Genomic DNA, 288,358 nt, shown 5'->3' on the forward strand with positions numbered 1-288,358 from the left:
GGCATATCATTCTGCCTGCTACGGCTGGGATTCCTTTGTCTCTCTTAAAATCTTTCCTGGTCCTAGAGTGTCTGCTGATTATCGTGAATGGTGGCAAATTGTTTGTTCTCCACCTCTTTGTCAAGATCAATAAAATCATGTTTTCTCATTTAAATAAAATTCTCTCTTTTTCTATTGTGGTTTGACGACCTTGCCTAGGTAACAAGGCATATTTTTGTTGTTTGTTTCTCATGCTAAGAATTGACAATACAATTGTCATGATTCTCGCGACGACTCAGTCCCTAGTAATGGGATATCTTCTTCAAATTGTCTACCATATTTTCAATAAATATTTCCTCCAAAAGCCAATTCCTTTATAATCTAATCAGGTCTTTGCCCTACAGGGAGAGCATCCACAGCTACATTAGAGCATCCGCAACATTTGATGGTTCGAACAATGTCAGGAAAAAGAACCACATCACCTCAACACTCCTCAGCCTCAGAAGGAGAAATGGATCATCCCGTGAATCAAGATCAACAACAAGAGGATGATGGCATAGACCCGCAAATGTATGCCATGTTTCGAAAGATGATGAATAAAATGATGAGTGAACAAGCTGGGACTAGTGCAGAAAAAAATCAATTCAAAGAAAAGTTCCACGGGCACAAGAATAAGAAGGCTCCCAAAAAGCAGGTTCAGCCAGAAGAAATCTCAGATGAATCAGAAACGGAAGACACTGAGGAGGAGTATGAGGTGCCTCCGGCATTTCAGAAACGTGGCTGAGAACAAAGGAGGAGCCGCAAATCAAAGAATCATGAAACGGAAGAACCTCTGCAGTCACCATTCAGGGAAATGGCACGAGTTGTTAAGGATCTCCAAGCCCGCGACAAGGGCAAGAAAGTCTTCACCAGTGAGGACTTCTATGACGGTCTCAAAGGGGATGACGATCTCGAAAACCTTCCCCGAAAATTCATCAAGTTCGATGGTTCTGGCGATCCGAAAGCCCATCTCGCCACTTTCTTCGTAGAGTGCTCAAGATTCAAGAGAGATAACAGAGCACTGTTCCTGTGTTTCCCTCGCAGCTTGGAAGGAGTTGCAGCTAAATGGTATGCTGAGCATATCAATCCCATCGAGCTCAAGGAGTTCGATAAAGTGGTGAATTTATTTATTGAACGCTTTTTGTTCAACACAGAAGCGCTCCCGACATTAAGTCATCTCTGCAGTCTGAGGCAGAATGAGAATGAAAAGCACGAGATTTCATTCACAGATGGAGGTCAGCCTGCAACAAAATGAGAGATCCCATATCTGAAAGGCACGCTTTGTCATTGATCCTCAACAACTTTTCTCAACCCTTAAGAGGATTAATCTCTACTGCACCGTCCAGGACCCTCATTGAATTAACTAAACGAGCAGAATGGCTCGAACTGAGTGTGGAAAACAGAGTCTATGAAGGCTTCACATTCTCCAAGAACAACTCCCAAGGTGAACAGAAAAAGAAAGCTCACTTCACCTTCTCTGCCAACAACAACAACAACAATAGCCGAAATCAGTACAAAGGACAGAAGAAAGATTACTGCTACGACGCAGGCAATTCCAACAATAAAGGAGATCAGAAAATGAAGCCTGCTCCTCAATACAGTAAGCCTTCTCAGCAAGACCAAGGGCCAAAATTGCGTGAAAAAGTTAAACATGAAGGATGGAGTTATGACCGAAAATTTACTCCTCTCGATCAATCACTCGAAGATGTGCTCGAGTATATGCTGTCGAAAGAAATGGTCAAGTTGCCTAGACTGGCTGATCCCCCTGTGCTTATGGGTAAATGGAAGGATCAATTCTGCAAGTTCCACAGAACAGTGGGACACAGCACTGAGAACTGTTTCGTTCTCAAGAACATTGTGCAGGATCTTATTGACAAGAATTTATTGGTAGAAGGAGAAGAAGAAGAAAAAATGGACATTCTTAAGCAGCCTTTTCCTTCACACACCACAGCAGTAGTGTCTGCCCAACCATTCCTGCCTCATGAACACATCAAGTCATGTTTTACACAAGATCTACAAGTTCAACATCAGGTATCAGTACTTCGACAAGCAACTCCTGATTCTAAGAAGATGAATCTAATCTCAGCATTGGGCAAGATGAAAGTTTCTGAAGCACCTGTAAAGTCAGCCCCCAAGTCAAAGGGACTTCCTGATTTTCTCAATCAAATCATCAAGCCCAAGCCGGAGAATTCAAGTAAGAAGCCTCTGACCGCTCTGTCCAATGTTTCCATTCTTGACTTGGCCAAGAGTTCCTGCAAACATCAGCAAGTACTGGATGATCTGCTCAGAAAGATCAAAGTTAAGCCCAGTACCACTCTTGAAGACATGGCACAAATAGTGAATTCGGCCATGACCAACGCGCCGATCACTTTCTCGGATGAGGACCTTCTAAAGCCTCATTCCTTTCACAATAATGCTCTTTACATCGTCGTTCGGGTAAGGGGAATGACAGTACCCCATGTGCTAGTAGATGGAGGCAGCATCCTCAATATATGTCCCAAAATGACCGCAAAGGCGCTAGGCATTAAGGAAGAAGAATACATTCCAGATCCTATTACCATCTATGGGTTTGACAACCATGGTCAAACGGCAAAAGGGAAGATATTCCTGGAAGTGTTCATTAACTATTCTGTGCATTCAGTGCTTTTTCATGTGGTCAATGTGCCACCCACCTACAATCTGTTGCTCGGAAGGACGTGGATTCATAATGCAAATGCAGTGCCTTCCACCTTGCATCAATGCGTAAAATGGTCAAAAGGTGGAATGATTACCACAGTGCTCGGAGAGGACCCAGAAGAAAGACTCCCACAACCTATGATTCCTCGACCATCATTCACTGCAGATATTCCTAGCATCAGAGAGAATGAATAGATCAGTCTCAGAGAAAGTCAGGAAATACTCCAGGCAACGTCAGAATTATCCCTGCATACTCTAGCCATGACCCGATGGAGAGGTCCCAAGTTCTTCAAGATTGGAGGTCGTGTCAGCTACGACACTATCAAAGATCATCCATTGTTCCCACAATTCATGAAAGTAAGAAAGGGATTTGATTTACTTCTGAAGCATGGTTATCAACCCTTTAAAGGACTAGGCAAAAATGAAGATGGTCGTGTCGAGCCAATGATCCAAAAGCATCGTCCCCACAGGGCAGGATTAGGGTTTTCCGGCAGGAGCTCACCAAAGAAGACTGTTTTTGTTAAAGGGGCACATTGAGAATCATTGTTGTATTTCCTTTCTATTCCTTTCAAAATAAATGTCTCAATGTCTTTTATCAAAGTCAAATCAATAAAAAGTCAAGTTTCTTTGTCTATCTGGATGCCATCTGTCTCCTTTATCTCTATTTTATAACTAAATGTCATTTCATGCATAGTTCTTTTTTTTTAAATGATTGTTTGTCATATGATGGACGATTTTTCCTGAATCCCATTTCTTATCCAAAATTTCAGAAATGTCTTCCTGAGCAATCAAGAAACTCGTTATCAATCCCAAGGTTTTCCAGAAATCGGTAGCAATTCACCGAGTCAAAGCAAGCACAGGAGATGACAAGATTGCAAAGCAGTTAGATGATTATGCAGAATTTGATCCGTCTCTTCAGGAATTACCAGAGTTCGCCTCAGTTCAGAAGCAAGATGAACCATCTGCTCTAGTACAAGATCCTACTGAAGATGTCAATATCGGCTAAGAGGAATATCCCAAGATTCTCAAGATCGGTACCAGTCTAAGTCCGGAAGAGAAAGAAAGACTTACAAATTTTCTCAAGCAACATGAAGAAGTGTTCGCATGGACATATAAAGATATGCCGGGCTTAGATCCCAAATTGGTCGAACACCGACTTGTTTTAAAGCCAGATGTAAAGCCAGTTAAGCAAAAGCTGAGAAAAATGGATCCTAGAATAGAGCAACAAGTCAAAGAAGGACTTGAAGATCTGCTCAAAGCAGGATTTATCCGACCTATTGACTATCCAGATTGGTTAGCCAATATCGTCGTTGTCCCAAAGAAAAGTGGAAAAGTCAGGATTTGCATAGACTTCAGAGACCTCAACAAGGCAACTCCAAAGGATGACTATCCACTGCCAAGCATTGATCTTCTGATTGACAGCACAGCAGGACATGCCATGTTCTCCTTCATGGATGGATATTCCGGCTACAACCAGATTAAGTTGGCCGCCCGCGATCAGTCAAAAACTTCCTTTACTACACCTTGGGGCACTTTCTGCTATACAGTCATGCCTTTTGGGCTCAAGAATGCCGGGTCAACGTATCAACGAGCAATGGCCATTATATTTCACGATCAAATGCGCAAAATCATGGATGCGTATGTTGACGATATTCTCGTGAAATCTAAAGAGGGAGAAGATCACCTCGAAGCGCTTGATCAAGTCTTTAAGAGACTCATCCTTTATAAGTTAAGGCTTAACCCGCAAAAGTGTGTTTTGGGGGTCGAATCAGGCAAACTGTTGGGTTTTCTAGTCAGCAAAAAGGGAATTGAAGTCGACCCAGCCAAAGCAAAGGCTATCATTGATATGCCACCCCCGAAAAATCTCAAAGAGTTGCGTAGCCTTCAGGGACGCATGCAATCAATCCGGCGATTTATTTCCAACTTGGCGATGAGATGTGAACCTTTCAACCACTTACTCAGAAAAGGAGTAAAGTTCGAATGGGGACCAGAATGTCAGCAATCGTTCGATCGAATCAAAAAGTATCTTCTCAATCCTCCTATCTTGAAGCCGCAAGAATTGGGAAAACCTCTTTTGTTATACATCTCAGTTAATCAAGTTGCATGCGGAGGATTCTTGGCGCAGTACAAAGAAGGCAGCTTGATAGAGCATGCCATTTATTACGTGAGTAAGACTTTCATAGATTATGAAAAGAGATACTCTCACATAGAGAAGACCTGCCTAGCTCTGGTATGGATGTGTCAGAAGCTAAGGCACTACCTACTGGCGTCTGAAGTCAAAATCTTGTCAAAACTCAATCCTCTCAAATATATCTTGGAGCAACCTTTTCTCAGCGAACGAGTCGCAAAATGGCAAGTCTTACTGATGCAGTACGACTTAGAATATGTCTCGCAGCAATCAATCAAAGGTCAAGCAATTGCAGATCAATTGGCGGACTTTCCTCTGGCAGAAGAAGTGAAAGCCGAAGATGACTTCCCTAATGAGCAAATTTGCAATATCCAGCAATCTCCAGTCTGGAATTTATTTTTCGATGGTTCTAAGAAGATGGCTGGAATAGGCATTGGAATCTTATTAATCACTCCTGAGAAGGAGATGATTCCATTTTCTCTCAAGTTAGATTTTCAATGCACTCACAATATGGCTGAATATGAAGCCCTGATTCAAGGTCTAAAGATTCTATTAGACTTCAATGTCAAGAGAGTACATGCCTACGGTGACTCATCACTCGTTGTCAATTAAGTCCTTGCCGAATGGCAGGTCAAAGATCAGAAGCTATTTCCCTATCAGAAAATTGTTTCAACTTTTGTCAGCAAGTTTGAAGAATTTCAGCTCTTCCATATCAAGAGAGATTTTAATCAAGTGGCCGATAGTCTAGTCAGTTTAGGCTCCATTATGACATTCAAAAATGGAGAATCTTGTCGATCTTTTGAAATTGGCAGACTTGACCAACCTACTTTCCTTCCAGCGGAACAGGTAAACCAAGCTGAGCAAAGGAAGAAGCCTTGGTATTACAACATCAAAACTTTCATAGAAACTGGTGAATTTCCTCCATAACTCTCAAAGAAAGAGCAACAAGCAATCCAGCGTATGTCAACTCGATATTTCATTTTGGCCAATGTCCTCTATCGTCGTGGATTCAGTTCAGAGTATTCCAGATGTTTAGACGAAGACGAAGCCAAAGAAGTTGTGCGAGAAGCACACGAAGGCATCTGTGGTGGCCACGTTGGATACCAAACCCTTGTGTAAACACCCCAAATTTTTACCTTCATCCAGTGTTTGTCCATTTCATAAGTCATTACAGATCATTGCATGTCATTGCACGTATTCTGCATAGCATTGTATGACATTGCATCTCATTTTCGAGATCCAGCACTCCTATTTCAAAACATTCAATCCAGATTTGAATTTTAAAGCTTTATTTCAAAATCAATTTCAAAACCTGGGTTTTTATTCAATGCTCTGTCATTTTCCAACCCCAGGACTTTATATTTCAAAGTATTTTCTTAGAAAATAATCTGGATTCATTCCAAATTCACATTTTAATCGATTTCAATTCACAGATGAGACCCATTGAGGTGGTGTCGCTTCTGAATTCCTCTATTCATCAAATTTCTCAAATTTTTGAAAGTTTCAGTCTGATCAGGACTCTGTCTCAGAGTCCTAATCCAGTCAGGAGTCTGTTTTTAAGTCTGTTTTACTTCCATTTTTAGTCTTTTTCGATTATTTTCAAAATTTAGGTCATTTTACAAAGTCCAGTTAGTTCAGGACTCTATTTTAGAGTTCGGTCAAGTTAGGAGTCTAACCCTGACTGTGTTTTCTGACTTATTTCATCGTTTCTTGATAAAATCTTTCAAAAATCTTTCATTTAGCTTTCTAAAATTTAAAATCTCAGAGTCCTAAGAGTTCAGGACTCTGACTCGGAGTTCCAGTTCGCTTGAGACCCTATTTTCAGAGATCTTGAATTTCAAATATTGATTTTAACCCCTTTTTCAAAGCTGTTTTCAGTAGTTATTTCAAAACTTTCAAAAATCGATATGGGCTCACTCAGTTGGAACCATATCCAGAGGAATTCTGACCCAGTTAGAACCCTATTCCATTTCAAAAATTTTAATTTCAAAGTTTACTTTTGAAAATCTTTTGAAAAATCCTTCAATTTCAAGTTTTAAAATCATATTTTTTTGAAAAACTCAAGTAGGGCCCACCCGGGGTGGTGCCATATTCGAGTAAGTCATGGCTAGACTAGGGTTAGTCAGTGTCTTGGTTAGTGTTAGAGATTTAGAAGAGTCAAAAGTTATTTTAAAAACTCATTTTGAACTTTGGATTTTAAAACTAGTGTTTTAAAAGGTTTTTAAAGAACTTTTAAAACCCAAATGTGGAAAATGCCAAGTGGCATCACATTTCGGGATTTTTTAGGATTAGCTAGGGGTTAATTAGGCATTATTTAGGATAATTTAGACTAGGGGTAGTTAGGTAACTCCACCCCAAAATCGCCCCCCCCTTTAGAAGTCCAAAAATTTTAAAATTGCTAATTTTTAAAACCTAAAAAATTGTTATAAAAGGCCCTCATAGGGGGGACGATTTTTCCAGCCACCTTGGTAGCAAATCTTGGAGCTTCTCTCTCCTCTCCAGCCCTTCCTCCATTGCTGCAACTCCAAGGTATGAACTTCTTCACTTTTCTTATTTTATTTAATGTTTTTTAATGCTTTAAACCTAGATTTAGGCTTAGACACCCCTCCTTATGGAAGATCAACCATGGTTTCACCTCAAGAACCATCAAGAATCAGCAAGAACGATCCAAGAAGGTGATCTAACCCTGTTTTGGATGATTTACAGGGATTTAAATCCATTAGAATTGATTTTAATATGATTCCTTACATTATTAACCAATAAAATATATGATTTACCCTTTTTAATGGGTTAAATCTATGTTTTAAAGGTGATATCAAATTCCAGCCATTGATTCCCTGTTTTTATTTCATTTTCATTGTTTATTCATGTTTTTTTTACGTTCTACAGCATAAAAATAATTTCTATGTACTGTTTTATGGTTTATTTTGTTGATTTACATTAGTTAATGCATGGTTTTCCAAGTTTTTTTTAAATTTCTGTGTGTTTTAGGTTTAGAACAGCAAAGATGATGTTATTTCGGATGGAAGTTCTAATTGTTTATTTCTGATTTTTTTATATGTGATGCATGCATGAGTTATTGAGTTACTGTAGAAAAATCAGAGGTTTTGGATCTCGGGAACCTTGTCAAAAAAATCAGACATCAAATCGGGTTTTTAAAGCTTTAAAAGCGTGGTTAAAATCAAGAAGGTAACTTGATGTGATGATATTTCTCTCATCTTATATCCGATTTTAAATCTGTAAAGTGCTATGGATTCACATTGAGTATATCTGTCTGCTGTGAAATTTTCGGATTTTTTTATCACTGTTTAGTATTTTTCCCCTTTAAGAGAATCTGTTTTTAAATTTAAAACTCGTTAGGGTTTACCAAAACCCTAATCAGACTTGTGTTAGTCATAAATCCCAAACCACAGATCCAATTCATGATCTGTAAAAAGTGAGTATTGTTATTTTTCTGTCTACTGTTCACCACGAAAATTTCAGAGATTTTTGTTTAGGATTGCTATTTATGTCTGTATTTTCAATCTGAAATAGCTGTTTTAATCCCTGTTAAAAGTGATATATTTTAGCTCAGAATGCCGGAAGGGTTTCTCCCTAAACGGAGATGATTTTTCCGATCTGTAAATTGGGAAATATCTGTTTTTCTTCTTAGTTAGTCTCTGTAAAATTTTAAAAATTTTCATGGAGATTTGATCGCTGGTTCAGGTCTTGGATTGAAACTGGTTGGGGAATTAGGTCAAAAATAGCATATTTTAGGGTTTAATACAATTTTCGGATTAATTTAATATCAAAAAATTATTTTTATAATTCCAATTCGACATTAGGGTTAAAACAAGTGCAGGTACCAATTTTTATGGATTTTGGAATCCATTTGATGGCTGAATTAAGCAAATTGCAAAACCGGGTTCCTGAAAGATCCAAAAACACTGCTAAAATCACAGTTTTTGTGATATTATTGGATTTTCGTGCATAAGCATATATTTTTATGGTTTAATCATGTTCATAATCATATTAGGATGCTTCAGGTTTAATTTGATGCTTATTTGATTTCATTTAGTGCATAAAACCTAAGTTTTTACCAAAATCTATTTCAGAAAACCCTGATTTCAAGGCCATAGTCTTGCTATCAGGGGCAATTTGGTCATTTGACCTAAATTTCGAAATCCCTAACCTTAATTTTCATGTGTTTAAGTATGTCATATCATATTTTAGCCTAGTTTATTTTCATTTGAATTTCAAAACTTGCACTTTACCAAATATATTTCTAAAAACCCTAATTTCAAGGCCATAGTCTTGTTATTAGGGGTATTTTTGTCATTTTGACACCAATTTCGAAATTTCATATCTTATCTTCCTTGTTTATTCAATTTTATTTCATATTTTATTAATTTTGATTTAAGGGAATCATGGAAAAGGCTTATATCTAGAAAAATCCAACAATTTCCTGATATTGTTGGATAAATCTAGAAAAGCCAACATATTTTCATTAACCAAGTTTTCTAGTTTTGCAGGTACATTGAAGACTTTATTTTTTCATGTATTTAAATTTCAATAGTGATGTAACTTGTAATTAAACTTTGGAATAAGAATTTACATTTCCTGCATAGCTTAGGTTGCATTGCATATAGTTTATTTTTATAATGTTAATGTGTGATAGATGATGATTCATGCATATTTTTATGAATTCACTATGGTCTACACGAATGGCATATGCAATAGCTTCTATAAAGTTTATAAACTTGGTGGAATTTGTATTTATGGCCATAGTCAGAATATGAATGATACTTAGATTTATGATCTTCACATTAGCCACATTCAGCCTACACTCTAAGGCTAACTTCAAAATGCACTGCATTTCTCAAAAATACAAAAAGTATTTCTCAAATCCATATTCAGTCATTTCATGCATTTGCCAATTCCAATTTCAATTCAGAGAAATCAGTTTTCTCAAAATTTTCTAAGTCATATGGAGAAATCGATTTTCTCATAATATGAAAATCTCAAAGTATGTTTCAAGTGTTTCTCAAGTTCAAAATTCGAAATTTCAAGTTATATTTTCAAGTTCAAAGTTGGAATTCAGAGAAACCAAGTTCTCTCAGAATTGATTTTCATAAAATCTCAAGATTTCCCCAGAAATCGATTTTTACTTGTCTCAGAAATATTTTTCAAGTTCTAATTCACGATTTCTCATGTGATATCATTTCCAAGATTTACATTTTCTAAATATTTCAATCATTCAAAGCAAACATCATGTTTTCAAAATGTGCATTTTCTGAAAATTCATAGCACATGCCTGATTCTATATGCATTTAGAAATTAGAATATGATTTAGACAAGTTGAATAGAGTAGAGCATAAGATTGATCATTGGTTCAATTACCCCTGTTAAAGGTGGCAGGAACGGTTGAACCTCGTACCGACAGGCGAGTCCCATTCTACGGAATTTTCCCGCATTTTAAAACGGAGGCGAGTTATTTTCAAAAACTTTTTCAAAGGTCAGTTTGACTCGCAAAAGTTAAAAATTTTGCGATGATAACAGGTATGGCGACCGTGATGGGACCTGTCTTCGCCTGATCAATTTAATGCTCTACTTAGTTCAAATTGTCAAAACCGATTTCCATGGAATGTCAGCTTTTAATTTATGCTATCATGTGAACCTAGGAGCCTAGACTTGAACCCAGCTGACATGGAATGCTTATAGACTAGGTATGGTTTGGTAGGACCATATTGAGGAGAATTATTCATGCTCACATAGACTTAGGTCTAATACAACACTCCTCAATTTAGGAATTGTATGAAAACAATGTTTGCTTCTTCAAATTTTTCAAAAATCTATCTCTTTAGGACTTAGAGCCTTCTATTTGATTGCATGTGCTCATGTTTTTCAAAAAACCACCCCACCTATATTGTCCCGGTCTTCACGTTGCTGGGCTCTCTTCCAGAACCATAGTTCGGGACAGAGCCTCACAACTGGGCCACCTATTTGGGTGAAAACCCCCCTGCCACGTACCAAGGGTCATAGTCCAACGTATATCGGCAGGTGCTCAAGGATGTTGGAAACCTTGAACCTAGAACCGGAGGAATTGATTTTATGCCACGTACATCGAGCCTTGGCTTGAGTATATAGGCATAACTGGATTGGATACAGATGATTTGAACCTTAGAGTTAGGATTAAGGTCCTACAACCATTTCAAAATTTGTGCATCTAGAGTCAGCTTTTAGGGAATGCTATATGTGCATACTTGTTTGTGCAGAATTTGATTGAATATGTTATTTCCTTTTTATTTTCCATATTTTCCCCAATTTTCTAAAATACTGGACGATTTTATCAAAATTCCCCAATCTATGTCCATGTACTGTCCATGTTTTAAACTTTGGACGATTTTCAAATACTTTATTTTATGAAATATTAAAACCCTGGACGATTTTCATGAAATTCCTCTATTTTCTTCAAAACTCCAGGTGATTTCCCATCTTTCCTGTCTTCTGGATCTTGAATTTCCTACTTTATTTTTATCCTGCCTGCATTTTTTCTCAAATTTCCTGTATTTTTCTAAGTCTTATTCCAATTTCCATGTCTTCCAGTCAGCTTGATTCAGTCTTCCCTGAGGGTCACATCTCCTACGAGGTGCGACAAAGTCTTCCCGAACATCGAGTCCTCAGCACCGGATCCTTCTTTTCCCGGTGGTACTATTCATGGTTCAAGAACTTCTCTCGTATGTTTCCGGACCATCTGGACGAGTGTGGATTGGAATTGGCATCCGCAGTGGGAAAGCAGATAGTCAACGGCAACTTGATCCATGCACTAGCAGAGCGGTGGAATCCGAGTACTTCTACCTTCTGGTTCCCGTGGGGCGAGATGACAGTACTGATGGATGAATTCTCAGAGATTATGGAATTGCCCGAGCCAGCCGGTCAGCCGGTCAGCCTGGAGATCCATTAGAGAAACAGTTTTTGATCAATGTCAAGGGTCTGGATCCCCGAGACGCTTTAGCTCGCATGATAGGACGCAAGTCTTGGCCTCTGATTGAAGAAGATGGAAACGAATATGTGGATCTGCTCGAAATCTACAGACAGTATGGGACATTAGTGGAAGTCAGCTTGTTGTCCAGAACAGCTCGAGAGAGAATTCAGCACGCGATGGTTCTGTGCACGGTGGGATTAGCTTTCTTTCCCGATGGACGGAATTACATGGATATCAGAATAGTTCAGCTTCTAAGGAGATGGGGAAGTCGACAGACCAGCCGCCTCTCAATAGCCATGGCTGCACTCGCTTTTTTATACCGAGGGTTGACTCGTTTCGCACTCGGAGAGTCGATCCTAGTCGAGGGGTGCACCTATGCCTTGCAGTCTTGGTTTCTCCGACATGTGCCAGTCCGAGCCAGTTCCTTCAGATACAATGGTGAAAAGCTTCTTCCAGTTGCGCGATACCGATTCTTGATCGATAACCTTTAGGAGGAAGAAGTCGTGTGGGACTACTTTGATCGTCAGGAATCACCTCCTAGATACACTTATGCTTATGGCAAGCAATTCAGGCTACTTGGCCCATTCTTCTGCGCATACTATCATCCAGAGCGGTGTGTCAGGCAGTTCTCTCAGAGGCAGAAGCGCGTAGAGATTCGTCCACTAGCCGGGGTTCTGCCAGAATTCGATCTCGCATCAGATCAGTGGTCCAGAGCATACCATTCTGCCAGACATGGCTGGGATTCCTTTGTCAGTCTTACTATTTTTCCTGGTCCTCGTGTATCTTCTGATTATCTGGAGTGGTGGAAAATTGTCTGTCCCCCTCCCCTCTGTCAAGTGTATTATTGATAAAATCATGTTTTTCCTCTCAATAAAAATTCCTTTATTTTACATTGGTTTGACGACCTCGCCTAGGTAACAAGGCATATTTTCAGTTGTTTATCCTGCAAAGAATAGCAACACAATTGTCGTAATCCCAGCGACGACTCAATCCCTAGTAATGGGATATTATTTCAATTGTCTACCAAAATTCTCAACAAATATTTTCCTCCAAACCAAATTTCCTTCAGAAGCCTAACCATCAGTTCTGCTCTGCAGAGAGCATCAACAATACCCAAGAGAACATTTGCGATACCCGATGGTTGATACAAGATCCAGAAAGAAAGCCGCATCAGTTGAAGGCGTCGCGTATTCAGTAGCTTCAGAAGAAGAGATCGACTCACCTCGATCAATTCAGAGTCAGGGTCAGTAGGAGGATGATGGCATTGATCCCCAAATGTACATCATGTTCAAAAAAATGATGACCAAGATGCTGGCAGAGCAAGCTGAGGCCAGTACTGAGCAAATTCAGACCAAACAGAAAGATAAGTGTAAGGCCGTCAAGAATGTGAAGATCAGCAAAAAGCAGAGTCGTCACGAGGAAATATCTGATGAGTCAGAATCAGCTGACGATGCTGACAAGGAATGTGAAAATAAGTATGAATTCAGAAGGTCGACTCAGGGGCAGGGGTCGGCCTACAAATCCAAGAATCAATCTGTTGACGACCCTACGTAGTCACAACTGAAAGATGTGATGAAGATGGTTAAGGATCTGCAAGCCCGCGACAAGGGCAAGAAAGTCTTCACCAGCGAAGACTTCTATGATGGACTGGATGGGGATGATGATCTTGATAACCTCCCCAAGAAATTTATCAAGTTTGATGGTTCGGGCGATCCAAAAGCGCATCTCGCCCTATTCTTCGCAGAATGTTCCAGGTTCAAGAGGAACAATCGTGCCTTATTTCTCTGCTTCCCTCGCAGTTTGGAAGGTGTCGCAGCAAAGTGGTATTCAGAGCACATTAATCTGATAGAACTGAAAGAATTCGACAAAGTGGTCAATTTATTTATTGAGCATTTTCTATTCAATGCTGAAGCACTCCCGACTCTCAGTCATCTCTGCAGTCTGAGGCAGAAGGAAAACGAGAAGGCTAGGGATTTCATTCATAGATGGAGATCCGCTTGCAATAAGATGTGCGAGCCAATAGCAGAAAGACACGCACTATCTTTGATCCTGAGCAACTTCTCGCAACCCCTGAGGGGACTAATTTCTACATCTCCATCGAAGAGCTTCATAGAACTAACAGAACGAGCCGAATGTCTCGAGTTGAGTATGGAGAACGGGTCTTATGAAGGTTTTATGTTTACAAAGAATAACAGTCAACAAGAATCAAAGAAGAAAGCCCATTTTACCTACTCTGCCAGTAACAGCAAGAATCAGAACAAAGGAAATGGAAAAAATCATAGTTATGCTTCAGGAGGGTCAAATCCCAACAAAAGTGATCAGAAAGGCAAGTCGATTATTCAATATGATAAGCAGCCACAGCAGACCCTCGAACAAAGATCAAGACCACAAGAAAAGCCGAAGCGGGAAGGATGGAGTTATAACCGCAAGTTTACTCCTCTAGACCAGTCCCTCGAGACAGTATTAGAATATATGCTCGGCAGTGATATGATTAAGTTTCCAAGGGTAGCTGACCCGCCAGTGGTTATGGAAAAAATGAAGGACAGATTCTGCAAGTTCCACCGAACTGTGGGACATGATACCGAGAACTGTTTCATTCTCAAAAACATCATACAAGATTATATTGACAAAAATCTATTAATAGAAGGGGCTGAAGATGAGAAAATGGAGATTCTAAAACAGCCTTTCTTGCAGCACTCAACAGCAATGATATCTGATCATCCCTTTCAGCCACAAGATCATATCCGACCATGCCCTAGCAGTGATATCAAGGTGCAGCATCGTGTATTAGTGTTGTATAAGGCCCAGTCCGGTTCTCAAAAGATGGACCTCGTTTCAGCATTCAGTAAGCTGAAAGTTTCGAGAGAACCCGCTGGAGTATCTCCAGAGGTAGCCAAAAGAATGCCCTGGTTACCCAAAAGCCTTGTCAAATCTACTTCGGAAAAAGGAAGAAAACCAGAAGAAAAGGTCGACACGGTACAAAGACCAATCACTGCCCTCTCTAATATCCCTATCCTTGAGTTGGCACGTGCCTCTCCTAAGTATCAGCAAGTCCTGGACGATTTACTGCAAAAGATCAAGGTCAAGCCAGACACCACACCTGAAGACATGACTCAGATTGTTAATCAAGCCATGACCAATGCTCCCATAACCTTCTCAGATGAGGATTTGCCAAAACCTCACACATTTCATAACAATGCCTTGTACATTGTGGTGCGAACCCGGGGAATGACTGTACCCCACGTGCTTGTAGATGGAGGCAGTAGCCTCAACATTTGTCCTGAGATGACTGCCAAGGCTCTGGGTATAAAAGAAGAAGAGTATACACCGGATCCGATCACCATTTATGGGTTTGATAATCATGGACAGACAACAAAGGGAAAGATCTTCTTGGAAATATTTATCAACTACTCTGTTCATACAGTGCTTTTCCATGTCGTTAACGTGCCGCCAACGTATAATCTTCTACTGGGAAGAACATGGATTCATAATGCCAACGCCGTGCCATCCACTCTGCATCAGTGCATCAAGTGGTCTAAAGGTGGCATGATAACTACTGTTTTGGGGGAAGATCCTAAAGAGAGGCTACCTCAGCCTATGATCCCTAGGCCAACTTATACTGCTGATATCCCTAGCATTAGAGAAAGTGAAGAAATTGTTCTCAGTGAAAGCCTTGAAATGCTAAAGTCAGGAGCAACATCAGAGACAAATCACACCGCAGCAATGGTTCAATGGCAAGGACCACATTTCTTTAAGATTGGAGGTCGTCTCGATTACAGTACTTTCAAGGACCATCCTCTTTTCCCGCAGTTTGTTAGGACCAAGAAATGGATTTGACCTGTTACTGAAGCATGGTTATCAGCCTTTCAAAGGATTGGGCAAGAACGGAGATGGCCGGCTAGAGCCAGTGATCCCTGATCATCATCCGCGCAGGGCAGGACTAAGATTCATGGGCAAAAGATCTCACAAAAATACTGTCTTCATTAAAGGGATCCATTAAAAATCTTCTACCATCTGTCTTTTCTATTCCATTCATTTGATTTTTGCAGTTTGTAGGGACAATGTCCCATTTCAGGTCATTTTTAAATGCCCTTATTTTTTTTCAAGTCTTCAATAAAGTTATCAATTTTCTCGTCTATCTGGATGTCATCTTTCTCTTATTCCTCTGCAATTTGTCTTCAAAATTCATTTGTTCTTATCTTTTTTATTCTCATGCAATTTATGTCATAGTAAAGGAGCTTTCTCTAAAAGCTATTCCTTTTCAAAATTTCAGAATGTCTTCTCAACCGATAAAAAGGTTAGTCATTAATCCTTCAATCCTATCGAAACCGGCAAAGATATATCGGGTCCGAGCAAGAGCAGGGGACAGTAAGGTCACAAAGCAGTCATAAGAAATGGCAGAATTCGATTCGTCGCTTCCAGAGTTGCCAGAATTTGCAGCGATTCAGAAACAAGATGAACCATCGACCCTAGTCTAGGATCCGACTGAGGACATCAATATTGGTTCAGAAGATAGTCCGAAAATTCTCAAGATCGGCACCAGCCTAAGTACAGATGAGAAGGAAAGGCTCATTGGCTTTCTCAAGCAGCACCAAGAAGTATTCGCATGGACTTATGAAGATATGCCCGGTTTAGATCCTAAATTGGTGGAACATCGACTCGTTCTGAAGCCTGATGCGAAACCTGTTAAACAGAAGTTAAGGAAAATGGATCCTCGAATCGAGCAACAGGTCAAGGAAGAACTTGAGGACTTGCTTAAAGCAGGATTCATTCGAGCAATAGATTATCCGGACTGGTTGGCGAATATCGTTGCAGTTCCCAAGAAAAATGGCAAAGTGCGAATTTGTATCGACTTTCGCGATCTCAATAAAGCTACTCCAAAGGATGACTATCCCCTCCCAAATATTGACCTCCTAGTTGATAGCACGGTCGGGCATGCCATGTTTTCCTTCATGGACGGATACTCCGGATATAATCAGATCAAGTTAGCCGCTCGTGACCAATCCAAAACATCCTTCACCACGCCATGGGGCACTTTCTGTTATACAGTCATGCCGTTTGGGCTCAAAAATGCTGGGGCAACCTATCAGCGTGCAATGACTGCCATTTTCCATGATCAAATGCACAAGACTATGGATGCATATGTTGATGACATCCTGGTCAAATCCAAAGAAGAAGAAGATCATATCGATGCCTTAAATCAAGTCTTCAGGCGGCTTATTCTTTATAAGCTAAGACTCAACCCTCAGAAGTGTGTCTTCGGAGTTGAATCAGGCAAATTGCTAGGCTTCTTGGTCAGCAAAAAGGGGATAGAAATGGATCCCGCTAAAGCAAAGGCCATCATTGACATGCCACCTCCAACTACTCTTAAGGAATTGCGTTGTCTTCAGGGACGTATGCAATCAATTCGGAGATTCATATCCAACCTTGCCATGAGATGTGAACCTTTCAATCATCTACTCAGAAAAGGAGTGAAATTTGAATGGGAACCAGAGTGTCAGCAATCGTTTGAGCGTATCAAGAAATATCTTCTTAATCTGCCCGTTCTAAAGCCACCAGAATTGGGAAAGCCTCTCTTGCTATACGTTTCAGTTAACCAAGCCGCTTGTGGCGGATTCTTGGCACAATATGAAGAAGGCAGTTTGGTTGAACATGCCATTTACTATGTAAGCAAGACTTTTATTGACTACGAGAAGAAATATTCTTAAATAGAGAAAACATGCCTAGCACTGGTATGGATGTGTCAGAAGCTGAGACATTACTTGTGAGCATCAGAAGTCAAGATTCTCTCAAAACTTAATCCTCTCAAGTATATTCTCGAACAACCATTTCTTAGTGGACGGATTGCTAAGTGGCAAGTCCTGTTAATGCAGTATGATCTGGGGTATGTTTCTCAGCAATCTATCAAAGGTCAAGCAATTGCAGACCAATTGGCAGATTTTCCTTTAGCAGAAGATGTTAGAATCGAGGATAGCTTTCCCGATGAGCGGATCTGTAATGTTCAACAATCTCCAGTTTGGAATCTGTTTTTCGACGGATCCAAAAACATGGCCGGCATAGGAGTCGGAATCTTGCTGATCACACCAGAGAAAGAGATGATCCCTTTTTCTCTGAAACTGGATTTTCAATGTACCCATAATATGGCTGAATATGAAGCTTTAATACAAGGTATGAGAATTTTGCAAGACCTCAATGTTCAGAGGGTACACACTTTCGGCGATTCATTGCTCGTCGTCAGCCAAGTCAAAGCTGAATGGCAGGTAAAAGATCAGAAGTTGTTCCCTTACCAAAAGATCGTTTTATCCCTTATCAACAATTTCGATGAATTTCAGCTTTTCCACATCAAAAGAGAGTTTAATCAAATAGCTGATGGTTTGGCCAGCCTGGGCTCCATTATGTCTTTCAGAAATGGAGAATCCTGTCGCTCCTTTGAAGTCGGTAGACTTGACCAACCTGCCTTCGTTCCGGTAATGCAAGTCAACTAGGCGGAACAGAAAAAGAAGCCTTGGTACCAAGATATTAAAAACTTTATTGAAACTGGTGAGCTTCCACCAGAACTATCAAAGAAGGAGCAAAAAGCAATTCAGCATATGTCCGCCCGCTATTTTATCCTTGCCAATGTTCTTTATCGTCATGGGTTCAGTTCTGAGTATTCCAGGTGCTTAGACGAAGAAGAAGCCAAAGAAATCATACGAGAAGCGCATGAAGGTATTTGCGGTGGTCATGTCAGCTACCAAACTCTTGTTAAACAAATCATTCGGGCAGGATACTATTGGAGAACCATGCAGCAAGACTGCTATCGTTTTGTGAAGAAGTGCGTTCAGTGTCAGATACACGCACCTTCTATTCATGCGCCAGCCACGTACTTGCAATCAGTCGTGTCTCCATGGCCATTTTCTATGTGGGCCTTCGACGTCGTAGGACCCATCTCTCCTTCAGCTTCTAATGGTCATAAATATTTCCTTGCCGCAATAGAATATTTCACCAAATGGGTTGAAGCCGTCACTCTGCGTACAGTGGAAGGTCGACATGTAGTCTTGTTCATTCATAAGAACATTCTTTGTCATTTTGGTATACCGCACGACATCGTGTCAGATAATGGTACTCATTTCAAGAATGAGAGAATGAAGATCTTTTGTTCAAAATTCAGAATTCATCATCATTTTTCAGCTCCTTATTATCCATAAGGAAATGGTCAGGCAGAAGCAACCAACAAAAGTTTGATTCGCATCTTGGAAAGAACCGTTGAGACGGGTCGTGATTGGCACGAGAAAATTCATGATGCACTTTGGGCATATCGAACTACCATTCGAACCCCGACCAATGCGACTCCTTCAGAACTTGTTTATGGGACTGAGGTGGTGTTACCTCTTCATGTTCAGAAACCCGCCCTTAAGTTCGCATCTCTTTTAGAGCTACCACTCGATCAGTATCAGCAACAGAGATTGGTACAGTTAGATTTACTCGATGAAAAAAGACTCAAAGCAGCAGAACACGCTCAGTCTTATCGTCAGAGGATAGCAAGGCAATATGCCAAGTCAGTCGTCGAAAGGAGATTCCAAGTTAATGACTTGGTCCTTAGATCAACGGCTTATCTCAAGCATCGCCCACGTGGCAAATGGTCACCAAACTGGGAAGGCCCCTACGTGGTGAAAGAAGCGTTGCCCCGTAATTCATATCGTCTGATTAATGCAGACGAGGTAGAACTATCCGACCCCATTAATGCTCGACATCTGAAGAAATTCTATACCTAGAAAATCTCCATTCTATCTTTTGTATTCTTCAAAAATTCCCCTCAATAAATGATCAATTATTCTTTGGTCAAAATATCTCTCTTCCCCAGAATATACTGGGGCATTCTTGTTAAAGTTGCCTTTTATCCAAAACAATTTGTGTGCAGGCAGGATCTAATAAATCTCTCATTTTGCACGCATGGGCACTCAATTGCATCCATTTGCATTTGCACGCATTCATCTGCATCAATTTGCATTGAAGTTCCCATTCAGGATAAGGGATAAATCCTGAGACCCCGGCAAGTCGTCCAAGTCATCGCCAATTGATGACCCTTCAAAACCCAGTGCTCGTACTGGTAATCTTTAAAACCCAGTGCTCGTACTGGTAATCTTTAAAACCCAGTGCTCATACTGGTAATCTTTTAAAAACCCAGTGCTCGTACTGGTAATCTTTTAAAAACCCAGTGCTCGTACTGGTAATCTTTAAAACCCAGTGCTCGTACTGGTAATCTTTTAAAAACCCAGTGCTCGTACTGGTAATCTTTTAAAAACCCAGTGCTCGTACCGGTAATCTTTTAAAATTCAGTGCTCGTACTGATAACCTTTTAAAAATCCAGTGCTCGTACTGGTAGCCTTTTAAAGTCCAGTGCTCGTACTGGTATCCTTTAAAAATCCAGTGCTTGTACTGGTAATCTTTTAAAATACAGTGCTCGTACTGATAACTTTTTAAAATCCAGTGCTCGTACTGGTAATCTTTTAAAATACAATGCTCGTATTGGTACTTTGTCAAAGTTCGGTCTTCATACTGGTCGCAACATAACTCTCACATTGAGATTCAGGCTCAATCCTTAGACCTGCGAACCAAACAATCTGTATCAGACCCTTGGGTCGTGCCATTCTGTTAATCTGACATTCGGGTTGCCGATTTTGTCAAGACCTCTAGTCATTCGTGTTATCAAGCAGTTCTTTGAGTTATCAAAAGCTATCAAAATCAATCGCCAAGTTTTTCTCTTGCGAGGCACCCTTTTTTCAGGGAGAGTTCGAGGGAGCTCGTTTCTTTTCGCATGTCTTTATTGTTCGTTTGTTGAACCCCTTTTTCTAGGGAGAGTTTGAAGGGACTCGTGATTCACGAACAGTTTGCAAAATAATCTTTATTGTCACACAAGGAATCCTTTTTCTAGGGAGAGTTTCGACGGAAGCTCGTCCTCCTTGTAACCCTAAATGTCTTTTGTTAGGCCACCCCCGTCGTCGAGGACCCTTTTTTCAGGGAGAGTGTGATGGACTCGTTCCTCTATGATATCCTTTCAATCTCTGTTAGCGGCCCCCTTTCCATAAGAGAAGCCTAGAAATAGGGATTTTTGACGAAAACTCTATTTCTCTTCGAAAGTTCGTTTTGCAAACACCTCCTCTTCAGGGAAGAGAGGAGTATCTTTTGTTACTCGTTCAGGTAAGGGTCAAGCCTGAGTCTCTCCTTTGGGGAAAGGAGAGGAGAATCTAGCCATGGATGTGTCATATAGATCTCAAATGATTTCCTTCACCAAGGATTCCAAGAATATTTTGCCAATTTGCCATAAAAAAAATAGTTGTTGATTTCAAAATCTTTATCGCATAAAATTGTACATCAGAATACCTTCAGTATTACTTCCGAAGTGACAAAGCTTTTGCGAAAAAGGATTCAAAATTCAAAATCTTTCTATTGGCCAACCAAAAGGATGAAGAATAAATCCGCGATATGGCCAGCAAAGAGAATTTAATGTTGTTGCAAAGCCATGAGTGATTGATATTGATCGCAGTCAATGGCACATTTTTAAAGACCATTCTTGAAAAATAAAGCAGTCGAAATATCCTGGGTGATACAGAAAAATCCATGCCATCTCTACATCTCCTCCATCACCTAAGCTGCAATTAAATATCTGCAAAAGGGATCTCTCAACTGTCGTCAAGATGAAGGCGAATTAGACGAGTCGACCCCCGGGGCCAAAGAAGATTTGGATCATCTCCAAGATGATGGAGTTTGTGACGGATCCTTCCAGGGAAAGTCCAGATTACCGTCGAGATGAAGGCGAGTGTGATGGATCTACCGACAAACCCTAAAAGATATTTAATTTCCGCTATCATCAAGAGACTTCCAACCAAAGAGCTAATAACCGTCAATATAATCCCTGAGAGAGAAGAAGGATCGGAACATCTCTGAGATGAAGGAGTTTGTGACGTACCCTTCCAAAAAAAAATAAAGAGAGAAAAGTCAGGACATCTCCAAAATGAAGGATGATGTAATTCCCGAAAAATCCAAGAAAGCTCCAATTCTGTCAAAAAGAGAGTGCAGAAAGATCATCATGAGAAGAGAATCCCAGGATATCAGACTGCCGAATCTATCAAGAATCTTCTTTAATTTTGCGAAATTCTTTTATCAATATTCTTTCACCAATAGCTCTCGTAATATCAAGAATATATTCTTTTCCGCCCATATCAAGGAAATTGATAGCTTCCTTGAGAGAAAGTCAATGGCAATGATAGTCGAATTCGAATCTTGATTCTACGGAGTTAAGTCCAGTCAGAGGTAATACTTCAGATAGACAAGAGGGAATATTATTCATATATATATGTGCTTATCATTCTCGAATCAACTACAATTTTTTTATCTTATTGGCAATCTTTTTAAGTTATCCTGACATGAAGTGAGAACTTGATGTTTATTTTGATGTATCCAGGCGTTGTTGTTATCCCTTTTAGGATCGGATGATGGGAGTTGTCCAAGATCCTTCCCTTCTTGTTTTGATCTGAGTGCCTGGGCTCTCAGATTCGCACACTTCCATGTGCTCCCCACTGTCCCACCATAGACAGTTCCCATTCAGGTTAAGGGTTAAACCTGAATTTTCCGCAAAAGGTCATCTGTCTTAAAAGCCATTCAGTCTTAGCAATGAGACGTCCAAGATCAATCCCTTTTCAAGCTTTAGGGAACCCCCTTTCCTCTTTTTGCAAGCCCCTCTCGGATTTATTGTGCAAAATTCGAAGGTCCCATCATGGTTTCTTCATTCGAGGACTCCGTATATCGTCCCCTTTCAGGTTAAGGGTTAAGCCTGAGCCTCGTTTTTCCACGAGGTATCGTCCCCTTTTAGGTTAAGGGTTAAGCCTGAGCCTCGTTTTTCCACGAGGTATCGTCCCCTTTCAGGTTAAGGGTTAAGCCTGAGCTTCGTTCCATACGAGGTATTTTCTGTCCCATCCAGGTTAAGGGCAAAACCTGAATCTCACCTTTTTTTTTCTTTTTGAAATAAAATTTTCTCCTTATTCTTCATTTCATATCTATCATCATCCTTTGAACTAACTCTTTCATACCCAGTCAGATTCATCTAACTGGGGCATTTTTATAGTCCAAATTTGGTGTGTTTTCTTTGCCACTAAGCTCGGCTTTCAACCGGCTTAGCAGCAAAGAGGGGCATCTGTAAACACCCCAAATTTTTACCTTCATCCAGTGTTTGTCCATTTCATAAGTCATTACAGATCATTGCATGTCATTGCACGTATTATGCATAGCATTGTATGACATTGCATCTCATTTTCGAGATCCAGCACTCCTATTTCAAAACATTCAATCCAGATTTGAATTTTAAAGCTTTATTTCAAAATCAATTTCAAAACTTGGGTTTTTATTCAATGCTCTGTCATTTTCCAACCCCAGGACTTTATATTTCGAAGTATTTTTTCAGAAAATAATCTGGATTAATTCCAAATTCACATTTTAATCGATTTCAATTCACAGATGAGACCCATTGAGGTGTGTCGCTTCTGAATTCCTCTATTCATCAAATTTCTCAAATTTTTGAAAGTTTCAGTCTGATCAGGACTCTGTCTCAGAGTCCTAATCCAGTCAGGAGTCTGTTTTACTTCCATTTTTAGTCTTTTCGATTATTTTCAAAATTTAGGTCATTTTACAGAGTCCAGTTAGTTCAGGACTCTATTTTAGAGTTCGGTCAAGTTAGGAGTCTAACCCTGACTGTGTTTTCTGACTTATTTCATCGTTTCTTGATAAAATCTTTCAAAAATCTTTCATTTAGCTTTCTAAAATTTAAAATCTCAGAGTCCTAAGAGTTCAGGACTCTGACTCGGAGTTCCAGTTCGCTTGAGACCCTATTTTCAGAGATCTTGAATTTCAAATATTGATTTTAACCCCTTTTTCAAAGCTGTTTTCAGTAGTTATTTCAAAACTTTCAAAAATCGATATGGGACCACTCAGTTGGAACCATATCCAGAGGAATTCTGACCCAGTTAGAACCCTATTCCATTTCAAAAATTTTAATTTCAAAGTTTACTTTTGAAAATCTTTTGAAAAATCCTTCAATTTCATGTTTTAAAATCATCTTTTTTTGAAAAACTCAAGTAGGGCCCACCCAGGGTTGTGCCATATTCGAGTAAGTCATGGCTAGACTAGGGTTAGTCAGTGTCTTGGTTAGTGTTAGAGATTTAGAAGAGTCAAAAGTTATTTTAAAAACTCATTTTGAACTTTGGATTTTAAAACTAGTGTTTTAAAAGGTTTTTAAAGAACTTTAAAAACCCAAATGTGGAAAATGCCAAGTGGCATCACATTTGAGGATTTTTTAGGACTAGCTAGGGGTTAATTAGGCATTATTTAGGATAATTTAGACTAGGGGTAGTTAGGTAACTCCACCCCAAAATCGCCCCCCCTTTAGAAGTCCAAAAATTTTAAAATTGCTAATTTTTAAAACCTAAAAAATTGTTATAAAAGGCCCTCATAGGGGGGACGATTTTTTCAGCCACCTTGGGAGCAAATCTTGGAGCTTCTCTCTCCTCTCCAGCCCTTCCTCCATTGCTGCAACTCCAATCTATGAACTTCTTCACTTTTCTTATTTTATTTAATGTTTTTTAATGCTTTAAACCTAGATTTAGGCTTGGACACCTCTCCTTATGGAAGATCAACCATGGTTTCACCTCAAGAACCATCAAGAATCAGCAAGAATGATCCAAGAAGGTGATCTAAACCTGTTTTGGATAATTTACAGGGATTTTAATCCATTAGAATTGATTTTAATATGATTCCTTACATTATTAACCAATAAAATATATGATTTACCCTTTTTAATGGGTTAAATCTATGTTTTAAAGGTGATATCAAATTCCAGCCATTGATTCCCTGTTTTTATTTTATTTTCATGGTTTATTCATGTTTGTTTTACGTTCTACAGCATAAAAATAATTTCTATTTACTGTTTTATGGTTTATTTTGTTGATTTACATTAGTTAATGCATGGTTTTCCAAGTTTTTTTTAAATTTCTGTGTGTTTTAGGTTTAGAACAACAAAGATGATGTTATTTCGGATGGAAGTTCTAATTGTTTATTTCTGATTTTTTTATATGTGATGCATGCATGAGTTATTGAGTTACTGTAGAAAAATCAAAGGTTTTGGATCTCGGGAACCCTGTCAAAAAAATCAGACATCAAATCGGGTTTTTAAAGCTTTAAAATCGTGGTTAAAATCAAGAAGGTAACTTGCTGTGATGATATTTCTCTCATCTTATATTCAATTTTAGATCTGTAAAGTTCTATGTATTCACATTGAGTAGATCTGTCTGATGTGAAATTTTCAGATTTTTTGATCACTGTTTAGTATTTTTTCCCTTTCAGAGAATCTGTTTTTAAATTTAAAACTCGTTAGGGTTTACCAAAACCCTAATCAGACTTGTGTTAGTCATAAATCCCAAACCACAGATCCAATTCATGATCTGTAAAAAGTCAGTATTATTATTTTTCTGTCTACTATTCACCACTAAAATTTCAGAGATTTTTGTTTAGGATTGCTATTTATGTCTGTATTTGCAATCTGAAATAGCTGTTTTAATCCCTGTTAAAAGTGATATATTTTAGCTCAGAATGCCGGAAGGGTTTCTCCCTAACCGGAGATGATTTTTCCGATCTGTAAGTTGGGAAATCTCTGTTTTTCTTCTTAGTTAGTCTCTGCAAAATTTTAAAAATTTTCATGCAGATTTGACCGCTGGTTCAGGTCTTGGATTGAAACTGGTTGGGGAATTAGGTCAAAAATAGCATATTTTAGGGTTTAATACAATTTTCGGATTAATTTAATGTCAAAAAATTATTTTTATAATTCCAATTCGACATTAGGGTTATAACAAGTGCAGGTACCAATTTTTATAGATTTTGGAATCCATTTGATGGCTGAATTAAGCAAATTGCAAAACCGGGTTCCTGAAAGATCCAAAAACACTGCTAAAATCACAGTTTTTATGATATTATTGGATTTTCGTGCATAAGCATATATTTTTATGGTTTAATCATGTTCATAATCATATTAGGATGCTTTAGGTTTAATTTGATGCTCATTTGATTTCATTTAGTGCATAAAACCTAAGTTTTTACCAAAATCTATTTCAAAAAACCCTGATTTCAAGGCCATAGTCTTGCTATCAGGGGCAATTTGGTCATTTGACCTAAATTTCGAAATCCCTAACCTTAATTTTCCTGTGTTTAAGTATGTCATATCATATTTTAGCCTAGTTTATTTTCATTTGAATTTCAAAACTTGCACTTTACCAAATATATTTCTAAAAACCCTAATTTCAAGGCCATAGTCTTGTTATTAGGGGTATTTTGGTCATTTTGACACCAATTTCGAAATGTCATATCTTATCTTCCTTATTTATTCAATTTTATTTCATATTTTATTAATTTTGATTTAAGGGAATCATGGAAAAGGCTTATATCTAGAAAAATCCAACAATTTCCTGATATTGTTGGATAAATCTAGAAAAGCCAACATATTTTCATTAACCAAGTTTTCTAGTTTTGCAGGTACATTGAAGACTTTATTTTTTCATGTATTTAAATTTCAATAGTGATGTAACTTGTAATTAAACTTTGGAATAAGAATTTACATTTCTTGCTTAGCTTAGGTTGCATTGCATATAGTTTATTTTTATAATGTTAATGTGTGATGGATGATGATTCATGCATATTTTTATGAATTCACTATGGTCTACACGAATGGCACATGCACTAGCTTCTATGAAGTTTATAAACTTGGTGGAATTTGTATTTATGGCCATAGTCAGAATATGAATGATACTTAGATTTATGATCTTCACATTAGCCACATTCAGCCTACACTCTTAGGCTAACTTCAAAATGCACTGCATTTCTCAAAAATACAAAAAGTATTTCTCAAATCCATATTCAGTCATTTCATGCATTTTCCAATTCCAATTTCAATTCAGAGAAATCAGTTTTCTCAAAATTTTCTAAGTCATATGGAGAAATCGATTTTCTCAGAATATGAAAATCTCAAAGTATGTTTCAAGTGTTTCTCAAGTTCAAAATTCGAAATTTCAAGTTATATTTTCAAGTTCAAAGTTGGAATTCAGAGAAACCAAGTTCTCTCAGAATTGATTTTCATAAAATCTCAAGATTTCCCCAGAAATCGATTTTTACTTGTCTCAGAAATATTTTTCAAGTCCTAATTCACGATTTCTCATGTGATATCATTTCCAAGATTTACATTTTCTAAATATTTCAATCATTCAAAGCAAACATCATGTTTTCAAAATGTGCATTTTCTGAAAATTCATAGCACATGCCTGATTCTATGTGCATTTAGAAATTAGAATATGATTTAGACAAGTTGAATAGAGTAGAGCATAAGATTGATCCTTGGTTCAATTACCCCTGTTAAAGGTGGCAGGAACGGTTGAACCTCGTACCGACAGGCGAGTCCCATTCTACGGAATTTTCCCGCATTTTAAAACGGAGGCGAGTTATTTTCAAAAACTTTTTCAAAGGTCAGTTTGACTCGCAAAAGTTAAAAATTTTGCGATGATAACACCTTGTCAAGCAAATCATCAGAGCAGGTTACTACTGGAAGACTATGCAACAAGACTGATATCATTATGTGAAGAAGTGTGTGCAATGCCAGATACACGCACCTTCTATTCATGCTCCGGCAACTTATTTACAGTCTGTTGTCTCTCCATGGCCATTTTCTATGTGGGCCTTCGATGTCGTAGGTCCCATCACTCCCTCAGCTTCAAATGGCCATAAATACTTCCTTGTCGCAAAAGAATATTTCACCAAATGGGTAGAAGCTATCACTCTTCGCACAATAGAAGCATGGTCTCTTTTATTCACAAGAGCATCCTTTGCCGTTTCGGCATCCTGCATGACATCGTGTCAGATAATGGCAGTCATTTCAAGAATGAAAGAATGAAGACATTCTGCTCAAAGTTCAAGATTTATCATCATTTCTCTGCCCCATATTATCTTCAAGGGAATGGTCAGGCAGAGGCCACCAACAAAATCTTAATTCGTATCTTAGAGCGAACTGTGGAAACAGGTCGTGACTGGCATGAGAAGATCCACGATGCACTATGGGCTTATCGGACCACCATTCGCACTCCAACGAATGCTACTCCATCAGAATTGGTTTATGGAACAGAAGTAGTATTGCCGCTACATGTTCAGAAGCCCGCTTTGAAATTTGCGTCACTGCTAGAATTACCCCTTGATAAATATTAGCAACAGCGACTGGTACAGTTCGACTTGCTCGATGAGAGAAGGCTGAAAGCAGCAGAACATGCTCAATCCTATCGCCAGAGAGTGGCCAGGCAGTACGCGAAGTCTGTCATCGAAAGAAGATTCAAAGTTAATGAGTTAGTGCTTCGATCCACAACCTATCTCAAGCATCATCCTGGCAGTAAATGGTCGCCAAATTGGGAAGGCCCATATGTCATCAAAGAAGCATTACCCCGTAACTCATATCGGCTCATCAACGCCGATGGGGTGGAATTACCAGATCCCATTAATGCTCGACACTTGAAAAAGTTCTATAATTGAAGCCTCTATTCTTTCTTTGTAATCTTCCTATTTTCTTTAAATAATGATCAAACTTTCTTTCCCAGTTACACTGGGGCATTTTTTTTAAAATTCGTCCTGTATGCAGGCAGGATAAACAATATTCTCATTACACGCATTTGTGTATTCATGTGCGTCAATTTGCATTCATTTACATCCAATTGCATTAACATTAATCTGGTCAGTATTGGGATTTCAACAAACCGTCCCATCACAATTCCTAATGATTCAAAAGCGAAAGATAATCGCCAGTACTGAACCAAAACCCAGCGCTCGAACTGGTATCGTTTCAAAATCCAATAATCAAACTAATACATTTTCAAAATCCAACCTTTTGAGTCAATCTTGAAAAACCGAGTTCCGACTCGGGTTTTTATTCAAATCATTTTCTTTTGTTGATCCGGGTTCCGACTCGAGATCTCTTTATTTACTTAAGTCCTGACTCGAGCTCTTCATTTTCTTTTGTTGATCCGGGTTCCGATTCGTGATCTCTATGGTTTATTCGAGCTCTGACTCGAATTCATCATTCTCCTTTCTTGATCCAAGTCATTTCGATCCTCAGGGTCTGTCAATTGCTCAAATTTGATATTTTTCCCACTAATTTCCAATTTAAATCTTTGGATCATGCAATTCTCCAATTCCGACCCCGGGGTCACCCAATTTCCAATTTCAATTCCAATTCTCAATTCTCAATTCCAAATTCTCAATTTTGACCTCCAAGTCATTTAATTTCTAATTTTCGACCTTCGGGTCACTCAATTCTCAATTCCGACCTTCGGGTCACACAATTTCGACCTTTTGGTCTATCAATTCCCAATTTCGACCATTAGGTCATTCAATTATCCAATTTCGACCTCCGGGTCATCCAATTTCCAAACAATCAATTTTCCAATTTCCAATTTCGACCTTTGCGTCAATCAATTTCAATATTCAATTTCAATCATTTTCTCTTGCGAGAGACCCGTTTAGGAAGAGTTCGAGGGAGCTCGTTCTTTTCGCATGCTATCCAAATTGTTCACTTAGCCCCTTTTCAGGGAGAGTTTTGAAGGGACTCGTGTCTTCGTGAACCGTTTGCAAAACAATTCCCAATTTCACCCAAGGAACCCTTTTAAAGGGAGAGGCTCGACGGAGACTCGCTTTTCTTGTAACCTCCCAATTTCATACTAGGCCATTTTCGTCATGAAGAACCCTCTTGTCAGGGAGAGTGTGATGGACTCGTTCCTTTCATGACTCAAATTTTCTGACCTCACTATTATCGGCCCATTTCCATAAGAGAAGCCTAATATTAGGGAGCTTTGACGAAAGCTTAATTTCTCTTCGAAAGTTCGTTTTGCAAACACCTCCTTTTCAGGGAAGAGAGGAGTATTTCCCATTTCCCATTCAGGTAAGGGCTAAGCCTGAGTCTCTCTTTTGGGGAAAAAGAGAGGAGAATTTTCGTTACGGATGTATTGAGCCGAATTTCAAATACTCACTTTCACCAAGGATTCAAGAAAATTTTGTCAATTTGTCACAGTATTTGTTGATTTCAGAATCTTTATTGCACAAATCTCTATCTCAATTTACCTTCAGCATTACTTCCAAAAGAGTGAAGCTTTTGCGAAAAGAGATTCAAAATTCATACCCTTTTTATTGGCCAACCAAAAGGATGAAGGATAATCCTCGATATGGCCAGAAAAGAAGATTCAATGTTAGTGAAAAGTCATAGATGATTGATATTGATCGCAGTCAATGGCACATCTTTAAAGATTATTATTGTAAAACGAGGCAGTGGAAATATCCTGAGCTCTAGAAAAAGAAAACATTTACCCAAGCCCTGTCTCCTCAAGCTGTAATTAAATATCCGCAAAAGGGATCTCTCACTTGTCGTCAAGATGAAGGCAAATTAAGCGAGTAGACCTCCGAGGCCAAAGAAGATTTGAAACATCTCCAAGATGACGGAGTTTGTGACGGATCCTTCCAGGGAAAGTTCAAAGCACTGTCGAGATGAAGGTAGATGCGATGAACCTCCCGACAATCCCCAAAAGATATTTAATTTCCGCTATCATCCAAAGATCTCTAACCCAAGAAGCCAATATTGTCAAAGAAGGATCGAAAGTTCTCCAAGTTGAAGGAGTTTGTGACGTATCCTTCCCAAAAGAGAGCAAGAGAGGAAAAAAGAAAGAGAGAAAAAGTCAGAACATCTCCAAAATGAAGGAGAATGTAATCGAAACCCAAAAGAGCCCAAAAGAGTGCAGAAAGATTATCATGAGAGAAGCTCCCAGGATATCAATCTGCCAAAATTCGTCAAGAATTTCTTTAAATTTGTGCAATTCTGTTATCAATATCCTTTCGTCAATTGCTTTCATAATATCAAATTCTCTTTCCTATTCATATCAAGGAAATTGATAACTTCCTTGAAGAAGGTCAATTGTAAGTAATTTGGGTTTCCAATTTCGATTCTACGAAATGAATCTTGTTTGGAGGTAATACTTCAGGTAGAAAAAGAAAGAATATTTTGCAACAATGAGTATCATTTTTCAAATACTTTGCATCAACAACAAAACTCTTAACATTTTGACAATATTTTCTAGCTATCTTGACGTGAAGTGAGAGCTTGATGTTCATTTTCGACACATCCTGACACCAATTTTAAATCCCTCTTAAGGACTTGATTCCTTCCTTTCTTTGAGAGCGTAAGCTCTCAGATTTGCACACTTCCCTGTGTCCCCACTGTCCCATCATAGACAGTCCCATTTCGATTCGAGGTCGAACCAACAATCATTTCTCGCAAAAGGCAATTTCAAAAGCTGATTTTAGTCTCAGCAATGAGACGCCCAAAATCAACCCCTCTTTCCAGCTTTAGGGACCCCATTTTCCTTCCTTTTGCAAAACCCCTGTCGGATTTATTGTGCAAAATCCAAAGGTTCCATCATGGTCTCTTCTTTCAAGGATTCCATCCATTTTCCGCCCGATCAGGATAAGGGTATAAACCTGAGCCTCCTTTGATGAGGTATTTCATTTTCTGCCTGATCAGGTTAAGGGTACAAACCTGAATCTCATTGAGATATTTCATCAAGAGTTAAAACTTGAGCTTCGTTCCATACGAAGCATTTTCTGTCCCATCCAGGTTAAGGGCAAAAACCTCAAATTCGCTCTCATAGAGCAAAATCTATTTTCTCTTTGTTCTCCATTTCATATCTACCATCTTCCTTGGGCTAATTTCTTCATACCCAGTCAGATCCTTCTAACTGGGGCATTTTTTTATAGCCCAAATTTGGCGTGTTTTCTTTGCCACTAAGCTCGGCCATAAGCCGGCTTAGTAGCAAAGAGGGGCATCTGTAAACACCCCAAATTTTCACTCACCTTCTTGACATCACCCTCAATCGGCACATTTCAGTTCTTCAGAAGCAATGAAGGGCAAAATAGTCATTTTTTTTAAGATTGAACCTGGCAGAAAGTCCTAAATTTCACTCTTGAGCCTCAAAATTTCTATATTTAGGTTCAGAGACATCTTCAAATTGCCAAATTTCAAAATCCTTTTTCTGGACAAAAAGCTAAAATTTCCAAGTCCGAGCTCAGAGTGACATTTCATAGAACATGTCTCTGCATAGCATTGCATCATTTCACTGCACAGCATGTCATTTTGAGATCCAGAACTCTTGATTTTCAAAATTGTCAATCCAGATGTGATTTTTAAACTTTTTCAAATTGATTTTTAAAACCCTGGGCTTTCAAAATTATCAAATTTTCCCATTTTACCGCAGGACTTTGAATTACAAAAATTTTCTCAAGAAAAAAAATCTGAATATTTTGGATATTGATTTTAAAGATTTTATCTCAAAACTTTTTGCAAAATATTTTAAATCTCTTTATAAATTTTTTTACATTTATCCATATTTTTGCCCTGAAAAACCAATTTTTCCAAATTCTTGAAAACAAATAATGTTTTATCTCGTATGTTCAAATAAATGGAGCGGGACCCGCCTTTGAACTAGCATCATACTCAGACTCTCAGGTAAGTTGTTTATTCTAAAGCAGGACCCACCCAAAGTTCATACCAATTTGCAAATTTTTCTTTTTTAAATTCTTATTTATTTATTTATTTATTTTTAGTGGGCCCACACACATGTGACACCCCAATTGAAAATAAAAGATTTTACAAAACAAAATAAAGCTTTATTTTCAAAAGGATTTTAAAAGTGGGTTGAGGTGGCATTTCCATAAAAGCCTCTCATTCATTTCAATATTCATTTTTATACTTTCTTGTTATTTGATTTGTTTAGAAAAAAAAAAAATTAAGAAGGGGGCAGCCTTAAATGGCACAGCCGAACTTCCCAAAAAAATAAAAAAACTAATAAATTTCATTTTTACCTAGAATGAAACATTCAAAAAAAAAAAAAAAACAAGATGCGCCCTTTTGAAAACGGCAGCATTGAAGTCCGATTTGAAAAAAATTTCAAAAAAATGATAACGGACCCTCATGAATGAGGAGGGGGCTGCGTTTGTTTTTGGAGAAAGGAAAGTTTTAAAAAGGGAGAGAGCATTCACGAGAGAGAGGGGAATTGAAATTTCTCTTTTGGGGGGTTTTTGCAGGAGGATCTCAAGGCGGAAAGGAGGCCGTTTTCACCTTCTTCAGCCCAGCCGCAGGGGAGCATCTCCAGGATCTGCGTTTCAACCATCTTCAGCCCTAGCCGGAGGTCTTCCACCATCAACATCCGATCCTTCTTCAGCCCCAGCCGCAGGAGAGCCACCTTCAACGTCTGCGGTTCACCTTCTTCAGCCCCAGCAACGAAGGACCTTCCACTTCATCCACTGCAGCCCATCAAAAGAAGAATCTCCATCCAGCGCCATCCTTCATCCCTCCTTCAGCCCCATTCAGAAGAAATCCAACGCTGCTTCCCATTCACTTAACCCAACCACAGGAGACCCACCACCGGGCGCCATCTTCACCTCCATTTCAACCCAGCCTATGATTGTCCAGCCCAGCACTTTCCTTTTCACGAAGACCACCAGCAGAAGATCCATCCAGTAGGTTCCTCATCTTTCTTCAGCCCCAATAGCAGAGAAAAACCTCTTCCTGCCATATACAAAGCCCTTCGGAAATAGAAGATCTGCAAAATTCCTGCGTATTGCCTTCCACCCAGCAGCATCTATTGATCCCTTTGGCGCAGGAGATCATCAGGTAACGTGACTCTATGCTATTTTTTTTTTTGTCCATGTCTTAATACGCCAAATTCTATTGCCGATCGTTAAAAGGGAGAGAACCCAATTTCGTGGACGCAGGAATATCTCTGAAACACATAATTTTGGCATAGTGTATAATACCATTTTATGGTATTAAAGCCACCGTTGTATAGTGTAAGCGTGTGGTCCTTTTGAGTTTTTTTTTTGTGAATCTTGTAATCTTCCTGCTAGTTATCTTGTTGCTACTCTGCCACACTCATGGTGATCTGCTGATATAGCCTGTTCTTTGCGCTGATTCCTCAATAGATCCTGTATGGTGTTTACTGATTGCCTTGTTACTGCTCTGTTCTGCTATGTTTGCTGTGTTCGAGTATTGCTCTCTTTCGGTCTTCTCTACTCATGGCTGGAAACAGCATTATAAACTCCAACAATGAAGGCCAAATCAACCTTGATTTCATTTCTTGGTCAAAAAGCAAGACCTACTTCTGTTAGGTTGGCTTATCTCCTCTCTCTTTGGACCTCTTCACAACCAAGTAGTTAGCCTCACTACCTTTCAGGAAGTTTGGAAGGCCCTCAAAGATCCATATGCGGCCCATTCTAGATCTAGAATCAGTCAACTAAAGGGGCAGTTACAGACCTTCACCTGAATTCTCATGTTCCTGCTCTGATTGGTGTTGTGAACTGCGACTTTCTGAGGCAGATTATGGTGCAGCTGTTTTTCCTGCTGAGATTGTTTTAGCTGGACATATCCCAGTCGTATATGATTGGGTCTAGCCGAATTAAGGCTGATCTTCTGCAATAAAGTTATACGAGTTCCAGGAAATGTGACTTATTACATTATTTTATCTAATATCCACAATCCAATGCCTGTACTTATTTTTTTTTACATATCACCCATTTGTGGTTTTATGCTTTCACTTGGAGCACCTGCGTTGATCCCATTATCGTGAATACTACCCATCTTAGTATTTTGTCTTTAGCTACCCTAAGTCATTAGCTTATATCAATTTGAATGAATGTCTAAAATTGAGATGGTTACAGGGGAAATTGATTGACCCTCTTGATAAAGAGTAGGATGTAACGAACCATTTTTTTTTTTTGCAGTAGTACAGTCATGATAATGTGCCACGTTCATGGATGGATGTTTTAATATCCATTCGTGATTTATGGACAATCTTTTGCAGGCTTGGTTATTGATACATAGAGAAGTTCCATACCCAATTCTATTGCAAAATATGTTGTAATTTAGTAACTACGGCTGTGTAAAATCATCTACAGAAACTGTGTATACCCATATTTTCTGATTTTACACATTTTGTAGAATTTCCATTAATGCATATATTTTCTCATTATATGTCTATATATATATGTATATCTAGGTATATCTACCTATATGTATACGTATATATGTATATATATATATATATCTACATATATATATACTTATATACATATATATATATATATATATATCCCTTCATGAGCATTGGTTATCACATATATTTTTCTTTTCTTTTACTTTTTGTAAATATATCGTCATTATCATATATCATTCATCATAAATTCAAGTATTTCTACATTTACATGTATATCTTCGTTGTATATAGTATATATACCCATTTTCTTGGTTGTCTTGTTCTAATGCTCATTTTTGCAGGAAAATCTAGAAGATGTTGATTCCTTGGCTTCATTTCATTTTTTTTTTCTTTATGTTAGCAATGTAACAATCCAATGTAAACCTTGGAATAAGATTTACTTTTACTGCTTAGATTAGGCCGCATCTCATATAGTTTGATTTCAGTAATATCCTGATTCTATGATGCATATATCTCAATTTTTCAAAATTCACCGTGGATGAACACGAATGGCACGTGCACCAACTCATTGAGAGTTGATGAACTCGGTGGAGTCCATATTTATGGCCCTAGTCGAAATATGGACGAGACCCAGATCCATCATCTTTCTACCAGTCACATTGAGCCTACACTCTTAGGCTATCTTGAAAATGCACCTCATATTTCCAATGTTTTCAAAATATTGGGAATTAACTCAAATAAATCCTGAATATATTCATGGCTACAGTCAGAATATGTGAAGGATTTACTTTGGCTTAATCCACATTTTTCCAACAAATTTTTCAGAAATCTTTTCAAAGTGCATTCATTCATTTAAAGCATCTGCATCATCTGTGTTTTTCCTGATTTTCTCAAGAAATTTTCACTTCATGGAATCGATTTCTCAAGAAACTATGATGATATTTGGAGTTGGATTTCCCAAATCAAAGTTTTCCTGTGATTTTCCTTAAAAAATTATTTTCTTAAGATCCATTTTCAAAGGGAATTTTCATCTTTCTCAAGAATAAAAAGCTGATTTTCAGATATTTTAAAGATAAAATTCTCAGGATTTCAATTTCCTAAGTTCTAAATTTCCTTCTCCAATGAATTTTCCTATAAATTTTCTATCCTTTTCTTAAGAAAAGTTCTCAAAGTCCGAGTTTTCCCGACAAGTGCTTTCCTTTTCAAATATTCATCTTTTCTCAAGAATTCCTTCAATTTTTCTGAGATTCTCCTTTCTTCATGATTTTTCCAAATCTTTATAAACTTTCTCAAGATTTCCTCGAGACTTTCATTTCTTCATAGTTTTCTAAGTCTTTATAAATTTTCTCAAGATTTTTCCAAGACTCTCATTTCTTCATTGTTCTCCAAATCTTTATAAACTTTCTCGAGATTTCAAACCTTCTTCGTCTGAGTTTCCTGAGAGATTGATTTCCATCTTTTTCCTGAGAAATGTTTTTCAACTCCAAATGTTTTCTAAGCATACATCATATCTTCCAATTTACATTTTTTAAAAATCTCATAGCACATTCTTGAATTCTCTGTGCATTTAGGATAGAACACGATTTCGGTAATTTCACTAAGTCAAGCATAATTTTGGCCATTGGTTCGATTACCCCTGTTAAAGGCGGCAGGAACGGTCGGACCTCGTACCGATAGGTCGAGCCCCATCCCATGGATTTTCCCACAATTTTCAAAACGGAGGCGAGTATTTTAAAATAATTTCCAAAATCCGGTCAAGTTTGAATCGCGAAAGCATTTCCCTCTCTCTTCCGTAAGGAAGGAAAAACGGGAAAAATTTTGCGACAATAACAGCAGCACCATCAACAAGCATGTGGCTGTCATAACGCAGCAGCTGCTATCTTCCTTCATTTTAGCAGGACCACCTTTTTGGGCCTGCTATGTGCTAGGTGTGTGACTAGCTATGAACTGTGCTACGAGTGCGTTTTGTCCAATGCAATTGGCGTAAAAAGGATTATGTATGCGCACAAATGACCAACCCATCAATTCAAGTATTTTGATGCCCTATCAAATGACCTTTTTATAAGTATGGTTTTTACATTTTGAGAAGGCATGTCTAGCTGAATATGGCACTTCACTTATTGTACCAGGCCACACACACACTAACGCGTCGCTACAACACAAATTTTCATGATACTTTAAGCAAGTCACCATGAGCTATGTGTTTCAAGATTTTGTAACAAAGCGCGTAATAATATGTTAAACCCATCAATACGGGTAATGTGAATGCCTACATCTCATGCGTAGGTTTGAGTGGCATAGAACGATATATATATATATATATATATATATATATATATATATATATATATATATATATATATATATATATATATATATATATATATATATATATATATATATATTCGGAAAATGAATACCTGGTTACACACCTTCAAGTAAAATGAGGTTTTACTTGGTTATGACACCCTATCGAAGGCTTCTAAATGAAATAAGGGTTTTGCATAGTTGAGGAGCCATTGGCTCAGGTCTAATAAAATAAAAATAGCGATGGCAATCCCTCTGTCATACGTAATTGACAATATGACACTTTGTTTAATGCCTTTCATAAGTTAAGGCTTTTACGATAGTGAGAAGCTGATAGCACTCCTCTTGCCATACGTGGCATGGCCCAAACTACGTATTTATATACGTAATCGTCACAAGTTAATGATTGCAAGATATCATAACAAATTACGTAATATATTGATAAACCCATCAATATGGGTAATGTAAATGCATATCCCTGTACATGTGTTTGTTTTGCTTAGAGTGCGAATTGTTGCAATTGATGCCTTCTTGAATATCTTCAAAATAAGGTTTTACTTATTTATGAGACCCATGGCATATATCATCGAATTAATGCAATCATCATATTCGTTATAATCAAATGAATGATTCAGTTTGACAAGGTTAGTGCATGTCTTCCCTTAGTATGAAGGGAGTTTGAGGCACTTATGGATAATCGTTGTCTTTTGAGACTTATGCGACCATTAGAACTCCTTAGCGAGTCCTATTGCGGGCAATGGCCCCACTTAGCGAGATGAGCTCGCTTATGGTTGAGAAACAGGGTTATGAACCCTGGCACAACTTCTGAGTCACGCTTTACCGTGACAAAATGCTTCTAACTGTCTCATCATAGTGTGCAATGTTTGTATTGACGCTTGACTAGTTCTCGCACTTATGACACGGTGCACATACGTGTCTATTGGTATCTGTACACAATTCACGAGGTTACATCAATAATTTTATGTTTTGTGATGCATAACTCTTCTTGTAGTCGTGACCATCATTGGTGGTTCTTTCTGGGCCTAACCCACTTGGTCCAGGGGATTCGGTCCCAGCAGTATGCGGGTTGCGGGACGGTACAACTTGTTGTCCCTCTCTGCCTTTTTCTTCAATTACACCCTTGCAGCAAATGGTTTGCTTCCACCTCGTCGTGGGTGCTGCCACAGTTCGGCAGCATAGCCCAAGCCAGGCATGCATGTGTGCGCTTAGTGCCTTTTTCAACAGTGAGGTAGGTAAGGTTGCCGACCCTTTTTTAGAACTGTTCCATCACAGCTGTTGGATTCTTCCTTCCTATTTGTCTGATTTTTCCATTTCGATAGAGAGCTCTAGACTCCAGCCTATGAGGCTGCACTAGTGCCTGTGACACAGGACCTGATGATCCTACTACCTAGGTTTGTACCGTTGTCCAGACCAGCGGGCCACGTGGACTCACGTGGCAGTAGCACCTTTGTTGTGTTTTGGAGACTTCGTACCCAAGTTGTGCAGTTGCAGCACTTGACCGCATTCTAGTTGGGGGGTGCTGCGAGTTTTGGGCCAAAGCTTGGCTTTTCTTGCAACCAGATTTGTTTGTTGCTGCTGCGGTTTTGGGGTCGCTAGCGTTCGGGCTTCGTCCTGGTAGTTTCGCCGTCCTTTGCATTAGTTAGCTAGCTGACTAGCCGTACTCTCCAATTGCATGACATAGTTGCCACTTTACCCTTTCTCAACGACTGTCTCTGTCGCCGCCATGATAGCAATAATAAATAGTTAAATATGTGTTTTATTACGCATGCAATGTTATGCTAAATGCATTGGAGTTAGCACCCTATGCACTTTGAGGTTCGCCTAAGTGTAATGTGAAGTAAAGCTTGATATGATACGATTCACTATAATCGTGTGCTTAATGGCTTGCACGAGGTTAGATTATCCGAATGCTTTGGTTCGATGATTTGAACACCTTGTCTCCACCTAAGTGTTCATGACACTTGGCTTTTGTACACTTTTCGAGGTACTTGTCCCTCGTTATATAATTACGGGATTCATGAGATTTAAGTGTTTGTACGACGATACCTCGTGTATCCATGTCATAGAACTCTTTGGTGAGTTTCTCGGGCTGTAGACCCACCTTGCGAGACGAGCTCGCTTATGTTAACGATACATGTTTGTATGCGTGTGCACACCATGTGATCTGTTCGAAAGCTGACATTACCCTGGCCAAATGTTTCTAACTGTCTCATCATGAGGCAAGTTGCTCGGCAATGTTGAATTAGCTTGTTTGTGTACTTGTCGTATTCTGCTCATGCATGACTACTCGCACTTGTTATTTACTCGCTAGTTCGTATTAATACATTGAGTTATGATGCATGCTCACACTGGATTGCTCAGTACATACTCGTATTGTTTTGCCTTGCTTGTGGATATGCGAGGGCCCTTGTTAATGTTTTAGAGACAATGCTCCGTATAATGGAATTTTGATGAAATGTCATATGCATGTGAATGCGTATTTTCTTATACACTTAATTGTCTCTCAGAAGTGAAATATGTCTCTGTACTTATATCTGTGCAAATGTTAGTAATCATGTGATACTTCTACACTTTGCACTTGGCACATCCTCACACGGCTACTGAATAATGCGTACCTTGAGGAGGTACATTGCTTGAGGCATTGGTAAGCGCACTAGGTGCACTTACATCAAGAATTAAAAGAAAGGAATCTGAACACCATAGGGTATAAATGTAAATGACTTGTTGTGGGCTCAGTTGGAGTCCTTGGGCAGTGACCCTTGTGTTGTGTATGGCCTCCTGTGTGGTATACTCTGAATAAGAAATAAATAACATAGTGTTATGACTACTTTCACGAGCGGTGTGCTCTGTTGGCCGTGTGAGGCTGAGCACGTGAATGGGCAGGCCAAGTCCTTGTTTTGCATACCCCACGGGGACCACTAGGCAAATTCCTCATTGTGAGGTATGAATGAACATGAGCCTAAGAAAGATAAACCTGCTTCGCCCCATTCACAAAACGGTTCACCTTGGGAGAGGGTGAATGGTACAACCCTGAGTGACTAAGTCGTTACTACGACATGTGTTTTGATAGGAGTTGTAGCGTCTTTTGGCCTCCAGTCACAAAGAGTCAAGGAGGTCGAGGTTACCTATTTAGGACCTAACTACTGCAGTAGTATGGATTGCAATCCTTGCCTATGCGAGTGTTTTCTCCTAGCAGTGTGCTGCTCGCATGAGGTTGACTCGGTCTGTAGCTTCCCCAGTTACCACTCTATTATTCGAATAACAGACGCCGGGTGCATGTCTCATAGAATGCGAGGTTCCTTTGCGTACCCGAAGGAGTAATCAGAAGAACTTGAAGACTAACCAATGAACTGACTTACTGTAGTTGCTACTGGTTGATATTTTGAAATGATCTTTTTAAAACAATTATTTTCAATAAACTTTGGAAAATCGTCAACCAAAAATATAAAAACCGACTTTCCACAAAGTGGTAAGTACGGGTCGAATCATCAGGGAACAGGAATTAATCACGATATTTCTAGAAAATTTAATTTATTAATGACAAATGTCAATCTACAATTATAAAACTAATACAAATACATTTAATCACTAAAATGAAAATAAACAAGCAACTATTTCTTCTGCTCCACACCAAGGGTATTTCCGTCTTTTCACCAATTATTCGCTCCTCACACTTGGAAAACAACCCTGGAAACTAAATATGCTTTACAACCTAAAAATGCAGAAAAATACAAAGTTAGTATTCTATTCTAATAATGCAAACAGTAACTCAAACTAATTCTAATTTTACGAAAATAATAAAACAAATGCTACTTATCAAACAATAATTAAATAAAATACTAAACTAATTCTAAAATTAACTAAATTACTTCTACTAATGCTGTAGGATGCTTATGCAACTCCTACAATGCAGAAACTAATGAAAACAAGTCTAAAATGCCGAAATTAAGAAAATTACGAAACTGCCCCTAACTAGTGTAAAATAGAATTCTGACAGGTTATCGGAAAACCACTGTTTGACAGAGCAAAAGAGGTCCGATTTTTCCGAAATTTATTCTGTTCTGCAACTGACAAATTAAACAAACTGACAGTTTTTACAAAATGGAAAAACAGTATCTGGAACTCCAGATATAAGAGTTTCAAATCTGGGAAAAATCAGGATATCGAAAGTCCTGTAATTTGAAATCCAGAAAAAGCGGTTTTCGCAAAATGCTTAAAAATCATACCAAATCAACTCTGAATGAGCTGAAATTTGGTTTGCAGTCAAATAACACGTCAATAAAGTGAATAGAATAAAATTTTTTGGAAAACACAGAATTTTTGCACAGAAAATACTGCTGGTGCGACAGGGCAAAAATCGGTTTTATCTTTGAGTGCACTATTCACTTTATGAATCTATTAAAACACTAGAAAACGTAATTCAAACCTAATGCAGTCTAAATGACACTGTATCACAGTGTATATGCAGATGAGTATTACAAATATACTAAATGCACGATGAACAAAACACGATAAGCAAATTATGACTACAACTACGTTAACTAACGATGCAAATACAACTATGCTAAACAATAAAATGCAATCCGACTACTAAGTTAAATAATATCTAACTACCAATCAAACAATCACAAAACACATTTCACACATACGAAACAAATACGATATACGTACACACACTTCTACACTAAAACTAAATTAGTTAAATAAACTAATTAGTATAAAAATCAAAAGAAATAATACTAAATGAACTTAATTCACTAAAGAACAAAGGTTAGGGTTAGGGTTCACTCGATTGACTCAACGAAGCTTGGTTTTGGCTTGGGTGAACTTGGTTTGGATTAGGTAGGCTCGAGCTATGTTTGACTCGACTCGGACTAATGTGGATTCGGCTAGGCTTAGCCTAACTAGTTAGGTTCGGTTGACTTAGGTGGACTCGGTTTAGCCTTAGCTAAGGTTGGGTTGACTTGGTTAAGGTTGTCTCGACCTCGGTTTGGTCTTGACTTTGACTTAGGTTGGACTTGGACTTGACTAGGCTTGGCTAGGGTTTGGTCTTAGTCTTGTACTTAAGCTAGACTCGGTTTTGACTAGGTTAGGTTGGATGTAGACTAGGGTTAACTTAGTCAACTAAGGTTCGGGTTTACTTAATTGGAATCGGTTTGACTTAGATAGGGTTGGACTAAAGCTTGACTAGGATTAGGTCTAGGTCTTTGACTAGGCTCGAGTTGGGTTAAGTAGGGGTTAGGTTTGACTCAACTAGGCTTGACTACAGTTGGGTCTTGGTCTTGGGCTCGATCTAGGTTTAAATTAGGGTTTGACTTGGGCTAGGGTTCAAGTTGACTTGGACACAAGGCTCACCTAACTAAGTCAACTAGGTTAACTCGGTTAGGGTAGGTTTCAATAGGTGGACTGAGGTTGACTCGACCTAGGTGTGGTCTAGGCTTTGACTTAGGCTAGGCTAGGTTTTGACTAGGTCAAGGGGGTTTAGACTAAGGTTTGACTCACTTAAATTGGGTCGATTAAAGTAGCAACCTCTTAATTAACCTACAATTAATCCAAAGTTCACGATTTTAATGGAGAAGGTTGGGAAAATAAAGTAATAATGGTAAATGCTCAAACTTTGAAATAAATTGGATTCTCAAAAACCGTCCCACTTAATGAGGGAGTTACTTTCCTTACTTGCTTTTAAAGGCCTCTTTGGAAAACAAAAAGTCCAATCTAGAAATCCCCAAGTTTTGCTTTTCAAGATAGAATTGAATTGCCTTTAATTCTCTATGGAAATCGTGGAACCTAGATTGAAATTTTTGTTTAATTCCAAAAACACTTTCCAAAGTTAAGGAGTAACTCCTTCTTTAATGCCCATTCAAAAATTCAAATCTTCTTTCAATACCTCACACGATTTTTGAAGAATTTCCTCTTTCCAAAAGCTTTTCCCCAACTTCAATACATTAATTGACCTCCTTCCTAAAATTCGACACCCCTAATTTAAGACTCTATAACCAAAGAATTTAAGACTCACCTAGGTAATGAAAAGGCCTAATAAAAAAACACGACTTTCTAAACTTAAATGCTGCCCTAATTACCAACACCTACTTAAATGACCCCTAAAAACGGCTATGAGATAAAACCCTAATACATTGAACCTAGACACATTCCTAACTCAACTAATGGTAGTTAATAATTTCAAAAAAAATTCGACCAAGAGCTCCAGGGGAGCTCTAATGGCTGCCGCCCCTCCTTGGGGAAGAAGAAGAAAAATAAAAAAGAAAAAAGAAAAAAAAACTTAAATTAAAAGAAAAAAAATGACTTACTAAGGAACCAATATTTTGATAAAACTAAATTAAAATATAATGAAAAGAACTCCTAACTCCACAAATGCAAACATGAACAGCTATATGCTGGAATTTATTAAAAATGTAAAGAAATAAAAATTTGACCCTTTGTAATTTTTGTTTTTCAATAGATCTAATACACCCAAAAAACACAAGAATGCTAAAAACGATTCTCTAAAACAATCCGAAAACAAGGAAATGACTTAACACGAATTTCTTTCTGCTGTTAACATGCAAAACCTACAGCAACCCACACAATTTACTAACCTAAAAACACAATTTTTACTAAAATGCGAAGATCGGCTAGAATAAGTCTAGCCGAATTTTTTTTCTTTTTCAAAAATGATAACTCACAAGACACAAGCACAACCCACGAATGAAATGAATGAAAATAAACTTTTATAATTGGATTTTCAGCAAAGCAACTCAATACACACGCTGGACATGAAAAAAAAATTTGAAACAAGAATATTTTTGTAAAAATCAAGAATCGGCTAGAAATACTCTAGCCGATTTTTGTATTTTTGTTTTTCAATTGAAATAAAACTTGCAACCCACAATCCAACGACTAAGATGAAATGAAAAGAGAAATTTTTTTATTAGTTTTTCTAAATGGAATTTCAGTAGAACAGCCCCAAGAACACCTATGAAAAAATTGAAGAATCGGCTAGATGAAGATCTAGCCGATTTTAATGAAAAGGAGGAAAAATCTAAAAAAAAAAATCGATTTCAATGAATCAAGCAAACACATAAACCTACTCTAACGTGATGGCCTATGCACGAAATCTAATCTAAGGTTGAAACAAAAAGAAAAATAAGAAACACACAGAAAATAAAATAAAAAGAAAACCAACACCCAATTCGGTTTTAGCTAGAAGAGAAGGAAGAAGAAGACCTACCTTTTGGAAGATCCGACAACCAGGGGGATGAAGAAGAGCGGACCGTGGCTGGAGATGGACGTCCTACACAGTTCGAGAATGCTGTACTTCACCAAAAAATGGCACCTTTGCAGTTGCTACACGTTGGAGATCCACCGAAGATGGATTATGCGGCGATTCTCGATCAGAGGGGGTAGAAAGCCGGATGGAGGTAGGGCCGGCTCGCCTTGTTGGTGTGTTTCGCACTCCCGCACAAGGTTAATGGTCTCCACCTCTGCTACACCTGCAAAAATACAGAAAAGTGGTGAAAAGACAGCAAGGAACAAGAAAGAAATGAAAAGAAAACACAAATGGGATTGAAATATGCTTGGAAACCAAGCATAGGCCGGTCTTCAATGGCCCAAACGTGTAGGGGATGGAGGGGAAGGAGTTGCTGGAGTAGATTCACTGCAAGGGGCGTCCAAACACAGCAAAATACGCCTAGGGTTCTTTAAAAAAAACTATTTATAGTTTTGACATTTTTCAGAAAGAAGGTTAAAAAAATAAAATTTGCTAGGCGCCACTTTCTGGGGGGTTTTCAGAAAAACTTTTTGAAATGGATATGGATAGGCGTGTGGGTTGGGTTTTGGGCTTCCTAAGAGTTGATCCAAGGTCCAATTAACCTAAATGGGTCGGATATGGATCCGATCCACCTCGAAATCTGTGCCCAAACACTGAAATAGCCATAACTCTCTCATTTTAACTCTGATTTTTTTGAAATTCGAACCATAGCCCCTTACTATCAAAACACATCTAAACATGGGTTTAAAACCTTAAACTTGATACAAAATGCATGAAAAACTTGTTTACATGATGTGCATTTCATGCATCATCAAATACCCCCATGCTTGAATGTTTGTTAGTCCCTTAACAAACCCTGATTATGATATGCCACAGAGACAAAAATTGCTAAACATGAATGCATAATACTAACTCACTTTCGTAGGAATCACGGTTGCATTTAGCATATGCAACAAGCCCTTTAAACCCCTAGCTTACACTAGTGGACGAGTAAGGTCTCGTGAGGGTTTGCAGCGATGCTACCCACAAACATCAATGAAATGCGAGGATGATCTTTCAAAAATATTAGGCTCTTAAGAATGCAGTTGTAATAAATATTTCATGTAATTGACATTCTCAAAACAAGTTTAAAAATCTCATGCCACCACAGTAAAAATTCTTTTCCTTCACTTTTCTAATATTGTAGCTAGTTCATGATTTTTCTCTGAAAGTCAAGTATTCTCATGTTTTACTCATTTATTCTCACTTGTATATTTTCTGCACAGTAATGCACATATATGCCTAAGCAATGAAAATTTTCTCATTCAGCACATTCTTTTTCTTTTATTTTCACTCTTTTTTTTAACTTTTGATTTCGTGCGCAATCTTCTCATCTGAGCACTATTTCGAATAGTCAGTTTTCGTGACCCGTGTAGCGAGCTTTGGGTCAGTGACTCCCAAGCCGGCCGACCTTAGGGCACTAGATACAAAGTATCCCTCGGACTTAATTGCTCGAGTCACTAGACTTTCTATTCTAATAGTTTACGTATAGTCTTCCTCTCATCATGTGCAATGTCTCTATCTCTTAGGCTTTCTATGCAGTCCATGTAACAAGCTTTCGAACCGGTGGCTCCCAAACCAGCTGGCTTTGGGGCACCAGGTGTAAAACACCCTTCAGATTCTACTTACTCGAACTACAAAGGCCACAGATATCGACTTAGACAAGAAGATGATCTCCTTCGTTATCCTTTTCATTAAGATACTCAAACATTTCATCTCATGTCTGAGTTCCACTACTAGGATTCACGAAGACATCAACAACTAAATGTAGCTCTATTCTTTTAAACTCATTTTTCAAACACATCTTTCCATTGCTTATTTCTTTCTCAAAACATACTGTGCATACTTATACAAAAGTGATTCAAAATTTTCTAACAATCAAATACTATCTTTTCTTTGAATTATCTCATAAACAACTACTCTATTTGACTCAGTTCAGAAAATAAAATTTTTTTTATGGGGCTTAAAAATTTATAAACTGTTAGATTATGTCAAAAACAATCATATATGCTACAACTTATTCTCGAATGCCTACTTTAATTACCAGTCAGAAACAAAATTTTTGAAATTTCATGCATCTAAACCACCCCCCCATGCTTGAATGACACTGTCCCTAGTGGCATACAAAATAAGTAAAAATGTAATGCACATGCACACTAAAAGACATTAACAAAAATATGGGAGAAAGGATAGATACAACCTGATTTGCTCTGAGCTTCTGAAGTTGAATTTCATCTGATCTTTGAATTCTTTGAAAGCTCTTCTCTGTACCTGGTAATTCATACACTAAATGTTAAATTCATCCTGCATACATCAAAACACAAGTTAGCACATGTGAAATGAAATACTGAATAAAGAAAAACACTGAAATGAAAAATAAATTAATGTACATATGATACATCCCTCTGGTCGAATCCTCATGCCTTCGTGAGATGCACTATCTCACACTCACCATCCTGCAAGGCATTTGAAATGAATGGCTTCAGTCTTTGCCCATTTACCTTGAATGTACCTTGGGTCATAGGATCGAATAATGTCACTGCTCCATGGGGAAATACTTCTTTCACAATGTACGAACCTGTCCATCTCGATCTTAACTTCCCTGGGAATAAATGTAAACGAGAATTGTATAGCCACACTTTCTGATCTGGCTCAAACACTTTTCTGACAATATGCTTATCATGAAATGCTTTTGTGCGAGCTTTGTATAATTTGGCATTCTCATATGAATCATTCCTAAGTTCCTCTAATTCTGAGAGCTGCAGTGCTCTCTCTTTGCCAGCCTGGGTGAGGTCAAAATTCAATTTCTTGATAGCCCAGTACGCTCTATGCTCTAGCTCGACAGGAAGATGGCATGCTTTCCCGAATACAAGGCGATACGAGGACATGCCAATGGGAGTCTTGAATGCAGTTCTATATGCCCAAAGTGCATCATCTAAATGCTGAGACCAATCCTTGCGGTCCGGGCGAACTGTCTTTTCTAAAATTCGCTTAATCTCCCTATTGGACACTTCAACCGGTCCACTAGTCTGCGGATGATATGGTGTGGTGAATCTATGATTTACAGAATATCTTCTCAGAAGAGAAGCTATCTCTACATTCCTAAAATGCTTGCCACCATCACTAATCATCGCACGTGGCACCCCAAAACGACTGAAAATGTTGTGCTTAATAAACTTAAGCACTACTCTATGATCATTGGTCTTGGTTGCCACTGCCTCGACCCACTTGGACACATAATCAACCGCCACCAGAATGTATAAATTTCCGAATGAAGGCGGAAATGGTCCCATGAAATCAATGCCCCAAACATCAAAAATCTCGACTATCAAAATCAGAAGCAAGGGCATCATGCCCCTCTTGGACATGTTCCCAATCTGCTGGCATCGCAGGCATCGCCTACAGAACTCATGAGCATCCCTGTGGAGTGTGGGCCAATAAAATCGTGACTGCAAAACCTTTGCAGCCGTCTTCCTACTACTAAAATGCCCTCCGCAGGCTAATGAATGGGAAAAATTCAGAATGGACTGGTACTCCTCCTCCGGAACACATCTCCTAATGATCTGGTCTGCACAGTATTTGAACAACTCTGGTTCATCCCAATAATAGTGCCTCACCTGAGATAGGAATCTCTCACGCTCATTCTTGTTCCAATGCTCAGGTATCTGCCTCGAAACCAGATAGTTCACAATATCTGCAAACTAGGGTAACTGCGATGTACTGACTGACATGATCTGCTCGTCGAGGAAAGAATCATTGATCGGCCTCTGATCCTGCGTGGTCTCCACGATCAGTCTGGAAAGATGGTCTGCTACTACATTCTCGCTTCCCTTCTTATCTCGAATCTCGAGATCAAACTCCTGTAGTAGTAGAACCCAACGAATCAATCTCAGTTTGGTGTCTTTCTTATTCAACAAATATTTTAATGCAGAATGGTCAGAATAGACAACCACCTTCGAACCGAGTAAATAGGACCTAAATTTATCCAATGCGAAAACTATCGCAAGTAGTTCCTTCTCTGTCATAGTATAATTCATCTGGGCATCAGACAGAGTTCTACTCGCATAGTAGATCACATAGGGCTTCCTATCAACGCGTTGTCCTAAAATAGCCCCCATAGCATAATCAGATGCATCGCACATAATCTCAAATGGGAGAGTCCAATCTGGAGGTCTCAAAATAGGTGCAGTAATCAAGGCCTCTTTGAGAATCTCAAAGGTCTTCATACAATCCTCACCGAAATCAAAGGGCTGGTCTTTCTCCAATAAAGTGCAAAGCGGTCGAGAGATTTTGCTGAAATCTGTTATGAACCGCTTGTAAAATCCTGCATGCCCTAAAAATGATCGAATCTGCCTCACAGAGGTGGGTGGAGTCAAACGAGAAATGGATTCCACCTTCGCTCTATCAACCTCAATACCATTCTTGAACACAATATGTCCTAGCACAATCCCCTCCTGGACCATAAAATGGCTCTTTTCCCAACTCAGGACGAGATTGGTCTCCGCACACCTACTCAGTACTCGAGCAAGTTTTTGGAGGCAATCTTCAAAAGAAGAGCCATACACTGAAAAGTCGTCCATAAAAACTTTCATCACATCATCAATCATGTCCGAGAAGATAGCAAGCATGCACCTCTGAAAAGTAGCCGGGGCATTACAGAGCCCAAAAGGCATACGTCTAAACGCGAAGGTGCCATAAGGACATGTAAATGTGGTCTTCTCCTGGTCATCAGGATGGACAGCAACCTGATTGTATCCTGAATATCCATCTAGAAAGCAGTAGTAGCTCTGCCCTGCGAGTCTTTCTAAGATCTGATCAATGAATGGCAATGGGAAATGATCTTTCCTAGGTTCCACATTCAGCTTCCTATAATCGATGCAGACTCGCCATCCTGTAGTGGTCCTCATCGGAATTCTCTCACCCTTCTCGTTCTCAACCACAGTGAGTCCTGACTTCTTCGGCACAACCTGAATCGGACTGACCCACTGGCTATCAGAAATAGGGTAAATGATTCCGGCATCCAACCACTTCACTACCTCTTTCTTTACCACTTCCTTCATGTTGGGATTTAGCCTTCTCTGCATATCCCTAAATGGCTTGACTTCCTCATCACAATGGATTCTATGCATGCAGAATGAAGGATCAATCCCCTTCAGATCAGCAACTCCCCAGCCAATCGCTGCCTTGTGCTCTCGAAGAATAGTCAGCAGTCTCTGTTCCTGCTCCTCAGTGAGCAAGGACGAGATGATCACAGGCAGAGTCTCATCATCTCCGAGATAAGCATACTTGAGTGAATCCGGTAAGGGTTTCAACTCGAGTTTCGGAGGTGACTCGATCGAAGACTTGGCGGGGGTCTCCGCAAGTGGTGGAAGAGGCTCCCTGACAGCTCCCCAAGGTGGTCTCTCTGACGACACTCTAGACACATCTACACTATCTATACTACTATTCTTCTCTATATGGTACAGATCTAAAGAATCCTCAGTAATGTACAACTCGGGCTGCTCCTCCACTAACTCATGTGCAATGTCTACATGAAAGCAGTCCATGTCTCCTGCTGGACCCATCGCGGCATTGAAAATATTCAGCTTGACTTTCCGATTGCCGAACGAGAGATCCATGGCTCCAGTTCTACAATTGATGCACGCATTGGCAGTCGCCAAGAATGGTCTGCCTAAAATGATCGGAGTCTGGTGTTGGCTGTCTACTCCTTCCATATCAAGAATAATGAAATCGACTGGAAAATAAAAGTCATCCACCTTAACTAGCACGTCCTCCAAGACACCTCTCGGTACCTTGACGGAACGATCTGCCAGCTGCAGTGTAATCGGAGTCGATCTCATCTCTCCTAGCCCGAAAGAATCAAAGAAATATCCGGGTAGAATGTTCACGCTTGCTCCAAGATCGAGCAATGCGCTTTCTATCCGGATGTTTCCTATAGTACACGCAATGATAGGGGCTCCAGGGTCCTTGAGCTTTGGTGGTGTCTGATGCTAAAGTACTGAACTCACCTGCTCAGTCAGATGGACCCTGTTAGGAACTCTCTCTCTAGATTTACGCTTCTGCGTACATAGTTCCTTCAGGAATTTGGCATATGCCGGCACCTGCTGAATAGCATCGAGCAAAGGTAGGTTGATCTGCACATGCTTGAAGATGTCAAGCATGTCCTGGATCTTCGCACCTTGCTTTCCTCTATATCTGGGAGACTCTAATGCTTTGGGATAGGGTGGTGGGGGAATATACTCTACTGGCTCCTCCTCTTTGTGAGAAGGCTCACTCCTATCCTTCTTCTTCTCTGAGGATGAAGATAATGATGATGATGAAGATGATGATGGGGATGGGGATGATGGCTGAGCTGACGTAGGTGAAACAATGGTCTCTGGCTCCTCTATCCTCTCTCTACTCTCTCGCTCTCTGCTCTCGACGTGATACTCACGTCCACTCCTCAGGGCCATAACCGATTTGGCCTGCTGCTGTGTCTCAGTATGGAATAGGCCTCCAGTCATCTGGTCCTTACCCTTCGGGTTCATGACAGCCTGACTCGGCAATGTACCCTCGGGTCTCCTACTAATAGCCTCAGCTAACTGTCCCATTTGCGATTCTAACTTCGCAATGGACTGCGTATGCGAGCTCAAAATCTGGCTACACTTCTCGAAGGCGTTTTGATTAGAGGTTTTCACCTCTTGGAATGCCTGGAGAAGTCTCTCCTCAAAAGATGTCTGCGGGGCAGACTCCTGCTGAATCGGGGGAGTGACAGAAGAAGAAGAAGACTGAGAATAGTTCGGTCTTTGAAATGACTGAATAAAAGATGGCTGCCGAACTGGCTGAGAGGGTGTAGGCATCTGTGTGGAAGACTGTGGATTCTTCCATGAAAAATTGGGATGGTTACGCCAACCCGGATTATATGTCGATGAAAATGGGTTATTCGGCGGTCTGACGTAACCCTGAGCTGCCTGAACTTGTTCTTGAACAAATTCAGGGTACTGAGCTGCCGAAGGGCACTCAGTGATTGATCATGCATATAATTCAGGGTTTATTAACATTTAAATATGCATGATTTTATGAAATAATGTTTCAAAAACCCAATTTTATGTTAGTTTTTGAGTAAATGTGCTAAAATGATTTAAAAATAGAAAATGCATGAAAAATAGTTTTATTTTTACATTTTTATACATATTTTAGTTTTTGTTATATTCATAGTAGTTTAGTTTTAGTTTGCAATTAAAAATGAAATAAAAAAATAATAATATAGAAAAATATTTTTTCATTTTAAGTGTTTGTTTTTTTTTTAAAAAAGAGAAAAAAAATTTAGAATAGTTTTTTTTAGTTCTTCATAAATAAGTTTTGTTTTTAAATCTTTGAAAATTTTATATAGTTTTTGATTTTTGAAAATTGCAAAAATAAACACAAACCGGTTCACCCGGTTCGCTTTTAAAAATAAATAAATAAACAAACTGGCTTGAACCGGTTTGCAATTGTTTCAAACCGGTTCCAGCCGGTTCGTTACTTTTAAAAACCCCAAAAACAGGGAGCGGAAGGGGCCTCCTCCATTCACGCCCAAACCTTCTCTTTCCCCCTCTGTTTTTTTTTCTCTTCCCAATTCTCCATTGCCGGATTCCCCTTTACCCCTTCTTCTTCCTCTATTTCTTCTTCCTCCTTATCTTCTTCTTCAATCCGGCGGTGGAGATATTCAGTCCGGTGACGGCGGCGGTGGTGGAGGTCGCCCACAGCTTCTTCCCTCAGGTTCACGGTGCGGTGAGTGCTGAGTTCTCCTTTTCTTCTTCTACTTCTTCTTCTTCCTCCGATTCTTCTTCATCCTCTGCATATTTTTTTTTTTCTTCTTTCTTCTTCTCCAGCTTCTTCATTTTCATCTTCTTCTCCTTTTCTTGCCTAATTTTCTTCTCCATTTCTTCATTTCTTTCTATTGAAAAAAAAAATAGATCGCATTCTTTGATGCTTACGAATTTCCTGTTTCACATGTTCTTCATCTTCTGTGTTTCGTTTATTTCGGTTTCCAGTTTTTAAACTGATTTCCCTATTTGATTTCTAAGCATTGAATTTTGCTATTTCTTGTTCTGCTGTTGTGATTTTCCTGTTTTGCCATTTCTTATAATTTCTGTTAGCATTTGATTTTCTGCTATTTCTTTGTTGTTCTGTTTGAATTGTTTGTTACAGCATTCTGATTGAATTAGCATTTCTTGTTTCTCAATTTCGTGCATCTCATGTTTTCATTCTCCACATGTGTTGTTTTTTTTATGATTTTCGATTTTTCCTTAAGTCATTTCCTGTTTTGTTTTTCTTTCTGATTAGCTAAATTTTTAGTTCTGTTTTTTTTTAGTAAATCATTTCTTGTTGTTGCTAATTGTTCTGTTTTTCACATTATGCATTTCCTGTAATTTTTTTTACATTCTGATTTTTTTTTACTTTCTGAATTTCATTTTCTGATTTTTTTGTTGTTTTTCCTCATTCACTTCATTTCCTGTTTTTACATTCTGTTTTTTTTTAAACTCTGTTTTACATTACAGTTAATCTTAGTTAATTAGTAACTAGTTAATTAGATTTAATTAGAATTCATTTTCGTATGAAATTGTCATTTAGAATTCTTGCCTAAGTTCTTTTGTATTTTTAGCATTTAGTCAATTTAGTATAGTTTCCCTTCTCTCTGGTACTGCTCGTGTTCATTTGAATTGTGCAGGATAGCACAGGACTGGAGCGTAATTGATTACGTGACACGAAGTGCAAGAATAGAAGAATAAAGCTTCGTTTTACTTTTTATTTTTAGAATTAGGAATTTTAATTGGGTTTGTAAATATTGCACTTTACGCCCTCTGCGAAGGGTATTCATTTGTTGTAATAGCTAGTTGTGTTTACTTTTCTGAACATTTTACATTTCCATAATTCAGCAATAAAGATTAGTTTAGAATTGTGTGCTTGAATACAAAATATTCCCGTTCCCTGAGTTCGACTCGGTCTCATCCACTAGTGAGAACCGGTTTTTATTATTTGATGTCTGGTTTTCACATGTTTTACATTTAAAAATCTTTTCAAAATTACAACGATTGCAAAAAGACATCAGTGATCTCGTGTGCCGGACTGGCACAAAGAGTACACACCTGCTGTGTAGTGGATGGTCCTGAGAGAAGTTGGTCCAGCTTCTGAGCAATCATGTCTACCTTGCACTGTAGTGCAGTAGATGGACCAATCTCAAGAACACCAGCTTTCTTCTGAATGCTAGGTGTGGCTCTATCAGAATGAGAGCTCGAAGCATGGTGGAGTGAATTCTCGGCCAATGTATCAAATAACCTCCATGCTTCATCCTCGCTCTTCAGCATGAATGTCCCTCCACATGAAGAGTCGATCATCTGACGATTCTTGTCAGACAATCCATCATAGAAGCTCTGCACCAGTTGCCATTTCGGCACCTGATGATTGGGACATTTTCTGAGGAGATCTTTTATTCTCTCCCAGGTCTCATGAAAGCGCTCACCATCTAGCTCTGAAAAGCTAGTGATGGCTCTACGATATTGGTTCGTACGACCAATGGGAAAATATTTCCGAAGAAACTCCTGTTGCAATTGATCCCATGACTCTATTTCTACAAAATCTAAGGACTTTAGCCAATACTTGGCTTTGTCCTTCAATGAAAAGGGGAATAGAGTCAACCTCAACGCATCATCATCGAAATTATGTATCTTAACTGTAGAACAGATTTCGAGGAATTCATCTAAATGTCGGTAGGGATCCTCATGACTAAGGCCATAAAAGGATGAAAGCATCTGAATAATGCTGGCCTTAATCTCATAATGCGGCGCTCCTACATCGGGTCTCCGAATGCAGGATGCCTGAACATAATCTGTGGGAATAAAGTATTCCCGCAGAGGGCGTGAATGAACTGGGGGTGGAGGTGGAGGATCCATGTCAGCCATTGTTGCCGAACTTCGATGAGAATGTAAAATTCTCTCTGGGTTGTCAACAAATGGGTGTAATGGGGTTCCTAGACCTCGTCGCCCCTGCATACACTGGTACTAAGACCAGATGTAAGCAAATGACCTAAATCTAAAAATAAAAAAATAAACTAACACAGGTACTAAAATGTAAATAACACAAAATAGATAACTACTAAACAAATATGCTAAACTAATTATGTCAGAATGATCTAACTAAGTAAATGAAATAACAAATTAAACTACTCTAAAGTACTGAAAAGATAAATACAGGAAATCACAAACTAAGTTTTTCTAAAACCCACCTGTCTAATCGCTCCTTGCAGAATGAATTTCAAGTGAATCCTAGAAAGAACAGAACATGAATCCTATATTTACTAACTATGTTAATCCTATATTCACTTACTAATCCTACTAACTAAAAATAAAGCAACTAATTACTAACTAAAACAAATTAATAAATCAAACTCTAAGAAATAAAGTAATTAATTTGCCGTTCCCCGGCAACGGCGCCAAAAATTTGGTTGATATTTTGAAATGATCTTTTTAAAACAATTATTTTCAATAAACTTTGGAAAATCGTCAACCAAAAATATAAAAACCGACTTTCCACAAAGTGTAAGTACGGGTCGAATCCTCAGGGAACAGGAATTAATCACGATATTTCTAGAAAATTTAATTTATTTATGACAAATGTCAATCTACAATTATAAAACTAATACAAATACATTTAATCACTAAAATGAAAATAAACAAGCAACTATTTCTTCTGCTCCACACCAAGGGTATTTCCGTCTTTTCACCAATTATTCGCTCCTCACACTTGGAAAACAACCCTGGAAACTAAATATGCTTTACAACCTAAAAATGCAGAAAAATACAAAGTTAGTATTCTATTCTAATAATGCAAACAGTAACTCAAACTAATTCTAATTTTACGAAAATAATAAAACAAATGCTACTTATCAAACAATAATTAAATAAAATACTAAACTAATTCTAAAATTAACTAAATTACTTCTACTAATGCTGTAGGATGCTTATGCAACTCCTACAATGCAGAAACTAATGAAAACAAGTCTAAAATGCCGAAATTAAGAAAATTACGAAACTGCCCCTAACTAGTGTAAAATAGAATTCTGACAGGTTATCGGAAAACCACTGTTTGACAGAGCAAAAGAGGTCCGATTTTTCCGAAATTTATTCTGTTCTGCAACTGACAAATTAAACAAACTGACAGTTTTTACAAAATGGAAAAACAGTATCTGGAACTCCAGATATAAGAGTTTCAAATCTGGGAAAAATCAGGATATCGAAAGTCCTGTAATTTGAAATCCAGAAAAAGCGGTTTTCGCAAAATGCTTAAAAATCATACCAAATCAACTCTGAATGAGCTGAAATTTGGTTTGCAGTCAAATAACACGTCAATAAAGTGAATAGAATAAAATTTTTTGGAAAACACAGAATTTTTGCACAGAAAATACTGCTGGTGCGACAGGGCAAAAATCGGTTTTATCTTTGAGTGCACTATTCACTTTATGAATCTATTAAAACACTAGAAAACGTAATTCAAACCTAATGCAGTCTAAATGACACTGTATCACAGTGTATATGCAGATGAGTATTACAAATATACTAAATGCACGATGAACAAAACACGATAAGCAAATTATGACTACAACTACGTTAACTAACGATGCAAATACAACTATGCTAAACAATAAAATGCAATCCGACTACTAAGTTAAATAATATCTAACTACCAATCAAACAATCACAAAACACATTTCACACATACGAAACAAATACGATATACGTACACACACTTCTACACTAAAACTAAATTAGTTAAATAAACTAATTAGTATAAAAATCAAAAGAAATAATACTAAATGAACTTAATTCACTAAAGAACAAAGGTTAGGGTTAGGGTTCACTCGATTGACTCAACGAAGCTTGGTTTTGGCTTGGGTGAACTTGGTTTGGATTAGGTAGGCTCGAGCTATGTTTGACTCGACTCGGACTAATGTGGATTCGGCTAGGCTTAGCCTAACTAGTTAGGTTCGGTTGACTTAGGTGGACTCGGTTTAGCCTTAGCTAAGGTTGGGTTGACTTGGTTAAGGTTGACTCGACCTCGGTTTGGTCTTGACTTTGACTTAGGTTGGACTTGGACTTGACTAGGCTTGGCTAGGGTTTGGTCTTAGTCTTGTACTTAAGCTAGACTCGGTTTTGACTAGGTTAGGTTGGATGTAGACTAGGGTTAACTTAGTCAACTAAGGTTCGGGTTTACTTAATTGGAATCGGTTTGACTTAGATAGGGTTGGACTAAAGCTTGACTAGGATTAGGTCTAGGTCTTTGACTAGGCTCGAGTTGGGTTAAGTAGGGGTTAGGTTTGACTCAACTAGGCTTGACTACAGTTGGGTCTTGGTCTTGGGCTCGATCTAGGTTTAAATTAGGGTTTGACTTGGGCTAGGGTTCAAGTTGACTTGGACACAAGGCTCACCTAACTAAGTCAACTAGGTTAACTCGGTTAGGGTAGGTTTCAATAGGTGGACTGAGGTTGACTCGACCTAGGTGTGGTCTAGGCTTTGACTTAGGCTAGGCTAGGTTTTGACTAGGTCAAGGGGGTTTAGACTAAGGTTTGACTCACTTAAATTGGGTCGATTAAAGTAGCAACCTCTTAATTAACCTACAATTAATCCAAAGTTCACGATTTTAATGGAGAAGGTTGGGAAAATAAAGTAATAATGGTAAATGCTCAAACTTTGAAATAAATTGGATTCTCAAAAACCGTCCCACTTAATGAGGGAGTTACTTTCCTTACTTGCTTTTAAAGGCCTCTTTGGAAAACAAAAAGTCCAATCTAGAAATCCCCAAGTTTTGCTTTTCAAGATAGAATTGAATTGCCTTTAATTCTCTATGGAAATCGTGGAACCTAGATTGAAATTTTTGTTTAATTCCAAAAACACTTTCCAAAGTTAAGGAGTAACTCCTTCTTTAATGCCCATTCAAAAATTCAAATCTTCTTTCAATACCTCACACGATTTTTGAAGAATTTCCTCTTTCCAAAAGCTTTTCCCCAACTTCAATACATTAATTGACCTCCTTCCTAAAATTCGACACCCCTAATTTAAGACTCTATAACCAAAGAATTTAAGACTCACCTAGGTAATGAAAAGGCCTAATAAAAAAACATGACTTTCTAAACTTAAATGTTGCCCTAATTACCAAAACCTACTTAAATGACCCCTAAAAACGGCTATGAGATAAAACCCTAATACATTGAACCTAGACACATTCCTAACTCAACTAATGGTAGTTAATAATTTCAAAAAAAATTCGACCAAGAGCTCCAGGGGAGCTCTAATGGCTGTCGCCCCTCCTTGGGGAAGAAGAAGAAAAATAAAAAAGAAAAAAGAAAAAAAAAACTTAAATTAAAAGAAAAAAAACGACTTACTAAGGAACCGATATTTTGATAAAACTAAATTAAAATATAATGAAAAGAACTCCTAACTCCACAAATGCAAACATGAACAGCTATATGCTGGAATTTATTAAAAACGTAAAGAAATAAAAATTTGACCATTTGTAATTTTTGTTTTTCAATAGATCTAAAACACCCAAAAAACACAAGAATGCTAAAAACGATTCTCTAAAACAATCTGAAAACAAGGAAATGACTTAACACGAATTTCTTTCTGCTGTTAACATGCAAAACCTACAGCAACCCACACAATTTACTAACCTAAAAACATAATTTTTACTAAAATGCGAAGATCGGCTAGAATAAGTCTAGCCGAATTTTTTTTCTTTTTCAAAAATGATAACTCACAAGACACAAGCACAACCCACGAATGAAATGAATGAAAATGAACTTTTATAATTGGATTTTCAGCAAAGCAACTCAATACACACGCTGGACATGAAAAAAAATTTGAAACAAGAATATTTTTGTAAAAATCAAGAATCGGCTAGAAATACTCTAGCCGATTTTTGTATTTTTGTTTTTCAATTGAAATAAAACTTGCAACCCACAATCCAACGACTAAGATGAAATGAAAAGAGAAAATTTTTTATTAGTTTTTCTAAATGGAATTTCAGTAGAACAGCCCCAAGAACACCTATGAAAAATTTGAAGAATCGGCTAGATGAAGATCTAGTCGATTTTAATGAAAAGGAGGAAAAATCTAAAAAAAAAAATCGATTTCAATGAATCAAGCAAACACATAAACCTACTCTAACGTGCTGGCCTATGCACGAAATCTAATCTAACGTTGAAACAAAAAGAAAAATAAGAAACACACAGAAAATAAAATAAAAAGAAAGCCAACACCCAATTCAGTTTTAGCTAGAAGAGAAGGAAGAAGAAGACCTACCTTTTGGAAGATCCGACGACCGGGGGGATGAAGAAGAGCGGACCGTGGCTGGAGATGGACGTCCTACACAGTTCGAGAATGCTGTACTTCACCAAAAAATGGCACCTTTGCAGCTGCTACACGTTGGAGATCCACCGAAGATAGATTATGCGCCGATTCTCGATCGGAGGGGGTAGAAAGCCGGATGGAGGTAGGGCCGGCTCGCCTTATTGGTGTGTTTCGCACTCCCGCACAAGGTTAATGGTCTCCACCTCTGCTACACCTGCAAAAATACAGAAAAGTCGTGAAAAGACAGCCAGAAACAAGAAAGAAATGAAAAGAAAACACAAATGGGATTGAAATATGCTTGGAAACCAAGCATAGGCCGGTCTTCAATGGCCAAAACATGTAGGGGATGGAGGGGAAGGAGTTGCTGGAGTAGATTCACTGAAAAGGGCGTCCAAACACAGCCAAAGATGCCTAGGGTTCTTTAAAAAAAACTATTTATAGTTTTGACATTTTTCAGAAAGAAGGTTAAAAAAATAAAATTTGCTAGGCACCACTTTCTGGGGGGTTTTCAGAAAAACTTTTTGAAATGGATATGGATAGGCGTGTGGGTTGGGTTTTGGGCTTCCTAAGAGTTGATCCAAGGTCCAATTAACCTAAATGGGTCGGATATGGATCCGATCCACCTCGAAATCCGTGCCCAAACACTGAAATAGCCATAACTCTCTCATTTTAACTCTGATTTTTCTGAAATTCGAACCATAGCCCCTTACTATCAAAACACATCTAAACATGGGTTTAAAACCTTAAACTTGATACAAAATGCATGAAAAACTTGTTTACATGATGTGCATTTCATGCATCATCAGCTACTTTACTTGTTCTGTAGTCTGTGTTTCAGTTACTGTTCTTGTTTAGTGGTTACTTTGGTTACTGCATTGTTGAGTACTTGAAACAGTCTGTTGCGGCTTTGAGTGCCTGCTTTACAGTTATTTCAGTTGTTACTATAGTTGCTTGCTGCTTAGTACTTGTTGCAATTCAGTTTGTTGTTTTAGTTACTTGTTGAACCACCTTAGCTACTTGTTCGATTCCAGCACTTGTTACAGTTACTACCACTTTTTACCTTTTAGTTGACTTGTACTTGTCCCTTCCGCACTTACCTGACACAATTCACAGCACGTTGTTTATTTATGTTCCTTGATGCGTACTTTACTAATTGATATGGATTGTGAAATGAATTAGCTTAGTCCTTGCTCATAAATTCATGCTAGTTATTCCTACTTGTTGCTCCACGAGTAGTTCTGTACTCTAGCTCATGTTGTAAATGCTTAATTATTGTAGATGTGCATACTATGTATGTCATGAATAGCTCTACTTCGTTTTCCACACTCTGGTATATTGTGTTTGGTTTGTCTCACCAGCTCGAAAGAGTACTGACCCCGTTTTATGGGGATACATGTGTTACTTAGGCGTGTAATGGAGATCGGTGTGCTGCAGCAGACTCTGAACCCACACTTCTAACACTCGCTGGATCTTGGCAGTTTTGGTTCTGTATAAGGGAAATGATTTGTACATCTTTATAAATGTATTTAATAAAAAGTTGTTTCCTTACCGTTGTTTCACTCCTGTGGTGGCCGCTCAGACTCGCGGCTTTGTGGTTTTACGTACTCTGTGTTTTTCGCTATTCTCTGGTTAAACCTTTTCAAAAAAAAAAAATCCACAAAAAATTCTAAGTTTTTCCAAAGTCGGGGTTTGGGGCCCCACATGCATTGTTCACCCCATTCAAATCCCGGTGTCTATGTGAGCACAGCAGCCTAACGGTTGTTGTAATTTACCCACAATAACACCATTGTCACCCACTGCCTCCAATCACTCCCAATGCATCCACTTTCATTAACAGTACCTTTTACCTCATGTATACATACTCATCCCTACACTTCAAGTTACCCTTAGGTACCAGCATTATATATTCTATATATAAAAATGCATTTAAATCTTATGTAGATTTTCAAGCCATAGGAATGCTTTCATGAATACATTCTCATATCCATTTTGACAGATCCAATCTCATATGCATGTTTATATGCATTTGGCCCTATGCATCATCATATGCACTGAAAATCCAATGCAACTCCATAGTTTCTTCCCCATCTTGTCTTTTATTTCGTGCTAACTCTGTCGTTTTGTAGGCAATGTATAAAAAATATCATTTATTTTCTTAGCCTAGAAATTATAAATTTCAATTTCAGAACTGTAATAGCTAGATCATAAAGAAAATTTTCAGTTTCTACAATAGATTAGAATGTATGAGCATGCAAATACCATCTATTTCATTATTTTCCTTTTATTTCTCAAGAATTCACAAATGAAAACACGAATGGCACATGCACTATTCTAATAGGAAGTGATTAAATCCTAAGTTGATGATTTGCATCAATGGTCATAGTCAGGATGTGAATAAAACTTAGGATTTTCATCTTGTATGGAATAACATTGGATCCACACTGGATCACTTTTCAAAAATCATCATACTTTCAAATATTTTTCCTTTATTAGAGTTTAACTTAAAATTGACTCAAAACATATATCAATGGCCATAGTCAGGATATATTGAGAGTTAATTTCATTTTAAACTCTATAAAGGCACCTAAATGTATTTTATTCTTCACTTGAATTTAAATATGATTATTATATAATACATTCAATGACCATAGTCAGGGATGTATTATATCTTCAATCTTATTTCAATTCTTTTTAAGAATGAAATATGCTTTTCAAAATCCAATTTCAAATTCTTCAATTCATTTCATCATTTAAGATAGAATTACATCATATTTTCAAAAAAAATCTTGATTCTCAATTCAAAATCATATTGAGTCTTGATTCTCAATTCAAAATCAAAGTTTTGAGATTGATTCTAAATCTCAAAATCTGATTTTTCCTAAAATTTAAATCCCACTTTTAAATTCAAATCTGGGTTTTCAAAAACCCAGATCCATCTTCAAAAATACCATTTGGATTTTTTCAAAATCTAATTTTAAATTTAGAACCCAAATTCCACTTTGGATCCAGATTTCCAAATCAACCCCATTTTGGATTCCAGACTTCGGATCCAATTCAATTTAGGATTCTGAATTTCGAATTCAACCCTATTTTTGGATTCCAAACTTCGGATCCAATTCAATTTAGGATTTCAGATTTCGGATTCAACTTCATTTTTGGATTCCAGACTTCGGATCCAATTTCATTTACGATTCCAGATTTTAGATCAAATTCTATTCCAAATTTCAAATCTAGTTTCATTTCCAATTCTCATTTCCAAAACTAATTTCAAATCTATTTCTCAAAAATCTGAATTCAAATTTAAGTTCTTGTTTCAGGTCTTGAACTCAAAATTTCTTTTTTTTTCAAAATCGATTCTTGAAAATCGATCTAAATTCAAGGTTTATTCTGACTTTGAAAATTTATTCTTATTTCAGAAATTTCAATTTTCTTTCCCTTTATCTAAAAGATTTATCTTTCCAAAATTCTGATCATTCTGAGACTTAGAATTTCAAAGTCTCCTTTTCCAGATCCATTTCAAATTCTAAGTTAGATTAACCTTTCCAAATTAAGTTCAAACCCTTTGGATCATTTCTTCACTACATTATCACATTTATTTCAAAATCACTTGGAAAATCCCAAGTTTCCAAAAATATTTTTCTCAAAAGAGCATACATCCTTGCATTGCACAAGCATGCCTCTCTGTGCATTTTAGACTTAGAATAAATTCTTAGATGATATTTTAGCAAAGCAAAAGGCATAAATTCGATCCTTGGTTTGATTACCCCTGGTAAAGGCGCCATGAACGGTCGAACCTCGTACCGACGAGCGAATCTCGTCTCTCCATTTTCCCACAAATTTTCAAAACGCAGCTGAGTAATTTTTCTAAATATTTTCAAAATTAAGGTCAAGTGAGACCTTCGCAAAAGAGTTCCTCTCTCTCTTCTTTTCTTTTCTCTTCTCTCTTCTCTTTTTGTCTTTTATTTCTCCTTCAAAAAGGAAAATAGAGGTTAGAAAGGAAAAGAGAAGGAAGAGAAGGAAACACAAGAGGAAAAATTTTGCGATGATCACAGTGAAGTGCCTAAAAAAAAACTTATGGGTTTCTGCTCATGCCCATTTGACCCACGCGACTGTACTATTGTTGCCTCAGAAGTTTGGAGACTTTGTCGTGGTTGTTTCAGCCAGTTGGACTGCTTCCAACAATCCTCTTTTGGTCTTCATCGGCTGCATGAAGCCTTATCTGCAATAATTTTGATGTTCTTAGTTCAAAATCCCTTGCAACAATGCTATTTTGAGTTTTTATACTTCCTCAACATACTTTGCTTGAAATCTGAAAGATGGATGAGCTCCATACTGAATTGTATATCTGATGTCTGGGATAATTTGTTAAGGCTCGCCCAAAAAAAAGATCTGGATGGGTCGTCCTTGAGCGAGAAAGGGTGAATATAATTTCTAGTCCAGGTTGAAGATAAATGGCAGTTAAGATAATCTGGATGGAATATTCAGAGATATGGTGATAGTTGATTCATTGGTATGTGAATGTAAAATACGTTAAGGGACAGAAGCATCAAAGACCAGTAGAGAGTTGAATTCGCAACTTTTTGGTTGATCACTCAAAAAGCAGGAAATCGCAGAACTGATGGACTTGGAGAATTCTCAAACTCCTGTACATTCTATAGACAGTGTAGACACTAGACATAACTGGTGGTGGGGTAACCTGCATAGATCTAATCATGTCCCATTTTTCCTGCAGGTTCAACTGATTGATACAATGGCTTGGAGGTTCTGGTATTATCGGAAACAAGAACTCAATATCTTCATATAAAGTTCATTGTTGCATCACGACATTACACTTCTTATTTCTTCATTTCCACCTGCACCATATTCCACCTGTCACATTTACGAACACCAGCACACACGCACCTCATTTCCTGTATCTTGAGATAAGCACAGTGCACATGCTGCCTCAGTCCATTGCCACCCACCTGCACATGGCACTTACATCTCACCACGTGTACACTCAACACATTTCCATTTCATCAACATACTGCCCTTCACTGCTCATTTTGATCTTCTGCACCAATGCACAAATTCCTGCAATCTTACCTATACATATACCGTAGGGTTTTTATTTTATATACATGTGCTTCATTACATTCAATGCAGGAAGAGAGATGCATGTTATTAGCTGATGCATAATACTTGTACATTCCAATATGTCACTAGCATCCTCCTCCTCATGTTTATAGTATCTTTTGTCCTGATAGGATATTTACTGTATCACACCTCAAATCATATAGATATCTAGTATAGCTAGTGCATGTGATTACAATGTTTGCATATCAATCCATATGCCCGGTCCCTATTCAATTAACATGTTTCTCAAGTTTATGGAGTACAATTAGCAACAAGTCATTAGATATGCAAATACTTAATAAAGACATTTGTGCAATAAAGCTACATTACAAAATGTTGAGTGAGTTAGGGGAATCAGTTTGCAATTCAGGCTCTACCCTGTTAAGATGGCTAGTGCATCACGGACTGGAGATATTCAGCATCTGAATATATATATATATATATATATATATATATATATATATATATATATATATATATATATATATATATATATATATATATATATATATCTGTGTGTGTGTGTGTGTGTAAATATACAAATGCCTATCTTATTATTGAGACTCACAGAAGATCTCTTACAACTTCGGTTGCTCATTGATGTGCTTCTGTAATCACTAGTGGCCCTACTAAGCAAATCATCTATGTTTTCAATTTGGGAGGCTGACAATTGAGTATGACCCACTATCATCAATCTTTCCATGGCCCAACAGATGAGAATCGGTCTGTGAGATGAACCCAAACAGTTTCATCTATGGAAATATGAATATCCTCCTTATCCTATTGAACTTTTGGCATGGGATTGTTGGGCAAGGCTGTCATGATCTTTCTCTCTCCTGTTTGACTGCATTTTCTCATCTCACTGCTATATTCACATGCCACATTCCCTTCACTTTCATTCCCTCCAGCACTACTTACCACCATCCACTGTTTTGTATATACATTGAGTATATTAACTATACTCCTACATACAACCCCTTTTTGTATAATTTCATTGCATCTCTTCACCACATTTGCTGCACATTCTTTTACCTACGTGTTCATCACATCATTATCCCTTCACTGCATTAGCACTTCTGCCCCTTTTTCATTCACGTTTACACTCTCACTTGCAAACCAACACCCTACCACTGTCTTTCATAAGGTTTCTTATGCTGCACTCATCCTGCATTTACCATACCACCTGCTGCCTATACTTGCACCTACATATTCATGGCATCGTCACTGCACTTTGTTGTCACCTGTGCACAGCACTATGTCTCTGTACCTCACTTCCAGCATCAGTGCCTACAGCTGTAGCCTTTCATGTATCTACAGCAGCGCCTAGCACTGCAGTAACCTCTCATGCCACTACAGTAGTGCTTAGGCATTGCTATGGCTTCACTTTAGGCATTTGTAGAGGTGCCAAACACTGCAACCTCCTACCACCTTCTTCTGCATCCCATCTACAGCCCCACTTCCAGCCACTCCACTAGTGTGATACAACAATAACATTCTGCCTATATGATATTCCAACTTATTCATAAACATCATTTGCCCCAGTTAACACTATTTCCACAAGAATCCATTCCCTCTTCTTGCATCTCAAATGCAACTATTTCCCTTTTGTAGGCATCTTTTACCTTGCTCTAATTTGAGTTTTGCAGGAATTAGGTAGAAAATACCATCTTTTTGCTTAAATTAGGAACTTGTGATTTCAATTTCATTCAAATTGTAATAAATTAGATATGAATAAAAATTTTGCATTTCCTGCACTAGATTAGAATGTATGAGCATGAACATTCTCTAGAATTATGTGTTTTCATATCATTTTCTCTTTCCTTTCAAAATTTCATGAATGGGAACACGAATGGCACGTGCATCATTTTATAAAAGGTGATTAAATCCTAAGTTGATGATTTGCATCAATGGCCATAGTCAGGTTGTGAACAGAAATGATTTTCATCTTTTATGGAATAACACAGGATCCATACTAGACCCTTCTAAAACAAAAATCATCATGCTTTCTAAATATTTTCTTCTTTTATCAAAGTTTAAACTTAAAATTAACTCAAGATATATATCAATGGCCATAGTTAGGATATATTGAGAGTTAATTTCATTTTAAACTCTATAAAAGCACCAAAATATGTTTTATTCTTCACCTGAATTCAAATATGATTATTATATGATACATTCAATGACCATAGTCAGGGATGTATTATATCATCAATCATATTTCAATTCATTTAAAGAATGAAATATTCTTTTCAAAAACTCAATTTCAAAATTCCTCTTCTATTCATCATTTAGGATAGAATTATATCATGTTTTCGAAATCCTTTTTCAAAACTCAAGTGATTCTGAAATAATTCTTCAAGTATCTTCTTCACTTCTCAAATCCATCTTCAATTTTTGTTTCAATTCATCTTTCTATCTCACTTCAAAATCCAAAATTTATATTTCAAAGTGCAATTTGACTTTAAAATCTCAAAATTCTCTTTTGTATTCAAATTTCAATCTCCAATTCAAGATTTCAAGGTTCAGTTCAACTTTGAAATTCCAAATTCATTCTTCAGTTTCAAAAATCAATTTAACATCTCAAATCAAAAAGTTCAATTCAACTTTGGAATTCCAGATTCATTTTCAGGATTCAATTTCAAATTCAAATTAACATCTCAGATCAAATTTCAAAAGTTTAATTTAAATTTTGAAATTTCCGATTCATCTTCTGATTTCAAATTCAAACTTTAAAAATCAAGTTTATTCTTTATCTTCAAAGTTCTATCTAAAGATTGAGTCTTGATCCTCAATTCAAAATCAAAGTTTTGAGATTAATTCTAAATCTCAGAATTCGGTTTTTCTTAAATTTCAAATTCAATAACTGGATTTTCAAAATCCAGATTCATCTTCAAAGTCCCATTTTTGGATTCTCAAAAAATCCAAAGTCCATCTTGGGTTCTAAATTTAGAACCCAATTCCCCTTTGGATTCAGATCTTCAAAAACCAATCTCATCTTGGATTCTAGATTTTGGATCCAACTCCATTTTTTGATTCCAGACATTGGATTTAATCCCATTTAGGATTCAGACTTCGGATCCAATTCCATCTAGGATTCCAGATTCTAGATTCAACTCCATCTTGGATCTCAGACTTTGGATCCAATTCCATTTAGGATTCCAGATTTCGGATCCAACTCCATCTTGGATCTCAGACTTTGGATCCAAATTCCATTTAGGATTCCAGACTTCAGATCCAATTCCATTTAAGATTCCAGATTTCAAAACCAATTTCATTTTCAAATCACATTTGGATTTCTTAAATCCAATTCTATTTTCAAATTCCATTTGAAATTCTTAAATCTAAATCCCATTCTGATTTCAAACTTCAAATCCGAAATTCAATTTCATTTCAAATTTCATCTCTATTTCGAAATCTAGATTCAAAATTCAAGTTCAAAGTCCATTTTGACTTTGAAACTTCATTTTCTTTATCTATCTCAGCTTCAAATTCCCCTTTCTCTTCATTCTTTTTTTATTTTCCCAAAACTCTGATTATTTCAAGACTTAGAACTTCAAATATCTTTTCAGATCTATTTCAAGTTCCAAGTTAGATTCAACTTTCAAAAATCATTTCTTCACTCTATTATCACATTTATTTCAGAATCACTTGGAAAATCTCAAATTTCCAAAAGTATTTTCTCAAGAAGCATACATTTCTGCATTTGCATTGCACAAGCATGATTCTTTGTGTATCTTAGACTTAGAATAAATTCTTAGATAATATTTAGGCAAAGCAAAAAGGCATAAATTCGATCCTTGGTTCGATTACCCCTGGTAAAGGCACCAGGAACAGTCGAACCTCGTACCGACGAGCGAATCCCGTCTTTTCATTTTTTTCGGCAAATTTTCAAAATGTAGGCGAGTAATTTTTCTAAATATTTTCAAAATTAAGGTCAAGTGAGAGCTTCGTAAAAGAGTTCCTCTCTTCTTTTCTTTTCTCTTCTCTCTTCTTTTCTACCTTTTATTTTCCCTTTTAAAAAGGGAAATAGAGGTTAGAAAGGAATAGAGAAGAAAAAGAGAGAAGGAACACCAAGAGGAAAAATTTTGTGATGATCACAGCGCCACCCACAAAGAAGGTCAAGGGACAACAGGGTGGCACACAAGTGTCATAGTCTTATGCAGTTAGTAAGCACTGCAACAAGAGGCATCCTGGAGTCTGCTACAGAGTCTCGGGTGCATGTCTCATATGTGAAAAACAGGGTCACTTCATCAAAGACTGCCCTATAAGGCCAGCTCAGGAGGGAGCTGCCCCTGTTATTAGAGGACCGCAGCAGCCTTAGCAGCAGTGACCCCAACAGTCCTAGGCGCAAGGACAGAAGAAAGCTACTGGATGCGTGTATGCGACTTCTGCAGAGGAGTTGCAAGAAGATGCCAACGTCATTGAAGGTACAATCCCTATTGCAAAGTTTGGTGCTAAAGTTCTTTTTGACACTGGTGCTACGCATTCCTTCGTATCTGTACATTTTGCCAATTTGATTGGTGTCACGTCGACTTCTTTGAGATATATTCTGGAAGTTATCACGCCTTCGAGTGGTATCTCTATAGCTGGTACCTATCTATCCAGAGTAAAGGTTATGATTGCAAGACAGAACCTCCCTACCAACCTTATCTTTCTGGATATGGTCGGTTACGACGTGATTCTTGGCATAGATTGGATCTACGAGCACTATGGTTGTATGTTTTGTCGTGAGCGATGCATAAAATTTACTCACCCTGATCAGCCTGTACTTGAGTACAAGGCATGTAAAAAGGAGAGCAAAGGATGACTTATTTTTGCATTAAAGGCATATCGTTGCATGGAAAAGGGGTCTGAGGCCTTTTTGGTTTGTGTTTCTCTGTTAGACCCCACTACACCACTGGAAGACTTGGACGTAGTTTGAGATTTTTCAGACATTTTCCCAGATGACCTTCCAGGCATAGCGCCTACCAGAGAGGTAGATTTTGTGATAGAGTTGGTACCTGGAACGGCCCCGATATCCAAAGCACCCTATCGTATGGCCCCAACAGAGTTAGAGGAGCTAAAGAAGCAACTGCAAGAATTGATGGACAAAGGTTTTATTCGGCCTAGTGTTTCACCTTGGGGAGCTCCCGTGTTGTTCGTCAAAAAAAAGGATGGGTCAATGCGTATGTGCATTGACTACAGGATGATGAATCAAGTAACAATAAAAAATAAATATCCTCTTCCCAGGATCGATGATTTGTTTGATCAACTCCGAGAGGCCAAGGTCTTCTCCAAGATTGATCTTCGATCGGGGTACCATCAACTGAAGATCAAAGAATCTGACGTGCAGAAGATAACATTCAAGATGTGGTACGGCCATTATGAGTTTTTGGTGATGCCCTTCGTGTGGCGCCCCAAACCCCAACCTTGGAAAAACCTTAGATTTTCTATGATTTTTTTTTTGAAAGGTTTTATTGAAAACAGCGAAAACAAGGTGTAAGGAAGGTGACAAGGCCGCAAGTCTGGACGACCACAGGTGAGTACAACAAAAGTAACTAACAATGTAAATAAAGGTACATCCACAATATAAAGCGGTTTACAACCCGATAGTTTAAGAGTTACAAAATGTGATAGTATAAAAACTCAAAATTAGGGAATGTATCTCAACCAAAACCCAAAACCCAAAACCACTGGGATAGGATCTACAGCTAAGTGTGGGTCCCCAAGCTCCACCGTGTGCCATCGCATCAGCACTATACCTATTTGTCACTTGCATCCCCATAAAACGGGGTCAGTCCTCTCGCGAGGTGGTGAAGAAACAACCACGATATATATATAATTTCTAAGAGGAAGAACAGGGAAACAGAAACAAGAACTAACAAGTGTATGTGTCTGTGTCAGGTAAGTGCGTAGGTGATAAGTGAAACAGGTAACATAACTGAAGTAACTGTAAGACAAGTAACTAAGAGCAGTAACAGAACTGTAACAAGTACTGAACAAGTAAAGTAACTGAAGTAACTGTTGAACAAGTAAAGTAAATGAAATAACTATAATATGTCAGCTATGTTTGGTTAGTCTTTAAGTTCTTCGTGTTACTCCTTCGGGTACACGAAGGAACCTCGCATTCTGTGAGACATGCACTCGACGTCTGTTATTCAAATTCTAGTTGTGGTAACTAGGGATGCTACAGACCAAGTAAACCTCATGCGAGCAACACGCAGCTGAGAGAAACTCTCGCATAGGCAAGGATTGCAATCCATACTACTGCAGTAGGGAGGCCCCAAAAAGGCAACCTCGACCTCTCTGACTCTGAGTGACTGGAGGCCTGTGATCATCGCAAAAATTTTCCTCTCTTGTATTTCTCTCTCTTTCTTCTCTTTTCCTTTCTAGCCTCTATTTTCCCTTTTTGAAGGGGAGAATAAAAGACAAAAAAGAAGAGAGAAGAGAAAAGAAAAGAAAGAGAGAGAGGAACTCTTTTGCGAAGGTCTCACTTGACCTTCATTTCAAAAAAAATATTTAAAAGATTACTCACCTCTATTTTTAAAATATTTGCGGGAAAATAGGGAGACGGGGCTCGCTCGTCGGTACGAGGTTCGACTGTTCCTGGCGCCTCTACCAGAGGTAATCGAACCAAGGATCGAATTTATGCCTTTTTGCTTTGCCTTAATATTGTTTAAGAATTTATTCTAAGTCTAAGGATGCACAAGGAATCATGCTTGTGCAATGCAAACGCAAAGATGTATGTTTTTTAGAAAAATTTGGAAATTTTACCCAAGTGGTTTTGAAATTATGAACGATATGATGGAGAGATGGTTTTTGAAAGTTGAAGACGAACTTGGAGAAGTTAGATTTTCTCATTTAAGATTTAGAACAGATCTTGAGTTTTGAAATAATCAAAGATTAAGATGAACCTGAATTTTGAAGAAGGGAGTTTAGAAAATAAGAATTGAAAGTCGAATATGGACTAAAAAAAATGGATCTAGAATTGAAAGTCAAAATGGAATTTGAAAATAGAGTGAAATTCTGGATTTAAAGTTTGAAATCAAAAGAAAAGTTGGATGAGATTTAAGAAATCTAGATGGGATTTGGAATTGGATTTGAAATATGGAACTCAAAAAATGTAGATTTGGACTTGAAGTCTGAAATTTGAGACAGTATCTATAATTTGGATTTAAAATTGGATTGGAAATCCATATGGAATTTAGAAATGGAATTGGACTTGAGAAATCCAAAAGGATTTTGAGAATGGAATTGACTTTGAAATCTGGATTTCAAGATGGCATTGGATTTGGAGTTGGATTTGAGAAATCCAAATGGAAATTGAAAATGGGATTAGATTTGAGGAATCCAGATGGGATTTAGAATTAGATTTTAAAGATCCTAGATCGATTCTTGAAATTGGAAAGGATAGAGAATGAAACTTGAATTTCAAAATCATGTGATGAACCCAGAAATTCCAAAGTTGAATTTTGAAATTAAATTGATTTTGAACTTGAATCTTGAATCTGAAAATGAATTTAGAATTTTTGAAGTTGAATTGAACTCTGAAATTTGATTTGGAATTTGAATTCAGAATATAGGAGTCAATTTGAATTTTCAAAGTCAAATGGGACTTCAAAATTAAATTTTGAATATAAAATGAATCTGAAATTTCAAAGTCAAATTGAACTTTGAAATTGAAGTTTTGAATTTTCAAAATAAGATAGAATTTGAGAAGGAGAATTTGAATTACAAATGAGAATTGAAGATTGATCTGAGAAGTGAAGAAGATATTTGAAAAATATATCTCAAAATCACTTGGATTTTGAAAAAGAATTTTGAAAATATGATATGAATCTATCCTAAATGATGAATGAATTAAAAGAATTTGAAATTGAGTTTTAAAAGCGTATTTCATTCTTCAAGTGAATTAAAATAAGATTGAATATATAATACATTTCTGACTATGGTCATAAAATGTATTATATAATAATCATATCTGAATTCAAGTGAAGAATAAAACACATTTTGGTGCCTTTATAGAGTTTAAGATGAAATTAACCTTCAATATATCCTGATTATGGCCATTGATATATATCTTGAGTTAATTTTAAATTAAATTGTGACAAAAAAAATATTAAAAAAAAAATATGATGATTTTGAAAGGAGATCCAGTGTGGATCCAGTGTTATTCCATAAAAGATGACAACCCTAAGTTTTGTTCACACCTTGACTATGGCCATTGATGCAAATCGTCAACTTAGAATTTAACCACCTTTTATTAGAATGGTGCACGTGTCATTTGTGTTCCCATTCATGAATTTTTGAAATAAAAGAGAAAATATGATAAGAAACAAACATTTCTAGAAAGTATGCATGCTCATAAAGTCTAATCTAGAACTGGAAAGTAAAGTTTCTCATTATCACCTAGCTATTACAGCTTTGAAATTGAAATTTGAAGTTAATATCCCTAATCTAAGAAGAAGATCAACATCTTACATGTATTTCTTGCAAAACAGGGTTAGTACAAAGTGAAACATAAAGCATGAAAAGAAATTTAGAGATCACATTAAGACTAGAATGTATGTGATGATACATGAATGTTAGTGAGGAAACATGAAAATGCATATGTTGTACATTATGATGAGAACACATATATTGGAGTATGAGTAAATTGCAGTCGTAATGCAGAGATATGATATGAAATATGGTTAAGGAAGTGGGTGTTGACATGGTAATGTAGCAGGAACTCAATATCTATGATATGCTATATGTAAATGCCAAATGTAAGGGTGCACCACATATAAAGATAGGATTAATATGCAGATGCAGAATATATATGTAATATGTTGTGTGATATGCAGGGCACATGGACTGTGCAAGGGTGGTACAGTAATGTTGCAGAAAATGTGGATGTACTGAAAGTGCAGGAGTATGAGTGGTAGGCACTATAATGAAGAAAATAGGTAAGGAAATGGATGTTGTCACAAGTGCAGCAATGTTGATGAAGTAAGGGGCTATACCGTAGAAAATGGAATGGAGGTAGCAAGTGATTATGTAGCCCGTGATGCGGTGTGAATGCAGGAGGGTGAATGGGATATCTGCTATGATATGTATAAGGCTACAGTGACAAATGCAAAACATGAGTGTCATGTTAGGATGCAAGGTAAACTAGATGCGAGGGGGTTAGTGACAAGGGATCAGAGTTGTAGGTAAGTTAGCAATAGGTGTAGGCACAGGAAATGGAAAGAGTAAATATTGAGTGCAGGAGTTGGATGGGGAGTTAAGAAATGTAGGGAAAAAGGACGACAATAGTGAAGGAGCTGGGCACCATGAATTTACAGGGTAGCAAGATGGAAAAGGCTATGCACATCTGAAAGTTGTGGCAGCAAGTGCAGCCACAGGTGGTTGAATGTGAAGGTGAGTGCAATGGTGTGGTTATTGTAGAAAATGAAGGTGACATGGGTAAAAATTTACCAACAGCCATGTCTTTTCCAAAAGTTGGAACACCTTCACAGGCAGTAAACTTACCTTTGATCATTCTTCCTCCTTTCACTCCTTTAACTCCATCACTTAAACCAACAGACTAGATAAATCTGGCATTTCAACCTTTTCAAACATAGAAAATATTCTGAACCAATAGTTAACTGACTCATTGGCGCAAGCATAACTACTTGCAATCGATATACTGGAACATCGGCATTGCCTTTACCTGCAGGACTTACTTCCCAGGATGGTTTGGATGGTAACGCAGCAGCTCAACCATTAATGATGTGAATTTTGTAATGAACTTGATTGGCAAGAGATCTAGGACAACTCTTGGAGATGATTTGATGACTCAAGTAGATTTTAAGACAGATATCAACATGATTTCACAGAAAAGCCGACACTTTCGTGACAAATCATCACCAGTTTGACAGCAAAAGAAACAAATCAAAAACAGGAATTCACATTAGATTAAATAAGAAACTTATAACGAAGCAAATACAAATGTTGGATTTCAGAAGAAACAGGTGAGAGAGGGAGAAAAACTTAGAGGTAATGGAGGATAAACAGTAACTTTCTGAATGCACAGATTAACCCATATTTACTGTTATCCTTCATGATCAAACATGAATTCCTTATACCCAAATCAACAAGAATGATTTCGCAGATTAATCCCGTGTGATTGAGACCCCATTGTCTCGAATGATAAACAGAAAATTTACTCAATGGAAGGTCATGCTATCCCTTCATTCTCAATCACCTCATAACTGACATCCCATAAGCAAAAATTTTGAGGTTTATCCACCATGACGAAAATGCTTAACAATCATCATTTTCATTACTGGTATTCGCCACCTAATGCCCAGGAATAAAAATCTATACAGCCTCAGCATCATGATCAACACAAATGTAAGTGGCCATCGAGTTTGCAAATTTCTGCAATAATGTATACAAAACTTTTGGTTGAGAAAATGTTAAACTCTTTATTTATTTATTTATTTTATTTTTTTAGAGCAAGACTTATACTGATATATGAACCCAAAGAGAGCAGGTATAGTGATGATTGCTGAAATCAAATACATCATCCCAATATAACTTGGCCATTATGCATTAGCCTCACAATACCACCAGCATGTAAACCTACCACACGTATTCCTAACTAGTGTAATCCTAACTTCCCTAGTGGGTATCCTTCTGCAAAATCCAGGACTCCCCTGCAAAAGACATGATCTAAGATGATTCAAGCGTGGGTACAGGGGATATATTAAAACAGTAAAGGGGGATGTGATGAAAGACATAAGTCAAATGAGACTGTCCCACTGAAATCTATGACTTAGTTAAATATAAGAGCTGAGAATGCACAGATGTGCTATCCATAATACCATTGTAACGCCCCGGATTTCCAAAACAAAGCTAAGTTAAAATTTTCATGAATTTCTTTTTTTTTTCTTTGCAGCGGAACTTAGAAAAGCTTTTAGCAGCGGAATCAGACGATAATGAGTCGTCAGTTTTAGAAAACTCCGAGCACGTTGCAGGTATGTGGCCAAGCAACTCATTGACCACCAAAGTGTTCCATTTTATCGAAAACATATGTTTATTACAACACTACTGCTTAGGAGAGCAGTGTAGGTTCAATAAAAAGGAAGCAATACAACTCTGTCTAGAGAAACCCTGGAACTTGATGCCGCCTTGCTCCGCATATCGCCATGCAGGTTCAACACCTGAAATCCCCATAAAACGGGGTCAGAACCACTGATGGTCTGGTAAGCATGCAATCATGTAATCATTCAACTCAAGCACGATAATGACCACTCAGGGTCGCAATGCGCAATAACGACGCTCAAGCCTCCAAGACTTAGCGTATATCGCAGGAGCCTCCTCAGGGCTATGAGTTGAACATCCGCTCGAGTCTTCATGACTTAGAGCAAGCCTTTTCAATAGCTGTGATTTGAATAGCCGCATAAGTCTCCACGACTTAGCCATGACCTCTTTCGGGTCTCAAAGTGATGTCTAGCTCAAGTCTTCATACTTGGCACATCCGTATCCCACGCATCTAAGGACAACTCCTCGAGCTTCGCTTAGTCGTGCGAATACAACACGGGTCTTTGCCCAGTCGGTCCAGTAGTATACCGAACATGACACCTTCACAAAGGTTATGCAAGACTGACTCAACACGTCATCCACTCATACATTCAAAGCATCGTTGTACCTAGAACTAATGCATTGTTTGATAATTAACCGCTCCCGCCTTTGGTACGCAGGTAGAGCTATTGTCCGGGCATCAACGCGACGTTCTGGGGGTTGATTATTCTATGTATTTTAGATACCCCAGAGGCCTGTTGACCCTATCCATAGTAGGGCAGTGTGTTTCAACTGGGAGAATCCTACTAGGCCCATATTCGGATGCATCCTCTACTTGCAGTAGTTGGGTTCAATCCTTAGATCTGAAGGATAACCACGACCCCAAAACCCATGAGTGACTGAGGCCATCGTGGACTCTATCAGGTCCAAAGTAAAATACATGTCACTCAAGGCTGTACCATCACTGTCATTCCACAGTGAGCATAATTCCTGAAGGGGTCTGCCAGTCTTACAATTACTTGGACAGAATCTGCATGCCATTTAGGCAGCCCGTGCTTTCAGCACTACGGGAGTATGTACCCGACCCCATTCAGTCTTCCCCAACACAGTCATTACTGAGGGGGGTACCCCTAACACGATCTTCAACCGCGGGGTATGTGCGACCTTAAGTCTTATTCATATGCATGCAGAACACCGCTCTTTGGCACTTCGGCCACCACGAGCATCACACCTCTTTGGGTGGAAACAACACACTCTGGCTCTTCGGCCCTTACGAGTCTGGTTGTGTAACCGTTCTCAATGAGCATGCATATGACTCGATCTAAATAGATCGGCTACTCGGCGTATTTTTACGCAACGAGTCCAAACCTAGCCAAGGCGCAACCTCTACTCCGGCTCAGCGGCCCTTACGAGCAAGGTGCCCTTGCAGGCACAAGGATACGAGCCGATCTGGCATCGTTCCATCAACGGACATCATTATGCCGTTCCATTGGTTCCGGCAGCTCTTCTGCCAACCATTTCGTCAGCACCTCCCCTGCTCTACCGGCAGTGGTGCGACGAACCCTTCTACGTTGTAGAGGGCAAACCATGAACTGGGTAGCACTCTGCTATATGTCAGAGTATCCTGCTACGTTCTTTCTGAGCTATTCATAGCTTCTTCAGAAATTTCAGCAGCACTTCCTCTCTTTTACGGAGAAAGCGTGCGTTTCTTTTATCCATTTCAGCGGCATCTCCCCTCTTTGGTAGGAAATCGCCACGCTTAATTCGGGAAATGGATGCGCACCGTTGTGCGTACTTTGCATCCATCAAGGTTGCAGGAACCCTTGGCCATAGCCAGGCCATACGAAATTGACTTAGTCATTACGTAAAGAGCATTTTGCCAAAAAGCGAAGCCTTTCCAATAGGGGCTTCATTCGTCAAGCAGAATCTTGAACGAGGAGCGGTCAAGGAATCGCATGGGCGATTTGGAGTTTGATCTCCATTAGAACGCTCATTTATGCGCTATATATGTAGTATAAGCAGAAGCCTGTGCTTTATACAGCGGCGGCGTAAAGAAATGCATATACTATTGTTCAGGGTGTGTAACTGAACGAAATATTCTACATATATAACAAAGCAGAAGCCTTGGCATCGTTCGACGCGACGGCGTAAGTAAAGACATTGCAGAAAGCAGGAGCCTTGGCATCGTTCGACGCGACGGCGTAAGTAAATGCATAATCGGAAGTGCAGAAAACAGGGAGCCTTGGCATCATACGACGCGACGGCAAAGGTAAATTACATAGCCTGTGCGATATAAGACGCGTCGGCAGAATCAGCAGATATACACCTAGATCCGCATCCAACGATAGTTACGAGGCGAGCGGGTGAACACCGAAGTGTCCTAAAGGGCTCAACCAAGAACTAAAGCGAGATACCATTTTGAAGAACGCATATACTGCGTGTTTGAACATAGATATATCCGACGATAGTTACGAGACGAGCGGGTGAACACCGAAGTGTCCAAAAAGGGCTCAATCAAGAACTAAAGCAAGATACTACTTCAGAAAGTATATTCTATATACAAACAGTCAAATACTTGAGAGAGATGGATCAACGAAGCGAACTTACTTCAAATCGTGGAAGAAACGGCTCCGGGTTGCTTCTTTGGCTTCGAGCCTTCCTTCGAGAGGTCAGACTAAGTCAGATGAAGCTGACTTAGTTGAGAAAGAGGTAGAGCAGGTCAAGCTACTCAACCTAAGTGGTTTGAACCTAACAGGGTTCGATCCAAGTCAACTGGGTTCAGCAGGTTCGAACTCAGCTCAAGTAGGCTAAGTCTGGGTTCAGAAATCCAAACCGGAATCTGGACCAAAAAGGACTTTGACTTTGACTTTAAACCCAACTAGGTTCAAGTCAAGTCAACTGGGTTTGGACCAGGTCAAGTGGGTTCAGACCCAGGTCAGGTGGGTTAGGACCAGGTCAGGCAGGCTCAGGCTAAGTCAGGCAGGCTCAGACCAGGTCAGGTGGGCTCAGGTGGGCTAGGCTAGGTAGGGGAGGTTTAGGAGAGAGAGAGAAGGCAAGAGAGAGAGGGGGGGTCGATTTTTATGAGAAGAGAGAGAGTGGGGAGGGCTATTTATAGCCCAAGCCCACCTCCTCTTGGGTTTTTCCATGCCCATACTACCCCCTTGGCTTCTTTTTAATTCCAAGAGGTTCCTTGGTGTGGGGCCCACTTGGATATTCCATGGGATATTTTTGTGGGTCCCACCAGATATTTTCTGAGGAATATTTCTGTGGGTCCCACCAATATTTCCGTGGGTCCCGCAAGAATTTCGGGTTTCCGGCGATTTTTTTTCGAAAAATTCTGAGTACGCCATTTTCTTCGTATTGACGTAACTAAGAAAGTTGGCTCGTACGAATCTATTGATTTCGTTTAGTTAGGAAGTTATGGCTTCCCGAGTATTTGAGCATATATTCGCAATTCGACGAATATCCTAAGTATAACTGGCTCGCAGGAATTGATTCGTTTCGCATTCTGAGAAGAAATGCTATTTTTACCGGTAAATGCCTCATGAATTTTATTCAGATATTTTCTGAAAAATTGCGGGTCTTACATCATTACCCCCTTAAAGGAATTTCGTCCGCGAAATTCAGCTAAGAGTACAAGGTGAAGAGTTCAGGATATTTATCCCGCATATCCGATTCGGGCTCCCAAGTGCAATCATCGATTCCATGATGCTGCCACCTCACTTTAACAAGTGGAATGACCTTCGTTCTTAGCACTTGCTCCCGTCGGTCCATGATCTCCACTGGCCTTTCTTCTACCGTCATATCTTCTCGGATGTCAATGTCTTCATGTTGAATAACGTGAGAAGGATCATGAACGTACTTTCTAAGCATTGATACGTGAAATACATCATGTATTTGCGCGTATTGTGGTGGCAATGCTACTCGGTAGGCAGTCTCTCCGATCTGACTCAAAACTTCGAAGGGACCAACGAATCTGGGGCTGAGCTTCCCCTTCTTTCCAAAACGAAACACACTCTTGGTTGGAGAGACCTTGATAAAAACCTTATCTCCAACCGCAAAAGTGAGTTCCCTACGCCGCCGATCGGCGTAGCTCTTCTGTCGACTCTGAGCAGTCAGTAGCTTCTTTCTGATCATGTGGACTTGCTCAGTATAATGCTGCAACACAATGGGCGAGTCCAAGGTTCGCTCACCCACTTCACCCCAATGGATCGGTGATCTACAGGGTCGCCCATACAAGGCTTCATACGGCGCCATCCCAATGCTAGCGTGGTGGCTATTATTATAAGCAAATTCAGCCAACGCTAGGTGGGAATCCCAATCACCTTTCCATTCCAGCATACAGGCTCTGAGCATATCTTCAAGAGTCTGTATGGTTCGTTCTGATTGCCCATCTGTTTGGGGATGGAATGCTGTACTGAACTTGAGTTTCGTCCCCAGGGCTCTCTGAAGCTGCTCCCAAAAGTGAGAGGTGAACTTCGGGTCACGATCAGATATGATCGAAATCGGCACTCCATGGAGTCTAACGATTTCCCGAATGTAGATCTCCGCCAATCGTTCAGTTGAGTATCGAGTGTTGATTGGCAGAAAATGAGCAGACTTGGTGAGTCTGTCCACGATCACCCATATTGAGTCATGTTGTCTCTTGGATCGAGGCAATCCAACGATGAAATCCATCGTAATGCCTTCCCATTTCCATTCTGGAATCTCGATCCGTTGCATCTTTCCACCAGGGCGCTGATGTTCGATCTTAACTTGCTGACAGATCAAACACTTCGAGACAAACGTAGCCACATCACGCTTCATACCCTTCCACCAGTACTTTCTCTGCAAATCTCGGAACATCTTCGTACCCCCAGGGTGGATAGTATATTTGCTACTATGGGCCTCCTGGAGTACTTCCTGTCTTAGCTCAGGGTTATTTGGAACCCAAATCCTTTCTTCCATCCATATTCCTCCATCTTCTTTCAAATGGAAGAAAGTATCATCTTTTTCAGCACGAGCTTTTAATTCCAAGTACTGGGGATCCTTGAACTGTTCGGCTACGATGCGATCGAGGAACTCAATGTGGATCGTCAAACATGACATTTGGATTCTACCTGAATCAGCCAAAAATGGCTTCCACTTGACGAAATCCTCCATCAACTTCCATTGTCCGGTTAGGCTGGCCAGAGTGCCAACAGTCTTGCGACTAAGGGCATCTGCTACAACATTCGCCTTTCCAGGGTGATAGGAAAGCGTGAATTCATAGTCTTTGAGGAATTCCAGCCATCGCCGTTGCCGCATATTGAGTTCTTTTTTAGAAAAGAGGTATTTTAGGCTTTTATGGTCTGACATGACCTCAAATTTCTCTCCATACAGGTAGTGTCGCCAGATTTTAAGCGCGAACACTACCGCGGCAAGCTCCAAGTCGTGGGTTGGATAGTTTTTCTCATGGACCCTCAACTGTCGTGATGCATAGGCGATTACTTTGCCATGCTGCATCAACACACAACCCAGACCTGTTCCTGAGGCATCGGTATATGCCACGAAGCCTCCCTGACCAGAAGGTAAGGTAAGGACAGGGGCAGTGGTAAGCCTCTGTTTGAGAACCTCAAAGCACTCCTTACACTGGTCAGTCCATTCAAACTTGACTCCCTTTTTAAGTAATTTCGTCATCGGTACGGCGATTCGGGAGAAGTCTTGTATGAACTTCCGATAATATCCGGCAAGTCCAAGGAAGCTACGAACCTCAGTGATATTTTCTGGCTGCTTCCAGTCCATCACAGCTTCCACCTTCGCAGGATCTACTGCGATTCCATCTTTCGAGATCACATGACCAAGGAACATCACTTTGTCTAGCCAGAATTCACATTTTGAAAACTTAGCATAGAGTTGGTTATCTTGAAGGGTTTTCAAGACGATTTTCAAGTGCTCCACGTGTTGTTCCTTGTTCTCAGAATATACGAGAATGTCATCAATAAAGACGATGACAAAGCTATCCAAATATGGTCTGAATATCCGGTTCATTAGATCCATAAAGGCAGCAGGCGCATTTGTGAGTCCGAAGGGCATTACTACGAACTCATAATGGCCGTATCTCGTTCTGAAGGCAGTCTTGGGTATATCCTCTTCCTTTACTCTGAGCTGATGGTACCCAGACCTGAGGTCGATTTTGGAGAACACCCTCGTTGTTCTGAGTTGATCGAATAAGTCCTCAATCCGAGGCAACGGGTACTTATTTTTAACAGTTGCCTGGTTAAGCATCCGATAATCGATGCATAACCGAAGGGATCCATCTTCTTTACAAACAGTACCGGGGCTCCCCACGGTGACACACTAGGACGGATGAACCCTTGTTCCATCAGTTCCTCCAACTGACACTTCAACTCACTGAGTTCAGCTGGCGCCATTCGATACGGGGCTTTGGATATCGGCGCTGTTCCAGGTAAGGATTGAATTCCAAATTCAACCTCACGAAGTGGCGGAAGTCCTGGCAATTCCTCAGGAAACACATCGGGAAACTCCCGCACTACTTCCAAACTCTCAAGGGGTTGGTCATTGGATTTTTCCACCGAGAGACTCAACAGGAAGGCCACACAACCCTTCCTAAGGTATTTTTGTACCTTAAGTGCTGATATGAGCCTTTTCTGTGGAACTGGTTTGGATAACCGGTACTCCATCTTAGGCAATCCGGGTCGAGATAGAATCACCCTGCCCTCGCGGCACAGAATCTTGGCATTATTCTGAGCCAACCAATTCATTCCCAGAATGACATCGTACTGTATCATATCGATCAGGATGGCGTCGGTAGGCAAGTGTTGACCTGCTATCTCAATATCCAAATTTTTCACACACCGGATACATTTGGTGCGTGAACCCAGCGGGTTATATACTTCGATCATTTTATCAATCGGTTGCACCGAAGCGTGGAGTTGTTCGGTGAAATCGTCAGAGATAAACGTATGAGTAGCACCACAATCAAACAAGACGTAAGCTGCATGTCCATTAACAGGTACGGTGCCTTCAATCAGGTCACCATTTTCGACTTGTTCAGTCGTTACAGCATATACACGACCTGCAGCAGGCCTTTGTTCTATTCTAGGTGGAGGTCGTGGAAACTGAGAACGTTGTGGTGCTGGACGAGAGGATCCGGCAGATCCGGCATTACCCCTCTGTTCATCTGCAGCCTTCTTGGCGCAATCCCTTATAAAGTGGCCCATCTTGCCACAATACAAGCACCCACCAATGTCACGAGGACATGGCTTTCCGGGGTGGTTCATACGACACCTTGGGCAGCTGAAGTTGGACTGCTGACCATTCGGAGTTGGGTTCTGTCTTGGCCTCACGACTTGCTGAGTGTTGTTCCCTCCTTGGAACTTCTTCTTTTGAAAGGGTTGTCATGAACCCTGGCCACTTGGGAACGTCCTTTTACGATTCCCACCATTCACTATGGGCTTCTTTGCTACGATCACTTTAGATCGTGCCCAGTCCTCTTGGATTTTTGAAGCTGCTGCTACCGCAGCCTGAAAAGTCGAAGGCATGCTTGTTATCACTCGAGATCGCAGCCCTTCGCGCAGACCATTCACATATTTGTCGGCCCTTTCTTGGTCTGTTTCGAACAATCGAGAGCAGTAGCGCTCTAGATTCTGAAATTTGGTGGTATAGTCCATTAGACTCATACCGCCCTGTTCCAACTCCAGAAACTCCATCTTTTTCTTGTTTCTGGAATGCAACGGGAAGTAGTTATCCATAAAAGTCCTCCGAAAGTCAGTCCAAGGAATGACTTCGACTTGTGAGAACTGGATAAGTTTAGTGGTATCCCACCACTTCCGTGCATTATCTTTTAATCGATACGTGCCAAAGTTGGTCTTCTTCTCTTCTGGTACTCCCAGTACTGAGAAGGCACGTTCTGTCTCTTCGATCCAACTCTCCGCGAGCTCAGGATCGGCTCTGCCAATGAAAACTGGCGGGTCAAGCTTGAGGAACTTCTCATAAGTCACTCCTCCCAGGTGCTCGTTTCGTGGTGCGACTGGTTCTGGCCTCGTTTCACGGATGGCGGTAACCAGGTTATTGAGTGTCTCCAACAGGAATCCTTGCGTATGAGACTCCTCGCTTGGTATGGTTCTCCTTGTCGTAGGAGCCATTTGTCTATGCACACACAAGCACTTGTTTTTAGTTTCTCGATGTATATGAGGAAGTAAAAGCTTTATTTACTTAATATACATCACATTTACACAAGCATCGCCTTAAACAAAACGTCATGCCGCACTGGCAGACTTTAGGCGTTGAGAAACTATATACATGAGTCTATTGACTCCAAAACATCACCAGTCTCTTTAAGACTTGGATTTCTTTGATGAAGACGAACTCCAAAAGGTCCATCTATTGCCACATGGCCTTGGTGCAGGCACTACTAGTTTTGGCTTGGGCGGCACTTCCGCACTAGCAAGCGAATACTGGGGATATATGAGAGACTCCAGTCCACTTTCCCAGTCAGCAAGATCAAGACTCTGGGAGTCTGGAATAATGATTGGCGAACAGAAAGAATCCCCTCTTTTGTTCCTGCCATTTAAGCTCGGCGTATGTGATGCCAGATGATAGCTTGGCGAGTGATAGACCTCCGCAGGGAAGTTCAAATCAAAATCCCTCAGCCTTGGTAATTCATCAAAAGATGTTGGGGTATGGTTGCTCCCAACACTAGAGTGATGCGGTCCACTGACACGCGAAGTCTCATCCCTAAGACCCTTTGAAGCCCGCCGACCCATATCGGCGGTATATTTCCTTTGGCATTCGTTGGCGGAATGCCCATCTTCGCCACAATATTGGCAGTCTTGGACTTCATACGGGCATATCCACTCATCGTGCATGACCTTGCAGCGATAGCAATATCCACGCGAGTCATGAGTTGCCATCTATACAAAGATGCACCCAGATCAGAACAAAAGTATAAAAACATATACTTACAGTGCGATATCGGTACCATGACGGATCTTGAACCAGGTTTCTCAGACTCATGCTTTGATACCAATTCTGTAACGCCCCGGATTTCCAAAACAAAGCTAAGTTAAAATTTTCATGAATTTCTTTTTTTTTTCTTTGCAGCGGAACTTAGAAAAGCTTTTAGCAGCGGAATCAGACGATAATGAGTCGTCAGTTTTAGAAAACTCCGAGCACGTTGCAGGTATGTGGCCAAGCAACTCATTGACCACCAAAGTGTTCCATTTTATCGAAAACATATGTTTATTACAACACTACTGCTTAGGAGAGCAGTGTAGGTTCAATAAAAAGGAAGCAATACAACTCTGTCTAGAGAAACCCTGGAACTTGATGCCGCCTTGCTCCGCATATCGCCATGCAGGTTCAACACCTGAAATCCCCATAAAACGGGGTCAGAACCACTGATGGTCTGGTAAGCATGCAATCATGTAATCATTCAACTCAAGCACGATAATGACCACTCAGGGTCGCAATGCGCAATAACGACGCTCAAGCCTCCAAGACTTAGCGTATATCGCAGGAGCCTCCTCAGGGCTATGAGTTGAACATCCGCTCGAGTCTTCATGACTTAGAGCAAGCCTTTTCAATAGTTGTGATTTGAATAGCCGCATAAGTCTCCACGACTTAGCCATGACCTCTTTCGGGTCTCAAAGTGATGTCTAGCTCAAGTCTTCATACTTGGCACATCCGTATCCCACGCATCTAAGGACAACTCCTCGAGCTTCGCTTAGTCGTGCGAATACAACACGGGTCTTTGCCCAGTCGGTCCAGTAGTATACCGAACATGACACCTTCACAAAGGTTATGCAGGACTGACTCAACACGTCATCCACTCATACATTCAAAGCATCGCTGTACCTAGAACTAATGCATTGTTTGATAATTAACCGCTCCCGCCTTTGGTACGCAGGTAGAGCTATTGTCCGGGCATCAACGCGACGTTCTGGGGGTTGATTATTCTATGTATTTTAGATACCCCAGAGGCCTGTTGACCCTATCCATAGTAGGGCAGTGTGTTTCAACTGGGAGAATCCTACTAGGCCCATATTCGGATGCATCCTCTACTTGCAGTAGTTGGGTTCAATCCTTAGATCTTAAGGATAACCACGACCCCAAAACCCATGAGTGACTGAGGCCATCGTGGACTCTATCAGGTCCAAAGTAAAATACATGTCACTCAAGGCTGTACCATCACTGTCATTCCACAGTGAGCATAATTCCTGAAGGGGTCTGCCAGTCTTACAATTACTTGGACAGAATCTGCATGCTATTTAGGCAGCCCGTGCTTTCAGCACTACGGGAGTATGTACCCGACCCCATTCAGTCTTCCCCAACACAGTCATTACTGAGGGGGGTACCCCTAACATGATCTTCAACCGCGGGGTATGTGCGACCTTAAGTCTTATTCATATGCATGCAGAACACCGCTCTTTGGCACTTCGGCCACCACGAGCATCACACCTCTTTGGGTGGAAACAACACACTCTGGCTCTTCGGCCCTTACGAGTCTGGTTGTGTAACCGTTCTCAATGAGCATGCATATGACTCGATCTAAATAGATCGGCTACTCGGCGTATTTTTACGCAACGAGTCCAAACCTAGCCAAGGCGCAACCTCTACTCCGGCTCAGCGGCCCTTACGAGCAAGGTGCCCTTGCAGGCACAAGGATACGAGCCGATCTGGCATCGTTCCATCAACGGACATCATTATGCCGTTCCATTGGTTTCGGCAGCTCTTCTGCCAACCATTTCGTCAGCACCTCCTCTGCTGTACCGGCAGTGGTGCGACGAACCCTTCTACGTTGTAGAGGGCAAACCATGAACTGGGTAGCACTCTGCTATATGTCAGAGTATCCTGCTACGTTCTTTCTGAGCTATTCATAGCTTCTTCAGAAATTTCAGCAGCACTTCCTCTCTTTTACGGAGAAAGCGTGCGTTTCTTTTATCCATTTCAGCGGCATCTCCCCTCTTTGGTAGGAAATCGCCACGCTTAATTCGGGAAATGGATGCGCATCGTTGTGCGTACTTTGCATCCATCAAGGTTGCAGGAACCCTTGGCCATAGCCAGGCCATACGAAATTGACTTAGTCATTACGTAAAGAGCATTTTGCCAAAAAGCGAAGCCTTTCCAATAGGGGCTTCATTCGTCAAGCAGAATCTTGAACAAGGAGCGGTCAAGGAATCGCATGGGCGATTTGGAGTTTGATCTCCATTTGAACGCTCATTTATGCGCTATATATGTAGTATAAGCAGAAGCCTGTGCTTTATACAGCGGCGGCGTAAAGAAATGCATATACTATTGTTCAGGGTGTGTAACTGAACGAAATATTCTACATATATAACAAAGCAGAAGCCTTGGCATCGTTCGACGCGACGGCGTAAGTAAATGCATAATCGGAAGTGCAGAAAACAGGAAGCCTTGGCATCATACGACGCGACGGCAAATGTAAATTACATAGCCTGTGCGATATAAGACGCGTCGGCAGAATCAGCAGATATACACCTAGATCCGCATCCAACGATAGTTACGAGGCGAGCGGGTGAACACTGAAGTGTCCTAAAGGGCTCAACCAAGAACTAAAGCGAGATACCATTTTGAAGAACGCATATACTGCGTGTTTGAACATAGATATATCCGACGATAGTTACGAGACGAAAGGGTGAACACCGAAGTGTCCAAAAAGGGCTCAATCAAGAACTAAAGCAAGATACTACTTCAGAAAGTATATTCTATATACAAACAGTCAAATACTTGAGAGAGATGGATCAACGAAGCGAACTTACTTCAAATCGTGGAAGAAACGGCTCTGGGTTGCTTCTTTGGCTTCGAGCCTTCCTTCGAGAGGTCAGACTAAGTCAGATGAAGCTGACTTAGTTGAGAAAGAGGTAGAGCAGGTCAAGCTACTCAACCTAAGTGGTTTGAACCTAACAGGGTTCGATCCAAGTCAACTGGGTTCAGCAGGTTCGAACTCAGCTCAAGTAGGCTAAGTCTGGGTTCAGAAATCCAAACCGGAATCTGGACCAAAAAGGACTTTGACTTTGACTTTAAACCCAACTAGGTTCAAGTCAAGTCAACTGGGTTTGGACCAGGTCAAGTGGGTTCAGACCCAGGTCAGGTGGGTTAGGACCAGGTCAGGCAGGCTCAGGCTAAGTCAGGCAGGCTCAGACCAGGTCAGGTGGGCTCAGGTGGGCTAGGCTAGGTAGGGGAGGTTTAGGAGAGAGAGAGAAGGCAAGAGAGAGAGGGGGGGTCGATTTTTATGAGAAGAGAGAGAGTGGGGAGGGCTATTTATAGCCCAAGCCCACCTCCTCTTGGGTTTTTCCATGCCCATACTACCCCCTTGGCTTCTTTTTAATTCCAAGAGGTTCCTTGGTGTGGGGCCCACTTGGATATTCCATGGGATATTTTTGTGGGTCCCACCAGATATTTTCTGAGGAATATTTCTGTGGGTCCCACCAATATTTTCGTGGGTCCCGCAAGAATTTCGGGTTTCCGGCGATTTTTTTCCGAAAAATTCTGAGTACGCCATTTTCTTCGTATTGACGTAACTAAGAAAGTTGGCTCGTACGAATCTATTGATTTCGTTTAGTTAGGAAGTTATGGCTTCCCGAGTATTTGAGCATATATTCGCAATTCGACGAATATCCTAAGTATAACTGGCTCGCAGGAATTGATTCGTTTCGCATTCTGAGAAGAAATGCTATTTTTACCGGTAAATGCCTCATGAATTTTATTCAGATATTTTCTGAAAAATTGCGGGTCTTACAACCATAGTGCATGCTAAAACAAAGACAAAGGTGTTTCGCAAAACCTGTATAGGGACACACGAAAAAGAATGCACCTCACAGAGCAGGGGTGAGGATGGAAAGCGATTTATGCAAAGAGTAAAGGAATGCTATTATACAGAAGAGAAATGAACATATAGGTGATATGAAGATAAAATTAGCAAATGCAATGAATATAAAAGGAACAACAGGTAATGTAAAATCGATACAGAACAGGCAGTATATGATTTGCAGTAGATACTGAGGAACAAATACAGGGAAAATGACATGGTGGTGCTATGATTGGCGGTTGAGATGCAATGCAAAGGCAAACCAAGACATAAAAGAAAAATGGGGATGGATGGCTGAATCAAAGAATGCAGATCGTTGTTGCTGTAATTTAAAATTTACTGAATGAAGATGGGATTGGCCTCCTTCAGTCCAGTCTTGCTGATGCTCCACAATTCCGGATTAAATCGACTTCCGATCTTAGGAAACTAAGGGTGTGGTGTTACAGGAAATTGATAAAATATGGCAAACCGACACGGTGTCTATAGAATCAACCTGAATATGGCTTTGATCATTCCAATGAGCTATGTAAACACCCCAAATTTTCCTCACTCATTCTCAAACAATCCTCCTCAGGCAATGCCAACCCTGTCAGGTCAGTGTAGGAGTCAAACCCCGAGTCAGTTTCAGAAAATCACCATTTTACCCATTTTCATTAGGAAAATTACCATTTTACCCCTAGGTCATCCCGGACCCCAGTCAGTCGGAGTCAACCAAGCTCATTGGTCAGTTCAAGACAGTTAGAATATCAGTCATCTCAAGCTCATCTGAGCTCATAATGAATAAACCATTTTCATTTCTGACCATTCCTGCCAGAATGGGATCATTTCTTCAGAAATGAGCTCATTTCTCACTCAAATCCAAACCAATTGTCTTCGAGTCAGTCATTCCCAGTCAGTCATGTTCCTCAGAGTCTAACTTGAGCTCACCAGGAGTTCTAGCACTCCAATTTCAGTTCAAAACCATTTCTAAGTGTCCAGGAGCCCATTTCAGTCCATTTCAGCTCTTTTAGCTGAAATTGATCCGAGTTTAGTCAATTGAGCTAGTGTTTGAGCTTCGATTTTAGTTCATGTCAGTATTATTGACCTTTTTTTTAGCTCAAAGCCAGCTCAAGTTCGTAATTCACTTCACTTCAGTGACCATTCTGAACCATTTCTCTAAAAATGGCAGCTTTTCTTGAAAATTTAGTCGGAAAGGTCAATTGTGTCAGTGTCTGATCAGTTCACTTGAGTTCTGAAACTCTAAAACCCAGCTCAATCCAGCTCATTTCAGTTTGATTCATCTCAAACCCTAATTTTCAGTGTCACTCTAACCCAGTAGAGTTCAAAAACCATTTCTTCAATCATTTTGCAAATTTTATCAGTTTTTATACTTTTTAAACTGGTACAGCTGCCAATCGGGGTCTAACATCTAAAATTCTCCATTCAGGGTCTGCATTTCGCATGTCATTTCTCATCATTTCATATCATTTCTTAGCATTTCATAACATTTCATCACATTTCATTTCATTTTCGAAGTACAGAACTCTAGTTTTATAAATTTCAATCCAGATTGAGTTTTAAAAGTTTTCAGAAATCAATTTCAAACCTCGGGTTTCCAAAATTGATATTTTTACCCCCGGGAGTCTAAATTTGGAAATATTTTTTCAAGAAAAATAATCTGGATTTATTTCAAACTCAAAATTTTGAATTCTACACTGGATTTTCTTTGCAACGGGCTATTGAACTTCAAAATCCGAGCTTGTTTCAAAAATTGCCAAAAATAGCTTGTTTTGTCTGAAAATAAATTTGGAAGTATTTTCTCGAGAAAAACAATTTGGATTTCTTCCAAAATTACATTTTTAAATTCTACATTGGATTTGCTTCGAAACGAGCTATTGAACTTCAAAATCTGAGCTCGTTTCAAAAACTGCCAAAAATAGCTCATTTCGTTTGGAAATATTTTCTCGAGAAAAACAATCTGGATTTCTTTCAAAATTACATTTTTAAATTCTATATTGGATTTGCTTTGCAACGGGGTATTGAACTTCAAAATCCAAGCTCGTTTCAAAAACTGCCAAAAATAGCTCGTTTTGTCTGAAAATAGATTTGGAAGCATTTTCTCAACAAAAACAATTTGGATTTCTTCCAAAATTAAAATTTTAAATTCTACATTGGATTTGCTTCGCAACGAGGTATTGAACTTCAAAATCCGAGCTCGTTTCAAAAACTGCCAAAAATAGCTCGTTTCATCTGGAAAGTTTCTGAAAAGACTATTTTACCCCTTTAATCGTCAAAATGAATTTCAAAAGTGGAATTTGGACCCGCTCTGAGATGGCCCATCCATTTGCATTTTCTGTTTTAATTTATAAAAAAAGAAAAAAAAATTTACCTTTTTCTTTATTTTTTTTTTGTTTGTTTTATTTTTTTTATTATTTTATTTTCCTAAGGTGGGACCCACAAGGGGGTCGACCACCCTAGCCCTCAATCCAGCCCATTTCCTTTCTTTCTTCCTCCATTTTCTTTTTATTTTTATTTTTATTTTTTTACTTTCCTTTTTTCTTTCTTTTCTTTCTTTCTTCTTTCTTTTTCTTTCTTTCATCCTTTCCTCCTTTCTTTCCTCTCCCAGCCACTCACGTATACCCTATCCAGCCCCTTATCTTCCTCTTTCCCTCTCCTTTTCCTCCCTTTCTTTCCTTTTCTTTCCCCCCTCTTCTTTCCTTTTCCTTCCCTTCCTTCTTTCCCCTTTCTTCTTTACCTCCTTTCCATCTTTTTCAAAACCCAAATGGCTACAGCCAATTCACGTAGGCTGTTTCATGAGACAATATTAGAAACTTAGGTTTTGATTTTTATCAAAACCTAAGTTGTCATAAGAAGAAAAAAAAAAAAGAACGGCTAACCCATTTTTTTCCCCTTAACGCACCTCTCTCTCTCTCTCTCCCTTGAACTCTCTCTTTCTCACCCCTTGGCTGCAGCTTCCAGCCATTGAAACAACACCCTTGCAGCCCTCAGCAGGACCAACTGGAAGCCTCCACGCACAGCACCATTACAACCATCGATCACAGCATCTGCAGCCTTCTCCATTTGCTGCAGCAAGACCCCAAGCTATCCTTGGCTGCAACTCCCAGCCATTGAAGCCACCTCCAGAGCTCCTTTCTCCAACCAATAGCTGGCCTCCACTTTGAAGCACCATCAACGTCTTCACCTCCAGCTCAGCCAGCTCCACCAGGGATCCACAGCAGCCACCAGCTTGTAGCCACAGCAACCAGCACCTCTCTTCTCCAGCCACCTGCGTCAACCACACTTTGACAGCCACCTTCATCTCCCATTAACCCATTTTTTTCATTAGAAACTTAGGTCTTTGGTTTTATCTTCCCTAAGATATAACAAAAAGGGCACATACGGCTGTGAATCTTGACCTCTATCCTCAGCTCCCTCTCTCCTTCACAAGCTGCCATCCTCCAACAACTATAACATCTTCCAGCCACCTTGAAGCCCAGCAGCATCCTTCAGCCTCCTCCGGATCTAACCAGTTTCAAGCTTCGCAACATCAAAGGAAATCTTCAAGCAAATCCAATCACTTCCTTCAACAACTGCAGCCTTCTACCTTCACCACCAGTCCAGCACCATCAAGATACTGCTTGCAGCCCAACCTTCCTTGCAGCCTTGTTCCAGCCAGCCCTTTTGGTTGCAACAGATTCCTCCCCAAGGTGAGCCACTATTCTCTTGATTTGTGATTTCTATTAGCTATTAATAAAGCCCCTACGATGTTCATCCATGGAATCCGTGGATTGGGGGTCTTTGGATTTCCTTTTGTATAAATGTCATGGAATCAAGTTAAAAGTCAGATTTGAAATCACATGAATGTTTCTTTCCTAGTTTTAAATCAAGTAGATGTGATAATCACCTTGTCTATTGAGGCTAGTGAAATAAGAGGTTCATCCACCGGTTGGATCGAATCTCTCATTTTAGAGCCAACATCAAAACGGAATCGTATCCCTGTCAACTTTTATTTTTTTATTTTTATTTTTTATTTTCATATTCCATGTAGGTTCATATTTAAGTATTGCATTTATTCTAGTCTCATTATTCATGTTGTTCATTTTGTATGGTTTTGGTTTGTATTTAATTTAGAATCTATAACTTGTAGCCATAATACTATCATTATTTCATGTGCGAGTTCTCATTCATAAATCTCAAAAATTTTAGGTTAATTAGGTTTACTTGTTGTTAATTTTCTGCCGAAAATTTGATTCCCTTTGAATTTTATAGTCCCATTAAATAAATCCAAAACTGAGTTTGGATTTCGAACTCACTGGGAATTCCAGATCCATCTTTAGTAGACAAAAACCTCCGACACTACCCTTGTGGAAGATCCGGATCATCCTCAAAAAATCACAATGGATTTTTAATCAAATCTACTGATGATCTGGAAATTTTTTAGTTTTTCCAGTTTGTTTTACTTTCTGAAAAAAATCGGATTTCCCAGACCTCTGGGAAAATCTCGATTTTCTTTTGTCAGGGTATAGACAGACCCTAATGCATCAAGTCTTCCCAATCCGTAGCCCGTATGCAAAAACTTTCAACATGAAAGTTATTCCTAACATAATTTCCTGTCATTTACCAAAAATTGGGAATTTTTGAATTTGTTTCATTTTTTTTACCGGATTTTCTCTTTCTGTATAACAGATTCCAATATCCAGAAATCTCAGAGATTTAGGTCTCTGATAACAGTATGGCCTTTTCCAAACCATAACCCGAATCCCAATGGTGTCAAAAGATAAAATCTTTCTATGTTTGGTAGGGACATTTTCCCACAATTTCAGCCATTTTCCCATCTTTCTTCCATTTTTCCCACATTTTCTACCGAAACCTGTCTGTTTCCCCTAAATCCTAGAGTCGCCGGATTTCGATCCGACTTGCCGGAGTGGCACAGCTCCGACCATAGGTCAAAACCAGAAAGTGTAAAAGGAAAAAATCCTTGCCTTACTGTCCTCTATTACCCCATAAAATGTGGGAAATTTTTATGGAAGTTTGATATCCTAAATCTCCTTTAGAATCAACATTTTAGGCAAAAATCACAAAATTTAGGGTTTTTATTTAAATTTCCATATTTAAAAATACAAAAAAATAGATTTTCGAGCTCCATTATGTTTCTAGGGTTATTTTAGGTGTCCATGCCAAATTTGGTTTAATTCCAAGTTCATTTTCTCCATGTGTTAGTTTATCTTTAAATTTAGAAGCGAAAATCAGGCAAAAATCAGGTTAAATTTAATGTTTTATGATATTTTCGCCATTTTAGGGTTTTTATCATGTACATAAGCATGTAGAATCATATTAGGGTTAATTTTAATCTCATTTGCATTTCATATTTTTCAATTTTGCAAAATTTATTTCAGAAAACCCTGGTTTCAAGGCCATAGTCTTGTTATCAGGGGTATTTTGGTAATTTTGACCTAAATTTCGAAATTTCAATTTTCAATTCTCCAAAATTTCATGCATATCATCATATTTTATCATATTATGTTTGATTTATTTCATTTGATTTTCAAAATTCCAAAATTTACAAAAAAAAAATCTTTCATAAAACCCTGATTTCAAGGTCATCAGGGGTATTTTGGTCATTTTGACCCCAATTTCGAATTTTCAAGTTTATTTTCAAAATTTATTCATTATTTTTCATGTTTATATCAAAGGGGGTATGATTCTGGGTTTATATCTTAATAATATCCGATAATTTTCCATATTTTTGGATAAATTCAAAAAAACCTACATTTTTGTGCTAACTTTGTTTTCTAGTTTTGCAGGAACATTCAAGAAGAAGACTTAGCTTTTGTTTTTTATTTCAATTCAATGTAACCTCAAATGTAATAATTTGGAATAAGAGTTACTTTTCTGCTTAGAATAGGGTTGCATTGCATATAGTTTAATTTATGCAAATTTCAATATGTGATGTATGATTCATGCACATTATTTCAAATTCACTATGGTTTACACGAATGTCACGTGCACAAGCTCTTATGGAGTTTATAAACTCGGTGGGATTCGTATTTATGGCCATAGTCAGAATACGAAGAAAACCAAGATTTATGATCTTTATATCAGCCACATTCAGCCTACACTCTTAGGCTAACTTCAAAAATGCATTGCATTTCTCAAAGTTTCAAAAGGATTTCCCAATTCCTCAATGAAATTCCCTTTTCAAATTATATTCATTCATTCATATCATTCAAATTGCATTATTTTCAAACTCATTTTCCAATTTCAATTTCAGAAAATTCAATTTTCTCAAGAATTTCCAAGTCTTTCTCAGGATCTGATTTTCTCAAAATCCTAAGTTTTCAAATGACATTTCAAAGCATTTCCCAAGTTCAAATCAAGATTTTCTTATGTTTTCAAATTCTTAAATTTCAAAATCTCAAGTTTTCAGAAATCGATTTTCTCATATTTTCCAGTTTTCCTCAGAATTCATTTTCCATTTCAAAAGTCATTTTCCAATAAATTTCTTAGATTTTCTCAAGATTCTCAAATCCATTTTCTTATAAAAGCAATTCCAAGTTTCCAATCTCAAAACCAATTTTCTCAGATTTTCAAGTTTTCCTGAGAAATCACTTTTCAATGCAAATTTCTGATTTCCAATGAAATTCAATGATTTTCCCAAAAACTCCAATTTCAAGCACTTTTCCAATCATTTTCCAAATGCATTTCAATTTTTCAAAGCAAACATCATAGTTTCTCAAACTTGCATTTTTTAAAAAATTTCAAAGCACAAGCCTGATTCTTTGTGCATTCTAGTAAAAATAGAGCATAATTTAGCTATTTGAGTCAAATTAAAGCAAGTAATTGATCCTTGGTTCAATTACCCCTAGTAAAGGCGCCAAAAACGGTTGAACCTCGTACCGACAGGCGGATCCCATTCCACGGAATTTTCCCGCAAATTTTAAAAACGGAGGCGAGTAAATTTTCAAAATCATTTTCAAAACTTTGGTCGAGTTTGACTCGCGAAATTCGTTTCTTTCTCGCAAGGGAGGGGAAAAATTTTGCGATGATAACAGGTTTGGCGACCGTGATGGGACCTGTCTTCGCCTGATCAATTATGTGCATTGACTTAGCTCAATTATCAAAATTATGCTCTATGGAATGACAACTTTAATTCCTAATATCATGTGAACCTAGGAGCCTAGGCTTGAACCCAGCTGACATGGATTGCATGTAGACTAGGCATGGTTTGGTAGGACCATATTGAGGAGAATTATGCATGCTCACTTAGACTTAGGTCTGAAATACAACACTCCTCAATCTATGACTTGTATGAAAACAATGTTTGCTTCTTCAAAAGTTTTCAAAATTCTATCTCTTTAGGACTTAGAGCCCTCTGTTTGCTTGCATGTGATCATATTTCAAAAACCACCCCACCTATGTCTACCCGGTCTTCACGTTGCTGGGCTCTCTTCCAGAACCATAGTTCGGGACAGAGCCTCACAACTGGGCCACTTATTTGGGCTAATGCCCCCCTGCCACGTACCAAGGGCCATAGTCCAACGTATATCGGCAGGCGCTCAAGGATGTTGGGAAAACACAAGCCTAGACCCGGAGATGAGTTTTATGCCACGTACATCGAGCCTCGGCTCGAGTATATCGGCATAGCATGATTAGACACAGTTGATTTGAGCCTAGAGTCAGGATTAGGGTCCTAAAGCTCTTTCAAAATCAATGCATTTAGAGTTGGCTTCTTAGGGATTGCTGTATGTGCATAATTGTTTGTAATTGAATGTATGATATTCATTTTCGTCTTATTTTCTCATATTTTTCCCAATTTTTCCAAAATATCGAACAATTTTCCAAAATACCTCATTTTCCATCTTTTGTGAAATATCTCCTTTTTCTCAAAAACCCTGGACGATTTTTCTAAATTATCCACCTTTTCTTCAAAACTCCAGGAGATTTTTCATTCTTTCGTTCCTCTGAACTTCGAATTTCCAGCTTTCATTTTATCCTGCCTGCAATTTTCAAAATTCTTGTATTTTTCCAAAGTCTAATTCCAGTCTTCTTGTCCCTAAGTCCAATGGCATCTAGTCAGCTCGATTCTATTTTTCCCGAGGGTCACATCTCCTACGAGGTGCGACAAAGTCTTCCTGAGCATCGATCTCTTAGCACCGAACCCTTCTTCCTCCGGTGGTACTATGTCTCGTTCAAAAACTTCTCTCGTATGTTTCCGGACCACTTGAGCGATTGCAGGTTGGAATTGGCATCTGCAGTGGGAAAGTTGACAGTCAACGGCAATCTGATTCATGCACTGGAAGAGCGGTGGAATCCGCGCACTTGCACGTTCTGGTTCCCGTGGGGCGAGATAACACTATTGATGGATGAATTTTCAGAGATTATGGGACTGCCCGAGCCAGTCGGTCAGCCTGGAGATCCATTAGAGCAACAATTTCTGATCAATGTCAAGGGTCTGGACCCCAAAGATGTCGTAGCTCGCATGACAGGGGGCAAGTCTTTGCCACTGATTGAAGAAAACGAGAATGAGTACGTGAGCCTGATCGAGATCTACCGACCGCATGGAAAATTTGCAGAAGTCAACTCGTTGTCCAGAACAGCTCAAGAGAGAATTCAACATGCGATGGTTCTATGTACTGTGGGACTTGCTTTCTTTCCAGATAGACAGAATTAAGTGGATGTCAGAATAGTTCAGCTTTTGAGAAGATGAGGAAGTTGACGGACGGCGGTCTCTCGATAGCCATGGCCGCGCTTGCTTTTCTATACAGAGGATTGACCCACTTCACACTTGAAGAGTCCATCCTAGTCGAGGGATGTACCTATGCTCTTCAATCTTGGTTCCTTCAGCATGTGCCGACTAGAGCTAGTTCGTTCAGATACAATGGCAAGGAACTTCTTCCAGTTGCGCGGTACCGATTCATGATCGATTATCTGTAGGAAGAGGAAGTGGTGTGGGACTACTTTGATCGAGAATTATCACCTCCCAGATACACCTATGCATATGGCAAGAGATTCAAGCTACTTGGCCCATTTTCCTGTACCTACTACTATCCAGAGTGATGCATCAGACAATTCTCTCAGAGACAAAAGCGCGTAGAAGCTCGGCTACTATCAGGGGTTACGCCAAAGTTTGACCTTACATCAGCACAATGGTCTGAAACATACCATTCTGTCATATATGGCTGGGATTCTTTCATCATTCTCACTCTTTTCCTTGGTCCTCGTGTATCTGTTGATCGTTAAGAGTGGTGACAGACTGTCTATATACTCCCTCTTTCTCAAGTCCACTATTGATGCAATCATATTTTTCCTTCAATAAAGAAAGAAAAAATCCTTCAATTTTCATTCTATCATGGTTTGATAACCTCGCCTAGGTGACAAGGCATATTTGCAGTTGTTCGTTCTTCTTGCAAAGAATGACAACATAATTGTCGTGACTCCAGCGGCGACCCAATCCCTAGTAATGGGATGTTCTTTCAATTATCTATCAAATTCTCATCAAATATTTTTACTATATCCTGAATCTTCATCATCGAAATTTAATCATCCATTCTACAAAGAGCATCAGTATTCCCAAGTGGTTCAGATCAGATCAAGCAAGAAGACACCACTGTATCAGGGCATCAGTGATTTTAGAAGCAGGCAAGAAGAAATGGATTCTCCAAGATCTGCCAGAAGACAGAGTTTGAATGATAGGGATGGCATTGATCCTACTACATATCAGATGTTCAAGAAAATGATGATTAGGATGATGTTTGAGCAAGCTAAGGACTGTTTCAGAAAGGTTCCCATAAAAAAGAAGACAGTTGTCTCCTTCTCTTAGAATATCACTGGTAAGAGTAACGAGCGATTTGGCATGTGTCTGCCCGATATTTTATTATTGCCGATGTCCTCTATCATCGTGGATTCAGTTCTAAATATTTCAGATGCCTAGACGAAGATGAAGCCAAAGAAGTTGTCCAGGAGGTACACGAAGGCATTTGCAGTAGACTCATCGGCTACCAAACTCTTATCAAGCAAATCATCCGGGCATGATCTTATTGGAAGACTATGCAGCAAGATTGCTACCATTTTGTGAAGAAGTGTGCTCTATGCCAGATACATGCACCTTCTATTCATGCGCCAACAACATATTTGCGAATCGCCATCTCTCCATGGCTATTTTCTATGTGGGCCTTTGATGTTGTGGGCCCCATCACTCCTGCTTCAAACAACTACAAATATTTTCTTGCCGCAACAGAATATTTCACTAAATGGGTCGAAGCTATCACTTTGCGTATAATAGAAGGTCGACACATGGTCTTATTCATCCACAAGAATATTGTTGTTTCGGCATACCGCACGATATCGTGTCAGACAATGAGAGTCATTTCAAGAATAAGAGAATGAGGACATTTGACTTAAAGTTCAGAATTCAGCATCGTTTCTGCGCTCCTTATTATCCTCAAAGGAATGGTCAGGCAGAGGCCACCAATAAGATTCTGATTCGAATCCTGGAGCGAACCTTGGAAACAGGCCATAATTGGCATGAGAAGATCCATGATGCATTATGGGCATACAGAACCACCATTTGTACTCCAACTAATGCTACTCTGTCAGAACTTGTCTACGGAACTGAAGTAGTACTGCCTCTACATGTTCAGAAACCTGCCTTGAAGTTCGCATCACTGCTGGAGTTATCGCTTGATCAGTATTAGCAGCAGCAACTTGTACAACTTGATTTGCTCAATGAAAGAAGACTCAGAGCAACAGAGCACGCTCAATCATATCGTCAGAGGATAGCCAAACAATATGCAAAATTTGTCATTCAAAGAAAATCTTGAGTCAATGATCTAGTGCTCAGATCAACGGCCTATCTCAAGCACCGTCTGGGTGGCAAATGGTCACCGAATTGGGAAGGTCCCTATGTTGTTGAGAAAGCATTACTCTGCAATTCATATCTGCTCATCAATGCCGATGGTGTGGAATTATTAGACCCCATCAATGATTAACATTTGAAAATTTTCTATACTTAAATCCTCTATTCCATCCTTTGTAATTCCTCAATATATTTTTCTCAATAATGGTCAAATCCTTCTTTCCCAGTTACACTGGGGCATTATTTTAAAATTTGTCTTCAAAACATTATGTATGCAGGCAGGATCAAACAAATCTCTCATTTTGCATACATGTGCATTCATTTACATCATTTTGCATACATTTGCATTCATTTACATTTACATGCATTCATTTGCATCCATTTACATTCATTTGCATCAAATTCATTTCCCCTTCAGGTTAAGGGATAAACCTGAACTTCCCCTTCAGGTTAAGGGATAAATTCTGAGACCCCGACAGTTGTCCAAGTCGTCGTGAGGGTGAAGACTGAAAATCTTCTATCAAAATCAATTAGTAAATTCTCAAAAATCCAGTGTTCGTGCTGGTAAAAATTTTCTAAATCCAGTGTTCGTGCTGGTAAATTTTCAAAAATCCAGTGTTCATGTTGGTAAGATTTTCAAAATCCAAGGTTCGTGCTGGTAAAAATTTTCTAAATCCAGTGTTCGTGCTGGTAAATTTTCAAAAATCCAGTGTTCGTGCTGGTAAGATTTTCAAAATCCAAGGTTCGTGCTGGTAAATTCTTCTAAATCCAGTGCTCGTATTGGTAATCTCTCAAAATCCAGTGCTCGTATTGGTAATCTCCCAAAATCCAGCGCTCGTACTGGTAATCTTCCAAAACCCAGTATTCGTACTGGTAATCTTTCAAAACATAATGCTTGTACTGGTACGTTTTCAAAATCCAGTGCTCGTACTGGTACCCTTTAAAAATCTAACACTCGTGTTGGTGTCTTGCCCATTGGTCGCGTTATTCGATCTCTTAGGTGCAGTCTTCATGCTGACCTTTCATCAGAATTCAAGTTCAATATTAATTATGTCAATTTCGACCTTCGGGTCATCCAATTTCTATCCCCGTTCAGGATAAGGGGATAATCCTGAAACCGTTCATAGAAGCAATCCAACTCTATATAATAGTCCTCGTTCTTCATTGAACTGATAGTGTTCCAAGCGAACTGATAGTCGTTCTTCATTGAACTGATAGTGTTCCAAGCGAACTGATAGTCATTCTTCATTGAACTGATAGTGTTCCAAGTGAACTGATAGTCGTTCTTTATCGAACTGATAGTGTTCCAAGCGAACTGATAGTCGTTCTTCATTGAACTGATAGTGTTCCAAGCGAACTGATAGTCGTTCTTCATTGAACTGATAGTGTTCCAAGCGAACTGATAGTCGTTCTTCATTGAACTGATAGTGTTCCAAGCGAACTGATAGTCGTTTTTCATTGAATTGATAGTGTTCCAAGTGAATTGATAGTCGTTCTTCATCGAACTGATAGTGTTCCAAGTGAACTGATAGTCGTTCTTCATCGAACTGATAGTGTTCCAAGCGAACTGATAGTCGTTCTTCATTGAACTGATAGTGTTCCAAGCGAACTGATAGTCGTTCTTCATTGAACTGATAGTGTTCCAAGCGAACTGATAGTCGTTCTTCATTGAACTGATAGTGTTCCAAGCGAACTGATAGTCGTTTTTCATTGAATTGATAGTGTTCCAAGTGAACTGATAGTCGTTCTTCATCGAACTGATAGTGTTCCAAGCGAACTGATAGTCGTTCTTCATTGAACTGATAGTGTTCCAAGCGAACTGATAGTCGTTCTTCATTGAACTGATAGTGTTCCAAGCGAACTGATAGTCGTTCTTCATTGAACTGATAGTGTTCCAAGCGAACTGATAGTCGTTTTTCATTGAATTGATAGTGTTCCAAGTGAACTGATAGTCATTCTTCATCGAACTGATAGTGTTCCAAGCGAACTGATAGTCGTTCTTCATTGAATTGATAATATTCCAAGCGAACTGATAGTCGTTCTTCCTCGAACTGATAGTGTTCCCAGTGAACTAATAGTCGTTCTTCATTGAACTGATAGTGTTCCAAATGAACCGATGGTCGTTCTTCATTAAACTAATATTATTCCCAGCGATGGTCATTCTTAATTGAATTGATATTGTTCCCAGTGAATCGACGGTCGTTCTTAATTGAACCGATATTGTTCTCAATGAACCGATGGTCGTTCTCAATTGAACTAATATTGTTCTCAGTAAACTGATAGTCACCTCCTTTGGGGAAAGGAGAGGATAATTTTTGTCACGGGTGCATTAAACCGGACTTCAAATGCTCTTTTTCACCTAGGATTTCAAGAAAACTTTGTCAATTTGTCAATCAAATTATTTGTTGATTTCAAAACTTTATTGCACAAATTTTTACCTCAGTTTACCTTCAGTATTACTTCTAAAAAGGCAAAGCTTTTGAGAAGAAGGATTCAAAAATCCAAATTCTTTCTATTGGCCAACCAAAAGGATGAAGGATAAATCCTCGATATGGTCAGAAAAGAAGATTCAATGTTTTTGCAAAGCCATAGATGATTGATATTGATCCCAGTCAATGGCACATTTTAAAGACCATTCTTGTGAAAATGAGGCAGTGGAAATATCCTGAGTGCTAGAAAAAGAGAGAATTCATCCCAGCTCTGTCTCCTTAAAATCACCTAAGCTGCAATTAAAAATCCGCAAAAGAGATCTCTCACTTGTCGTCAAGATGAAAGCGAATTAAGCGAGTAGACCTCCGGGGCCAAAGAAGATTCGAAACATCTCCAAGATGACAGAGTTTGTGACGGATTCTTCCAGGGAAAGTCCAAAGCACTGTCGAGATGAAGGCAAATGCGATGAACCTACCGACAATCCCTAAAAGATATTTAATTTCAGCTATCCTTCAAAAAAAAAAAAATCTCCAGCCAAGAAGCCAATATCGTCAAAGAAGGATCGAAACATCTCCAAGTTGAAGGAGTTTGTGACGTACCCTTCCCAAAAGAGAGCAAGAGAGGAAAAAGAAAGAGAGAAAAAGTCAGAACATCTCCAAAATGAAGGAGAATGTAGCAAAAACCCAAGAGAGCCAAAAGAGTGCAGAAAGATTATCATGAGAGAAACTCCTAGGATATCAAACTGCCAAAATTTGCCAAGAATTTCTTTAAATTTGTGCAATTCTATTATCAATATTCTTTCATCAATTGCTTTCATAATATCAAATTCTCTTTCTTGGTCATATCAAGGAAATTGATAACCTTCTTGAAGAAAGTCAATCGCAAGAAATTTGGATGCTAAATCTTGATTCTACGAAGTGAATCTCGTTTGGAGGTAATGCTTCAGGTAGAAAAGAAGGAATATCTTTGCAACAATGTGCATCATTTTCAAAAACTTTGAATCAACAACAAAATTTCCAACATTTTGACAATATTTTCTAGCTATCCTGACGTGAAGTGAGAGCTTGATGTCCGTTTTTGATACATCCTGACACCAATTTTAAATCCTTCTTAAGGACTTGATTTCGTCGCCCAATCAGGATAAGGGTATAAACCTGAGCCTCCTTTGATGAGGTATTTCATTTTTTGCCCAATCAGGATAAGGGTATAAACCTGAGCCTCCTTTGATGAGGTATTTCATTTTCCTCCCAATCAGGGTAAGGGTACAAACCTGAGCCTCCTTTGATGAGGTATTTCATTTTCCTCCTAATCAGGATAAGGGTACAAACCTGAGCCTCCTTTGATGAGGTATTTCATTTTCTGCCCAATCAGGATAAGGGTACAAACTTGAGCCTCCTTTGATGAGGTATTTCATTTTCCTTCCAATCAGGATAAGGGTACAAACCTGAGCCTCCTTTGATGAGGTATTTCATTTTCCGCCCAATCAGGATAAGGGTACAAACCTGAGCCTCCTTTGAGGAGGTATTTCATTTTATGTCCAATCAGGATAAGGGTACAAACCTGAGCCTCCTTTGATGAGGTATTTCATTTTCCGCCCAATCAGGATAAGGGTACAAACCTGAGCCTCCTTTGATGAGGTATTTCATTTTCCGCCCAATCAGGATAAGGGTACAAACCTGAGCCTCCTTTGAGGAGGTATTTCATTTTATGTCCAATCAGGATAAGGGTACAAACCTGAGCCTCCTTTGATGAGGTATTTCATTTTCCGCCCAATCAGGATAAGGGTACAAACCTGAGCCTCCTTTGATTTGGTATTTCATTTTCCGCCCAATCAGGATAAGGGTACAAACCTGAGCCTCCTTTGATGAGGTATTTCATTTTCCGCCCAATCAGGATAAGGGTACAAACCTGAGCCTCCTTTGATGAGGTATTTCATTTTCCGCCCAATCAGGATAAGGGTGCAAACCTGAGCCTCCTTTGATGAGGTATTTCATTTCCCGCCCAATCAGGATAAGGGTACAAACCTGAGCCTCATTCTGATGAGGTATCTCATTTCCCGGTCAGGTTAAGGGTACAAACCTGAGCCTCATTTTGATGAGGTATTTCATTTCCCGGTCAGGTTAAGGGTTAAACCTGAGCTTCATTTTTACACGAGGTATTTCCCGTCCCATCTAGGTTAAGGGCAAAAACCTGAATCTCACTTCTTTTGAAGTAAATTTTTCCTCTCTATTCTCCATTTCATATCTACCATTTTCATCAGGGCTAATATTTTCATATCCAGTCAGATCCTTCAAACTGGGGCATTTTTATAGCCAAAATTTGGTGTGTTTTTCTTTGCCACTAAGCTCGTCTTCAAGCCGGCTTAGTAGCAAAGAGGGGCATCTGTAAACACCCCAAATTTTTCTCACTCATTCTCAAACAATCCTCCTCAGGCAATGCCAACCCTGTCTGGTCAGTGTAGGAGTCAAACCCCGAGTCAGTTTCAGAAAATCACCATTTTACCCATTTTCATTAGGAAAATTACCATTTTACCCCTAGGTCATCCCGGACCCTAGTCAGTCGGAGTCAACCAAGCTCATTGGTCAGTTCAAGACAGTTAGAATATCAGTCATCTCAAGCTCATCTGAGCTCATAATGAATAAACCATTTTCATTTCTGACCATTCCTGCCAGAATGGGATCATTTCTTCAGAAATGAGCTCATTTCTCACTCAAATCCAAACCAATTGTCTTCGAGTCAGTCATTCCCAGTCAGTCATGTTCCCCAGAGTCTAACTTGAGCTCACCAGGAGTTCAAACACTCCAATTTCAGTTCAAAACTATTTCTAAGTGTCCAGGAGCCCATTTCAGCTCTTTTAGCTGAAATTGATCCGAGTTTAGTCAATTGAGCTAGTGTTTGAGCTTCGATTTTAGTTCATGTCAGTATTATTGACTTTTTTTTTAGCTCAAAGCCAGCTCAAGTTCGTAATTCACTTCACTTCAGTGACCATTCTGAACCATTTCTCTAAAAATGGCAGCTTTTCTTGAAAATTTAGTCGGAAAGGTCAATTGTGTCAGTGTCGGATCAGTTCACTTGAGTTCTGAAACTCTAAAACCCAGCTCAATCCAGCTCATTTCAGTTTGATTCAGCTCAAACCCTAATTTTCAGTGTCACTCTAACCCAGTAGAGTTCAAAAACCATTTCTTCAATCATTTTGCAAATTTTATCAGTTTTTATACTTTTTAAACTGGTACAGCTGCCAATCGGGGTCTAACATCTAAAATTCTCCATTCAGGGTTTGCATTTCGCATGTCATTTCTCATCATTTCATATCATTTCTTAGCATTTCATAACATTTCATCACATTTCATTTCATTTTCAAAGTCCAGAACTCCAGCTTTATAAATTTCAATCCAGATTGAGTTTTAAAAGTTTTCAGAAATCAATTTCAAACCTCGGGTTTCCAAAATTGATATTTTTACCCCCGAGAGTCTAAATTTGGAAATATTTTCTCAAGAAAAATAATCTGGATTTATTTCAAACTCAAAATTTTGAATTCTACACTAGATTTGCTTTGCAACGGGGTATTGAACTTCAAAATCCGAGCTTGTTTCAAAAATTGCCAAAAATAGCTTGTTTTGTCTGAAAATAAATTTGGAAGTATTTTCTCGAGAAAAACAATTTGGATTTCTTCCAAAATTACATTTTTAAATTCTACATTGGATTTGCTTCGCAACGAGCTATTGAACTTCAAAATCTGAGCTCGTTTCAAAAACTGCCAAAAATAGCTCATTTCGTTTGGAAATATTTTCTCGAGAAAAACAATCTGGATTTCTTTCAAAATTACATTTTTAAATTCTACATTGGATTTGCTTTGCAACGAGGTATTGAACTTCAAAATCCAAGCTCGTTTCAAAAACTGCCAAAAATAGCTCGTTTTGTCTGAAAATAGATTTGGAAGCATTTTCTCAACAAAAACAATTTGGATTTCTTCCAAAATTAAATTTTTAAATTCTACATTGGATTTGCTTCGCAACGAGGTATTGAACTTCAAAATCCGAGCTCGTTTCAAAAACTGCCAAAAATAGCTCGTTTCATCTGGAAAGTTTCTGAAAAGACTATTTTACCCCTTTAATCGTCAAAATGAATTTCAAAAGTGGAATTTGGACCCGCTCTGAGATGGCCCATCCATTTGCATTTTTTGTTTTAATTTATAAAAAAAGGAAAAAAAAATTTACCTTTTTCTTTATTTTTTTTGTTTGTTTTATTTTTTTTATTTTTTTTATTTTCCTAAGGTGGGACCCACAAGGGGGTCGACCACCCTAGCCCTCAATCCAGCCCATTTCCTTTCTTTCTTCCTCCATTTTCTTTTTATTTTTATTTTTATTTTTATTTTTTTACTTTCCTTTTTTCTTTCTTTTCTTTCTTTCTTCTTTCTTTTTCTTTCTTTCTTTCTTTCCTCCTTTCTTTCCTCTCCCAGCCACTCACGTATACCCTATCCAGCCCCTTCTCTTCCTCTTTCCCTCTCCTTTTCCTCCCTTTCTTTCCTTTTCTTTCTCCCCTCTTCTTTCCTTTTCCTTCCCTTCCTTCTTTCCCCTTTCTTCTTTACCTCCTTTCCATCTTTTTCAAAACCCAAATGGCTACACCCAATTCACGTAGGCTGTTTCATGAGACAATATTAGAAACTTAGGTTTTGATTTTTATCAAAACCTAAGTTGTCATAAGAAGAAAAAAAAAAAAGAACGGCTAACCCATTTTTTTTCCCTTAACGCACCTCTCTCTCTCTCTCCCTTGAACTCTCTCTTTCTCACCCCTTGGCTGCAGCTTCCAGCCATTGAAACAACACCCTTGTAGCCCTCAGCAGGACCAACTGGAAGCCTCCACGCACAGCACCATTACAACCATCGATCACAGCATCTGCAGCCTTCTCCATTTGCTGCAGCAAGACCCCAAGCTATCCTTGGCTGCAACTCCCAGCCATTGAAGCCACCTCCAGAGCTCCTTTCTCCAGCCAACAGCCGGCCTCCACTTTGAAGCACCATCAACGTCTTCACCTCCAGCTCAGCCATCTCCACCAGGGATCCACAGCAGCCACCAGCTTGTAGCCACAGCAACCAGCACCTCTCTTCTCCAGCCACCTGCGTCAACCACACTTTGACGGCCACCTTCATCTCCCATTAACCCATTTTTTTCATTAGAAACTTAGGTCTTTGGTTTTATCTTCCCTAAGTTATAACAAAAAGGGCACATACGGCTGTGAATCTTGACCTCTATCCTCAGCTCCCTCTCTCCTTCACAAGCTGCCATCCTCCAACAACTATAACATCTTGCAGCCACCTTGAAGCCCAGCAGCATCCTTCAGCCTCCTCCGGATCCAACCAGTTTCAAGCTTCGCAACATCAAAGGAAATCTTCAAGCAAATCCAATCACTTCCTTCAACAACTGCAGCCTTCTACCTTCACCACCAGTCCAGCACCATCAAGATACTGCTTGCAGCCCAACCTTCCTTGCAGCCTTGTTCCAGCCAGCCCTTTTCGTTGCAACAGATTCCTCCTCAAGGTGAGCCACTATTCTCTTGATTTGTGATTTCTATTAGCTATTAATAAAGCCCCTACGATGTTCATCCATGGAATCCGTGGATTGGGGGTCTTTGGATTTCCTTTTGTATAAATGTCATGGAATCAAGTTAAAAGTCAGATTTGAAATCACATGAATGTTTCTTTCCTAGTTTTAAATCAAGTAGATGTGATAATCACCTTGTCTATTGAGGCTAGTGAAATAAGAGGTTCATCCACCGGTTGGACTCATTTTAGAGCCAACATCAAAACGGAATCGTATCCCTGTCAACTTTTATTTTTTTATTTTTATTTTTTATTTTCATATTCCATGTAGGTTCATATTTAAGTATTGCATTTATTCTAGTCTCATTATTCATGTTGTTCATTTTGTATGGTTTTGGTTTGTATTTAATTTAGAATCTATAACTTGTAGCCATAATACTATCATTATTTCATGTGCGATTTCTCATTCATAAATCTCAAAAATTTTAGGTTAATTAGGTTTACTTGTTAATTTTCTGCCGAAAATTTGATTCCCTTTGAATTTTATAGTCCCATTAAATAAATCCAAAACTGAGTTTGGATTTCGAACTCACTGGGAATTCCAGATCCATCTTTAGTAGACAAAAACCTCTGACACTACCGTTGTGGAAGATCCGGATCATCCTCAAAAAATCACAGTGAATTTTTAATCAAATCTACTGATGATCTGGAAATTTTTTAGTTTTTCCAGTTTGTTTTACTCTCTGAAAAAATCGGATTTCCCAGACCTCTGGGAAAATCTCGATTTTCTTTTGTCAGGGTATAGACAGACCCTAATGCATCAAGTCTTCCCAATCCGTAGCCCGTATGCAAAAACTTTCAACATGAAAGTTGTTCCTAACATAATTTCCTGTCATTTACCAACATTTGGGAATTTTTGAATTTGTTTCATTATTTTTACCGGATTTTCTCTTTCTGTCTAACAGATTCCAATATCCAGAAATCTCAGAGATTTAGGTCTCTGATAACAGTATGGCCTTTTCCAAACCATAACCCAAATCCCAATGGTGTCAAAAGATAAAATCTTTATCTGTTTGTCAGGGACATTTTCCCACAATTTCAGCCATTTTCCCATCTTTCTTCCATTTTTCCCATATTTTCTACCGAAACCTGTCTGTTTCCCCTAAATCCTAGAGTCGCCGGATTCTGATCCGACTTGCCGGAGTGGCACAGCTCCGACCATAGGTCAAAACCAGAAAGTGTAAAATGAAAAAATCCTTGCCTTACGGTTTTCTATCACCCCATAAAATTTGGGAAATTTTTATGGAAGTTTGATATCCTAAATCTCCTTTAGAATCAACATTTTAGGCAAAAATCACAAAATTTAGGGTTTTTATTTAAATTTCCATATTTAAAAATACAAAAAAATAGATTTTCGAGCTCCATTATGTTTATAGGGTTATTTTAGGTGTCCATGCCAAATTTGGTTTAATTCCAAGTTCATTTGCTCCATGTGTTAGTTTATCTTTAAATTTAGAAGCGAAAATGAGGCGAAAATCAGGTTAAATTTAATGTTTTATGATATTTTCGCCATTTTAGGGTTTTTATCATGTACATAAGCATGTATAATCATATTAGGGTTAATTTTAATCTCATTTGCATTTCATATTTTTCAATTTTGCAAAATTTATTTCAGAAAACCCTGGTTTCAAGGCCATAGTCTTGTTATCAGGGGTATTTTGATCATTTTGAACTAAATTTCGAAATTTCAATTTCTAATTCTCCAAAATTTCATGCATATCATCATATTTTATCATATTATGTTTGATTTATTTCATTTGATTTTCAAAATTCCAAAATTTACAAAAAAAATCTTTCATAAAACCCTGATTTCAAGGTCATCAGGGGTACTTTGGTCATTTTGACCCCAATTTCGAATTTTCAATTTTTTTTTCAAAATTTATTCATTATTTTTCATGTTTATATCAAAGGGGGTATGATTCTGGGTTTATATCTGAATAATATCCGATAATTTTCCATATTTTTGGATAAATTCAGAAAAACCTACATTTTTGTGCTAACTTTGTTTTCTAGTTTTGCAGGAACATTCAAGAAGAAGACTTAGCTTTTATTTTTTATTTCAATTCAATGTAACCTCAAGTGTAATAATTTGGAATAAGAGTTACTTTTCTGCTTAGAATAGGGTTGCATTGCATATAGTTTAATTTATGCAACTTTCAATATGTGATGTATGATTCATGCACATTATTTCAAATTCACTATGGTTTACACGAATGTCACGTGCACAAGCTCTTATGGAGTTTATAAACTCGGTGGGATTCGTATTTATGGCCATAGTCAGAATACGAAGAAAACCAAGATTTATGATCTTTATATCAGCCACATTCAGCCTACACTCTTAGGCTAACTTCAAAAATGCATTGCATTTCTCAAAGTTTCAAAAGGATTTCCCAATTCCTAAATGAAATTCCCTTTTCAAATTCATATTCATTCATTCATATCATTCAAATTGCATTATTTTCAAACTCATTTTCCAATTTCAATTTCAGAAAATTCAATTTTCTCAAGAATTTCCAAGTCTTTCTCAGGATCTGATTTTCTCAAAATCCTAAGTTTTCAAATGACATTTCAAAGCATTTCCCAAGTTCAAATCAAGATTTTCTTATGTTTTCAAATTCTTAAATTTCAAAATCCCAAGTTTTCAGAAATTGATTTTCTCATATTTTCCAGTTTTCCTGAGAATTCATTTTCCATTTCAAAAGTCATTTTCCAATAAATTTCTTAGATTTTCTCAAGATTCTCAAATCCATTTTCTTATAAAAGAAATTCCAAGTTTCCAATCTCAAAACCAATTTTCTCAGATTTTCAAGTTTTCCTGAGAAATCACTTTTCAATGCAAATTTCTGATTTCCAATGAAATTCAATGATTTTCCCAAAAACTCCAATTTCAAGCACTTTTCCAATCATTTTCCAAATGCATTTCAATTTTTCAAAGCAAACATCATAGTTTCTCAAACTTGCATTTTTTAAAAAATTTCATAGCACAAGCCTGATTCTTTGTGCATTCTAGTAAAAATAGAGCATAATTTAGCTATTTGAGTCAAATTAAAGCACGTAATTGATCCTTGGTTCAATTACCCCTAGTAAAGGCACCAAAAACGGTTGAACCTCGTACCGACAGGCGGATCCCATTCCACGGAATTTTCCCGCAAATTTTAAAAACGGAGATGAGTAAATTTTCAAAATCATTTTCAAAACTTTGGTCGAGTTTGACTCACGAAATTCATTTCTTTCTCGCAAGGGAGGGGAAAAATTTTGCGATGATAACAAGCTACCTCTCGGTGGCTGTTGTGTAATGCGAACCAGGCATTTCTAGTTCATTGCCTATACTCTGAACGCTGGATGATGCAGAATCAATGAGAATGATATAATTATATGAGCGGGAGGAATGTCCAGCGGACAACAACATTGATGGATGAATCAACTAAGATACAATGATACTAATATTGCTCGACCATGCTCAATATGATATATGAAAAAAAAGAACCTAGAATCGAATATGAATCTGAAGGCAGAAATGAGCATATAAATTCAGAAATAGAAATCGAAAATCATATATACAATCAATTAAAATGTGACTGAAAATCAGATATAAACAGATGCTCAAAGACAAAGTGATTCAGAAACAATTAGCAAAAGGAAAAAGAAAAGGATGTTGGAATGTAAAATACTTAATCTAATATGCGATAAATGCAAATAAACCAAGGGAATTCAATGATAAGTGGAGAGAAAAGAGGAAACAAAATAAAAAATAAGATCAGAAAGGAATTATGGGAACATGAATGTTCTGTTTGATGTTGCACAGAAAAGTATTAAAGTTGCTATAAGCAACTCAACATTGTCCATGGTGCCTTAATGGAAAAAAAAAAGAGCATTTAAAGAAAAGAGATGAAAATTTAGAGAAAAATAACAGAGGAAGAGGAGAATTTGAAAGTAAATGAAATGAAACATATATGGAAATACAATACTTAGGTAAATTGATGCTGCCATTGCGAGGCATCATCAAATACCAACATTCATTAGGATGTAAATAAGACAGAAAATGCTTTGTGAAATCGAGAGAAAATAAAAAAGAAATAAAAGGTGAAAAGTATAAACATTCTAACATACGTAAATCACAAGAATTCAATAATGAATCAAAGGGGACCAATATGTTAAAATTGATTATTCCTTTAATGTAGCAACGAGTAGATCGATATTGTGATACACAGATCGATTCTAACCATTGTGCTTAATTTTAAACAAGGAAGAACAAAACGATAGAAATTCATGAAAGAAAACCAAGGAGAAGAAGAGAGCAATGGGAGGGGCTCTTACCGTAGTTCTTCTACTGGGATGGTCGGCTTCTGTAGATGAAGCAGGTTTTGCTGCAGGAACTCTGAGGGAAGAAAGGAACTCAGAAGAGAGCAGAGAGAAAGAGGAGAAGAACCAAGAAGAAGAAGAAGGATGCGAGGGTGGAAAGCGGTGTGGGAATGAGGCGATGGATGCCACTTTTTATAAGCAGGAAGAGAAGAATTGAGAGAGAGCGGGAGAGCTCTTGCGGCTAACGAAAAGTCGTTTGAGATTTTACGCTGGAGGTCCCATGCTATTTTCAAAATTTCAATAAAAGGTTTTTAGAAATTAGTTTTTCCAAAACAGGGTTTTTAGCTTAAAAAAGCGTTTCAACAAGTAGATAAAACTACTCTTTTTCTGAATTTCGAAAGAAAGATCCGAAAATATGAGGATTTTAGCAAGCGGGACCCAAATGAAGTTTTTGAAGGTTTTTTGTAAAATTTATTATTTTAAAGTATTCAAGATTTTCTAAATGAGGTTTTTGGCAAATAGTAGAGTTAATTTTGGAAATCGAGTTTCAAAAATGGATGTGGGTCCGAAAATTTGGATAAAACGTTAAAATTCGGATTTTGAATTGAGATCGGACCCTGAACTGAGAAAAACCTCTGAGAAATATAAAGAATTTGAAATTTTTTATTTTTTGGAACAATAAGAGATCTAGAATCAGAATTCGATCCAGATATCCGATTTGGATCAGAAATTGGGTCAGAAATGAAGATCTAGCTTGGATTCTAGTGAATCCGAGAAATAAATGGAAATTTGATTAAAAATTGACTTGATTTATTTATAGAATGGGCCCAGGGGCAAAAAGGAAAATTTTAGATTTTTGAAAAATTTAGAGTGTTCACAGATGCCCCTCTTTGATGCTAAGCCGGTTGTAAGTCGAGCTTAGCAGCAAAGAAGACACACCAAATTTTCTTTAAAAATGCCCCAGTCAGAAGATCTGAACTGGGTGTGGAAGAATTTGTTTTGCAAAGCATTATTTTTCAGGTTTTGTACCTTATCCTGAATGGCTTTGAGGAAGAGAGGGAAATCCTCGAGAAGAAAATAATTTGGATAGAAGAAAAATGAGAAAATCATAATGGGACTTTCTAATGAATATCTCGAAATGGTAAAAAGGGAGAGATTGAAGAAATCTCATGTCTGAGATAAAAATAAGAGCTTTTGAAAAAATACAGGTTTAACCCTTAACCTGGATGGGACATTTTTTGAAAAATACCTCGTGAGACGAGGTTCAGGTATAATCCTTATTTGAATAGATACACAAAGCATGGATTCCTTGAAGGGGAAAACCATGATGGGACTGAGAAAAATACCTCACCAGAATGAGGCAACTCTTTTTGAGAAATATAAACAATGCTAGGTTGCATCAAAATAGATATTGAGCATTTATTTCATTTTGGATAACCAGAGAATTTTGCCAATAAGATGAAATTGTAGTTGATTCAAATGCTTGAAAGTGTGCACATATGTGCGAAAGATATTCTCTCTTTTTTACCTAGAGTATTTCCTCCAATCGAGGTTAACTCATCGGATTCCAGAGGCAGATTCAAATTTTAAAGCTATTGAGTTTCTTCAAGGAAGTTATCCATTTCCTTGACATGAATAGAGAAGAAATACTCTTAATTTCATAAAAGCAAGCAGTGAAAAGATATTGATGAAAGGATTTCGCATAAGAAAAGATGATTTCTGGCAACTTTGGCAGTTTGATATCTTGGGGTTTTTCCCATAATGATCTTTCTGGCACTCTTTTTGAGACATTGAGCTTTCTTGGGTTTTGAGGGAAGTTTATTACATCATCCTTCATTTTGGAGATGTCCTGACTTTTCTTTTCTTTTTTCGGGGAAGGGTTCATCACAAACTCCTTCATCTTGGAGATGCTCCGATCCTTCTTTTTCTCAGGAACTATACTGGTGATATTAGCTCATTGGTCGAAAATCTCTTGATGATAGCTGCAATCAAATATCTTTTAGCGTTTGTTGGGAGGTTCAGCGCAGTCGCCTTCATCTTAACGGTGATCTGAACTTTCCCTGGAAGGATTCGTCACAAACTCTTTTATCTCGAAGATGATCCAAATCTTCTTTTGGCTCCGGGGTCGAACTCGCATATTCGTCTTCATCTTGACGACAATTGAGAGATCCCCTTTGCGGATATTTGATTGTAGCTTAAAATGAATGAGAAGATATGGATTGAGTGGATTCTTTATATCGCTCAGGATATTTTCACTCACTAATTGCCAGAAAGTCATCTTTAAACATGCGTCATAGCTATAATCAATATCGATTCGGTTCCGGCTTTTCAACATCATTGAATATTTCTTTCGCTTAATTATACCAAGGATATTTCTTATATCCTTTTGATTGACCAACAGAGAGAAGATTTGAATTTTACACTTTTTCGCAAAATGCTTCACCCTTTTGAAAAGAATATTAGAGGTAATCTGAGGTGATTCTTTTGTACAGTAAAATATTAGAATCAACGCATTTTTAGCAGATTGGCAAAGTTTTTGAGAATCACTCAATATAGATTTTGATAGGACCTTGAGCTGATATTGGGAAGAAATAATGCAAGGCTTTAGCCTTTGAAAAACTCGACCTGTAAAAACTGGATTTGGCAGGACCAACTAAATGGATTTTTGGGTAAAAAGGGTTTTTGGTAAAGGACCAGTGTTAAACTGGAATTTGAATTACAAAATTGGAAATTTGAAGGATCAATTTTGAGAAAATTTGGAATTTTGGAGGACCAATGTACACATTGGAATTTTGAAGGACTAAAATTTGAAGAATCAATTTTGAGAAATTTGGAATTTTGAAGGACCAATGTACACATTGGAATTTTGAAGGAGCAAGGTAAAACTAGAATTTTGAAGGACCAATTTGAGAAATTGGAATTTGGAAGGACCAATGAAAACATTGGAATTTTGATGGAGGACCAATTGGAATTTGAAGGACCAGTGTAAGACTAGAATTTTGAAGGACCAATTTGAGAAATTGGAATTTGGAAGGACCAATTGGGATTTTGAAGGACCAAACTTGAGAAATTGAAATTTGGAAGGACCAATTTGAGAAATTGGAATTTGGAAGGACCAATTGGGATTTTGAAGGACCAACTTGTAAAACTGGAATTTTGAAGGACCAATTTTTGAAATTGGAATTTGAGAGGACCAATGAAAATATTGGAATTTTGATGAAGGACCAATTGGAATTTTGAAGGACCAGTGTAAAACTGAATTTTTGAAGGACCAACTTGAGAAAAAATAGAATTGGAAAGGACCAATGAAAACATTGGAATTCGATGAAGGACCAATTGGAATTTGAAGAACTAGTGTAAAAACTGGACATTTGAAGGACCAATTTGAGAAAAATTGGAATTTGGAAGGACCAATGAAAACATTGGAATTCGATGAAGGACCAATGAAAACATTGGAATTTGATGAAGGACCAATTGGAATTTGAAGGACCAATATGAGAATTGGATTTTGACGAAGGACCAGTGTTAAACTGGATTTGGAAGGACCAATGTGAGAATTGGATTTGATAAAGGACCAGTTTAGATGGGATTTGGAAGGACCATTATAGAAGGTTGCGCTGCTTCTATGAATGGTTTCAGAATTATCCCTTATCCTGAATGGGAAACTCATATTTATCCCTTAACCTGAAGTGGAAAGGAAGGAATTTTAAAGAGAATAAACCTGAAGCTTGAAAAAAGAGTCCAAGTTGGAACTCGGATATTTAAAAAGAAAGATAGACCAACTTGAGAGTTGGGTTTTTGAAAAAGAGAAGAGTCTGTGTCGGAACTCAAATATTTAAACGGAAGATGGAACATATAAGGGGGAAAACCCGAGTCGGAACCCGGATCTTCAAAATAAATGATAAAAGGGAAAATTGAGTTTAAAAACTTGAATTTTCGACGCAACGATTGGTTCCAACATGAGCATTGGATCCAAAAGAAAGTCTGAGTCGGAACTTGGAACTTCAAACGAAAAGATAAAAGGGAAGACCCGAGTCAGAACCCGAATCTTAAAAGGAAAAGATAAAAGAAAACCCGAGTTTTTGGAACTCGAATTTTTAAAGAAAATGATTGGTCAAACTCGATCATTAGAACCAAAGGGAAGCCCGAGTCGGAACTCGAAACTTCAAAAGAAAAGATAAAAAGGAAGACGCGAGTCGGAACCCGAATCTTAAAAGGAAAAGATAAAAGAAAACCCGAGTTTTTGGAACTCAATTTTTTAAAGAAAATGATTGGTCCAATGCGAGCATTAGAACCAAAGGGAAGCTCGGGTTAGAACTCGAAACTTCAAAAGAAAAGATAAAAAGGAAGACTCTAGTCGGAACCTGAATCTTAAAAGGAAAAGATAAAAAAGAAAATTAAGAATTGATGAAAATTAAAGAGACTATGGAAGATGATTCAGATTTATCCCTTAACATGAAAGGGGAAAGGAGGAATTTGAGAAAATTGACAAAATTGATAAAAGGTTTGAAAGAATTGATAAAGAATGATATAGAATCAATAAAATTGATAAAATCGATAAAGAATAAGAATTAATAAAGAATTGACAAAGATTGACAAAGATCTGGTAAAAATTGATAAAATTTGGTGGAAACACTGAGGATACTTAGAAGACGATGAAAGACTTCAGGATTATCCCTTATCCTGAAGAAAGAAGGACCTCGTAGGACGAGGTTTATGTTTATCCCTTAACCTGAGAGGGAAATTCAGGTTTATCCCTTAACCTGAGTGGGAAAAAGAAGGGAAAATGAATACCTCATGGAAAAGAGGCATCAGGTATATCCCTTAACCTGAAAGGGTAGTTGACATAAGATTTTGACAAGAAAAATTAAGAAATCAACAAAATTGATAAAATCGATAAAGGTGAATAAAAATTGATAAGACTGATAAAGATTAACAAAATGAAAAATTGATAAAAACTTGAGGAAAAGAGTTTGTTTGATCCTGCCTGCATGTGGGATCTTTAAAGTGAGATGAGAATGTTCATGAGAAAATCATTTTTGGAAAGAGGATCAACCGTGTGGTTGATTTTGAAGAATGATCAACACGAGAGCTGATCTTTGAAGAAAAATCAACACAAGGGTTGATTTTGAAGAGAGATCAACATGAGGGTTGATTCTTTGAAAACAATGGTTTGAAACCGATTTTGAAAAGGAGGATCAACACGCTGGTTGATTTTGAAAAAGAATTGGACCAAAATTTTGAACGTTTGGTGATTATGACGAAGATTTTGCAGAAAATTTCATAATTTTGAAAAACCCTCATAGGTAATATCATTTCTCTCATGGATGATGTCAGGATTGTCCCTTATCCTGAAAAGAATAGGAATTTGATGGCAAAAGAATATTTTGAAGTGTAAATGTAATAAAAGGTGCCCCAATATGGTGAAAGAAGTAAGAATCGAACACAAAGATATGAAGGAAATTGACATTCTCATTGAAAATCTGAAAACAAGACTTGAGTATTTACAAGCAATTTGACCAAAAGGTCACAAAAAGACTCGGGCTAACTTTCCCTTACAAGATGGTTGGTAAAAGAAATGGAGGAAAGCAGAAAGACTTTGGCATCATCAGTTTTTTGAGTGATTCGGGAAAGGCTTGGTCAAAACGGCGGGCTGCTCTTCGTCTTCGTCCTCTATCAGAAGGTTTTTATCGATGCAGTTCTTGATGATATTTTTCACAATGAAGCAGTGCTCTGTGTCATGCCCTACTGCCCGGTGAAATCTGCAGAACTGTTCTTTAAACTTGCCCATGATTGCTGGAGGATCGAAAACTTTTGGCAGACGAATCATATTCTTTGTGAGCATATGTTCCAGAACCTCCTCGAGTGTCTGTTCCAAAGGGGTGAACTCGCGGTCAGGACTCCAGTCCTTGCGTTTTGGTTTTTCTTGATCTTTCTCCTGCTGCTGAGGATTGGATTGGGAAAGCTTATTATTGTTGAAAAACTTTCCTTTCTGACCTCTGGATTCCTCTGAATTGTTGCCATGATCATTCTTGTTACCCTTGTTGTCTAATGAGGAACTAACAGATAGAGTGAAATGGGCTTTCTTCTTCGCATCTTGATTGCCCCTTGCTAGGGTGATACCGTCATAAACTCCGTTATCCATTCCCATCTCGAGCCATTCAGCCCGTTCAATGAGTTCGATGAACGATTTTGATGGAAAGGTGGAAATAAGGCTCCTGAGAGGTTGAGAAAAGTTGTTCAAAATTACCTAGAGTGCATGCTCCTCTAAGATGGGAGTTCTCATTTTGTTGCAGGTATCTCTCCACCTCTGAATGAAATCTATGGCCTTCTCCTTATCCTTTTGCTTCAGATTGTATAAATGATTGAGGGTTGGCAGTGCCTCAGTGTTGAACATGAATCGCTCCACAAACAGATTAACAACTTTATCAAAATCTCGGAGCTCAATGGGGTTGATGTGTTCCGCATACCATTTTGCTGCTACGCCTTCGAGCCTGCGCGGAAAGCACAAGAAATAAGCATGATTATCTTCACTAAATCTAGCATATTCTGCGAAAAACATGGCAAGATGGGCTTTTCGATTGCCGGATCCATTGAACTTAATGAATTTTCTAGGGAGGTCTTCCAAGCTGCTGTCCCCATCTAAACTGAGGTAAAAGTCTTGCCTGGTATATACCCTCTTTCCCTTATCTCGGATTTGCAGATCCTTGACCATCTTGGTCAGTGCTTGTATCAAATCTTCTGCCGGGACCCCATCTCTAGGCTTGTTTACTGAATCAGGCTCTTCTGCCACCTTTTTGGGCTGTCGCAGATGTCTTGGGACAAATACAAATTGCTCTTATTCAGAGTCCTCTTCTGCCGATTCTGTCTCCTCATATGTGTTGTCCTGCTAGATCTTTTTTTTGCTGATCCTGACATGCTTTTTCACTGGCTTTCTCTTGATCTTGTTCTTTGAGGATGTTTTTTTTAACCTGCCCCAGCTTGTTCGGACATCATTTTTGCCATCATCTTTTGGAATATCTTGTACATTGCTGGGTCAACATCATCCTCTTTTGAATCATGCTTCCGGGATAATCTGGGAGAGTTCACTTCCTCCACTTCACTGTCATTATACTGCTGAGCTGCTCTCCTTCCTGCTCTCATTTGAACCATGATGGAATGTCAATATTCTCTCTGATGAATAGAAGAAGGGTTCAAATCAAAGAATTTTTGAAAGGAAGAGAGATAGTGAAAGAAAATTTTAAAAGATTTGAAAAGAGATCTCTCGGTAAAAAAGGATTTTATATGAAGAAGATAGAATATACGAAGAAGAGTATTTTGAAGATGGATGACAAGACCTTGAACACTTTGAAAATTTGTAGATAGGATCAAAGAAAATTGAATAAATCAGAAAAAAAAGAAAAAAATACACCTGGACCTTTGAAAGATAGAGGAAGATTTAAAAAATATCCATGGTTTTAAAAATTTATGAAAGAATAAAGAATGAGAAATATACAATCCTGGATTTTGAAAAATAGGAGAAATTTTAAATCAAATATCCAGGGTTTTGCAATAGGATTTTATAAGATAATATCTACAAAAGTGTCAAATTATACAAGCAATGATGCACAAAATAGCACTCCCTAGAAGCTGACTCTAAATGCAATATTTGAAAAGGCTCGTAGGACCTTTATCCTAACTCTAAGGTTCAGATCATCTGATTTCAATCAAGATACGCCAATATACTCAAGTCAAAGCTCGAAGTACGTGGCATAAGAATTATTTCTCCGGTTCTAAGGTAACAGCTTCCCAACATCCTTGAGCACCTACCGATATACCTCGGACTATGGCCCTTAGGTACGTGGTAGGGGGGCGCTAACCCAAATAAGTGGTCCAATTGCGAGGCTCTCTCCCAAACTATGGTTCAGTGAGACAGCCCAGCAACGTGAAGATTGGGACAATATAGGTAGGGATGTTTTCAAAACATGTTCAACATTCAAGAAATCAGATGGCTCTTAATGCAAGTCTTAAAGAGATAGAATTTAAATGAAGAGAAACATACACTTGCATACATTGTTTACATTCAATCCCTAGAATTAAGGAGAGTTGTATTTCAAACCTAAGTCTAAGTGAGCATGGAATAATCTCCTCAATATGGTCCTACCAAACCATACTTAGATCCTATATGCAACGATGTCAGCTAGGACATAGTCTAGGCTCCTAAGGTTTGCATGGAAATGAAGCTGGCATTTGTAAAAGACTTTAGATAATATCAAAGCAAAGCAAAAGGCAAAAATTCGACCGGACGAAGATGAGTCCCATCTCGGTCGCCACTTCTGTGATCATCACAAAAATTTTCCTCTCTTGTATTTCTCTCTCTTCCTTCTCTTTTTTTTTCTAGCCCCTATTTTCCCTTTTTGAAGAGGAGAATAAAAGACAAAAAAGAAGAGAGAAGAGAAAAGAAAAGAAAGAGAGAGAGAAACTCTTTTGCAAAGGTCTCACTTGACCTTAATTTCGAAAAAAAGATTTAAAAGATTACTCGTCTCCGTTTTTGAAATATTTGCAGGAAAATAGGGAGACGGGGCTCGTCGGTACGAGGTTCGACCATTCCTGGCGCCTTTACCAGGGGTATTCGAACCAAGGATCGAATTTATGTCTTTTTGCTTTGCCTTAATATTGTTTAAGAATTTATTCTAAGTCTAAGGATGCACAAGGAATCATGCTTGTGCAATGCAAACGCAAAGATGTATGCTTTTTAGAAAAATTTGAAAATTTTATCCAAGTGGTTTTGAAATTATGAACGATATGATGGAGAGATGGTTTTTGAAAGTTGAAGACTGACTTGGAGAAGTTAGATTTTCTAACTTAAGATTTAGCACAGATCTTGAGTTTTGAAATAATCAAAGATTAAGATGAACCTGAATTTTGAAGAAGAGAGTTTAGAAAATAAGAATTTAAAGTCGAATATGGACTAAAAAAAATGGATCTAGAATTGAGAGTCAAGATGGAATTTGCAATTAGAGTGAAATTCTGGATTTAATGTTTGAAATCAGAAGGAAAGTTGGATGAGATTTAAGAAATCTAGATGGGATTTGGAATTGGATTTTGAAATATGGAACTCGAAAAATGTGGATTTAGACTTGAAGTCTGAAATTTGAGACAGTATCTAAAATTTGGATTTGAAATTGGATTGGAAATCCATATGGAATTTAGAAATGGATTTGGACTTGAGAAATCCAAAAGGATTTTGAGAATGGAATTGACTTTGAAATCTGAATTTCAAGATGGCATTGGATTTGGAGTTGGATTTGAAAAATCCAAATGGAAATTGAAAATGGGATTAGATTCAAGGAATCCAAATGGGATTTAGAATTAGATTTTAGAGATCCTAGATCGATTCTTGAAATTGGAAAGAAGGATAGAGAATGAAACTTGAATTTCAAAATCAGGTGATGAACCCAGAAATTCCAAAGTTGAACCTTGAAATTAAATTGAATTTGAACTTGAATCTTGAATCTGAAAATGAATTTAGAATTTTCAAAGTTGAATTGAATTCTAAAATTTGATTTGGAATTTGAATTCAGAATATAGGAGTGAATTTGAATTTTCAATGTCAAATGGGACTTCAAAATTAAATTTTGAATATAAAATGAATCTGAAATTTCAAAGTCAAATTGGACTTTGAAATTGAAGTTTTGAATTTTCGAAATAAGATAGAATTTGAGAAGGAGAATTTGAATTACAAATGAGAATTGAAGATTGATCTGAGAAGTGAAAAAGATATTTGAAAAATATATCTCAAAATCACTTGGATTTTGAAAAAGAATTTTAAAAATATGATATGATTCTATCCTAAATGATGAATGAATTAAAAGAATTTGAAATTGAGTTTTAAAAAGCGTATTTCTTTCTTTAAGTGAATTAAAATAAGATTGAAGATATAATACATTTCTGACTATGATCATAAAATGTATTATATAATAATCATATCTGAATTCAAGTGAAGAATAAAACACATTTTGGTGCCTGTAAACACCCCAAATTTTCATCATCTATTCTCAAACAACCCCCTCGTGCAGTGCCAACCCTGTTAGGTCAGTGTAGGAGTCAAACCCCGAGTCAATTTTAGAAAATTACCATTTTACCCACTTTTATTAGGAAAATTACCATTTTACCTCTAGGTCATCCCAGACCCCAGTCAGTCGGAGTCAACCAAGCTCTGTGGTCAGTTCAGAACAATTAGAATATCAGTCATCTCAGGCTCACCTGAGCTCATGATGAATAAACCATTTCCATTTCTGACCATTCCTGCCAAAATGAGATCATTTCTTCAGAAATATGCTCATTTCTCACTCAAATCTAAGCCAATTGTCTCTGAGGTAGTCATTCCCAGTCAGTCATATTCTTCTGAATCTAGCCTGAGCTCACCAGGAGTTCAAGCGCTCCAGTTTCAGTTCAAAAGCATTTCCAAGTGTCTAGAAGCCCATTTTAGTCCATTTCAGCTCTTTCAGCTGAAATTGAGCTGAGTTCAGTCAATTGAGCTAGTGTTCGAGCTTTGATTTTAGTTCATGTCAGTATTACTGACTTTTTTTCTACCTCAAACCCAGCTCAGATTCGTAATTCACTTCACTCTAGTGACCATTACGCACCATTTCTCTAAAAATGGCAGCTTTTCTTGAAAATTTAGTCGGAAAGGTCAGTTGAGTCAGTGTCTTGTCAATTTATTTCAGTTTTGAAACTCTAAAACCGAGCTCAATCCAACTCATTTCAGTTCATTTCAGCTCAAACCCTGATTTTCAGTGTCACTCTAACCCAGTAGACTCCAAAAACCATTTCTTCAGTCATTTTTGCAAATTTTATCAATTTTAATGCTTTTTAAACAGATACAACTGTCAATCGAGGTTTAAAATCCAAAATTCTTCATTCAGGGTCTGCATTTCGTATAGCATTTCATGTCATTTCTCATCATTTCGTATCATTTCTCAGCATTTCATCACATTTCATTTCATTTTCGAAGTCTAGAACTCCAATTTTATAAATTTTAATCCAGATTGAGTTTTAAAAGTTTTTAGAAATCAATTTCAAACCCTGGGTTTTTAAAATTGACATTTTTACCCCTGGGATTCTAAATTTGGAAATATTTTCTCGAGAAAAACAATCTGGATTTATTTCAAACTCAAATTTTCAAAATTTATCTTGGATTTGCTTCGCAACGGGGTATTAAACTTCAAAATCCGAGCTTGTTTCAAAAATTGCCAAAAATAGCTCATTTTGTCTGGAAATTTTTTGAAAAGACTATTTTACCCTTCTAATCATCAAAATGAATTTCAAAAATGGAATTTGGACCCGCTCTGAGATGGTCCATCCATTTGCATTTTTTGTATTAATTTATAAAAAATGTTTTTTTTTACCTTTTTCCTCATTCTCTTCATTTATTTTTATTTTTATTTTTTTTTTGTTTTTCCTAAAGTGGGACCCACTAGGGGGGGTCGACCACCCTAGCCCTCCTTCCAGCCCATTTCCTTTCTTTCTTCCTCCATTTTTTTTTTTTTTTTAGTTCCTTCTTTCATTCTTTTCTTCCTTTTTCTTTTCTTTCTTTCTTTTTCTTTCCTCCTTTCTTTCCTCTCTCTCCACTCACGTATACCCCTTTTCAGCCCCCCTTCTTCTTCCTCTTTCCCTCTCCTTTCTTCCCCTTTCTTTCCTTATTTCTTTCCTTCTTCCCTTCCTTCCTTCCTTCTTTTTCCCCAGCCTCCAACCCATTTACGTGAATTCCTTTCTTTCAATAACTAAAAAAAAAAAAACTTAGGAAAGATTTTATCTTTCCCTAAGTTAAGAAAATCAAAAAAAGAAAGCCATACGGCTCGGTCTTTTCTTCAAGGATTCAACTCTCTCTCTCTCTCTCTCTCCTTTGCTACTACAGCCCACAACAGCTTTCATCTTGGCTGCAACTTCCAGCCATTGAAATTCCATGCCCAGCAGCTCCACGCCCAGCCAGCTTCCCCTTTGAAGCTCCACGCCCAGCAACACCAGACCATCTTCAACCTCCAGCCTAAGCAAGTGCAGCCTACTCCAGCCGTTAGCACCCCAAGCTTGAAGCTCCTCCTCCACGCCCAGCAGCAAGACCCTCACAGCCATCTCCTTTGAAGCAGACCCTCTTCAAGCCACATCCTTAACAAGAACCTCCAAGGAAGCTCCCTCTTTCATCGGTGCAGCAGCCTTCCTCAAGCCATAGCTCCAGCTGATGCCACCTCTTCCAAAGGCTCCCACAACAGCCACTGCTGCCATCGCTCCAGCTCACCAACAGTGCCGCCATATTGCCATTATCATGCCCAGCTCCCTCTTTCAGCCTCTTCAAGTCCAAGATTTCAGATCTTCATCAACAAAAGTTTCAGCACCCGTTCCAACACTTGTAGCCGCCAACCAGCGTTCCAGGTCTCCATAGCTACAACTGCTCCCAAGGTAAGGCCTATTCATGTTTGTGTCGATCATGCCAAGTGCCGTATGGTTTGCCTCTTGATGGTCCATCGAAATAAGACCCTCTTGGTGATGCGAGATGATAGGAAACAATGAGAGTTTGTTTTTTTCTTCTTTTACTTTTCATGATAATGCATACATAAATGAGAGGATTCATCCAGCCAATGGATTGAACCCCTCATTTCAATGGCAATATCAAATCAATATTTTGCCTTCATACTTTTCCTTTGTTTTGTTTTAATATAAATTGCATAATTTAGGTATTGCTTTTGATTTATTTCATTAGGTATATTTCATTAGTTCATTAATGCATATCTTGTTAGTTTATAGGTTTTTCATTTAGGCATGTAGTCCAGTTATGATTTCATGTAAAGATTTTCATTCAAAAATATTGAAATTTTTATGATAGATGTTATTATTTGTCCATGATCTCCTGCTAAAAATCCATATCGATTTGAGTTTTGGAATTTTATTTTAATAATAAAACCCTAAATTGGGTTTTTTGTCTCTCTGAATTTCCAGTTTATGCTTTAGCAGATAAAAACCTCCAACATCACCCTCGTGGGAGATCCGGATTGTCCTCAAAAAATCACAGTGGATTAATAATTAAATATACTAATGATCTGGAAATTTTGAGGTTTTTCCAAGTAGTTTTGATCTCTGTCAAAAATCGGATTTCTCAGACCCTTGGGAAAATCTCGATTTTCCTTTGTCAGGGTGTAGACAGACCCTAATGCACCGAGTCTGTTCAATCCGCAGCCCGTCTGCAAAAACTTTCAACACAAAAGTTGTTTCTAACATAGTTTCCTGTCATTTCTGAAAATTAGGAGATTTTTAAAACTGTTTCAGTATTTTTCCCAAAATTTTCTTTTCTGTCTGACAGATTCTAATATCCAGAAATTCCAGAGATTTGGATCTCTGATAATAGTGTGCCTTTTTCCAAACCGTAACCCGAATCCCAATGGTGTAAAAATATCAAATTTTTCTATGTTTGTCAAAGACAGTTTCTCATAATTTCAACCCTTTTTCCATCCGTCTGTTATTTTTTCCATATTTTCTACCGAAACCTGTCTGTTTCCCCTAAATCCTAGAGTCGTCGGATTCCGATCCGACTTGCCAGAGCGGTACAGCTCCGACCATAGGTCAAGACCAAAACATGTAAAAGGCAAAAATCCTTGCCTTACTGTCCTCTATCACCCCATAAAATTTCGAAATTTTTTATGGAAGTTTGATATCCGAAATCTCATTTAAAAGGCAAAAATCTTATTTCGGCAAAATTCTGATTTTTTAGGATTTTTAGCTATTTTCTATATTAATAAAATACAAAAAAATAGCTTTTTGAGCTCCATTCTGTTTTTAGTGTTATTTTAGGTGTCCATGCGAAATTTGGCTTGATTCCAAGCTCATTTGATTCATGTGTTAGTTTATCTTTAAATTCAGAAGCGAAAATCAGGTTAAATTTGATATTTTATGATATTTTCGCCATTTTAGGGTTTTTATCATGTACATGAGCATGTATAATCATATTAGGATTAATTTCAATCTCATTTGCATTTCATATTTTTCAATTTTGCAAAATTTATTTCAGAAAACCCTGGTTTCAAGGCCATAGTCTTGTTATTAGGGGTATTTTGGTCATTATGACCTAAATTTCGAAATTTCAATCTTTAATTCTTTAAATTTTCATGCATATCATCATATTCCATCATATTGTGTTTGATTTATTTCATTTTATTTTCACAACAACAACTACGCCTTCATCCCAAAACTTGGGGTCGGCGATATGAACCAAAAAAGAAAATCATTTCTACATGAATCCTTCTCCTCCAATCATTTCTATCCAATGTCATGTCCTTGGTGAGGTTCAAAGCATTCATATCATTTTCTATCACCTCCATCCATGTCTTCCTAGGCCTACCCCGACCTCTTTTAACTAATATATTTTCCCATTTCTCCATCCTTCTAACTAGAGCATCATTAGGCCTTCGCCGAATATGTTCAAACCACCGTAAACGATTCTCTCTCATCTTATTTTCAATGGGTGCAACACCTACCTTCTTATGTATCTCCTCGTTCTAAATCTTATCTTTTATTGTATTTCCACACATCCATCTCAGCATACGCATCTCAGCTACACTCATTTTTTGAATATGATGTCTCTTGGCAGCCCAACATTCCGTACCATATAGTAAAGCAGGCCTAATAGTCGTCCTATAAAACTTTCCCTTCAACCGCAATGGCATTCTACGATTGCACAACACTCCAGTTGCACTTTTCCATTTCATCCACCCAACCTTTATCCTATGATTTACATCTCCATCAATTTGTCCATACTTTTGAATGATAGATCCCAAATATTTGAAACAACCATCCACTGGTATTTCTTGCTCATCAAGCTTCACTACACTCCCATCACAATTTCGTTGCTTACTAAACTGACATTCCATGTATTATGTCTTACTCTTACTCAACTTAAAACCTCTTGCTTCCAATGTCTGTCTCCATAATTCTAACTTAGCATTAACCCCAGCTCTAGACTCATCAATCAAAACAATATCATCAACAAACAACATACACGCACATTTTCTTGAATTGATCTCGTAAGCTCATCCATTACTATAGCAAATAGGAAAGGGCTTAAAGCAGATCCTTGATGTAACCCAACCGTTATAGGAAAATTGGTTGTCGCCCCTCCACAAGTGCGGACATTGGTTACTACTCCTTCATACATATCCTTAATTATACTAATGTACTTGAGAAAAACACCTTTCTTCATCATTGTCCACCAGATAACGTCCCTAGGTACTCTATCGTATGCCTTCTCTAAATCAATAAAAACCATATGCAAATCTTTGTTCCTCTCTCTATTTCTCTCAATAAGTTGTCTAAGAAGATGTATAGCTTCCATAGTTGATCTTCCAGGCATAAAACCAAATTGATTCTCTGATATTATGACAACCTTCCTCAACCTAGACTCAATCACCCTCTCCCAAAGTTTCGTAGTATGACTCATGAGTTTTATACCACGATAGTTTGTGCAATCTTGTATATCACCCTTATTCTTATATAGAGGCACCAAAGTACTCTTCCTCCACTCATTAGGCATCTTATTTGACCACCAAATCTTGTTAAAAAGATTTGTCAACCATTCTAAACCTTTCTCTCCCAAGCATTTCCATGCCTCGATAGGTATACCATCTGGGCCAACTGCCCTTCTAGATTTCATTTTCTTCAAAGCCTCTGCAATTTCTTTCTTTTGAATCTTGCGCATGAAGTCACGATTCATCTCATGAAAAGGAATGGAGAAGTCTCCAAGATCTTGAGCATGACTTTCATTAAATAGCTTATCAAAATAATCTTTCTATCTCTCCTTAATCTCCTCATCTTTGACTAAAACCCTTTGTGTTTCATCTTTGATACATCTAACCATACTCAGATCCCTCGATTTCCTATCTCTCATCTTTGCAAGCCTATAAATATCCTTCTCGCCCTCTTTGGTATCCAACTTGTCATAAACCTCCTGATATACCTTATCCCTCGCGTTCCGAACTACTTTTTTAGCTTCCTTCTTTGCTATCATATACTTCTCCGAATTCTCATTATCATGACTATTACTTAGATTTCTATAACACTCTCTTTTAACCTTAATAGCTAATTTGACATCCTCGTTCCACCATGATGTATCCTTACTTAGTGGTGCACCGCCTTTAGACTCACCCAATACCTCCTTAGCCACCTTTCTCATGCCACCCGCTATCTTATTCCACATTGATTCTGAATCCTCCTCGAGACACCAATCGGCTTTCTTAACTACCTGCTCTACAAACATTCCTTGTTTAGCTCCTTTCAGTGCCCACCACTTAATTATAAGATCTATCCTATGTCTATCCCTTTTGTGGCATTGTCTAATTCTAAGATCTAAAATTAAGACTCTATGTTGTGTAGCTACACTTTCTCCCGGTATAACCTTACAATCGATGCAACAACCCCTATCTATCTTTCTAAGTAGGAAAAAATCTATCTGACTCGTATTAAACCCACTTTTAAATGTTACTAGGTGAGACTCCCTCTTCCTAAACCAAGTGTTTGCTAAGATCATATCATAGGACAAACCAAAATCTAAAATCCTTTCTCCACTTTTGTTTCTTTCTCCTATACCATAGCCTCCATGTATACTCTCAAATCCATCCCTACTAATGCCTACATGCCCATTAAGGTCACCGCCGATGAAAAGCCTTTCTCCATAAGATATCCCTTGTACTACTCCATCTAAATCTTCCCAAAATTGACGTTTAATGGAATCATCTAAACCTACTTGAGGTGCATAAACACTAATAATATTAATAATATCCAAACCTAATACTAATTTAATAAGTAAAATCCTATCGCCCTTCCTACGGACCTCAACTACATTATCTATAAACTCATGATTCATAACAATCCCTACTCCATTCCTATTCCTATTTATTCCTGTATACCAAATCTTATATCCCCAAGGTTCTATCACTTTTGCTTTCTCACCTACCCATTTGGTCTCTTGTAGACATAAAATATCAATCTTTCTCCTACACATAACATCTACTAACTCTACCAACTTACCAGTTAAAGATCCTATGTTCCAAGTGGCTAACCTAATTTTATGGTCTTGGACTAACTTCTTAACCCCCACCCGTCCAACAAAGTGAGGGAACCCTTGCCTATTTTACACCACACCCGGGCGCCGGTGTGATGCGTCGCTTTCGAGCGACGACCTAGCAACCCTTGCCCATTTATCACTGCCTCTGGGCCTATAGAGTTCAGCGCGTCGCTCAGTAGGGAACGCCCCAACGAAATTCTCATATTGGTTCATATTCATAGGGTATGACTAAGTTTTTATGTTGGCTGTCACAGGCCTACCGCAACCCTCCTCCTTTATCCGGGCTTGGGACCGGCAGTGTATAACTAAACAGTTATACACAGGTAGAGTTTTATTTCATTTGATTTTCAAAATTCCAAAATTTACAAAATTTCTTTCAGAAAACCTTGATTTCAAGGTCATCAGGGGCATTTTGGTCATTTTGACCACAATTTCAAATTTTTAAGTTTATTTTCGAAATATATTCATTATTTATCATGTTTATATCAAAGGGGGTATGAATTTGGGTTTATATCTGAATAATATCTGATAATTTCCCATATTTTTGGATAAATTCAGAAAAACCTATATTTCTGTGCTAACATTGTTTTCTAGTTTTGCAGGAATATTCAAGAAGAAGACTTAGTTTTATTTATTTTTATTTCAATTCAAATTAACATCAAATGTAATAATTTGGAATAAGAGTTACTTTTCTGCTTAGAATAGGGCTGCATTGCATGTAATTTAATTTCTGCAAATTCAATATCTGAATGTATGATTCATGCACATTTATTTCAAATTTACTATGGTTGACATGAATGGCACATGCACAAGCTCTTATGGAGTTTATAAACTCGGTGAGATTCGTATTTATGGCCATAGTCAGAATACGAAAAAAACCAAGATTTATTATCTTCATATTAACCACATTCAGCCTACACACTTAGGCTAACTTCAAAAATGCACTGCATTTCTCAAAGTTTCAAAAGGATTTCTCAATTCCTCAATTGAAATTCTCTTTCAAATTCATATTCATTCATTCATATTATTCAAATTGCATTGTTGTCAAATTCATTTTCCAACTTCAATTTCAGAAAAATCAATTTTCTCAAGGATTTACCAAGTTTCTTAGGATTGGATTTTCTCAGAATTCTAAATTTTCAGATGAGATTTCAAAGCATTTCCCAAGTTCAAATCAAGATTTTCCAATGTTTTAAAATTCTCAAATTTCAAAATCCCAAGTTTTCAAAAATCGATTTTCTCAGATTTTCCATTTTCCTGAGGATCCAGTTTTCTGAGAATCCATTTTCCATTAAAAAAATATTTTTCCAATGAATTTCTTGATTTTCCCAGAATTCTCAAATCCATTTGCTTAGAAAAGAAATTCCAAATCTCAAAAGTCGATTTTCCCAAGATTCAAGTTTTCCTGCGAATTCATTTTCCAATCCAATTTCTGATTTCCAATGAAATTCAATGATTTTTCTAGAAATTCCAATTTCAAGCACTTTTTCAATCATTTTCCAAGCATATTTCAATTTTCCAAAGCAAACGTCATATTTTCTCAAGCTTGCATTATTTTCAAATTTTCATAGCACAAGCCTGATTCTCTGTGCATTCTAGGAAAAATAGAGCATAATTTAGATATTTAAGTCAAGTTAAAGCACATAATTGATCCTTGGTTTAATTACCTCTGGTAAAGGCCCCAGGAACGGTTGAACCTCGTATCGACAGGCGGATCCCATTCCACAAAATTTTCCTACAAATTTTCAAAACGGAGGCGAGTTAATTTTCAAAACCATTTTCAAAACTTTGGTCGAGTTTGACTCGCGAAATTCGTTTCTCTCTCGCAAGAGAGGGAAAAATTTTTGCGATGATAACAGGTTTGGCGACCGTGATGGGGCCTGTCTTCGTCTGATCAATTGTATGCTTGACTTAGTTCAATTTTCTGAATCATGTTTTGTGAATTGTCAGCTTTATTTTCTGATATCATGTGGACCTAGGAGCCTAGGCTTGACATGAATTTCATGTAGACTAGGCATGGTTTGATAGGACCATATTGAGGAGAATTATGCATACTCACTTAGACTTAGGTCTGAAATACAACACTCCTCAATCTAGGACTTGTATGAAAACAATGCTTGCTTCTTCAAAAAATTTCAAAATCTCTATCTCTTTAGGTTTTAGAGCCCTCTGTTTGCTTGCATGTGATCATGTTTTCAAAAACCACCCCACCTATGTCTACCCTGGTCTTCACGTTGCTGGGCTCTCTTCCAGAACCATACTTCGGGACAGAGCCTCACAACTGGGCCACTTATTTGGGCTAACGCCCCCTGCCACGTACCAAGGGCCATAGTCCAACGTGTATCGGCAGACGCTCAAGGATGTTGGAAAAACACAAGCTTAGAACCAGAGATGAATTTTTATCATCGAGCCTCGGCTCGAGTATATCGGCATAGCATGATTGGACACAGCTGATCTGAGCCTAGAGTCAGGATCATGCCAAGTGCCGTATGGTTTGCCTCTTGATGGTCCATCGAAATAAGACCCTCTTGGTGATGCGAGATGATAGGAAACAATGAGAGTTTGTTTTTTTCTTCTTTTACTTTTCATGATAATGCATACATAAATGAGAGGATTCATCCAGCCAATGGATTGAACCCCTCATTTCAATGGCAATATCAAATCAATATTTTGCCTTCATACTTTTCCTTTGTTTTGTTTTAATATAAATTGCATAATTTAGGTATTGCTTTTGATTTATTTCATTAGGTATATTTCATTAGTTCATTAATGCATATCTTGTTAGTTTATAGGTTTTTCATTTAGGCATGTAGTCCAGTTATGATTTCATGTATAGATTTTCATTCAAAAATATTGAAAATTTTATGATAGATGTTATTATTTGCCCGTGATCTCCTGCTAAAAATCTATTGATTCGAGTTTTGAAATCCTATTTTAATAATAAAACCCTAAATCGGGTTTTCTGTCTCTCTGAATTTTCAGTTTATGCTTTAGCAGATAAAAACCTCTGGCATCAACCTCGTGGGAGATTCAGATTGTCCTAAAAAAATCATAGTGGATTCATAATTGAATCTACTAATGATATGGAAATTTTAAGGTTTTTCAAGTAGTTTTGACCTCTGTCAAAAATCGAATTTCTCAGACCTCTGAGAAAATCTCGATTTTCCTTTGTCAATGTGTAGACAGACCCTAATGCACCAAGCCCATTCAATCCGTAGCTCGTCTGCAAAAACTTTCAACACAAAAGTTGTTTATAACATAGTTTCCTGTCATTTTTGAGAATTAAGAGTTTTTTTGAACTGTTTCAATATTTTTCCCAAAATTTTCTTTTCTGTCTGACAGATTCCAATATCCAGAAATTCCAGAGATTTGGATCTCTGATAACAGTGTGCCCTTTTCCAAGCCGTAACCCGAATCCCAATGGTGTAAAAATATCAAATTTTTCTATGTTTGTCAGAAACATTTTCCCATAATTTTGGACCTTTTCCCATCTGTCTGTTATTTTCCCCATATTTTCTACCAAAACCTATCTGTTTCCCCTAAATCCTAGAGTCGCTGGATTCCGATCCGACTTGCCGGAGCGGTACAGCTCCGACCATAAGTCAAACCAGAATGTGTAAAAGGCACAAATCCTTGCCTAACTGTCTTCTATCACCCCATAAAATTTTGAATTTTTTTATGAAAGTTTGATATCTGAAATCTCATTTAGAATCAACATTTTAGGCAAAATTCTGATTTTTTAGGATTTTTAGCAATTTTGCATATTAAGAAATTACAAAAAAATTAGATTTTCGAGCTCCATTTTGTTTTTAGGGTTATTTTAGGTGTCCATGCGAAATTTGGCTTGATTCCAAGCTCATTTGCTCCATGTGTTAGTTTATCTTTAAATTCAGAAGCGAAAATTATGCAAAAATCAGGTTAAATTTGATATTTTCGCCATTTTAAGGTTTTTATCATGTACATGAGAATGTAGAATCATATTTAGGTTAATTTCAATCTCATTTGCATTTCATATTTTTCAATTTTGCAAAATTTATTTCAGAAAACCCTGGTTTCAAGGCCATAGTCTTGTTATCACAAGTATTTTGGTCATTTTGACCTAAATTTCGAAATTTCTGTTGAGAAACTCGGTTTTGATGTCACATAATATGATACACTGTCTCATTTGATTTTATATGATATGATAATATGTTCTCTTGAAATAATGTTATATTATGACTGAATATGTTTTGCCATAAATCTAACGAGTATTTGATGCAAGGATATCTCACCCAATAAGGATGGAGACTTCATGTTCAAGTACAACTATGGTGCAATCATACTCCTTGAAGAAAAAGCTTTACCTCAAATCATTAATTAGAATAAAGACAAAACTACAACCCAACGTTCAATGTACTATTGTAAGAAATAGACTTTTTACATAAAATATGTATTACCTAAAATATTACAACGACTAGTGTACCCTCTATTTCACCTTTATGGAAAAAGGCATTCTCGAACTTCTCTAAAAGATGTTTTTGAAATGACCTAACATTTCACATTTCAAAAAGTTACAATTCCAAAATGTAACGACTACTTTTTATAAGCTATATAAACACACACAAATAAACTATTCAAACAATGGAATGAAATAGACGTGTGAGCTTACAAAGAGAAAAATTTCTATTCGTGATTTGAAAAAAGAGCCTTGAAAAAGAAAGAGAAAAAGAAAAAGAAAGAAAAGAGAAAAAGTCAAGTCCAGCTCTTTGACAAAGAGTATCCTCTGAGTGACAAACAGAACATTCTTAGAATCCTTCATTCGTGCATTCATATCATTCTGAAGGTTCTATAGGAAGTATTGTAACTCTGTTATTCACTGTACTCCTTCTTTGTTTAAAGAAGTAGACCTCTGTGAAAGAGGGTGTTGCCCTTCTCTGTTGAGAGAAGAAGACCTCTTGGGAAGAGGGTGTGTCCCTTCTCTGTTGAGAGAAGAAGACCTCTTGGGAAGAGGGTGTTGTACTATTTATCCGGTAACTCGGATGTTATAGTGGAATCTCAAGTGGTTTGCTTGGGGACTGGATGTAGGTCTGGATATTGACCGAACCAGTATAACTTCTGTGTTTTATGTGTTGTGCCTTATTGCTTAATTATTTTATTTTATCGATCATATCATATTTCACTATTCACCCCCCCTCTAGTGGAATTTCATTTGGTATCAGAGCAGGTTTGCTGGTTTCGACGTAACAAGTCTTCCAGCACAAATGGCATCTACCTCTTATGCTCGTGATATTGAAGGTCAACACGCATCTCGTCCTCCTTTCTTCAATGGCTCCAACTATGGATATTGGAAGTGCAGAATGGCTATCTTTCTCAAATCCATAGACTTTTCTGTATGGAAAATTGTTGAGCATCCATACACATCTCCATCCGCAGACTATAACTTATGGTCTGATGAAGAAAAGAAAATGGCAAACCTAAATGCAAAGGCTATGAATGCCTTATATTTTGCCATTGATCAGAATGAATTCAACAGAATATCTATATGTGAATCTGCATATGACATTTGGCATTCTTTGGAGGTTATTCATGAAGGAACCAACAAAGTAAAAGAAGCCAAAATATCATCTCTTGTTAGAAAATATGAGTTGTTCAAAATGAACAAAGATGAACCCATCACAGAGATGTTTACCAGATTCACCAACATCACCAATGATCTGAAATCTCTGGGTGTAACATATTCCCAGACTGAAAAGGTGAAGAAAATCTTGAGATCTCTCACAACTGATTGGGAGAAAAAGACTACTGCTATTGAAAAAGCTCAAGATTTATCTAAACTTACATTGGACGACTTAATAGGCAATCTTATAGCCTATGAAGTCCACATGAAAGAAAGAAGGGAAGAAGAGCAACCAGTAAAGAAAACTCTAGCTTTCCCAGCCCTATCTGAGAATGAAGACTCAGATAAAGAATCAGAAATTGCGCTACTTACCAGAAAATTCCAGCGCTTCATGAGAAGGAACCGGCTTCCAAACAGGCACAAGGAAAGAAAAGATCTTAAAGAAGATCCCATGTGCTTTCAGTGTAATAAGCCAGGCCACTTAAAACGTGACTGTCCCCTTCTCAAAAGAAAGTCCAGAACTGAGGAACCAAAGACGAGGTTCTTCAAGAAAAAGGCTCTGCATGCTCAATGGGATGATTCAGAACCATCCACTAGTGAAGAGTCAAGTGATGATGAAGCCGAAACTGCAAATATGTGCTTTATGGCAAACGAAAGTTCGGTAAGTGAAATCTCTGATTTTTCCTTTGAAGAACTTCTAGATGCTTTTCAAGAACTATTTGAAGAATCTAGAAAATTGAGTTTCAAAAATAAAGTTTTAAAATCTGAAAATTTAAAGCTTTTTCAAGAGAATGAAAAACTCAGCAGTGAAAATTTTGAGTTGAAAAAGAAAAATCTTTTGCTTATGTCTGAAATTTCTTCTACTAGCTCCAAAACTAAAAATATGCAAGTAGAAATTTCAGAGCTAAAAACTAAAACTGAGAACCTCATGAAAACGGTTTTCAAGTTTACTAAAGGTAAAGAGAACTTGGATAAACTCTTATCCTCTCAGAAGGTCTCCTTTTACAAGAATGGTATTGGCTATTCTCATTTCAAAAAACCTTCTTGTATAAATCAAAAGACCACGTTTGTGAAAAGTTCATCTGAACCAAATAATGAGTATTATAATGATAATCTTTTTAACTCCTCTAAAGAGATAGACAAACCCAAATCCAAATGGATATGGGTTCCAAAGTCTAACAAAAAAGGACCCGATTGGGTACCAAAAAGGAGATTTACTTAATGTTTTGCAGGCTCCAAAGAAGAAGAACAGATGGATACTAGATAGTGGATGTTCAAAGCACATGACAGGACATCGAGACCTTTTTGCTGTTCTTCATCATAAAGAAGGAGGAACCGTCACCTTTGGAGACAACAACAAAGGTTTGATAATTGGTATTGGAAATATTGGTAACATAGACAAACCTCTTATCAAAGACGTTCTCCTTGTTAAAGGCTTAAAACATAACCTACTAAGTATCAGTCAAATGTGTGACACATGTTATATTGTTAGCTTTAATCATGATGCATGCCTCATAGCTGACACCAATGAAAACATCATCTTAAAAGGTATAAGAAAGAATAATATATATGAACTGTACCTAGAAAACATCACAGAACATTGCCTCATAGCTAACAATGACACTCAACATCTATGGCACATGAGAATGGGCCATGTCAATTCTAAATACATTTCTAAACTAGCTAAAGATAAGTTAGTACGTGGGTTACCCAACATATCTTTTAAAAAGGATTATTTTTGTGATGCATGTCAATTAGGAAAATTGTCAAAATCTTTTTTCAAATCAAAAAATGCCATTTCAAGTAAAAGACCTTTAGAGCTTCTCCATCTGGACCTTTTTGGTCCTTCTAATGTAGCTAGCCTTAATCATAATAGATATGCTTTTGTCATTGTAGATGATTACTCAAGGTTTACTTGGGTAATATTTTTGAAAAACAAAAGTGACACGTTTTGTCAGTTTGAAATCTTATGTACAAAATTACAAAACGAAAAATCGTGTTCTATTGTTAAAATCCGTAGTCACAATGGAGGAGAATTTGAAAATGAACTCTTTGAAAATTTTTGTAACTTGCATGGTATTTCTCATAACTTTGCCTTTCCTAGAGCTGCACCTCAAAATGGTGTAGTAGAAAGAAAGAATAGAACCCTTCAAGAATCTGCCAGGACTATGCTCAAACACAATAATCTTGCAAAATCTTTTTGGGCAGAAGCTGTTAATACTGCATGCTACATAACAAATAGAGTTCTCATTAGACCCTTATTAAATAAAACTCCCTATGAACTATTCTATGACAGAACTCCAAGAATAGACTATTTCAAAGTCTTTGGATGTAAATGCTTTATCCTAAACACAAAAGATAGCCTGGATAAGTTTGATGCTAAATCTGTTGAAGGAATATTCTTAGGATATTCAAGTCATAGTAAAGCATACAGAGTTTTCAATAAGAGTCATAATACTATTGAAGAATCTATGCATGTTAGTTTTTGTGAATCTATTGATCAATCTGTTCATATACAAACTAATGATGATGATGTTGAAAGTACAGATTTATTTTTAGATAACACAGCTAAGTCTAATGAAGATGATCACCAAAGAACCTTTGTCGATATCAAAGATCATCCTCAAAAGCAGATTTTGGGAGAACTAACAAAGGGGGTTCAAACTAGAGCTCAGCTAGAACGGATTGCAAACATGGCATTCATTTCTCAACTTGAACCAAAGAAAATTGATGAAGCCCTCATTGATGAGTTCTGGATGCTAGCCATGACTGAAGAACTGAATCAATTTCAAAGAAATGACGTTTGGGATCTTGTACCTAGACCAAAGAATCATCCAATCATTGGGACAAGATGGATCTTCAGAAACAAGCTAGACGAAACAGGTAATGTTATAAGAAACAAGGCCAGACTAGTAGCTCAAGGATACAACCAGGAAGAAGGTATTGACTTTGATGAAACATTTGCTCCTGTTGCTAGACTTGAATCTATTAGAATGCTCTTAGCATATGCAAGCTATATGGATTTCAAATTATTTCAAATGGATGTTAAAAGTGCTTTCTTAAATGGTTTTATAAATGAAGAAGTCTATGTAAAACAACCTCCAGGATTTGAAAATGAACAATACCCAGATCATGTTTTTAAACTCAAACGTGCTTTGTATGGTTTAAAACAAGCACCTCGTGCTTGGTATGAAAGACTTAAAACCTTTTTATTAAAAACTGGTTTTTCTGTTGGCAAAGCAGATTCTACACTATTTGTAAAAGTAGTGAATAATCATACCCTAATTGTTCAAATTTATGTCGACGACATCATCTTTGGATCTTCTAACAGCACTCTCTGTGAAGATTTTTCTAAGTCCATGCAGAAGGAATTCAAAATGAGTATGATGGGAAAACTCACCTACTTTCTTGGACTGCATATTAAGCAAACCAAGGATGGAGTTTTCATCAACCAATCTAAGTATGCTCGTGAACTTCTGAAGAGGTTCAACATGAACTCAACTGCTTCAAAATCTACTCCTATGAGCACTACTACTGTGTTGGACAAAGATGAAGATGGTAAGTCTGTTGATACAAAGGTATACCGAGGTATGATAGGATCACTTCTTTATTTAACTGCTAGCCGTCCAGATATAATGTTTAGTGTTTGCTTGTGTGCTAGATTTCAGTCAAATCCAAAAGAATCACATCTTAAAGCTGTAAAAAGAATAATGAGATATTTAAAAGACACAGTTGATTTTGGATTATTCTATTCAAAATCCTCTACATTTGATCTAATCTCATACAGCGATGCTGACTTTGCTGGAAGTAAATCTGACAGAAAAAGCACAAGTGGAACATGTCACATGCTAGGGCACTCACTAGTATCATGGTTCAGTAAGAAACAAAACTGTGTATCATTATCAACTACTAAAGCCGAATACATTGCTGCTAGCCTAGCTTGTACTCAAGTCATCTGGATGAAACAAACTTTAAAAGATTTTGGTTTAAATTTTGAAAATACAACTATTTTCTGTGATAATACGAGTGCTATAAACCTATCTAAGAATCCTATTTTACACTCACGAACTAAGCACATTCAAATAAGACACCACTTCTTAAAAGAACAAGTCTTAAACAACATAATTAAACTAGAATTCATACCCACTAATCAACAGTTAGCAGACATATTCACTAAACCATTAAAACATGAAGACTTCACACGAATTAGAAGAGAACTAGGAATATGCAAACTAAGTGACTTATAAATTAATCACACTTATTATAATACTTCTTATAAGTCTTGTCTAAATCTTATTTTAAATTGCTTTCCTTCTTATCGATTTTTAGTTAGTCAAACTAAGTTTCCATATTCACGTATTCTTATAAGACACATTCTTTATGTCTTTCAACTTGTCATCTTTCAAGTACACATCCATTATAACTCCTTGTCCTATCTCCTTTCTCTCATATCCATAAAAACTAATTATATTAAAAGCTATTATAACAATGTTCACATCACTCAACTCCTTTATTATTTTTGTCCTTTATGAAAACTTGTCTTACGATAAATTGTTTCACCTCTCTATTTAGTTTATGAGAACTTTTACTTTTCATTAGTTAGAATCGAATGATTTTTTTTGGTCCTTTTACTTTTTTTTAAGATCTAGTTGCTATATTCTCACGTAAATTGCCTTTATTATATCATTTGATATATCATAGATTACGTACACTCTATTATCATCTCTCTCATATACAAATTAAGCCTCCATTCTTGTCAATTCTTGTTTAAAACTTAACCTTATTCTCTAATAACTATGAACTTCCTCAAATCGAGCTTCTTTAAGAATATAAACAATAATTCATATCAATCATAACATTATGTCTTTCATCAATCATTTTTTTTTTTATTACTTCTTTATCCTACACAAAAATCCATATATGTCATCTCATTTCTCTCTATGACAACTCACAATTATTACTCTTCACTCATAAATATTTCCTTGTCTCCTCATTTCATCTCTCGAATACATTTTTTATTATATATTTTTGAATCCGACTCCTCCATGTCTATTCTTATTGTTAATCTATCATTTATCAATTCTTATATACTTTTGACTCTTTCTCCTTTTTGTCTCATCATCTCTTTTACCACTAGTCAAAGTCCAAATGTGTCCTTCTCATATCTACGTATACTCATAAAAATTACAAATATGAAAACACATTAATCATGAAACATTTTTTTAAGGCACTCTTTTCTTTAAAATGTCATATCTTTCAAAGTACACATCACATGATCATCCTATGACCTATTTCCATAAAAACTATTTCTATATTAAATAAGCAATCATGACTTTTCTTTCCATCCGTGACCTTGCCTCTCTCTTATTGTATATCTCACTAAAATCGAGAATCATTAAAGTCTTGTCTCCAAGCAAACCTTTATTTATTCTACCTCTACTTTATGTCATATCTTAATCAAGTAAATCTTGTCCTTTATCACCTTTCTCTCCTCTCTACATATCCATATCATCTTTTTATGTCCTTAACTCTCCATTCACGTATTTAGAATCCCTCCACATAGAGTAAAAAGTTGTTTAGGCCATTATTTTCAAGATCAATCATTTTTTTTTTATTCAACATGACACCCCATACTCTATTAGTGGTTTCTCTCACTAGTCGATAAACTCACCCATAGTAAAATCTATATATTTCAATACTATGTCCTCCTCAATCTAATATAATACACTATCCTCAAAACATTGATTTGATTTATCATTCACAAGTCTCTTAGCTTACTACTCACGGATTTCCTTATTTGACTAAAATCTAAAAATTACTCACTTCCAATGTCATTCATTTCATATCAACAATTATTTTCTTCTTTCTATTTAATCAATTGGTTCATCTCTTACCATTCCATTCGAACATTTCTATCCTTCTACAAACTTTCTCTCGGTTCAAGCTCCTTTCTCTCCTAGTGCTTTATTTTCAAGACATTCGATAATGGCTTCCTCCTCCACCAATGTGATCACCTCCGCAGATCTAAGGTACCCAGACCTTATTCACCACTTTCAGTACATTAGCACATTGCCAATTCAAACTGGCAAACTAGTAAACTTCGACGCCTTCACATCCCTTGACCTCCATACCTCTCTTCAAGATTTTGTTCCCATCTTAGGAATGACTAACTCCATGACCTACTATCCTCATCTCATCAAAATTTTCTACACCAACCTCTCTGTAGACCGTGACCACACCACCATTACATCCATGGTACATGGAAAACTCATCTCCTTCAATATCTCTCAACTAGGCTGCATTCTAAACCTTTCTTCCTATGGCATTGAGCTTCCTAACATAGTTCCGATAGATCGAACTGTGTTTAAGAAAGTCCTTCTCTCTACTCGCTGCACCCATTTCCCATGGCATACGAGCAATCTGAAACCTCATGCTCTAATACTCTCACACATCCTCTCATCCAACGTCTTTCCAAAGCTTCTTTCCAAGGGTTTCGTGGCAAACGAAATCTCCCTTCTCCTATATGCAATCTTCTGCAACTTTCTCATCAACTGGTCCAGTATCATTTTCAATAACATGATCAATTTTCGGACCTTCCACTCTCTTCCTTTCGGGTACTTCATCACCCATATCCTTCAGCACTTCCAGGTGCCTCTCCACCAAGACATCATTCACCGGTCTGATCATGCATTCGATGACTCATACCTCCCTGAGGAAGGGTCCCCTCGAGATCACTCTGACGATGAAAGCACCAGTGAAGCTGATCCCCCAGCAAGCTCTGACCCCGACATCTTCTCTACCCTCGTCGACATCCAAAATACACAGGCTCTACTTCTCAGGAATCAAGCCTCTCATCAACAGGCCTTTGATTCCTTGACAATGGGCCAAGATTCACGTCGCCGCCGCCGCAAGCTCAATACCACTGACTCTGACTAAAACTCCTTGTCTGTAATAACTTTTAAATTACTTTTATATTTGGTCTGTAATAATTTTTTTTACTCTGATCCCTCCTTTTTGTCCATGACAAAGGGGGAGAAAACCTGTCTCCATTATTGGAGAAATATTCTCTCTTTAAACATTATTTCACTTTTTTATCATATTATTATTTCTATGCATAATGTCTTTTTGACAGGGGGAGCATATTTTGTCATCATCAAAAAGGGGGAGAATGTTGAGAAACTCGGTTTTGATGTCACATAATATGATACACTGTCTCATTTGATTTTATATGATATGATAATATGTTCTCTTGAAATAATGTTATATTATGACTGAATATGTTTTGCCATAAATCTAACGAGTATTTGATGCAAGGATATCTCACCCAATAAGGATGGAGACTTCCTGTTCAAGTACAACTATGGTGGAATCATACTCTATGAAGAAAAAGCTTGATCAGCCATGCTTTCCTAAAGTTCAAATGAAGAGATCGGCAACCTCAAGATGAAGATTTTTTTCTTCTTTAGAGTCATATGTAACAGAACCTTCAGGAACTTGCATATTGCATATTACATACTCATTCATAAACACTATATCATAAAAGTATACGATAGTTTCAAAGAGCTCCTTTTTGAAAACCAATAAGTGTACCTTCTTACAACCTTTTATGAAAAAGATATTTTGTCATATAATAATTGTACCTTCTTACAACCTTTTATGAAAAAGACATTTTGTCATTGTACCTTACACTATATACAAGACAACATGAAAAAAAGGAATGTAGGAAAAAGACAAACAAACATAACATCAACTACATGGAGAAAACAAATAAAATATGTTTTTGAAAAGACTCTAGTTTTCCCTCTTTAAAGAAATATTTTTTATAAGAAGAAGACAAAAACATAAAATCGACTACATAAGCAAAACAAATAAAATATGTTTTTGAAAAGACTTTAGTTATCTTCTTTAATGAAATGTTTCTTAAGACAAGAAGAAGACAAAAACATAAATCGGCTACACATAAGAAAAACAAATAAAATATGTTTTTAAAAGGACTCTAGTTACCTTTTTGTATAACCATAGAATGTCGACTTACTTGAAGTCATCATTCTCTCTACAAAGCATTAAATGCCTTCTGTAACAAATCCTTGTTAAATATCCTTCTCAAAGAATGTCGACCTTCTTTTGGTCCTTATTCTCTCTGGAGACTTTGAAATACACAACATAAAGAAAACACTTGACATGACTATGTACAAATAAATATCTCAAAGCACTCATAGTACTTACACTCATTTAAAGTAAAGAAGTACTAATGTACCTCAAATCATTAATTAGAATAAAGACAAAACTACAACCCAACGTTCAATGTACTATTGTAAGAAATAGACTTTTTACATAAAATATGTATTACCTAAAATATTACAACGACTAGTGTACCCTCTATTTCACCTTTATGGAAAAAGGCATTCTCGAACTTCTCTAAAAGATGTTTTTGAAATGACCTAACATTTCACATTTCAAAAAGTTACAATTTCAAAATGTAACGACTACTTTTTATAAGCTATATAAACACACACAAATAAACTATTCAAACAATGGAATGAAATAGACGTGTGAGCTTACAAAGAGAAAAATTTCTATTCGTGATTTGAAAAGAGAGCCTTGAAAAAGAAAGAGAAAAAGAAAAAGAAAGAAAAGAGAAAAAGTCAAGTCCAGCTCTTTGACAAAGAGTATCCTCTGAGTGACAAACAGAACATTCTTAGAATCCTTCATTCGTGCATTCATATCATTCTGAAGGTTCTATAGGAAGTATTGTAACTCTGTTATTCACTGTACTTCTTCTTTGTTTAAAGAAGTAGACCTCTGTGAAAGAGGGTGTTGCCCTTCTCTGTTGAGAGAAGAAGACCTCTTGGGAAGAGGGTGTGTCCTTTCTCTGTTGAGAGAAGAAGACCTCTTGGGAAGAGGGTGTTATACTATTTATCTGGTAACTCGGATGTTATAGTGGAATCTCAAGTGGTTTGCTTGGGGACTGGATGTAGGTCTGGATATTGACTGAACCAATATAACTTCTGTGTTTTATGTGTTGTGCCTTATTGCTTAATTATTTTATTTTATCGATCATATCATATTTCACTATTCACCCCCCCTCTAGTGGAATTTCAATTTCAATCTTTAATTCTTCAAGTTTTCATGCATATCATCATATTTCATCATATTGTGTTTGATTTATTTCATTTGATTTTCAAAATTCCAAAATTTACAATTTTTTTTTCAGAAAACCCTGATTTCAAGGTCATTAGGGGCATTTTGGTCATTTTGACCACAATTTCGAATTTTCAAGTTTATTTTTGAAATTTAGTCATTATTTATCATGTTTATATCAAAGGGGGTATGAATTTGGGTTTATATCTGAATAATATCTGATAATTTCCCATATTTTTGGATAAATTCAGAAAAACCTATATTTCTGTGCTAACATTGTTTTCTAGTTTTGCAGGAATATTCAAGAAGATGACTTAGTTTTATTTATTTTTATTTCAATTCAAATTAACATCAAATGTAATAATTTGGAATAAGAGTTACTTTTCTGCTTAGAATAGGGCTGCATTGCATGTAATTTAATTTCTGCAAATTCAATATCTGAATGTATGATTCATGCACATTTATTTCAAATTTACTATGGTTGACATGAATGGCACATGCACAAGCTCTTATGGAGTTTATAAACTCGGTGAGATTCGTATTTATGGCCATAGTCAGAATACGAAAAAAACCAAGATTTATTATCTTCATATTAACCACATTCAGCCTACACACTTAGGCTAACTTAAAAAATGCACTGCATTTCTCAAAGTTTCAAAAGGATTTCTCAATTCTTCAATTGAAATTCTCTTTCAAATTCATATTCATTCATTCATATTATTCAAGTTGCATTGTTGTCAATTTCATTTTCCAACTTCAATTTCAGAAAAATCAATTTTTTCAAGGATTTACCAAGTTTCTCAGGATTGGATTTTCTCAGAATTCTAAATTTTCAAATGAGACTTCAAAGCATTTCCCAAGTTCAAATCAAGATTTTCCAATGTTTTAAAATTCTCAAATTTCAAAATCCCAAGTTTTCAAAAATCGATTTTCTCAGATTTCCCATTTTTCTGAGGATCCAGTTTCCTGATAATCAATTTTCCATTTAAAAAATCATTTTCCAATGAATTTCCTGATTTTCCCAGAATTCTCAAATCCATTTGCTCAGAAAAGAAATTCCAAATCTCAAAAGTCGATTTTCCCAAGATTCAAGTTTTCCTCCGAATTCATTTTCTAATCCAATTTCTGATTTCCAATGAAATTTAATGTTTTTCCTAAAAATTCCAATTTCAAGCACTTTTCCAATCATTTTCCAAGCATATTTCAATTTTCCAAAGCAAATATCATATTTTCTCAAACTTGCATTATTTTCAAAATTTCATAGCACAAGCCTGATTCTTTGTGCATTCTAGGAAAAATAGAGCATAATTTAGATATTTTAGTCAAGTTAAAGCACATAATTGATCCTTGGTTCAATTACCCCTGGTAAAGGCGTCAGGAACGGTTGAACCTCGTACCGACAAGCGGATCCTATTCCACGGAATTTTCTCACAAATTTTCAAAACGGAGGCAAGTTAATTTTCAAAACTTTGGTCGAGTTTGACTCGCGAAATTCGTTTCTCTCTCGCAAGAGATGGGGAAAATTTTGCGATGATAACAGTGTCTTTATAGAGTTTAAGATAAAATTAACTTTCAATATATCCTGACTATGCCCATTGATATATATCTTGAGTTAATTTTAAATTAAACTCTGATAAAAAAAATATTAAAAAAATATATAATGATTTTGAAAGGAGATCCAGTGTGGATCCAGTGTTATTCTATAAAAGATGAAAACCCTAAGTTTTGTTCACACCTTGACTATGGCCATTGATGCAAATCGTCAACTTAGAATTTAACCACCTTTTATTAGAATGGTGCACGTGCCATTCGTGTTCCCATTCATGAATTTTTGAAATAAAAGAGAAAATATGATATGAAACAAGCATTTCTAGAAAGTATGCATGCTCATACATTCTAATCTAGAACTGGAAAGTAAAGTTTCTCATTATCATCTAGCTATTACAGCTTTGAAATTGAAATTCGAAGTTAATATCCCTAATCTAAGAAGAAGATCAACATCTTACATGTATTTTCTGCAAAACATGGTTAGTACAAAGTGAAACATAAAGCATGAAAAGAAATTCAGAGATCACATTAAGACTAGAATGTGTGTGATGATATATGAATGTTAGTGAGGAAACATGAAAATGCATATGTTGTACATTATGATTATAACACATGTATTGGAGTATGAGAAAATTGCAGCCATAATGCAGAGATATGATATGAAATATGGTTAAGGAAGTGGGTGTTGACATGGTAATGTAGCAGGAACTCAATATCTTTGATATGCTATATGTAAATGCCAAATGTAAGGGTGCACCACATATAAAGATAGGATTAATATGCAGATGCAGAATATCTATGTAATATGTTGTGTGATATGTAGGGCACATGGACTGTGCAAGGGTGGTACAGTAATGTTGCAGAAAATGTGGATGTACTGAAAGTGCAGGAGTATGAGTGGTAGGCACTATAATGAAGAAAACAGGTAAGGAAATGGATGTTGTCACAGGTGCAGCAATGTTGATGAAGTAACGGGCTATACCGTAGAAAATGGAATGGAGGTAGCAGGTGATTATGTAGCTCGTGATGCAGTGTGAATGCAGGAGGGTGAATGGGATATCTGCTATGATATGTATAAGGCTGCAGTGACAAATGCAAAACATGAGTGTCATGTTAGGATGCAAGGAAAACTAGATGCGAAGGGGTTAGTGACAAGGGATCAGAGTTGTAGGTAAGTTAGCAATAGGTGTAGGCACAGGAAATGGAAAGAGTAAATATTGAGTGCAGGAGCTGAATGGGGAGTTAAGAAATGTAGGGAAAAAGGACGACAATAGTGAAGGAGCTGGGCACCATGAATTTACAGGGTAGTAAGATGGAAAAGGCTATGCACATCTGAAAGTTGTGGCAGCAAGTGCAGCCACAAGTGGTTGAATGTGAAGGTGAGTGCAATGGTGAGGTTATTATAGAAAATGAAGGTGGCATGGGTAAAAACTTACCAACATCCATGTCTTTTCCAAAAGTTGGAACACCTTCACAGGCAGTAAACTTACCTTTGATCATTCTTCCTGCTTTCACTCCTTTAACTCCATCACTTAAACCAATAGACTAGATAAATCTGGCATTTCAACCTTTTCAAACATAGAAAATATTCTGAACCAATAGTTAACTGACTCATTAGTGCAAGCATAACTACTTGCAATCGATATACTGGAACATCGACATTGCCTTTACCTGCAGGACTTACTTCTCAGGATGGTTTGGATGGTAACGCAGCAGCTCAACCATTAATGATGTGAATTTTGTAATGAAATTGATTGGCAGGAGATCTAGGACAACTCTTGGAGATGATTTGATGGCTCAAGTAGATTTTAAGACAGATATCAACACGATTTCACAGCGAAGCCGACACTTTTGTGACAAATCATCACCAGTTTGACAGCAAAAGAAACAAATCAAAAATAGGAACTCACATTAGATTAAATAAGAAACTTATAGCGAAGCAAATACAAATGTTGGATTTCAGATGAAACAGGTGAGAGAGGGACAAAAACTTAGAGGTAATGGAGGATAAACAGTAACTTTCTGAATGCACAGATTAACCCATATTTACTGTTATCCTTCATGATCAAACATGAATTCCTTATACCCAAATCAGCGAGAATGATTTCGCAGATTAATCCCGTGTGATTGAGACCCCATTGTCTCGAATGATAAACAGAAAATTTACTCAATGGAAGGTCATGATATCCCTTCATTCTCAATCACCTCATAACTGACATCCCACAAGCAAAATTTTTGAGGTTTATCCACCATGACGAAAATGCTTAACAATCATCATTTTCATTACTGGTATTCGCCACCTAATGCCCAGGAATAAAAAATCTATACAGCCTCAGCATCATGATCAACACAAATGTAAGTGGCCATCGAGTTTGCAAATTTCTGCAAAAATGTATACAGAACTTTTGGTTGAGAAAATGTTAAACTCTTTATTTATTTATTTTATTTTATTTTTTTAGAGCAAGACTTATACTGATATATGAACCCAAAGAGAGCAGGTATAGTGATGATTGCTGAAATCAAATACATCATCCCAATATAAGTTGGCCATCATGCATTAGCCTGACAATACCACCAGCATGTAAACCTACCACATGTATTCCTAACTAGTGTAATCCTAACTTCCCTAGTGGGTATCCTTCTGCAAAATCCAGGACTCCCCTGCAAAAGACATGATCTAAGATGATTCAAGCGTGGGTACAAGGGATATATTAAAACAGTAAAGGGGGATGTGATGAAAGACATAAGTCAAATGAGATATTCCCACTGAAATCTATGACTTAGTTAAATATAAGAGATGAGAACGCGCAGATGTGCTATCCATAATACCATAGTGCATGCTAAAACAAAGACAAAGGTGTTTCGCAAAACCTGTATAGGGACTCACGAAAAAGAATGCACCTCACAGAGCAGGGGTGAGGATGGAAAGCGATTTATGCAAAGAGTAAAGGAATGTTATTATACAGAAGAGAAATGAACATATAGGTGATATGAAGATAAAATTAACAAATGCAATGAATGTAAAAGGAATAACAAGTAATGTAAAATCGATACAGAATAGGCAATATATGATTTGCAGTAGATACTGAGGAACAAATACAGGGAAAATGACATGGTGGTGCTATGATTGGCGGTTGAGATGCAATGCAAAGGCAAACCAAGACATAAAAGGAAAATGGGGATGGATGGCTGAATCAAAGAATGCAGATTGTTGTTGCTGTAATTTAAAATTTACTGAATGAAGATGGGATTGGCCTCCTTCAGTCCAGTCCTGCTGATGCTCCACGATTCTGGATTAAATCGACTTCCGATCTCAGGAAACTGAGGGCGTGGTGTTACAGGAAATCGATAAAATATGGCAAACCGACACAGTGTCTATAGAATCAACCTAAATATGGCTTTGATCATTCCAATGAGCAACCTCTCGGTGGCTGTTGTGTAACGCAAACCAGGCATTTCTTATTCATCGCCTATACTCCGAATGCCGAATGATGCAGAATCAACGAGAATGATATAATTATATGATCGGGAGGAATGTCCAGCGGACAACAACATTGATGGATGAATCGACTGAGATACAATGATACTAATATTGCTCGACCATGCTCAATGTGATATATGAAAAAAAGAACCTAGAATCGAATATGAATATGAAGCCAGAAATGAGCATATAAATTCAGAAATAGAAATTGGAAATCATATATAACAATCAATTAAAATATAACTGAAAATCAGATATAAACAGATGCTCAGGGACAAAGTGATTCATAAACAATTAGCAAAAGGAGGAAGAAAAGGATGTTGGAATGTAAAATATTGAATCTAATATGCGATAAATGCAAATAAACCAAGGGAATTCGACGATAAGTGGAGAGAAAAGAGGAAACAAAATCAAAATTAAGATTAGAAAGGAATTATGGGAACATGAATGTTTCGTTTGATGTTGCACAGAAAGGTGTTGAAGTTGCTATAAGCAACTCAACATTGTCCATGGTGCCTTAATGGAAAAAAAAAGAGAGCATTTAAAGAAAAGAGATGAAAATTGAGAGAAAAATAACAGAGGAAGAGGGGAAATTGAAAGTAAATGAAATGAAACATATATGGAAATACAATACTCAAGTAAATCGATAATGCCATTGCGAGGCATCATTGAATACCAACATTCATTAGGATGTAAATAAGACAGAAAATGCTTTGTGAAATTGAGAGAAAATAAAAATTAAATAAAAGGTAAAAAGTATAAACATTCTAACATACATAAATCACAAGAATTCAATAATGAATCAAAGGGGACCAATATGTTGAAGTTGATTATTCCTTTAATGTAGCGACGAGTAGATCGATATTGCGATACACAGATAGATTCTAACCATTGTGCTTAATTTTAAACAAGGAAGAACAAAATGATAGAAATTCATAAAAGAAAACCAAGGAGAAGAAGAGAGCAGCGGGAGGGGCTCTTACCGTAGTTCTTCTACTGGGATGGTCGGCTTCTGTAGATGAAGCAGGTTTTGCTGCAGGAACTCTGAGGGAAGAAGGGGAGTCTTCTTCAGTAACTCAAAATAGAGCAGAGAGAAAGAGTTGAAGAACCAAGAAGAAGAAGAAGGATGCGGGGGTGGAAAGCGGTGCTGGAATGAGGCGATGGATGCCTCTTTTTATAAGCAGGAAGAGAAGAATTGAGAGAGAGCGGGAGAGCTCCTGCGGCTAAAGGAAAGCCATTTGGGATTTTACACTGGAGGTCCCATGCTATTTTCAAAATTTCAATAAAAGGTTTTTAGAAAATAGTTTTTCCAAAACAGGGTTTTTAGCTAAAAAAGGGTTTCAAAAAGTAGATAAAACTACTCTTTTTCTGAATTTCGGAGGAAAGATCCGAAAATATGAGGACTTTAGCAAGCGGGACCCAAATGAAGTTTTTGAAGGTTTTTTATAAAGTTTATTATTTTAAAGTATTCAAGATTTTCTAAATGAGGTTTTTGGCAAATAGTAGAGTTAATTTTGGAAATCAAGTTTCAGAAATGGATGTGGGTCCGAGAATTTGGATAAAACATTAAAATTCAGATTTCGAATTGAGATCGGACCCTGAACTGAGAAAAACCTCTGAGAAATATAAAGAATTTGAAATTTTTGAGTTTTTGGAACAATAAGAGATCCGGAATCAGAATTGGATCCAGATATCCGATTTGGATCAGAAATTGGGTCAGAAATAAAGATCGAGCCTGGATTCTAGTGAATCCGAGAAATGAATGGAAATTTGATTAAAAATTGACTTGATTTATTCAGAGAATGGGCCCAGGGGCAAAAAAGGAAACTTTAGATTTTTAAAAAATTTGGAGTGTTCACAGATGCCCCTCTTTGCTGCTAAGCCGGTTGTAAGTCGAGCTTAGCAACAAAGAAGACTCGCCAAATTTTCTTTAAAAATGCCCCAGTCAGAAGATCTGAACTGGGTGTGGAAGAATTTGTTTTGCAAAGCATTATTTTTCAGGTTTTGTACTTTATTTTGAATGGCTTTGGGGAAGAGAGGGAAATCCTCGAGAAGAAAATAATTTGGACAGAAGAAAAATGAGGAAATCATGATCGGACTTTGGGATGAATATCTCAAAATGGTAAAAAGGGAGAGATTGAAGAAATCTCATGTCTGAGATAAAAATAAGAGCTTTTGAAAAGACACAGGTTTAACCCTTAACCTGGATGGGACATTTTTTGAAAAATACCTCGTGACACGAGGTTCAGGTATAATCCTTATTTGAATGGATACACAAAGTATGGATTCCTTGACGAGGAAAACCATGATGGGACTGGGAGAAATACCTCACCAGAATGAGGCAACTCTTTTTGAGAAATATAAACAATGCTAGGTTGCATCAAAATAGATATTGAGCATTTATTTCATTTTGGATAACCAAAGAATTTTGCCAATAAGATGAAGTTGTAGTTGATTCAAATGCTTGAAAGTGTGCATGTATGTGCGAAAGATATTCTCTCTTTTTTACCTAGAGTATTTCCTCCAATTGAGGTTAACTCCTCGGATTCTAGAGGCAGATTCAAATTTTAAAGTTGTTGAGTTTCTTCAAGGAAGTTATCCATTTCCTTGACATGAATAGAGAAGAAATACTCTTAATTTCATAAAAGCAAGCAATGAAAAGATATTGATGAAAGAATTTTGCATAAGAAAAGATGATTTCTGGCAACTTCGGCAGTTTGATATCTTGATGCTTTTCCCATAATGATCTTTCTGGCACTCTTTTTGAGACATTGAGCTTTCTTGGGTTTCGGGAAAAGTTTATTACATCATCCTTCATTTTGGAGATGTCCTGACTTTTTTTTTTTTTTTCGGGGAAGGGTACATCACAAAATCCTTTATCTTGGAGATGCTTTGATCCTTCCTTTTCTCAGGAATTATACTGGTGATATTGGCTCATTGGTCGAAAATCTCTTGATGATATCTGCAATCAAATATCTTTTAGGGTTTGTCGGGAGGTTTAGCGTAGTCGCCTTCATCTTGACGGTGATCTGAACGTTCATTGGAAGGATCCATCACAAACTCCTTTATCTCAGAGATGATCCAAATCTTCTTTTGGCTCCAGGGGTCGAACTCGCATATTCGTCTTCATCTTGACGACAATTGAGAGATCTGCTTTGCGGATATTTGATTGTAGCTTAAAATGAATGAGGAGATATGAATTGAGTGGATTCTTTTTATTGCATAGGATATTTTCACTCCCTAATTGCCAGAAAGTCATCTTTAAACATGCGCCATAGCTATAATCAATATCGATTCTCTTCCAGCTTTTCAACATCATTGAATATTTCTTTCGCTTAATCATACCAAGGATATTTCTTACCTCCTCTTGATTGACCCACAAAGAGTGGATTTAAATTTTACTCTTTTTTGCAAAATGCTTCACCCTTTTGAAAAGAATACTAGAGGTAATCTAAGGTGACTCTTTTGTACAGTAAAATATTAGAATCAACACATTTTTAGCAGATTGACAAAGTTTTTGAGAATCACTCAATATAAATTTTGATAGAACCTTGAGCTGATATTGGGAAGAAATAATGTAAGGCTTTAGGCTTTGAAAAACTCGACCAGTAAAAACTGGATTTGGCAGGACCAACTAAATGGATTTTGGGTAAAAAGGGTTTTAGGTAAAAGATTTTGGTAAACGACCGGTGTTAAACTGGAATTTGAATGACAAAATTGGAAATTTGAAGGATCAATTTTGAGAAAATTTGGAATTTTGGAGGACCAATGTACATATTGGAATTTTGAAGGAGCAAGGTAAAACTAGAATTTTGAAGGACCAATTTGAGAAATTGGAATTTGGAAAGACCAATGAAAATATTAGAATTTTGATGGAGGACCAATTGAAATTTGAAGAACCAGTGTAAGACTGAAATTTTGAAGGATCAATTTGAGAAATTGGAATTTGGAAGGACCAATTGGGATTTTGAAGGACCAAACTTGAGAAATTAGAATTTTGAAGGACCAATTTGAGAAATTGGAATTTGGAAGGACCAATTGGGATTTTGATGGACCAACTTGTAAAACTGGAATTATGAAGGACCAATTTGAGAAATTGGAATTTTGGAGGACCAATGAAAATATTGGAATTTTGATAAAGGACCAATTGGAATTTTGAAAGACTAATGTAAAACTGGAATTTTGAAGGACCAACTTGAGAAAAATTGGAATTAGGAAAAACCATTAAAAACATTGGAATTCAATGAAGGACCAATTAGAATTTGAAGAACCAATGTAAAAATTGGAATTTTGAAGGACCAATTTGAGAAAAATTGGAATTTGGAAGGACCAATGAAAACATTGGAATTCGACGAAGGACCAATGAAAATATTGAAATTTGATGAATGACCAATTGGAATTTAAAGGACCAATGTGAGAATTGGATTTTGATGAAGGACCAATGTGAGAATTGGATTTGATCAAGGATCAGTTTAGACTGGATTTGGAAGGACCATTATAGAAGGTTGCACTGCTTCTATGAATGGTTTCAGGATTATCCCTTATCCTGAATAGAAAACTCAGGTTTATCCCTTAACCTGAAGGGGAAGGGAAGGAATTTTAAAGAGAATAAACCTGAAGCTTGAAAAAGGAGTCTGAGTCGGAACTCAGATATTTAAAAAGAAAGATGGACCAACCTGAGAGTTGGGTTTTTGAAAAAAGAAGAGTCTGAGTCAGAACTCGGATATTTAAAAGGAAGATGGAACATATAAGGGGGAAAACCAGAGTCGGAACCCGGATCTTCAAAATAAATGATAAAAGGGAAAATTGAGTTTAAAAACTCAAATTTTCGACGCAACAATTGGTTCCAAGACGGGCATTGGATCCAAAAGAAAGTCTGAGTCAGAACTCAGAACTTCAAACGAAAAGATACAAGGGAAGACCCGAGTCAGAACCCGAATCTTAAAAGGAAAAGATAAAAGAAAACCCGAGTTTTTGGAACTCAAATTTTTAAAGAAAATGATTGGTCCAACGTGAGCATTAGAACCATAGGGAAGCCCGAGTCGGAACTCGAAACTTTAAAAGAAAAGATAAAAAGGAGGACGCGCATCAAAACCCGAATCTTAAAAGGAAAAGATAAAAGAAAACCTGAGTTTTTGGAACTCGATTTTTTAAAGAAAATGATTGGTTCAATGCGAGCATTAGAACCGAAGGGAAGCTCGAGTCGGAACTCGAAACTTCAAAAGAAAAGATAAAAAGGAAGACTCGAGTCAGAACTTGAATCTTAAAAGGAAAAGATAAAAAAGAAAATTAAGAATTGATGAAAGTTAAAGAGACTATGGAAGATGATTCAGGTTTATCCCTTAACCTGAAAGGGGAAAGGAGGAATTTGAGAAAATTGACAAAATTGATAAAAGGTTTGAAAGAATTGATAAAGAATTGATAAAGAATGATAAAGAATCAATAAAATTGATAAAATCGATAAAAAATAAGAATTAATAAAGAATTGACAAAGATTGACAAAGATCTGGTTAAAATTGATAAAATTTGGTGGAAACACTGAGGATACTTGGAAGACGATGAAAGACTTCAGGATTATCCCTTATCCTGAAGGAAGAAGGACCTCGTAGGACGAGGTTCAGGTTTATCCCTTAACCTGAGAGAGAAATTAAGGTTTATCCCTTAACCTGAGTGGGAAAAAAAAGGAAAAAGGAATACCTCATGGAAAATAGGCATCAGGTTTATCCCTTAACCTGAAAGGGTAGTTGACATAAGATTTTCACAAAAAAAATTAAGAAATCAACAAAATTGATAAAATAGATAAAGGTGAATAAAAATTGATAAGACTGATAAAGATTAACAAAATGAAAAATTGATAAAAACTTGAGGAAAAGAGTTTGTTTGATCCTGCTTGCATGTGGGATCTTTAAAGTGAGATGAGAATGTTCATGAGAAAATAAATTTTGGAAAGAGGATCAACCGTGAGGTTGATTTTGAAGAATGATCAACACGAGAGCTGATCTTTGAAGAAAATCAACACGAGGGTTGATTTTGAAGAGAGATCAACATGAGGGTTGATTCTTTGAAAACAATGGTTTGAAACCAATTTTGAAAAGGAGGATCAACACGCTGGTTGATTTTGAAAAAGATTTGGACCAAAATTTTGAACCTTGGGTGATTATGATGAAGATTTTGCAGAAAATTTCATAATTTTGAAAAACCCTCATAAGTAATATCATTTCTCTCATGGATGATGTCGAGATTGTCCCTCATCTTGAAAAGAATAGGAATTTGATGGCAAAAGACTATTTTGAAGTGTAAATGTAATAAAAGGTGCCCCAATATGGTGAAAGAAGTAAGAATCCAACACAAAGATATAAAGGAAATTAACATTCTCATTGAAAAACTGAAAACAAGACTTGAGTATTTACAAGCAATTTGACCAAAAGGTCACAAAAAGACTCTAGCTGACTTGCCCTTACAAGATGGTTGGTAAAAGAAATAGAGGAAAGCAGAAAGACTCTGGCATCATCAGTTTTTTGAGTGATCTGGGAAAGGCTTGGTCAGGATGGTAGGTTGCTCTTTGTCTTCGCCCTCTATCAGAAGGTTTTTATCGATGCAATCCTGGGTGATATTTTTCAGAATGAAGCTAAGTGGTCCAGTTGTGAGGCTCTCTCCCAAACTATGGTTCAGTGAGATAGCCCAGCAATGTGAAGACCGGGACAATATAGGTATGGATGTTTTCAAAACATTTTCAACATTCAAGAAATCAGATGGCTCTTAATGCAAGTCCTAAAGAGATAGAATTTAAATGAAGGGAAGCATACACTTGCATACATTGTTTATATTCAATCCCTAGAATTGAGGAGAGTTGTATTTCAGACCTAAGTCTAAGTGAGCATGGAATAATCTCCTCAATATGGTCCTACCAAACCATACTTAGATCCTATATGCAACGATGTCAGCTAGGAGAGAGTCTAGACTCCTAAGGTTTGCATGGAAATGAAGCTGACATTTGTAAAAGACTTTAGATATTATCAAAGCAAAGCAAAAGGCAAAAAATCGACCAGACAAAGACGAGTCCCACCTCGGTCGCCACTTTTGTGATCATCGCAAAAATTTTCCTCTCTTGTATTTGTCTCTCTTCCTTCTCTTTTCCTTTCTAGCCTCTATTTTCCCTTTTTGAAGGGGAAAATAAAAGAAAAAAAAGAAGAGAGAAGATAAAAGAAAAGAAAGAGAGAGAGGAACTCTTTTGCGAAGGTCTCACTTGACCTTAATTTTGAAAAAAGATTTAAAAGATTACTCGCCTCCGTTTTTGAAATATTTGCGGGAAAATAGGGAGACGGGGCTCGCTCATCGGTACGAGGTTCGACCGTTCCTGGCGCCTTTACCAGGGGTATTCGAACCAAGGATCGAATTTATGCATTTTTGCTTTGCCTTATTATTGTTTAAGAATTTATTCCAAGTCTAAGGATGCACAAGGAATCACGCTTGTGCAATGCAAACGCAAAGATGTATGCTTTTTAGAAAAATTTGGAAATTTTATCCAAGTGGTTTTGAAATTATGAACGATATGATGGACAGATGGTTTTTGAAAGTTGAAGACGAACTTGGAGAAGTTAGATTTTCTAACTTAAGATTTAGAACAGTTCTTGAGTTTTGAAATAATCAAAGATTAAGATGAACCTAAATTTTGAAGAAGGGAGTTTAGAAAATAAGAATTGAAAGTCAAATATGGACTAAGAAAAATGGATCTAGAATTGAGAGTCAAGATGGAATTTGAAAATAGAGTGAAATTCTGGAGTTAAAGTTTGAAATCAGAAGGAAAGTTGGATGAGATTTAAGAAATCTAGATGGGATTTGGAATTGGATTTTGAAATATGAAACTCGAAAAATGTGGATTTGGACTTGAAGTCTGAAATTTGAGACAGTATCTAAAATTTGGATTTAAAATTGGATTAGAAATCCATATGGAATTTAGAAATAGAATTGGACTTGAGAAATCCAAAAGAATTTTGAGAATGGAATTGACTTTGAAATCTGGATTTCAAGATGGCATTGGATTTGGAGTTGGATTTGAGAAATCCAAATGGAAATTGAAAATGGGATTGGATTCAAGGAATTCAGATGGGATTTAGAATTAGATTTTAGAGATCCTAGATCGATTCTTGAAATTGGAAAGAATGATAGAGAATGAAACTTGAATTTCGAAATCAGGTGATGAACCCAGAAATTCCAAAGTTGAACTTTGAAATTAAATTGAATTTGAACTTGAATCTTGAATCTGAATATGAATTTAGAATTTTCAAAGTTGAATTGAACTTTGAAATTTGATTTGGAATTTGAATTCAGAATATAGGAGTGAATTTGAATTTTTAAAGTCAAATGGGACTTCAAAATTAAATTTTGAATATAAAATAAATCTGAAATTTCAAAGTCAAATTGGACTTTGAAATTGAAGTTTTGAATTTTCGAAATAAGATAGAATTTGAGAAGGAGAATTTGAATTACAAATGAGAATTGAAGATTGATCTGAGAAGTGAAGAAGATATTTGAAAAATATATCTCAAAATCACTTGGATTTTGAAAAAGAATTTTGAAAATATGATATGATTCTATCCTAAATGATGAATGAATTAAAAGAATTTGAAATTGAGTTTTAAAAAGTGTATTTCTTTTTTCAAGTGAATTAAAATAAGATTGAAGATATAATACATTTCTAACTATGGTCATAAAATGTATTATATAATAATCATATCTGAATTCAAGTGAAGAATAAAACACATTTTGGTGCCTTTATAGAGTTTAAGATGAAATTAACCTTCAATATATCCTGACTATAGCCATTGATATATATCTTGAGTTAATTTTAAATTAAACTCTGTTAAAAAAATATTTAAAAAAAGATATGGTGATTTTGAAAGGAGATCCAGTGTGGATTCAGTGTTATTCCATAAAAGATAAAAACCCTAAGTTTTGTTCACACCTTGACTATGTCCATTGATGCAAATCGTCAACTTAGAATTTAACAACCTTTTATTAGAATGGTGCATGTGCCATTCGTGTTCCCATTCATGAATTTTTGAAATAAAAGAGAAAATATGATATGAAACAAGCATTTCTAGAAAGTATGCATGCTCATACATTCTAATCTAGAACTGGAAAGTAAAGTTTCTCATTATCATCTAGCTATTACAACTTTGAAATTGAAATTCGAAGTTAATATCCCTAATCTAAGAAGAAGATCAACATCTTACATGTATTTTCTGCAAAACATGGTTAGTACAAAGTGAAACATAAAGCATGAAAAGAAATTCAGAGATCACATTAAGACTAGAATGTGTGTGATGATATATGAATGTTAGTGGGGAAACATGAAAATGCATATGTTGTACATTATGATGAGAATACATGTATTGGAGTATGAGAAAATTTCAGCCATAATGCAGAGATATGATATGAAATATGGTTAAGGAAGTGGGTGTTGACATGGTAATGTAGCAGGAACTCAATATCTTTGATATGCTATATGTAAATGCCAAATGTAAGGGTGCACCATATATAAAGATAGGATTAATATGCAGATGCAGAATATATATGTAATATGCTTTGTGATATGCAGGGCACATGGACTGTGCAAGGGTGGTACAGTAATGTTGCAGAAAATGTGGATGTACTGAAAGTGCAGGAGTATGAGTGGTAGGCACTATAATGAAGAAAACAAATAAGGAAATGGATGTTGTCACAGGTGCAACAATGTTGATGAAGTAAGGTTCTATACCGTAGAAAATGGAATGGAGGTAGCAGGTGATTATGTAGCCCGTGATGCAGTGTCAATGCAAGAGGGTGAATGGGATATCTGCTATGATATGTATAAGGCTGCAGTGACAAATGCAAAACATGAGTGTCATGTTAGGATGCAAGGTAAACTAGATGTGAAGGGGTTAGTGACAAGGGATCGGAGTTGTAGGTAAGTTAGCAATAGGTGCAGGCATAGGAAATGGAAAGAGTAAATATTGAGTGCAGGAGCTGGATGGGGAGTTAAGAAATGTAGGAAAAAAGGACGACAATAGTGAAGGAGCTGGGCACCATGAATTTACAGGGTAGTAAGATGGAAAAGGCTATGCACATTTGAAAGTTGTGGCAGCAAGTGCAGCCACAAGTTGTTGAATGTGAAGGTGAGTGCAATGGTGTGGTTATTATAGAAAATGAAGGTGGCATGGGTAAAAACTTACCAACAGCCATGTCTTTTCCAAAAGTTGGAACACCTTCACAGGCAGTAAACTTACCTTTGATCATTCTTTCTCCTTTCACTCCTTTAACTCCATCACTTAAACCAACAGACTAGATAAATCTGACATTTCAACCTTTTTAAACATAGAAAATATTCTGAACCAATAGTTAACTGACTCATTGGCGCAAGCATAACTACTTGCAATCGATATACTGGAACATCAACATTGCCTTTACCTGCAGAACTTACTTCCCAGGATGGTTTCGATGGTAACACAACAGCTCAACCATTAATGATTTGAATTCTGTAATGAAATTGATTGGCAGGAGATCTAGGACAACTCTTGGAGATGATTTGATGGCTCAAGTAGATTTTAAGACAGATATCAACACGATTTCACAACAAAGCCGACACTTTCGTGACAAATCATCACCAGTTTGACAGCAAAAGAAACAAATCAAAAAGAGGAATTCACATTAGATTAAATAAGAAACTTATAGCGAAGGAACAACAAATGTTGGATTTCAGAAGAAACAGGTGAGAGAGGGACAAAAACTTAGAGGTCATGGAGGATAAACAGTAACTTTCTGAATGCACAGATTAACCCATATTTATTGTTATCCTTCATGATCAAACATGAATTCCTTATACCCAAATCAGCGAGAATGATTTCACAGATTAATCCTGTGTGATTGAGACCCCATTGTCTCGAATGATAAACAGAAAATTTACTCAATGGAATGTCATGATATCCCTTCATTCTCAATCACCTCATAACTGACATCCCACAAGCAAAAGTTTTGAGGTTTATCCACCATGATGAAAATGCTTAACAATCATCATTTTCATTATTGGTATTCGCCACCTAATGCCCAGGAATAAAAAATCTATACAGCCTCAGCATCATGATCAACACAAATATAAGTGGCCATCGAGTTTGCAAATTTCTGCAATAATGTATACAGAACTTTTGGTTGAGAAAATGTTAAACTCTTTATTTATTTATTTTATTTTATTTTTTTAGAGCAAGACTTATACTAATATATGAACCCAAAGAGAGCAGGTATAGTGATGATTGTTGAAATCAAATACATCATCCCAATATAACTTGGCCATCATGCATTAGCCTGACAAAACCACCAGCATGTAAACCTACCACACGTATTCCTAACTAGTGTAATCCTAACTTCCCTAGTGGGTATCCTTCTGCAAAATCCAGGACTCCCCTGCAAAAGACATGATCTAAGATGATTCAAGCGTGGGTACAGGGGATATATTAAAACAGTAAAGGGGTGTGATCATCGCAAAATTTTTCCTCTCTTATTGGTTTCTCTCTCTCCCTTCTCTTTTCCCTTTTCTAACCTCTATTCTCCTCCTTTTTGAAGGGAGAAGAATAAAAGAAAGAAAAAGAAAGAGAGAAGAGAAAAGAAGAGAAAGAAAGAGAAGAGGAACTCTTTTGCGCGGTTTTCACTTGACCTTTATTTGAAAACATTTAGAAAATTACTCGCCTCCGTTTTTTGAAAATATTGCGGGAAAATGGAGAGACGGGATTCGGTACGAGGTTCGACCGTTCCTGGCGCCTTTACCAGGGGTAATCGAACCAAGGATCGAATCTATGCCTTTTGCTTTGCCTAAATATAATCTAAGAATTTATTCTAACTCTAAATGCACAAAGAATCATACTTGTGCAATGCAAGGATGTATGCTCTTTTGAAAATTGATTTAGAAATTTCCAAGTATTCTGAGATGAACTTGGTAAAGGAGTGAAGAAATGATTTAATCTAACTTTGAATTTGAGATAGATCAGAGAAGTTCTAAGTCTTTGAAGTAATTTAGAGTTTGGAAGAATAGATCTTGGCTTTGAGAAAGAATGATTTGAAGCTTTTTTGAAATGAAGGAAAGTGAAGTCTCAAAGTCAAAATTAAACTTTGAATTTGAACCTGAATTTAGGAAAAGAAATGAACACTTGAGATGGAATTGAATTTAGATTTCTGAAGTTGGAAATTTGGAATGGATCTGAGAAATCCGGATGGTATTTAAGAATAGAAATGGATTTAAGAGATTCAGATTAGATCCGAAAATGGAATTGAAATCTAGAATTGGAATTGGATTCCGTATGCTAAACAGAATGGGATCCGAGATTTGGAATCCAAGATGGACTTGGGTTCTGGATCCTAAAATGGAGTGGATCTGAAGTCTGAGATCCAAATGTAGAATTGGGTTCTGGATCCTAAAAATGGATTTGGATCTGAAGTCTAAGATCCAATGTAGAGTTAGGTTCTGGATCCTAAGATGGATTTGGATCTAAAGTCTGAGATCCAAATGTAGAATTGGGTTCTTGATCCTAAAGAGGAATTGGATCTGAAGTCTAAGATCCGAAGTGAAATTGGAATCTGGATCCTAAAGAGGAATTGGATCTGAATTCTAAGATCCAAAGTGAAAGTTGGATTCTGGATCCTAAGATGGTTTTGGATCTGAAGTCTTAGATCCAAAGTGAAATTGGAGTCTGGATCCTAAGAGGAATTGGATTTGAAGTCTGAGATCCAATATGAGTATTTGAATCCTGGATCCTAAAATGGATTTGGGTTTAAATTCAGAAGATGAATCAAGAACTTTTAAAATTGAACTTGAAATTTAGAATTGGAATATACAAACGATATTCAAAGTTAATTTAGACCTTGAATTTTTTAATTTGGAATTTGAAATGAAGATGGAAGGAATCTCAAAGTTAATTTGAACTTTGGATTTGATTTGGAATTTTTGAATATAAATGAATTTGGAATTTCAAAGTTAAATTGAACTTTGAAATCTGATTTGAATATAAAATGAGTTTGAAATCTCAAAGTTAGATTGAACTTTGAGATTTAAAAATGAAATAGAATTTTGGAAATTGAAAGAATGAATTGGATTTGAGAAGGATTGAAGATAGATTGAGAAAGGTATTTACATTACTTGGAGTTTTTGAAAAAGACATTTTGAAAATATGATGCAATTCTATCTTATATGATGAATGAATTTAAATTTTTGAAAAGCTATTCCATTCTTCAAATGAATGAAAATAAGATTGAAAAATATAATACATCCTTGACTATGGTCATTGAATGTATTATATAATAATCTATATTTAAATTCAAGAGAAGAATAAAATATATTTGGTGCTTTTATAGAATTTAAAATGAAATTGACTCTCAATATACCCTGACTATGGCCATTGGTATATATTTTGAGTCAATTTTTAAGTTAAATTCTAATAAAAGAAGAAAATATTTAAGAAAATATGATGAATTTTGAAAATGGATCGAGTGTGGATCCAATGTTATTTCGTAAAAGATAAAAATCCTAAGTCTTGTTTACATCCTGACTATGGTCATTGATGTAAATCATCAACTTAGGATTAATTACCTTTTACGAAACGGTGCACGTGCCATTCGTGTTCCCATTCGTGAATTTTTGAGAATGAAGGAAAAAAATATGAAAACAGATAATTTATGATATTTAAATGTACATTTATTCTATCTTAAAGCTGGGAAATGTAAAGTTTTTCGTTGATATCTGCCTATTACAATTTTGAATTCTTTATAGAATTCTAAACTAATGACATCTCTACCTGATTTCTGCAAAATTTTAAGTTGACATAAGTAAAATATAAAATCTAAAAGAATATGAAGAATATGTTATACTGTGATAAGCTAAATCATATGAACATGTCAAAATAGAGTAAAGCTACTGTAATAAGTGAGATGCTTAATCATGATATTCAAATGTACAGGAGACATGCTGTTTGGTATTTACACTATGCAAAGGCCATTGTAGATATAGCAGGTGGAATGTGTATTTTGTGAATATACAGGTGCTATTTGTAATGCACAGGGATGGTGACATATGTTGCACAACAGATGATACCAAGGTAAACATAAAAAGATGTGAATGTGAGATGGGGCAGATATGTGAAACTATGGTAGTGCCAGCAAAATAAATGCAGTAAGGAAAGCTACAGGGTGAGTGTAAAATGTGAATGGTGTAGGGTAAGATGGCAGAGGAGAATTTGATGATGTTTTACCACACTTATTGACTAGAGCCTGTTGATTAATGTTCAAAATCAGAGATTCCATTGAAGTCACCTCATCCTTGAGGACAAGCTGAAGCAAAATAACATGCAAATTATATTTCAGATTCAGCGATCCAGGGAAACATGTTTTTGATTGAGGAATGAATTGCACTTGTCCGGATGGTAAAGGACAACCCAGCACTATTGTATCTATTTAGCAAGCACAACTGGTGAATTATCACTCAAAGTTAGAACTTCCCTTAAGGCTACCTCGTCCATTGCTACATCGATCCATCCCAGCAGGTAAGTGGATATTTGACAAACGAACCCCAAATGATTTTAGAAAACATCATTATAACCATATATTGTTTTCAGTTTTGAGCTAAAAAAAAAATAGGAAATATCAGCATAATGAGAGGAGGACAAGATAATTTTGATAACATCACTACAGAATTACCTTTCACCAAGTCCTGTATTAACTGCCTCAGTGATATAACCTTTCTGAGATGAGTTTTTTACACAGGTCTGCCACCGACCATGAAAATTCTTCACTCGCACCAAATGTGATTCCCTCATTGGGTGAAGGAACGATTTAGATGGGCCGGACTGGTTTTGCTGACCTCATTTTCCTACCTTTATCAACCTCTGAATAACCCTGCAAATCTCAGAAAATAAACCCGAGTCAAATGGATTAAGGCTGATGATTATTTAGAATGATGCTATGACCATTAATGATGTCATTAAAACATGCACTATAGGCTTCACGATTTTATCCATGATTCTGATGATATTATCGAGGCGATCTTGGCTGGGATCGCTCAACTTTCCAAAAACATGCACAAACTGTATTGATCTCTTATTGATCGGCTCATGCCCATGTGGCTGAGTTGGTTTCTTTTCCCCCTTTTTTTTTTTTTTACTAGCTATTCTCATGCAGTCATTCAACCAACCTTTTTATGATAACCAAATCCAGCCGACTCACCTGAGCATGTTTGTTGGAGCTCTATGACTTCTTGTTACAACTTCAATAATGACTTAAGAGAGGCATTGGAATTGTTTTAACTAAATCAGAGAAAAACATTATCTCTAATAATTGCAGGCTATGTACAGAATGAGCATTGTGAGAGTTGCTGAAATGTGTAGACAACAGGTAATGGAGGGTACTGGATGCACAGATTTAATCAGGGGATGACTGAAACTAAAATCAATGAAGCCTTCATGTCAGATAAACCGGGTGAGACATAATTGTGCTGAAGCAGTTAAAATGTTGAAATAAAAGATCCGAAAGAAGCATATCACAAACATTAAAACTTACCACTAACAAAAGTGAGTCTAAAGGAGGAATCAACAATATCATTTCCTTTGTTTGGAGGTTCCAAATGGTAATATCCTTCAAAGAACATGAGCCGTGGAAGACAGTAACAGGTTATCACATTAACAAAACTCTTGTTATGACTCTTTTTAACTCTTCCTCTGTTGAACATATGCTTCACGACACCTGCTGATTGTATGGGGCCATTCTAACAATACATTATCCTTAGAAGTTATTTTATATAATCAAATGTATGCTGGACAATCAATAAGTTCATTAGAACATTGCAACAAACCAACGATAAGAAAAGAAAAGAAAAAAAAGCAAAAAAAAAAATGATGCAATAAGGAAGATTTTGCAGTAACTCCTGTATATATATCAAACTCACAGACCCACATGCTGAGACACCCCAGCGAGTCATCCTTATTGCCTCTTAAATGTTATTCTGTACCAATGAGATTGCCATTTTTTTTTTTTACTTCCAGAAGCCCTGTTTAATTGGATTGATCACGGCTATTAAAAGCGCAAAACCAATTGTAGAAAAGATTTCAATAGAACCGGAGGGACTCCATCACGAACTATGAACTTTGTCTCTGATCAGCAGTGGGTATTAGGGACTCAGATCTGATGGCGTTATCATGCAGGAACTCACTGATCTTCCTTCTTTGTCAAAGATTTATTGTAGAGGGATCAACGAGATGGCACCTCTCTCTCAAATATTAGAGATACTTGAATGTCAGCCAACGTTGATTTGTAAGCACAGATTTTCTGACTTTGTGACTGACTCAGACTCATTCCTATCAGCTGAATTTACCATCCCGGAAGATAAAAAATGATAATGCCATAATCAGCCACCAAGGACTTTGTGAAGCATAACAACTCATACGCAGGGATTTATAAAACCGTATACAGAAGATTACATGGAGAATCATACCTGGTTTACATAACACAGGATAACACCATCGAAGCATCTATAGGAAATCTACTGAAGGTAAGCAAACGCTGTAGCATGAGTGCATGAAGATACAGGGAGTGACGCAAAACATGAAATATTGATTCAAATTAGGGATAAAGAAGATTACAGCCATCGAATCCAAGAAAAAAAAAAAGAAGAAGGAAAATGTCACGAAATAGATATGAAAATGACGACTATCCAAAAAACATTTTCCAGAAATTTAGCTATATGCTAACCTGAAATGGTAACGACTGGAAGTAATGGAACTACAATGATGAATTCATAGCAAAAGAAAGAGGATAATCATTGAGCTTTATTAAACAGGAATTTAAATATAAACAGGCTATCAAAAGTAGGAAACTATAAATTGACATATGGTAAAGAAACAAGATACCGACAATATCAACAGAAATTTAAGATTAGAGAAAATAATGTTGAATAAATTTAACATAAGGGAAATTTTCTATTATTAAAAAAAAAAAAGAACAAGGCCAATGTCGGAGTTGGATTACTCCATTGATGTAGCAACAATAGGAGGGTCGATCATGCTATCTGCAGATCGACCCTTCCATTCGTGCCTCAAGGTATATAAAGAAGATAATAACGAAAAGAATGGAATTTAAAATGAGATAATATCGTAAAATAGAGGAAGAAGGAAAATAAAGGAAGAGTTTTAACAGAGAATCAAGGGAGGAACAATAATGAACTAGTTATTTACCTATAACTTCACAGAGGTTCTGAAGGCTAAACCAGAGGAGAGAGGGATCGAGCAAAAGGGACTCCGGGTGGAGAGGCAGAGTACGGCAAAGTGGGTTGATGGTGGGCTGGAGTCGATCCCTTCAGCTGATTGGAGGAAAAACCAGGTTCGCTTGGCTCCGTGCAGGCTTCTGAAGATGATAACGGATTTTTTTTTTGCTTGCAGGGTCTTCTCTTTATTGCAGGATTTCCTTCCTTCAATCGAGGGTGGAAGCCGATGCCAACGGAGGATAGGGGGTGCCGGGGGTGACGATGCATGAAGGAAAAAGGGGTAATGGTGGGGTGAAGACGGGTGCCTTTGGAGGAACGATAGGGTTTGTTAAATAGGGGAAGAGGGAAGAACCGAGAAGGTGATTCGGTTGGCGATGGAGGGCTTAGGGGGGATCCAGGTGATGGAGGGCTTGAGTGAATCCTCTGGAGGGTTCGGTGGAAGGAGGGCGCACATTGGATCGACCATGGAGGGTTTTTTTTTGGGGGAGGATCCTTCTGAAGGGGGAAGAAGAGTGAGAACTTTCGAGAAAAAGGGCGGAGAGAGAGGCGTTGTTCCTCTTTTATGAAAAACCCTAAAATAGGATTTTGCAATATACCCCCTTTTACTTTCAAGTTTTTACCAAGAGGGGTTTTTAATGATCTTTTTGCAAAAAGGTGTTTTCAAAAGGCTTTATTTGGCAAAAAGAATGTTTTTTTTAAAAAAGGGGTTTTCAAAAACTATATTTTTTTTGTTTCTTTTCTATTTATATTTTCTGTTTTTTTGTATTTTTGTAATAGAAAAACTAAGATTTTATGAAAACTAAGTTTTAAACACTAATTTTTTGTATTTTTGTGAGAAATATTTACAAAAAGTATTTTTCTGAGAATTTTCGACCATTTCGAGGAAATTTCTTCAGAAGAGTGGGTCTGGACCCAAGTTTTGAGAAAATGTTCGAATTTTAACACTCGAATCGAGAAATTCAATGTGATGGATCCAAACGGATGTCGAATGGACTATTTGAGCTATTTAAAGGCTATTTTTGGTATTTTCTATAATTTTTAATTTAAAATTTGAACAAGAAGATTCAGATTTGAATCTGGACAATGGATCCAGATCCAAAATCAATTTAAACATATGAAATGAATTTAATTTCAATAAAACTAGAGAAATGAACTGGAATTTAGATTTGAAATGACTCATTTGCTTAAAAAATGAATTTAGGGGCAAAAATGGAATATTTAAAAGATTTTGAAAAATTTGGGGTGTTCACAAGGGGGATGTGATGAAAGTCATAAGTCAAATGAGACTGTCCCACTGAAATCTATGACTTAGTTAAATATAAGAGATGAGAACGCGAAGATGTGCTATTTATAATACCATTGTGCATGCTAAAACAAAAGTGTTTCGCAAAACCTGCATAGGGACACATGAAAAAGAATGCACCTCACAGAGCAGGGGTGAGGATGGAAAGTGATTTATGCAAAGAGTAAAGGAATGCTATTATATACAAGAGAAATGAACATATAGGTGTTATGAACATAAAATTAACAAATGCAATGAATGTAAAAGGAACATCAGGTAATGTAAAATCGATACAGAACAGGCAGTATATGATTTGCAGTAGATACTGAGGAACAAATACAATGAAAATGACATGGTGGTGCTATGATTGGCGGTTGAGATGCAATGCAAATGCAAACCAAGACATAAAAGAAAAATGGGGATGGATGGCTGAATCAAAGAATGCAGATTGTTGTTGCTGTAATTTAAAATTTACTAAAAGAAGATGGGATTGGCCTCTTTCGGTCTAGTCCTGCTGATGCTCCACGATTCCGGATTAAATCGACTTCCGATCTTAGGAAACTGAGGGCGTGGTGTTACAGGAAATCGATAAAATATGGCGAACAGACACAGTGTCTATAGAATCAATGTAAGACCCGCAATTTTTCAGAAAATATCTGAATAAAATTCATGAGGCATTTACCGATAAAAATAGCATTTTTCCTTAGAATGCGAAACGAATCAATTCCTGCGAGCCAGTTATACTTAGGATATTCGTCGAATCGCGAATATATGCCCAAACACTCTGTAAGCCATAACTTCCTACCTGAATGAAATCAAATGATTCCTGCGAGCCAACTTTCTTAGTTACGTCAATACGAAGGGAATGGCGTACTAAGAATTTTTCGGAAAAAAATCGCCGGAAACCCGAAATTCTTGCGGGACCCACAGAAATATTGGTGGGACCCACAGGAATATTTCTCAGAAAATATCTGGTGGGACCCACAAAAATATCCCATGGAATATCCAAGTGGGCCCCACACCAAGGAACCTCTTGGCATTAAAAAGAAGCCAAGGGCAAATGGGTAAAGGGGAAACTTGGGGCCCAAGTTTCATTTCCTATAAATAAAGGCCCTCCCCTTTAGAAAAAATCGTCCCCCCCTTTCTAGCCTCCTCTTTCTCTCTCCTACTTCCTAAAACCTCCCCTACCTAGCCCAGTAGGTTTGAGCCTACCTGACTTAGCCTGAGCCTGCCTGATCTGGTCTGAGCCTGCCTGACCTGGTCCTAACCCACCTGACCTGGGTCTGAACCCACTTGACCTGGTCCAAACCCAGTTGACTTGACTTGAACCTAGTTGGGTTTAAAGTCAAAGTCAAAGTCCTTTTTGGTCCTGATTCCGGTTTGGGTTTCTGAACCCAGACTTAGCCTACTTGAGCTGAGTTTGAACCTGCTGAACCCAGTTGACTTGGATCGAACCCTGTTTGTTTCAAACCACTTAGGTTGAGTAGCTTGACCTGCTCTACCTCTTTCTCAACTAAGTCAGCTTCATCTGACTTAGTCTGACCTCTCGAAGGAAGGCTCGAAGCCAAAGAAGCAACCCGGAGCCGTTTCTTCCACGATTTGAAGTAAGTTCGCTTCGTTGATCCATCTCTCTCAAGTATTTGACTGTTTGTATATAGAATATACTTTCTGAAGTAGTATCTTGATTTAGTTCTTGATTGAGCCCTTTTTGGACACTTCGGTGTTCACCCGCTCGTCTCGTAACTATCGTCGGATATATCTATGTTCAAACACGCAGTATATGCGTTTTTAAAATGGTATCTCGCCCTAGTTCTTGGTTGAGCCCTTCAGAACACTTCGGTGTTCACCCGCTCGCCTCGTAACTATCGTTGGATACGGATCTAGGTATATATCTGCTGATTCTGCCGACGCGTCTTATATCGCACAGGCTATGTAATTTACCTTTGCCGTCGCGTCGTATGATGCCAAGGCTCCCTGTTTTCTGCACTTTCGATTACTGCACTTCCGATTATGCATTTACTTACGCCGTCGCGTCGAACGATGCCAAGGCTCCTGCTTTCTGCAATGTATTTACTTACGCCGTCGCGTCGAACGATGCCAAGGCTTTTGCTTTGTTATATATGTAGAATATTTCGTTCAGTTACACACCCTGAACAATAGTATATGCATTTCTTTTCGCCGCCGCTGTATAAAGCACAGGCTTCTGCTTATACTATATATATAGCGCATAAATGAGCATTCAAATGGAGATCAAACTCCAAATCGCCAATGTGATTCCCTGACCGCTCCTCGTTCAAGATTCTGCTTGATGAATGAAGCCCCTATTGGAAAGGCTTCACTTTTTGGCAAAATGCTCTTTACGTAAAAATTAAGTCAATTACGTATGGCCTGGCTATGGCCCAGGGTTCCTGCAACCTTGATGGATGCAAAGTACGCACAACGGTGCGCATCCATTTCCCGGATTAAGCGTGGCGATTTCCTACCAAAGAGGGGAGATGCCGCTGAAATGGATAAAAGAAACGCACGCTTTCTCCGTAAAAGAGAGGAAGTGCTGCTGAAATTTCTGAAGAAGCTAAGAATAGCTCAGAAAGAACGTAGCAGGATACTCTGACATATAGCAGAGTGCTACCCAGTTCATGGTTTGCCTTCTACAAACGTAGAAGGGTTCGTCGCACCACTGCCGATAGAGCAGGGGAGGTGCTGACGAAATGGTTGGCAGAAGAGCTGCCGGAACCAGTTGAACGGCATAATGATGTCCGTTGATGGAACGATGCCAGATCGGCTCGTATCCTTGTGCCTGCAAGGGCACCTTGCTCGTAAGGGCCGCTGAGCCGGAGTAGAGGTTGCGCCTTGGCTAGGTTTGGACTCGTTGCGTAAAAATACGCCGAGTAGCCGATCTATTTAGATCGAGTCATATGCATGCTCATTGAGAACAGTTACACAACCAGACTCGTAAGGGCCGAAGAGCCAGAGTGTGTTGTTTCCACCCAAAGAGGTGTGATGCTCGTGGTGGCCGAAGTGCCAAAGAGCAGTGTTCTGCATGCATATGAATAAGACTTAAGGTCGCACATACCCCGCGGTTGAAAATCGTGTTAGGGGTACCCCCTCAGTAATGACTGTGTTGGGGCGGACTGAATGGGGTCGGGTACATACTCCCGTAGTGCTGAAAGCACGGGCTGCCTAAATGGCATGCAGATTCTGTCCAAGTAATTGTAAGACTGGCAGACCCCTTCAGGAATTATGCTCACTGTGGAATGACAGTGATGGTACAGCCTTGAGTGACATGTATTTTACTTTGGACCTGATAGAGTCCACGATGGCCTCAGTCACTCATGGGTTTTGGGGTCGTGGTTATCCTTAAGATCTAAGGATTGAACCCAACTACTGCAAGTAGAGGATGCATCCGAATATGGGCCTAGTAGGGTTCTCCCAGTTGAAACACACTGCCCTACTATGGATAGGGTCAACAGGCCTCTGGGGTATCTAAAATACATAGAATAATCAACCCCCAGAACGTCGCGTTGATGCCCGGACAATAGCTCTACCTGCGTACCAAAGGCGGGAGCGGTTAATTATCAAACAATGCATTAGTTCTAGGTACAGCGATGCTTTGAATGTATGAGTGGATGACGTGTTGAGTCAGTCCTGCATAACCTTTATGAAGGTGTCATGTTCGGTATACTACTGGACCGACTGGGCAAAGACCCGTGTTGTATCCGCACGACTAAGCGAAACTCGAGGAGTTGTCCTTAGATGCGTGGGATACAGATGTGCCAAGTATGAAGACTTGAGCTAGACATCACTTTGAGACCCGAAAGAGGTCATGGCTAAGTCATGGAGACTTAAGCGGCTATTCAAATCACAGCCCTGAAAAGGCTTGCTCTAAGTCATGAAGACTCGAGCGGATGTTCAACTCATAGCCCTGAGGAGGCTCTTGCGATATACGCTAAGTCTTGGAGGCTTGAGCGTCGTTATTACGCATTGCGACCCTGAGTGGTCATCACCGTACTTGAGTTGAATGGATGTATGACTGCATGCTTACCAGACCATCAGTGGTTCTGACCCCGTTTTATGGGGATTTCAGGTGTTGGACCTGCGTGACGATATGCGGAGCAAGGCGGCATCGAGTTCCAGGGTTTCTCTAGACAGAGTTGTACTGCTTCCTTTTTATTGAACCTTCACTGCTTTTCTAAGCAGTAGTGTTGTAATAAACATGTGCTTTCGATAAAATGGAACACTTTGGTGGTCAATGAGTTGCTTGGCCACATACCTGCAACGTGCTCGGAGTTTTCTAAAACTGACGACTCATTATCGTCTTATTCCGCTGCTAAAAGCTTTTTTAAGTTCCGCTGCAAAGAAAAAAAAAGAAATTCATGAAAATTTTAACTTAGCTTTGTTTTGGAAATCCGGGGCGTTACAATCAACCTGAATATGGCTTTGATCATTCCAATGAGCTACCTCTCAGTGGCTGCTATATAACGCAAACCAAGAATTTCTAGTTCATCGCCTATACTCCGAACGCCGGATGATGCAGAATCAACGGGAATGATATAATTATATGATCGGGAGGAATGTCCAGCGGACAACAACATTGATGGATGAATCAACTGAGATACAATGATACTAATATTGCTTGACCATGCTCAATGTGATATATGAAAAAAAACAACCTAGAATCAAATATGAATCTGAAGCCAGAAATGAGCATATAAATTCAGAAATAGAAATCGGAAATCATATATAACAATCAATTAAAATGTGACTGAAAATCAGATATAAACAGATGCTCAGGGACAAAGTGATTCAGAAACGATTAGCAAAAGGAGGAAGAAAAGGATGTTGGAATGTAAAATACTGAATCTAATATGCGATAAATGCAAATAAACCAAGGGAATTCGATGATAAGTGGAGAGAAAAGAGGAAACAAAATAAAAAATAAGATCAGAAAGAAATTATGGGAACATGAATGTTTCGTTTGATGTTGCACAAAAAGGTGTTGAAGTTGCTATAAGCAACTCAACATTGTCTATGGTGCCTTAATGAAAAAAAAAAAGAGCATTTAAAGAAAAGAGATGAGAATTCAGAGAAAAATAACAGAGGAAGAGAAGAAATTGAAAGTAAATGAAATGAAACATATATGGAAATACAATACTCAGGTAAATCGATGATGCCATTGCGAGGCATCATCGAATACCAACATTCATTAGGATGTAAATAAGACAGAAAATGCTTTGTGAAATCGAGAGAAAATAAAAATGAAATAAAAGGTAAAAAGTATAAACATTCTAACATACATAAATCACAAGAATTCAATAATGAATCAAAGGGGACCAGTATGTTGAAATTGATTATTCCTTTAATATAGCGACGAGTAGATCCATATTGTGATACACAGACCGATTCAAACCATTATGCTTAATTTTAAACAAGGAAGAACAAAACGATAGAAATTCATGAAAGAAAACCAAGGAGAAGAAGAGTTTAGCGGGAGGGGCTGTTACCGTAGTTCTTCTACTGGGATGGTCGACTTCTGTAGATGAAGCAGGTTTTGCTGCTGGAACTCTGAGGGAAGAAGGGGAGTCTTCTTCAGTAACTCAGAAGAGAGCAGAGAGAAAGAGGAGAAGAACCAAGAAGAAGAAGAAGGATGCGGGGGTGGAAAGCGGTGTTGGAGAGAGGCGATGGATGCCTCTTTTTATAAGCAGGAAGAGAAGAATCAAGAGAGAGCGGGTGAGCTCCTGTGGCTAACGGAGAGCCATTTGGGATTTTACGCTGGAGGTCCCATGCTATTTTCAAAATTTCAATAAAAGGTTTTTAGAAAATAGTTTTTCCAAAACAGGGTTTTTAGCAAAAGAAGGGTTTCAAAAAGTAGATAAAACTACTCTTTTTTTGAATTTCGGAAGAAAGATCCGAAAATATGAGGATTTTAGCAAGCAGGACCCAGATGAAGTTTTTGAAGGTTTTTTGTAAAATTTATTATTTTAAAGTATTCAAGATTTTCTAAATGAGGTTTTTGGCAAATAGTAGAGTTAATTTTGTTAATCGAGTTTCAGAAATGGATGTGGGTCCAAGAATTTGGATAAAACGTTAAAATTCGGATTTTGAATTGAGATCGGACCCTAAACTAAGAAAAACCTCTGAGAAATATAAAGAATTTGAAATTTTTGATTTTTTAGAACAATAAGAGATCCAGAATCATAATTGGATCCAGATATCCGATTTGGATCAGAAATTGGGTCAGAAATGAAGATCCAGCCTGGATTCTAGTTAATCCGAGAAATAAATGGAAATTTGATTAAAAATTGACTTGATTTATTCATAGAATGGGCCCAGGGTCAAAAAGGGAAATTTTAGATTTTTGAAAAAAATGGAGTGTTCACAGATGCCCCTTTTTGCTGCTAAGCCGGTTGTAAGTCGAGCTTAGCGGCAAAGAAGACACGCCAAATTTTCTTTAAAAATGCCCCAGTCAGAAGATCTGAACTGGGTGTGGAAGAATTTGTTTTGCAAAGCATTATTTTTCAGGTTTTGTATCTTATCCTGAATGGCTTTGAGGAAGAGAGGAAAATCCTCGAGAAGAAAATAATTTGGACAGAAGAAAAATGAGGAAATCATAATGGGACTTTCTGATGAATATCTCGAAATGGTAAAAAGGGAGAGATTGAAGAAATCTCATGTCTGAGATAAAAATAAGAGCTTTTGAAAAGACACAGGTTTAACCCTTAACCTGGATGGGACATTTTTTGAAAAATACCTCGTGAGACGAGGTTTAGGTATAATCCTTATTTGAATGGATACACAAAGCATGGATTCCTTGACGGGGAAAACCATGATGGGACTGGGAGAAATATCTCACCAGAATGAGGCAACTCTTTTTGAGAAATATAAACAATGCTAGGTTGCATCAAAATAGATATTGAGCATTTATTTTATTTTGGATAACCAAAGAATTTTGCCAATAAGATGAAATTGTAGTTGATTCAAATGCTTGAAAGTGTGCACATATGTGCAAAAGATATTCTCTCTTTTTTACCTAGAGTATTTTCTCCAATCGAGGTTAACTCCTCGGATTCCATAGGCAGATTCAAATTTTAAAGTTGTTGAGTTTTTGCAAGGAAGTTATCTATTTCCTTGACATGAATAGAGAAGAAATACTCTTAATTTCATAAAAGCAATCAGTGAAAAGATATTGATGAAAGGATTTCACATAAGAAAAGATGATTTCTGGCAACTTCGGCAGTTTGATATCTTGATGCTTTTCCCATAATGATCTTTCTGGCACTCTTTTTGAGACATTGAGCTTTCTTGGGTTTCGGGAAAAGTTTATTACATCATCCTTCATTTTGGAGATGTCCTGACTTTTTTTTTTGTTTTTCGGGGAAGGGTACGTCACAAAATCCTTCATATTGGAGATGCTCTGATCCTTCCTTTTCTCAGGAATTATACTGGTGATATTGGCTCATTGGTCGAAAATCTCTTGATGATAGCTGCAATCAAATATCTTTTATGGTTTGTCGAGAGGTTTAGCGCAGTTGCCTTCATCTTGACGGTGATCTGAACGTTCCCTGGAAGGATCTGTCACAAACTCCTTTATCTCGGAGATGATCCAAATCTTCTTTTGGCTCCAGGGGTCGAACTCGCATATTCGTCTTCATCTTGACGACAATTGAGAGATCCCCTTTGCGGATATTTGATTGTAGCTTAAAATGAATGAGGAGATATGGATTGAGTGGATTCTTTTTATTGCTCAGGATATTTTCACTCCCTAATTGCCAGAAAGTCATCTTTAAACATGCGTCATAGCTATAATCAATATCGATTCTCTTCCGGCTTTTCAACATCATTGAATATTTCTTTCGCTTAATCATACCAAGGATAATTATTATATTTTCTTGGTTGACCAACAAAGAGAAGATTTGAATTTTACTCTTTTTCGCAAAAATCTTCACCCTTTTGAAAAAAATACTAGAGGTAATCTGAGGTGATTCTTTTATATAGTAAAATATTAGAATCAACGCATTTTTAGCAGATTGGCAAAGTTTTTGAGAATCACTCAATATAGATTTTGATAGGACCTTGAGCTGATATTGGGAAGAAATAATGTAAGGCTTTAGGCTTTGAAAAACTCGACCAGTAAAAACTGGATTTGGCAAGACCAACTAAATGAATTTTGGGTAAAAAGGGTTTTTGGTAAAAGATTTTGGTAAAGGATCAATGTTAAACTGGAATTTGAATGACAAAATTGGAAATTTGAAGGATCAATTTTGAGAAAATTTGGAATTTTGGAGGACCAATGTACACATTGGAATTTTGAAGGACTGAAACTTGAAGAATCAATTTTGAGAAATTTGAAAATTTGAAGGACCAATGTACACATTGGAATTTTGAAAGAGCAAGGTAAAACTAGAATTTTGAAGGACCAATTTAAGAAATTGGAATTTGGAAGGACCAATGAAAACATTGGAATTTTGATGGAGGACCAATTGGAATTTGAAGGACCTGTGTAAGACTTGAATTTTGAAGGACTAATTTGAGAAATTGAAATTTGGAAGGACCAATTGGGATTTTGAAGGACCAAACTTGAGAAATTGGAATTTTGAAGGACCAAATTGAAAAATTGGAATTTGGAAGGACCAATTGGGATTTTGAAGGACCAACTTGTAAAACTGGAATTTTGAAGGACCAATTTGAGAAATTGGAATTTTGGAGGACCAATGAAAATATTGGAATTTTGATGAAGGACCAATTGGAAGTTTGAAGGACCAGTGTAAAACTGGAATTTTGAAGAACCAACTTGAGAAAAATTGGAATTGGGAAGAACCAATGAAAACATTGGAATTCGATGAAGTACCAATTGGAATTTGAAGAACCAGTGTAAAAACTGGAATTTCGAAGGACAAATTTGAGAAAAATTTGAATTTGGAAGGACCAATGAAAACATTGGAATTCGATGAAGGACCAATGAAAACATTGGAATTTGATGAAGGACCAATTGGAATTTGAAGGACCAATATGAGAATAGGATTTTGATGGACCAGTGTTAAACTGGATTTGGAAGGACCAATGTGAGAATTGGATTTGATGAAGGACCAGTTTAGACTGGATTTGGAAGGACCATTATAGAAGGTTGCGCTGCTTCTATGAATGGTTTCAGGATTATCCCTTATCCTGAATTGGAAACTCAGGTTTATCCCTTAACCTGAAGGGGAAGGAAAGGAATTTTAAAGAGAATAAACCTGAAGCTTGAAAAAGGAGTCTGAGTCGGAACTCGGATATTTAAAAAGAAAGATGGACCAACCTGAGAGTTGGGTTTTTAAAAAAGAGAAGAGTCTGAGTCAGAACTCGGATATTTAAAAGGAAGATGGAACATATAAGGGGGAAAACCCGAGTCGGAACCCGGATCTTCAAAATAAATGATAAAAGGAAAAATTGAGTTTAAAAACTCAAATTTTCGACGCAACAATTGGTTCCAAGACGAGCATTGGATCCAAAAGAAAGTCTGAGTCAGAACTCGGAACTTCAAACGAAAAGATACAAGGGAAGACCCGAGTCAGAACCCGAATCTTAAAAGGAAAAGATAAAAGAAAACCCGAGTTTTTGGAACTCAATTTTTTAAAGAAAATGATTGGTCCAACGTGAGCATTAGAACCATAGGGAAGCCCGAGTCGGAACTCGAAACTTTAAAAGAAAAGATAAAAAGGAGGACGCGCGTCAAAACCCGAATCTTAAAAGGAAAAGATAAAAGAAAACCTGAGTTTTTGGAACTCGGTTTTTTAAAGAAAATGATTGGTTCAATGCGAGCATTAGAACCGAAGGGAAGCTCGAGTCGGAACTCGAAACTTCAAAAGAAAAGATAAAAAGGAAGACTCGAGTCGGAACTTGAATCTTAAAAGGAAAAGATAAAAAAGAAAATTAAGAATTGATGAAAGTTAAAGAGACTATGGAAGATGATTCAGGTTTATCCCTTAACCTGAAAGGGGAAAGGAGGAATTTGAGAAAATTGACAAAATTGATAAAGAATGATAAAGAATCAATAAAATTGATAAAATCGATAAAGAATAAGAATTAATAAAGAATTGACAAAGATTTGGTAAAAATTGATAAAGCTTGGTGGAAACACTGAGGATACTTGGAAGACGATGAAAGACTTCAGGATTATCCTTTATCCTGAAGGAAGAAGGACCTCGTAGGACGAGGTTCAGGTTTATCCCTTAACCTGAGAGGAAAATTCAGGTTTATCCCTTAATCTGAGTGGGAAAAAGAAGGAAAAAGGAATACCTCATGGAAAAGAGGCATCAGGTTTATCCCTTAACCTAAAAGGGTAGTTGACATAAGATTTTGACAAGAAAAATTAAGAAATCAACAAAATTGATATAATCGATAAGGGTGAATAAAAATTGATAAGACTGATAAAGATTAACAAAATAAAAAATTGATAAAAACTTGAGGAAAAAAGTTTGTTTGATTCTGCCTGCATGGGGGATCTTTAAAGTGAGATGAGAATGTTCATGAGAAAATCATTTTGGAAAGAGGATCAACCGTGAGGTTGATTTTCAAGAATGATCAACACGAGAGCTTATTTTTGAAGAAGAATCAACACGAGGGTTGATTTTGAAGAGAGATCAACATGAGGGTTGATTCTTTGAAAACAATGGTTTGAAACCGATCTTGAAAAAGAGGATCAACACACTGGTTGATTTTGAAAAAGATTTGGACCAAAATTTTGAACCTTTCGTGATTATGACGAAGATTTTGCAGAAAAAATCATAATTTTGAAAAACCCTCATTGGTAATATCATTTCTCTCATGGATGATGTCGAGATTGTCCCTCATCCTGAATAGAATAGGAATTTGATGGCAAAAGACTATTTTGAAGTGTAAATGTAATAAAAGGTGCCCCAATATGGTGAAAGAAGTAAGAATCAAACACAAAGATATGAAGGAAATTGACATTCTCATTGAAAAACTGAAAACAAGACTTGAGTATTTACAAGCAATTTGACCAAAAGGTCACAAAAGACTCGGGCTGACTTGCCCTTACAAGATGGTTGGTAAAAGAAATAGAGGAAAGCAGAAAGACTCTGGCATCATCAGTTTTTTGAGTGATCTGGGAAAGGCTTGGTCAGGACGGTGGGCTGCTCTTCGTCTTCGTCCTCTATCAGAAGGTTTTTATCGATGCAATCCTGGATGATATTTTCAGAACGAAGCAGTGCTCTGTGTCATGCCCCACTGTCCGGTGAAACTTGCAGAAATGTTCTTTGAACTTGCCCATGATTGCTGGAGGATCGACAAATTTTGGCAGACGAATCATATTCTTTGTGAGCATATATTCCAGAACCTCCTCGAGTGTCTGTTCCAAAGGGGTGAACTCGCGGTCAGGACTCCAGTCCTTGCGTTTTGGTTTGTCTTGGTCTTTCTTTCGCTGCTGAGGATTGGATCGGGAAAGCTTATTATTGTTAAAAAACTTTCCTTTCTGACCACTGGATCCCTTTGAATTGTTGCCATGATCATTTTTGTTACCCTTGTTGTCGAATGAGGAACTAGCAGAAAGAGTGAAATGGGCTTTCTTCTTCGCATCTTGATTGCCCCTTGCCAGGGTGATACCCTCATAAACTCCGTTATCCATTCTCATCTTGAGCCATTCAGCCCGTTTAATGAGTTAGATGAACGATTTTGATGGGAAGGTGGAAATAAGGCTCCTGAGAGGTTGAGAAAAGTTGTTCAAAATTACCTGGAGTGCATGCTCCTCTGAGATGGGGGTTCTCATTTTGTTGCAGGTATCTCTCCACATCTGAATGAAATCTATGGCCTTCTCCTTATCTTCTTGCTTCAGATTGTATAAATGATTGAGGGTTGGCAGTGCCTTAGTGTTGAACATGAATCGCTTCACAAATAGATTAACAACTTTATCAAAATCTTGGACCTCAAAGGGGTTGATGTGTTCCGCATACCATTTTGCTGCTATGTCTTCGAGATTGCGCGGGAAGCACAAGAAAAGGGCACAATTATCTTCACTAAATCTAGCACATTCTGCGAAAAACATGGCAAGATGGGCTTTTGGATTGCTGGATCCATCAAACTTAATGAATTTTCTGGGGAGGTCTTCCAAGCTGCTGTCCCCTTCTAAATCGAGGTAAAAGTCTTGCCTGGTATGTACCTTCTTTCCCTTATCTCGAATTTGCAGATCCTTGACCATCTTGGTCTGTGCTTGGATCGAATCTTCTGTCGGAACCCCATCTCTAGGCTTGTTTACTGATTCAGTCTTTTCTGCCACCTTCTTGGGTTGTTGCAGATGTCTTGGGACAAATACAAACTGCTCTTCTTTGGAGTCCTCTTCTGCCAATTCTTTCTCCTCAGATGTGTTGTCCTGCTGGATCCTTTTTTTGCTGATCCTGACATGCTTTTTCACTGGCTTTCTCTTGATCTTGTTCTTTGAGGATGTTTTCTTTGAACCTGCCCCAACTTGTTTGGACATCATTTTTGCCATCATCTTTTGGAATATCTTGTACATTGCTGGGTCGACATCATCCTCTTATGAATCATGCTTCTGGGATAATCTAGGAGAGTTCACTTCCTCCACTTCACTGTCATTGTGCTGCTGAATTGCTCTCCTTCCTGCTCTCGTTTGAACCATGATGGAATATCGATATTCTCTCTGAAGAATAGAGGAAGGGTTTAAATCAAAGATTTTTTGAAAGGAAGAGAGATAGTGAAAGAAAATTTTAAAAGATTTGAAAAGAGATCTCTCTGTAAAAAAAGATTTTATATGAAGAAGATAGAATATACAAAGAAGAGTATTTTGAAGATGGATGACAAGACCTTGAATACTTTGAAAAATTGCAGGCAGGATCAATGAAAATTGAATAAATCAGAAAAGAAAAGAAAAAAATACACCTGGACCTTTGAAAGATAGAGGAAGATTTAAAAGAATATCCATGGTTTTAAAAATTTATGAAAGAATAAAGAATGAGAAATATACAATCCTGGATTTTGAAAAATAGGAGAAATTTTGAAACAAATATCCAAGGTTTTGCAATAAGATTTTACAAGATAATATCTACAAAAGAATCAAATTATGCAAGCAATGATGCACAGAATAACACTTCCTAGAAGCTGACTCTAAATGCAATATTTGAAAAGGCTCGTAGGACCTTAATCCTAACTCTAAGGTTCAGATCATCTGATTTCAATCAAGATACGCTGATATACTCAAGTCGAAGCTTGAAGTACGTGGCATAAGAATTATTTCTCTGGTTCTAAGGTAATGGCTTCCCAACATCCTTGAGCACCTACCGATATACCTCAGACTATGGCTCTTAGGTACGTGGTAGGGGGGCGCTAACCCAAATAAATGGTCCAGTTGTGAGACTCTCTCCCAAACTATGGTTCAGTGAGACAGCCCAGCAACGTGAAGACTGGGACAATATAGGTAGGGATGTTTTCAAAACATGTTCAACATTCAAGAAATCAGATGGCTCTTAATGCAAGTCCTAAAGACATAAAATTTAAATGAAGAAAAGCATACACTTGCATACATTGTTTATATTCAATCCCTAGAATTAAGGAGAGTTGTATTTCAGGCCTAAGTCTAAGTGAGCATAGAATAATCTCCTCAATATGGTCCTACCAAACCATACTTATATCCTATACGCAACGATGTCAGCTAGGACAAAGTCTAGACTCCTAAGGTTTGCATGGAAATGAAGCTGACATTTGTAAATGACTTTAGATAATATCAAAGCAAAGCAAAAGGCAAAAATTCGACCAGACAAAGACGAGCCTCATCTCGGTCGCCACTTCTGTGATCATCGCAAAATTTTTCCTCTCTTGTATTTCTCTCTCTTCCTTCTCTTTTCCTTTCTAGCCTCTATTTTCCCTTATTGAAGGGGAGAATAAAAGACAAAAAAGAAGAGAGAAGAGAAAAGAAAAGAAAGAGAGAGATGAACTCTTTTGCGAAGGTATCACTTGACCTTAATTTCGAAAAAAATATTTAAAAGATTACTCGCCTCCATTTTTTAAATATTTGTGGGAAAATAGGGAGACGGGGCTCGCTCGTCGGTACGAGGTTCGACCGTTCCTGGTGCCTTTACCAGGGGTATTCGAACCAAGGATCAAATTTATGCCTTTTTGCTTTGCCTTAATATTGTTTAAGAATTTATTCTAAGTCTAAGGATGCACAAGGAATCATGCTTGTGCAATGCAAATGCAAAGATGTATGCTTTTTAGAAAAATTTGGAAATTTTATCCAAGTGGTTTTGAAATTATGAACAATATAATGGAGAGATGGTTTTTGAAAGTTGAAGACGAACTTGTAGAAGTTAGATTTTCTAACTTAAGATTTAGAACAGTTCTTGAGTTTTGAAATAATCAAAGATTAAGATGAATCTAAATTTTGAAAAAGGGAGTTTAGAAAATAAGAATTGAAAGTCGAATATGGACTAAGAAAAATGGATCTAGAATTGAGAGTCAAGATGGAATTTGAAAATAGAGTGAAATTCTGGATTTAAAGTTTGAAATCAGAAGGAAAGTTGGATGAGATTTAAGAAATTTAGATGGGATTTGGAATTGGATTTTGAAATATGGAACTCGAAAAATGTGGATTTGGACTTGAAGTCTGAAATTTGAGACAGTATCTAAAATTTGGATTTGAAATTGGATTGGAAATCCATATGGAATTTAGAAATGGAATTGGACTTGAGAAATCCAAAAGAATTTTGAGAATGGAATTGACTTTGAAATCTAGATTTCAAGATGGCATTGGATTTGTAGTTTGATTTGAGAAATCCAAATGGAATTTGAAAATGGGATTAGATGCAAGGAATCCATATGAGATTTAGAATTAGATTTTAGAGATCCTAGATCGATTCTTGAAATTGGAAAGAAGGATAGAGAATGAAACTTGAATTTAGAATTCAGGTGATGAACCCAGAAATTCCAAAGTTAAACTTTGAAATTAAATTGAATTTGAACTTGAATCTTGAATCTGAAAATGAATTTAGAATTTTCAAAGTTGAATTGAACTCTGAAATTTGAATTGGAATTTGAATTTAGAATATAGTAGTGAATTTGAATTTTCAAAGACAAATAGGACTTCAAAATTAAATTTTGAATATAAAATGAATCTGAAATTTCAAAGTCAAATTGAACTTTGAAATTAAAGTTTTGAATTTTCGAAATAAGATAGAATTTGAGAAGGAGAATTTGAATTACAAATGAGAATTGAAGATTGATCTGAGAAGTGAAGAAGATATTTGAAAAATATATCTCAAAATCACTTGGATTTTGAAAAAGAATTTTGAAAATATGATATGATTCTATCCTAAATGATGAATGAATTAAAAGAATTTGAAATTGAGTTTTAAAAAGCGTATTTCTTTCTTCAAGTGAATTAAGATAAGATTGAAGATATAATACATTTCTAACTATGGTCATAAAATGTATTATATAATAATCATATCTGAATTCAAGTGAAGAATAAAACACATTTTGGTGCCTTTATAGAGTTTAAGATGAAATTAACCTTCAATATATCCTGACTACAGCCATTGATATATATCTTGAGTTAATTTTAAATTAAACTCTGATAAAAAAATATTTAAAAAAAGATATGATGATTTTGAAAGGAGATCTAGTATGGATCCAGTGTTATTCCATAAAAGATGAAAACCCTAAGTTTTGTTCACACCTTGACTATGGCCATTGATGCAAATCTTCAACTTAGAATTTAACCACCTTTTATTAGAATGGTGCACGTGCCATTCGTGTTCCCATTCATGAATTTTTGAAATAAAAGAGAAAATATGATATGAAACAAGCATTTCTAGAAAGTATGCATGCTCATACATTCCAATCTAGAACTGGAAAGTAAAGTTTCTCATTATCATCTAGCTATTACAGCTTTGAAATTGAAATTCGAACTTAATATCCCTAATCTAAGAAAAAGATCAACATCTTACATGTATTTCCTGCAAAACAGGGTTAATACAAAGTGAAACATAAAGCATGAAAAGAAATTCAGAGATCACATTAAGACTAGAATGTGTGTGATGATATATGAATGTTAGTGAGGAAACATGAAAATGCATATGTTGTACATTATGATGAGAACACATGTATTAGAGTATGAGAAAATTGCAGCCATAATGCAGAGATATGATATGAAATATGGTTAAGGAAGTGGGTGTTGACATGGTAATGTAGCAGGAACTCAATATCTCAGATATGCTATATGTAAATGCCAAATGTAAGGGTGCACCACATATAAAGATAGGATTAATATGCAGATGCAGACTATATATGTAATATGTTGTGTGATATGCAGGGCACATGGACTGTGCAAGGGTGGTACAATAATGTTACAGAAAATGTGGATCTACTGAAAGTGCAGGAGTATGAGTGGTAAACACTATAATAAAGAAAACATGTAAGGAAATGGATGTGTTCATAGGTGCAGCAATGTTGATGAAGTAAGGGGCTATACCATAGAAAATGGAATGGAGGTAGCGGGTGATTATGTAGCCCGTGATGCAGTGTGAATGCAGGAGGGTGAAAGGGATATCTGCTATGATATGTATAAGGCTGCAGTGACAAATGCAAAACATGAATGTCCTGTTAGGATGCAAGGTAAACTAGATGTGAAGGGGTTAGTGACAAGGGATCCGAGTTGTAGGTAAATTAGCAATAGGTGTAGGCACAGGAAATGGAAAGAGTAAATATTGAGTGCAGGAGTTGGATGGGGAGTTAAGAAATGTAGGGAAAAAGGACGACAATAGTGAAGGAGCTGGGCACCATGAATTGACAGGGTAGTAAGATGGAAAAGGCTATGCACATCTGAAAGTTGTGGCAGCAAGTGCAGCCACAAGTGGTTGAATGTGAAGGTGAGTGCAATGGTGTGGTTATTGTAGAAAATGAAGGTGGCATGGGTAAAAACTTACCAACAGCCATGTCTTTTACAAAAGTTGCAACACCTTCACAGGCAGTAAACTTACCTTTGATCATTCTTCCTCCTTTCACTCCTTTAAATCCATCACTTAAACCAACAAACTAGATAAATCTGGCATTTCAACCTTTTCAAACATATAAAATATTCTGAACCAATAGTTAACCGACTCATTGGCTCAAGCATAACTACTTGCAATCGATATACTGGAACATCGACATTGCCTTTACCTGCAGGACTTACTTCCCAGGATGGTTTGGATGGTAACGCAGCAACTCAACCATTAATGATTTGAATTCTGTAATGAACTTTATTGGCAGGAGGTCTAGGACAACTCTTGGAGATGATTTGATGGCTCAAGTAGATTTTAAGACAGATATCAACACGATTTCACAGCAAAGCCGATACTTTCTTGACAAATCATCACGAGTTTGATAGCAAAAGAAACAAATCAAAAACCGGAATTCACATTAGATTAAATAAGAAACTTATAGCGATACAAATACAAATGTTGGATTTCAGAAGAAACAAGTGAGAGAGGGACAAAAACTTAGAGGTAATGGAGGATAAACAGTAACTTTCTGAATGCACAGATTAACCCATATTTACTGTTATTCTTCATGATCAAACATGAATTTCTTATACCCAAATCAACGAGAATGATTTCGCAGATTAATCCCATGTGATTGAGACCCCATTGTATCGAATGATAAACAAAAAATTTACTCAATGGAAGGTCATGATATCCCTTCATTCTCAATCACCTCATAACTGACATCCCACAAGCAAAAATTTTGACGTTTATCCACCATGACGAAAATGCTTAACAATCATCATTTTCATTACTGGTATTTGCCACCTAATGCCCAGGAATAAAAAATCTATACAGCCAAAGCATCATGATCAACACAAATGTAAGTCGCCATCAAGTTTGCAAATTTCTGCAATAATGTATACAAAACTTTTGGTTGAGAAAATGTTAAACTCTTTATTTATTTATTTTATTTTATTTTTTTAGAGCAAGACTTATACTGATATATGAACCCAAAGAGAGCAGGTATAGTGATGATTGCTGAAATCAAATACATCATCCCAATATAACTTGGCCATCATGCATTAGCTTGACAATACCAACAACATCTAAACCTACCACACGTATTCCTAACTAGTGTAATCCTAACTTCCCTAGTGGGTATCCTTCTGCAAAATCCAGGACTCCCCTGTAAAAGACATGATCTAAGATGATTCAAGCGTGGGTACAGGGGATAAATTAAAACAGTAAAGGGGGATGTGATGAAAGACATAAGTCAAATAAGACTGTCCCACTGAAATCTATGACTTAGTTAAATATAAGAGATGAGAACGCGCAGATGTGCTATTTATAATACCATTGTGCATGCTAAAATAAAGGTGTTTCGCAAAACCTGCATAGGGACACATGAAAAAGAATGCACCTCACAGAGCAGGGGTGAGGATGGAAAGCGATTTATGCAAAGAGTAAAGGAATGCTATTATAAAGAAGAGAAATGAACATATAGGTGATATGAAGATAAAATTAACAAATGCAATAAATGTAAAAGGAACAACAGGTAATGTAAAATCGATACAGAACAGGCAATATATGATTTGCAGTAGATACTGAGGAACAAATACAGGGAAAATGACATGGTGGTGCTATGATTGGCGGTTGAGATGCAATGCAAAGGCTAACCAAGACATAAAAGAAAAAAGGGGATGGATGGCTGAATCAAAGAATGCAGATCGTTGTTGTTGTAATTTAAAATTTATTGAATGAAGATGGGATTGGCCTCCTTCGGTCCAGTCCTCCTGATGCTCCATGATTCCGGATTAAATCGACTTCCGATCTTAGGAAACTGAGGGTGTGGTGTTACAAGAAATCGATAAAATATGGCAAACCGACACAGTGTCTATAGAATCAACCTGAATATAGCTTCGATGATTCCAATGAGCTACCTCTCTGTGGCTGCTGTGTAACGCAAACCAGACATTTCTAGTTCTTCGCCTATACTCCGAACGACGGATGATGCAAAATCAACGGGAATGATATAATTATATGATCGGGAGGAATGTCCAGCGGACAACAACATTCATGGATGAATCAACTGAGATACAATGATACTAATATTGCTCGACCATGCTCAATGTGATATATGAAAAAAAAGAACCTAGAATCGAATATGAAGCTGAAGCCAGAAATGAGCATATAAATTCAGAAATAGAAATCGGAAATCATATATAACAATCAATTAAAATGTGACTGAAAATCAGATATAAACAGATGCTCAGGGACAAAGTGATTCATAAACAATTAGCAAAAGGAGGAAGAAAAGGATGTTGGAATGTAAAATACTGAATCTAATATGCGATAAATGCAAATAAACCAAGGGAATTTGATGATAAGTGGAGAGAAAAGAGGAAACAAATAAAAAATAAGATCAGAAAGGAATTATAGGAACATGAATGTTCCATTTGATGTTGCACAGAAAGGTGTTGAAGTTGCTATAAGCAACTCAACACTGTCCATGGTGCCTTAATGGGAACAAAAAAAGAGAGCATTTAAAGAAAAGAGATGAAAATTCAAAGAAAAATAACAGAGGAAGAGGGGAAATTGAAAGTAAATGAAATGAAACATATATGGAAATACAATACTCAGGTAAATCGATGATGCCATTGTGAGGCATCATCAAATACCAACATTCATTAGGATGTAAAAATGACATAAAATGCTTTGTGAAATAGAGAGAAAATAAAAATGAAATAAAAGGTAAAAAGTATAAACATTCTAACATACATAAATCACAAGAATTCAATAATGAATCAAAGGGGACCAATATGTTGAAATTGATTATTCCTTTAATGTAGCGACGAGTAGATCGATATTATGATACACATATTGATTCTAACCATTGTGCTTAATTTTAAACAAGGAAGAACAAAACGATAGAAATTCATGAAAGAAAACCAAGGAGAAGAAGAGAGCAACGGGAGGGGCTCTTACCGTAGTTCTTCTACCGGGATGGTCGGCTTCTGTAGATGAAGCAGATTTTGCTGCAGGAACTATGAGGGAAGAAAGGGAGTCTTCTTGAGTAACTCAGAAGAGAGAAAGAGGAGAAGAACCAAGAAGAAGAAGAAGGATGCGGGGGTGGAAAGCGGTGCTAGAATGAGGCGATGGATGCCTCTTTTTATAAGTCGGAAGAGAAGAATCGAGAGAGAGCGGTAGAGCTCCTGCGGCTAACGGAAAGCCGTTTGGGATTTTACGCTGGAGGTCCCATGCTATTTTCAAAATTTCAATAAAAGGTTTTTAGAAAATAGTTTTTCCAAAACAAAGTTTTTAGCTAAAAAAGGGTTTCAACAAGTAGATAAAACTACTCTTTTCCGAATTTCAGAAGAAAGATCCGAAAATATGAGGATTCTAGCAAGTGGGACCCAAATGAAGTTTTTGAAGGTTTTTTGTAAAATTTATTATTTTAAAGTATTCAAGATTTTCTAAATGAGGTTTTTGGCAAATAGTAGAGTTAATTTTGGAAATCGAGTTTCAAAAATGGATGTGGGTCCAAGAATTTGGATAAAACGTTAAAATTCGGATCTTGAATTGAGATCGGACCCTGAACTGAGAAAAGCCTCTGAGAAATATATAGAATTTGAAATTTTTGATTTTTTGGAACAATAAGAGATCCTGGATCAGAATTGGATCCAGATATCCGATATGGATCAGAAATTGGGTCAGAAATAAAGATCGAGCCTGGATTCCAGTGAATCCGAAAAATGAATGGAAATTTGATTAAAAATTAACTTGATTTATTCAGAGAATGGGACCAGGGGCAAAAACGGAAATTTTAGATTTTTGGAAAATTTAGGGTGTTCATAAGGCCAAAGGACGCTACAGCTCCTGTCAAAACACGTGTCGTAGTAACGACAAGTCACTCAGGGTTGTACCATCCACCCTCTCCAAGGTGAACCGTTTGTGAATGGTGTGAAGCAGGTTTATCTTTCTTAGGCTCATTATTCGGTCATACCTCTTAACGAGGATTTTATGCCTCGTGGTCCCCGTGGGGTACACAAAATGAGGTCTTAGCCTGCCCATCCACGTGCTCAGCCTCACGCGGCTAACAAGAGCACATCGCTAGTGAAAGCGATCATAACACCATATTATTTCTTTTCTAAATTAGGGTATAGTCACATGTGAGTCCACTCACGACAGAAGGGCCTTTGCCTAGAGACTCCAACTAAGTCCTAAATACAATTCATGTCCATTCATATCCTATGGTGTTTAAATTGAAATTTCAGCCTTTTATTTCATGAAGTAAGTGCACCTTGTGCACTCACCAATGCCTCAAGCAATGTACCAATCGAGGTACGCACTACTCAGTACGAGTGTCAGGATGTGCCACATGCAAAGTGTAATTAAATACCACATGTTTTTCTATCATTTGCACAAACATAAGGAACAGAGGCATTATACAATTTCATTTCTGAGAGACAAGATAATGTGCAGTGAGTGTACAGTTTCATACATATGGAATTTCATCAATTTCATCCCTAAAGTAGTTGGAACTAAATCATTAAGAATGGCACTTTACGTAATATGAGATCATTCTCGTAGGGAAGACTCATAATTTGGCGTACTTAGGTGTTGAGATTGAAATCTACAATATTCCCAATTTATGGGAATAACATTAGCATTCCCATGGTGTGGGTGCCGCGCCTGCGGACCCAATACAAAAACACTGAACAATGTTCATGATTTGTAACCAACGTGAATTCTATGTACGTGGAGTTCGCAATAGTGCTCATCCGCTTACAAAACTTAGTCAATCGAAATGGAAACCAAGGCATGAGTGTTTTCCTTAAGAAGTGTGACACACTTACGTGTCAAAAGCAAATTCTGGAAATAACCTATCTAATGGGGATTACATTGGCTTTTCCATGGTTCGAGGTGCCGCGCCCGCGGACCCGAAACAAAACATTTAACCGAACGATCATAAAATAAACACTATGTAACTCATACCCATTTCGGAGTGTAAAATATCTGTGGGAACTTGGACGGGACATAAGAGTGCCACGTGTCCATTCGGTCGCACCGAAACACTCAACTCAACTATGTGTATTAACTTATATATATATATATATATATATATATATATATATATATATATATATATATATATATATATATATATGTGTGTGTGTTACAAGGCTCACCTTTATCGAAATATATATATATATATATATATATATATATATATATATATATATATATATATATATATATATATATATATATATATATATATATATATATACATGTACACCCAATTATGCATACACCCCTATATGCATATATATATATATATATATATATATATATATATATATATATATATATATATATATATATATATACATATATGTACATGTATATACATACATATTTATATATATATACATATATATAAGATTACCCGAAACAGGTGCATCCCAAGGCATGTGCGTGCATGCCAAACACCCTAACCGAATTGCGAAAGGGTGCGGGGCAAGACAAAACACGAGTTTGGACCAACTATGGTTCGGCTATGAATATGGTTTCGTTCTAGACATAAAAAAAAAGTCATTACTAGGGACAGCCGACTAGAGGGATAACAAGGCTGAAGGGGGTTTCGGGGCAAAAAAAGGTTGTGGGCCTGCTGCAAAAATTGGGTCCGTATGAGTATGCAGGTCTGGTCCTCCAGACCAGACTGCTAGGTCTACCAAAAGGTCCTGGTCCGACCCACGGTTCGGACCGGACTGCATAGGTAGTTCGGTGAAGTTCTGAAATAGGCTGCCAAAGTGGCAACCGTGGGTAACCTCGCGGATCTGGGTGCCAAAGAAGTTGGACAGGGGTCTGGTCCATGGGACTAGACCGTGTTATCAAGCGCACTTAGGTCTGAACTTTTAGTTTAGACCTTGTACACACCCCAAATTTTTACCTTCATCCAGTGTTTGTCCATTTCATAAGTCATTACAGATCATTGCATGTCATTGCACGTATTCTGCATAGTATTGTATGGCATTGCATCTCATTTTCGAGATCCAGCACTCCTATTTCAAAACATTCAATCCAGATTTGAATTTTAAAGCTTTATTTCAAAATCAATTTCAAAACCTGGGTTTTTATTCAATACTCTGTCATTTTCCAACCCCAGGACTTTATATTTCGAAGTATTTTCTCAGAAAATAATCTGGATTCATTCCAAATTCACATTTTAATCGATTTCAATTCACAGATGAGACCCATTGAGGTGGTGTCGCTTCTGAATTCCTCTATTCATCAAATTTCTCAAATTTTTGAAAGTTTCAGTCTGATCAGGACTCTGTCTCAGAGTCCTAATCCAGTTAGGAGTCTGTTTTTAAGTCTGTTTTACTTCCATTTTTAGTCTTTTTCGATTATTTTCAAAATTTAGGTCATTTTACAGAGTCCAGTTAGTTCAGGACTCTATTTTAGAGTTCGGTCAAGTTAGGAGTCTAACCCTGACTGTGTTTTCTGACTTATTTCATCGTTTCTTGATAAAATCTTTCAAAAATCTTTCATTTAGCTTTCTAAAATTTAAAATCTCAGAGTCCTAATAGTTCAGGACTCTGACTCGGAGTTCCAGTTCGCTTGAGACCCTATTTTCAGAGATCTTGAATTTCAAATATTGATTTTAACCCCTTTTTCAAAGCTGTTTTCAGTAGTTATTTCAAAACTTTCAAAAATCGATATGGGCCCACTCAGTTGGAACCATATCCAGAGGAATTCTGACCCAGTTAGAACCCTATTCCATTTCAAAAATTTTAATTTCAAAGTTTACTTTTGAAAATCTTTTGAAAAATCCTTCAATTTCAAGTTTTAAAATCATCTTTTTTTGAAAAACTCAAGTAGGGCCCACCCGGGGTGGTGCCATATTCGAGTAAGTCATGGCTAGACTAGGGTTAGTCAGTGTCTTGGTTAGTATTAGAGATTTAGAAGAGTCAAAAGTTATTTTAAAAACTCATTTTGAACTTTGGATTATAAAACTAGTGTTTTAAAAGGTTTTTAAAGAACTTTAAAAACCCAAATGTGGAAAATGCCAAGTGGCATCACATTTGGGGATTTTTTAGGATTAGCTAGGAGTTAATTAGGCATTATTTAGAATAATTTAGACTAGGGGTAGTTAGGTAACTCCACCCCAAAATCGCCCCCCCTTTAGAAGTCCAAAAATTTCAAAATTGCTAATTTTTAAAACCTAAAAAATTGTTATAAAAGGCCCTCATAGGGGGGACGATTTTTCCAGCCACCTTGGGAGCAAATCTTGGAGCTTCTCTCTCCTCTCCAGCCCTTCCTCCATTGCTGCAACTCCAAGGTATGAACTTATTCACTTTTCTTATTTTATTTAATGCTTTAAACCTAGATTTAGGCTTGGACACCCCTCCTTATGGAAGATCAACCATGGTTTCACCTCAAGAACCATCAAGAATCAGCAAGAACGATCCAAGAAGGTGATCTAACCCTGTTTTGGATGATTTACAGGGATTTTAATCCATTAGAATTGATTTTAATATGATTCCTTACATTATTAACCAATAAAATATATGATTTACCCTTTTTAATGGGTTAAATCTATGTTTTAAAGGTGATATCAAATTCCAGCCATTGATTCCCTGTTTTTATTTTATTTTCATGGTTTATTCATGTTTGTTTTACGTTCTACAGCATAAAAATAATTTTTATTTACTGTTTTATGGTTTATTTTGTTGATTTACATTAGTTAATGCATGGTTTTCCAAGTTTTTTTTTTAATTTCTGTGTGTTTTAGGTTTAGAACAGCAAAGATGATGTTATTTCGGATGGAAGTTCTAATTGTTTATTTCTGATTTTTTTATATGTGATGCATGCATGAGTTATTGAGTATCTGTAGAAAAATCAGAGGTTTTGGATCTTGGGAACCCTGTAAAAGAAAATCAGACATCAAATCGGTTTTTTAAAGCTTTAAAATCGTGGTTAAAATCAAGAAGGTAACTTGCTGTGTTGATATTTCTCTCATCTTATATTCGATTTTAGATCTGTAAAGTTCTATGGATTAACATTGAGTAGATCTGTCTGCTGTGAAATTTTCGGATTTTTTGATCACTGTTTAGTATTTTTCCCCTTTCAGAGAATCTGTTTTTAAATTTAAAACTCGTTAGGGTTTACCAAAACCCTAATCAGACTTGTGTCAGTCATAAATCCCAAACCACAGATCCGATTTTAGATCTGTAAAAAGTGAGTATTATTATTTTTCTGTCTACTATTCACCACTAAAATTTCAGAGATTTTTGTTTAGGATTTCTATTTATGTTTGTATTTTCAATCTGAAGTAGCCGTTTTAATCCCTGTTAAAAGTGATATATTTTAGCTCAGATTGCCGGAAGGGTTTCTCCCTAACCAGAGATGCTTTTTCCGATCTGTAAATTGAGAAATCTCTGTTTTTCTTCTTAGTTAGTCTCTGTAAAATTTTATAAATTTTCATGGAGATTTGACCCCTGGTTCAGGTCTTGGATTGAAACTGGTTGGTGAATTAGGTCAAAAATAGCATATTTTAGGGTTTAATACAATTTTCGGATTAATTTAATGTCAAAAAATTATTTTTATAATTCCAATTCGACATTAGAGTTATAACAAGTGCAGGTACCAATTTTTATGGATTTTGGAATCCATTTGATGGCTGAATTAAGCAAATTGCAAAACCGGGTTCCTGAAAGATCCAAAAACACTGCTAAAATCACAGTTTTTGTGATATTATTGGATTTTCGTGCATAAGCATATATTTTTAGGGTTTAATCATATTCATAATCATATTAGTATGCTTTAGGTTTAATTCGATGCTCATTTGATTTCATTTAGTGCATAAAACCTAAGTTTTTACCAAAATCTATTTCAGAAAACCCTGATTTCAAGGCCATAGTCTTGCTATCAGGGGCAATTTGGTCATTTGACCTAAATTTTGAAATCCTTAACCCTAATTTCATATTTTTTATCATGTCATAGCATATTTGGTTTGAGTTTATTCCATTCAAATTTCAAAACTTGCATTTTATCAAAATATCTTTCTAAAACCCTAATTTCAAGGCCATAGTCTTGTTATTAGGGGTATTTTGGTCATTTGGACCCCAATTTCGAAATTTCATATCTTATCTTTCTTATTTATTCCATTTTATTTCATACTTTATCACTTTTGATTTAAGGGAATCAAGGAAAAGGCTTATATCTAGCAAAATCCAACAATTTCCTGATATTGTTGGATAAATCTAGAAAAGCCAACATATTTTCATTAACCAAGTTTTCTAGTTTTGCAGGTACATTGAAGACTTTATTTTTTCATGTATTTAAATTTCAATAGTGATGTAACTTGTAATTAAACTTTGGAATAAGAATTTACATTTCCTGCTTAGCTTAGGTTGCATTGCATATAGTTTATTTTTATAATGTTAATGTGTGATGGATGATGATTCATGCATATTTTTACAAACTCACCATGGTCTACACGAATGGCACATGCACTAGCTTCTATGAAGTTTATAAACTTGGTGGAATTTGTATTTATGGCCATAGTCAGAATACGAATGATACTTAGATTTATGATCTTCACATTCAGCCTACACTCTTAGGCTAACTTCAAAATGCACTGCATTTCTCAAAAATACAAAAAGTATTTCTCAAATCCATATCCATTCATTTCATGCATTTGCCAATTCCAATTCAAATTTCAATTCAGAGAAATCAGTTTTCTCAAAATTTTCTAAGTCATATGGAGAAATTGATTTTCTCAGAATATGAAAATCTCAAAGTATGTTTCAAGTGTTTCTCAAGTTCAAAATTCGAAATTTCAAGTTATATTTTCAAGTTCAAAGTTGGAATTCAGAGAAACCAAGTTCTCTCAGAATTGATTTTCATAAAATCTCAAGATTTCCCCAAAAATCGATTTTTACTTTTCTCAGAAATATTTTTTTCAAGTCCTAATTCACGATTTCTCATGTGATATCATTTCCAAGATTTACATTTTCTAAATATTTCAATCATTCAAAGCAAACGTCATGTTTTCAAAATGTGCATTTTCTGAAAATTCATAGCACATGTCTGATTCTATGTGCGTTTAGAAATTAGAATATGATTTAGACAAGTTGAATAGAGTAGAGCATAAGATTGATCCTTGGTTCAATTACCCCTGTTAAAGGTGACAGGAACGGTTGAACCTCGTACCGACAGGCGAGTCCCATTCTACGGAATTTTCCCGCATTTTAAAACGGAGGAGAGTTATTTTCAAAAACTTTTTCAAAGGTCAGTTTGATTTGCAAAAGTAAAAATTTTTGCGATGATAACAGGTTTGGCGACCGTGATGGGACCTGTCTTCGCCTGATCAATTTAATGCTCTACTTAGTTCAAATTGTCAAAATCGATTTCCATGGAATGTCAGCTTTTAATTTATGCTATCATGTGAACCTAGGAGCCTAGACTTGAACCCAGCTGACATGGAATACATATAGACTAGGTATGGTTTGGTAGGACCATATTGAGGAGAATTATTCATGCTCACATAGACTTAGGTCTAATACAACACTCCTCAATTTAGGAATTGTATGAAAACAATGTTTGCTTCTTCAAATTTTTCAAAAATCTATCTCTTTAGGACTTAGAGCCTTCTATTTGATTGCATGTGCTCATGTTTTTCAAAAAACCACCCCACCTATATCGTCCCGGTCTTCACGTTGCTGGGCTCTCTTCCAGAACCATAGTTCGAGACAGAGCCTCACAACTGGGCCACCTATTTGGGTGAAAACCCCCCTGCCACGTACCAAGGGCCATAGTCCAACGTATATCGGCAGGTGCTCAAGGATGTTGGAAAACTTGAACCTAGAACCGGAGGAATTGATTTTATGCCACGTACATCGAGCCTTGGCTTGAGTATATAGGCATAACTGGATTGGATACAGATGATTTGAACCTTAGAGTTAGGATTAAGGTCCTACAGCCATTTCAAAATTTGTGCATCTAGAGTCAGCTTTTAGGGAATGCTGTATGTGCATACTTGTTTGTGCAGAATGTGATTGAATATGTTATAGTCATTTCCTTTTATTTTCTATATTTTCTAAAAATACTGGACGATTTTTCAAAATTCCCCAATCCATGTCCATGTACTGTCCATGTTTTAAACCTTGGACGATTTTCCAAATACTTCATTTTCCATTTATTTCTTCATATTCCATCAAACCCTCGACGATTTTCCAAATTTCCCTTAATTTCCTTCAAAACTCCAGGTGATTTCCCATCTTTCCTTTCTTCTGGATCTCGAATTTCCTACTTTATTTTTATCCTGCCTGCATTTTCCTCAAATTTTCTGTATTTTTCCAAGTCTTATTCCAATTTCCATGTCTTCCAGTTCGATGGCATCCAGTGAGCTTGATTCAGTCTTCCCTGAGGGTCACATCTCCTACGAGGTGCGACAAAGTCTTCCCGAACATCGAGTCCTCAGCACCGGATCCTTCTTTCCCCGGTGGTACTATTCGTGGTTCAAGAACTTCTCTCGTATGTTTCCGGACCATCTGAACGAGTGTGGATTAGAACTGGCATCCGTAGTGGGAAAGCAGACAGTCAACGGCAACTTGATCCATGCACTAGCAGAGCAGTGGAATCCGAGCACTTCTAGCTTCTGGTTCCCGTGGGGCGAGATGACAGTACTGATGGATGAATTCTCAGAGATTATGGGATTGCCCGAGCCAGCCGGTCAGCCTGGAGATCTATTAGAGAAACAGTTTTTGATCAATGTCAAGGGTCTGGATCCCCGAGACGCTTTAGCTCGCATGACAGGACGCAAGTCTTGGCCTTTGATTGAAGAAGATGGAAACGAATATGTGGATCTGCTCGAAATCTACAGACAGTATGGGACATTTGTGGAAGTCAGTTCGTTGTCCAAGACAGCTCGAGAAAGAATTCAGCATGCGATGGTTCTGTGCACGGTGGGATTAGCTTTCTTTCCCGATGGACGAAATTACATGGATATCGGAATAGTTCAGCTTATGAGGAGATGGGGAAGTCGACAGACCAGCCACCTCTCAATAGCCATGGCCGCACTCGCTTTTCTATACCGAGGGTTGACTCGTTTCACACTCGGAGAATCCATTCTTGTCGAAGGGTGCACCTATGCCTTGCAGTCTTGGTTCCTCCGACATGTGCCAGTCTGAGCCAGTTCCTTCAGATACAATGGTAAAAAGCTTCTTTCAGTTGCGCGATACCGGTTCTTGATCGACAACCTTCAGGAGGAAGAGGTCGTATGGGATTACTTTGATCGTCAGGAATCACCTCTCAGATGCACTTATGCTTATGGCAAGTGATTCAGGCTACTTGGCCCATTCTTCTGCGCATACTATCATCCAGAGCGGTGTGTCAGGCAGTTCTCTCAGAGGCAGAAGCGCGTAGAGATTCGTCCACTAGCCGGGGTTCTGCCAGAATTCGATCTCGCATCAGATCAGTGGTCCAGAGCATACCATTCTGCCAGACATGGCTGGGATTCCTTTGTCAGTCTTACTATTTTTCCTGGTCCTCGTGTATCTTCTGATTATCTGGAGTGGTGGAAAATTGTTTGTCCCCCTCCCCTCTGTCAAGTGTATTATTGATAAAATCATGTTTTTCCTCTCAATAAAAATTCCTTTATTTTACATTGGTTTGACGACCTCGCCTAGGTAACAAGGCATATTTTCAGTTGTTTATCCTGCAAAGAATAGCAACACAATTGTCGTAATCCCAGCGACGACTCAATCCCTAGTAATGGGATATTATTTCAATTGTCTACCAAAATTCTCAACAAATATTTTCCTCCAAACCAAATTTCCTTCAGAAGCCTAACCATCAGTTCTGCCCTGCAGAGAGCATCAGTAATATCCAAGAGAACATTTGCGATACCCGATGGTTGATACAAGATCCAGAAAGAAAGCCAGACACCACACCTGAAGACATGGCTCAGATCGTTAATCAAGCCATGACCAATGCTCCCATAACCTTCTCAGATGAGGATTTGCCAAAACCTCACGCATTTCATAACAATGCCTTGTACATTGTGGTGCAAACCCGGGGAATGACTGTACCCCACGTGCTTGTAGATGGAGGCAGTAGCCTCAACATTTGTCCTGAGATGACTGCCAAGGCTCTGGGTATAAAAGAAGAAGAGTATACACCGAATCTGATCACCATTTATGGGTTTGATAATCATGGACAAACAGCAAAGGGAAAGATCTTCTTGGAAATATTTATCAACTACTCTGTTCATACAGTGCTTTTCCATGTCGTTAACGTGCCAACGTATAATCTTCTACTGGGAAGAACATGGATTCATAATGCCAACGCCGTGCCATCCACTCTGCATCAGTGCATCAAGTGGTCTAAAGGTGGCATGATAACTACTGTTTTGGGGGAAGATCCTGAAGAAAGGCTACCTCAGCCTATGATCCCTAGGCCAACTTATACTGCTGATATCCCTAGCATTAGAGAAAGTGAAGAAATTGTTCTTAGTGAAAGCCTTGAAATGCTAAAGTCAGGAGCAACATCAGAGACAAATCACACCGCAGCAATGGTCCAATGGCAAGGACCACATTTCTTTAAGATTGGAGGTCGTCTCGATTACAGTACTTTCAAGGACCATCCTCTTTTCCCACAGTTTGTTAGGACCAAGAAAGGATTTGACCTGTTATTGAAGCATGGTTATCAGCCTTTCAAAGGATTGGGCAAGAACGGAGATGGCCGGCTAGAGCCAGTGATCCATGATCATCATCCGCGCAGGGCAGGACTAGGATTCATGGGCAAAAGATCTCACAAAAATACTGTCTTCATTAAAGGGATCCATTAAAAATCTTCTACCATCTGTCTTTTCTATTCCATTCATTTGATTTTTGCAGTTTGTAGGGACAATGTCCCATTTCAGGTCATTTTTAAATGCCCTTATTTCATTTCAAGTCTTCAATAAAGTTATCAATTTTCTCGTCTATCTGGATGTCATCTTTCTCTTATTCCTCTGCAATTTGTCTTCAAAATTCATTTGTTCTTATCTTTTTTATTCCCATGCAATTTATGTCATAGTAAAGGAGCTTTCTCTAAAAGCTATTCCTTTTTAAAATTTCAGAATGTCTTCTCAACCGATAAAAAGGTTAGTCATTAATCCTTCAATCCTATCGAAACCGGCAAAGATATATCGGGTCCGAGCAAGAGCAGGGGACAGTAAGGTCACAAAGCAGTCAGAAGAAATGGCAGAATTCGATTCGTCGCTTCCAGAGTTGCCAGAATTTGCAGCGATTCAGAAACAAGATGAACCATCGACCCTAGTCCAGGATCCGACTGAGGACATCAATATTGGTTCAGAAGATAGTCCGAAAATTCTCAAGATCGGCACCAGCCTAAGTACAGATGAGAAGGAAAGGCTCATTGGCTTTCTCAAGCAGCACCAAGAAGTATTCTCATGGACTTATGAAGATATGCCCGGTTTAGATCCTAAATTGGTGGAACATCGACTCGTTCTGAAGCCTGATGCGAAACCTGTTAAACAGAAGTTAAGGAAAATGGATCCTCAAATCGAGCAACAGGTCAAGGAAGGACTTGAGGACTTGCTTAAAGCAGGATTCATTCGAGCAATAGATTATCCAGACTGGTTGGCGAATATCGTTGCAGTTCCCAAGAAAAATGGCAAAGTGCGAATTTGTATCGACTTTCGCGATCTCAATAAAGCTAATCTGAAGGATGACTATCCCCTCCCAAATATTGACCTCCTAGTTGATAGCACGGCCGGGCATGCCATGTTTTCCTTCATGGACGGATACTCCGGATATAATCAGATCAAGTTAGCCGCTCGTGACCAATCCAAAACATCCTTCACCACGCCATGGGGCACTTTCTGTTATACAGTCATTCCGTTTGGGCTCAAGAATGCTGGGGCAATCTATCAGCGTGCAATGGCTGCCATTTTCCATGATCAAATACACAAGACTATGGATGCATATGTTGATGACATCCTGGTCAAATCCAAAGAAGAAGAAGATCATATTGATGCCTTAAATCAAGTCTTCAAGCGGCTTATTCTTTATAAGCTAAGACTCAACCCTCAGAAGTGTGTCTTCGGAGTTGAATCAGGCAAATTGCTAGGCTTCTTGGTCAGCAAAAAGGGGATAGAAATGGATCCCGCTAAAGCAAAGGCCATCATTGGCATGCCACCTCCAACTACTCTTAAGGAATTGCGTAGTCTTCAGGGACGTATGCAATCAATTCGGAGATTCATATCCAACCTTGCCATGAGATGTGAACCTTTCAATCATCTACTCAGAAAAGGAGTGAAATTTGAATGGGGACCAGAGTGTCAGCAATCGTTTGAGCGTATCAAGAAATATCTTCTTAATCCGCCCGTTCTAAAGCCACCAGAATTGGGAAAGCCTCTCTTGCTATACGTTTCAGTTAACCAAGTCGCTTGTGGTGGATTCTTGGCACAATATGAAGAAGGCAGTTTGGTTGAACATGCCATTTACTATGTAAGCAAGACTTTTATTGACTACGAGAAGAAATATTCTCAAATAGAGAAAACATGCCTAGCACTGGTATGGATGTGTCAGAAGCTGAGACATTACTTGTTAGCATCAGAAGTCAAGATTCTCTCAAAACTTAATCCTCTCAAGTATATTCTCGAACAACCATTTCTTAGTGGACGGATTGCTAATTGGCAAGTCCTGTTAATGCAGTATGATCTGGGGTATGTTTCTCAGCAATCTATCAAAGGTCAAGCAATTGCAGACCAATTGGCAGATTTTCCTTTAGCAGAAGATGTTAGAATCGAGGATAGCTTTCCCGATGAGCGGATCTGTAATGTTCAACAATCCCCAGTTTGGAATCTGTTTTTCGACGGATCCAAAAATATGGCCGGCATAGGAGTCGGAATCTTGTTGATCACACCAGAGAAAGAGATGATACCCTTTTCTCTGAAACTGGATTTTCAATGTACCCATAATATGGCTGAATATGAAGCTTTAATACAAGGTATGAGAATTTTGCAAGACCTCAATGTTCAGAGGGTACACACTTTCGGCAATTCATTGCTCGTCGTCAGCCAAGTCAAAGCTGAATGGCAGGTAAAAGATCAGAAGTTGTTCCCTTACCAAAAGATCGTTTTATCCCTTATCAACAATTTCGATGAATTTCAGCTTTTCCACATCAAAAGAGAGTTTAATCAAATAGCTGATGGTTTGGCCAGCCTGGGCTCCATTATGTCTTTCAGAAATGGAGAATCCTGTCGCTCCTTTGAAGTCGGTAGACTTGACCAACCTGCCTTCGTTCCGGTAATGCAAGTCAACTAGGCGGAACAGAAAAAGAAGCCTTGGTACCAAGATATTAAAAACTTTATTGAAACTGGTGAGCTTCCACCAGAACTATCAAAGAAGGAGCAAAAAGCAATTCAGCATATGTCCGCCCGCTATTTTATCCTTGCCAATGTTCTTTATCGTCATGGGTTCAGTTCTGAGTATTCCAGGTGCTTAGACGAAGAAGAAGCCAAAGAAATCATACGAGAAGCGCATGAAGGTATTTGCGGTGGTCATGTCGGCTACCAAACTCTTGTTAAACAAATCATTCGGGCAGGATACTATTGGAGAACCATGCAGTAAGACTGCTATCGTTTTGTGAAGAAGTGCGTTCAGTGTCAGATACACGCACCTTTTATTCATGCGCCAGCCACGTACTTGCAATCAGTCGTGTCTCCATGGCCATTTTCTATGTGGGCCTTCGACGTCGTAGGACCCATCTCTCCTTCAACTTCTAATGGTCATAAATATTTCCTTGCCGCAACAAAATATTTCACCAAATGGGTTGAAGCCGTCACTCTGCGTACAGTGGAAGGTCGACATGTAGTCTCGTTCATTCATAAGAACATTTTTTGTCGTTTCGGTATACCGCACGACATCGTGTCAGATAATGGTACTCATTTTAAGAATGAAAGAATGAAGATCTTTTGTTCAAAATTCAGAATTCATCATCATTTTTCAGCTCCTTATTATCCACAAGGAAATGGTCAGGCAGAAGCAACCAACAAAAGTTTGATTCGCATCTTGGAAAGAACCGATGAGACGGGTCGTGATTGGCATGAGAAAATTCATGATGCACTTTGGGCATATCGAACTACCATTCGAACCCCGACCAATGTGACTCCTTCAGAACTTGTTTATGGGACTGAGGTGGTGTTACCTCTTCATGTTCAGAAACCCGCCCTTAAGTTCGCATCTCTTTTAGAGCTACCACTCGATCAGTATCAGCAACAGAGATTGGTACAGTTAGATTTACTCGATGAAAAAAGACTCAAAGCAGCAGAACACGCTCAGTCTTATCGTCAGAGGATAGCAAGGCAATATGCCAAGTCAGTCATCGAAAGGAGATTCCAAGTTAATGACTTGGTCCTTAGATCAACGGCTTATCTCAAGCATCGCCCATGTGGCAAATGGTCACCAAACTGGGAAGGCCCCTACGTGGTGAAAGAAGCGTTGCCCCGTAATTCATATCGTCTGATTAATGCAGACGGGGTAGAACTATCCGACCCCATTAATGCTCGACATCTGAAGAAATTCTATACCTAGAAAATCTCCATTCTATCTTTTGTATTCTTCAAAAATTCCCCTCAATAAATGATAAATTATTCTTTGGTCAAAATATCTCTCTTCCCCAGAATATACTGGGGCATTCTTGTTAAAGTTGCCTTTTATCCAAAACAATTTGTGTGCAGGCAGGATCTAATAAATCTCTCATTTTGCACGCATGGGCACTCAGTTGCATCCATTTGCATTTGCACGCATTCATCTGCATCAATTTGCATTGAATTTCCCATTCAGGATAAGGGATAAATCCTGCGACCCCGGCAAGTCATCCAAGTCATCGCCAATTGATGACCCTTCAAAACCCAGTGCTCGTACTGGTAATCTTTAAAACCCAGTGCTCATACTGGTAATCTTTAAAACCCAGTGCTCGTACTGGTAATCTTTTAAAAACCCAGTGCTCGTACTGGTAATCTTTTAAAAACCCAGTGCTCGTACTGGTAATCTTTAAAACCCAGTGCTCGTACCGGTAATCTTTTAAAATTCAGTGCTCGTACTGATAACCTTTTAAAAATCCAGTGCTCGTACTGGTAGCCTTTTAAAGTCCAGTGCTCGTACTGGTATCCTTTAAAAATCCAGTGCTCGTACTGGTAATCTTTTAAAATACAGTGCTCGTACTGATAACTTTTTAAAATCTAGTGCTCGTACTGGTAGCCTTTTAAAGTCCAGTGCTCGTACTGGTATCCTTTAAAAATCCAGTGCTCGTACTGGTAATCTTTTAAAATACAGTGCTCGTATTGGTACTTTGTCAAAGTTCGGTCTTCATACTGGTCGCAACATAACTCTCACATTGAGATTCAGGCTCAATCCTTAGACCTGCGTACCAAACAATCTGTATCAGACCCTTGGGTCGTTCCATTCTGTTAATCTGACATTCGGGTTGCCGATTTTGTCAAGACCTCTAGTCATTCGTGTTATCAAGCAGTTCTTTGAGTTATCAAAAGCTATCAAAATCAATCGCCAAGTTTTTCTCTTGCGAGGGACCCTTTTTCCAGGGAGAGTTCGAGGGAGCTCGTTTCTTTTCGCATGTCTTTATTGTTCGTTCGTTGAACCCCTTTTTCTAGGGAGAGTTTGAAGGGACTCGTGATTCACGAACAGTTCGCAAAATAATCTTTATTGTCACACAAGGAATCCTTTTTCTAGGGAGAGTTTCGATGGAAGCTCGTCATCCTTGTAACCCTAAATGTCTTTTGTTAGGCCACCCCCGTCGTCGAGGACCCTTTTTTCAGGGAGAGTGTGATGGACTCGTTCCTCTATGATATCCTTTCAATCTCTGTTAGCGGCCCCTTTTCCATAAGAGAAGCCTAGAAATAGGGAGTTTTGACGAAAACTCTATTTCTCTTCGAAAGTTCGTTTTGCAAACACCTCCTCTTCAGGGAAGAGAGGAGTATCTTTTGTTACCCGTTCAGGTAAGGGTCAAGCCTGAGTCTCTCCTTTGGGAAAAGGAGAGGAGAATCTAGCCACGGATGTGTCATATAGATCTCAAATGATTTCCTTCACCAAGGATTCCAAGAATATTTTGCCAATTTGCCATAAAAAAATAGTTGTTGATTTCAAAATCTTTATCGCATAAAATTGTACCTCAGAATACCTTCAGTATTACTTCCGAAGTGACAAAGCTTTTGCGAAAAAGGATTCAAAATTCAAAATCTTTCTATTGGCCAACCAAAAGGATGAAGAATAAATCCGCGATATGGCCAGCAAAGAGAATTTAATGTTGTTGCAAAGCCATGAGTGATTGATATTGATCGCAGTCAATGGCACATTTTTAAAGACCATTCTTGAAAAATAAAGCAGTCGAAATATCCTGAGTGATACAGAAAAATCCATGCCATCTCTACATCTCCTCCATCACCTAAGCTGCAATTAAATATCTGCAAAAGGGATCTCTCAACTGTCGTCAAGATGAAGGCGAATTAGACGAGTCGACCCCCGGGGCCAAAGAAGATTTGGATCATCTCCAAGATGACGGAGTTTGTGACGGATCCTTCCAGGGAAAGTCCAGATTACCGTCGAGATGAAGGCGAGTGTGATGGATCTACCGACAAACCCTAAAAGATATTTAATTTCCGCTATCATCAAGAGACTTCCAACCAAAGAGCTAATAACCGTCAATATAATCCCTGAGAAAGAAGAAGGATCGGAACATCTTTGAGATGAAGGAGTTTGTGATGTACCCTTCCAAAAAAAAAATAAAGAGAGAAAAGTCAGGACATCTCCAAAATGAAGGATGATGTAATTCCCGAAAAATCCAAGAAAGCTCCAATTCTGTCAAAAAGAGAGTGCAGAAAGATCATCATGAGAAGAGAATCCCAGGATATCAGACTGCCGAATCTATCAAGAATCTTCTTTAATTTTGCGAAATTCTTTTATCAATATTCTTTCACCAATAGCTCTCGTAATATCAAGAATATATTCTTTTCCGCCCATATCAAGGAAATTGATAGCTTCCTTGAGAGAAAGTCAATGGCAATGATAGTCGAATTCGAATCTTGATTCTACGGAGTTAAGTCCAGTCAGAGGTAATACTTCAGATAGACAAGAGGGAATATTATTCATATATATATGTGCTTATCATTCTCGAATCAACTACAATTTTTTTATCTTATTGGCAATCTTTTTAAGTTATCATGACATGAAGTGAGAACTTGATGTTTATTTTGATGTATCCAGGCGTTGTTGTTATCCCTTTTAGGATCGAATGATGGGAGTTGTCCAAGATCCTTCCCTTCTTGTTTTGATCTGAGTGCCTGGGCTCTCAGATTCGCACACTTCCCTGTGCTCCCCACTGTCCCACCATAGACAGTTCCCGTTCAGGTTAAGGGTTAAACCTGAATTTTCGGCAAAAGGTCATCTGTCTTAAGAGCCATTCAGTCTCAGCGATGAGACGTCCAAGATCAATCCCTTTTCAAGCTTTAGGGAACCCCCTTTCCTCCTTTTGCAAACCTCTCTCGGATTTATTGTGCAAAATTCGAAGGTCCCATCATGGTTCCTTCATTCGAGGACTCCGTATATCGTCCCCTTTCAGGTTAAGGGTTAAGCCTGAGCCTCGTTTTTCTATGAGGTATCGTCCCCTTTCAGGTTAAGGGTTAAGCCTGAGCCTCGTTTTTCCATGAGGTATCGTCCCCTTTCAGGTTAAGGGTTAAGCCTGAGCCTCGTTTTTCCACGAGGTATCGTCCCCTTTCAGGTTAAGGGTTAAGCCTGAGCCTCATTTTTCCACGAGGTATCGTCCCCTTTTAGGTTAAGGGTTAAGCCTGAGCCTCGTTTTTCCACGAGGTATTGTCCCCTTTCAGGTTAAGGGTTAAGCCTGAGCCTCGTTTTTCCACGAGGTATTGTCCCCTTTCAGGTTAAGGGTTAAGCCTGAGCCTCGTTTTTCCACGAGGTATCGTCCCCTTTCAGGTTAAGGGTTAAGCCTGAGCCTCGTTTTTCCACGAGGTATCGTCCCCTTTCAGGTTAAGGGTTAAGCCTGAGCTTCGTTCTACACGAGGTATTTTCTGTCCCATCCAGGTTAAGGGCAAAACCTGAATCTCACTTCTTTTCGAAATAAAATTTTCTCCTTATTCTTCATTTCATATCTATCATCATCCTTTGAACTAACTCTTTCATACCCAGTCAGATTCATCTAACTGGGGCATTTTTATAGTCCAAATTTGGTGTGTTTTCTTTGCCACTAAGCTCGGCTTTCAACCGGCTTAGCAGCAAAGAGAGGCATCTGTAAACACCCCAAATTTTTACCTTCATCCAGTGTTTGTCCATTTCATAAGTCATTACAGATCATTGCATGTCATTGCACGTATTCTGCATAGCATTGTATGACATTGCATCTCATTTTCGAGATCCAGCACTCCTATTTCAAAACATTCAATCCAGATTTGAATTTTAAAGCTTTATTTCAAAATCAATTTCAAAACTTGGGTTTTTATTCAATACTCTGTCATTTTCCAACCCCAGGACTTTATATTTCGAAGTATTTTCTCAGAAAATAATCTGGATTCATTCCAAATTCACATTTTAATCGATTTCAATTCACAGATGAGACCCATTGAGGTGGTGTCGCTTCTGAATTCCTCTATTCATCAAATTTCTCAAATTTTTGAAAGTTTCAGTCTGATCAGGACTCTGTCTAAGAGTCCTAATCCAGTCAGGAGTCTGTTTTTAAGTCTGTTTTACTTCCATTTTTAGTCTTTTCGATTATTTTCAAAATTTAGGTCATTTTACAGAGTCCAGTTAGTTCAGGACTCTATTTTAGAGTTCGGTCAAGTTAGGAGTCTAACCCTGACTGTGTTTTCTGACTTATTTCATCGTTTCTTGATAAAATCTTTCAAAAATCTTTCATTTAGCTTTCTAAAATTTAAAATCTCAGAGTCCTAAGAGTTCAGGACTCGGAGTTCCAGTTCGCTTGAGACCCTATTTTCAGAGATCTTGAATTTCAAATATTGATTTTAACCCCTTTTTCAAAGTTGTTTTCAGTAGTTATTTCAAAACTTTCAAAAATCGATATGGGCCCACTCAGTTGGAACCATATCCAGAGGAATTATGACCCAGTTAGAACCCTATTCCATTTCAAAAAATTTAATTTCAAAGTTTACTTTTGAAAATCTTTTGAAAAATCCTTCAATTTCAAGTTTTAAAATCATCTTTTTTTGAAAAACTCAAGTAGGGCCCACCCGGGGTGGTGCCATATTCGAGTAAGTCATGGCTAGACTAGGGTTAGTCAGTGTCTTGGTTAGTATTAGAGATTTAGAAGAGTCAAAAGTTATTTTAAAAACTCATTTTGAACTTTGGATTTTAAAACTAGTGTTTTAAAAGGTTTTTAAAGAACTTTAAAAAACCAAATGTGGAAAATGCCAAGTGGCATCACATTTGGGGATTTTTTAGGATTAGCTAGGGGTTAATTAGGGATTATTTAGGATAATTTAGACTAGGGGTAGTTAGGTAACTCCACCCCAAAATCGCCCCCCCTTTAGAAGTCCAAAAATTTCAAAATTGCTAATTTTTAAAACCTAAAAAATTGTTATAAAAGGCCCTCATAGGGGGGACGATTTTTCCAGCCACCTTGGGAGCAAATCTTGGAGCTTCTCTCTCCTCTCCAGCCCTTCCTCCATTGCTGCAACTCCAAGGTATGAACTTATTCACTTTTCTTATTTTATTTAATGCTTTAAACCTAGATTTAGCCTTGGACACCCCTCCTTATGGAAGATCAACCATGGTTTCACCTCAAGAACCATCAAGAATCAGCAAGAACGATCCAAGAAGGTGATCTAACCCTGTTTTGGATGATTTACAGGGATTTTAATCCATTAGAATTGATTTTAATATGATTCCTTACATTATTAACCAATAAAATATATGATTTACCCTTTTTAATGGGTTAAATCTATGTTTTAAAGGTGATATCAAATTCCAGCCATTGATTCCTTGTTTTTATTTTATTTTCATGGTTTATTCATGTTTTTTTTACGTTCTAGAGCATAAAAATAATTTTTATTTACTGTTTTATGGTTTATTTTGTTGATTTACATTAGTTAATGCATGGTTTTGCAAGTTTTTTTTTTAATTTCTGTGTGTTTTAGGTTTAGAACATCAAAGATGATGTTATTTCGGATGGAAGTTCTAATTGTTTATTTCTGATTTTTTTATATGTGATGAATGCATGAGTTATTGAGTTACTGTAGAAAAATCAGAGGTTTTGGATCTCGGGAACCCTGTTAAAAAAAATCAGACATCAAATCGGGTTTTTAAAGCTTTAAAATCGTGGTTAAAATCAAGAAGGTAACTTGCTGTGATGATATTTCTCTCATCTTATATCCGATTTTAGATATGTAAAGTGCTATGGATTCACATTGAGTATATGTGTCTGCTATGAAATTTTCGGATTTTGTGATCACTGTTTAGTATTTTTCCCCTTTCAGAGAATCTGTTTTTAAATTTAAAACTCGTTAGGGTTTACCAAAACCCTAATCAGACTTGTGTTAGTCATAAATCCCAAACCACAGATCTGATTTTAGATCTGTAAAAAGTGAGTATTGTTATTTTTCTGTCTACTATTAACCAATAAAATTTCAGAGATATTTGTTTAGGATTTCTATTTATGTTTGTATTTTCAATCTGAAGTAGCCGTTTTAATCCCTGTTAAAAGTGATATATTTTAGCTCAGATTGCCGAAAGGGTTTCTCCCTAACCGAAGATGATTTTTCCAATCTGTAAATTGGAAAATCTCTGTTTTTCTTATTAGTTTATCTCTGTAAAAGTTTATAAATTTTCATGGAGATTTGACCCCTGGTTCAGGTCTTGGATTGAAACTGGTTGGTGAATTAGGTCAAAAATAGCATATTTTAGGGTTTAATATAATTTTCGGATTAATTTAATGTCAAAAAATTATTGTTATAATTCCAATTCGACATTAGGGTTATAAAAAGTTCAGGTACCAATTTTTATGGATTTTGGAATCCATTTGATGGCTGAATTAAGCAAATTGCAAAACTGGGTTCCTGAAAGATCCAAAAACACTGCTAAAATCACAGTTTTTGTGATATTATTGGATTTTCGTGCATAAGCATATATTTTTAGGGTTTAATAATGTTCATAATCATATTAGGATGCTTTAGGTTTAATTTGATGCTCATTTGATTTCATTTAGTGCATAAAACCTAAGTTTTTACCAAAATCTATTTCAGAAAACCCTGATTTCAAGGCCATAGTCTTGCTATCAGGGGCAATTTGGTCATTTGACCTAAATTTTGAAATCCTTAACCCTAATTTCATATTTTTAATCATGTCATAGCATATCTGGTTTGAGTTTATTCCATTCAAATTTCAAAACTTGCATTTTATCAAAATATCTTTCTAAAACCCTAATTTCAAGGCCATAGTCTTGTTATTAGGGGTATTTTGGTCATTTGGACCCCAATTTCGAAATTTCATATCTTATCTTTCTTATTTATTCCATTTTATTTCATACTTTATCACTTTTGATTTAAGGGAATCAAGGAAAAGGCTTATATCTAGCAAAATCCAACAATTTCCTGATATTGTTGGATAAATCTAGAAAAGCCAACATATTTTCATTAACCAAGTTTTCTAGTTTTGCAGGTACATTGAAGACTTTATTTTTTCATGTATTTAAATTTCAATTGTGATGTAACTTGTAATTAAACTTTGGAATAAGAATTTACATTTCCTGCTTAGCTTAGGTTGCATTGCATATAGTTTATTTTTATAATGTTAATGTGTGATGGATGATGATTCATGCATATTTTTACAAACTCACCATGGTCTACACGAATGGCACATGCACTAGCTTCTATAAAGTTTATAAACTTGGTGGAATTTGTATTTATGGTCATAGTCAGAATACGAATGATACTTAGATTTATGATCTTCACATTAGCCACATTCAGCCTACACTCTTAGGCTAACTTCAAAATGCACTGCATTTCTCAAAAATACAAAAAGTATTTCTCAAATCCATATCCATTCATTTCATGCATTTGCCAATTCCAATTCAAATTTCAATTCAGAGAAATCAGTTTTCTCAAAATTTTCTAAGTCATATGGAGAAATCGATTTTCTCAGAATATGAAAATCTCAAAGTGTGTTTCAAGTGTTTCTCAAGTTCAAAATTCGAAATTTCAAGTTATATTTTCAAGTTCAAAGTTAGAATTCAGAGAAACCAAGTTCTCTCAGAATTGATTTTCATAAAATCTCAAGATTTCCCCAGAAATCGATTTTTACTTTTCTCAGAAATATTTTTTTCAAGTCCTAATTCACGATTTCTCATGTGATATCATTTCCAAGATTTACATTTTCTAAATATTTCAATCATTCAAAGCAAACATCATGTTTTCAAAATGTGCATTTTCTGAAAATTCATAGCACATGTCTGATTCTATGTGCATTTAGAAATTAGAATATGATTTAGACAAGTTGAATAGAGTAGAGTATAAGATTGATCCTTGGTTCAATTACCCCTGTTAAAGGTGGTAGGAACGGTTGAACCTCGTACCGACAGGCGAGTTCCATTCTACGGAATTTTCCCGTATTTAAAAATGGAGGTGAGTTATTTTCAAAAACTTTTTCAAAGGTCAGTTTGATTTGCAAAAGTAAAAATTTTTGCGATGATAACAGACCTGAACCAAAAAGAGTTAGTCGTAAGGTGGCCTAGGTGTCCAACACCTTGTGGTTCGCACCCGGCTCCAACAAAGGAACCGGGCTGTCACCAAGTGCCACGCCCTGGCTGAGGCCTGGCCCACAAACCAGCCATCCCAACCAGCTGTAGTACTGGTTTGAACCCACGGTTCAGACCGGTACTCCCGCCCAAAACACTTACTACAAAAAAATCCGGCGTCCAAAGCTGAGCGTGCGGACCACCCGCACGGTGCCCAGCTCCAAATGCAGGGGTAAGCGTGGGTGTGTTGAAGGGTCTGGTCTGCTAGACCAGACCATGCATCTTTCCAAACCCACAAACCAGAGCCTAATGGCTCAAACAGCTGCTGCGGAAAGGGGGGGGGGGGGGTAGGGCGCCTACTATAGGCTGGCCCCAACCTTCTAAATCACTTGGGTGCTCGGGTATCTCAAAATGCTATAAGATCGGATGAAACCAACAACCATCAAACGAAAAACAAGAAAAACCGAAGGGACCTGGGCCCCTCTTTCCCAGGTGGAGCCTGGTCACACCGTGACCCAGGCCATTGGGACTGGGTTGAGCCCAACACCCAGACGCACCAACGGAGACGAGGGCGGTTGCGGCTCACCACCCACAACACACCGGCACTCCAAGGAGGTGCCGAGCGGACTCGGTGCATTCTGGACGAGCCCAGCTCGGTCCAGTGCACCCCAACAAGGTTACCATGTCCACGAACATGCCACAAACCCAACTATGAGAGAAAAAGGTAAAACACGAATGAAGCTTCAAAAGTGAAAAAAAAGAAAGAAAGACAAGAAAGAAGAAAAAGAAGAATGCTATTATAAATAAAACAACATGTATATGACTGCAGCAACCCAACAAATACAACAATGGTGATTCACTATTGAAAATGAAAAGCTTATTCAAGCTAATCCACCGATGGAGCATGCATGCACGGATGCATTGGCTCCTCGGTTTCACGATGTACCGACATGAGCAAAAACGTAGTGAATCTTCACCTTCGGAGCTTGAATGAAGAAGGCAGGTGTAGTTGCTCTTCAACATTAATGGAGAGGCACCCCCATGGCTAGGAGGAAGAGGAAGGAGAAGTGAGAGAGTATGGGAGAGAGAATGAGAGAGAGAGAGAGAATGATCTTGAAAAAAAATTGCCCCTCTAATGGGGTGCTCAATTTTTCCAAAGGGGCTTTAAGAGGGCTGGGTTGAGATGGAGTGTGGAGAATCACCCTCCAAGATGTGGGGCTGGGGGTGGGTTACGGATTCCCACGGCCGCCCAGCTCCACCATCCATCTTAGAGGATTTGAATCTTCTATTTGAATTAACGAAAATGCCATGGGGTTGCCACCCCATGCATCCAATGAGGTCCTTTCCAACCTCATAATGGCTCTTCCCTCTTGGGAAGAGCCCTTGGGATTCCTTGAATCACAAGGCTAAAGGCTCTCAAGATCTCATGCACTCCCCAAGGGGGAAGTTCGACCCTCTCAATGCCTAAACGTCTCCTCCTTAATGCTTACTTTATTAAACGTTTCACACTTCATCATTTTCTTTTTTTTTTATTGATTGGGGTAGGGCCAATCATGGCCCTCCCTTTTAGATGACTTTAGTCTCTTACGGGACTGCCACTCACCCAGTCGGTCAACGTGACCAGCTGGTTTCATGGTCATGGTCGTCCCAAGGCCATCCTGAATGGACAGTCATGGCCTTGGTCGACCTTGACCAATGAAAGAAATGAATATATATATATATTATATTGATTTTATTTTTAATTGAATTTCAAATATTTTTCCATTATGTACAATTATTTTATTTTATATTATCAATGTAAATGACATTTCAAAGCTACCCAAGCGAAGAAATCTCCGTTACGAACGAATTGGGTCTCGCTTAAGCCCTCGCTAAGTTTCTAAGCGATCTCCTGTAATTCACATGCAGTGACGGGGTCAATCACCATATATGTATTATAAACTTGCCCTAAAAAATTTCGAAGGTTACATGATTTGACCCGCATCTCTATGTAGACTAAAATACAAAAATTGTCAATTTCAACAAAACTCTCGATCTCAACACGATTCGCGTAATATTATCACAAAATAAATCATGGACCTTACACTTCGGGTTAACCAATGCCCCTGCGACATTTATGGACCTGATGAATCAGATCTTTCATCCTTACCTAGACCTTTTCATGATCGTATTTATAGACGATATCCTAATTTACTCAGAGAGCGAGGAAGATCATAGAGAGCATCTGAGGATTGTCCTCGAGACACTTCGACAACATCAGCTATATGCTAAGTTCTCGAGGTGTGAGTTTTGGTTGAATCAAGTTATATTTTTGGGTCACGTAATCTCTAAAGATGGAGTGCCAGTTGACCCTGCCAAGGTTGAAGCAGTCATAGATTAGAGACAGCCTGAGAACGTATCAGATATACGCAATTTTCTCAGGCTTGCAGGCTATTATCGTCGTTTCATTCAAGATTTTTCGAAGATCGTTTCACCTATGATGAAGCTACTTCGTAAAGGAATTAAGTTTGTCTGGACTCAGCAGTGCGAAAAAAGCTTCTAAGAGGTGAAGAAGAGGCTTACTACATCCCCTATACTCACATTGCCTTCTGGGCAAGGAGGCTTTGTGATTTATAATGATGCATCAGGTACTGGTTTGGGATGTGTTTTGATGCAGCTCGGCAAGGTGATTGCCTATGTATCGCGTCAATTGAAGGTGCATGAGCGAAACTACCCCACTCACGACTTGGAGCTTGCTGCAGTAGTTTTTGCACTGAAGGTATGGCGACATTATTTGTACGGTGAGCAGTTTGAGGTCTTCTCGGATCAGAAGAGCCTCAAATATATCTTCTCACAGAAGGATTTGAACATGAGGCAAAGACGATGGTTAGAATTTCTGAAAGATTATGATTTCTCCATTTCTTATCATCCAGGCAAAGCCAATATAGTGGTTGATGCTTTGAGTAGAAAGGTTGGAAGCTTTGCGAGTTTTATCAGCAGTGAGTGGAAATTACTCGAAGACCTGATAGATTGGAAGCCTTTTGAAGCAAAATCAGGTCAGATTCAGATTGCTATTACATCAGTGCAGACAGAACTCATGGACTGGATCATCGCCCAAGAGAAGAATGACCCCAGTTTCACTAAGATGATTGCAGCATGCAAGCAAGATCAATCAACATTGCACTTAGAGGAGGATGGAAGCATTTGGTATGGCCAGAGGCTTTGGGTGCCCGTAGAGCCCTAGTTGAGGAAAGAGTTATTGGATGAGGCACATCATACCGGATTCACTATACATCTCGGGAGCACCAAGATGTATAAAGATCTTCAAAGGAATTACTGGTGGCCCAGCATGAAGATGGATGTCACTAAGTACGTGTTGAGATGCTTAATTTGTCAGCAGGTCAAGATAGAGCACCAGAGACCGGGAGGTATGATGCAATCGATTGAGATTCTGCAGTGGAAGTGGGAAGACATTACCATGGATCTTGTGGTAGGTCTACCCAAGACACGCCAGCAATATGACACCATTTGGGTGATTGTAGATCGCCTTATAAAGTCGACACACTTCTTGCCGACCAGGGTGAATCAGACCTTAGAGAGTTTGGTGGATTTATATGTCGACGAGATTGTCAGATTACATGGAATACCTGTTTCGATTATCTCAGACAGGGATCCTAGATTCACATCAAAGTTTTGGGGACAACTTCAAAAAGCTTTGAGGACAAAGCTTAAGTTTAGCACAACTTTTCACCCCTAGACGGATGATCAGTCAGAGAGGACTATTCAGACACTCGAGGATATGTTGTGAGCGTGTGCATTGGAGTGGAAAGGTGACTAGAGTAAGCACCTAAAGTTAGTCGAGTTTGCTTACAATAACAATTATCATTCGAGTATCAGCATGGCCTCGTATGAGGCATTGTACGGGCGACCCTGTAGGTCCCCTGTTTGTTGTAGCGAGGTTGGTGATCGGGCTGTCGAATCACCTATAGTTTTGCAGCATTATACGGATCAAGTAAGTTGATTCGTAAAAGGCTTCAGACCACACAGAGCCGTCAAAAGAGTTATGCAAATCCAAAGAGGCGAGAGGTTTCTTTTGAGGTTGGTAATCATGCTTTTGTCAGAGTATCGCCAACGAAGAGCGTATTTCGGTTCAGCAATAAAGAAAAATTGAGTCCGAGGTATGTAGGACCGTTCCTCATCCTCGAGAGGATAGGAGGCACCGCGTATAGATTGGCACTTTCCCTTCAGTTCTCCAACATCCATGATGTTTTTCACGTGTCGATGTTAAGGAAGTATATGCCAGATCCCACTCATGTTATTCAATATGACGAGGTCGAGGTTCAGAGAGATCTCGCATTTGAGGAACACCCAGTAGAGATAGTAGATTGACGAGAACAAGTGCTGCGACATAAGACAATTCCACTTGTTAAAGTATGATGGCAGCACCATGGGCTCGAGGAGTGTTCTTGGGAGCCCGAGGCCGATATGAGAGTTAAATATCTACACTTATTCGGTATGTAATGTTAACCAAATTTCGAGGATGAAATTTTCATAAGGGGGGGTTGGATGTAATATCCAAAAATTTCTAAGTTCTTTTTCTATAGCATTATGAAATTTCTTGAATTTTGTGCTGTGATCATCGCAAAATTTTTCCTCTCTTGTGGTTTCTCTCTGTTCCTTTCTCTTTTTCCTTTCCAACCTCTATTTTCTCCTTTTTGAGGGGAGAAAAATAAAAGGAAAGAAAAGAAGAGAGAAGAGGAAAAGAAATGAAAGAAGAGAGAGAGGAACTCTTTTGCGGGGTCTCACTTGACCTAGATTTGAAAATATTTAAGAAAATAACTCACCTCTGTTTTGAAATATTTGCGGGAAAACTGGGATACGGGATCCGCTTGTCGGTACGAGGTTCAACCGTTCCTAGCGCCTTTACCAGGGGTAATCGAACCAAGGGTCAAATTAATGCCTTTTTGCTTTGCTAAAAGATTATCTAAGAATTTATTCTAAGTCTAGATGCACAAAGAATCATGCTTGTGCAAATGCAAGGATGTATGCTCTTTCAAAAATGATTTTGGAAATCTCCAAGTATTTTTGATGAATAGAGTGAAGAAATGGTTTCTAACTTAGAATTTTAAGATTTTAAAGTTCCAAGTTTTGGAATAATCAGAGTTTGGAAAAATACATCTGACCTTTGAAAGGAATGTTTTTTTTTTTGAAGTTGAAATAAAAAAGAGAAGAAAGGAATTTTCAAAGTCATAAAATGGACTCTGAATTAGAGTTTTGAATCAAGATAGAGATGAAATTTGGATTGTAATTTGAATTTCAGTTTTAAAGTTTGAAATCAGGGTGAGATTTGAGAAAATCCAAATAGAATTGAGAAATAGAATTGGTTTTTGGAATTTTGAGAATCAAGATAAACTTGGATTTTGAAATTTGGAATGAAAAAAAGAATTAGATTTGGAGATAGAATTTGATTTGAAATTTGGAATTCAGGATGGAATTTGAATCCAAAGTCTAGATCCTAAATGGAGTTGAGATCCAAGATGAAATAGATATCTGGATTTAGAGTCCTAAATAAGAATTGGATCTGAAATCTGAGATCCAATGATGAAGTTGAATTCTGGATCCTAAATGGGATTTTGGATTTGAAGTCTGAGATCAAAGATGGAATTGGATTCTGGATCCTAGAATGGATTTTGGATTCGAAATCTGAGATCCAAGATTGGATCGGATTCGGAATCTGGAACATAGAATAGGATTTGGATCTGAAGTCTTAGATCCAAAAAGTGGAGGTGGATTCTGAATCCTAAATGGAATTGGATCTGAAGTCTTAGATCCAAGATGGAGTTGGATTCTGGATCTTGAAGAAGGAATTGGATCCAAGATCTGGAATCCAAGATGGGATTGGGTTCTAACTTTGGATTTGGAGTTTGAAAGTCCAAATGGGACTTTCGAAGATGGATCTGGGTTTTAAACACCCAGATTGAATTTAAACTTTAGGAAGAGTCAAGCTTTTGAGATTCAGAATCAATCTCAAACTTTGATTTTGAATTTTGAAGATAAGAAGATAAAACTTGATTTTGAATCAGAAGATGAATAAGAAACTTCAAAGTTAAATTGAACTTTGAAGTTTGAATTTTTGAATTGAATTTGTAAATTTGAAGTTTGAATACAAAATGATTTTGAAATTTTAAAGTCAAATTGGACTTTGAAATTGAATTTTTGAATCTTGAAATGAGATAGAATTGAATTTGAATAAAGATATTCAAAATCACTTGGGTTTTTGAAAAGAATTTTGAAAATATGATGCAATTCTATCCTAAGTGATGAATGAATTTAAATAATTTTGAAATTGGATTTAAAAATTGTATTTCATTCTTTAAATGAATGTAAATAAGATTAATGATATAATATACTCTTGACTATGGTCATTAAGTGTATTATATAATAATCATATCTAAATTCAAATGAAGAATAAAATACATTTTGGTGCTTTTATAAAGTTTAAAATGAAATTAATTCTCAATATATCCTGACTATGGCCATTGATATATGTATTGAATCAATTTTAGACTAAACTCTGATAAAAGAGGAAAATATTTAAAGAAAATATGATGAATTTTGAAAGGGATCCAGTGTGGATCCAGTGTTAGTCCATAAAAGATGAAAATCATAAGTTTTGTTCACATCCTGACTATGGCCATTGATGTAAATCATCAACTTAGGATTTAATCACCTTTTATTAGAATGGTGCACGTACCATTCGTGTTCCCATTCATGAATTTTTGGAATAAAGTGTAAAATGATATAAGAATAGGTAATTCATGATATTTACAATACTCATTCATTCTAATCTAAAACTGGAAATGTAAATTCTCATTTAAGATCTAACTTATTACAATCTTGATTTTGAATGAAAATTAAACTTGCTAAACTACAAGGGGAAAGTAAACTTTCTACCTAATTCCTGCAAAACCAAGATTAGCACAAGGAAAAGGTAATGGAAGACATTCTGTTTTCACGCAAATGCTCATGCTTACTCTAAATGGAGAATACATATTCAATATGCTGAATGTCACACCTAGACCAAGAAGGAAATATATATGTGTTATCTATGTTTATACATGATTGCCTAAGGGTGGTGAAGACATGTTGTGAAAGGGAACACCCCAGCCTTCATTGAATTGATGTGAAGGAGAAGGAGCTACAGCCGTTGGGTGTGGATGGAATGCAAAGAAGGGCTGGAAATGGGCATAGATGGATAATAGGGGCAACTTTAGACAACTTAAATAAATGGGTTATTCTTGATTGTGATGCTCCAATTACCCTAAATTTCATCTCTTCCATATTTGCTATCATCTGTGTCATCCCACAGAACATTATTCTGCAGCTCTTTATTAGCATAGCCTGCAGCTTCACAGAATGGGGGATTCAATTGGACTGATGTACCCAAATTTTGGTCCAGGATCAATGGACTGTTGTCCAAATTCTCTGCAGCTCCTAAGTAGGACAAATGTAGACTAAGTCCCTAAACCTGACAGTTTAGGCACATAACCTGATAACGGAGGCCGATGAAGCAAAACTGGGAAATCACCATATTTAAAATCGGGGAGGAAATTTTTACTCTCCCAATGGGACATGATTTTCATAAGGGTTTCAGTAGCAAAAAGTTCCATCTTCTGTAGGATGCCTTTAGATATCTTAAACAATCACAACCAGAAATTGGGATTTTAATAACAATGAAACATGTTTCTGCTACGGACTGTGAGTTTAAGGTGGGGAATATGTTATGTGGTGACATGGAGATTTAAGTACTCAGCAAATTTTGGGTGAGTGGCGATTGCAACAGGGTAAATCAGTGCTTGTGGATATGTGTGGAAAATGTGCAATATGCTGGTGCACAAGTGTAGAAAAAAAAATGTGTGTGCGATGGGTGCAACATACCGGTGATTGATGAATTGAATCTGTAGGAGTAGCTAGTGAACTAAAGCCATAACTAACTAGTGATATGCTATCAGCAAACTAACTGGGTGCCATCTAGTTTTCTATATCTTCCTAGAACTGGACTAAGAGCATATATGCATTGAATATGCACACACCACTGAAATGATAAATACCTAGGCTGCTAAAGGTGCACGCATGCTTATACATGACAAAATAATAACACATGTGAACAACTGCATATGTGTTTGCAATGTACAAATGCATACATAGACACCTATACCAAAAGTAAGTATGATGAAGATGCTGAATTTTACAGAAGATGTAACTACCAACCTGGATTCCTTACAAGATGGTTCAACCAAAATTTCTCTGGTGTATGCCACCGGATCCTGCACACAGAATACTTAATATTCATACCATCTTTGGGTAATCTTTTCAAGTCTCTATGCCAAATCATTTGTTTGAGCCACTGGGTTTGTCTTACAGAAGTTTGTTTTGAAGAATAGAATACAGTGGGGAAAGCATAATCCTGCCACAAAACCTTACAATGACCTTTTTATAGGAGTTTCAGCTCAAATCTATCAACATCAGAACTATTGGCAAAACCGTGACATATCCACATTATGAGAGGGGCACGTTGGTTTTCTCAGATATCTGCTACTTCTCAGTGATTTGATACAGTTGAGATCACCATACAATGCTTGATATAATAAGTAGCTAGTCAAAATTCAGTGTATTGTCAGGATTAACACCAATGCTATGTTGAAAACACAGACAAAATGAAAAAAAAAAAATGAGCTACAGGCAGATGTCAGTTACAAAATATGGATAGCACAATAAGACTTGAAATATTAAGTGGAGTATGGTGATGATCATAAAGAAACTGAGGATATAGATGAAAAGAAATAATGTTACCGAAGACATAGATGAAAAGCACAAGGCTATCTGTTAAAATATTAGCACATAGCAACTAGAAATCGCAGAAATGCCAACTCTTACATTACAATCCATTAAATATGAACTGAAGTAAAAAAAAATACAATGAGACTGAAATGAATATCCAGAAAATCATAGTAGCCTCTAGAGCTGCTATGTTGTGAGACACAGAGGGAAATAAAGGCGATAAATACTGAACTTAACAATATATAGATGCAATCATTGTTAATGCAATGCGAGATGAGTATGAATAACCAGATGGTTTCTGTAATAAATGGCATCATCTCAGATTCAATGATTTAAGGTCCTACGAAATATCCTGCTGATTAATGAATTGAGATTAAGCCTCGATAATGACCCAGGACCAACTTTCATAAGCACAGCATGGAAAAGAAAACAAGAATTTCCTTGATATCAAAGCAATGGGATAAGTCATGGGTCATCAACCATTTCGAGATCCTAGAGATCTTATTTATGGGCTCATGTTATTGCCAGTCGAGTTGATGACAAACTCATTGCAGAGTAAGGCGATTCTTGTCGCAAAATTTTCCCCGTCTTCCCTTCCTTGCGGAAGAGAGAGGAAAATGTTTCTGTGATTCAAACTTGACCGGATTTTGGAAATTGTTTTGAAATACTTGCCTCCATTTTTGACAATTGCGGGAAAATCCATGGGATGGGGCTCGACCTGTCAGTATGAGGTTCGACCGTTCCTGCCGCCTTTAACAGGGGTAATCGAACCAAGGACCAAAATTGTGCTTGACATAGCTAAATCATCAAAATCGTGTTCTATCCTAAATGCACAGAGAATTCAGGCATGTGCTATGAGATTTTGTAAAATGAAAGTAGGAAAGCATGATGTATGCTTGGAAAATATTTAGAGTTGAAAAACATTTCTCACAAAAAAGGTGAAAGTCAATTTCTCAAAAAACTCAGATGAAAAGGGTTTTAAAATCATGAGAAAGTTCATAAAGATGTGAGAAAATCATGAGTAGTTTTAAAATCCTGAGAAAATGTAAGTAATTCTTAGGAAAAGGGTGAACATTTGAAAAGAAAATTGCTTGTCAAGGAAAATTCCAACTTTGAAAAGTTTCTCAGAGAAGTGATTGAAATCCATTAGAAAACTCTGAGGGAGAAGGAAAATCCAAACTTAGGAAATTGAAATCCTGAGAATATTGTCCTAGAAATACTTGGAAATCGATTTTGATTTTGAGAAAGGTGAGAAATTCCTTCTGAAATCTTAGAAAATAACCTTTTCCATGGAAAACTGTGGAAAACTTGACATGGGAAAACCGATTTTGAAAAATTCTCAGAGTTTCTTCCGAAATCGATTTTCTTGAAATGAGATTTTCTTGAGAAAATCATGGGAAAATCAGATGATTTCATGATGCAAATGATTTGAATGAATGAATGCACTTTGAAAAGATTTTCTGTGAAATTTATTTGAAAAATGTGTATTAAGCCAAAGTAAATCCTTCACATATTCTGACTGTGGCCATGAATATATTTGCAGTTTATTTGAGTTAATTCACAATATTTTGCAAAATTTGAAATATGATGTGCATTTTAAGATAGCCTAAGAGTGTAGGCTCAATGTGACTAGTAGAGAGATGATGGATCTGGGTCTCGTCCATATTCCGACTAGGGCCGTAAATATGGACTCCACCGAGTTCATCAACTCCCTAAGAGTTGGTGCACGTGCCATTCGTGTACATCCATAGTGCTTTTGAAATAAAATGCATGAATCACATAGACAGGATATTGCAGGAATTTAAACTATACGATATGCATCCTAATCTAAGCTGGAAATTAAATCTCTTATTCCAAAATTTACATTATTACATCACTAATTAAATGAAATAAAAGGAAATTGCAGACTTCAACTCCTTCATTTGAATGTCCCTGCCAAACTGGAAATGGGGTTAGCTCAAATATGTGGGTTTTTCCAAGATTTCCAATAATATTCTGAAATTATTGGATTTAGTTGGATATAAACCCTATTCTTATGCTTTCTTGATATTTGAAATGATGTAAATGCAAGAACTTCAGTAAGAAATAGTTTAAAATTCGAAATTGGGGTCAAAATGACCAAAATACCCCTAATATTAAAGTTATACCTTTAAAATCAGGGTTTTTTGAAGGAAAACTTGGTAAAATTGAGATTTTGAAATTCGAATTGAATCAAATGAGGATGAAATTCAGTATGAAGCATAATGACATGCTGCTAAACACATTAGGACTGTAAAATCAGAATTTGACATGCTACCCTTCATCAAAAATAACGAATTTCGCTTGTTTTTTGCTTGGATCAGGGTCCCGCGGGGCCCTGTTTTGATGATATGGCTAAACCGAGCCTCAAATGAATTCCAAATCACACCAAATTCGGTATGAAGCATCTACCTATTCTGTTAAATAGACTAGAATGCTAAAACTCACGAAATGACATGGTTTAGATACTAAAATTTAAAGAAAATCATAAAAAGGGCGGATTTCGCCTACGGACCCGAACCAAATGCAACACTTAATGCAGTAATACAATAATTTCACCATAGAAACATCTAAGATTTTGCAGACTGCTAAATGACATGAAAATAAGCAATTTTGTCTTTTACAGCCCCGGGATTTGAACTATGGTGAGTTCGGTAACAAGAATTTGGTTCTGACGGAGGCAAAATCAACCTAATCTGATGTAAAATTGCATAAAAAATAGTATCAAACCATAAACATTCTTGATATTTAACAGAGGAACTAATGACACACACATAAAAAACTTTCATTTTTATGATTTTGGCATTTGATCAACAGGAATAGAGATAAAAATATGACTTTTCATGCCTAAATCAAGAGAACGGATAAATATGACAAAACAGAAGACTGACAAGAAAAATCTGAAATAGATATTGAAACTGTTCTAAAAATCATAAGCTTTCAGATGCAAACATAAGACATCCCAAACATGACATTAACTTTTTACATATTCGGATTTGGAGCAATACCCAAAGAGAACCCATCCCCTTAAGTCGATCCAAAATCTAAGAGGCCCAAATCAGGCTCTAACACGTGTCCCAAACTCTCGGATTTTTTCAGACCTCAACAAAATTTATAAATATCTGAGAAAATCATATTAAATACTAGAAATCATTTCAAGTTCATGACATGTTTCGGATCGAAAATCGGACCTCATATGAAAGAGATATTCATTTTACAAGTCAAAATAACTTTTCAAAACGTATCCCAGCTAACAAAACCCGACCTACCATTTCGAACATTTATTGTAGTAAATAAATTAAAATCATTCCTAATTTTTGGCATATTTCTAGGGACGCCTAAGTGCACATACTATGATTTTATCAGCATTTGTAACGAAAAAAAATGCATGAAATGATGTGTGGACTGACTGACAAAAACAGGAAATGACAGAAATGAAGCAGAATTGAAACAAAGGCTAAAAAAAATCTAATTAATTCCTAAAATATACTAAATCGATGAAATGAAATATGAACTAAATCTAATTAATGCATGAGTGTTAAAACCATCAAGAAAGCATAATTTTACATTTAATATATGTCGCTTTATGAGAATAGCTCGATCCATCATTCGGATGAGCTCTTTCTTCAAACGACTACACGAATCAAATCATGATAAAATCGATTGGAATAGGGGCTTACCTTGTGTTCTCCTGAGGTTTTGGAACTCCCAAAATGAGCGGCTACCTTGATACTGGGCTCCAGAGGGGCGTGAATCCAGAGGAAACCAAGAAAGAAAAAATTTAAATTATGAAGTTCAGTTCTCAAACAGGGCTCTCTTAGGCTGGGCGTGGGGCCTTGTATTTATAGAAATTTTTGGAAAATTTTGAAATTCAAAGAGGCTTAATCTGAGCCCTCCATGTGGCGCCATCTCAGGGCATGCCATTTTGATTTTTGAGAAAATAAAAATGAGAATTTTGTGGGTGAGACACCTCAGCAGGGGAATTTGGAATTTTTTAAAAAGCTTGCTTGATTTTCTTTGCAGGAGTCTCCCAAATGGCTCCACCTCAGAGGGGGTTGCTTGGGGTTTTTAAAATTCAAACTCTGCTTTTCTGAAGCTTCTCATATGGCGCCACCTCATGGGGCTACTTTTATTAAAAAAATAAAGTAAATAAAAAGAAATGAAGCCAAGTGGGGCTCTGGATTGGCGCCACCTCAAAAGGTGTTTGAGATTTGAATCTAGAAGCAGTAGGAGCATGCCATGTGGCACCACATCAGAGTGGCTCTTGACACGTGTCAGAAGAACAGGGCAGTGGGCTTAGAAGGTGCCACCTCAGAGGAGTTTGAATTCTACTTTTTCTGATGAAAGGAGATCTGGACATGTGGCATTCCAGGATGGTTTCATACCTGACAAGTGTCAGCTTGCTGGAGGAGGTTCTTCAGATGGTGCCACCTCAGGGAAGAAATTTGAAGTTCAAATGAGGTTGGCACTGGAAGAAGGGAGGGTGGCCATGTGGCAGGAGAGAGAAAAAGGAGGAAAAGGGACACGTGGCACCATCTCAAAAAATGAATTTAGGGAGGATACTTCAGGATTTGCGCCACCTCAGCCTGGAGTTTGAATATTTGAAATGTTGCTTTTTCTGAAGGAGCAGGAAATGACATGTGGCATTTGCTTTTTTTGAGAAGTGTAGAGAATGACATGTGTCATTTGCTTTTTCTGAGAAGAGCAGAGAATGACATGTGTCATTTGCTTTTTTTTGAGAAGAGCAGAGAATGACATGTGTCATTTGCTTTTTCTAAGAAGAGCACAGAATGACATGTGTCATTTGCTTTTTCTAAGAAGAGCACAGAATGACATGTGTCATTTGCTTTTTCTAAGAAGAGCACAGAATGACACGTGTCACTTGCTTTTTCTGAGAAAAGGAGAGAGTGACACGTGTCCTCTATAGGAGACACACTTCAACTGGCGCCACCTCAGGGGAGACAAGCTTTACTTTTTCTGAACAGGACAACACATGACACGTGGCATCTCACAGTGACCTTGGAATGACACATGGCACAGGGTGAAGATGGTGGACATTGACACGTGGCATAAAATGAAGAGGATGTCTAATGACATGTGGCAGCATCTTAAGGTGGCCCCACACTGACACGTGTCGAAAGATGGAAGGAGAGAAAAAATGACATGTGGTGCCACCTCTAGGTGAACCCCACGCTGACACTTGGCAGGTAAATAGGAGGAGAGAGAAAAAGACAAGTGGCGCCAATCCAGGGACAAGGCTCCTATATTTTTGGGTTTTTCAAAATTCAGGGTTTTCAAAAGAAAAGCCTATGTGACACCACCTCAGGGCGGGTCCCATATTGCTTCTTTATTGAAATAAGGACAAGACAGTAAATCCCTTTTTTTTGGAATTTTCATAAAATCTCGACTAATTGGCGAAACAGAAATTTTGAAAAGATTTGGCCCCTGTAGGGCGATTTTGTAAAAGGAAGATATTCGAAATTTGTTGACAAAAGGGTAAAATCTGAGATGAAATTTATTAAAAATTATCTAGATTGTTTTCCTGATAAAATATTTTGAAATTCAGAGTCCTGGGGGTAAAATGGGAAGAAATGATAATTTTGAAGACCTAGGGTTTTGAAATTGATTTTGAAAAGAGTTGAAATTCAAATCTGGATTGAAAATTTTGAAATCGAGAGTTCTGGATCTCGAAATTACATGTTGTGCAGTGCAGTGATATGAAATGCTCATGCAATGTCATGCAAAGACATGTTTCCTGAAAAGCCCTTCTGAATTAGGGATTGGAAATTCTAGCCTCTAGTAGGATTTTAAAATTTTGCAGTTTGAAGATATTTCTGAGTCTAAATAGAGAGATTTCAGGACTCAAGCATGGAATTTAGGACTTTCTACAAGTTCCGAGCTAAAAAAAAAAATGACCATTTTGCCTTTCGGCGATTTCAGAGGCTGGATGATGATGCTTGGTGGAAATGTCAGAGAGGTGAATGAAAATTTGGGGTGTTTACAGATGCCCCTCTTTGCTACTAAGCCGGCTTGTGGCCGAGCTTAGTGGCAAAGAAAAACACCCAAAATTTAGGCTATATAAAAAAAATGCCCAGTTAGAAGGATCCGACTGGGTATAGAGATATTAGCCCGGTGATCATTGTAGATATGAAATGGAGAATGAAGAGGAAAGATTCACTCTATGAGAGTGAAGTTCAGGTTTTTGCCCTTAACCTGGATGGGACAAAAATACCTCGTATGGAACGAAGCTCAGGTTTGAACCCTTGATCTGATTGGGGAATCAAATATCTCATAAAATGAGATTCATGTTTGTACCCTTAACCTGATCGGGCGGAAGATGAAATACCTCTTTGATTGAGGCTCAGGTTTGTACCCTTATCCTGATCGGGTGGAAAATGAAATATTTGGAAGGTGAATAAGACAACTTTTCTTGAAGAGGAACGCGGTGATGGAAATGGGATTGTAAGAGGCGATTTTAGAAGATGATCAAAACGATCCGGTGAATTTTTCATCATTGTGAAATATGAACAAGGTAAGGAGTAAGACGACTCTTTCGAGAACGCGAAAGATGGACATGGCAATCTTTTGACGAGAATAAGTTAACTCTTTCGGCAACGCGAAAGACAGACAAGGCAAACTCTTTCAAAGAAGAGTAAGGCCACTCTTTTTACAACGCAAAAGATGAATAAGGCAATTTTTCCCACGAAGAATAAGGCAACTCTTTCGGCAACGCGAAAGACAGACAAGGCAAACTCTTTCAAAGAAGTGTAAGGCAACTGTTTTGACAACGCAAAAGATGAATAAGGAAACTTTTCCAACGGAGAATAAGGCAACTCTTTCGACAACACGAAAGATGAACGCAGGCGATCCAAAGGAACAAGGCGATTCTTTCGATAACGTGAAAGATGTCAAAGGCAATCCAAAGAAACAAGGCGATTCTTTCGACAATGTGAAAGTGACAAAGGTAATCCAAAGGAACAAGGCGATTCTTTCATCAACGCGAAAGATGACAAAGGTAATCCAAAGGAATAAGGCGTTTCTTTCAACACTGCGAAAGATGACAAAGGTAATCCAAAGGAATAAGGCGATTCTCTCGACAATGCGAAAGATGACAAGGCAATCCAAAGGAACAAGGCGATTCTTTCGACAACGCAAAAATGACAAAGGTAATCCAAAGGAATAAGGCGATTCTTTCGACAACACGAAATATGACAAAGGCTATCCTTTCGGAGATAAGGATAATCTTTCAACAATGTGAAAGACGATAAAGGAAAATCTCTCGAAGGGGTCAAGATGCATCAATATGGACATCAAGTTCTCACTTAACGTCAGGATAGCTAGAAAATATTGTTAAAATGTTGAAATATTTGTTGATTCAAAGTAATTGAAAATGATGCTCATTGTTGTGAAAATATTCTTTCTTTTCTACCTGAAGTATTACCTCCAAACGAGATTCACTTCGTAGAATCGAGATTGACCTTCTTCAAGGAAGCTATCAATTTCCTTGATATGAACAGGAAAGAGAATTTGATATTATGAAAGCAATTGATGAAAGAGTATTGATAATAGAATTTCACAAATTTAAAGAAGATTCTGGATAAATGTGGCAGTTTGATATCCTGGGAGCTTCTCTCATGATAATCTTTCTGCACTCTTTTGGGCTCTTGTGGGTTTTGGCTACATTCTCCTTCATTTTGGAGATGTTCTGACTTTTTCTCTCTTTCTTTTTCCTCTCTTTCTCTCTTTTTTCTTTTTCGGGAAGGGTACGTCACAAACTCCTTCAACTTGGAGATGTTTCGATCCTTCTTTGCCTCAAGGGTCATGTTGATGATATTGGCTCATTGGCTGGGGATTTTTGATAGATAGCTGAAATTAAATATCTTTTAGGGATTGTCGGTAGGTTCATCGCATCTGCCTTCATCTCGACAGTGCTTTGGACTTTCCCTAGAAGGATCCGTCACAAACTCCATCATCTTGGAGATGTTTCAAATCTTCTTTGGCCCCGGGGGTCTACTCGCTTAATTCGCCTTCATCTTGGCGACAATTGAGAGATCCCTTTTGCGGATATTTAATTGCAGCTTAGGTGATTTTGAGGAGACATGGTTTAGGTAAATGCTCTCTTTTCTAGCACTCAGGATATTTCCACTGCCTCATCTTTACAAGAATAATCTTTAGAGATGTGCCATAACTGCGATCAATATCAATCATTTACGGCTTTTCAATAACATTGAATCTTCTTTTCTGGCCATATCGAGGATTTATCCTTCATCCTTTTGGTTGGCGAATAGAAAGAATTTGAAGTTTGAATCTCTTCTCGCAAAAGCTCCACTCTTTTGGAAGTAATGCTGAAGGTAGACTGAGGTAAAGATTTGTATAATAAAGTTTTTGAAATCAACAAATAATTGATTAACAGATTGACAAAATTTTCTTGAAATCCTTGGTGAAAGTGAGCATTTGAGGTCTGGCTCAACACATCCGTGACGAAAATTCTCCTCTCCTTTCCAAAGTGGACGACTATTAGTTCACTGAGAACAATATCAGTTTGATTAAGGACGACTATCAGTTCAAGGGAGAACGACTATCAGTTCACTTGGAACACTATCAGTTCAATGAAGAACGACTATCAGTTCACTTGGAACACTATCAGTTCAATGAAGAACGATCATCGGTTCACTGAGAACTATATCAGTTCAATGAAGAACGACTATCAGTTCATTGGGAACAATATTAGTTCAATTCAGAACGACCATCGGTGGGAATAATATCAGTTCAATTAAGAACGACCATCGGTTCGCTGGAACACTATCAGTTCGATGAAGACGACTATCAGTTCACTGGGAACACTATCAGTTCAATGAAGAACGACTATCAGTTTGCTGAGAACACTATCAGTTCAATGAAGAACGACTATGAGTTCGCTGAGAACACTATCAGTTCGATGAAGAACGACTATCAGTTCACTTGGGAACACTATCAGTTCAATGAAGAACGGGGACCATTATAGAGAGTTGGATCACTTCTATGAATGGTTTCAGGATTATTCCCTTATCCTGAACGGGGAATGGAAATTGGATGACCTGGCGGTTGAAATTGAGAATTTTGGTAATTTGAAAATTGGAAATTGGGTGACCCGGAGGTCAAAATTGAAGAATTGAATGACCAGAGGGTCGAAATTGAAGAATTATGGAAAAGGATTCAGGTTTATCCCTTAACCTGGAGGGGAATGGAAATTGGATGACCTGGCGGTCGAAATTGGTAATTGGAATCGAAAATTGTAAATAGGGTGACCCGGAGGTCAAAATTGGATAGTTGAATGACCCGAGGGTCGAAATTGAAGAATTGAATGATCCGAAGATTTAAATTGAAAATTGGTGAGCACAAGATCAAATTTGAGAAATTGACTGACCCTGAGAATTGAGTTGATTTGGATCAACAAAGAAGAATAAAGAGTTCGAGTCAGAGCTCGAATAAACTACAGAGATCACGAGTTGGAACCCGGATCAACAAAAGAAAATGAAGAGCTCGAATTAGAGCTCAAATGATGTAGAGAAATCACGTGTCGGAACCCGGATCAACAAAAGACAATGAAGAGCTCGAATCTGAGCTCGAATGAATAAAGAGACCTCAAGTCGGAACCTGGATCAACAAAAGAAAATGACAAGCTCAAATCTGAGCTCGAATGAATAAAGAGATCTCAAGTCGGAACCCGGATCAACAAAAGAAAAATGAAGAGCTCGAATCAGAGCTCGAATGATGTAGAGAGATCACGAGTCGGAACCCGGATCAACAAAAGACAATGAAGAGCTCGAATCTGGGCTCGAATAAAATACAAAAATCACGAGTCGGAACCCGGATCAACAAAAGAAAATGAAGAGCTCGAATCAGAGCTCGAGTAAATAAAGAGATCTCGAGTCAGAACCCGGATCAACAAAAGAAAATGAAGAGCTCGAATCTGAGCTCGAACGAATAAAGAGATCTCGAGTCGGAACCCGGATCAATAAAAGAAAATAAAGAGCTCGAATCTGAGCTCGAATGAAGTAATGAGATCACGAGTCGGAACTCGGATCAACAGAGAAAAATGAAGAGCTCGAGTTAGAGCTTGAATAAAATAGAGAGATCACGAGTCGGAACTCGGATCAACAAAAGAAAAATATGGACCAACTTGAAAGTTGGATTTTGAAAGAAAGCTGAATCGGAATTCAGATCTTCAGAGGAAAATCCGGTTAGGGGATCAAAATTTTGCAAATTGTCAGTGCGGGAACTGGATTTTTGAAAAGAGGATCCTATCTGAAGAATTTTGAGAAAAAATCAACAGAGATTGTAGACTAGAGTCAGAGATTGATGATTAAGATGGGAAATCATTCATAGTCTCAGGATTTATCCATTATCCTGAATGGGAAATGGAATTGGGTGCATAGTTAATGCAAATGAAATGCACATGCACATGAAATGCAAATGAAGTGCAAATGAATATGATTGAATGCAAATTGATGCAAATGAATGCAAAATTAATGCAAATGAGTGCATATATATGCAAAATGAGAGACTGGTTTATCCTGCCTGCATACAGGATGTTTTGAGGTAAAAAAAAAAATGCCCCAGTGTGACTAGGGAGGAAAATTTTGAATACAAGAAGGATAATTGATGAATAAGGCGACAAGCTTCTTGACTGATAGACAATCTCAAGATCATTCCTCACAAGAGAGACATTGTGAAAAGGAAGGAGAAACAAATAATATGGCGCCAAGCTATTGGAAAATTTGATGATTTTATTGATGCTTTGAAATCAAGGAAAGAGAATGGGATTACATTATTCTTTTGAAAAAGCAAGATGAGAAATGGGAAATTGTTGGCATTGTCATCTTCTTGAATGATTGTGAGAAAATCTTAGTCAGGATGACTAGTCCTCCTTTTCATCTTCAACGAGGAGCTTCTTGTCAATGCAGTCTTGAACAATGTTCTTAAGGACAAAGCAGTTTTCTGTATCGTGCCCAACTGCTCGATGAAACTTGCAAAATTGTTCTTTGAATCTGCCCATAATTGTTGGAGGATCAGCGGCTTTAGGCAACCAGACAATGTCTTTCTCAAGCATATACTCGAGGATACTCTTGAGTGTCTGATCCAGAGGGGTGAATTCTCGATCAGTTCTCCAGTCTTTGCGGTTTGATTTTTCCTGATCTTTCTTTTGATGCTGAGGGTTGGATTGGAGAGGTTTATCATTGTTGATGTCCTTCCCTTTTTGCTTTTTGATTCTCTCCAAACTGTTGCCATGATCATTCTTGTTGCCTTTGCTATTATTGAAAGATTTGGTCTCAAAAGTGAAGTGAGCCTTCTTCTTTTGTTCACCTTGAGGGTTATTCTTGGAAAATGTGAAGCCTTCACAGACTCCATTCTCCACGCTCAGCTCGAGCCATTCTGCTTGCTCAATGAGTTCAACGAAAGATTTGGATGGTGAGGTAGAGATTAATCCTCTCAGAGGTTGCGAAAAATTATTGAGGATCAGCGATAGAGCATGCCTTTCTGATATAGGATCCCTCATTTTGTTGCAGGTCTCTCTCCATCTGCGAATGAAGTCCCTTGCCTTTTCATTTTCATTCTGCCTTAGATTGCAGAGATGGCTCAATGTTGGGAGCGCTTCAACATTGAACAAGAATCGTTCGACAAACAAATTCACGACTTTGTCGAACTCTTTCAGTTCCATAGGATTGATATGTTCCGCGTACCATTTGGCCGCGACTCCTTCCAGGCTGCGGGGAAAGCATAAGAACAGTGCTCTATTGTCTCTCTTGAACCTAGAGCATTCAACGAAGAACATGGCGAGATGTGCTTTCGGGTTGCCAGAACCATCAAACTTGATGAATTTACGAGGCAGGTTTTCGAGATCATCATCCCCTTCGAGGCCATCATAGAAGTCCTCGCTGGTGAAGACATTCTTGCCCTTGTCGCGAGCTTACAGATCTTTTACCGCCCTGGCCATTTCCCTGAATTGTGTCTGCAGGGACTCTTCTGCGCCCTGACTTTTTGATTTGTGACTCCTCCTTTGGCCACGTTTCTGAAATGTTGAGGGCACCTCATATTCTTCATCGGTATCATCTTCGTCTGAAGTATCTTGAACATTCTTCTCCGAGGACTTGGTTGACCTCTTGGCCACACGATCTCTAATTCTCTGACTGAATGGATTTTTGTCTGAGCTGGTGCCAGCCTGCTCACTCATCATTCTCTTTATCATTTTCTTAAACATCGCGTACATTTGAGGGTCGATATTGTCATCTTCTGGCTGCTCTTGGTCTTTGTCTAACCTTGGAGAATTCATCTCTCCTTCTGAAGCTGAGGAGTAGCTGATATGCTGCGATGATGTTTTCCTTCTGGACCTTGTTTGAACCATCAAATGTTGTGAAGGCTTTCTTGTATTCTCTCTCTTTCTCTTTCTCTGCAGGACTCTACAGGGCAAAGACATGATCAAATTTTGAGGAAAATTTTTGGATTTTTGGAGGAAAATATTGAGGAAAATATGGTAGACCATTGGAAGAGTATCCCATTACTAGGGATTGAGTCGTCATAAGGATTATGACAATTGTGTTGTTATTCTTTGTAAGAGAAATAAACAACAGAAAATGTGCCTTGTTACCTAGGCGAGGTCGTCAACCACGAGGAAAACACCATTTTGAAGGAAAGAGATATCTCTTGAAAAACAATCCGCAAACGGATTTATAATAAGGAGAAGGCATGTGGGTAAACAATTTCCACCACAATAATCAAGGTGTGCACGAGGAGAATAAGATGAAGGATTTTGCAAATAGACAAAAGGATTGAAAATCCAATGAGAGAAAACATATGGTTTTGGAAAATTGCAGGCAGGATAAAAATGCAGCTGGAAATTCGAGATCCAGTAGAACGATAGAATGGAAAATCACTTGGAGTTTTGAAAGAAATGGGATATTTGAGAAAATCATCCAAGGTTTGAGAAAAATAAAGGAAAAGGTAAGAATATGGATATTTGAAAATATTTTTGGGAAAATATGAGAGAAATAAAAGTAGCATACAATCACATCCTGCACAAACATTTATGCACATTCAGCACTCCCTAAAAGGCTGACTCTAGAAGCATCATTTTGAAAACAGTTGTAGGACCCTAATCCTAACTTTAGGTTCAGATCATCTTTGTCCAATCCAGTTATGCCGATATAACCGAATCGAAATCCGAGGTACATGGCATATAATCTCAACTCCGGTTCTAAGGTAAGGTTTTTCAACATCCTTGAGCGCCTACCGATATACTTGAGACTATGGCCCGTGGTACGTGGTAGGAGGGTGTTAACCCAAATAGGTGGCCCAGTTGTGAGGCTCTGTTTCGAACTAGGGTTCTGGAAGAGAGCCCAGCAACGTGAAGACCGGGTAATGATAGCTAATGGAAGTTTTGAAAAAATGATCACATGCAAGAAATAGAAGGCTCGAAGTCCTAGAGAGATAGATTTTGAAAACTTTAAAGAAGCATACATTGTTTGCATTCAGATCCTAAATTAAGGAGAGTTGTATTTAGACCTAAGTCTATGTGAGCATGAAAATATCTCCTCAATCTGGTCCTACCAAACCATGCCTAGTCTATATGCAATCAATGTCAGCTAGGTCAGAATCTAGGCTCCTAGGTTCGCAAGAGTAAAGAGCTGACATTTTTAGAACACAGTTTTGATAATTGAACTAAGTCAAGCACTACTTTGGCCAGACGAGGACAGGTCCCATCACGGTCGCCAAACTTGTTCTCGTCGCAAAATTTTCTCCGTCTTCCCTTCCTTGCGGAAGAGAGAGGAAAATGTTTCTGTGATTCAAACTTGACCAGATTTTGGAAATTGTTTTGAAATACTCGCCTCCGTTTTTGAAAATTGCGGGAAAATCCATGGGATGGGGCTCGACCTGTCGGTACGAGGTTCGACCGTTCCTGCCGCCTTTAACAGGGGTAATCAAACCAAGGACTAAAATTGTGCTTGACATAGCTAAATCATCAAAATCGTGTTCTATCCTAAATGCACAGAGAATTTAGGCATGTGCTATGAGATTTTGTAAAATGGAAGTAGGAAAACATGATGTATGCTTGGAAAATATTTGGAGTTGAAAAACATTTCTCATGAAAAAGGTGAAAGTCAATTTCTTAGGAAACTTAGATGAAAATGGTTTTGAAATCACGAGAAAGTTCATAAAGATGTGGGAAAATCATGAGTAGTTTGAAAATCCTGAGAAAATGTAAGTAATTCTTAGGAAAAGGGTGAACATTTGAAAAGAAAATTGCTTGTCAGGGAAAATTCCAACTTTGAAAAGTTTTTCAGAGAAGTGATTGAAATCCATTAGAAAACTCTGAGGGAGAAGGAAAATCCAAACTTAGGAAATTGAAATCCTGAGAATATTGTCCTAGAAATACTTGGAAATCGATTTTGATTTTGAGAAAGGTGAGAAATTCCTTCTGAAATCTTAGAAAATAAACTTTTCCATGGAAAACTGTGGAAAACTTGACTTGGGAAAACCGATTTTGAAAAATTCTCAGAGTTTCTTCAGAAATCGATTTTCTTGAAATGAGATTTTCTTGAGAAAATCATGGGAAAATCAGATGATTTCATGATGCAAATGATTTGAATGAATGAATGCACTTTGAAAAGATTTTCTGTGAAATTTATTTGAAAAATGTGTATTAAGCCAAAGTAAATCCTTCACATATTCTGACTGTGGCCATGAATATATTTAGAGTTTATTTGAGTTAATTCACAATATTTTGCAAAATTTGAAATATGATGTGCATTTTAAGATAGCCTAAGAGTGTAGGCTCAATGTGACTAATAGAGAGATGATGGATCTGGGTCTCGTCCATATTCCGACTAGGGCTGTAAATATGGACTCCACCGAGTTCATCAACTCCCTAAGAGTTGGTGCACGTGCCATTCGTCTACATCCATAGTGCTTTTGAAATAAAATGCATGAATCACATAGACAGGATATTGCAGGAATTTAAACTATATGATATGCATCCTAATCTAAGCAGGAAATTAAATCTCTTATTCCAAAATTTATATTATTACATCACTAATTAAATGAAATAAAAGGAAATTGCAGACTTCAACTCCTTCCTTTGAATGTCCCTGCCAAACTGGAAATGGGGTTAGCTCAAATATGTGGGTTTTTCCAAGATTTCCAATAATATTCTAAAATTATTGGACTTAGTTGGATATAAACCCCATTCTTATGCTTTCTTGATATTTGAAATGATGTAAATGCAAGAAATTCAGTAAGAAATAGTTTAAAATTCAAAATTGGGGTCAAAATGACCAAAATACCCCTAATATTAAAGTTATACCTTTAAAATCAGGGTTTTTTGAAGGAAAACTTGGTAAAATTGAGATTTTGAAATTCGAATTGAATCAAATGAGGATGAAATGCAGTATGAGGCATGATGACATGATGCTAAACACATTAGGACTGTAAAATCAGAATTTGACATGCTACTCTTCATCAAAAATAACGAATTTCGCTTGTTTTTCGCTTGGATCAGGGTCCCGCGGGGCCCTGTTTTGATAATATGGCTAAACCGAGCCTCAAATGAATTCCAAATCCCACCAAATTCAGTATGAAGCATCTACCTATTCTGTTAAATAGCCTAGAATGCTAAAACTCACGAAATGACATGGTTTAGATACTAAAATTTAAAGAAAATCCTAAAAATGGCAGATTTCGCCTACGGACCCGAACCAAATGCAACACTTAATGCAGTAATACAAGAATTTCACCATAGAAACATCTAAGATTTTGCAGAATTCTAAATGACATGAAAATAAGCAATTTTGTCTTTTACATCTACGGGATTTGAACTATGGTGAGTTCGGTAATGAGAATTTGGTTCTGACGGAGGCAAAATCAACGTGATCTGATGTAAAATTGCATAAAAAATAGTATCAGACCATAAACATTCCTGATATTTAACAGAGGAACTAATGACACACACATAAACAACTTTCATTTTTATGATTTTGGCATTTGATCAACAGGAATAGAGATAAAAATATGACTTTTCATGCTTAAATCAAGAGAATTGATAAATATGACAAAACACGAGACTGACAAGAAAAATCTGAAACAGATATCGAAACTGTTCTAAAAATCATAAGCTTTCAGATGCAAACATAAGACATCCTTAACATGACATTAACTTTTTACATATTCGGATTTGGAGCAATACCCAAAGAGAACCGATCGCCTTAAGTCGATCCAAAATCTCAGAGGCCCAAATCAGGCTCTAACACGTGTCCCAAACTCTCGGCTTTTTTCAGACATCAACAAAATTTATAAATATCTGAGAAAATTATATTAAATACTAGAAATCATCTCAAGTTCAGAACATGTTTCAGATCGAAAATCGAATCTCATATGAAAGAGATCTCCATTTTACAAGTCGAAAATAACTTTTCAAAACGTATCCCAGCTAACAAAACCTGACCTACCATTTTGAACATTTACTGCAGTAAATAAATTCAAATCATTCCTAATTTTTGACATATTACTAGGGACACCTAAATGCGCATACTATGATTTTATCAGCATTTGTAACGAAAAATAAATGCATGAAATGATGTGTGCACTGACTGACAAAAACAGGAAATTACAGAAATGAAGCAGAATTGAAACAAAGGCTAAAAAAAATCTAATTAATTCCTAAAATATACTAAATCGATGAAATGAAATATGAACTAAATCTAATTAATGCATGAGTGTTAAAACCATCAAGAAAGCATAATTTTACTTTTAATATATGTCATTTTATGAGAATAGCTCGATCCATCATTCGGATGAGCTCTTTCTTCAAACGACTACATGAATCAAATCATGATAAAATCGATTGGAATAGGGGCTTACCTTGTGTTCTCCTGAGGTTTTGGAACTCCCGAAATGAGCGGCTACCTTGATACTGGGCTCCAGAGGGGCGTGAATCCAGAGGAAACCAAGAAAGAAAAAATTGGAATTATGAAGTTCAGTTCTCAAACAGGGCTCTCTTAGGCTGGGCGTGGGGCCTTGTATTTATAGAAATTTTTGGAAAATTTTGAAATTCAAAGAGGCTTAATCTGAGCCCTCCATGTGGCACCATCTCAGGGCATGCCATTTTGATTTTTGAGAAAATAAAAATGAGAATTTTGTGGGTGAGACACCTCAGCAGGGGAATTTGGAAATTTTCAAAAAGCTTGCTTGATTTTCTCTGCAGGAGTCTCCCAAATGGCGCCACCTCATAGGGTTGCTTGGGGTTTTTAAAATTCAAACTCTGCTTTTCTGAAGCTTCTCATATGGTGCCACCTCATGGGGCTACTTTTATTAAAAAAATAAAGTAAATAAAAAGAAATGAAGCCAAGTGGGGCTCTGGATTGGTGCCACCTCAAAAGGTGTTTGAGATTTGAATCTAGAACCAGTAGGAGCATGCCATGTGGTGCCACATCAGAGTGGCTCTTGACACGTGTCAGAAGAACAGGGCAGTGGGCTTAGAAGGTGCCACCTCAGAGGAGTTTGAATTCTACTTTTTCGAATGAAAGGAGATCTGGACATGTGGCAGTCCAGGATGGTTCCATACCTGACAAGTGTCAGCTTGCTGGAGGAGGTTCTTCAGATGGTGCCACCTCAGGGAAGAAATTTGAAATTCAAATGAGGTTGGCTCTAGAAGAAGGGAGGGTGGCCATGTGGTAGGAGAGAGAAAAAGGAGGGAAAGGGACACGTGGCACCATCTCAAAAAATGAATTTAGGGAGGAGACTTCAGGATTTGCGCCACCTCAGTCTGGAGTTTGAATATTTGAAATGTTGCTTTTTCTGAAGGAGCAGGAAATGACATGTGGCATTTGCTTTTTCTGAGAAGAGCAGAGAATGACATGTGTCATTTGCTTTTTCTGAAAAGAGCAAAGAATGACATGTGTCATTTGCTTTTTTTGAGAAGAGCAGAGAATGACGTGTCATTTGCTTTTCCTATGAAGAGCACAGAATGACATGTGTCATTTGCTTTTTCTAAAAAGAGCACAGAATGACATGTGTCATTTGCTTTTTCTAAGAAGAGCACAGAATGACATGTGTCATTTGCTTTTTCTAAGAAGAGCAAAGAATGACACGTGTCACTTGATTTTTCTAAGGAAAGAAGAGAGTGACATGTGTCCTCTGCAGGAGACACACTTCAACTGGCACCACCTCAGGGGAGACAAGCTTTACTTTTTCTGAACAGGACAACACATGACACGTGGCATCTCATGGTGACCTTGGAATGACACATGGCACAGGGTGAAGATGGTGGACATTGACACGTGGCATAAAATGAAGAGGATGTCTAATGACATGTGGCGGCATCTTAAGGTGGCCCCACACTGACACGTGTCGGAAGATGGAAGGAGAGAGAAAATGACATGTGGTGCCACCTCTAGGTGAACCCCACGCTGACACTTGGCAGGTAAATGGGAGGAGAGAAAAAAGACAAGTGGCACCAATCCAGGGACAAGGCTCCTATATTTTTGGGTTTTTCAAAATTCAGGGTTTTCAAAAGAAAAGCCTATGTGACACCACCTCAGGGCGGGTCCCATATTGCTTCTTTATTGAAATAAGGACAAGACAGTAAATCCCTTTTTCTTTGGAATTTTCATAAAATCTAGACTAATTGGCGAAACAAAATTTTTGAAAAGATTTGGCCCCTGTAGGGCAATTTTGTAAAAGGAAGATATTTAAAATTTGTTGACAAAAGGGTAAAATCTGAGATGAAATTTATTAAAAATTATCCAGATTGTTTTCCTGATAAAATATTATGAAATTCAGAGTCCTGGGGGTAAAATGGGAAAAATTGATAATTTTAAAGACCTAGGGTTTTGAAATTGATTTTGAAAAGAGTGGAAATTCAAATCTGGATTGAAAATTTTGAAATCGAGAGTCCTGGATCTCGAAATTACATGTTGTGCAGTGCAGTGATATGAAATGCTCATGCAATGTCATGCAAAGACATGTTTCCTGAAAAGCCCTTCTGAATTAGGGATTGGAAATTCTAGCCTCTAGTAGGATTTTAAAATTTTGCAGTTTGAAGATATTTCTGAGTCTAAATAGAGAGATTTCGAGACTCAAGCATGGAATTTAGGACTTTCTGCAAGTTTCGAGCTAAAAAAAAATGACCATTTTGCCTTTCGGCGATTTCAAAGGCTGGATGATTATGCTTGGTGGAAATGTCGGAGAGGTGAATGAAAATTTGTGGTGTTTACAGTCATCGACCATTTCGAGATCCTAGAGATCTTATTTATGGGCTCATGTTATTGCCAGTCGAGTTGATGACAAACTCATCGCAGAGTAAAAATAAAAAATAAAAAATAATACCTAAATGAATCTGATAGTAAACTTTTGTGTTAACCATACCCTGGTATGTATGATCATCAGATAGCAACAACAATATTTATATCAGCAACAACATTCATGACACGATGATGAACTTTTAATTGACGTCTAGCTATAAGGTAAACATGGCACAACAACTGAAATGAGTGATCGTATTGCCACTCCTCGACTTACCTGGTTCCCCATTAGGATGAATGAGCATATCGAACTACCTGCAGAGTTCAATGATGACACCCGCAGAGAACTAGACATGGATGTTAATTAGGGAAACAACTCCTGGTTCTACAGAGCTTTAACAGATATAGATGCATATGGCAGTGGTGGTGAAATGAAAAGAAAAAAAAATGCAGAATGGCGGTTGAAACTAATGGGCACAGGAATGATTAAGCGTAAAAAAAAATGTAATAAATGAAACATGGTAAATGAAAGTGATGTTGTCAAGATGGGAAATCGGACGTTAGAAGACAATCAAATGGGAAAACAAGAGATCAGGCATGGCAAATGTTCACGATCAACAAAAAAAAAGTAAAAGAAAGGAAAAGAAACAACACAGAAACCTAAAAATCAAAATGTCCATCAAAATGGAACTAGGCATCTGATATAAATGCCAGGGCACGCAACGGGGAGTGAGATGTTGTTGTAAAATAAGATGCAGAATCATAATATAAATGAGAATAAACACAGATAAACTGCAAAACAAGACGTTAATATATACCCGGTAGATGCTGATGTGCAAAATAAAATAGGGAATCCGTTGTAGAAGGAAAAATCAGAACATTCATGAGAAATTTAAAAGAAAGAAAAGAAAAAAAAAATCACATATGAATGGATAAGGGAAATGACAATGGGAATAAAAGTGAAACGATGGTGAAGATGAAACACAATTCGTAAGAAAATAGAAAGAGATAACATTAAAATCAAACCAATGACTAAAAAAAAAGGAAAACAAAACAAAAAGGATGTAGGAACGTGATCGTTTCGTTGATGTTGCACTATTATGGATCGATTTGCTATAAACAAACCAATATCATAGAGGTGCTTGAGTTAGGGAATGAACAAAGAGAATCAGGGGGAAAGAGAATGCTTACCGTGAATAGACGGAAGATCCGATTGTGGAAGGATAGAGTTAATCTTCCAATGATCTCTGTGATCATGGTCTATGCTCCAATTGATAAGGAAGAGGGCCCTTCTGTATAAAGCTGCAGGAGGTTGGTCAGTGTAACCTTGGCGTAGGACGATCGGCTTCCTTCCGCAGTTTTAGGGGAAAACCAAGAGAGCACGAAGAAGAAGAGGAAGAGTAAAGGATTAAGGGGAGAAGATAAGAACCGATTAGGGATGGCAATGATCGATGACTGATGGATCCCGAGTGTGAGGAATGGCTCCCCTTTTAAAGAAGAAGGAGAAAACTCCATAAGAGCTTTCGTTAGAGATGAAGGGTGGGTGCAGTTGGTTGTTACGGATCAAGGGTCGGAGAGTGAGAGTAGGTGATGAAGGGTTTGGAGAAAGGGGAATGCTTGTAAGGCCGTTGGCCATCGACGGTTCTGGAGCCATGGCTATGGAGGGTTCAGGCAACTGATGGAGGCGTGTGATTCAGAGAGGGAGAGAGGCGTCGTCCTGGGCCTCCGACCCGTTCTTGCGAAGGGTTTCTCAAAACCCTAAGAAAACTTTCAACGGACCCCCCCCCCTTTTTGATAAAAATATTTTATAAAGAGGGCGCTCGTTTCGAGAGTTTTTCTAAAAAAAAACATAATTCTTCACAAACGTTTTTTTTTAAAAGAAAGGGTTTTTAGAAAAGGACAATTTCCAAAAAAAAAAAGGTTTTCAAAAACTATCTTTTCTTTTTCTATTTTTTTTATTATATTTTTTTTGTTCTTTTCTTCATTTTCTATATATTTTTTTATAGTTTTGGAATAAAATCCTAAAATTTACGAGAAAACAAAGATTTAAAACTAATTTTTTTTATTTTTGAGAAATATTTACAAAAGAGGGTTTTATGAAAATTTGGGTTTGATTTCTTCAGAAAATGGGTTTGGACCCAAGTTTTGAGAAAATATTCGAGTTTTAAACCTCGAATCAAGGAATATAATGCGATGGATCCTAACGGATATCGGACGAACTGTCTGAGCCTTTCAAAAGGTTATTTTGAGAATTTGGTTTATAAATTGGCTGAAAAAGCTCAGATTTGGATTTTGACAATGGATCCGGATCCGTTATTAAGTCAGATGTATAAAAATGAATTTAATTTCTATAAAATCTGAGAAATAACAGGAATTTAAATTCAAAACTGACTCGATTGCTCAAAAATAAGGTCAGGGGCAAAAAGGAAATATTTACAACATTTTGAAAAATTTGGGTTGTTCACAGATGCCCCTCTTTGCTACTAAGCCGGTTGAAAGCCAAGCTTAGTTGCAAAGAAACACTCCAAATTTTGAAAAATGCCCCAGTCAGCAGATCGGAGCTGGGTGTGGAAGAATGGCTTTTCAAGCTTAAAAACCTTATCCTGAATGGTTCTGGGGGGGGGGACGAAATCCTCGACAATGATGTGACTGAATAATATAAATGAGGAAATCATGGTGGGACTTTGGATGAAGATCCCGAAATGGTGGAAAAATCAGAATTTTGATCAAGTCTCATGGGTGAGACAAAATCAACTTTTGAAATGACTCAGGTTTGACCCTTATCCTGGATGGGACGAAGATAAAATCAAGATAATTTGAATGGGGAAAGGGGTATAAGCGGACCTCGATGGGACATTTTAAGAGAAATGCCTTGTGAGGTGAACTTAAGTATGATCCATTCTTGAATGGATATATATGGAGCATGGATTCTTTTGTGGGGAGAAACCATGATGGGACTGGGAGGATTACCTCGTCAAAACGAGGTTCAGGTTTAACCCAAAACTGAAAGGAAGATACCTCATGGAATGAGGTTCAGACTTAACCCTTAACCTAAAGGGGACGACCATACAGAATCCTCGAACGAAGGAAGCCGTGATGGGACAATAAAATGCATCGCGAAAGCAAGATTCAGGTTTAACCCTTGACCTGAGTGGGGAAATTGTACGAATTCCTCGAATAAAGAAATTGTGGTGGGACTAGAAAGGATATCCAGTCGAAAATGAGACTCAGGTTTAACCATAACCTGAATGTAAGGATACCTCGCGGAACGAGGTTCAGGCTTAACCCTTAACCTGAAAGAGGCAACCGTATGGAATCCTCAGATGAAGAAACCATGATGGGACCTTCAGAGTTTGGACGAGAAAATTCGAAAGGGGTTTGCGAGAAGAGAAAAACAAGCGATTCCCTAAAGCTTGGAAAGGGGATAATCTGGGGCGTCTCATTGCTGAGACGAAATTAGCTTTCTAAAAATAGACGATCTCTCGCAGAAGGTTTGGGTGATGCCTCGAGAAGCGAGGTAACAGGTTTAATCCTTGGCTTGAATGGATACAGAATCCTCGAAGAGCGGGGAAATTGTGATGGGACCTATAGACTTTGCACAACAAATCCAAAAGGGGTTTCCAAAAGGATAAAAATGGGGGTCCCTAAAGCTTGAAAAGGGGTTGTTCTTGGGCGCCTCATTGCTGAGACTGAAAAATAGCTTTTGACAATAACAAACCTTTTGCAGAAAGTTCAGGTTTGACCCTTATCCTGAGCGGAAACTATCTATGGCGAGACAGTGGGGAACACAGGGGCGTGTGCAGATCCGAGAGCGCTCAGATCAGACGGAAGGAAAAGGACTTTTCAGTCCTAACGAGGGATGACGTCAGGATACGTCAAGATGAATATCAAGTTCACACTTCATGTTGGGATAACGTGAAAATATTGCCAATAAGATGCCAAAAATTGTAGTTGATTCAAAATGATTGAATTGTGCATATATGGGTGAAAATATCACCTCTTTCTACCTAGAGTATTAACTCCAATTGAATTAACTCTGTATAATCAAGAATTAAATTCAAAATTTGTTGTTGTTGAGTTTCTTTAAGGAAGATATCAATTTCTTTGATATGAAAAGAGAGAAAATATTCTTAGCTTCATAAAAACACTTTGAGTGAAAAGACATTGATAAAAGAATTTTACATAAATAAAGATGATTCCTGACCGTTCGGGCAGTTTGATATCCTGGGTATTTTCCCCTGATGATATTTTCACACTCTTTTGAGTTATGGAGTTTTCTTGGGCTTTTACATCATCTTTCATTTTACAGATGTCTTTACTTTTCTCTCCTTTTCGGGGAAGGGTACGTCACAAACTCCATCATCTTGGAGATGCTTCGATCCTTCTTTTCTTTTTCCGGAATTAGGCTTGATGATATTGGCTCATTGGTCAAAAGTCTCTGGATGATAGCAGAAATCAAATATCTTTTAGGGTTTGTCGGGAGGCTCATCGCAATCGCCTTCATCTTGACGGTGCTCCGAACGTTCCCTGGAAGGATTCTTCACAAACTCCTTCATCTCAGAGATGATCCAAATCTTATTTGGCCCCGGGGGTCTAGCCTGCATATTCGTCTTCATCTTGACGACAATTGAGAGATCCCTTTTGCGGATATTTGATTGCAACTTTGAATGACTGAAGATATATGGATTGGGTAGGTTCTTTTTTTACTGTCCAGGTGTAAGACCTAGAATTTTTCAGTTTAAACTCTGAATAAATTCTTGAAATATTTTCCAGTGAAAAATAGCATTTTTACCTTAAAGCGAATCGAACCGATTCCTGCGACCCAAATATACTTAGGATATTCGTATCTTCACGAATATATGCTCAAACACTCTGGACGTCATAACTTCCTACTTGGACGAAATCAAGAGATTTCTATGAGCCAACTTTCTTAGTTACGTCAATACGAAGATAATGGCCTACTCAGAATTTTTTGAACAAAAATGCCGAAAACTCAACTTTTTTGCGAGACTCGCGAAAATATTGGTGGGACCCATAGAAATATTTCTCAGAAAATATTCTAGAATATTCTAGAATATTTTAGGACCTTCCAGCACCTTTCAGGGAATATTCCATGGAATATTCCTTCTGGATAAGATCAAACAGTCAGATGAATAAGATCAAGTTGGATTTCTGAAAAAGCCAATGGGCAAAAGGGTCAAATGGGTTGCTTAGCCCTTAAGCAACCTCCCCTATAAATAGAGGAGCCCCCCCTTTTAGAAAAAATCGCCACCCCCCCCCCCCCCTTTGCCTTCTCTCTCTCCTCCTTTTCCAAACCTCCTCTACCTAGCCCAGTAGGTCTGAGCCTGCCTGACCTGGTCTTAGCCTGCCTGACCTGGTCCTAACCCACCTGACCTAGGTCTGAACCCACCTGACCTAAGTCCAAACCTAGTTGACTTGACTTGAACCTAGTTATGTTTGAAGTCAAAGTCCAAGTCCTTTTTTGTCTGAAGTTCAGATTTGATCATTTTTGGAGTCGGACGGATCGAAGCGTTCGAAGCAATCAGAGTCATTTCTTCCTTAAATTGAAGTAAGTTCGCTTCATTAATCCATCTCTCTCAAGTATTTGTTTATTTGTATATACGTATACCTTCTGAAGTAGTATCTTGCTTTAGTTCTTAGTTGAGCCCTCTAGGATGCTTCGGTGTTCAAGCACTCGCCTCGTAACTATCGTCGGATATATATGTTCGAATGCGCAGTATATGCGTTCTTCAAAATAGTATCTCGCCCTAGTTCTTGGTTGAGCCCTCTAGGACACTTCGGTGTTCACTCGCTCACCTCGTAACTATCGTTGGATACAGATCTAGGTGTATATCTGTTGATTTTGCCGACACATCCTATATCGCACAGGTTATGTAATTTACCTTTGCCGTCGCGTCGTATGATGCCAAGGCTCATGCTTTCTGCAATTTCCGATTACTGCACTTCCGATTATGCATTTACTTACGCCGTTGTGTTGAATGACACCAAGGTTCCTACTTTCTGCAAATATATATGTAGAATATTTTGTTCAGTTACACACCCTGAACAATAGTATATGCATTTCTTTACACCTCCCCTGTATAAAGCACAAGCTTCTGCTTATACTAAATATATGGTGTGTAAATGAGCGTTCAAATGGAGATCAACTCCAAATCGCCAATATGATCCCCTTACCGCTCCTCGTTCAAGATTCTGCTTGACAAATGAAGCCCCTATTGGAAAGGCTTTGCTTTTTGGCAAAATGCTCTTTACGTAAAGACTAAGTCAATTACGTATGGCCTGGCTATGTGTAAACACCCCAAATTTTCACTCACCTCCCCGACATCTTCACCAAACATCATTATCCAGCCTTTTGAAATCGTCGGAGGGCAAAATGGTCATTTTCTAAGCCCGGACCTTGCAAAAGTCTAAATTTCATTTGCAACTCTCAAAATTTCTCTATTTTTAGCTCAGATGTTCAAAATTTTATTCCTGACAGAAGACAGGAATCTCCAAGTCTTGGTTCAAATATTGCATAAGACAGGGCATTGCATATCATTGCATGAGCATCCCATATCACTGCACTGCACAGCATGTCATTTCGAGATCGAGAACTCTTGATTTCAAAATTTTCAATCCAGATTAGAATTTCAACTATTTTTTAAATCGATTTCAAAACCCTGGGTCTTCAAAATTATCAATTCTTCCCATTTTACCCCCAGGACTCTGAATTTCATAATATTTTCTCAGGAAAACGATCTGGATAGTTTTCAATATGGATTTCAGCCACTTCACCTCAGATTTTGCCCTTTTGACAATTTCAAATATCTTCCTTTTACAAAATTGCCCTACAGGGGCCAACTCTTTTCAAAATTTCTGTTTTGCCAATTAGTCCAGGTGTTATGAAAATTCCAAAAAGAGGTTTTGTTGTCTTGTCTTTATAAAGAAGCAATGTGGGACCCACATTAAGGTGGTGTCACATAGGCTTTTCTTTTGAAAAACCTGAATTTTGAAAAAACCCAAAAATATAGGAGCCTTATCCCTTGGATTGGTGCCACTTGTCTTTTTCTCTCTCCTCCCATTTACCTGCCAAGTGTCAGCGTGGGGTTCACCTAGAGGTGGCACCACATGTCATTTTCTCTCTCCTTCCATCCTCCGACACGTGTCAGTGTGGGGGCCATCTTAAGATGCCGCCACATGTCATTAGACATCCTCTTCATTTTATGCCACGTGTCAGTGTCCACCATCTTCACCCTGTGCCATGTGTCATTCCAAGGTCACCATGAGATGTCATGTGTCATGTGTTGTCCTGTTCACAAAAAGTAGAGCTTGTCTCCCCTGAGGTGGCACCATTTGAATTATGTCTCCTGCAAGTGACACATGTCACTCTCTCCTTTCCTCAGGAAAAGTAGATGACACATGTCACCCTCTGCTCTTCTTAGAAAAAGCAAATGACACATGTCATTCTCTGCCCTTCTCAGAAAAAGCAAATGACACATGTCTTTCTCTGCTCTTCTCAGAAAAAGCAAATGACACATGTCATTCTCTGCTCTTCTTAGAAAAAGCAAATGACACATGTCATTCTCTGCCCTTCTCAGAAAAAGAAATGACACATGTCATTCTCTGCTCTTCTCAGAAAAAGCAAATGACACATGTCATTCTCTGCTCTTCTTAGAAAAAGCAAATGACACATGTCATTTTCTGCCTCCTTCAGAAAAAGCAACAATTCAAATATTCAAACTACAGGCTGAGGTGGCGCAAATCCTGAAGTTTCCTCCCTAAATTCATTTTTTTGAAATGGTGCCACGTGTCCCTTTCCCTCCTTTTCCTCCCTCTTGCCACATGTCATTGTAGGAGCCACCCTGAGATGGCGCCACATGTCAGTCTCTCCTTTCCTCTAGAAAAAGCAAAAATTTAAATTTCAAACTCTCTCTGTGGTGGCACCATCTGAATCCTCTGCCTTTCCTTCTGACACATGTCAATGAAGATGCTCTGAGATGGCGCTACATGTCAGTCTCTCTTTTCATCAGAAAAAGTAGAATTCAAACCCCTCTGAGGTGGCATCTTCTACTTCTTCTGCTCCTACCTTCTGACACATGGCAGTGTGGAGCCACCCTGAGGTGGCGCCACATGGCAATCTCTCCTTCTTCCAGAAAAACCAAGCTTTGAATTTCAAACTCCAAGAGGACATCCTCTGAGGTGGCGCCATTTGGGAGACTCCTGGAGAGAAAATCAAACAAGCTTTTTGAAAAATTCCAAATTCCCCTGTTGAGGTGTCTCACTCACAAAATTCTTATTTTTATTTTCTCAAAAAATCAAAATGGCATGCTCTGAGATGGCGCCACATGGAAGGTCCAGATTCACTGTGTTTGAATTTTGAAAATCTCTAAAATTTCTACAAATACCCTAGCCCATGCCCAGCTCAGGGGGAGAGCCCTGTTTGAGAATTGAACTTCATAATTCCATCTTTTTTCTTTCTTGGTGTCCTCTGGATTCACGTCCCTCTGGAGCCCATTATCAAGGTAGCCGCTCATTTTGGGAGTTCCAAAACCGCTGGAGAACACAAGGTAAGCCTCCATTCCTATTGATTTCACCATGATAATTCCTTTGGTTTGATTCGTGTTGTCGTTTGAAGAAAGAGCTCATCCGAGGGATGGATTGAGCTATTCTCATAAAATGACATATATCAAAAAAATATAATTATGCTTCCTTGATGATTTTTAGCATTCATGCATTTAGCTAGATTTAATTTGCATTTTATTTTGTTAATTTAGCATGTTTCATGAGTTAATTAGGATTAATTTAGCATTTATTTCAATTCTGCTCAGTTTTAGTAGTTCTCTGTTTTTGTCAGTCAGTCCACACGTCATTTCATGCATTTTATTTTTGTTAAAAATTCTAAAAAAATCATGGAATTCGACCTTAGGTGTCCCTAGAAATGTGCCAAAAATTCGGAAGCATTTGAATTCGTTTACTGCGGTAAACGTTCAAAAAGGTGAGTCGGGTTTGTTTTTAGCCGGGATGTGTTTTAAAATGTCTTTTCCGACTTGTAAAATCGAGATCTCCCTCAAGGAAGATACGATTTTCGATCCGAAAGATGTTTTGAGCTCGTGAGGATGTCTAGTTTTTAACCTGAGTTTCTCAGATTTTTCTGATTTTTTGTAATGTCGATCCAAAATCCGAGAGTTTGGGACACGTGTCAGAGCCTGATTTGGGCCTCTAAGACTTTGGATCGACTTAAGGCTATGAGTTCTCTTTGGGTCTTGCTCCAAATCCAAATCTGTAAAAAGTGAATTATATGTCCAAAATGTTTTCTGTTCGCATCTGAAAGCTGGTGATTTTTAGAACAGTTGGAACATCTGTTTTGGATTTTTCTTGGCAGTCATCTGTTTGGTCACATTTGATTGTTCTGTCGATTTAGGAACAAAGCGTTAGATTTTTATCTGTGTTTCTGTTGATCAAATGCCAGAGTCATAAACATGAAAGTTGTCTCTGTGGGTGTCGTGAGTAGCTCTGTTAAATATCAGAAATTTCCATGGCTATTTTCTATTTTTTTAGCATTTTATATTAGATTACTTTGATTTTTACCTCTGTCAGAACCAAATCCCTATTACTGAATTCACCATGGCTCAAATCCCGAAACTGTAAAAACCAAAAATGTTTCATTTCGAGTTTTTTATCAGTCTGCAAAATATTAGAAGTTTTCATGGTGTAAATCTTGCATTATCATATTAAGCATTGCATTTGGTTCGGGTCCATAGGCAAAATCTATCCCTTTTAGGACTTTCTTCAAATTTTAGCATTCAAATCATATTATTTCATAAATTTTAGCATTCTAGGCTGTTTATCAGAGTATGTAGATGCTTCATACCGAATTTGGTGCAATTTGGAATTCATTTGAGGCTTGATTTAGCCGTAATATCAAAACAGGGCCCCGCGGGACCCGGATCCAAGCGAAAAACAAGCGAAATTCGTTATTTTGGATAAATTGCAAAATATCAAATTCTGATTTTACAGTCCTAATGTGTTTAGCAGCATGTCATCATGCCTCATACTGCATTTCATCATCATTTGATTCAATTTAAATTTCGAAATCTCAATTTTACCAAGTTTTCCTTCAAAAAACCCTGATTTTAAAGGTATAACTTTAATATTAGGGGTATTTTGGTCATTTTGACCACCATTTCGAATTTCAAACTATTTTCTACTGAATTTCTTGCATTTATATCATTTCAAATATCAAGGAAGCATGAGAATAGGGTTTATATCCAATTAAATCCAATAATTTCACAATATTATTGGAAAATCTTAGAAAAACCCACATATTTGAGCTAACCTTATTTCAAGTTTGGCAGGGACATTCAAAAAAAAGGAGATGAAGTCTGCAATTCCCTTTTATTTCATTTATTTAGTGATGTAATAATGTAAATTTTGGAATAAGAAATTCAATTTTCTGCTTAGACTAGGATGCATATCATATAGTTTAAATTCATGCAATATTCTGTTTCTCTGATTCATGCATTTTATTTTGAAAGCACAATGAATGTTCACGAATGACACGTGCACCAACTCTTAGGGAGTTGATAGACTCGGTGGAATCCATATTTACGGCCCTAGTCGGAATATGGACGAGACCCAGATCCATCATCTTTCTACTAGTCACATTGAGCCTACACTCTTAGGCTATCTTAAAAATACACATCATATTTCCAATATTTTCAAAGCATTGTGCATTAAATCAACTAAACTTTGAACATACTCATGGCCACAGTCAGAATACGTGAAGGATTTATTTTGACTTAATACACATTTTTCCAACAAATTTCTTAGAAAATCTTTCAAAATGCATTCATTCATTCATATCATTTGCATCATGAAATCATTGGTTTTCCCATGATTTTCTTAAGAAAACTTCATTCTCAAAGAAATCGATTTCTCAAGAAACTCTGAGTATTTTCCAAAATCGGTTTTCCCAAGTTAAGTTTTCACAGTTTTCCATGGAAACCAGTCTCTCAAGAAACTTCTAAGTTGGATTTCCAAGATCAAAGTTTCCCTTGATTTTCCTTGAAAAAGGTTATTTTCTTAAGATTTTCAAAAAAAGGGAATTTCTCATCTTTCTCAAAGATCAAAATCAATTTCCAAGTGTTTCAAGGCTAAGATGCTCAGGATTTCAGTTTTCCGATTTTCAATTCTCCCTCTCCAAAGAATTTTTCCATGAATTTCAATCATTTTCCAAAGAAAGTTTTCAAAACTTGAAGCTTTTTCCTGACAAGCATTTTCCCTTCAAATGTATATCCTTTTCTCAAGAATCCTTTCCATTTTCCCAGGATTTTCATCCATTCATGATTTTCCACATCTTTATGAGCTTTCTCGAGATTTCCAATCCTTTCCATCTAAGTTTTCATGAGAAATTTATTTCCATCTTTTTCCTGAGAAATAGCTTTCAACTCCAAAGGTTTTCCAAGCATACATCATGTTTTCCTACTTCATTTTCCAAAATCTCATAGCACATGCCTGAATTCTCTGTGCGTCTAGGATAGAACATGATTTTGATGATTTAACTAAGTCAAGCATAGTTTTGGTCCTTGGCTTGATTACCCCTGTTAAAGGCGGCAGGAACGGTCGAACCTCGTACCGACAGGTCGAGCCCCATCCCATGTATTTTTCCGCAATTTTCAAAACGGAGGCGAGTATTTCAAAACAATTTCCAAAATCCGGTCAAGTTTGAATCACGAAAGCGTTTCCCTCTCTCTCTTCCGCAAGGAAGGGAAGACGGGGAAAAATTTCGCGACGAAAATAGGTTTGGCGACCGTGATGGGACCTGTCCTTGTCTGACCAAAATTGTGCTTGACTTAGTTCAATTATCAAAATTATGTTCACAAAATGTTAGCTACTTTACTTCTGATATCATGTGAACCTAGGAGCCTAGATTCTGACCTAGCTGACATTGACTGCATATAGCCTAGGCATGGTTTGGTAGGACCAGATTGAGGAGATATTTTCATGCTCACATAGACTTAGGTCTAAATACAACTCTCCTCTATTTAGGACTTGAATGCAAACAATGTATGCTTCTTCAAAGTTTTCAAAATCTATCTCTCTAGGATTTAGAGCCCTCTATTTCTTGCATGTGATCATTTTTTCAAAATCTCCCTTACCTATCATTACCCGGTGTTCACGTTGCTGGGCTCTCTTCCAGAACCCTAGTTCCGGACAGAGCCTCACAACTGGGCCAACTATTTGGGTTAACACCCCCCTACCACGTACCGCGGGCCACAGTCCGAAGTATATCGGTAGGCGCTCAAGGATGTTGGAAAACCTTACCTTAGAACCGGAGTTGAAATTATATGCCACGTACCTCAGATTTTAATTCGGGTATATCGGCATAACTGGATTGGACAAAGATGATCTGAACCTAGAGTTAGGATTCATGCATTTAGTTAGATTTAATTTGCATTTTATTTTGTTAATTTAGCATGTTTCATGAGTTAATTAGGATTAATTTAGCATTTATTTCAATTCTGCTCAGTTTTAGTAGTTCTCTGTTTTTGTCAGTCAGTCCACACGTCAGTTTGTGCATTTTATTTTTGTTAAAAATTCTAAAAAAATCATGGAATTTGCCCTTAGGTGTCCCTAGAAATATGCCAAAAATTTGGAAGCATTTAAATTTGTTTACTATGGTAAACGTTCAAAAAGGTGACTCGGGTTTTTTTTTAGCCGGGATGTGTTTTAAAATGTCTTTTCCAACTTGTAAAATCGAGATCTCCCTCAAGGAAGACACGATTTATGATCCAAAAGATGTTTTGAACTCGTGAGGATGTCTAGTTTTTAATCTAAGTTTCTAAGATTTTTCTGATTTCTTGTAGTGTCTGAAAAAAATCTGAAAGTTCGAGACACGTGTCAAAGCCTGATTTGGGCCTCTGAGACTTTGGATCGACTTAAGGCTAAGGGTTCTCTTTGGGTATTGCTCCAAATCCAAATCTGTAAAAAGTGAATTATATGTCCGAGATGTCCTCTGTTCGCATCTGAAAGCTGGTGATTTTTAGAACAGTTGGAACATCTGTTTTGGATTTTTCTTGGCAGTCACCTGTTTGGTCACATTTGATTGTTCTGTCGATTTAGGAACGAAGAGTTATATTTGTATCTATGTTTCTGTTGATCAAATGCCAAAGTCATAAACATAAAAGTTGTCTCTGTGGGTGTCTTGAGTAGCTCTATTAAATATCAAAAATTTCCATGGCTATTTTCTATTTTTTTAGCATTTTATATTAGATTAGTTTGATTTTTACCTCTGTCAGAACCAAATCCCTATTACCGAATTCACCATGGCTCACATCCCGAAGCTGTAAAAACCAAAAATGTTTCATTTCGGGTCTATTATCAGTCTGCAAAATATCAGAAGTTTTCATGGTGTAAATCTTGCATTATCATATTAAGCATTGCATTTGGTTCGGGTCCATAGGCAAAATCTATCCCTTTTAGGACTTTCTTCAAATTTTAGCATTCAAATCATATCATTTCGTAAATTTTAGCATTCTAGGCTGTTTATCAGAGTATGTAGATGCTTTATACCGAATTTGGTGCAATTTGGAATTCATTTGAGGCTTGATTTAGCCGTAATATCAAAATAGGGCCCCGCAGGACCCGGATCCAAGCGAAAAACAAGCGAAATTCGTTATTTTGGATAAATTGCAAAATATCAAATTCTGATTTTACAGTCCTAATGTGTTTAGCAGCATGTCATCATGCCTCATACTGCATTTCATCATCATTTGATTCAATTTAAATTTCGAAATCTCAATTTTACCAAGTTTTCGTTCAAAAAACCCTGATTTTAAAGGTATAACTTTAATATTAGGGGTATTTTGGTCATTTTGACCACCATTTCGAATTTCAAACTATTTTCTACTGAATTTCTTGCATTTATATCATTTCAAATATCAAGGAAGCATGAGAATAGGGTTTATATCCAATTAAATCCAATAATTTCACAATATTATTGGAAAATCTTGGAAAAACCCACATATTTGAGCTAAGCTTATTTCAAGTTTGGCAGGGACATTCAAAAAAAAGGAGCTGAAGTCTGCAATTCCCTTTTATTTCATTTATTTAGTGATGTAATAATGTAAATTTTGGAATAAGAAATTCAATTTTCTGCTTAGACTAGGATGCATATCATATAGTTTAAATTCATGCAATATTTTGTTTCTATGATTCATGCATTTTATTTCGAAAGAACTATGAATGTTCACGAATGACACGTGCACCAACTCTTAGGGAGTTGATAGACTCGGTGGAATCCATATTTACAGCCCTAGTCGGAATATGGACGAGACCCAGATCCATCATCTTTCTACTAGTCACATTGAGCCTACACTCTTAGGCTATCTTAAAAATACACATCATATTTCCAATATTTTCAAAGCATTGTGCATTAAATCAACTAAAGTTTGAACATATTCATGGCCACAGTCAGAATACGTGAAGGATTTATTTTGACTTAATACACATTTTTCCAACAAATTTCTTAGAAAATCTTTCAAAATGCATCCATTCACTCATATCATTTGCATCATGAAATCATTGGTTTTCCCATGATTTTCTTAAGAAAACTTCATTCTCAAAGAAATCGATTTCTCAATAAACTCTGAGTATTTTCCAAAATCGGTTTTCCCAAGTTAAGTTTTCACAGTTTTCCATGGAAACCAGTCTCTCAAGAAACTTCTAAGTTGGATTTCCAAGATCAAAGTTTCCCTTGATTTTCCTTGAAAAAGGTTATTTTCTTAAGATTTTCAAAAAAAGGGAATTTCTCATCTTTCTCAAAGATCAAAATCAATTTCCAAGTGTTTCAAGGCTAAGATGCTCAGGGTTTCAGTTTTTCGATTTTCAATTCTCCCTCTCCAAAGAATTTTTCCATGAATTTCAATCATTTTCCAAAGAAAGTTTTCAAAACTTGAAGCTTTTTCCTGACAAGCATTTTCCCTTCAAATGTTTATCCTTTTCTCAAGAATCCTTTCCATTTTCCCAGGATTTTCATCCATTCATGATTTTCCACATCTTTATGAGCTTTCTCGAGATTTCCAATCCTTTCCATCTAAGTTTTCCTGAGAAATTTATTTCCATCTTTTTCCTGAGAAATAGCTTTCAACTCCAAAGGTTTTCCAAGCATACATCATGTTTTCCTACTTCATTTTTCTAAAATCTCATAGCACATGCCTGAATTCTCTGTGCATCTAGGATAGAACACGATTTTGATGATTTAACTAAGTCAAGCATAGTTTTGGTCCTTGGCTTGATTACCCCTGTTAAAGGCGGCAGGAACGGTTGAACCTCGTACCGACAGGTCGAGCCCCATCCCATGTATTTTCCCGTAATTTTCAAAACGGAGGCGAGTATTTCAAAACAATTTCCAAAATCCGGTCAAGTTTGAATCACGAAAGCGTTTCCCTCTCTCTCTTCCGCAAGGAAGGGAAGACGGGGAAAAATTTCGCGACGAAAACACTATGGCCCAGGGTTCCTTCAACCTTGATCGATATAAAGTACGCACAACGGTGCGCATCCATTTCCTAAGTTAAGCGTAATGATTTCCCGCCAAAGAGGGTAGATGCCGCTGAAATGGATAAAAGAAATGCACGCTTTCTTCGTTAAAGAGAGGAAGTGCTGCTAAAATTTCTGAAGAAGCTAAGAAGAGCTCAGAAAGAACGTAGCAGGATACTCTGTCATATAGCGGAGTGCTACCCAGTTCATGGAACGCTTTCTACGATATAAAAAGGTTTGTCGCACCACTGCCGATAGAGCAGGAGAGGTGCCGACGGAATGGTTGGTAAAAGAGTTGCCAGAACCAGTGGCACAACGATGCCATCTGTTGGAACGATGTCAGAATGACTCGTCTCCCTGATACCTGCAAGGGCACCATACTTGTAAGAGCCATTGCATCGAAGTAGTGGTAGCACCTTGACGAGGTCCTAAGCTCGTTGCGTAGAAATATGCCGAGTAGCCGATCCGTAGAGATCGAGTCATGTGCATGCTCCTTGTGAATTATCAGACAACCGGACTCCTAAGGGCCGCTGAGCCAGAGTGTGTTGTTTCCACCGAAAGGGGTGAAGTGCTCGTCAAGGCCGAAGTGTCGAGAGTAGAGTTAAGCATGCATATGAATAAAACCTTTATTCCACGGTGAAAGTTGTGTAGTTGATTGGGGTCGGGTACATACTTCTCAAAGGCTGCCCTATAGGCATGCAATGCTCGTCAAGTAATTGTAAGATCGACAGGCCCCTTTCAGAATTTCTCACCGAGGAAGACGGTGATGGCACAACCTTGAGTGACATATATTTCACCCGAACCTGATAGATTTCATTGATGGCCTCCGTCACTCAGAGGTATGGAGGTCGTGGTTATCCTTAAATATCTAAGGATTGAACCCAACTACTGCAGTGGAAGAATGCATTCGAATACCTAGTAAGGATCTCTTCTGGTATGTTGTACCGTCCTACTAGGGGGATGGGGCCAACATGCCTCTGAGGTATCTAAAATACATAGAATAATCAACCCCCAGATCGTCGCGTTGTCGCCCAGATATGAGTCCCCTAAGCCTAGGGGGAGGTTCAATTAATGAAACAAAGCATTAGCTTAGGTACAGCGATACTTTGAATGTATGAGTGTATGGACGTTGTTGAGTCAGTTTTGCATAACCTTTGTGAAGGTGTCATGGTCGGTATACTACTGGACCGATTGGGAAAGAACCCCAAATGATATCTGTACGACTAAGCGAAGCTCGGAGAGCTGTCCTTAGAATTATAGGATATAGATATGCCAATCATAAAGGCTTGAGCTAGACATCCATTCGAGACCCTGAAGAGGTCAAGGCTAAATCGTGAAGACTTAAACGGTTATTCTAAATCACAGCCCTGAAAAGGCTTATCGAAGTCATGAAGACTTGTGTGGACGTTCAACTCATAGCCCTGAGGAGGCTCTTGCGATATACGCTAAGTCTTGGAGGCTTGAGCATCGTTATTACGAATTGCGACCCTAAGTGGTCTATGCATTTACTTGAGTTGAATGGACGTGTGATTGCTTGCTTACCAGACCATTAGTGGTTCTGACCCCGTTTAATGAGGATTTCAGGTGTTCAACCTGCGTGGTGATATGTGAAACAAGGCGGCATCAAGTTCCAGGGTTTCTCTAGACAGAGTTATACTACTTCCTTTTATTGAACCTATACTGCTTTTCCAAGCAGTAGTGTTGTAATAAACATGTGAATTTCGATAAAATAGAATACTTTGGTGGTCAATGAGTTGCTTGGCCACATACCTGTAATGCGCTCGGAGTTTTCTAAAAATGATGACTCATTATTGTCTGATTTCGCTACTAAAAGCTTTTCCAAGTTTCACTGCAAAGAGAAAGAAAAAAAAAGAAATTCATGAAAATTTTAACTTAGCTTTGTTTTGGAAATCTGGGGCATTACAGAATTGGTATCAGAGCAAGAGTCTGAGAAACCTGGTTCGAGATCTGTCTTGTCCACCATATTGCACTGTAAGTATATCTCTTCATAATAGTTAATAATTTGAGTGCATCTTTGTATGGATGGCAACTCACGACTCACAAGGCTACTGCTATCATTGCGGGATTATGCACAATGAGTTGGTGTGCCCATATGAGGTACAAGACTGTCAGTTTTGTGGCGAAGAGAGGCATTCCACCAACGAATGCCAAATGAAATATACCGCCGATATGGGTTGGCGGGGATCGCTTGGTCTTAAGGACGAGACTTCGCGTGTTAGTCGACCACATTACTTCAGTAGGAGGAGTAGCCATACCCCAGCAACTTCAGATGAACTACCACATCTGGTAGAATTCGACTTGAACTTCCTTAAGGGATTCGGTCAGACGCAAGACTATCAACAGGCATCATATACGCCTAGCTTGCATAGTCGGGATGAGGGATGCAACAACTCCTTCTATAATCCCATTATGATTTCGGATTCCTCGAATCATAGTGCTATTATATGGAGGAACGGAGCGGCTTCATAAGCGCCGAGCCTGAATGACCAAGGAGAGGGATACAACTCCTATTATCCCTTTATGATCTCGGACTCCCCGAGTCATAATGATACTGAATGGGCAAGTGGACCGACATCACTGATTTATCCACAAGATTCGCTTGAGAGTACGGAAGTGCTGCCCAAGCCAAAACTAGTTGTGCCTGCACCGAGGCAGTGTGGAAGTAAATGATACTTCGGGTTGTTTGGGTCAAGAAAGAAACCCAGTTCTTAGAAAAGAACTGATAATGTTTTGGAGTCAATAGACTCATGTATATAGTTTCTCAACGCCTAAAGTCTGCCAGTACGGCATGACGTTTTGTTTAAGGCGATGTTTGCGTAAAATGTAATGTATATTAAGTAAATAAAGCTTTACTTCGATATATACATTGAGAAGCTAAAACACGTTGCTTGTATGTGATAGATAAATGACTTCTACGATGAGGAGAACCATGCCGAGTGAGAAGTCCCATATCAAGGATTCCTGCTAGAAATGCTCAACAATCTGGTTACCGCCATCCATGAAACAAGGCCAGAACCAGTCGTACCTCAAAACGAGAACCTTGGGGAAATAACCTATGAAAAATTCCTCAAGCTCGATCCGCCAGTTTTCGCCGGTAGAGCCGATCCTAAACAGGCAGAGAGTTGGGTCGAAGAGACAGAACGTGCCTTCCTGGTACTGGAGTATCAGAAGAAAAGAAGACCAACTTTGGCACGTATAGGCTGAAAGACAACGCACGAAAGTGGTGGGATACCACTAAAATTATCCAGTTCTCACAAGTCGAAGTCATTCCTTGGACTGACTTTCGGAGGGCTTTCTTGGATAATTACTTTCTGTTGCACTTCAGAAACAAGAAAAAAATGGAGTTTCTAGAATTGGAGAAGGGTGGTATAAGTCTGATTGACTATACCACCAAATTTCAAAATCTTGAGCGGTATTACTCCCGGTTATTTGAGACCGACCAAGAAAGGGCTGACAAGTACATCAACGGACTGCGAGAAGGGCTAAGGTCACGGGTTATCACCAGCATGCCTCAAACTTTTTAAATTGCTGTGGCAGCAGCTTTGAAAATACAAGTGGATTGGGAGCGATCAAAAGTGATCATAGCAAAGAGGCCCGTAGTTGATGGTGGGAACAAGAAGAGAACGCTCCCAAGTGGCCAGGGTTTGCGACAACCCTTTCAAAAGAACAGGTTTCAAGGTGGGAATGTTACTCAACAGGTCGTGAGGCCAAGACAGAACATGGCTCCAAACAATTTGCAGTTCAACCCAAACTGCCCAAAATGCCATGTAAATCACGTTAGAGGACCATGTCCACGTGACACAGGTGGTTGCTTCTACTGTGGCAAAGTGGGCCACATTGCAAGACAGTGCAGAAAGAAGCTTGCAGATGAGCAAAGGAGGAATGTCGGATCTGCCGGACCCCCTCAACAAATACCACATCGATCACAAATCCAACGACCCCCACCTAGAGTAGAACAAAGACTTATTGCAGGTCGTGTATACGTTGTAACGACTGAATAAGTTGAAACCGGTGACCTCATTGAAGGCACCATACCTATTAATGGACATGCAGCTTACGTCTTGTTTGATTGTGGTGCTACTCATACCTTTATCTCCGATGATTTTACCGAACAACTCCACGCTTCGGTACAACCGGTTGATAAAATGATCGAAGTATATAACCCGTTGGGTCCACGGACCAAATGTATCCGGTGTGTGAAAAACTTGAATATTGAGATAGCAGGGCAACACTTGCCTACTGATGCCATCCTGATCGATATGGTACAGTACGATGTCATTCTGGGAATGAATTGGTTAGCCCAGAACCATGCCAGGATCTTATGCCGAGAGGGCAGGGTGATTCTATCACGACCGGGAATGCCTAAGATAGAATATCGGATATCCAAGCCAGTTCCACAAAAGCGGCTTATATCAGCTCTTAAGGTACAGAAATACCTTAGAAAGGGTTGTGTAGCCTTCCTACTTAGCCTTTCAGCTGAAAGCTCAAATATCCAATCACTTGAGAGTTTTGAAGTGGTTCGGGAGTTTCCCCAAGTGTTTCCTGAGGAATTGCTAGGACTTCCACCACTTCCTGAGGTTGAATTTGGAATTCAATCCTTACCTGAGACTGCACCAATATCCAAAGCCCCTTATCGTATGGCGTTAGCTGAACTCAGTGAGTTGAAGTGTTAGTTGGAGAAACTGATGGAACAAGGGTTCATCCGACCAAGTATGTCACAATGGGGAGCCCCGGTGCTCTTTATAAAGAAGAAGGATGGATCCCTTCGGTTATGCATCGATTATCGGATGCTTAACCAGGCAATAGTTAAAAATAAATACTCGTTGCCTCGGATAGAGGACCTGTTCGATCAACTCAAAACAGCATGGGTATTCTCCAAGATTGACCTCAGGTCTGGGTATCATCAACTTAGAGTAAAGGAAGAGGATATACCTAAAACTGCCTTTCGAACGAGATATGGCCATTATGAGTTCGTAGTAATGCCCTTCGGACTCACTAATGTGCCTGCTGCCTTTATGGACCTGATGAACCGGGTGTTCAGGCCATACTTAGACACATTCGTCATCATCTTCATCGATGACATCCTCATTTATTCCGAGAACAAGGAACAACATAAGGAGCACTTGAGAATCGTCTTGAAAACCCTTCAAGATAATCAGCTTTATGCCAAGTTTTCAAAATGTGAATTCTGGCTAGACAAAGTGATGTTCCTTGGCCATGTGATCTCAAAGGATGGAATCGCAGTAGATCCTGCAAAGGTCGAAGCTGTGATAGACTGGAAGCAGCCAGAAAATATCACTGAGGTCCGCAGCTTCCTTGGACTTGCTGGATATTACTGAAAGTTCATACAAGACTTCTCCTGAATCGCCGTACTGATGACAAAACTGTTGAAAAAGGGAGTTAAGTTTGAATGGACTGACCTGTGTAAGGAGTGCTTTAAGGTTCTCAAGCAGAGACTTACCACTGCCCCTGTCCTTACATTACCTTCTGGTCAGGGAGGCTTCGTTGCTTATACCGATGCCTCGAGAACGGGTCTGGGTTGTGTACTGATGCAACATGGCAAAGTAATCGCCTATGCATCACGTCAGTTGAGAATTCATGAGAAGAACTATCTAACCCACGATCTTGAGCTTGTCGCGGTGGTGTTCGCACTTAAAATCTGGCAACACTACCTATATGGAGAGAAATTTGAGGTCATGTCGGACCATAAAAGCCTAAAATACCTTTTTTCTCAAAAAGAACTCAATATGCGACAACGGAGATGGCTGGAATTCCTCAAAGACTATGAATTCACGCTTTCCTATCACCCTAGAAAGGCAAATGTTGTAGCAGATGCCCTTAGTCGCAAGACTGTCGGCACTTTGGCTAGCATAACCAGACAATGAAAGTTGATGGAGAATTTCGTCAACTGGAAGCCCTTTCTGGCTGATACAGGCAGAATACGATTGTCAAGCCTGACAATACAGCCTGAAATCATGGATCGGATCATAGCCGAACAATTGAAAGATCCCCAGTACGTGGAGCTAAAGGCTCGAGCAGAAAAAGATGATACTTTCTTCCATCTAAAAGAAAATGGAGGAATATGGATGGAAGAAAGGATCTGAGTTCCAAATAGCCCTGAGCTAAGAGAAGAAGTACTCCAGGAAGCTCATAATAGCAAGTACACTATCCACCCTGGAGGTACAAAAATGTTTAGAGACTTGCAAAGAAAGTACGGGTGGAGGGGAATGAAAAAAGACATGGCTACGTTTGTCTCGAAGTGTTTGATCTGCCAGCAAGTTAAGATTGAACATCAACGACCTGGCGGAAAGATGCAACGGATCGAGATTCCGGAATGAAAATACGAGGGCATCATGATGGATTTCATCGTTGGATTACCTCGATCCAAGAGACAACATGATTGCATATGGGTGATTGTGGACAGACTCACCAAGTCTGCTCACTTCCTGCCAATCAACACTAGATATTCAACGGAAAGGTTGGCAGGAATCTATGTTCGGAAAATCGTCAGACTCCACGGAGTGCCGACCACGATCATATCTGATCGTGACCCGAAGTTCACCTCCCACTTCTGAGACCAGCTACAGAGAGCCATGGAGATAAAACTCAAGTTTAGTACGACTTTCCATCCCCAAACATATGGGCAATCTGAGCGAACTATACAGACTCTCGAAGATATGCTGAGAGCCTGTATGCTAGAATGAAAAGGTGATTGGGACTCCCATCTAGCATTGACTGAATTTTCTTATAATAATAGCCATCACGCTAGTATTGGAATGGTACTATATGAAGCCCTATATGGATGACCCTGCCAATCACCAATCCATTGGGGCGAAGTGGGTGAGCGAACCTTGGACTCGCCCATTGTCTTGCAGCATTACACTGAGCAGGTCCACATGATTAGAAAGAAGCTACTGACTCCTCAGAGTCGATAGAAAAGCTACGCCGATCAACGACATAGGGAACTCACTTTTGCGGTTGGAGACAAGGTCTTCGTCAAAGTCTCTCCAACCAAGAGTGTTTTCCGTTTTGGAAAGAAAGGAAAACTCAGCCCCAAATTTGTTGGTCCCTTCGAAGTTTTGAGCCAAATTGGACAGACCGCCTACAGAGTAGCATTGCCACCGCAGTATACACAGATACACAACGTATTTCATGTGTCAATGCTTAGAAAATATGTTCACGACCCTTCCCACGTCATCCAATATGAAGACATCGACATCCGAGAAGATATGACTGTGGAAGAAAGACCTGTCGAGATCGTGGACCGTCGGGAGCAAGTGCTTAGGTCGAAGGTCATTCCACTTGTTAAAGTGAGATGGCAACATCATGGAGTTGATGACTGCACTTGGAAGCCCGAATCCGATATGCGGGTTAAGTATCGTGAGCTATTCACTGAGTACTCTTAACTGAATTTCGCGGACGAAATTCCTTTAAGGGGGTAATGATGTAAGACCCACAATTTTTCAGTTTAAACTCTGAATAAATTCTTGAGGCATTTTCCAGTGAAAAATAGCATTTTTACCGTAAAGCGAATCGAACCGATTCCTACGACCCAAATATACTTAGGATATTCGTATCTTCACGAATATATGCTCAAACACTCCTGAGGTCATAACTTCCTACTTGGACGAAATCAAGAGATTTCTATGAGCCAACTTTCTTAGTTACGTCAATACGAAGATAATAACCTACTCAGAATTTTTCAAAAAAAAATGCTGAAAACTCAACTTTTTTGCTAGACCCGCGAAAATATTGGTGGGACCCATCGAAATATTTCTCAGAAAATATTTCAGGACATTTCAGCACCTTCCAGGGAATATTCCTTCTGGATAAGATCAAGTTGGATTTCTGAAAAAGCCAAAAGCCAAAGGGCAAAAGGGTCAAATAGGTTGCTTAGCCCCTAAACAACCTCCCTTATAAATAGAGGAGCCCCCCCTTTTAGAAAAAATCGCCAACCCCCCCCCCCCCCCCTTTGCCTTCTTTGTCTCCTCCTTTTCCAAACCTCCCCTACCTAGCCCAGTAGGTCTGAGCTTGCCTGACCTGGTCTTAGCCTGTCTGATCTGGTCTTAGCCTGCCTGACCTGGTCCTAACCCACCTGACCTTGAGAAAATCATGAGAAAAACAGATGATGCAGATGATTTGAATGAATGAATGCACTTTGAAAAGATTTCTGAAAAATTGTTGGAAAAATATGGATTAAGCCAAAGTAAATCCTTCACATATTCTGACTGTGGCCATGAATATTGATGTCTTTTTGCAATCGTTGTAAATTTTGAAATGATTTTTATATGAAAAACATGTGAAAACCAGACATCAAATAATAAAACCGGTTCTCACTAGTGGATGAGACCGGGTCGAACTCAGGGAACGGGAATATGTTGTATTCAAACACACAAGTCTAAGCTATTCTTTATTGCTGAATTATTGAAATGTAAACTGTTCTAAGAAAAGTAAAAACAACTAGCTATTACAACAAATGAATACCCTTCGCAGAGGGCGTAAAGTGCAATATTTACAAACCCACTTAAATTCCTAAATCTAAACTAAAAAGTAAAAAGACTTTATTCTTCGTACTTCATGTCACGTAATCGCTTTCACTCCACTCCTGTGCTATCCTGCACAATTCAAAGGAACACGAGCAGTACCAGAGATAGAAGTAGAATTATACTAAAAAAATACTAATTACATGCTAGAAATATGAAAGAAATCTAACTAATTGATTACAGGTACTTAACTAACAGTTTACTTAACAAGAAAAATCAAAACATCAGAATGTAAAAATAACAAGAACTTGAATATGAAAACTAAACTGTATTGAAAAACATGAGTTGAATTGGTTAAAAACATTAAATGAAAAACATGACATGAATGTTAACAACAGGAAAAACTTAACTGAACAAACCAGAAATTAAAAAGACTACAGAATTAAGCAAACACAAAATACATGAACAAGTAAGTAAAAGAAATGGAAACAAAATAAGAATTTATGCGTGGAATGAAAGCAACACAACATTACTAAATTGAAAACATGAACATTTGTAATTGAAAACAGAAATAGAAAACATTGACAGCAATCAAGAAATAAAATGAAAAACAGATTTATGCTAAAGAAAAAAAAATCAAATCAAAACAACTAATGAATCAAAGTAAAAATAAAAATCAGAAAGGCAAAGATCAAAACATTCAGAATTACTAACTACACACAGAAAATCAGAATTACGAAGTGAAAGAAAATGAAAAGACAAGAAACTAATGAATCGGTAATTCATACACACACAGAAAACAAAAGAAAAAAAATAAAATCAGTAATTCAGAAAATCAAAACAGGGAACTACCGAACTATCAAACAGAAAAGATTATAGTAAACAAAATTACAAATGAATCAATCGAATAGACAACTAAAAAAAATTAGAAACAACAAGGATCGATAGTTTTTTTTTTATTTCTTTCTTTCAGTTTTTTTTTTCTTTTTATATCCGTTTTACCGAAACATCAAGAACGTAAAGAAGAAGCTGCAGAAGAAGAAGAAACTGAAGAAGAAATCAAAATTGGAAGAAGAAAAACAATTGGAAGAAGAAAATGCTGAAGATCGGAGGAAAAAGAAGAAGAAGAAGAAGAAGAAGAAGAAGAGGAAGAGATCGGAAGAAGAAGTGGAAAAAGAAGAAGCTGCAGAAGAAGAAACGGATGAAGAAATAGAAATGAAAAAGAAGAGGAAGTTCTGAAGAAGAAGAAGAAGAAGTAGAAGAAGAAGAAGAGAAAGACTCAGCACTCACCGCACCGTGAACCTGAGGGAAGAAGCTGGTGACCTCCACCACCGCCGCCGTCGCCGGAAGGAAGTTCCACCACCGCCGGTTGCCGGATTTGACAGAGAAAGAGGGAGAAAGGGAAGGTAGGGAAGGGAATAGCCACCGGTGTTAGTGGAAGATGGTGAGAAAAGAGGGAAAGAGAGGGAAAGAGGGGAAAGAGGAAGGTTTGGGCGTGAATGGAGGAGGCGCCCTTCTGCTCCCTGTTTTTGGGGTTTTTAAAAGTAACGAACCGGCTGGAACCGGTTTGAAACAAATGCAAACCGGTTCAAGCCGGTTTGTTTATTTATTTTTTTTAAAAGCAAACCGGGTGAACCGGTTTGTGTTTATTTTTTGCAATTTTCAAAAATAAAAAACTATATAAAATTTTCAAAGATTTAAAAACAAAACTTATTTATGAAGAACTAAAAAAACTATTCTAAATTTTTTTTCTCTTTTTTAAAAAAAAAACAAACACTTAAAATGAAAAAATATTTTTCTATATTATTATTTTTTTATTTCATTTTTAATTGCAAACTAAAACTAAACTACTATGAATATAACAAAAACTAAAATATGTATAAAAATGTAAAAAATAAAACTATTTTTCATGCATTTTCTATTTTTAAGTCATTTTAGCACATTTACTCAAAAACTAACATAAAATTGGGTTTTTGAAACATTATTTCATAAAATCATGCATATTTAAATGTTAATAAACCCTGAGTTATATGCATGATCAAATACCCCCATGCTTATGTTTTGCTAGTCCTCGAGCAAACTAGAAAAATGCAAGAAATCAAACTATCACCTAACTCACTTTCGTAGGAATCACGGTTGCATTTAGCTCATGCAACAAGCCCTTTCAACCCCTGGGTTACCCCAGTGGACGAGTAAGGTCTCGTGAGGGTTTGCAGTGATGCTACCCACAAACATCTCTGTCATGTATGCATAATATTACACATCCTCATAAGCAGTAGGTAATTAAAGACTTTATTTTCACAAATATTTCCTGTTATTTCAAAATCATAATATAATTAGAATCTTTTATGTACCACCACAGAAAAAGAATTTCTTTCACTTTTCTAAAAATCACAATTATTTATGTTTTATTCTTAGAAAATCCAATAAAAACATATTATTATTTACTTATCCTCACTCATATGTTTTCTGCACAGGTTTTCTCAATCACACTTCTAAGCTTTGAACTTTTTTTTTTTTTTAAGCTCTTTTCTCTTTTTTTTTTTCTTTCTTTTCACGCTTTTTCTTTTTGCGCACTTATTTTTCTCATATAGCTTGCGTGTGGTCTGCTTTTATGCCTTGTGCAATGTCAATATCTTCTATACTTTTTCAATGCATACCAAAAGATATCAACTAAGACATAAAAGTGACTTCCTTCATTCACCCTTATAACATGAGAGTCAAATATTTCAACTTGTATCTGTTCTCAGTTACGTAGGATCACAAAGTTTTCCACTCTCCTTTTCCGAAATGGAATTAAAAGTTTCAACTTACATCTAAGTTCCATCTACTAAGGATTGTGAAATTATCCAAACAACCTAACACATGCTATATTTTTTTCTTTTGAGCTCATTTTTTACGCTTTTGTTCATTTGCTTAGTTTTTCAAAAATAAAACTGTGCATATTCATATTTATGATTCAAAATAAACTTTAACATGTATCTATCATCATTTCCTCGAAATCCGCATAAACAACCATAATTTTTAGATCTATGTCAGAAAAAAAAATTCGTGGGGCTTAAAATTCCTCTAAAAACATCAGATTTGAAATAACATTCATATAAGTTCAAACTCTTTCTTTAAAAATCTACTTTTTATGAGAGATGTGTAAACATGTGCAAGAACGTAAACATAAATATCAAGGTGTGCACTCTACACCCTCCCCCATGCTTGAATGACACTGTCCCAGTGGCATTCCCCCATGCTTGAATGAAACTAAGTGAATGCACATGAGAGAAATAAATGAGGGAAAAGAGTAGAATGACCTGACATGAATTAAAAATGCACGTTCTTATGAATGTAATGAATGCAATGTACACATGACAAAACATGAAACCATGAATGAAACAAAAAGAATATGAAAAACTCATGAAGAAAACTAAAAAGTAAAAACAAAATAAAATCTATAAATTCTAAGTAAACCCAATAATGTACAAGATATGGGTTGCCTCCCATAAAGCGCTAAGTTTCACGTCCCCAGCCAGACGGATCCCTGGAAAAACCTTCATCGTCCATGAGATCAATGGACATGAAGTCAGACTCAACCGGGCTCTATGAAGAAAAGAGTGTCATCTGTGACACTACGCACTGTGTTTCCATCCCTTCTACCTCCAAATGTAGTACCATGACTCTTTTGACATGAAGAACAAAGATTAGTCTCATCTGAGAGACTGGTCAAGAATCGAGAGTCTAGGACCGACCGAGTATCAATGAATGCTACTTCAGACAAGTGGTGAATATGATCAGGCTTGACTTGGTCAAGCACCTTCTGCATTTGCACCTCTTGCTTACTAAAAATAATCAGTGATCCTACAGGCTGAGAAAATGGGGCTTTATATGATGAAAATGTATGCTGTGAGTAAGGCCCCTTCTGCTGAGGTATCATGGAGATCGACTCGTCAGTAGAAATGATATGGGGTTCATGAGTCGATTCTTGAGTAGGGTGACACGCCTTCCCATACTGAAGAGATGTAACAGATTTGACTTGCTCATGATGTGAAGTAGTGGGTTGCAAGTCAAATAACATGGAATCCTCTCCCTTGGATGTGACAACAGACTGACTATGAAGGTTCCCATGACTTTGTCTACTCAATGTCTGAGCTAACTGTCCCATTTGAGTTTCTAGCTTGGCTATTGACTGCGTATGAGAACAAAGAGTGGCCTTGATATCAGAAAAGGCTTCTAACATCTTCTCTTGAAATGATGAACTTGGAATGGGCTCCTGAGGAGAAGGTAGACAATACTGGGAATGAACCTGTGGAAATATAGGATGCGAGTAACCTTGTGAAGGGTTACTGGGTCTATACTGTGTTTGGGAGGGCTGATGGGATGGGGAAATAGACTGGTTTCGCCAACCTGGGTTATATGATGATGTAAATGAATCAGACATGGGTTTAGCAAAACCTTGGGCAGCATTCACCTGCTCCTGAACGAATTCAGGATATAATGGCGCTGCCAGACAATCCGCAACACAGTGTGCAGGGCTAGCACATATCTCGCACACTTTTTCTACTGGATTTCTCAAAGAATTGGCTAGGAATTGATCTAACTTCCTAGTCAATTGGTCAACCTTGGTACGCAATTCTAATTCGGACCCAAATTCGGAAATCCCAACTTTCCTAGGACCACTAGACAGAGATGTAGTCCTATCGAGCCGTGAAGACAAGGTATGATGCATCGTGTTTTCACTCAAGGTCTCAAATAGAGACCACGCCTCATCCTCACTTTTGAGCATAAAAGTGCCCCACAAGACGAATCAACCATTTGACGATGCTTTTCAGTAAGCCCGTCATAAAAATACTGCACCAACTGCCAACGAGGCACCTGGTGATGGGGACACTTGCGGAGAAGATCTTTCAATCTCTCCCAAGACTCGTGAAATTGTTCTCCCTCAATTTGAGAAAAACTGGTTATAGCTTTACGAAACTGATTCGTTTTACCAATTGGGAAATATTTTTTTAAAAATTCTTTTTGCATTCCTTCCCAAGTAGTAATACGAACCGTTTCAAGAGATTTTAACCAGTGCTTGGCTTTATCTTTGAGAGAGAACGGAAACAAAGTTACCCTCATAGCGTCGTCTCCAAAATTATTGATTCGCACAGTCGAGCAAATCTCAAGGAATTCGTCGAGATGACAATATGGGTCTTCATTGCTAAGGCCATAAAACGAAGGTAACATTTGAATCACACTGGCCTTAGTCTCAAAATGGCTCGCTCCTACATCAAGTCTCGTGATGCAGGAGGTGGGAGTATACGTATTTGGCATGAAGTACTCCCTCAAAGGATGGATCAATTGATGATCGTCAGCCATTGCGTACACCTTGGAGTAGACCGGTGTAGCACATGTCCTAACTTTGGGTTTTCTACCTAACTAACGCACTAAGCGGCCAAACCACGCAAACCACAAAGTGAGTAAACTAAAAACAACAAGAACTAAACAAACACCACGCAGTTACACATAACAGAGATTATGCATAAGAAATATGAATCTATGTGTACGGTACCAATCGTACACAGTCACCTCTAAGGGGATCCTAATAGGTGGGTTGTGCAAAAAAATAAGCTCGTCTCTAAGATATGCACATACGTGGTTCTAAACCTAAATGCACACAAACACTAGGCAATAAAGCGAATACTAATATTACGCCGTTCCCCGGCAACGGCGCCAAAAATTTGATGTCTTTTTGCAATCGTTGTAATTTTTGAAAAGATTTTTATATGAAAAACATGTGAAAACCAGACATCAAATAATAAAACCGGTTCTCACTAGTGGATGAGACCGAGTCGAACTTAGGGAACGGGAATATGTTGTATTCAAACACACAAGTCTAAACTATTCTTTATTGCTGAATTATTGAAATGTAAACTGTTCTAAGAAAAGTAAAAACAACTAGCTATTACAACAAATGAATACCCTTCGCAGAGGGCGTAAAGTGCAATATTTACAAACCCACTTAAATTCCTAAATCTAAACTAAAAAGTAAAAAGACTTTATTCTTCGTACTTCGTGTCACGTAATCGGTTTCACTCCACTCCTGTGCTATCCTGCACAATTCAAAGGAACACGAGCAGTACCAGAGATAGAAGTAGAATTATACTAAAAAAATACTAATTACATGCTAGAAATATGAAAGAAATCTAACTAATTGATTACAGATACTTAACTAACAGTTTACTTAACAAGAAAAATCAAAACATCAGAATGTAAAAATAACAAGAACTTGAATATGAAAACTAAACTGTATTGAAAAACAGGAGTTGAATTGGTTAAAAACATTAAATGAAAAACATGACATGAATGTTAACAACAGGAAAAACTTAACTGAATAAACCAGAAATTAAAAAGACTACAGAATTAAGCAAACACAAAATACATGAACAAGTAAAAGAAATGGAAACAAAATAAGAATTTATGCGTGGAATGAAAGCAACACAACATTACTAAATTGAAAACATGAACATTTGTAATTGAAAACAGAAATAGAAAACATTGACAGCAATCAAGAAATAAAATGAAAAACAGATTTACGCTAAAGAAAAAAAAATCAAATCAAAACAACTAATGAATCAAAGTAAAAATAAAAATCAGAAAGGCAAAGATCAAAACATTCAGAATTACTAACTACACACAGAAAATCAGAATTACGAAGTGAAAGAAAATGAAAAGACAAGAAACTAATGAATCGGTAATTCATACACACACAGAAAACAAAAGAAAAAAAATAAAATCAGTAATTCAGAAAATCAAAACAGGGAACTACCGAACTATCAAACAGAAAAGATTATAGTAAACAAAATTACAAATGAATCAATCGAATAGACAACTAAAAAAAATTAGAAACAACAAGGATCGATAGTTTTTTTTTTATTTCTTTCTTTCAGTTTTTTTTTTCTTTTTATATCCATTTTACCGAAACATCAAGAACGTAAAGAAGAAGCTGCAGAAGAAGAAGAAACTGAAGAAGAAATCAAAATTGGAAGAAGAAAAACAATTGGAAGAAGAAAATGCTGAAGATCGGAGGAAGAAAAAGAAGAAGAAGAAGAAGAAGAAGAAGAGGAAGAGATCGGAAGAAGAAGTGGAAAAAGAAGAAGCTGCAGAAGAAGAAACGGATGAAGAAATAGAAATGAAAAAGAAGAGGAAGTTCTGAAGAAGAAGAAGAAGAAGTAGAAAAAGAAGAAGAAAAAGACTCAGCACTCACCGCACCGTGAACCTGAGGGAAGAAGCTGGCGACCTCCACCACCGCCGCCGTCGCCGGAAGGAAGTTCCACCACCGCCGGTTGCCGGATTTGACAGAGAAAGGGGGAGAAAGGGAAGGTAGGGAAGGGAATAGCCACCGGTGTTAGTGGAAGATGGTGAGAAAAGAGGGAAAGAGAGGGAAAGAGGGGAAAGAGGAAGGTTTGGGCGTGAATGGAGGAGGCGCCCTTCCGCTCCCTATTTTTGGGGTTTTTAAAAGTAACGAACCGGCTGGAACCGGTTTGAAACAAATGCAAACCGGTTCAAGCCGGTTTGTTTATTTATTTTTTTTAAAAGCAAACCGGGTGAACCGGTTTGTGTTTATTTTTTGCAATTTTCAAAAATCAAAAACTATATAAAATTTTCAAAGATTTAAAAACAAAACTTATTTATGAAGAACTAAAAAAACTATTCTAAATTTTTTTTCTCTTTTTAAAAAAAAAAACAAACACTTAAAATGAAAAAATATTTTTCTATATTATTATTTTTTTATTTCATTTTTAATTGCAAACTAAAACTAAACTACTATGAATATAACAAAAACTAAAATATGTATAAAAATGTAAAAAACAAAACTATTTTTCATGCATTTTCTATTTTTAAATCATTTTAGCACATTTACTCAAAAACTAACATAAAATTGGGTTTTTGAAACATTATTTCATAAAATCATGCATATTTAAATGTTAATAAACCCTGAATTATATGCATGATCAAATATGTTCAGAATTTATTTGAGTCAATTCACAATATTTTGAAAACATTGGAAATATGAGGTGCATTTTCAAGATAGCCTAAGAGTGTAGGCTCAATGTGACTGGTAGAGAGATGATGAATCTGGGTCTCGTCCATATTCCGACTAGGGACGTGTATATGGACTCCACCGAGTTCATCAACTCTCTAAGAGTTGGTGCACGTGCCATTCGTGTTCATCCACGGTGAATTTTGAAAGATTGAGATGTATGCATCATATAATCAGGATATTACTGAAATCAAACTATATGAGATGCGGCCTAATCTAAGCAGTAAAAGTAAATTTATTCCAAGGTTTACATTGGATTATTACATTGCTAACATAAAGTAAAAAAAAAAAAATGAGATGGAGCCAATGAATCAGCATCTTCTAGATTTTCTTGCAAAATGAGAGTTAGTACAAAATAACCAAGGAAATGGGTATGTATACTATATAAAACAAAGATATACATGTAAATGTAGAAATACTTGAATTTATGATGAATGATATATGATAATAACGATATATTTACAAAAAGTAAAAGAAAAGAAAAATATATGTGATAACCAATGCACATGAAGGGATATATATAGATATGTATATAAGTATATATATATATTTATATATGTATGTTCATAACATGTATCTATATATATATATATATATATATATATGTATATATGTATACATATAGGTAGATATACAATCTATATATATATATATATAGATATATATACATATAATGGGAAACATATACATATAAAAAAAAATAATAAAAAATATACATACTAATGGAAATTACATATAATGGGTAAAATCAGAAAATACAGGTATATACTATTTCTGTAGGGGATTTCACACAGCCGTATCTCCCAAATTACAAAGTAATTTTCGATAAAACTGGGTATGGAGCTTCCCTATATATCAATAATGAAGCGTGCAAAAGAGGATATAGAGATCATGAATGGAGATGAATATATCTGTTCATGAATGTGGCTAATTATCCAGACTGCACACCTGCAGAAAGTGGATGAGTTATAGTGGAATAAGATGTTGACACAGCAAAAGAATAAAACGTAGGTGCTGCTGTGCAAATGCAGCCCTTTGACAACAAACTTTAAGGTAACTGTGCTGTAAATGACTGAAGAGGCTACCTTTGGATATATGGTACAGGAATGGATCGTGCCTCTAACAACATCCAAAACGACTAATAGATCTTATGATGATGTTATATGAAAGTGATAAAATGACATTTGGAGAAGTTAGGATAGACAAATCAAAAAGCTAGTTTGGAAGATATAGGAAGTAAGATTTATACCATCAATGAAAACTGGGAATGACAGTAATGAATGACTTAAAAGCATAACAGGAAAAGAAACATAAATCATGCTAAAATGGAAGCAAATGGGAAGTACAATGAACAACAGGAGATAAAAAAAAACTTGGGACATACTATGCTATAAAACAACACACAGAAAATTAATAAGAGAATCAAAAGAATGTAAAACCGGGGAAATACAATGAATAACAATAGATAGAAAAAAAAAATCTTGGGACATACTACCTGTAAAACACCACATAGAAAATTTGTAAGAGAATCAAAAGAATGTAAAACAGGGGAAATACAATGAACAACAATAGATAACAAAAAAAAACTTGGGATATACTATGCTGTGAAACAACACATAGAAAATTAATAAGAGAATCCAAAGAATATAAAACAGGAAAATTGAGGAATGAAAGAAAGTAAACCGAAATTGCAGAGAATGAAAACAAAATACCAGATCAATGATTGAAAATAAAAAATTGTAACAACACAAAACAGAAACGCAGGAGATCTGATGAGTTCATACAGGAGTTGATGATCAAAACACAGAAACAGGGATTGATTTCTAATAATTGAAAAACACTAAGTCTGAAAATGATAAACACGACATACAAAATGAACTTCAGGCAACGGAATGTAAGCTACTGAAATAAGAAATTTCGTTTGTGAAAGAGATCAACCATCTCATCTGTTTGGCCTGATTATGACCTCCTACCAGCTATCTATTTCAAAATCCTCCATTATGGTTACTTTATAGTTCCCCTGCAATAATCGACCTACAACCAGCGATAGAGAGGTCGATCCTCTTCTATTGAGCTGAAGGAAAAGGAGGAGTACCTGTGGGTGGGATGAAAGAAATGGGCAGTCTGCTGTCTTTCTTCTGCTGTTGGGCTGAAAGTAGGGAGATGGCAACCGTTGGAGGTGGAATGTTGAAGAAGATGCAGATGATGAACACGCTGGCTGGAGTTTCTTGCTGTGGCTGGAATGAAGAAGGTAGGCGTTGGCTTCCTGCTGTGGATGGAATGAAAAAAAAAGTGGACAGCTGTTGTTGGAGGTCCTGTGGTGGCTGGAATGAAGAAGGTGGACAGCTGCTGTAGGAGGTCCTGTTGGTGGCTGGAATGAAGAAGGTGGACAGCTGCTGTCGGAGGTCCTCTTGGTGGCTGGAATGAAGAAGGTGGACAACTGCTGTCGGAGGTCCTCTTGGTGGCTGGAATGAAGAAGGTGGACAGCTGCTGTCGGAGGCCCTCTTGTTGGGATGAAGAAGAGTGCTGGTGGTGGAAGACCCTGCAAAACCCAAAACGCCCCAATTCAATCGGCTACCCCCTCTCGTGAATGCCTTGCCCCCTTTTTAAAAACTTTCCCCTCTTTTAAAAAAAAAACGCAGATTTCCCTTCCGTTACATTTTTTTTTTGAAAGTTTTTGAAAATTTTGTAACCGAATTTTGAAAACTCGCCGTTTTGGTGATGGACGAAATCTTAGGTTTTTAAAACTATTTTGGGTTCATTTACCTAAGTTTTAGGTAAATGAGCATTTTAAGAAAGTTCGGCTGTGGTTTTTTTTTTTCAAAACTGTTTCTAAAAAAATGAATAGTGACATAATAATAATAAAAAAAAAGAAATTAATGATAATAATAAATGGGAGATGCCACCTCAGCCATCTTTAAAATTCTTTTGAAAATAAAGGTTTATTTTGTGTTGGCAACTCTTTTATTTTCAATTGGGGTGCCACATGTGTGTGGGCCCACTAACTAAAAATGAATAATATTGAGAAATAAAAAAGAAAATTTGCAAATTGGTATGGACTTCGGGTGGGTCCCGCTTGAGAATAAACGACTTACCTGATAGTCTGAGTATGATGCTAGTCAAAAGGCGGGTCCCACTCTATTTATTTGAAAATATGAGATAAAACATTATTTGTTTTCAAGAATTTGGAAAAATTGGTTTTTCAGAGCAAAATATGGATAAAGTAAATGTAAAAAATTTTGTAAAGAGATTTAAAATCCTTTTTGCAAAATGTTTTGAGATAAAATCTTTAAAATCAATATCCAAATATCCATATTGTTTTTCTTGAGAAAAAAATTTGTAATTCAAAGTCCTGGGGGTAAAATGGGAAAAATTGGTAATTTTGAATACCCAGGGTTTTAAAAATCAATTTGAAAAGGTTTAAAAATCAAATATGGATGGACAATTTTGAAAATCAGGAGTTCTGGATCTCAAACTGACATGCTATGCGGTGAAATGATGCAATGCTATGCAAAGACATGTTCTGCGAAATGTCACTTTGAGCTTAGACTTGGAAATTCTAACTTTTTGTCCAGAAAGAGGATTTTGAAAATTTGCAATTTGAAGATGTCTCTGAACCTAAATATAGAAATTTTGAGGCTCAAGAATGAAATTTAGGACTTTCTGCAAGGTTCAATCTTGGAAAATGACCATTTTACCCTTCATTACATCTGAAGAACTGAAATATGCTGATTGAGGGTGATGTCAAGAAGGTGAGTGAAAATTTGGGGTGTTTACAGATGCCCCTCTTTGCTACTAAGTCGGCTTATGGTCGAGCTTAGTGGCAAAGAAAACACACCAAATTTGGGCTATATAAAAATGCCCCAGTTAGAAGGATCTGTCTGGGTATGAAGAAAATTAGCCCGAGGAAGATGGTAGATATGAAGCAAAGAATGAAGAGAAAGGACTCACTATGTGAGAGTGAAATTCAGGTTTTTATGCCCTTAACCTGGATGGGACAGAAAATGCTTCGTATGGAACGAAGCTCAGGTTTTTGACCCTTAACCTGATCGGGCGGAAAATGGAATACCTCATTGAAGGAGGCTCAGGTTTATGCCCTTGTCCTGATCGGGCGGAAAATGGAATACCTCATTGAAGGAGGCTCAGGTTTATACCCTTATCCTGAGCGGGCGGAAAATGAAATACCTCTTTGAATGAGGCTCAGGTTTGTACCCTTATCCTAATCGGGAGGAAAAAGAGTTGGTATGATGGAACCTTCAGATTTTGCACAATGAATCCGACAGGGATTTTGCAAAAGGAAGGAAAATGGGGTCCCTAAAGCTTGAAAAGGGATTGATTTTGGGCGCCTCATTGCTGAGACTAAAATCAGCTTTTTAAATTGCCTTTTGCGAGAAATGATTGGTGAGACTGTCTATGGTGGGACAGTGGGGACACAGGGAAGTGTGCAAATCTGAGAGTTCATGCTTCTCAAAGAAGGGAAGGAATCAAGTCCTTATGAGGGATTTAAAATTGGTGTCAGGATGCCTCGAAAACGGACATCAAGCTCTCACTTCACGTCAAGATAGCTAGAAAATATTGTCAAAATGTTGAAAATTTTGGAAATTTTGCTGTTGATTCAAAAATTTTGAAAATGTTGCACATTGTTGCAAAGATCTTTTCTACCTGAAGCATTACCTCCAAACAAGGTTCACTTCGTAGAATCGAGATTGGGACCCAAATTACTTGCAATAGACCTTCTTCAAGGAAGTTATCAATTTCCTTGATATGAATAGGAAAGAGAATTTGATATTATAAAAGCAATTGATGAAAGAATATTGATAATAGAATTTCACAAATTTAAAGAGGATTCTTGATAAATTTGGCAGTTTGATATTCTGGGAGCTTCTCTTATGATAATCTTGCTGCACTCTTTTGGCTCTCTTGGGTTTTGGCTACATTCTCCTTCATTTTGGAGATGTTTTTACTTTTTCTCTCTTTCTTTTTTCTCTCTTTTTCTCTTTTGGAAGGGTACGTCACAAGCTCCTTCAACTTGGAGATGCTTCGATCCTTCTTGGACGATGGGTTTGGAGATCTTTGGATGACAGCTGAAATTAAATATCTTTTAGGGATTGTCGAGAGGTTCATCGCATCTGCCTTCATCTCGACAGTGCTTTGGACTTTCCCTGGAAGGATCCGTCACAAACTCCGTCATCTTGGAGATGTTTTGAATCTTCTTTGGCCCCGGGGTCTACTCGCCTAATTCGCCTTCATCTTGACGACAGGTGAGAGCTCCTTTTTGCGGATATTTAATTGCAGCTTGAGGAGACAGAGCTTGGGTAAATGCTCTCTTTTTCTAGCGCTCAGGCTATTTCCACTGCCTCATTTTACAAGAATAGTCTTTAAATATATGCCATTGACTGTGATCAATATCAATCATTTATGGCTTTTCAATAACATTGAATCTTCTTTTCTGGCCATATCGAGGACTTATCTGTTGAGAAACTCGGCTTTGATGTCACATAATATGATACACTGTCTTATTTGATTTTGTATGATATGATAATATGTTCTCTTAAAATAATGTTATATTATGACTGAATATGTTTTGCCTTAAATCTAACGAGTATTTGATGCAAGGATATCTCACCCAATAAGGATGGAGACTTCCTGTTCAAGTACAACTATGGTGCAATCATACTCCTTGAAGAAAAAGCTTGATGAGCCATGCTTTCCTAAAGTTCAAATGAAGATATCGGCTACCTCAAGATGAAGATTTTTTCTTCTTTAGAGTCATATGTAACAGAACCTTCAGGATCTTGCATTTTGCATATTACATACTCATTCATACATTCTATATCATAAAAGTATACGATAGTTTCAAAAAGCTTCTTTTTTGAAAACAAATAAGTGTACCTTCTTACAACTTTTTATGAAAAAGGCTTTTTGTCATATAATAAGTGTACCTTCTTACAACCTTTTATGAAAAAGACTTTTTGTCATATAATCATTGTACCTTACACTATATACAAGACAACATAAAAAAAAAAAGAAATGTATGAAAAAGACAAAAACATAACATCGACTACATGGAGAAAACAAATAAAATATGTTTTTGAAAAGACCTTAGTTATCTTCTCTAATGAAATGTTTCTTAAATACAAAAAGAAGACAAAAACATAAATCGGCTACACATAAGAAAAACAAATAAAATATGTTTTTAAAAGGACTATAGTTACTTTTTCTCATAACCATAGAATGTCGACTTACTTGAAGTCATCATTCTCTTTACAAAGCATTAAATGCCTTCTGTAACAAATCCTTGTTAAATATCCTTCTCAAAGAATGTCGACATTCCTTTTGGTCCTCATTCTCTCTGGAGACTTTGAAATACACAACATAAAGAAAACACTTGACATGACTATGTACAAATAAATATCTCAAAACACTCATAGTACTTACACTCATTTAAAGCAAAGAAGTACTAATGTACCTCAAATCATTAATTAGAATAAAGACAGAACTACAACCCAACGTTCAATGTACTATTGTAAGAAATAGACTTTTTACATAAAATATGTATTACTTAAAAACAATACAACGACTAGTGTACCCTCTATTTTACTCTTCTGGAAAAAGGCATTCTCGATCTTCTCTAAAAGATATTTTTGAAATGACATAACATTTCACATTTCAAAAAGTTACAATTCCAAAATGTAACGACTACTTTTTAAAGGCTATATAAACACACTCAAATAAACTATTAAACAAGAGGAATGGAATAGACGTGTGAGCTTACAAAGAGAAAAAGTTCTATTCGTGATTTGAAAAGAGAGCCTTGAAAAAGAAAGAGAAAAAGAAAAAGGAAGAAAAGAGAAAAAGTCAAGTCCAACTCTTTGACAAAGAGTATCCTCTGAGTGACAAACAGAACATTCTTAGAATCCTTCATTCGTGCATTCATATCATTCTGAAGGTTCTATAGGAAGAATTGTAACTCTGTTATTCACTGTATTCCTTCTTTGTTTAAAGAAGTAGACCTCTGTGAAAAAGGGTGTTGCCCTTCTCTGTTGAGAGAAGAAGACCTCTTGGGAAGAGGGTGTGCCCCTTCTCTGTTGAGAGAAGAAGACCTCTTGGGAAGAGGGTGTTGTACTATTTATCCGGTAACTCGGATGTTATAGTGGAATCTCAAGTGGTTTGCTTGGGGACTGGATGTAGGTCTGGATATTGACCGAACCAGTATAACTTCTTGTGTTTTATGTGTTGTGCCTTATTGCTTAATTATTTTATTTTATCGATCATAATCATATTTCACTATTCACCCCCCCTCTAGTGGAATTTCATTTGGTATCAAAGCAGGTTTGCTGGTTTCGACGTAACAAGTCTTCCAGCACAAATGGCATCTACCTCTTATGCTCGTGATATTGAAGGTCAACACGCATCTCGTCCTCCCTTCTTCAATGGCTCCAACTATGGATGTTGGAAGTGCAGAATGACTATCTTTCTCAAATCCATAGACTTTGCTGTATGGAAAATTGTTGAGCATCCATACACATCTCCATCCGCAGACTATAACTTATGGTCTGATGAAGAAAAGAAAATGGCAAACCTAAATGCAAAGGCTATGAATGCCTTATATTGTGCCATTGATCAGAATGATATCAACAGAATATCTATATGTGAATCTGCATATGACATTTGGCATTCTTTGGAGGTTATTCATGAAGGAACCAACAAAGTTAAAGAAGCCAAAATATCATCTCTTGTTAGAAAATATGAGTTGTTCAAAATGGACAAAGATGAACCCATCACAGAGATGTTTACCAGATTCACCAACATCACCAATGATCTGAAATCTCTGGGTGTAACATATTCCCAGACTGAAAAGGTGAAGAAAATCTTGAGATCTCTCACAACTGATTGAGAGAAAAAGACCACTGCTATTGAAGAAGCTCAAGATTTATCTAAGCTTACATTGGACGACTTAATAGGCAATCTTATGGCCTATGAAGTCCATATGAAAGAAAGAAGGGAAGAAGAGCAACCAGTAAAGAAAACTCTAGCTTTCCCAGCCCTATCTGAGAATGAAGACTCAGATAAAGAATCAGAAAATTGCGCTACTTACCAGAAAATTCTAGCGCTTCATGAGAAGGAACCGGCTTCCAAACAGGCACAAGGAAAGAAAAGATCTTAAAGAAGATCCCATGTGCTTTCAGTGTAATAAGCCAGGCCACTTAAAACGTGTCTGTTCCCTTCTCAAAAGAAAGTCCAAGACTGAAGAACCAAAGAAAAGGTTCTTCAAGAAAAAGGCTCTGCATGCTCAATGGGATGATTCAGAACCATCCACTATTGAAGAGTCAAGTGATGATGAAGCCGAAACTGCAAACATGTGCTTCATGGCAAACGAAAGTTCGGTAAGTGAAATCTCTGATTTTTCCTTTGAAGAACTTCTAGATGCTTTTCAAGAACTATTTGAAGAATCTAGAAAATTGAGTTTCAAAAATAAAGTTTTAAAATCTGAAAATTTAGAGCTTTCTCAAGAGAATGAAAAACTCAACAGTAAAAATTCTGAGTTGAAAAAGAAAAATCTTTTGCTTATATCTGAAATTTCTTCTACTAGCTCCAAAACTAAAAGTATGCAAGTAGAAATTTCAGAGCTAAAAAGTAAAACTGAGAACCTCATGAAAACGGTTTTCAAGTTTACTAAAGGTAAAGAGAACTTGGATAAACTCTTATCCTCTCAGAAGGTCTCCTTTTACAAGAATGGGATTGGCTATTCTCATTTCAAAAAACCTTCTTGTATAAATCAAAAGACCACGTTTGTGAAAAGTTCATCTGAACCAAATAAGGAGTATTATATTGATAATCTTTTTAACTCCTCTAAAGAGATAGACAAACCCAAATCCAAATGGATATGGGTTCCAAAGTCTAACAAAAAAGGACCCGATTGGGTACCAAAAAGAAGATTTACTTAATGTTTTGCAGGCTCCAAAGAAGAAGAACAGATGGATACTAGATAGTGGATGTTCAAAGCACATGACAGGACATCCAGACCTTTTTGCTGTTCTTCATCATAAAGAAGGAGAAACCGTCACCTTTGGAGATAACAACAAAGGTTTGATAATTGGTATTGGAAATATTGGTAACATAGACAAACCTCTTATCAAAGACGTTCTCCTTGTTAAAGGCTTAAAACATAACCTACTAAGTATCAGTCAAATGTGTGACATAGGTTATAATGTTAGCTTTAATCATGATGCATGCCTCATAGCTGACACAAATGAAAACATCATCTTAAAAGGTATAAGAAAGAATAATATATATGAACTATACCTAGAAAACATCACAGAACATTGTCTCATAGCTAATAATGACACTCAACATCTATGGCACATGAGAATGGGCCATGTCAATTCAAAATACATGTCCAAACTAGCTAAAAATAAATTAGTACGTGGGTTACCCAACATATCTTTTAAAAAAGATTATTTTTGTGATGCATGTCAATTAGGAAAATTGTCAAAATCTTCTTTCAAATCAAAAAATGTCATTTCAAGTAAAAGACCTTTAGAGCTTCTCCACCTGGACCTTTTTGGTCCTTCTAGGGTAGCTAGCCTTAATCATAATAGATATGCTTTTGTCATTGCAGATGATTACTCAAGATTTACTTGGGTAATATTTTTGAAAAACAAAAGTGACACGTTTTGTCAGTTTGAAATCTTATGTAAAAAATTACAAAACGAAAAATCATGTTCTATTGTTAAAATCCGTAGTGACCATGGAGGAGAATTTGAAAATGAACTCTTTGAAAATTTTTGTAACTTGCATGGTATTTCTCATAACTTTGCCTTTCCTAGAGCTGCACCTCAAAATGGTGTAGTAGAAAGAAAGAATAGAACCCTTCAGGAATCTGCCAGGACTATGCTCCAACACAATAATCTTGCAAAATCTTTTTGGGCAGAAGCTGTTAATACTGCATGCTACATAACAAATAGAGTTCTCATTAGACCCTTATTAAATAAAACTCCCTATGAACTATTCTATGACAGAACTCCAAGAATAGACTACTTCAAAGTCTTTGGATGTAAATGCTTTATCCTAAACACAAAAGATAGCCTGAATAAGTTTGATGCTAAATCTGTTGAAGGCATATTCTTAGGATATTCAAGTCATAGTAAAGCATACAGAGTTTTCAATAAGTGTCATAATACTATTGAAGAATCTATGCATGTTAGTTTTTGTGAATCTATTGATCAATCTGTTCATATACAAACTAATGATGATGATGTTGAAAGTACAGATTTATTTTTAGATAACACAGCTAAGTCTAATGAAGATGATCACCAAAGAACCTTTGTCGATATCAAAGATCATCCTCAAAAGCAGATTTTAGGAGAACTAACAAAGGGGGTTCAAACTAGAGCTCAGCTAGAACGGATTGCAAACATGGCATTCATTTCTCAACTTGAACCAAAGAAGATTGATGAAGCCATCATTGATGAGTTCTGGATGCTAGCCATGACTGAAGAACTGAATCAATTCCAAAGAAATGACGTTTGGGATCTTGTACCGAGACCAAAGGATTATCCAATCATTGGGACAAGATGGATCTTCAGAAACAAGCTAGACGAAACAGGTAATGTTATAAGAAACAAGGCCAGACTAGTAGCTCAAGGATATAACCAGGAGGAAGGTATTGACTTTGATGAAACATTTGCTCCTGTTGCTAGACTTGAATCTATTAGAATGTTCTTAGCATATGCAAGCTATATGGATTTCAAATTATTTCAAATGGATGTTAAAAGTGCTTTCTTAAATGGTTTTATAAATGAAGAAGTCTATGTAAAACAACCTCCAGGATTTGAAAATGAACAATACCCAGATCATGTTTTTAAACTCAAACGTGCTTTGTATGGTTTAAAACAAGCACCTCGTGCTTGGTACGAAAGACTTAAAACCTTTTTATTGAAAACTGGTTTTTCTGTTGGCAAAGCAGATTCTACACTATTTGTCAAAGTAGTGAATAATCATACCCTAATTGTTCAAATCTATGTCGACGACATCATCTTTGGATCTTCTAACAGCACTCTCTGTGAAGATTTTTCTAAGTCCATGCAGAAGGAATTCGAAATGAGTATGATGGGAGAACTCACCTACTTTCTTGGACTGCATATTAAGCAAACCAAGGATGGAGTTTTCATCAATCAATCTAAGTATGCTCGTGAACTTCTGAAGAGGTTCAACATGAACTCAACTGCTTCAAAAACTACTCCTATGAGCACTACTACTGTGTTGGACAAAGATGAAGATGGTAAGACTGTTGATACAAAGGTATACTGAGGTATGATAGGATCACTTCTTTATTTAACTGCTAGCCGTCCAGATATAATGTTTAGTGTTTGCTTGTGTGCTAGATTTCAGTCAAATCCAAAAGAATCACATCTTAAAGCTGTAAAAAGAATAATGAGATATTTAAAAGACACAGTTGATTTTGGATTATTCTATTCAAAATCCTCTACATTTGATCTAATCTCATACAGTGATGCTGACTTTGCTGGAAGTAAATCTGACAGAAAAAGCACAAGTGGAACATGTCACATGCTAGGGCACTCACTAGTATCATGGTTCAGTAAGAAACAAAATTGTGTATCATTATCAACTACTGAAGCCGAATACATTGCTGCTAGCCTAGCTTGTACTCAAGTCATCTGGATGAAACAAACTTTAAAAGATTTTGGTTTAAATTTTGAAAATACAACTATTTTCTGTGATAATACGAGTGCTATAAACCTATCTAAGAATCCTATTTTACACTCACGAACTAAGCACATTCAAATAAGACACCACTTCTTAAGAGAACAAGTCTTAAACAACATAATTAAACTAGAATTCATACTCATTAATCAATAGTTAGCAGACATATTTACTAAACCATTAAAACATGAAGACTTCACACGAATTAGAAGAGAACTAGGAATATGCAAACTAAGTGACTTATAAATTAATTACACTTAATATAATACTTCTTATAAGTCTTGTTTAAATCGTATTTTAAATTGCTTTCCTTATTATCATTTTTAGTTAGTCAAACTAAGTTTCCATATTCACGTATTCTTATAAGACACATTCTTTATGTCATTCAAACTTGTCATCTTTCAAGTACACATCCATTATAACTCCTTGTCCTATCTCCTTTCTCTCATATCCATAAGAACTAATTATATTAAAAGCCATCATAACAATGTTCACATCACTCTACTCCTTTATTATTTTTGTCCTTTTATAAAAACTTTTCTTACGATAAATGGTCCTACTTAGTTTATGAGAACTTATTACTCTTCATTAGTTAAAATCGAATGACTATTTAGTTCCTTTAAAAGATCTAGTTGCTATATTCTCACGTAAATTATTTTTTAATATATCATATGTTATATCATAGCCCTACAAACTATCTATTATCATCTCTTTCATATACATATTAAGCCTCCATTCTTGTCAACTCTTGTTTTAACCTAACCTTGTCGAGTTTCTTTAAGAATATAAATAATGATTCATATCAATCATAACCTCATGTCTTTCATCAACCTTTTTTTATTACTTCTTTATCCTTCACAAAAATCCATATATGTCATCTCACCTCTCTCTATGACAACTCACATTTATTACTCTTCATTCATAAATATTTCTTTGTCTCCTCATTTCATCTCTCGAATACGTTTTTTTTATATACATTTTTGAATCTGACTCCTACATGTCTATTCTTATTTCAATTCTTATATATTTTTTAACTCTTTCTCCTTTTTGTCTCATCATCTCTCTCACCACTAGTCTAAGTCCAAATATGTCCTTCTCATATCCACGTATACTCTTAAAAAAAAATAATTTATTATTACACATATTAATCATAAAACATTTTTTTTTTTTTTAAAAGTCATATCACATGATCACCCTATGACCTTTCTTTCCATCCGTGACCTTGTCTCTCTCTTATTGTATATCTCTCTAAAATCGAGAACCTTTATTTATTCTATCTTTACTTTATGTCATATCTCAATCAAGTAAATGTTGTCCTTTATCTTCTTTTTCTCCTCTCTAGATATCCACATCATCTTTTTTATGTCTTTAACTCTCCATTCACGAATTTAGAATCCCTTCACATAGAATAACAAGTTGTTTGTCTTGTTAGGCTATTATTCTCAAAGATCAATCATTTTGTTATTCAACATGACACCCCATACTCTATTAATGGGTTCTCTCACTAGTCGATAAACTCACCCATAGTAAAATCTATATATTTCAATAACTATGTCCTCCTCAATCTAATATAATACACTATCCTCAAACATTGATTTGATTTGTCATTCACAAGTCTATTAACTTACTCCTCACGGATTTCCTTATTTGACTAAAATCTAAAAATTACTCACTTCCAATGTCATTCATTTCATATCAACAATTATTTTCTTCCTTCTATTTAATCAATTGGTTCATCTCTTACCATTCCATTCGATCTTTTCTATCCTTATACAAACTTTCTCTCGGTTCTAGCTCCTTTCTCTCCTAGTGCTTTATTTTCAAGACACTCGAAAATGGCTTCCTCCTCTACCAATGCGATCACCTCCGCAGATTTAAGATACCCCGACCTTATTCACCACTTTCAGTACATTAGCACCTTGCCAATTCAAACTGGCAAACTAGTAAACTTCGACGCCTTCACATCCTTTGACCTCCATACCTCTCTTCAAGATTTTGTTCCCATCTTAGGAACGACTAACTCCATGACCTACTATCCTCATCTCATCAAAATTTTCTATACCAACCTCTCTGTAGACCGTGACCACACCACCATTACATCCATGGTACATGGAAAACTCATCTCCTTCAATATCTCTCAACTAGGCTGCATTCTAAACCTTTCCTCCTATGGCATTGAGCTTCCTAACATAGTTCCGATAAATCGAACTGTGTTTAAGAAAGTCCTTCTCTCCACTCGCTGCACCCATTTCCCATGGCATACGAGCAATCTCAAACCTCATGCTCTAATACTCTCACACATCCTCTCATCCAATGTCTCTCCAAAGCTTCCTTCCAAGGGTTTTGTGGCAAACGAAATCTCCCTTCTTCTATATGCAATCTTCTGCACCTTTCCCATCAACTGGTCCAGTATCATTTTCAATAACATGATCAATTTTCGGGCCTTCCACTCTCTTCCTTTCGGGTACTTCATAACCCATATCCTTCAGCACTTCCAGGTGCCTCTCCACCAAGACATCATTCACCGGTCTGATCATGCTTTCGATGACTCATACCTCCCTGAGGAAGGGTCCCCTCGAGATCACTCTGACGATGAAAGCACCAGTGAAGCTGATCCTCCCGCAAGCTCTGACCCCGACATCTTCTCTACCCTCGTCGACATCCAAAATACCCAGGCTCTACTTCTCAGGAATCAAGCCTCTCTGCAACAGGCCTTTGACTCCTTGACAATGGGCCAAGATTCACGTCGCCGTCGCCGCAAGCTCAATACCACTGACTCTGACTAAGACTCATTTTTTATTTTGTCTGTAATAACTTTTAAATTACTTTATGGTTTGTAATAACCTTCTTACTCTGATCCCTCCTTTTTGTCCATGACAAAGGGGGAGAAAACCTGTCTCCATTATTGGAGAAATATTCTCTCTTTAAACATTATTTCACCTTTTTTATCATATTATTATTTCTATGCATAATGTCTTTTTGACAGGGGGAGCATATTTTGTCATCATCAAAAAGGGGGAGAATGTTGAGAAACTCGGTTTTGATGTCATATAATATGATACACTGTCTTATTTGATTTTGTATGATATGATAATATGTTCTCTTGAAATAATGTTATATTATGACTGAATATGTTTTGCCTTAAATCTAACGAGTATTTGATGCAAGGATATCTCACCCAATAAGGATGGAGACTTCCTGTTCAAGTACAACTATGGTGCAATCATACTCCTTGAAGAAAAAGCTTGATGAGCCATGCTTTCCTAAAATTCAAATGAAGATATCGGCTACCTCAAGATGAAGATTTTTTCTTCTTTAGAGTCATATGTAACAGAACCTTCAGGATCTTGCATTTTGCATATTACATACTCATTCATACATTCTATATCATAAAAGTATACGATAGTTTCAAAAACTTCTTTTTTGAAAACCAATAAGTGTACCTTCTTACAACTTTTTATGAAAAAGACTTTTTGTCATATAATAAGTGTACCTTCTTACAACCTTTTATGAAAAAGACTTTTTGTCATATAATCATTGTACCTTACACTATATACAAGACAACATAAAAAAAAAAGAAATGTAGGAAAAAGACAAAAACATAACATCGACTACATGGAGAAAACGAATAAAATATGTTTTTGAAAAGACCTAAGTTATCTTCTCTAATGAAATGTTTCTTAAATACAAAAAGAAGACAAAAACATAAATCGGCTACACATAAGAAAAACAAATAAAATATGGTTTTAAAAGGACTATAGTTACTTTTTCTCATAATCATAGAATGTCGACTTACTTGAAGTCATCATTCTCTTTACAAAGCATTAAATGCCTTCTGTAACAAATCCTTGTTAAATATCCTTCTCAAAGAATGTCGACCTTCCTTTTGGTCCTCATTCTCTCTGGAGACTTTGAAATACACAACATAAAGAAAACACTTGACATGACTATGTACAAATAAATATCTCAAAACACTCATAGTACTTACACTCATTTAAAGCAAAGAAGTACTAATGTACCTCAAATCATTAATTAGAATAAAGACAAAACTACAACCCAACGTTCAATGTACTATTGTAAGAAATAGACTTTTTACATAAAATATGTATTACTTAAAAACAATACAACGACTAGTGTACCCTCTATTTTACTCTTCTGGAAAAAGGCATTCTCGATTTTCTCTAAAAGATATTTTTGAAATGACATAACATTTCACATTTCAAAAAGTTACAATTCCAAAATGTAACGACTACTTTTTAAAGGCTATATAAACACACTCAAATAAACTATTAAACAAGAGGAATGGAATAGACGTGTGAGCTTACAAAGAGAAAAAGTTCTATTCGTGATTTGAAAAGAGAGCCTTGAAAAAGAAAGAGAAAAAGAAAAAGGAAGAAAAGAGAAAAAGTCAAGTCCAGCTCTTTGACAAAGAGTATCCTCTGAGTGACAAACAGAACATTCTTAGAATCCTTCATTCGTGCATTCATATCATTCTGAAGGTTCTATAGGAAGAATTGTAACTCTGTTATTCACTGTATTCCTTCTTTGTTTAAAGAAGTAGACCTCTGTGAAAAAGGGTGTTGCCCTTCTCTGTTGAGAGAAGAAGACCTCTTGGGAAGAGGGTGTGCCCCTTCTCTGTTGAGAGAAGAAGACCTCTTGGGAAGAGGGTGTTGTACTATTTATCTGGTAACTCGGATGTTATAGTGGAATCTCAAGTGGTTTGCTTGGGGACTGGATGTAGGTCTGGATATTGACCGAACCAGTATAACTTCTGTGTTTTATGTGTTGTGCCTTATTGCTTAATTATTTTATTTTATCGATCATAATCATATTTCACTATTCACCCCCCCTCTAGTGGAATTTCATTATCCTTCATCCCTTTGGTTGGCCAATAGAAAGAATTTGAATTCTGGATCTCTTTTCGCAAAAGATTCCCTCTCTTGGGAGTAATGCTGAAGGTAGACTGAGGTAAAGTTTTGTATAATAAAGTTTTTGAAATCAACAAATAATTGATTGACAAATCGACAAAATTTTCTTGAAATCTTTGGTAAAATTGAGCATTTGAGGTCCGGCTCAACTCATCCATGACAAAAATTCTCCTCTCTTTTTCCCCAAAAAGAGAGACTCAGGCTTAGCCCTTACCTGAATGGGAAATGGGAAATGGGAAATACTCCTCTCTTCCCTAAAGAGGAGGTGTTTGCAAAATGAACTTTCGAAGAAAAATTAAGCTTTCATCAAAGCTCCCTAATATTAGGCTTCTCTTATGGAAAGGGGCCGATAATAGTGAGGTCTGAAAATCGGGTCATTAAAGGAACGAGTCCATCACACTCTCCCTAAAGAGGGTCCTCCATGACGAAAATGGCCTAGTATGAAACTGGGGGGTTACAAGAAAAGCGAGTCTCCGTCGAGCCTCTCCCTTTAAAAGGGTTCCTTGTGTGAAATTGGAAATTGTTTTGCAAACAGTTCACTAAGACGCGAGTCCCTTCAAACTCTCTCTGAAAAAGGGCTAAGTGAACGAATTGGATAGCATGCGAAAAGAACAAGCTCCCTCGAACTCTCCCTAAAAAGGGTCTCTCGCAAGAGAAAGTGATTAAAATTGGATATTGAGATTGATAGACCCAAAGGTCAAAATTGGAAATTGGGAAATTGGTTGCTGGAAATTGAATGACCCAAAGGTCGAAATTGGATGACCTGATGGTCGAAATTGAGAATTTGTTAACCAAAAGGTCGAAATTGTGTGACTCGAAAGTCGAAATTGAGAATTGAGTGACCTAAAGGTCAAAATTGAGAATTGAGTGACCCGAAGGCCAAAGATTGGAAATTGATTGACCCGAAGGTTGAAAATTGGAAATTGATTAACCCGAAGGTCGAAGATTGGAGAATTGCCTGATTTGAAGATTTAAATTGGAATTTGGAGGGCAAAATATCAAATTTGAGCAATTGACAGACCTTGATGATTGGAAATGACTTGAATCAACAAAGGAGAATGATGAGTTCGAGTCAGAGCTCGAATAAAGTAGAGAGATCACGAGTCGGAACTCGGATCAATAGAAGAAAATGAAGAGCTCGAATTTGAGCTAGAATGAATAAAGAGATCTCGAGTCGAAACCCAGATCAACAAATGAAAATAAAGAGCTTGAATCTGAGCTCGAATGAAAAGAGATCTCGAGTCGGAACCCGGATCAACAAATGAGAATAAAGAGCTCGGATCTGAGCTCAAATGAATAAAGAGATCTCGAGTCGGAACCCGGATCAACAAAAGAAAATGAAGAGCTCGAATCAAAGCTCGAATAAAGTAGAGAGATCACGAGTCAGAACTCAGATCAACAAAAGAAAATGAAATGCTTGAATCTGAGTTTGAATGAATAAAGAGATCTCGAGTCAGAACCCGAATCAACAAAGAAATGAAGAGCTCGAGTCAGGGCTCGAGTAAGGTAAAGAGATCTCGAGTCGGAACCCGGATCAACAAAAGAAAATGAAGAGCTTGAGTCAAAGCTCGAATAAAGTAAAGAGATCTCGAGTCGGAACCCGGATCAACAAAAGAAAAATGAAGAGCTCGAGTTAGAGCTCAAATAAAGTAATGAGATCACGAGTCGGAACCTGGATCAACAAAAGAAAATGAAGAGCTCGAATAAGATAATGAGATCACGAGTCGGAACTCGGATCAACAAAGGAGAATGAAGAGCTCGAGTCAGGACTCGAGTAGAGTAAAGAGATCACGAGTTGGAACTCGGATCAACAGAGAAAATGAAGAGCTCGAATCAGAGCTCGAATAAGATAAAGAGATCTCGAGTCGGAACCCGGATCAACAAAGGAAAATGAAGAGCTTGGATCAGAGCTCGAATAAGATAAAGAGATCTCGAGTCGGAACCCGGATCAACAAAGGAAAAATATGGACCAACTTGAAAGTTGGAGTTTGAAAGGAAAAGAAGCTTGGATCGGAATTCAGATCTTCAGAGGAGAACCTGGTTAGGGGATCAAAATTTTGCAAATTGTCAGTGCGGAAACTGGATTTTTGAAAAGAGGATTCTATCTGAAGAACAGAGATGGAAAACTGAAGTAAGAGATTGATGATTAGGATAAGAAATCATTCATGGCCTCAAGATTTATCCCTTCTCCTGAATGGGAAGTGAATTGGTTGCATAATTAGTGCCAATGAAATGCACATGCACATGAAAATGCAAATAAAGTGCAAATGAATGGTGAGGGATTTTATTTGATCCTGCCTGCGTACAGAA

Source organism: Nuphar pumila, chromosome 6 (assembly GCF_984573655.1).
Source record: "Nuphar pumila chromosome 6, dmNupPumi1.hap1.1, whole genome shotgun sequence".
NCBI lineage: Eukaryota > Viridiplantae > Streptophyta > Magnoliopsida > Nymphaeales > Nymphaeaceae > Nuphar > Nuphar pumila.